General features: G+C 34.5%; 1 protein-coding gene across 1 annotated transcript; it reads right to left on the reverse strand.

The window, feature by feature from the left end:
* Positions 1 to 20,302: 20,302 nt before the first annotated feature.
* LOC149544867 (serine carboxypeptidase-like 46) lies at positions 20,303 to 212,694 on the reverse strand. The gene is made up of 10 exons (XM_089796016.1): positions 212,517 to 212,694; positions 211,617 to 211,718; positions 211,429 to 211,524; positions 22,376 to 22,468; positions 22,147 to 22,232; positions 21,693 to 21,977; positions 21,426 to 21,583; positions 20,765 to 20,857; positions 20,556 to 20,673; positions 20,303 to 20,473 (listed from the first exon to the last, which is right to left on the reverse strand). The coding sequence occupies exons 3-10, from the start codon at positions 211,514 to 211,516 to the stop codon at positions 20,303 to 20,305; spliced, it is 1,092 nt and encodes a 363-aa protein (XP_089652142.1). The 5' UTR covers positions 211,517 to 211,524; positions 211,617 to 211,718; positions 212,517 to 212,694.
* Positions 212,695 to 288,358: the final 75,664 nt, after the last annotated feature.

The following is a 288,358-nucleotide window of genomic DNA, read 5'->3' on the forward strand; positions in this document are numbered from 1 at the left end:
CTAAGCTAAGATGAATAAAAAACACTTTCAAGTAATGAATATGGAAGAAACCATGCTTGAGAGCATTCAAGGATATGGAAGTGAATGCAAATAATAAAACTAACAATGAAAATCTAGAATGAGAATGCAAAATCCAAGACTAAAATGAAAACAACTACCAAATGTTAGCTCTAAGCATAAAATCTCTAAAAAGTTCTAGAACTAAACTAACATGATAACAATGCAATGGAGGAGATGAAAAATGCTTGAGACAAGGGCTCCCTTTATAGGCTTGAGGGAGACCTTGAGGAAGTGACATCTATGTTGCATCCACATAGGTACCACAAGGGAGACACATGGGCTAAAGGACAACCCATGCAAAAGTCAAACAGAGCCTTTATGATATGAGCAACTCAAGAGTCCTTTTGGAGAGGGGCTTTGAGTTGCTCACACGTGTGAGCAACCACTTAGGGGATAAAAGGTGTTTTAAGAGGGTATTTAGGATAAATAAAGTGAGTTTAACAAGTGGGTAGACATAGAAGGATGAGAGTGATGGGTGGTAGTCTACGTTTTAGGTGGGATTAGGATTAAATCAAATATGATTTAATTTAATCACATGATTAGAGAATTTAATAAAGTGAAAGGATTTAAATAAATTGAAATATATTTAAAAGAGGATTTATGGAGCACTTTTTATTAAATAAATTTAATACATTAGAGGGATGCATTTAAATTAATTTTAAATACCTTAGGAAAGTGAACCTATTTAATTAAATAAGTAGAAGAATATGATCAATATAATTAATTAATGAATAATCAATTATAGTGTCAAGGGAGATATTAAAATTAATTAATATAGTGTTTGAGATGATTTTAAGCATCTACATATACATACATACGTACATACATGCATGCATACATATATACATACATAGATACATATATATATGTGTGTGTGTGTGTGTGTATGTATATATAATCATTAGTGTCCATAAAATAATAATAATGAGTGTCCATATACAAAATCATCATGTACTACATCATTCATAATCATACATCAAAAATAAAAAATCAGTACATCTACATATGAATATAGGACAATCCTTGTATCAGAATTGCCAACTTTGGAGTCAACTACCTAGCTATGAGGGCCCTACCCCTCTTGTGGCACCTCCTCACAGAGGCTGAGACTATCTCATTGACTGTTTTGATCTCTACCAATCCTTTTAATCCAAGAGCTAGATGCCTCTATAGAATTTGGACATCATGACTTTGTAGGTATGACCTCTTAATACACAGCTCTATAGGAGCCTACCTTGCGAAGGGTCCATGTCTTGTAATGTCATTGAATTAGGGCCTCCTGCATAATCATAGCTAGGCCTTTGTCCCATGTACCCTGCTGATCCTGGTACTCATCTGCTCAGTGCTAAAAGATCTCTCTCTCTCTCTCTCTCTCTCTCTCTCTCTCTCTCTCTCTCTTCTTGGAGGGCCCCTACCTCCTCTCTTATGGTGGCTATCTTAATGAGCTCCTTTACATCTACATGAAACTCCATCTCTGTAAACTCTCCTATGTCCACCTAGGCCTATAGTGCCCCTAATTCCTCCCGAGCACTATCTACTCTCACCCTCTTTATGTGGATCTTTGCTTGAAGTTGAGCTATCTCTGCTTATACTTGGTCCAACTCTATCTATACATTGGCAATCCAAACCTCCTCTACTACCACCTATCCCTGTAGCCTACCCATCCTAGCCTGTAGACTATCTCACTCTACTTTGACAATGTCATAATCCCTCTATGGGATAGGAGAAGGCGACTTGACCCCTATCCTTCCTGTGGCCCCTATGACTCCTATTCCTATGGTTGCAACCCCTACAATTGTGGCCCCACCTATACTCCCATAGCTTGTGCTAGTTCTATTGGTGCCAAAAATTATCCTTTGGTGAACTCATTCTCCACCCTGACTAAACCCTCCAACCCTTGCTCTTGATCCCCCATCTCCTCTTCTATCCCCTCCTCCATCTTTGTCTCCCCCACCTCATGGCTGCTCTATTGGTGGTGGAGGCCTTAGTATGGTCAATCTGATCAAACAGTGCACCACCCACCATTGTGTGTATGCCAGTGTCATCTTAGCATCATCCTAGTTGTGACCATGGATCCAAGAAATCCCTTGCATCCCCCTATAGGATCTCTATGCTAGTTAGATAGTGATCCCCCATCCCCATAGATGACCAACTTATTTTCACACCATTGGATAGGTAAAATTATTCGACACAATGTCTTGCACCTGCCCAAACTATCATCGTACCCTAGAGAGCATATATCACATGAACACATGCATAGTTTGACTAATAAATAAGAAGTTAGACTGTAACCACTATAGATACAAATGATCTTCCAAGTCATCTTACCCACCTATAGGAAGTGTGACTCCCCATCGCTCACAACCCTCATCGATCATCTAGTCAAACATGATGATCTCATTGAGGCATTTCTTATAGAAACTAACCGACTCTATAGAAATAAACTGAATTAGGGTTGTATATTGACATACATAAGGATCCCTAGGCTATTGTTTCTTACATTGTATAATTGGCCATGTCACACGGATGTGCTCCCATGACCATACTCACAGTAGAGTCAATTTGGGTCCCATGGTCCTCTATTTGTGGTAGTCACACATGTGTAGATCATAATAAAAGTGTGCCAAGATTGTGTGACCCTAGAAGAATACTACATCATCATCCTACAATAGGACACTCAGTACCCATACCTATCCAATAAGAAATCCATGCCTAGTATGGTTTGGTACCATCCTCCATATAAGGATCACTAGGAATAATGGAAATTGTGGGAGGCCCTGCTCTATCATCTCTCCAAAAGAGAGTGAGGTCCACTAAATTGGCAACTGTTGTCATCTGAAGCACTCTTGCTAAAAAAGGATCTCTAGTCTCTACAAAGTATTTTAGGTTGGCCCCCAAGATAGGAACCTGTAGTATCCTCCATACATCTAGAAAAGTAATTGTCACCTCCTTGATCGGTGGATGGAAGCTTGAGGTCAACTTATGCCACATCTCTATTAGGATAAACATCCATGTCACATGCACCTATAGATTGGGCCACTCATGGACATGCTCCAACTCACAGAGTCATATGTGTCCCCTCTCTTCCTTAGTCAAAATATCCCTCAATGTCAAAGTAGAAGGATAGTGCCCCTGTTGAACACCACTATTGATATTTGCGGCATAGACATGTAGTAGTCAGTATCTTTACTCCTAGTTTTCACCTTTCTAGTTTTGGGAATTAGCCACCCTTATTCCGTATGACTATGCAATCTTACCTCAAAAATCCCAATTATCTTGATGTGCACCTCTCCTTGATGGGTCCACATTACTGGAGATGCAGATCCACACTGATGGTGATATGTAGAGACAAAAAACCTTAGAGATTCCAATCAATGGAGATGCTAATCTGGCCATCTCTAAGATCTGTGTAGACATTAGCCATATGCATAGATGCCAATCCCCCATTCTTTGGTAGAGACAAAAATAGGTTGACTATCATCTTTGCTTCCCATTTTCCTAACCTTGTCATCTTTACAGATGATAGTCTAAGGATTTTCATATTCATGAAGTGTGATGAGGCATATTGTTATTTGTGAAAATGAAATTATGGAGAAAGATACCATCTCTGACTCAACCAATGCCCTAATCTATAGTCAAACTAAAAATTTGATAGGTTGAAACAATAGACTTACTGGTGGTCCCATCTCTGTTGATCTTTGGTCCTCCCGAACGTGCTCTCCCAATTTCAATTTCTTAATAGGGTCCATGAATAGCTTTGACTCTTTGCTCTCTAGTTGTACAAATGAATCATCTAGGATCCCTTTAAGGCCTTGTATAGGCCCCTTGGGGCCCTTTTTCATCCTGGCCTCTATTTTTCATCCCAGTCCCCATTTTTTGCCTTGCTCAATCCTATTTATCCCATAATTCATGCAAAATCATCTTTTTAGCCTTTTTATCCTTTTTCTTTTTCCATACCATTTCCAAGAAAATTGGCCAAAAATTTCTTGTTTGTCCTATTTTCTTGAGGGAGCACCCTCCTCCCTTTTCGACACTACAACACAACTCCTAAGACTCCTCTCCTCTCTTGGGAAAACTATATTTTCTTTTCTTTGATACAATATCATCCTGACATTACATTAAAGAAGGACAAAATATAGATGCTTACAATCATCCCAAACACTATATTAATTCATTGACTATAATTTATTATTAATTAATTAATTATATTTTTCATGTTCTTCTACTTATTTAATTAAATAGGTTCACTTCCCTAAAGTATTTAAATTTCATTTAAATACACCCCTCTAATGCATTGAATTTATTTAATGCAAAGTGCTCTGCAAATTCTCCTTTTAAGTAAATTTAATTTATTTAAATCCCTCCACTTTATTAAATTCTCTAATCCTATGATTAAATTAAATATTATTTGATTTAATCCTAATCCTACCTAAAACCTAGCATATCACCCATCACTCTCATCCTCCTAAGCCTACCCACTAGCTTAATCCACTTCATTAACCTTAAGATCTTTCCTAAACACATTTAACCACCTAAGTGGTTGCTCACATATGTGTGAGAAATTCAAAGCCCAAGGAGCCTCCTTTCATTAACTTCTCCAAAAGACACTCTTACACATTTTTCCCCCACTCCTTTCCCCAAGTTTGCTCACACATGTGTGAGCACACCTTGAACCACTTAAAGCCTTCAAGGCTTATTTTGACTTTTGCATGGCTTGCCTCTTAGCCCACATGTCTCCCTCATGGCACCTACGTAGATACCAAATAGATGCTACCTCCTCAAGGTCTCCCTCAAGGCTATAAATAGAGCCCTTATGTCAAGCATTATTCATATTCTCATATGTATTATTATCATGCTAGTATTATTATAGAGATTTTAGAGTTTTTAACACTAACCCTTTGGTAGTTCTTGCATTTCTTTTGAATTTACATGGTAGATTTTTATTGTTAGTTTATTTACATGCATCCATCTCACTTCCTTTGAATGTTCATGAGTGGCTTCTTCCATAGTCTCCTCTTGAAGAATTTTCCACTCATTTAGTTTAGCTTCATTCCTCGCTTAAATTATCTTGGGATTTAATAGTTGTGTTTTAGGAGAGAACATCCACATCCCTCAATCTTGAGCATGCCAAAAAGGTCTCTTTTAGTGACCTTGTTGAGTTTCTCTGAGGTTGTGTATGACTTTTTTTGTTTTGGTTGCATTTGTGTAGTGCACTTAGCTTACACTTTTCTTGCTAGATAATGACTAAGTATTTTGTCACTACCTTTTCAAAATCAAATAGAGACTAACAATTATCTTTACATATGCATTGTCCATAAAATGTATTATACCCTCTCCAATTCTTACTAGATGTAGCCATCAAACTTTACCATGTAGGGAAGTTCTCTTTGTTTAACCTTGGAACCTCCTTTTTGTACATCTTGACCTTTAGCTTCAAGTACCTTCAAAATTTTCTCTACAAGCACCAATGTTCTAATAACAATTGTTAGAATGTTTAGAATAAATTGGGGTGGGGGAGGAATGAATCAATTATCTAAGGTCTAGATGTACCATTTGAACAAACAAACACTTAAATTACTTCAAATCTTAACATCCATTAGCTTGGCTTCTATAGTAAACTTTCAGTAACATAAACTAGCAATCCATTGTTCTAGATATAATAGACTTGCATAATGTAAACATTAATAATATATCATCACAAATAACATCCACACAAGTTTGACACTAGGATTCAATGTGGAAACCCAATTTGGAAAAAACCACCAGCAACATGTCATCAATCTTTTCACTCTTCTAAAGTGAGATCTATTAGGAGTCAACTTTATTAAAGGTTACAAAACACATTGTGAAATGTGACCTTGTTAAAGGATTTAATCACCATGTTAGGAATGGCCTTGTTAGAAGACTTTATAAAATTTCATTAGAATGCAACCTTGATTAAAGGATTTACATATGACTATTAGGTCAACCTTGATTAAAGGATTTCAATACTAATACAATGGTTAGAAAGTAATAGTAGGTTTTGATCTAGAAAATACAACTCACTCTACAAATATAGATCTCACTTTGGCTCAAAAATTGATCAATTGACTATTCCTCATTGTCATCTTAGTCTTTGATTCACTTGGAAACTTTTTAAGCAATCACTCTTCACTTATTCTCAACTCTTCTCAGCCTTCTGCTTAAGTTTTCCAATCAATAAAATAAAAAAACTCTAACCTTATTAGGTTATCCCTTGTACCTCTTTAAATAGGTAGTTATGATATTTTTCTTATTAAACACAACTGTAGATCTTAGGTTAAGGTAAAAATTCATTGAATCCTTCCAACATTTCATCTCTTCTTTTCTCTTCTAGAAACTTCTCCAAAATCCTTGTATCCTTGCATAGAAATGTGTAAACATAGTTTCCCCTTATTTAAATGTTCTAGTTCATCCATCCTTATCTTCAACATGTTTTACATATTCCAAGAAATCAACCCTGTTAGCTGGAAATCATGATTTTCTCATAAGCTATCAAAATGTTGTCCCTCGGTCAACACTGTGCTTTGACACTAGGTCATCACTTAGTTACTCGGTCACTAATAACTTTCTATTTGGAACATATACTAGCACTTGGTCAATACTAAATCTTGGTCAATATTGATTCTCGATCAATGCTACTTCTACTTAGCACATACCATGGCTCGGTTGACACTAGCATCACTCAACACAAACTTCAAGTTCCTTAATCTTCTTCTCTATTGCTCTGTCAAGCCTATGCATTTGGTCAATATTTGATCACTTCTTTAAGGCTTGAGTACAACTATCTTCTTCACTTGTAACTTAATTTAAACAATTAGTTTATCTTGTCAGAGTCTAACTAATCAAGTGTCCATTTTAGTTTCTTCTCATAACTCAACCTTTCCTCTAGGTGCTTTTGTTATGGCCAACTTCTCAAATCCTCTTTATCAATCATCTAGATATGACACTCAAATCAGATAGAAAAGTATCTCACCAATAAGGTTTGACATAAATTACAACATAATAATTGTTCAAATTGTAGTCTCCTACACCCTTGTTGTGTGAGGGGAACACTACATCCTTGATAGGCCAATTAGGGGTGGAATGTGCCCTTGATATGACCCTATTTTGACCATTTTTCTTTGGGTCCTATGTTTTGAATAACTAGGTACAAACTCCTATGATAATTGGCCTGTGGGAGTTAGTTAATTTTGATCTCTATATAAACCCTTCCACTTGATCCATCTTTTATATCTCATGTCAAGCATTCAAGCACTTGCATCCAAGATCTCAAGCATTCAAGTCATTCAATAAATCTCTCTATTGAGGATCAAGGATTCATAATTTCAAGAGATTCAAAGAGTTTATGTTGGTAATATGGCTAAGTAGGAGAAGTTAGAGTTGTCATTTATGGAAACATATATCTCAGGCTAAGAAGGCACTTTGTACAGGAAAATATTTTACAGTTAGACAAAGAAAATTGTGAAAGTATCAGACAATTTCACTGGCAACAGAGGAATAGTTCTAGTGTATATAGATAACATAATGATAATTGGAACTTATGTGGTTTAGGAAAGATAGAACAAAGTGTCATGATGATGTGTGCAAGTGCGCAAGTATGTATAGATTGTACAGAGGGAGTTATGCATTAAACACTAGTAAAGGAAGTAAATAGAGAAAAATGGAGCACATCAGTAAATTGGTAATTAAGGGTTAAGGGATTATTTTGGCTATGAAATAATTACTTAACTAATTAGGGATGACATCTTGGATGTTAACCCTAAGAAGGTAAGAGTTATTTCTATATTATGCCAAGCATTTGAATGCTTGAAGGCCAACAAGGTGCCAAGTTTTGAAAAAAGGAAAGGTATAAATAAAAGATCAAGATATGTGAAGTACTATGGATGTGTGACATATGATATGAAAATTATTATGTGAACTATATGATGCAAAATATGATGTATGATCAACAAAAAATAGTAAGAGGTTTTTTGTATCTATCTCTTTTTGTATAAAGGAACTATATTGTATAATTGTATGTTTGAGTAGTGGGATCATCTTGCATACATTCTCTAATTGTATATACCAACTCCTAATAGGGTTAAGGCTTTTAATAGGGCCTAGCCCTCTAACAAGGACCAAGATACTATATGTGCTTCATAGACTCCTAATGGGGTCAACATCCATAACATGATACTTTTGTTTAGTGGATCATTTTGTGGGTACCATCCCCACTAGAGGTTTCCCTTGGCTAGGGTTTTTGTAGTTAACAAAATATGGTGTTATGAGTTCTCTTTGTGTATGGTTATTATTATTGTTCAACATTTTTAGTTTACTTTCATATGCATGCTATAAAGTAATTAACAATATTTAGTTGTGGGCACAAGTTTATAGAATACTGATTCACACCCCCCCTAGTATTACCCATTTCTAATAGTTTATGCAATTTTTACCATTCCAACATTCAATATCTCCCTTCATAAATTGAAGATCATTTGTTACATCTTCTACATCCATTCTCTCAAGATCTACATTCATCTACATACATTCCTATGGTGGATTTCAAGCACATTCAATCACAAAGATTTTGATGTCACTTTGATTTACTTACTAGGATTTTTTAGTTGAGTCAAAGCTATTACATCCACATACTTGATTACATTCTAAATTCAAGAGCATATTCATAGATTTATATAGATTTTATGTTAGATCTATCACTACTACTTGCTACCATTCTATTTCAATTCAAGGTCAATTCCTAAACTTGGGTTTGACTAAACCAACTCCCCTCCCCCCTTCTCAAAACAACAAAAAAATAAGTCCCTATGTTTTACAGGTTTTAGTTCTTGGATAGACAAACATGTTGCAGATTTGGATATCCTTTTTGACTTTCTTCAAAACTACAAAATCAGAATCATCATCACTCATAGTCACTTATAGTCAATCAGGGTTGCACTAGTTTTCCCTTGATGCACTAGTTTGCCCCTGAAAGATTGCCAAACCAATTCTAGGTTTTTAATTCAAATAAAGGGAATCAATCCTTCTAGAGGTCATTCTAAAACTTGTTTTCAAGTTTGTATCTCATCAATAATTTTATCTTCCTCTCTTTCATTTCTATATAGTCTCTCATTTTTTCATATATTTATATCTTAGAGATATATTGCATATCTTCTTGCTTAAACCCTCTGAAGGTAGAGGTGAGGGGGAAATAAATATGAGTTCTTCATTATTTTGTCCATTAGGTTTGCATTGATATTTCCTCTTGTATCAATCTAATCTAATCCAAGGAGTGTATCTTGGTCTTCCCCCTTTTATATGTTTTGGGGTTCACCAAAATGTTTAGGGGTAAAATGGGATCAATCACCCCAACACATTTAGAAGGGGGAAGATTGAGATCCACTCTTTTGATTAGATTTGATTGATACAAGAGGAAATATCAATGAAAACCTAATGGATAATAGAATGAATAACATGGATTGATTTCCCTATCACCTCCACCTTAAGAGGGTTTACACAAGAAGATATGCAATTTATAGAGTTGAGATATAAATATATGACAAAATGATGGAGTATATAGAAATGAAAGAGAGGAAGATGAAATACCTTGTGAGATACAAACTTGAAAAAAAGTTGTTGAATGACCTCTATAAGGGCTAATTCTCATTACCTTGAGTGAAAGTTGTGCTATGGGAAAAACCCAGAAATGGTTTGGTGATCTATCAGGGGCAAATTGGTGCATATGGGTGTGGTGCGACCCTAATTGAATTTGAACAATGTTGATTTCAATTTTGTAGTTCTGAAGAAAGCCAAAAAGATTATCCAAATATGTAACCTACTCATCTATCATAGACTTGAAACTTGGAAATGAAAGAGACTTTTTTGTTTATTCTTGGGGGTGGGGTTTGCCTCAGTCAAACCCAAGTTTAGGATTTAACTTTGAATTGAAATAATTGAAATGGAATGCAAGAAAGTAGTAGTGATAGATCTAAAATAAAATAAATGTAAATATATGAACATGCTCTTGATTTTGGAATGTAACCAAGTGATGGGGACATAACCAAAGAACAGAATGGACACAACAGAAAAGGGGAAATTGAATTAACTGAAAAATAAGCTAGCACATTCAGAACAGAGAAAATAAAATTCAAAACATGCCCTATGGGCTTACAATAGCATAAATCTAGAGATAATTTCTCCTTCAGTACCTCCTCTCAAACTCCACTCTGAACTGCCTTTTACAATGCCAGAAATCTCCTTAAATAGACCCCAAAGGGTTAAGGACTAGGAATACATTTTAGAAAGTGCTAGTAGGCATCCACCAACCAAATAGAAGGCTCCAAAAGCTACATTAGAAGTCGATGCAAATCTAGAAGAATCCAGAAACGGTAACCGAACTTTTGGGAGGCATAACTTTTGAACCGTAGCTCTAATTGACGAACCGTTTACATTTTTGGAAAGCTCTCAAAGTGCTCTATAGCCCTATGGACCAGCTTCACTCGTCCCCCATTTTTTGACCCTATTTGAGGTCATTTAATGCCCCTAAACTGACTTTGAAGCATTCTTAGGAGGTCTCCAAAACTCAAAAAATTGTAATAACTTTCAAACCGTGGGGCCTTTTGACCTCATTCTTTTTCTGGAATGCTCTAAATTACAATTACATTCATCTGGCCAATTTACACCTTCTAGTTTACCAAAATGATGGTCCAATTACATACTCCTATTTTTTCAAGATTTATACGTATCCCAAGGTGTTCAAATACCCTATCCTAGAACACTGATAGTGGAATTGTGAGAGTTGGAACCTTTATTTGACCCAAATGGGTATCCAGAAATGAAAACATATGAAACAAAAACTAAGTCTAAGTACATTTTTTTGAGTGACACAGGATTGCCCTTATACCTTTCGATGCTCCTGCATCAGACACCTAGGGCAGATTAAAAAGTGACCTTGTCACTTTATGAATGGTAGAGGAAATCCCAAATGGGAAACCTCAGCTGCTGAAATCCAAGTTGAGTCCTCTATCAGTCATCCTTTCCACTTGACTAAATACTCTTCATACTGCCTATTTCTGGTACTCCTACCCACACGATGATCTAGAATGTCTTCTATCTCCTCCTTTTTAGAAGCAGAAATCGAACATGGCTCTAACACTAGCTCCTCATCTGCACCATCGTCATGATACTCTGTTAAGTCTACAATGTTGAAAATGGGAGAAATGTGAATACCATCTGGTAGCTCCACCTCATAGGCATTTCCTGAGTCACGTTTCTTCAAAATTTTGTAGGGGTCAAATTTCTTCATTTTCAGCTTGTTGTAAGTACCAGCAAGAAATCTTTCTTTTCGTAAGTGTACCATGACTAGATCCCCTACTTGGAATTCCATATGTCTTCTCCTTTGATCAACCTTAGCTTTATACTCTTGATTCATCTTGGTAATGTGTGTTTGAACCTCCTCATGTAGACTCTTGATATGTTCAGCAAATTCTTTAGCTTCAACACTTGTCCTCTCCCGTTGTTCTATCTTCCTCAACTCTGGTGGAGTCCTTGGGCTACTTCCATATACAATTTGGAATGGTGATTTTCTAGTACTCATATTTACAGAGTTATTATAAGCAAACTCTGCCTATGGTAGAATCAAATCCTATCCCTTGGGCTTATTCCAAACTAAACATCTCAGCAAATTGCCCAGACTTCTGTTTACCACTTCTGTTTGGCCGTCAGTCTGCAGGTGATGTGTGGAACTGAATTCCAAGTCTGTTTTCAATTTCTTCCACAATGTCCTCTAGAAATACCCCACAAATTTAGTATCTCTATTAGAAACTATACTCCTTGGGAGACCATGTAGTCTCACCACCTCTCTGAAAAACAAGTCTACAATTTGGACAACATCATGAGTTTTGTGGCATGGAATGAAATGTGCCATTTTGGAGAACCTATCAACCACCACAAATACTGAGTCATTACCCCTTTGTGTCCTTGGCAATCCAAGAACAAAATCCATACTTATGTCCTCCCATGGCTTTGATGGAATAGGCAATGGCTGATATAGTCCAGTATTGTGGCTAAATCCCTTGGCAACTTTACAAACCTGGCAACTCTGTACAGACTTCTTCACATCCTATGAAATATGAGGCCAAAAATAATGTTCTCTAAGAATGGAAATGGTCTCATCTCAACCAAAGTGGCCTGCCGTCCCTCCACTGTGTTTCTCCATAATCAAATTTTCCCTCATGGAACTCTTTGGAATGCATAATTGACTGCCCTTGAATAACATACCATCCTGAATCAGATAGTCTAACCACTTAGTTCTATCTATAGCAACAGGCTCTTTACAAGCTTTCCATGCTTCAGCAAAATTAGGATCTTCAGGATACAGATTCTTGAGTTCATCAAACCCAACTACTTCAACCTACATTACTGTAAGAAATAACTGTCTCCTACTTAGTGCATTTGCAACTCTGTTATATTTTTCACTTCTATGCTTCAACACAAATGTATAGCTCTGCAAGAACTCTACCCACTTCATATGCCTTTGATTCAATTTACCTTGGCTATTTAGGTATTGTAATGCCTAATGATTAGTATACAAAAAAAATTCCTTTGGCAATATAATGCCTCCATTTCTTTAAGGCCTGAACTATTGCATAGAACTCTTGATCATAAACATAATACTTCTTCTTTGCATCATTCAATTTTTCACTAAAATATGCAATAGGCTTACCTTCTTGGCTTAATACTACCCCAATAGCACTGCCACTAGCATCAAAATCCACCTAGAACACTTTTCTAAAATTTGGAAGAGCCAACATAGGCTGTTCTGTCACTTTCTTCTTCAGCAATTCAAAACTTCTTGTAGCTGCTGCAGTCCATTTGAACTCTTTTCTATCCCCTCTTATTGTATCAGTTAGGGGTGCACATATGCCACAAAAATTCTTAATAAACTTCCTGTAAAAACTAACCAGACCATGAAATGATCTTACCTCAATAGAAAACCTTAGAGTAGGCCATTCCAAGATGGCTTTTACCTTCTCTGGATCTATTTTGAGACCTTCAGGTGATATAACAAACCCCAAATAGACTAACTCCCTTTTTGCAAAGATACACTTCTTTAGATTAATTAACAGTTTCTCTTCCTTAGCCTTTCAAGGACACTACGAATATGCAATAAATGTTCTTCCAAAGTCTTGCTGAAAATTAAAATATCATCCAAATAAACAATAACAAATTTTCCCAAGAACTTCTTAAGTACCTCATTCATGAGCTGCATGAAGGTGCTTGGGGCGTTCGTCAATCCAAAGGGCATGACTAACCACTCATAAAGACCCTCCTTGGTCTTGAAGGCTATTTTCCACTCATCTCCTTCTTGTATCCATATCTAATGATAGCCACTCTTGAGATCTATCTTTGTGAAGTACTGAGCTCCACTGAAGTAGTCCATAAGATCATCCATCCTTGGCAAAGGAAACTGGTACTTGATAGTTATCCTATTTATAGCTCGAGAGTCTGTACACATCCTCCAATCTCCATCCTTCTTTGGTGTGAGTACTGCAGGTACTGCACATGGACTTAGGCTCTCCCAAATCAAGCCCTTCATCAATAGCTCCTGAACCTATCTATTTAGCTCCTCTATTTTAGTAGGAGTCATCTTGTAAGCAGCCTTGTTAGGAAAACTAGCTCCTGGAATCAGATCTATCTGATGACTGATTTGCCTTACTAGTGGCAATCCTTCTGGAGCATTATTAGAGATAATATCTCCAAACTCACCTAGTAAATCTAAAACTTCAAGTGGTATTTCACTACTACCTTCTTTATCTTTCCTAGGAATCAAAGCATAGCACATACGCTGATGTTTCATGCCATCTAAAAACTTTCTTCCATCAACAAGAAAAATCCTAGCACTACTACATACCTTTTCACCTTCCCTTTTCATGGGCTTTAGTTTGTGGCGAACTCCATCCTTTATTAGAGAGTATGTGTTTGCATGACCATCATGTACTGCATGCCTATCAAACTACCACGGTCTAGCCAACAATAGATGGCAAACATGCATTGAAATAATATCACAGAGAACTTCATCATGGTAATCCCCAATTTTGAATTTCACTAAACATTGTTCACTTACTAGGACTTTATGATCATCTTTCACCCAAGAAATTCGATAGGGCTGGGGATGTCTCTCCCTCTTGAGCTTCATCTTAGAGACCATCTCCTTTGACACCAAGTTATCTGTGCTACCACCATCAATGATCACATCACAATATCTATCCTCACACTTGCATCTGGAACGAAAAAAACTCCTCCTTTGTCCTGGTTCTATCTCACCACTTAGTAGGACCCTTTCATTTACCAAGGTCTCTCCTCTTTTTGCATCTTCTGAATGTGATGATTGTGCATCCTCATCCACATGAGCAACCCTAGCTTGACCCTCAGCCCTCCTATCTGTCCTTCCTTGTCGTTGAGGGCATTCAAAGGCACGATGACCTTCTTCATTGCAATGGAAATAGGTACCACAAAAGCCTCCTCTTTCTTTTCCACATCCTCTACCTCTTCCTCTTTGATTTTCAAAGTTTTGATCATGGGAGTGGTTGAAACCCTCATTCCTCTGGTTCCTGCTAGTACCCACATCTTCATTTTTCTTTTGGGTTTCATTGCGGCCTCCAGATGACCTACCGCTTCCCCTTCCTCCTTGACTGTGCCCTCTTTGTCTTCCTTCAAACCTTTTATTCAGTGTCTCTTCAACTTGTAGGGCAAACTAGTATGCCTCTTCAATGCTATTCATTCTTACCAGACTTAATTCCTCCTGGATGCTAGGTCGTAACCCACTGATATAACGAGCAACCTTCTCCTTATTTGCTTTTGCATGCCCTGCTCTAATCAAGAGTCGATAAAAATCCTCTATATATTCTTGGACTAATCTTCCTTCTTACTTTAACCCATGCATCTTCTTAAACAAATAAAGCTCGTAGTCTATAGGAATGAACTGCTTCTTCAATTTGTCCACCATGCGATCCCACCTTGTGATCTTCTCCTTTCCTCTTCTGTTTCTTTCCAATTGAACCTCTTGCCACCAAATTTTGGCATGGCCTTTCAGTTTGGCCTTTGTAAACTTAACCCTATCTGGGTCCCTGATATCCTCATACTCAAAGTATTCTTCCAGTTCATTGATCCAATCGATCAACTCATCTGGTTTTAGATTTCCTGAAAATACACCCACTTCAATTGTAGGTCTTTTTCCAAACTTAGTAATGCCCCTAAAAAGCCTTTTGTCTACATGATTCAGAACTTCCCCATGAAATTCCCCTTCTGGTCCAATTTCATCTTCTTTGTTGTCATCCTCACTTTCATCACCTGCAGCCACAGTTGTTCCTCTACGGAGCTCCTCTTGCAATGCTTGTACCTACCTTTGGAGGGCTCTAACCTCCTCAAGATTAATAGCTCTCGTCCTTTTGACACACTCTCTTCATGGAGGCATCTTCTAACTCAAACCCACAACCACAATGTCCTGGTGCAAACTGCCTCATAATTGGCGCTTTGTCTACACACTCAGGAAAACCAGCTCTGATACCACTTGATGGGGACACAACCCAAGAACAGAATGAAAACAACAGAAAAAGGGAAATTGTATTAACTAGAAAATAAGCTAGTACATTTAGAATAGAGAAATAAACTTCAAAACATGCCCTATGGGCTTACAATAGCATAAATCTGGAAATAATTTCTCCTTCAGTACCTCCTCTCAAACTCCACTCTGAACTACCTTTTACAATGCTAGAAATCTCCTTAAATAGACCCTGGAGGGTTAAGGACTAGGAATACATTCTAGAAAGTGCTACTAGGAATCCACTGACCAAATAGAAGGCTCCATAAGCTGCGTTAGAAGTCGACGCAAATCTAGAAGAATCCAGAAACGGTAACCGAACTTTTGGGAGGCATAACTTTTGAACCATAGCTCCGATTGACCAACCGTTTACATTTTTAGAAAGCTCTTGAAGTGCTCTATAGCCCTATGGACTAGCTTTGATCATCCCCCATTTTTTGGCCCTTTTCAAGGTCATTTAATTCCCCTAACCTAACTTTGAAGCATTCTTAGGAGGTCTCCAAAACTCAAAAAATTGCAATAACTTTCAAACCGTGGGGCCTTTTGACCTCATTCTTTTTCTGGAATGCTCTAAATTACAATTACATTCATCTGGCCAATTTACACCTTCTAGTTTACCAAAATGATGGTCCAATTACATACTCCTATTTTTTTGAGATTTATACGTATCCCAAGGTGTTCAAATACCCTATCCTAGAACGCTGATAGTGGAACTGTGAGAGTTGGAACCTTTATTTGACCCAAATGGGTATCCATAAATGAAAACATATGAAACATAAACTAAGTCTAAGTACATTTTTTTGGGTGACACAGGATTGCCCTTATACCTCTAGATGCTCCTGCATTACCAATTATGTAGAATAGCTTTGACTTAGGTTCAAAACCCTAGAAAGGAAATCAAATTTACATCAAAATATTCATGATTGGATGTTCTTGAAATCCACCATAGGAATGTATGTAGATGAATGTATATCTTGAGAGGATGGATGTAGAAAATGAAATAAATGATCTTAAACATATGAAGGGAGATCTTGAAAGTTGGAATGGTAAATCTTGTATAAAATTCTTCAGTAGTTTGAATGCATGAATCCTCAATCTTTAATGAAGAGATTGATTAAATGCCTTGAATGCTTGAAGAATGCTTGAATTATTGAGAGTTTGGATGTGATTTCTTGAATGCTTGAGGTTGAGATATGAAAAATGGAGCAGCTGGAAGGGTTTATATATAGATTAGAATTGACTAACTCCCATAGGAGTTTGTACCTAATTATCTAAAATATAAGACCCAACAAAAAATGACCAAAATAGGGGAACAATGCACTCATAATTGGCCTATCAGGGTTTTAGGGTTCCCTTGACACATTAGGGTGCATTGCACCCCTAGTTTCTTGGTGCACAAATTCTGGGGACAACTTGGGGACCTCAAAACAAGTTTTAGAATCCAATAATGATGCTTATACTTTGAGGAAACCTTATTTTAGTGCTAGGAGTATAGATCTTACCTTGAGCTTATCACCAGGAAAATAGGATCCTTAAAGAGGATCTATTAGGTTTTACCCCAATTCTACCTTAGGGAAAGGATGAAAAAGGGAAGAAGAGATGAAAGAGAGACATCCATTGATGAACTCACATTTAATAGGTGCTAAAATTTTCATTAAATTGGAGTGCTTCCAATTTAAGATGGTACACTAACCTATTAAAAAATCATCAAAACTATAAAAAAGAGGTAAATCACCTTGGTTTTCCTAAAACTAATCTCCCAAGAACACCTGCATGCATAACCCTGTCACATGGATGAAGCAAAGAACAGAGGCAAGGAAAAATCATGGAGGCCAAAAAGCCAGATCCATCTTATGGACATGCAAAGAGCAATATCTCATATAATCCAATAAGTGAATATAAAATACAAAGAGGTGAATCCTTATAAAGGAATCACGAAACCCGAAAAGGGAAACTAAAGCCTAAGAAAGCTAGGGTTACACAATATAATTAATAAAATATTAATTATATGCACCTACAAGATAGCTTAAGAAAACTAGAGTAATAGGCAACTTAATTAATTAAATCAAAGTGATTTAATTAATAAGTTAGAACAAATAATTACTCTAACACCCCCCCTTAAGCGAAGCTTGGGAGGAAGCTAACCTAGCACAACTATGAAAGAGAATTGGGTCCTGGTAACAAGGCCAGATCAGGTATCCAATCACAACAAAATCTCTATAAAGAGGAGAAATAGAGAAAACCACATGGGAAAAACCCTACTCCAAAAAGAGATAGAAAAGAATGTTCTAGAAGAAGGAACAAAGAGATCAGAAGAGAATCATTGAAGCATGAAGAACTGCAAAACTCTGTCAAAATGCTGATCTGTAGAACCTCCATGGAAATAGAAGGCACGAACCATCAACCAAAGGAACCTCCATGGAAATAGAAGGCACGAACCATCAACCAAAGAAGCATAGAACAACAATATAACCTCCCCTTAAGGCAGGTGAGGTGACAGGCAGCTGAAAAGATGGGCCAAAAATCTCCTACAACACAGGAGCCAAACACATTGAGAGTGAGGTACAAACACAAATAAAGGCACGTGTCATCGACACTACATGAGGAATTAGAGAAAGAGGGCCTATAAGCGGCAAACAACTATCCCCCCCATGGCACTTTATATAATAGTGCGAGTACAACGAATCACAATGATGAAAAGGATCCTAAAACGCAAGAGTGGCACTTTATCTCAGTGCGTTGCATAAAAATGCTTACAATGAATATCAAAAATGATCAAAAAAGACATAAGGCTGAAACAACAGAAGGTAGAGCCCAAAACGAAGCAACTGAAGCAACAAAATCGATCCCCGGACCTGAAACAAACAGGATATCCACCAGAATGCTAAAATGTAAAAGACTAAATAGGATGTGCCTGGAACAAAATCTGGAACAACAACCAGCATCACTAGAAAGAGCACAAAAAGATCTTTCCAGCGATATAAAGAAGTCCAAAATCGGAGATCGAAAGCTCAAGATACGCCTCCCAGAGTGCAAAATAGAACATCTGACTTTGACTGCCAAAATAGGCAACCAAACTATATCAGAAGTCCAAATAACTAGCACCATCATGACAGGCTCGGAAAGAGCTTTTCGACGATATAAGATTCATCAAAAAATGCCTCCGTATGACAAAGATATGGCCAAAAAACCACAAACAACTTTTAAAACAAAACAAATTATAGAAATGATGATTTGAAAGCCGTCAAATTTCAGCCCAAAGATGGATGACGTCAGCACCTGCGGCTGTCAGACCTGCTTCAGTACCTTGCTGATGTCACTTCTCTGTCATACTTTGCTGATGCAGCGTCCTTTTTTGGAAGATTTTGAAAATGTTTTTTTAAACAAAAAACAAAAAACTTTGAAGAATTTTTGCAAAAAAAGCAAACGCTTTTTTTAATAAAAACTCATGAGCCTTTTTTTAATAAAGCCTTTTGATTTTATGATTTTTTTTTTTAATAAAAAAATAAATTTGTTCTTCGAAAAGCGTGCCCAAATCTGGTAACAAATTTTTGCATCAAATTTCAACTGTGTCCAAATTGGACAAATTTTATATGGAAACAGGGGTTTTTGGGTGCTACGAATCCAACGGTGAGGTCCATTTGGGCTCAAAATGCACCGAAAAAATGACCCCTCCAAATCCAATACAAAATAACTCTAAAAATTGAAACCCTCTGAAAAATGCAACTTCTGAAATGCTTCAACAAACCACGAACAACGAGCAGCAAGCTTGCTCTGATACCATGTTAGAATTAGGTGAAAAACTAATCTCCCAAGAACACTTGCATGCATAAACCTGTCACATGGATGAAACAAAGAACAGAGGCAAGGAAAAATCATGGAGGCCAAAAAGCCAGATCCATCTTATGGACATGCAAAGAGCAATATCTCATATAATCCAATAAGTGAATATAAAATACAAAGAGGTGAATCCTTATAAAGGAATCACGAAACCCGAAAAGGGAAACTAAAGCCTAAGAAAGCTAGGGTTGCACAATATAATTAATAAAATATTAATTATATGCACCTACAAGATAGCTTAAGAAAACTAGAGTAATAGGCAACTTAATTAATTAAATCAAAGTGATTTAATTAATAAGTTAGAACAAATAATTACTCTAACACTTCCAATTTAAGATGGTACACTAACCTATTAAAAAATCATCAAAACTATAAAAAAGAGGTAAATCACCTTCGTTTTCCTATGAAAATTTGATATGAGACACAACCACTTCTCAATTTTTTCCAAATGCCTAATGTAGGAGCATCTAGGGTGTAAGAGAAATATTGCATCAATAAAAAATATTAAATAACTAAATAAGAAAACAATAAAAAACAAAGAGATAGAAAAGAAAAATCCTAAAGCAATGGTGTATTAAAAAATATAGGGAATTATGGAAAAGTAAGGAATCCCCAAAGAATAAGTAATCCTAAAAGATTGCTTGTATGAAAAACTTTATAAATCATCATTTAAAGACACTTATTTGATATTGAATGCTGGTCCAATATATAGCTACATTTGATGAGAACATTAATTTTATGAGAGGAACATAACTAAAATTATCCTGATTTATGAGTGCTTATTTCCTTGTTATAAAGAAACAATCAAAGAGTAGGCAAAGGTAATCCTCTAATAAAATATTTAAACAAAGTTATTGCTTCAGATGGAGAAGTATATGGTACTTCATGTGCTCCACCCCTAATTGACGCAAATGTTAGAGTAGTTTGATTCTTTCCATCCACCACACACCCATAAGATTGAGTCCATCCTGCTACCTAATAAATAACACATATATTATCAACACATATTTATTGATATAGAAGTATATCTTTAGTTAAAATAAATCTTAGATCTTACCTGTTGATTATCATACCAAGTACCATATGTATTGATTGTGAATAGTCTTAGTTGTTTGGCTATAATATTAGTAATTGTTCTTGTTGCAGTAAATGGAACAACTGAATCCTGCTCTCCACTGTAGATTTCATTTGATGTTACATAAAACTAGTGAGTGAGAATATCAACACTAAGAAATCTATATTAATTAAGTTGAAAAAATACATTACCTAAAAAGCATAATTGGTAGACCATAACTTAGAAGCTTAGTTAGAAGGTCTATGATATTGATTCCCCTATTCCTTTCATCGTAGTTCAAAGGCCTGTAATACATGTTGAATTATGAACCTCTTCTTTAGTATATGCTAGTATGATGATAATAACACCACTAAAGACTACACATAAAACATATACATTTTCACAAGTGCTTCCACTATACTATAATTGACATCCTTGTATTTTTATTGTTTTTATTATTTTGTACTACTATTTAGTGGATTAGACTAAGATAAAATTTGTATACATAATTTGTACTTACATGATACTTTTGATAATATTTCTTTTTGATATTTAATTCATATTATAAATACTATTATACTATCTTTTAAATTCAATTAACTAAATGTGACTTCTTATAAATAAACAAAAATCACATAAAAATATCCAAATTAGGATATTGTAAGGCAAACTCTTCTAGTTCAAACTTGTAGTTTTTCATGGAAAAAATATCATTATTCGATAAAAAAAGTTACCAACTTGTATACAATATTGTAGTGATTTATTTAGAATATTAATATCTACTTGGGTTATACATGGTCATTAGTATGTTAATATTCTAGAATTAAACAAAATATAACCCTTAAATTGAAAATATAAGGATTATAATCATACCCATCACAAAAGGTCCACGAGTAAGTATCATTACTTCTACTTGCATGAATTTCCTTCTGCACCTCATTTGTGTTAAGGTATGTAAATATGTCATTGTCAGCACAAAGGTTTATTTCATTTTCAACTTCTAAATTCTTCTCAAAAAACTTTGTTCGAATCTGTCAAACAAAAAATATTGATTAGTGTATGATTTAACCTACACCACATCAATACAAAAAATATTGAATACAATTGACACAGTCATTTTGAAAGGTTTAATAAACTTACTCCTCCTTGAAGCTTGGACAATTGTGAGGAAAATCCAATCTCATTTGAACAAAGACCCAGGGTAACATCATAATAATCAATATTTCCAATTTCTTCATACACTTTTTTAAACACTTCATTACAGGCTTTAGATGTATTTTGATCAACAAATGTCTCTATCCATTTTTTAGAATTGTTGCAGATAGTTTGAGTCAATTGATATGTTTCATCTAAAATCAACCCATGCGACCATTGAAATTCTCCATTATTTATACTAATATCAATGTCAACATAGGGATTTCCCATCTGCAACCATTTGAGATTTTAAAACATTGTGTCATGAACATTATAAGTGGCAACATCATATTTGAGAAAGTATAATTTGATATTTTATGAAAATAAATTATCTAAAATTTTGAAATTACTAAAGTACATACAAATAATATATTTCAAGTAAAATAAACTCTTAACATACAATAATTCCCTTTAGGTTGATAGGATTTATGCTTGTCTTTTTGTTGTAATCTACAACAAGGGCTGCCAATTGTGGTATATAATGCCCTGTAATATGAATTTAATTATGAGAAAAATATTATATCTAAAATTATACTTAAATGATATCAGTATTTAAAAAACTAGAGATTGATCAATTGAACTAGTACTTCAAAAAAATTAAACCAAAGAATGCTTGAAAATATGTATACCTCCATAACTCTCTCCTGTTATGTAGAAGTTTACATCTCTAAATTCTGAGAATTTCTTAAACCAATTCAAAAGGAATGCCAAGTTATCTTGAGCTGTAATACACAATTTTTATTATTAGTTTTTCACTTTCTAACAAAGACCCTACATATATCAATGATAGGGTGTATAGATAGAGAAGAGTGATAAAACAAATGAAAATAATTTTTTTTCCTTAATATTAAAATTACTTACTTTTCTATAATCATACAAAGATAGAATTAGTTTATTGAATAATGAAAATAAAAATATATTATAACTTTATTAATCAAAATGGAACTAAAACAAGTACCATTAATTTAGTATATGATGAGAATGTCAAAAAATATAAGCAACATGAAGAAACTATTTTTTTTGCTTCCCTTGGTTTTGGAAAATATCATCTAGGTCCAATCCTCTATAAGGAATCTAAAAAGCTCCTAGGAGGCATTGTTCTTTATGATCTTAGTGTCTATTATTTCTTCCTACAAATGACAAAGTGTCATGGTTGAGGAATGCATCATCTTCACAATAAAAGGGCAAGTGTCATGAAGTTCTCATCTAAGTTTTCCATATCCTCTTTTATTTTATGGATTTCCACCCAATCAGAAACATTGTTTAAAAAATGTTCAATGCTCCCCTTAGGATTCGTGATAAGGGCTTAACTACCTCATTTTCACTACAAGTTGAGTGGTTTTATCAAACACTAATAGATTGGTCTTTTTGTGCAATGACAACCCCACTCTAACAAGTAGTATCAGAGCTTGGTCATAGGTTTGAATCCTTAGACCCTCGATTAATGAAAAGGGGGAGATTGTTGGAAAAATGTTTAGTGCTCCTCTAAGGCTTCATGACAAGGGTTTAATTTCCTCCTATGTATTATAAGTTGAGTGGTTGTATTAGACAGTAACAAGTTGATCTTTTGGTGCAACAACCCCACTTAAAAAAATACACGATCTTTAACCTCCTTTTAATGCAATCTTGTCATCAATCATAAGTTTTTTACCATTGTCAAGCGAGGTATGAGTAGGGGAAGTAGCCATTGTTAGAAATAGATGATACTCTGATACTCGGGGTGGGGGGTGGGGGGTGGGGGGTGAATTAGTATTCTAGAAACTTTTCCCCACAATTGGATATTATTAGTTACTTTGCAACATGAATAGGAAAGTAAACCTACTAAACAATAAATATAACGATACACAAAGAGAGCTCATATCACCATTATTTGTTAACTAGGAAAAATTGGACCAAGGGAAGAACCTGGTGGGGATGATGCCCACAGAATGATCCACTAAACAAAAGAATCCTATTAGGGATATGTAGATGCTTAAAATCGTCCCAAACTCTATAATAATTCATTTAATATTTTCTTTGACATTATAATTAATTAATTATATTTTTCATATTCTTCTACTTATTTAATTAAATTTATTTAATTAAATAGGTTAATTTCCCTAATGTATTTAAATTTAATTTGAATACATACCCTCTAATGTATTAAACTTATTTAATACATAGTGCTCCATAAACCCCCTTTTAAATAAATTCTAATTTATTTAATTCCCTTCACTTTATTAAATTATTTAATCCTATGATTAAGTTAAATTTTATTTAATTTAATCCTAATACCATCCGAAAACCTAGTTTACACCCATCACTCTCATCCTTCTAAGCCTATCCATTAATTAATCCCACTTAATTAATCCTAAAAACTTTTTAGCTCTTAAGTGTTTGCTCACACATGTGTGAGAAGCTCATGATCCAATAAAGCTTCCATTGAATTATTTTATTCACACCTCTTACACATCTCACACATTTGTCCTTTCCTTTCTCCAAGGTTTTTCACACATGTGTGAGCAAACCTTGAGCCATCACTTTCATCCAAAAGGCTTATGTTGACATTTGAATGGCTTGTCCCTTTAGTCCATGTGTCTGCCTTGTGGCACCTATGAGGATGCCACCTCCCCAAGGCCTCTCTCAAACTTATAAATAGAGCCCTTTTCTCAAGCAATTTCCATCTCCCTCATTTGCATTTTTATCATGCTAGTTTAGAGTTAGAGCTTTCTTAGAAATTTACATATTGCTACTAACCCTTTGGTTGTTGTTTACTTCTTGCATTATTTTTCTTATTCATGATAGTATTGCACTCTTAGATTTTTTTTCTACATCCACTTCCATTATCCATTGAGTACTTTCAAGAATGGTTGCTTCCATAGCCATCTCTTGAAGCATTCTTCATCATTTAGATTAGTTGCATGATTCATTATTGCATCTTTCATATCATTGGGATTCATAGTTGTGTTTGGAAGAGCATATTTAAATCCCTCACACTTAAACACCCTAACAAGGCCTCTTATGGGCACCCTTGTTGAGCTGCTTTGAGGTTGTGTGGGGACTCTTTATTATCGGTTGCATTAGTATTAAAACACAATATTAGTTAATAGTTTTCTTGGTTTCAATATGGTTTTATGCACATGCTACTAATGTTTTATTGTTTATGCATGCTCCCGATAGGTTTGATTTTCACACATATAGGATATTGACCCTATTAGGAGTCTATCAAATATATATAGTGTCTTGAATCCTTGTTTGAGGACTAGCCCTATTAAAACCCTCAAACCTATTAGGAGTTGCTTCAACCCTATTAGGAGTTTGTAGTACAATTACAATGTATGCAAGAAGAGCCCACCTCCCTAACATGCAATATGAAAATAAGTTTCTTCACAATCATACAATATTGTCTCATTGCCACAATTTGCAGTTGTTCTAATCATAAATCATATTTTGCATTACACAAGACTCACATATCACATATAATTCCTTTTCAATAGTTCACATCACATGTTCAATTCCATTTAGCTATGCAAAATATGATCTTTACTTATACCTCACAAATTATCAAAAATCTAATTAGTCAACCTTGAAGCTTTCACACATTTGGATAATTACATAATAAAATTGTGGTGAACATCTAGGATATTGGCCCATCATGGTTAAGTAATTATTTTGTTGCCAAAATAATTCCTTAAGTTGTACAATTCATTTAATTGTCATGCTCTATTATGCTTTATTAATTACTTGTGTTGGTAATTCTTCTATAACTAACATCATACTATCTGTACAGGTCTGCACACTAACATATGTCATCATGACATAGTAAACTATCAATCTTAAATTATGAATGAGATAAATCAAACTCTTTCATTCATACATACCAAATCTATCTCTCTACTACTACAACCTATTCAATACTTAGACAATTTTCTATCTCAAATTTCACAATGAAGTACCAAAATGTATATGTTTCCATAAATGTAAACACTAACACATCTACCTAGCTATATTTCCAAATGTTGTTTAGTGTGGAGCCTGATCAGTCCCCAAGTGGGAGATTGTTAGATTATGGTGACTGATCAGGAAAGTACTGTACATACTTCATAAATAGTTATAACCCTAAAGCGGTTTAATACTTGTATAAAAAGGGCTTAGGGTTGGGTATTTTTATATATGTGGTGATATGAAATTGGTTCTTGCGGCAGTATTGAGCTGTAAGGGATTATGGATTGTAATCAGGTTGTAATCACTGGATTGTAATAAGATCGGACTTGCTGTTTGGTGGATGTAGCCCAGGGATTGGGTGAACCACGTTAAATCTTGGTGCTTTGTGTTCATTTCTGTGTGTTCTATTATTTTTTGTTATTAGTTATATTTGCATGTAGTTTTTTATTTCTGTCCGTGGTTTATCCTAACAAGTGGTATCAGAGCCTAGTTGTTTTTCAGTTATCCTCTGTAGGAAAGTCTCACGGTTAAGTGGGAGCAATGGAAGATGAGGGTAAGCTGAGGGTTGATAGGTTTAATGGGCAGAACTTCCAATTATGGAAGATGCAAATGGAAGACTATTTATATCAGAAGGATTTATGGAAGCCGTTGGAAGGAAAAGCCAAGAATCAGGGAACTATGTCAGAGGCTGAATGGGATCTTTTGGACAGAAAGGCACTCGAAAGCATTCGGTTATGCTTGGCACCATCGGTGGCATTTAATATAACAAAAGCAAAGATGACAGAATATTTGATGAAAACCCTAGCGAAACTATATGAAAAGCCCTCCGCTTCAAATAAGGTATTTCTCATGAAGCATTTATTTAATATGAAAATGGCAGAAGGTGGATTTGTTGCAGATCATTTAAATGAGTTTAATACTATTACTAGTCAATTATCTTTTGTGGGTATCAATTTTGATGAAGAAATTAGGGCTCTCTTGATTTTGTGTTCTTTGCCTGAAAGCTGGAATGGCTTGATAATGGCGGTGAGTAATTCTATTCCTGGATCAAGTACCCTAAAATATGATGATGTGATCGGTGTTATTTTAAGTGAGGAAACTCATAGAAAATCCTCAGGTGGATCTACATCTGGAAGTGCTTTAAATGCACAAAGCAGGGGCAGAACGACTGAAAGAGGAAGTAACTCTAGAAATCATGGGAAATCAAGAGGAAAGTCAAAGGGGAGGAGGTCTCAATCGAGAGGACCAAATGATTGCTGGTACTGTGGGAAACTAGGGCACAAAAAGAAAGATTGCTGGACTCAAAAGAAAAATGAAGGAGATAAATCAGATGGAGACAAAGAGGCAAATGTGGTAAGTAACAAATCCAAAGAGGATGCTTTGCTTCTGTCTTTAGAGAGTGTTGATGATTCATGGGTTTTAGATTCTGGTGCTTCTTTTCATGCTACACCTCATAGAGGTTATTTCATTGATTATGTCCAAGGGGATTTTGGGCTTGTTTATGTGGGGGATAATGAACCCTGTCAGATTGTTGGAAAGGGAAAAATTAAGATTAAGTTGCAGAATGGGAATCATTGGCTACTACATGAGGTAAGACATGTTCCAAAGTTGAGTAGGAATTTAATTTCAGCAGGGCAACTCGGTGATGAGGGTTGTGTAGTTACTTTTAATGATAAAAATTGGAAGGTTTCAAAAGGTTCCCTTGTAGTAGCAAAAGGTGTGAAAGTAGGCACCTTATATCTTTGTACAGGTCATATTGTTCCTTCTACTTTGATTGTTTCAGAGAAAAATGAATATTTAGGAACAATTACTGCAGTTGAGCAGGGAGAACAAATAGCTGCTGTAGATTCTAATACAGCGCTGTGGCACAATAGACTTGGGCACATGAGTGAGAAAGGTATGAAAGTACTTCATTCAAAGAAAGTTTTACCAGGTCTAAAATGTGTGAATATGGATTTCTGTGAAAGTTGTGTGTATGGAAAACAAAAGAGAGTGAGTTTTGTAAAGACAGGGAAGGAAAACAAAAAGGAGAAATTAGAGCTTGTGCATACAGATGTATGGGGACCGGCTCAGGTATCTTCCCTTGGTGGCTCTCATTATTATGTTACATTTATTGATGATGCAACTAGAAAAGTATGGGTTTATTTCCTTAGACATAAATCTGATGTATTTCAAACTTTTAAGAAATGGAAATGCTTGGTTGAAAATGAGACTGGTAAGAAATTAAAATGTCTCAGATCTGATAATGGTGGTGAGTATTGCAGTCATGAATTTGAAGATTATTGCTCCACTAATGGTATTCGTAGACAAAAAATTGTTCCAAGGACTCCACAGGAAAATGGAGTGGCTGAACGCATGAACAAGACTATAATGGAGTGCGCAAGGAGCATGAGGTTGCATGCTGGGTTGCCCTTACACATGTGGGCGGAGGTTGTCAATACTATAGTATATTTGATTAATAGAGGTCCCTCTACTCCTTTGGGCTGTGGTATTCCAGAGGAAGCATGGACTGGTAAGAAGGTGAGTTATTCTTTTCTCAAGACCTTCGGTTGTGAAGCTTTTGCTCATATAGACTCTGAAAATAGAACCAAGCTAGAAGCTAAATCAAAGAAATGTGTCTTTGTTGGATATGGCATTAATGAATTTGGTTATAGGCTTTGGGATTTTGAAAATCTTAAAATTATTAGAAGCCGAGATGTCATATTCAATGAGAAAGTGTTGTACAAAGATCTGTTGTAGCAACATGAGAAGAAAGAAGATGATTATGTAGTGCTGGATGATACTCCAAAAGTTGATGTTCCAGCCATTCCTCATGATGTGCAATAACTACAACAACAAATACCACACACATCAGTGAATGTTAGATGGTCAACAAGGCCAATTAGACCTCCACAAAGGTTTTCTCCCTCTTTGTATTCTATTTTACTTACTGCTGCTGGTGAACCTGAAAGTTATGATGAAGCTGTGCAGGTGGATACTAAGATTCAGTGGGAGTCTGCAATGAAAGATGAAATGGACTCTTTGCTGAAAAATAAGACATGGGATTTGTGCAAGTTGCCTGCAGGTAAAAAGGCTTTACAGAATAAATGGGTTTATAGGTTGAAAGAAGAGGAAGGAGGTAAGAAAAGATTTAAGGCCAGGTTAGTTGTAAAAGGATTTGCACAGAAAAAGGGAATTGATTTTGATGAGATATTTTTTCCTGTTGTTAAAATGACTTCTATTCGTACTATTTTAAGTCTTGTGGCTACTGAAGATTTGCATTTAGAGCAGATGGATGTTAAAACAGCCTTTCTTCATGGTGATTTGGATGAAGAAATATATATGGCTCAGCCACAGGGTTTTGAGGTCAAAGGTAAGGAGAACTTAGTGTGCAAATTGAAGAAAAGTTTATATGGCCTGAAGCAAGCACCTCAGCAATGGTATCTGAAATTTGACAGTTTTATGCATGAGCATGGATATAACAAGTGTCATTCAGATTACTGTGTTTATTTTAAGAGGGTGGATGATGATAGCTACATTATTTTAAGTCTATATGTTGATGATATGCTTATAGCTGGGTCTAACATGCATCATATTAAGGGGCTAAAATGCCAGTTAGCACATGCATTTGCTATGAAGGATTTGGGGGCAGCAAAACAAATCCTTGGTATGAAGATTTGCAGAGATAGGAAGAACATAACATTGACACTATCTCAAGCTGATTATGTTGAGAAGGTGTTGCAACATTTCTCTATGGAGAATGCTAAAGCTGTCAGCACACCTTTACCTGGTCATTTGAAATTGACTAAGGAGATGTGTCCCAAGACACAGGAAGAGGAGGATAAGATGTCCAAGGTACCCTATGCTTCAGCTGTAGGAAGTTTGATGTATGCTATGGTATGCACTAGGCCAGATATTGCACATGCAGTGGGAGTTGTTAGCAGGTATATGAGTCATCCAGGATTTGAGCATTGGAATGCTGTCAAGTGGATTCTCAGATATTTGAGAGGAACATCCAATAAGTGTTTACACTTTGGGGGCTCTACTACTGATTTACAGGGCTATGTTGACTCAGATTTGGCTGGGGATATTGATACCAGGCGGAGTACTATAGGTTATGTCTTTACTGTTGGTGGGGCAGCCGTGAGCTGGGTTTCTAGGTTACAGAAGATTAATGCTCTCTCCACTACAGAGGCAGAGTATGTTGCTGCTACAGAGGAAGCCAAGGAGATGATATGGCTTCAGTTCTTCTTGGAAGAATTGGGACATCCTCAGAAAGATAATTATTTGTTCACAGATAGTCAGAGTGCCATTCATCTTGCTAAGAATTCAGCTTTGCATTCTAAGACCAAACACATACAGTTGCGGTACCATTTCATTCGGTCAGTTTTCGAGGATGGACAGTTAAATCTGGAGAAGATACATACCAATGACAATCCAGTAGATATGTTGACAAAGGTTGTAACAAGGGAGAAGCTAAACTCCTCTTCAGCTTCGGTTGGTCTTTTAGACTGAACATGAATAAAAGAACAGTAGAGTCCAGGATGGTTTGATCTAGTGGGAGCCCCATGTGGTAGTTGTATTGCTACAGGATCAGTCTCCAAGTGGGAGATTGTTGTTTAGTGTGGAGCCTAATCAGTCCCCAAGTGGGAGATTGTTAGATTGTGGTGACTGATCAGGAAAGTACTGTACATACTTCATAGTGGTGATACGAAATTGGTTCTTGCGGCAGTATTGAGCTGTAAGGGATTACGGATTGTAATCAGGTTGTAATCACTGGATTGTAATAAGATCGGACTTGCTGTTTGGTGGACGTAGCCCAGGGATTGGGTGAACCACGTTAAATCTTGGTGCTTTGTGTTCATTTTTGTGTGTTCTATTATTTTCTGTTATTGGTTATATTTGCATGTAGTTTTTTTATTTCTGTCCGTGGTTTATCCTAACACCAACAATCTCCCCCTTTTGCATTGATGGAAATATTTGGGAAAATTGGTTAAGTCCCAAAATAATGTCACACAAAACAACAATAAATACAAAAGTAATTACTCAAAATTACCTTCAAAAATTGAAAATATTATTCATGTCTTGATGGATCAATACATTCCTTATCACTCCTTTACAATGATTTACTATATACATAGCTAAGCTCCCCCTTACATTTATATGAATCTTCTATACAATTTTCTTTTAAATTCTTCTTCCCCTTTGACATAAATGACAAAGGTGTCTAAAATAATATATACAAGAAAAAATTGTGTTACTTTTCTTTGATCAACTTGAAATTATTGATATACAGTTTGCAAAACCAAGTTTTAGATTTTCAAGATCCTTCTTCTAGTTCTCTTTAAGCATATTAGATATATTGATAAGTGCACAAAGTGCATAAGATGCAACTTCTACTCTTCTTAAGTCAATATAGGAAAATTTTTCATAAGATTCCTTTTCTATAAGACACTCCTCCAATTGCCTTTGCAAAATAATAAATTTAGGAGAAAATAATTTTCTAAGGATAGAGAATCTCTTTATTACCTTCTCCTTTTCATAGTTGACCCCATCAAACTACGGACTATCCTTTCTAAACTGACTTGCCATTGATCTCCCAAAGGTGTTAAGCTTTTCCTTTAATGACTTGATACTCTGATACTAATTTTTAGCATGAATGATAATGGTTTACCTTTGGAGGAGTATCCTAAGAATTGGAGATCATGTGGTAGTATTGATATGTTGCATTCATGACCGTGTCTATCATTGATGTCAACATAGACGTAATTCTATGAAGATTGGAAGAGTAGCAGATAAAGATCATAATTGTATGGACAAAGTGTTTACTATTAGGTGATGCATGGTTAAGGATGAGTTCCTCATTGTGTCTTGATGATAAGGTTTAGTGTTGAGTCAAAGACATGCAGAAGTTGTAAGTGATTTATCGAGAGCAGTGCAGAAACAAAGTATCTAAGAAGTAGTTTCTAATGATTGCATTATATCTTCTGGTAGAGATATAATCTAGAGATGCCCAACTAGTAAATGATATAAGATAGTTGTATGGTGATTTTAGTAAGTTCACAAGATCAAAAGTCACACATGTGAAGATATGTTTAGATTGTGAGCCGACAGTGCTATTGTAATTAAAAATTAATTAATTATCTTATTATAATTAATTGGGAAAGCCTCAAGGTTGACTCAAGGAATTATTTTGAAGATATGGTATAAAGAAAATATGTTTTTGTTGTTTGTAGTAAGTTTGAAAGATATGGAGTATGCGCAGTGATCAAGGAGGTGTGAATAAGAGCAGAGTATTTGGTAAATATGAGTAAGCAATCCAAGGGATGTAAAGTTCATGATTTGGTATCAAGAACAAAAGGAGAAGAAGTCTAGTTGATAGGATAAAGAGAGAGGATGGAGTAGTATGGTATAATAGTATTATTCTTCAAGGAATAATACAAAGATCATTTGGACAGTGGGTCCATCTACCTTCTACAACTCCTAATAGGGTTGACACAACTCTTAACAAGGTTGCAATCTCCTAATAGGAAATTAAAGTCTCCTAATAGGGATTGATATGTACTTAATGTTTTGATTTACTCCTAATAGGGTCCATCCTCTAACAAGGAATATTTATATTAGTATATCATCTTGTCGGTACCATCCCCATTGGGTTTTTTCCTCTAATCAAGGGTTTCCCTAGTTAACATATCTAGCATCATTGTGCATGAGTATCTTGTTGTGGTTTCCAATTATATTGCTCATATGGTTAAGATTTAATAAGGTTGATAATTGTGATAATAGTTGGATAATTGATTCAACCCCCCTCTCTCAGTTATATTGGTGGACTATATATTCTAACAGTTGGTATCAGAGCCTTAGGTCCTTGAAGAAAAAGCTTAGCAAATTTGGGAGATCAATGGAGAGTCTTTTCAAAAAGAATAGTCCAAAATTTGATGGGGTCAACTATGACAGTTGGAAGGATAAGATGAAGACTCATCTATTGTGTATGGGTCCACGATATTGGCTTTTGACAAAAGGTAGCAAAAGAATTGTGGAAGAAGAAAATCTTGAACAATGCAATGAAGTAGAGAGAGATCTATTCATGTGTAACATGAGAGACAAAGAAGCCTTACTATCAGCTCTTTTTAAGAATGAATATAGTCAAGTAAAGTCTCTATTAACATTTTATGAGATTTGGAAAGATTTAGAATCTACTTTTTAAGGTAATAAGCATACAAAAAGAATAAAATTGCATAGTTTAATATATTTATTTCAAGATACTAAAATGATGGAAGATGAATATGTAAGAAGCTATGTGGGTAGGATATCTAAGATTTCTATAGGAATAAAATCATATGGTGGAACCAAGGAAGAAGATGAGGTTGTGCAGAAGATCTTGAAAACTTTGACACCACCATTCAAGCAAGTACCACAGATGGTAGAACTTCTAATATCCTATACTAAGAAATTCATGAGGGAAAATTTGCTTGGAATATTGGAATCAAAAAAATAAATTATGATAAAATTTGGAGGATTGACAAGAGTGGTGATAGCTTTTAGTGCTTTAAATGTTCAACCAAGTTTATCTAGATGTGCAAGTATTCAAGGAGATTTCACTAGTAGCAATAGAACCGGATCTGATGAGGAGAGAAAGATTAAAGAAGGAGTTGCCTTTATTTTAAGAAGATAACTAAATGGTAATAATATTTTCAAATGTTGGACTTGTAATGAATTTGGTCATTATACATCTAAATGTCCTAAAAGAGAGAAAAAGCATAAGGAAAAGTTAAAGCCTGGAAGACCTAGAAATTGCTTATATGCTAATGAAGACAAGGAATCCGAGGAAAGAGTTTAGAGTGAAAGTGATGATGAGATAGGATTTTTAGCCATAAAGGAAGATGATCTTGATATAGAAATTAGAGAAGATAAGGCTCTAGTTTCCCAAGTTGAAAAGAAATCTGATTGGATAATAGACAGTGGATGTTCGCATCATATAACTAGTGATATGAATAAGTTTGTTAAATTTAGGAATCATGATGTAGGTATTGCTAGAGTTGGTAATAATGTAGCCTATCATGTAATAGGGATAGCATCTATTACTCTTGATGGAAAGACTAGCACTAATGATATTTGTTGAAGTATAGCATCAGTCGAAGTGATAAACTCATTACATTGAGTATTTGTATTCATGATTTTATGAACATTGTATTATGTCTCATATTATTGATAAATAAATAAATAAATAAATAAATAAATGTATATATATATATATATATATATATATATATATGTATGTATATATGTCTATTTATTTATAAATGACTTTACTTAACTAATCGGGCTCTTATAATCAGAAGAGACTATTATGTTATGAAATCCTTGAATGTAATTGTTTTACCACTACATGATTGTCAATTGAGAAGAAAACTAATTGTATTTTCTTATACACTGATGATGATCAAGTAGGGACATGACCCTACATGGCCTTTGGCCAAGTAGAGTCATGTCTCTACAGGACATGACTTTGTTGTAGCTTCTGTCGGATTGATTTTATCATGAGATACCTCGTTGATGGTAAATTATATTTAAGATAAATATCTTATATATATAATTTATATTATGCATTATATATTATTATATGATAATATAATAATATAATAATATATAACATATAAGGTTAATATATTAATATTATATATATTCTTAAAGGTGAGTTATACATATAGTTATTTATTAACTAAATGATGATTAACTATAGGGACATGTCTCTTAAAGAGACATGTCTCCTCCTCTCATATTTATATGAGATCCAAATCTGCATTTGAAAATCATCAATTAGCATGACCATGATTCTACATTTTTAGAAATGATCTTAGTTACTTTAACATGGTATTAGAGCCATGATGTAAATGTTGAGATGTTTGGATTCAAGCATTTGTGAAAATTTGACATCTTTTCTGCAAAACTTTAGCACACTGAGATCTCTAAAAATATTGGATTGAAAAGTGCAATGGAGTAAAGAAATGAGATGCATAGTTATTGGTGTAAGATAAATCATCATTTTTTTTTTGAATTTTATGTAAATGTCTTCCATCAATAAAGGTGTTGAGAGAAATTAATCTACTGATCAGTAGTATAGAGAAAGTAAGAAGTTGGAATTAATATGTATAGCTCATATATATATGAATTTTAAATAAAGTGCATGTGGCCATCAAAACCGTGTACAAATGATAATAAAACATCAAACATTAGTGTAGTACAATATAACTGGGAGCAAGTAGATGGAAGAACAAAACAAAAAGAAAAACTTTGTAACATGTTTAATGCCAGAGTCTTGGAAAGAGAGCAAATAAATTAGTAGAAGAGCATCACAGAATGACTTTGCTAATAGTGATGAACTATTACTGTCCAACATGGAAATAAACATATGTACTATCTTCTACTCTAACTATAGGCCAATACAAAGGTAATGCATTGAAAGGGCAGTAGATTGGATGAAGTACATTTCCATATAACTGACGGTTGAGAAGATTAAGTTGCAAAACTGAGGGACATACTCACTCCCTTCCTTATCCTATAAGGGTGAACGCCATGATACTAATGAAAACCTGTTATATACATCATAGGTTTATATCATATAGAAAATTTTCATTAAGGTATGTGCAAGGGATGATGTGGAAAAATAGAAAAGGGAAAATTAGTGTATGGAATGGAAATAACATTTATAGGGAATACAAAACAAAACTAGGATTAAAACATCGATCAAATTGATTAGTGAAAAGGTGAAAAAACCAATGAACATACATTCAATGTAAATAGTTTCCAAAAGAAGGATTAACATAGCAATCGAGACACTTAAAAGGTAGATGGCATATTGGGCCCTACTGAGAAAAAGAAAAAAGAAAAAAAGAAGGAATATACATGCTTCATTATTATGAGGAATGTAATATAGTTAAATACAAAAGGCAATAAATGTTTATGGTTATATATGTTTTTTAAGGGAATCAAAATTCACGTGGAACAAGAACAGCGAGGTGTGATAATCAATTCACATTGGTGCATCATACCAAATCCAATACAAATGTACGATTGTCAACAAATGGTCCATGATAGGTCAAACAATGTACTCCACATACATATCGACACAAAAGGAATAATATTATTGATGAATGGTTATCACTGCTTATGGTAGAGACAATTTGTATTACCATTGAATCATATGTGGTCTTTTTTAAGGGTATAGATCAAAACATATATTAATAATAAATGACTCCTTTAGAGTCTAACAACTACTTTAGAAGGCAAGATCATAATAAATAGAAATGGAAAATCAGTGATAGAAGACTTTAAATAAATTAAGGAATATGATATATTATATATATATGTATATATATACATATATATGTATGTATATATATACATACATATATATGTATATATATGTATATATATACATACATATATATGTATATATATGTATATATATACATACATATATATGTATATATATACATACATATATATGTATATATATGTATATATATACATACATATATATGTATATATATGTATATATATACATACATATATATATGTATATGTATACATATACATATATATATGTATATGTATGCATATACATACATACATATGTATGGATATACATACATATGTATATATATACATACATACATATGTATATATATACATACATACATATGTATATATATACATACATACATATGTATATATATACATACATACATATGTATATATATATATATACAAGTCAATTCTGAATGAATAATAATAGAATCACTTCACAAATTATTAATGAAGAAGCTAGTTCTTGGTGATAACAATTTTGATGCAACTATCAAATTAGAAGAAATGACCTTGCATTGAAGGTTATAACCAGTGCATATCACTTTTTGATTAATTGGCAATAATACTCATTTGAATAGAAAATATGTCTAGTACAACCCCTTGTATTGTGACGATTTGTACAAATCAAACAAAGTGTGGAGTTCATGGAAGTCAGCGAGCCTACTAGATTAGACTAGAGCACTATAAGAGCCATGAGCCATGTATATGATAGGCTATAGAACATTTGGAAAGATATACTAAAATATTACGAAGAGGGGTTATCATCTGATTAAAGGACAATTTTTTTTTATACACGATAAAGGTGGGTTTAAGTGAGAAAATGAAAGGGCCATGCCAGACATGATAGAGAAGACCATACATGACCGAAATATAATTCTTATATATATTGAAGTAGATATAAAAATATTGCTATTTATAAAAGTGTATGAGTACCATGTGTCAAAAGTTTGCTGATTAAGAAGTGTGAGATATTAGTCACACTCAAACTTATCTGCTAGAAACCCAAATGTAACTACAAAAAGAAAAGAGTGTTCTCTTCTAGAGTACCTATAGTGAAGGAATGAATTCACATAGATGGTTCCCTATTCTAAAAAATAAGCTTGCAATTTGTTTAGTGTTTCATCTCCTCAAGCAGTCAGCTATTGAAGAAATAATTTATTGTAGGAAAAAAAATTGTGATAAAAACTTATTCTTATGAATATGCAATAATTAGTGTTCATATTCTACTTTTGTAGACACTCCAAATAGATTAAAATTCATGCAAATATACATTGGGATCATAGACAAATTACATGCTCACTCTTAAAACAAATTGGAAGAAATTGGAATGAGTGGAAATTCTACATTGTGGGGGGAATAATAATAATCAATGTTCCATTCCCACTTGAACCATCTTTAAAGGGAACATATTAGAGAAGGGACACCATCAGAGTTCCAAATTACAGAGGAGATGTTTCATTCTACAATGTTTATGGACCCTCATGTGCACATAAGTATTCCTATCTTTTACATTTATCTACACATTGTTGTCTCTTTCTTATTTGTAATTATATACATATAGGTATAAGAGTTATTTACCTTGACCTTTTTCTTTATGTCTAAGGATGTTCTTGTAGGAAAAGAACGTTGGTACTTTACACATGTTATCAAATATTTTGTAGGCTTAATCTTATGACAATAGCTTCAAAAAAGCTGTAATCTAAAATCCATTAGTCATCTAATGATTAGGCTCAACAAAGTGAGACTCTTGAAGCAAAAATATTTCATGATTGAAATTATGAGATCCTTTTACATTAAGAGGGAGTATGGCAATTATTTTAAGACAACATAGGAGATTAGAAGATTGATACTTAGAGGGAGTCAATAAATACATGTGGGTGACTGCATGATGTTGATGGGCCTACTCCTATGTATATCATGAGAAAGTGATTACTTATCACTAGAAAATTAGAAAATTGATATAAGATTCAGAGTGAGTTCAACAAGAATTCTTTTCTGAGGAAGTGATGGGGACACGACCCAAGAACAGAATGGAACCAACAGAAAGGGAAATTATATTGACTAAGAAAATAAGCTAGTACAAATAGTACAGAGAAAATAAACTTTAGAACATGCCCTAAGGGCTTACAATAGCATAAATCTGGAGAATATTTCTCCTTTTAGCACCTCCTCTCAAACTCCACTCCGAACTGCCTTTTGCAATGCCAAAAATCTCCTTAAATAGACCCCGGAGGGTTAAGGACTAGGAGTACATTCTAGAAAGTGCTAGTAGGCATCCACTGATGAAATAGAAGGTTCTAGAAGCTGCGTTAGAAGTCGGTGCAAATCTAGAAGAATCCAGAAACGGTAACCGAATTTTTGGGAGGCATAACTTTTGAACCGTAGCTCCGATTGATGAACTGTTTATATTTTTGGAAAGCTCTCGAAGTGCTCTATAGCCCTATGGACCAGCTTCGCTCGTCCCCCATTTTTGACCCTTTTCGAGGTCATTTAATGCCCCAAACTTGACTTTGAAGCATTCTTAGGAGGTCTCCAAAACTCGAAAAACTACAATAACTTTCAAACCGTGGGGCCTATTGACCTGATTCTTTTTCTGGAATGCTCTAAATCATGATTACATTCATCTGGCCAATTCACACCTTCTAGTTTACCGAAATGATGGCCCAAATACATGCTCCTATTTTTTTGAGATTTTTAAACACACTGATAGTTGAACTATGAGAGTTGGAACCTTTATTTGAGCCAAATGGGTATCCAAAAATGTAAAGAAATGAAACAAAAACTAAGTCTAAGTACATTTTTTTGGGTGACACAGGATTGCCCTTATACCTCTGGAGGCTCCTGCATCAGGAAGTAACTAGAGGACTTGACTTCTTAGGATCAATATTTAGAGGGAGAAATTTTGAGATGCTATCCTTTGTAGATGATATCTTCTCTATGAGGAGAAATTTTAAGAGAAATTCTTTGTAATGTATTTTTCTCTATGAGAGAGAATTAAGGTGAAAGCCTTTGCACCACCCTCTGACCTGGTTCATGGTGGTTACTATTTCACATATGATATGTAATGAAAGGTGATGATCTTTCATTGACATATATAAATAGAAGGTAACCATTATAAGATGATGATCTTATAAATATAGACTTGTTATCATGGTTCTTTGGGTAATGAAGAGACAAAAAGTAATCTTTGTAAGGTGACGATCTTGCAAATAATTGGCCTATTATTATGATAGTTTTTTTCTAGATATATTGAAAGTCATTTATAATAAAAGTATTATGATTACTCTAAATATTGTTTCAAAAAATTAGATATCATAATATATGTTATGATAGTGTTCATAACATTGTGATTGCAGTTATTTGACAAGTCACTATTTCAGAATGTTAAAGTTAGATAATATGTTGTGTATAGATATCCTTGATACTAATATCTCATAAAATGTGTTTGTCACTTCTCCCTTGCTAAGAGGGAGTTTTGAAGTATAGCATCAATTGAAGTGATATACTTATTATATTGAGTATTTATATTCATGATTTATATGAACATTGTTTTATGTCTCATATATATATATATGACTTTACTTAACTAATCAGGCTCTTATAATTAGAAGAGACTATTATGTTATGAAGTTCTTGAATGCAATTATTTTACCACCACATGATTGTTGATTGAGAAGAAAACTAATTGTATTTGCTTATACATAGACGATGATCAAGTAGGGACATGACCCTACATGGCCTTTGGCCAAGTAGAGTCATGTCTCCATAGGACATGACTTTGTTGTAGGTTCTGTCAGATTGATTTTATCTTGATGATAAATTATCTTTAAGATAAATATCTTATATATATAATATATATTATATATGTAATATAATATATATTATATATGTAATATAATATATATTATGTATTATATATCTTAGATATTTAATAAATATTATTTATGTAATATAATATATAATATGCATTATATATATTATATAATAATATATTACACATATGGTTAATATATTAATATTATATATATGCTTAAAGGTGAGTTATACATATAATTATTTATTAACTAAATCATGATTAACTATAGGGACATTTCTCTTAAAGAGACATGTCTCCTCCTCTCATATTTATATTAGATCCAAATATGCATTTGAAAATCATCAATCACAATGGCCATGATTCTACATTTGTAGAAATGATCTTAGTTACTTTAACAATATTTACTTTGGTGATGGTTTAAATCATAATTTTTTGAGTGTTGGACAATTAGTGGATAAAGATCATCAATTACAATTCACTAAGAAGACCTACATTATTAAAGATAAAGATGACAAGTTGATTGGAATAGGTACAAGATCTAGAGGTAATGTATTTTAGTTGAATCCCACTATGTTAACATGTTTCATTGCTAAAGTGGATAAAAATTGGTTATGGCATAGAATGTTTTGTCATATTAACTTTGGTAACATTGTGAAGGTTAGTAGTGTAAACACCTAAATTTGATTACACTGCTTTGGTAATCTAATTTAGCCATCTCTAAAGGCATCATTAATTAAATTCTTATTTAATTAATCCTTTGCCATCCCTAGTTGATTAATTTAATTAATCATCTATAGTTCTAATTGATAAATCAAATAATCTATTATTTATCAATTAAATCCTTTTCTCCTATCTAATTCCAAAAATCCCCATTTATTAAATAAATCTATTTGATAAATGAAATCCTCAAATTCAAAAACCCCTAACCTATCTCTAATCCTCCATTTAGCCTAATCCACCCCATCCACCCATACTAACCAAGCTTAGCCACTAACTCACCCACCCTCATTAATGCTATCCACTTGCACATCTCTAACATCCCTAATCTAATCCTAAACCCAAGCCTAATCCACCCCCTAATGTTGTCACATTCCTTAAACAAGTTTAAGACTTTCCTAATCCAAACCAAAGTCTCCCCTCAAAAAACCCAACCACTAAGTCATGAGTGCTCTTACAAAACATAAAAGACTCTTACAAGCCCACTCATGACTCTTACACCCATCTTCCACACTCTTCCCTCTTCCACACTCATTCCTCTTACATCCCTCTTACATACTCAACCCCACTCATCATGCCTTTAACCAACTCTTTACCCTACCCTCTCACACTCATCCTCCTTGTGACAAGTGTCACCTTCCCATTGGTGCTAAACAAGCACAATCCATGTTCTCTCCTTTGAGTGCATCCTAGCCCTCCTTAAGCCTTCATCCATCCTTGCATCTAAGCCCTCCATCCCTCTACCCCTTAGCCTATAAATTGAATCCCATCCCAAGCCATTTCATCAACAATCTTTGAGCTAAAGTTACCATGCCCTTTTGAGAGCCAAAAGCCATACCCATACCCTTATAATGCCAAATTGAGAGCTCACAAAGCTACCAACTTGCCATTACCCATCTCCATTGAAGCAGCTTTTGAGCATCTTGAGCATACATCCACAGCAAAAGGACACATCTACAGAATCAAGAAAGCATGGAGTGTTTTCTCTTGTGAGGTTTGCACTTCTTGTTTGCTTTCTTTGTCTAAGCATATATGTGAATTTAGTTTTTTTGGTTTGTGAATGTTTACTTTATTTTTTAATGTTCTTTGCACACTAAAATTCTTGTTCTACATTTTGGCACACCCGGTGGGACCCCACTATGGGTCATTTAATCATCTATTTTCATCTATATGTCATTTTTTTTTAACCATCTAATGTTTGTTGTTGTTTGAGTGTGTTGTGAGGGTGTTTTGCTTATTTTTGCAGGTTAAAGAACGCACTTAGGAAGAAGAAATACCATCTAAAAAAAAATTTTCTTTTTTCAACTTTTTTGGCGCAGTTTTGGCGTCTGTAACCTGTTCTGTCTGCAAAAATCTGCGTTTGCGCAAATCGACGTCTGCGAAAATCCACGTCTGTGCAAATCGACGTCTCCGCCACCGCCAATCCAAATCATCGTCTGCAAAAATCCGCATCTGCGCAAATTGGCGTCTCTGCTTGTCACCTGTTTTCTTTATCGCAAAATCTGTTCTATCATCTTCGAATACTAGTGTATCTTTAGTTCTGCACTTTGTAGCTTAAAAAAAAAAAAAAAAAAAAAGAGTATAAATCAAAATTTGACTTTTAGTGGTTCCGTAGGATTTAGACCATTTTAAGCATTTTTACGCGTAGAAAAAACAGCAAAAAAAGTAAATTTTTTTTTTCCCCATAGTTAAGCTCTCGTTTTTGAAGATTTTGGCTAACTAACTAAATTGCTTTTTTTTTTTTTTGTCTCATTGTAGGTTGGAGCACATATGGAACCACTAACCATGTTTCTTGTAGGTTTTCATGTTGCTAAAAAATGAACTTGAATGCTTAACCATTTGTCTTTGAATGCATGTTGCTAAAAAATAAACTTGAATGGTTAAACACATTTTCCATTGAATGAATGTTGCTCAAAACACACTCTTGAATGCCATGGATTAAAGTCAACTTTCCTTGGAATGCATGCTTAAAACAAAAAATCCAATCTTGAATGCCAAGGATCAATTAACCATTGCAATATCAAACACTTCATTTGGAGCTTCTAAAATTGAACAAAATAAATCTCTTTTCCACATGCAATCTAGGTAAAGTTTGATTTTTGGACATTTAAGAAACTTTGTTAAGTTAAAATACAAATTTACAAAAATAAATTTGAGAAGTTCCTTGGACTCACCTCTTTTCTAATCACCCATCAAATATTAACCATTTGTTGCAATCTCAGCACCATTTATGGGGATGGGTCTACTTGAAAAAGGTGTTAAATGTTCCACAATCTAACTCACTCACTTGGTCTTTGAACGTTTGCTTTAACTTTATCAAAATTCTTAAATGGCCAAAACTCTAGATTAAATCGATCACACTTCAAGTTTGGGCACTAAAATTGAACAACAACTGACGTGGAGAGCCTCCGGGCACGCGCTTGAAATCGAATCTCACACACTTTTATTTTGGGCTTAAAACAAACTCACACTCAATCTTGAATGCCTTAAAGAAAATTAATCAATACTTGACGTGGAGGGCCTCCGGGCGTGCGAGTTTGCTTTTGTTGACCCTAACTCTTCTTATTGTTTGCATTCTTTGATCGATTTACTTTTGTTGGCGCTTCAAGTTGGAATTGAACATTGTCTCTTAAACATGAGTGCTTGCAAAGTCTAGATTAGCACACATAAGAGTCAGTTGGTAAAAGAACAAGCGTGTTTTTTAGCCCAAGGTCATCTAATTCTTCTCTCCCCTTGTCATCTTTCAAGGCCATCTTGGGTGCATAAGATTAGGATCCAAAACCTTGTTTCTTTTTAGGAGGCCTACTTTGGGATTTCATCACCCCTTGGACGACCTCAACTCTAGCGTTCTGGTGGAGTATAAGAATCGGGAGGTGACTCGAAAGACACCTCTCTTGGGATCAAGATTTTTTCATTTGGGCTAAGCCTTAAGGAACTTTATACCCTTGAGAAGTGAAAGAGGAGAAGTGGGTTACCGCTCCTCTCGGCTGTGTGACATCCTTTTGGTCTCATCTACGGATTTGGGCCTCACGTACCTTGCGTATATCGAGGACTCCCTAGCTAAACCAACTGTCAGCCTTGCAAAAAACCATCTAGGATGTTAATGTGTTTGGAGTGACTGATCGAAACATTTGTAGAACATACACACTCCTCGGTGCAAGTATCACATTCTGAGAACCACAAAATTCTATCTGGAAGTTCCTATCTATTGCTTGTTTTTATTTATTGAATGAATGTTTTCCAAACTTGGTCAATCCTAGCTTAGGGCACACTTAGCGTAGTCACTGCCTATTTTGGAAGTTGAACAAGTTGAAGCAAAACAACTGAGATTTTTCCCAAAGCCAAGCAAATTCAGGAATTTATGTCGGAACAACCCAAACCCAAACAAAAGTTTCACAAGGTCAAACTCAAGCCATCTCTAGCATACCAAGAACTTTCAGCCAAGAGAAAAGAAATAACACCAAGCCCACGAATTGCCAAACTCCACAAAGTAGAGGACAAAGCTACCGACGAAGCACTTCAAGAGGCCTGGTTAGAGCACACCATCAAATATAGCCAACATCCAAGAGTTAATCCTGCTTATGCCTTACCAACTAGGCATGATTTCTATGATTAGACACCCTTGTTTCTCCACATCTTCTTGGATAAGCTTCACTTTAGAGTCATCTTTGTAGAAAAGCCAGCCATCTTAGGTTATCCCCTTAAGCATTATTAGCTCATCCATCTCATTTAGAATCATACCATCTAGCCAGTAATCGAAAATCTGCACATCTAAGCTTTCAAAATTGTTGTCACCTTGCTAAAAGTTTGCCATTCTTAAAATCTTCCAAATCCACCAATCTCACCAAGGTTATCCCTTTGACAGAGCTTTGTCTAGGGTAATCTAGCTTTGTCACTTGTTATCCCTCATCACCTTGAGCTAAAGGTTGGGATCCACAAGTGGTCAATCTCGTGTTCTTCCTAAAGGATCATCAGTCTATCCTTAAGTTGACACAATCACCACCAAGATTGCACATAGGAAAGCAGACCTTTTGTGCTTTGACAACATATCTTTGAAGTTAGAATCCCCAACCCAATCCTCCTTAGGTTTTGTCATATAGCTTTGCCTCAACCTAGGAAATCATTTGCATAAAAAAGCCTTCCCCCTTTTGCATCCATCAACATTATTGCATCTCATCCCTAGGAGCATTTTTCATGCCACCCGTCACTCACTTAGCCAAAAAGAAAGAAACAATGGAGCCCTATCATTTGGATCGAATAGCCTCACCCCCCTTGAGCACTCAGCCATCCTTTAGCCCAGAGAAAGCTATGCCATCACCTACTGACATTGAGGCTTTCATGAACCAACCAGGAAATGCAGTATTGGTAAACGCCATTATAGACAAAAACAAAGAGACAATCATGGCTAATTTTTGAAGGGACAATGTAGGAACCTTTGACTTTGGAAGACCCCCTCCATTATCAGATCCATCTCACCCATTGTTTGGGCAGCTGCCACCACCCATAGGCTCTTATGATCCAAATTATCCTCAATATATTCCAAAAGAAGAGCCTCCAGCCAATCCATATGACCCAACAGACCCAAACATACCATCATCCACCCAAGTTGAAATCTCCATGCCACAAGCCAACCTAGCCACCACCACTCCATCCTTGGTTCATACCTCTCCACTCCAAACCCCCTTTACTCAAAACACCTCACCGTTCACCCCCTTCACTATTGCTGCTGCTCCCACACCTAGCCTTCCAAATCCACCCATCTCCCAAATTAGTGCTAGCATCTTTGGCCAACCTCAGCAATATACAACAGGGATGCCACCCATGGGGCCAAGTAATCAACCTTTCATCACCCCCAGCTTGTTCACCACAGCCCAAAGTACAATCCCATCATTTCCATTAAGTCTTGGGAGCTCAATACCACCAACCACAAATCCAAAAGCTACTACCTTCACTCCACAAAGCTATCAAAACCCACAAGCTACTGCCAATCTTCTACCAAGCTCCCAAGTGACCCCAGCTCCCACCACCACTCTACCAAGCTTCCAAATCCAGCCACAAAGCTATCAAACCCCATCAGTTCCATTCCCAAGCTTTCAATTCCCACCACCTCCACCACCAACTAATCTATTACCTCCAATTACCAACTACTTTTCAATGCCACTTCTAGGAGGTAATCCACCACCCCAGCCAACCACCAATTATTTGCAGATACCATCCCAAATGGGGGCACAACCCACATATATTGATCAAACCCCACAAGCCCCCCAATCCTTTCCTCAAGCCTCACAACCATCTTGTACCTTACCTCCACAAAGCAATCCATTTATCCCACAGCCAGCTTATGTTCCTCAATCCCAACCTCAAATCCCATATCAACAACAAGCGTTGTAGCACATGCAGGAATATGCACCACCTCCCCCTCAACAACCTGTCATCCACCATGCCGCTGCCCAAACAATGTACAATCCCTATTAGCAAATCCCTCATAACCATCCATATTCAATGGCCCCATCCAGCACATACCTACCTCAAGGCACTCCTACATTGGGGGCACCCCAGCCATCACCTATCAATTCAGAATGGGAGCAAATGAAGACAGCTCTGAAAGCCATCCAAGAAGGGAATGATCCAAAGACATTCAAGTTTGAGAATGTGTGTCCTTACCCATTTGACAGAGCCATTACCACGACACCATTTCCCAAACACTTTGAGGTACCTAAATTTGACAAATTCAGAGGAAAAGGAGACCCTGTCACACATATCAAATAATTTTACCTGCACTGCCAGGACGTGGCATACAATGATGTCTTCCTCTTGCGCCTTTTTCCCAAAAGCTTGGCTGGACTAGCTCTTGAATGGTTTTATAGAATCCCCTATGGCACAATTAAAAACTTTGCTAAATTATCTGAGGCATTTGTAGCCCAATATGCCCATCTTGTTGAAACAGAGCTATCAATAGTTGATCTTGTCCACACCAAGCAAAAAGGTGGAGAAAGCCTTGCTGAATACTTGCAAAGATGGCAAACTCTTACCACCCGCATATCCTGCACCTTGCCAGAACACCATGTGGTGAAAATGTTTATTGATAATGCACATCCCAGCTTGGCTCACCACATGACCATGAACTGTTTGCAGACCTATAAGGATATCAAAGAGAAAGGAATGATCCTTGAGCAAGGACTCATCAAAGATGGTGTGGTAAAAATTTACAAAGAGGCCAACCAAAATCAATCACATTCCAATGACAAGTCTAGGTATTGGAACAAAAACAAGCATGTTGCAACAGATGGGGTTACTGACACCAGACATGTGAATATTGTTGGTCCTTCTCAAAACTAGTCTAACCCACCATATCAAACAAACAACCAACAAGCTATCAATTACCAACAATGAAATAACTAAAGCTATCAAAACCACAATACAAGACCCAACTTTCAAGGGTCTAACAATCAAGCTAATGCCATCAATGTAGCTGCAGGGAAAAAGCTCAGATTCCAACCTACACCTAGAAACTATACACCCCTTGGTGAGGCATTGGATGTTATTTTTGAGAAATTGGCTAAGGAAAACCTCATCAAATTTCCTCCTACCCAGCAAATTGATCCAAGCCAATCCAAAGCTGCATGGTACAAGGACAATGAGTATTGCAAGTTCCATAGGGTAAACGGTCACACCACCCTCAGATGCATGAAACTGAAAGACTATGTGCAGGACCTCATTGATCGAAAGAAAATCACTATTGGTGCCCAAACCTCTCCCAATGCAGGCTTACAGATTTATCAAAATTCTTTTCCTCCACACAACAACCAAAATCCTGGAAAAGCACCTATCCAAAACAACACCAACAACCGCCAGCCAAACCAACAGCATGGGAAGAACAATGACCACACTTCATCCTATATAGACTATGGTAGCCTTATAGGTTGTATATCTGAGAAAGAGCCTTTTGTCAATGTTATCAATATCCAAGGACTAGACAATGAGTGTGCGGTCACCACTCGAAGAGCGCGATTTAACATCGCAGGCCCACCAGTTTCATCAGCACCATCAGCTCCATCAAAAAGCCGGTACAATATCTTGGAACACCTTGGGAACATGCCAGCCCAAATATCCATTTTAGACCTTCTCCGCACTAGTCCTGTGTACAAAGACATCCTTGACAGTGCTCTCATAGAATCCCGTGTCCCTTCTGATATCAATGCTACTGATTTTTGTAATCTTGTTGGACACCTTTCATCCTCATGTGCCCTATCTTTTAAACCCACCGACATACTCGCAGTTGAGCCAGATCACACCCTTTTGCTTCGCATAGCCATCATGGTATCCAATTTTGCCATAAAAATAGTAATGATAGATAATGGATCAGCCTTGAACATTTGCACCCTAAAATTCATAAAACAAGCTGGGTATACTGAGGCAGATATGATCAGTGAGGTTATCACCATCAAAGCTTATGACAACTTGGAAAGGACCACAGAAGGGACTATTTTGCTACCAATCAAGGTTGGGCCAGTCATTCAAGAGACAGTTTTCCATGTTGTTGATCTAAACCTACCATTTAACATCCTCCTCGGTCACCCATGGATTCATGCTATGAAGGCCGTTCCATCCACCTACCATCAGTGCATCAAATTTTTGCATCAGGGCACTAAGGTAACCATCCATGCCGATCCAGAACCCTTTGCTTACTGCAATGTAGTTGAAGCTTCATATACAAACCATTGCCCTAGAATAGACATTGGCACAGCCATCGCCAGCTCATCCCACACTTGTAATGATGCAGAAACCATCCTTGCCTCCACCCTATCTACTGTAAAGATCAACAACAAAGGTTGTGGAGAATATAGTCTATCAGATGCATTTGCTGTCAAAGCAATCCCACTTGATCCACATACCCATGGACGACCAACATATCACAAAGCTAAGGAGATTCCACCTCCTCGATACAAACAGTTTGGCCCAACCACCTTTGTGTCCTCAAAAACCCCTCTTCACGAGGAGCTCACTCCAGATATCTACAATTGGTTACATAAGGATGCACCTCCAAGAAATCATGTACACCTTGATCACTTCAGCCATAAGTATCCCCAACAACATAAGCTCATCACTAAAAAATGGAACTATCAAGGAGCTAGACTAGGACCAGAAGAAAGGGGCATGCAATGTCCCATCGAAGCACATAATTGGGAAATGAATTCAGGTCTTGGCTTTGGCATACCCAAAACTGCGGGCACCAACGAGAACGATCATGCTTTTTCGAACATCCACTGCAACCTTGTCAAAATCGAAGACATTCCTGAGGAAGTTGAAAAGAGAGCCTACGACGATATCCCAGACCAAATCTTCCTAGGAGACTCTGTTCTCCGAGAACTATCCATCCATCTCATTGACCTACCACTTGCTCATCCACAACTCATAGATTGGGACCAACCAAGTGTCATACATATTGATGAGTTCACATAAGAGGAAGCGCTTCTAAGATTCATGGGAGTCAAAACTCCTAATAAGAAGACAAAGCCAGATTTTGCCTACATCTACAAGCTAGATCCCAAGGGGTATTTTGGAGAAAATCCCCAACCTAGTTTCGATACACCCAAAACTGGAACTAAGGTAAATCTGGGACTAGCTAAGGCAGCGAAGAGAACCCCTCAGCAAGAAAATCTAGAGCCACAAGCAGAACATGAGGATTTAGTATTGCCTCCTCAAGATAATCGACCAGAGGTGTCTTCTATTCTAATAGAGGATACTAGAGAAGTCAACATTGGTTCTTCAGAGATCCCTAGAATTGTTCACATTGCTGCATCCCTATCACAAGACCAAGCTGACCTCCTCTTTGAGGTTTTATGAGAGAACATTGGCCGATTTGCATGGTCATATCAGGACATGCCAAGACTTGATCCAAAGCTTGTAGTTCATCATCTTGCAGTTGATCCAAAGATCAAGCCCGTAAGACAAAAGCTTAGAAAAATGCACCCCAAGGTGGCCTTACTAGTCAAAGCTGAACTAGAAAGAATGTTAGCTGCTAAGGTTATCCGAACTATCGACTACTCAGAATGGATCTCCAACATGGTCCCTATCACTAAGCCTTCCGGTGACATCAGAATCTGCACTGATTTTAGAGATCTTAACAAAGCTTGTCCAAAGGATGATTTCCCCTTGCCCAACATAGATATGATTGTAGATCTTACAGCTGGACATGAAATTCTATCCCTTATGGATGGATTTTCTGGGTATAATTAGATCAAGATTGCAGAAGATGACCAACATAAGATAGCATTCACTACCCCTTGGGGAACCTTTTGCTACACCATGATGCCTTTTGGCCTAAAGAATGCTGGGGCTACCTATCAAAGAGCTATGACAGCCATTTTCCATGATCTTATCCATAGCATTTTGGAGGATTATGTGGACGATATCCTAGTCAAATCTCACACCTTCATGGATCATCTTGCTGACCTGGAGAAAGTCTTTGATAGGTTGGCCCAATATCATCTCATGCTAAATCCTAAGAAGTGTGTCTTTGGGGTCACATCTGGCAAGCTTCTAGGCTTCATAGTTTCTAAACAAGGTATAGAGATCGACCCCAAAAAGGTCAAGGCTATCTTAAACATGCCTCCTCCCCAGACACTGTGACAACTTCGCTCTCTTCAGGGAAAACTTCAATCTGTCTGGTGCTTCATCTCCCAACTTGCAGATAAGTGTACACCGTTTTCACAATTGCTAAAGAAGAATGAGAACTTCAAGTGGGATCTTTTATGTCAGCGCAGCTTCGATCAGCTCAAGCAGTATCTCACCAATCCCCCTATCTTGGTTCCACTAGTTCCTGGTCATCCCTTGATCTTGTTAATATCAACAACACCTACTGCTCTAGGGGCACTTCTAGCACAACATGATGATTATAGCAGAGAGAGAGCCATCTACTATATCAGTAGAACCCTAGTTGGTTATGAACTCAATTACACTCCTATGGAAAAAGCTTGTTTGATAGTTGTTTTCTCAACTCAAAAGCTTCGCCACTACATGCTAAGTCATACCATCCAACTAGTCTCCAAGATTGACCCTCTCAAGTATATGCTCTCTAGAACAACACTTACAGGCCGTTTGGCCAAATGGGTTATGCTACTAAGTGAGTTTGACATCCAGTATGTGGACAGAAAGGCAATCAAAGGGCAAGCTATAGCAGATCACCTAGCTGATGCACCTCTAGTAGATGCATATCCTTTGCTCACAGAATTTCCAGATGAGCATATCTGCCTAATTGAAGAACAACCCCCATGGAAGCTTTATTTTGATGGCTCATACACCTCTCATGGATCAGGGGCAGGAATATTATTAGTTACACCTCAAGGAGATTACATTCCAAAAGCCTTCAAGCTACAATTCCCTAGCACCAACAATATAGCAGAATATGAAGCTCTTGTAGCAGGATTAAAGATAGCTGCAGAATGGAATATCATTGAGTTACAAGTCTTTGGTGATTCCCAACTCATCATCAAACAAGTCTTAAATGAATATCAAACCAAAGATGAAAAGCTATTACCCTACAAAGAGCTAATTGATCAGATGACCCAACATTTTACAAAGCTTCAGTTTACACAAGTGCCACGAATGCCAAATAAAGCAGTAGACGCCATGGCCACTATCGGCTCACTCTTGGAAATTCCCCAAGACACTACGCAGTATGAATTTTTAGTTGAGCAACTCCTCACACCTGCTTATGCGAATGAGGATTCAAACCGTGTTTGTATCTTGGTTGGTCCCCAATCCCCTTGGTACCATGAAATTCAGGCTTACCTTAACGATGGTATCATATCCCCTCACCTCACATGCACCCAATGCCAGAACCTTATTCAAAAATCATCTCGCTATGTTATCATAGCCAATACCCTATATCGTCGAGGTTATCACAATACTCTCTCTTGATGTTTAGATGAAAATGAGGCCACGATGGCATTAAAAGAAGTACATTCTGAACTTTGCGGTGCCCACAGGAGTGGTATTGTCCTAGCACGACAAATCCTTAGAGTAGGCTACTATTGGCCTACCATTGAAGAAGACTTTTGTGACTTTGTCAGAAAGTGTCTCCCATGTCAGCAGCATGCAAATCTTGTGCACGCTCCAGCATAGGATCTACAACCTATTGCACCACCTCGGCCTTTTTTCTTGTTGGGGCCCTGATCTAGTTGGAACTATCACACCTCTCTCATCTGATGGACATAAATGGATAATAACAACTATAGACTATTTCACTAAGTAGGTGGAAGCAGTCCCCCTAGTCTCAGCTACAGGAGTTCAAGTCTCCAAGTTCATCTTGTACCACATTGTTTGCCGCTTCGGCATCCCATCCACCATCTTCACTGACCACGGAGGTAACTTTGAAAATCTCAACATGGAAGAATTATGCACTTCCCTCCGCATCCATCACTGCTTTTCTAGCTCATATTTCCCACAAGGTAACGGCTAGGCAGAGGCAACTAATAAAACCCTCCTCAAAATTCTAAAGAAAGTTGTCAATGATTCCGGCCATGATTGGAACCTTCAAATAAATCTAGCTCTATGGGCCTATCAAACTTCCTTCCATACATCCACAGGCACAACTCCATACTCCCTAGTCTATGGTGCCGAAGCGGTATTACCTATAGAAGTTGAACTTCCCTCACTATGCATATCTTTGCGAGGGCAAATGTCAGATGAAGAATACAGAGTAGCTCGACTCACCCAGCTAGATCTCTTAGACAAGAAGAGACAACAAGCCTATGACCATCTCATAGTCTATCAAACTCATCTCAAAAGGAATTTCAACAAGAAGGTGCTCCCACGACACTTTCAGCCAGGTGACATGGTCCTCAAAGAAAATATGAAAGTCCAAGCAGATCGAGAAAAGAAAGGCAAGTTTGAACCTACATGGCTTGGTCCCTATGTGGTTACTGCCTCCTTTGGCTCCGAAGCCTATCAATTATCTACACCAGAAGGAGAACTCTTGAATGATCCCACTAACATCATTCATCTCAAGAAGTTCTATGCTTGAAGATCCTTGGTATACCCAGCTTTTGAAAAATACAAAAAAAAAAATAGTAAAGAGAAATAAGCGTCCAATGGTGAAAACTTGGCAATTCAAGCACCTTGGATAGGTACCTTGGTGAAAACTTGGTAATTCAGGCACCTTGTGTGCTAAAGACTAATCCATTATCTATCACTATCCTATCCCTCATCCATCCACCCACCATCCCATAAAACACCTGCTTGTTCCCTTGGTGTTCCAATCAAATATCTAAAATCTGATGGAGCTTGTCAATACCTCCTATACAGCTTGTAAATCTTGTACCAAAGCTTGTATTATACCTTGTAAATCTTGTACCATACCTTGTATATATTCGAATCTTATCCAAAGCTTGTACCATATTCTAGCTTGTAAATAATCTTGTATCCTAGCCTATATCCTATCACATGCACACACAGAATCCCATTTTCCTTAAGCTTTTCACAAACCGTCTACCTATCCACCTATCAACTATTATAGACATCCCATCCTTCACAAACATTTCCATCTCACAAAAAACCAAAACATGGAAAAACTTGTACATTTGTAACATATCTTGGTCTGTCAGTTTGTACATCCTCTTTAGCTTAGTATCATTGTATCTATCTGGCTTTCGTGTTAGTTCATCCTTGGTCAACATCTTGCACACATCGCACACTTTGGTTAGATATTCCAATGCATCCTTTAGCTATATCTCCTATCACCAAAGTGTTATCCTTCTTAGTTTAGCTTGCCAGATGCATCACTCATCCAGATCCATCAGCTTAGGTGCTCTCTGATAGATCCTTGTAGGATATAGCTTTCCTCATGTCTGATCTTGGTCCGTTAGTACCTCATCCTACCCATCTCGTTGGAAAATAGTTCTCTTTTGGATTTTCGCTTTCTTTTGATTTGGGATCTTCCCTTTTGGGTCTTGAAATATCTTTTCCAAGCAATCTCCTTGTTCCCTCCTCAAGGTTGCCATGATCTTCCATATCATGGTATGCTGCGAATGGGGCAATTAGAGCGTAAGGTCTTGATCAGGTCTTTTGCTTGTTTTCTTTTTCTTCTTGTGGGTTACCTAGTGTCGTTTCCATGCTACTTCCTCTGGGATTCATGTGTGATACCGGGGGAAATCCTTGTGTGTTTGTTTTGAGTCAGTTTGTCAGTCCTCTGGATGGTTGGTAAAAAGGCCTTGATGTTCTTGGTAACCCTGGCAATTAACCAACAGTCCTATAGCAAATCTAGTGCTCAACTACATGGTGGTATTTCTCTTTGAAGTATCCCCCCACTCAAAAAGCTTCAATGGATTCCCTTCATCTCCATTATCCCCCATCCATATCCTACATCTATCGCTCCTACCCCAGATTATGTATCAGTATCTCTTTGAATCACTCCTCACGCTTAGCTTTAGGGATCCACAATCCTAGTCTTAGGGATCCACCAATCAAATCAATCCACCAAGCCTCATCTTTCGAGATCCACAATTGTAGTCCTAGGGATCTCCGAAACCCATCTTCTGCCAGTTTGACTCTTTGAAATCCTGTTGCATCAGCTTTATCATTCTATCATCCATCTCCCTACCATGGATTCCTTTTATAGTGCTCCGCTCCTCCATCTCCCCCCCCCAATCCTGGAAAGTCTTAAGCTTGCTTTACTATTGTGCCTCTGATTTCCATTTATCATTCTCCCGTAGTGAGAGTTTGAGAAAATTCAGCCCCTTCTCTTCGCCAACCTGTGTCTTAGCTTTTCTCAATTTCTTGTACTTTTCAAGAAGTCGTCGAGCCTCATTTCTCTCCTCGGTGCCTTCTTGAGGGGGCATCATCTAAGTCTAGTCTCTCCTCTTCTTATCTGAAACTGAGGCAACCTTGTTGCTAAAACATCTTCCTCATGTCATCTTCATTCAAACTTCTTTGAAATAGTGTTGTTTCAACACTATGTCAAAGAGTGGCAAAATGTAAACACCTAAATTTGATTACACTGCTTTGGTAATCTAATTTAGCCATCTCTAAAGGCATCATTAATTAAATTCTTATTTAATTAATCCTTTGCCATCCCTAGTTGATTAATTTAATTAATCATCTATAGTCCTAATTGATAAATCAAATAATCTATTATTTATCAATTAAATCCTTTTCTCCTATCTAATTCCAAAAATCCCCATTTATTAAATAAATCTATTTGATAAATGAAATCCTCAAATTCAAAAACCCCTAACCTATCTCTAATCCTCCATTTAGCCTAATCCACCCCATCCACCCATACTAACCAAGCTTAGCCACTAACTCACCCACCCTCATTAATGCCATCCACTTGCACATCTCTAACATCCCTAATCTAATCCTAAACCCAAGCCTAATCCACCCCCTAATGTTGTCACATTCCTTAAACAAGTTTAAGACTTTCCTAATCCAAACCAAAGTCTCCCCTCAAAAAACCCAACCACTAAGTCATGAATGCTCTTACAAAACATAAAAGACTCTTACAAGCCCACTCATGACTCTTACACCCATCTTCCACACTCTTCCCTCTTCCACACTCATTCCTCTTACATCCCTCTTACATACTCAACCCCACTCATCATGCCTTTAACCAAACCTTTACCCTACCCTCTCACACTCATCCTCCTTGTGACAAGTGTCACCTTCCCATTGGTGCTAAACAAGCACAATTCATGTGCTCTCCTTTGAGTGCATCCTAGCCCTCCTTAAGCCTTCATCCATCCTTGCATCTAAGCCCTCCATCCCTCTACCCCTTAGCCTATAAATTGAATCCCATCCCAAGCCATTTCATCAACAATCTTTGAGCTAAAGTTACCATGCCCTTTTGAGAGCCAAAAGCCATACCCATACCCTTATAATGCCAAATTGAGAGCTCACAAAGCTACCAATTTGCCATTACCCATCTCCATTGAAGCAACTTTTGAGCATCTTGAGCATACATCCAAAGCAAAAGGACACATCTACAGAATCAAGAAAGCATGGAGTGTTTTCTCTTGTGAGGTTTGCACTTCTTGTTTGCTTTCTTTGTCTAAGCATATATGTGAATTTAGTTTTTTTGGTTTGTGAATGTTTACTTTATTTGTTAATGTTCTTTGCACACTAAAATTCTTGTTCTACAAGTAGCACCTTTGCAATTAGAGATCTACCTACAATAACTAAGCCTACTAATGTTGTTTGCAAAGAATGTATCATGGCTAAGCAGAAGAAGGTATCTGATGCAGGAGCATCCTGAGGTATAAGGGCAATCCTGTGTCACCCAAAAAAAAAAAAAACTTAGACTTAGTTTCTGTTTCATATGTTTTCATTTTTGGATACCCATTTGGGTCAAATAAAGGTTCCAACTCTCAAAATTCCACTATCAGTGTTCGTGTAAATCTCAAAAAAATAAGAGTATGTAATTGAGCCATCATTTTGGTGAACTAGAAGGTGTGCATTGGCCAGATGAATGTAACTGTGATTTAGAGCATTCCAGAAAAAGAATCAGGTCAAAAGGCCCCATGGTTTGAAAGTTATTGCAATTTTTTGAGTTTTGGAGACCTCCTAAGAATGATTTAAAGTAAGGTTAGGGGCATTAAATGACCTTGAAAAGGGATGAAAAATGGGAGATGAGAAAAGCTGGTCCATAGGTCTATAGAGCACTTCGAGAGCTTTCTGAAAATGTAAACGATTCGTCAATCGGAGCCACGGTTCAAAATTTATGCCTCTCGAAAGTTTAGTTACCATTTCTGGATTCTTCTAGATTTGTGCCGACTTCTAACATAGCTTCTGGAGCCTTCTATTTGGTCAGTGGATGCCTACTAGCACTTTCTAGAATATATTCCTAGTCCTTAACCCTCTGGGGTCTATTTAAGGAGATTCTTAGCATTGTAAAAAGTAGTTTGGAGTGGAGTTTGAGAGGAGGTACTAAAAGGATAAATTATCTCCACATTTAGGCTATTGTAAGCCCTTAGGGCATGTTTTGAAGTTTATTTTCTCTATACCGAATGTACTAGCTTATTTTTTAGTTAATACGATTTCCCTTTTTCTGCTGTGTCCATTCTATTCTTGGATTGTGTCCCCATCAAGTGGTATTAGAGCTGATTTTCCTAAGTGTGTAGACAGAGCATCGCCTGTGAGGCAGTTTGCACCAAGACTGTGTGGTTGTGGGTTCAAGTTAGAAGATGCCTCCATGAAGAGAGCATGGCGGAACGGCCAAAGCTATTAATCCTGAGGAGTTTAGAGCCCTCCAAAGGTAGGTATAGGCATTGCAAGAGGAGCTCCATAGAGGAGCAAATGTTGCCGCAGGTGACAACAGTGAGGATGATAATGAAGAAGAAGAAATGGGACCAGAAGGGGAATTTGATGGGGAAGTTCTGAATCATGCAGAGGAAAGGCTTTTTAGGGCCATTACTAAGTTTGGGAAAAGACCTACAATTGAAGTGCGTGTATTTTTAGGAAATCTTAAATCAGACGAGTTGATCGATTGGATCAATGAACTAGAAGAATACTTTGAGTATGAGGATATTAGGGACCCAGATAGGGTTAAGTTTGCAAAGGCCAAACTGAAAGGCCATGCCAAAATCTAGTGGCAAGATGTTCAATTGGAAAGAAATAGAAGAGGAAAGGAGAAGATCACAAGATGGGATCGCATGGTGGACAAATTGAAGAAGCAGTTCATTCCTGTGGTCTATGAGCTTGATTTGTTTAAGAAGATGCATGGGTTAAAGCAAGCAGGAAGATTAGTCCAAGAATATACAGAGGAATTTTACCAACTCTTGATTAGAGCGGGGCATGCAGAAGCAAATAAGGAGAAGGTTTCTCGTTATATCAGTGGGTTGCGACCTAGCATCCAAGAGGAATTAAGTCTAGTAAGAATGACCAGCATTGAAAAGGCATACCAATTTACCCTACGAGTTGAAGAGAAGCTGAATAAAAGGTTTGAAGGAAGACAAAGAGGGTGCGGTCAAGGAGGAAGGGGAAGTGGTAGATCATCTAGAGGCCGCAATGAAACCCAAAAGAAAAATGAAGATGTGGGTACTAGCAGGAACTAGAGGAATGAGGGTTTCAACCGCTCCCATGATCAAGACTTTGGAAATCAGAGAGAAAGAGGTAGAGGACGTGGACAAGGAAGAGGAGCCTTCTGTGATACCTATTTCCATTGTAATGAAGAAGGTCATCGTGCCTTTGAATGCCCTCAACGACAAGGAACGACAGATAGGAGAGCTGAGGGCCAAGCTAGGGTTGCTCATGTGGATGAGGATGCACAATCATCACATTCAGAGGATGCAGAAAGAGGAGAGACTTTGGTAAATGAAAGAGTCCTACTAAGTGGTGAGATTGAACCAGGACAATAGAGGAGTTTTTTCCGTACTAGATGCAAGTCTGAGGATAAATGTTGTGACATGATCATTGATGGTGGTAGCACTGATAACTTGGTATCAGAAGAGATGGTCTCTAAGCTGAAGCTCAAGAGGGAGAAACATTCCCAGCCCTATCGGATTGCTTGGGTAAAAGATGATCATAAGATCTTGGTAAGTGAACAATGTTTAGTGAAATTCAAAATTGGGAGTTACCATGATGAAGTTCTCTGTGATGTTATTCCGATAGATGTTTGCCATCTATTGTTGGGTAGACCATGGCAGTTTGATAGACATGCAGTACATGATGGACATGCAAACACATACTCTCTGACAAAGGATGGAGTTCGCCACAAATTGAAGCCCATGAAAAAGGAAGGTGAAAAGGTATGTAGCAGTGCTAGGATTTGTCTTGTTGATGGAAGGATGTTTTTAGATGGCATGAAACATCAACATATGTGCTATGCTTTAATTCCTAGGAAAGATAAAGAAGGTAGTAGTGAAATATCACTTGAAGTTTCAGATTTACTAGGGGAATTTGGAGATGTTATCTCTGGTAATGTTCCAGATGGATTGCCACCAGTAAGGCAAATCATTCATCAGATAGATCTGATTCTAGGAGCTAGTTTTCCTAACAAGGCTGCTCACAGGATGACTCCTACTAAAACATAATAGCTAAATAGACAAGTTCAGGAGCTATTGAGGAAGGACTTGATTCGAGAGAGCTCGAGTCCATGTGTAGTACCTGTAGTACTCACACCAAATAAGGATGGAGAGTGGAGGATGTGTACAGATTCTCAAGCTATAAATAGGATAACCATCAAGTACCAGTTTCCTTTGCCAAGGATGGATGATCTTATGGATTGCTTGAGTGGAGTTCAGTACTTCACAAAGATAGATCTCAAGAGTGGCTATCATTAGATACGGATTCGAGAAGGAGATGAGTGGAAAATAGCCTTCAAGACCAAGGAGGGTCTTTATGAGTGGTTAGTCATACCCTTTGGATTGACGAATGCCCCAAGCACCTTCATGCAGCTCATGAATGAGGTACTTAAGAAGTTCTTGGGAAAATTTGTTATTGTCTATTTGGATGATATTTTAATTTTCAGCAAGACTTTGGAAGAAAATTTACTACATATTTTTAGTTTCCTTGAAAGGCTAAGGGAAGAGAACCTATTAATTAATCTGAAGAAGTGTATCTTTGCAAAAAGGGAGTTAGTCTATTTGGGGTTTGTTATATCACCCGAAGGTCTCAAAATGGATCCAAAGAAGGTAAAAGCCATCTTGGAATGGCCTACTCCAAGGTCTGCTACTAAGGTAAGGTCATTTCATGGTCTGGTTAGTTTTTACAAGAAGTTTATTAAGAATTTCAGTGGCATATGTGCACCCCTAACTGATACAATAAGAGGGGATAGAAAAGAGTTCAAATGGATTGTAGCAGCTACGAGAAGTTTTGAATTGTTGAAGAAGAAGGTAACAGAATAGCTTGTGTTGGCACTTCTAAATTTTAGAAAGGTTTTTCAGGTGGATTGTGATGCCAGTGGTAGCACTATTGGGGCTGTATTAAGCCAAGAAGGTAAGCCTATTGCATATTTTAGTGAAAAATTGAATGATGCAAAGAAGAAGTATTCTGTTTATGATCAAGAGTTCTATGCAATAGTTCAGGCCTTAAAGAAATGGAGGCATTATTTATTGCCAAAGGAATTTGTTTTTTATACTGATCATCAGGCATTATAGTACCTAAATAGCCAAGGTAAATTGAATCAGAGGCATATGAAGTGGGTAGAGTTCTTGCAGAGTTATACATTTCTGTTGAAGCATAGAAGTGGAAAATCTAACAGGGTTGTAGATGCACTAAGTAGGAGACAGTTGTTGCTTGCAGTAATGCAGGTTGAAGTAGTTGGGTTTGATGAACTCAAGAATTTGTACCCCGAGGATCCTGATTTTGCTGAAGCATGGAAAGCTTGTAAAGAACTTGTTGCTGTAGATAGAACCAAGTGGTTAGACTATTTGATTCAAGATGGCATGTTGTTCAAGGGTAGTCAATTGTGCATTTCAAGGAGTTCCATGAGGGAAAATTTGATTAAGGAGAAACACAGTGGAGGGATGGTAGGACATTTTGGTCAAGATAAGACCATTGCTATTCTTAGAGAACATTATTTTTGGCCTCAAATTTCACAGGATGTGAAGAAGTTTGTACAAAGTTTCCAAGTTTGTCAAGTTTCCAAGGGGTTTAGTCACAATACTGGCCTATATCAGCCATTGCCTATTCCATCAAGGCCATGGGAGGACATAAGTATGGATTTTGTTCTTGGATTGCCAAGGACACAAAGGGGTAATGAATCAATATTCATGGTGGTTGATAGGTTCTCCAAAATGGCACATTTCATTCCATGCCACAAAAATCATGATGCTGTCCATATTGCAGACTTGTTTTTCAAAGAGGTGGTAAGACTACATGGTCTTCCAAGGAGTATAGTTTCTGACAGAGATACTAAATTTGTGGGGTATTTCTGGAGGACATTGTGGAAAAAGTTGAGAACAGACTTGAAATTCAGTTCCACGCATCACCCACAAACTGACGGCCAAACAGAAGTGGTAAATAGAAGTCTGGGCAATTTGTTGAGATGTTTAGTTGGGGATAAGCCCAAGGGATGGGATTTGATTCTACCACAAGCAGAGTTTGCTTATAATAACTCTATAAATAGGAGTACTAGAAAATCACCATTCCAAATTGTATATGGGAATAGCCCAAGGACTACACTAGAATTGAGGAAGATAGAGCAAGGGGAGAGGACAAGTGCTGAAGCGGAAGAATTTGCTGAACATATCAAACATCTACATGAGGAGGTTTAGGCACACATTGCCAAGATGAATCAAGAGTATAAAGCTAGGGCTAATCAAAGGAGAAGACATAAGGAATTCCAAGTAGGGGATCTAGTCATGGTGCACTTACGAAAATAAATATTTCCAGCCGGTACTTACAACAAGCTAAAAATGAAAAAATTTGGCCCCTGCAAAATTTTGAAGAAATATGACTCAAGAAATGCATATGAAGTGGAGCTGCCAGATGGTATTCACATTTCTCCCATTTTCAACATTGCAAATTTAATAGAGTATCATGATGATGGTGCAGATGAGGAGTTGGTGTTAGAGCCATGTCCAATTCCTGCTTCTAAGAAGGAGGAGATAGAAGACATTCTAGATCATCATGTGGGAAGGAGTACCAGAAATAGGTAGTATGAAGAGTATTTGGTTAAATGGAAAGGATGACCGATCAAGGACTCAACTTGGATTTCAGCAGCTGAGGTTTCCCATTTGGGGTTTCCTCTACCATTCATAAAGTGATAGGGTCACTTTTCAATCTACCCCGGGTGTCTAATGCAGGAGCATCCAAAGGTATAAGGGCAATCCTGTGTCACCAAAAAAAAAAAAATACTTAGTTTCTATTTCTTGTGCTTTCATTTTTGGATACCCATTTGGGTCAAATAAAGGTTCCAACTCTCACAGTTCCACTATCAGTGTTCATGGAAATCCTGAAAAAATAGAAGTATGTAATTAAGCCATCATTTTGGTGAACTAGAAGGTGTGAATTGGCTAGATGAATGTAATTGTGATTTAGAGCATTCTAGAAAAAGAATCAGGTCAAAAGGCCCCACGGTTTGAAAGTTATTGCAGTTTTTCGAGCTTTGGAGACCTCTTAAGAATGCTTCAAAGTTAGGTTAGGGGCATTAAATGACCTCAAAAAGGGCTGAAAAATGGGTGATGAGAAAATATGGTGCATAGGGCTATAGAGCGCTTCGAAAGCTTTTCGAAAATGTAAATGGTTTGTTAATCAGAGCCACGGTTGAAAAGTTATGGCTCCTGGAAGTTCGGTTACCATTTCTGGATTCTTCTAGATTTGCACCAACTTCTAACGCAGCTTTTGGAGCCTTCTATTTGGTTAGTGGATGCCTACTAGAACTTTCTAGAATGTATTCCTAGTCCTTAACCCTCCAGGGTCTATTTAAGGAGATTCCTGGCATTGTAAAAAGTAGTTCGGAGTGGAGTTTGAGAGGAGGTACTGAAAGGAAAAATTATCTCCACATTTAGGCTATTGTAAGCCCTTAGGGCATGTTTTGAAGTTTATTTTCTCTATAGTGAATGTACTAGCTTATTTTTCAGTTAATACGATTTCCCTTTTTCTGTTGTGTCCATTTGATTCTTGGGTTGTGTCCCCATTAGTATCTTTTCCCAGTAAAAAAATCATTGCTATAGAGAAGCTAGAGATTGCTCAAATAGACCTAAGTGGCCCTACCAAGACAAGAGCATTATATAGAGAAAGGTATTTTATGATTTTTGTTGAGGATTTCATGAGAATGATGTGAGTAGCATTTCTTAAAGAGAAATTTGAAGCATTTGAGAAGTTTAATATATTTAAGAATAGAGTTGAGAATGAATCTAGTGTTAAGTTAAAATGTCTCAGATCAGATAGAGGATGAGACTTCACCTCTAAAGAGTTTAACATGTTTTGTGAAGAGAATGGAATTAAGAGACAATTATCTTCACCTAATACTCCTGAGAAAAATAGAATAAAAGAATGAGAAATTGGTTAGTATGAGAGGAAACAAGAGCAATGATGTTTGAAAGTGGTGTATCCAAGACATTTAGGAGAGAAGTAGTCAATACAACATTGTACACCATGACCAAAGTACTAATTAGAAAATGTATAAACAAGACACCTTATGAATTATGGTTTGGTCATTCACCTTTAGTAAAGTATTTTATATTCTTTGGAAGAAAATGATACATTCAAAAAGATGATGATGTTGGTAAGTTTGATCCAAGAAGTGATGGAGGTATGTTTCTTGATTATTCATTGAAAAGTAAAGCTTACAGATGTTTTAATCATAGAAATAAGAAAATACTTGAATGTACAAATATAAAAGTTGATGAAAATTTTGGAATTAAGGAAAAGATGATGGATTACAATTTTGATGATGAAGAACAAATTGTTAGAGAAAATGTTGAAGTTTTATTTGAGACTAATAATGATTTGCAAAATGATGTTCAAACTGTTGAGCAAAGAGGAGAAAAAAGATCTGAACCAAGAGAAGAGATAAGAGTTGAGTTAGTAACTCCTACCTTTAACATGAATTTGACAAAGAATCACCCACTAGTAATTGGAAGCAAAGATAGAGGAGTGATGACAAGAAATAGAGTTAATAAGGAATTATGTTTGATTTCTCAAGTTGAACCTAAGAGCACACATAACACATATAAAGATGATCATTGGATTCGAGAAATGAGGGATGAATTAGATCAAATTGTGAAGAATAACACATTGGAATTATCTCCTAGATCTAAGGACAAGAATGTCATTGGATCTAAATGGGTATTCAAAAAGAAGATGAATGAGGAAGGAAAAGTTGAGAGAAATAGAGCTAGACTTGTGTGCAAAGGATATTCACATAAAAAAGGAATAGACTATGCGGAGACATATGCCCCAATAGATAGAATGGAAGCAGTAAGAATATTCTTAGCTTATGCAAAAAATATGAAATTCAAAGTGTATCAAATGGATATCAAATCAGCCTTCCTAAATGGAGAACTTGAAGAAGAGGTATACATTGAGTAGCCTAAAGGTTTTCCTTAGAAAGAAGAAAAATATATGATATGCAAATTGAAGAAAGCTCTGTATAGTCTAAATCAATAACTTAAAACTTGGTATTCAAGGTTGAAAAAGTATTTGGCAAAGCTTTGATTTTCTAAAGGTACAGTAGATAGTAACTATAGACACCCAAAACTTGGCCAAGACTTGAATTACACAATTTTAATCAATCAACACAAATTAAGGAGGAAATTAGAGGAAAACAAAAAACTTTCAAATTAAGGATTACATTAGGTCATTAATCAATTAAATCATCTATCAATTAACAAGACCTAAATTAACTTCAAAAGGGGAGAAAAACAATTCAAAATCATAAAATAAAATTCAAAAAGGAGAAGGAAAGAGGAAAACTTTTGAAAATAAATGAAACTTTTATTAAATCAATAAATCCATTTATCCTCACAAAATGAAAATCCTCTTTTTATATTATAAAGAATTAAGAAAAATCCACATTTAGCCTCAAATCAAGACTTTTGGGGCTCCTCCTCTTGTCTCTTATGAGATATTTTACTTGAAAAGAAAAATCCACATTTAGCCTCAAATCAAGACTTTTGGGCTCCTCCTCTTGTCTCTTATGAGACATTTTAGTTGAAAAGAAATGCACATTTAGCCTCAAATCAAGACTTTTGGGCTCCTCTCTTATCTCTTATGAGACATTTTAGTTGAAAATAAAAATTCACATTTAGTCTCAAATCAAGACTTTTGGGCTCCTCCTCTTGTCTCTTATGAGACAATTTAGGTGAAATAAAACCCACATTTTCTTCAAATCAAGACTTCTGGGCTCCTCCTCTTGTCTCTTATGAGACATTTTCAATTTCACTTCTATCCACCAGTTAAAGGTAAAACTCAAATTCTTACCCCAACCCTTCTAAAATCCTATAAATAGAAGGAGAATTCCACAACAAAGGGACCCAAGTTTTAGGCATCTGCATTATAGGCATATTCAGAGTTGTCATATTCAGAGTTGTCATATTAAGCATATTAGCATTGTTATTCTAGTAGGTTTATGTCATTTTGATAGCATTTTAGCTTAGTTTTCATGTCATTTAGCATCATCTTAACACATTTTTAGCTCAATGCATGTCCATTCTGATAGTATTCTAAAAGTTGTTATTCACATGTAATCTACATTTTCATCTTAGATCTTGCACACATACTAATAGATCTACATTTTAAGCATAGTTCTCATTCTAGAACTATCACTGAGATGTTGATCTAAGAGCATTCTTAGTAGTTGTAGTTAGAGAAACATGGGACGTTCATAGAGTTTACATTCTAACAATGATTTCTTGGGTTTAGTCTAGTTTGTTGTCATTTTATCTACATTCTGCATTAAGGTTTCATGAATACATGAATATTCCATGTAAAAAATGGCACCCGCTTGTGGGGCTTCATATTAAAGCCTCTCTATTCTTCAAGTTTTCTTACTAATATGTTATTTTTCGTTTAGATCCATTATTATTTTTCTTTTAGATCTCCTTTTTCTCTGGTTTTGGTGCAGATCTAATCTTTTGCAAGTTTTATAGCATGTGAGAAGCTTCATAATGAGATTAGAAAAATTTCAAAGATGTTTCCAAGCTCACAAAGATTGGATCTACCACTCCCTTGATGCAACAGTGCTTTTACACACCATTTTAATGCTTCCACCTAGTCTTTTAGTGCATTTGAAGCATTCTACTATGCATTTAATCATTCTTATAGCACATTTGATCATTCTTATAGTGCATTTTCTCATTGTTATAGTGCATTTGCTCATTGTTATAGTACATTTGCTCATTTTTTATACTCATTTGAAGATTCTTATAGTGCATATACCACTTTTTGTGATGTATATGCTATTTTCTATCATGGATCTCATCCGAGCTATTAACCTTCACATCTAATGCCCAGATCTAATTTTTGATTGTTTACAGACCTCATCTAAAATGACAAGAGCTCTTAGATTGCTATGAATGCATGATAGGAATGAAGACCCTCAAAATGCACCTAGCCTTACTAGCTTCAAAATAGGTAAGTAGATCGAAACCCTTGTGAATTAGATTGCTACATTTTATTTTAAGTCCATAATCTATTCTAGGTAGTACATGTGACCTCATTGATTTACTTAGAAGTAGGCCTATGCTCTCAACTCACAAGAGTTGATCAGAATGCCAAACCTTCTGTGAGGGTTAGTAACAATCAAACAGGGAAAGAACAAACACATAGTCTAACTAGGAGCCCCTTTGTCTACTATAGTTAAGGGCTTAGAATTGAACAAAACTTGTTTGTTGTGTTTGGGAGGTTATAATAGTAGGGATATTCTCTTACTCTCAAAGAGTGATTGAATTCCTTGACCTATTTATGATTTCTATTTTTTTGCTTTCTACTAGGTAGGATTACTCAACCATAGAAAGGCTACCTATCGAGTTGCCTTAATAGGGTTGGTGAGAGGGAACGCCTCCCAATCTTCCATTCCCAATTGAATGCAAGACACTTGTGTTTAAAACATATCCTTCCTCTAGTAGTCCCATAAGGGATTGTGCCATACCTCTTTAGCATTGGTGGGAAGGTCTTTGTTTTAGGAGAGGTAAATTTAAATATTGATGGTTAAAAACTAAAACCCACTAGTCATCAGCTCTAGACAACCTTGTTAGGAAGCCCTTTTCTTCCATTTTATAGGTACGTGTGGTTTTAAAATATTATTGTGGCCTCTACTATTATGATTGGATGTGTTTTAAAAATTTAATAAAAAACTCTAGTTCGAATCATAGTCCTTCCAAAAGATGTGGCTATAAATTGATAACAAGAAACCAAGTTCAAAACTAGATCATTAGTGAAAGACTCTGAAACAACACATCTACCACTCCAAACAATGCATCTAGATAATCCTGTCACACTTTTGAAGTCTATCATAATGCATCTAAATCCTTAAATAGCACATTTTCCCTACAAAACAATGCATATGATAGATAAACTAGCACATTTGAATATTTAAATAGCAATTATGATAAGTGAAATAATACATATAATCAATGAAATAGTATGTTTAATCAATCTTGTGACACATCTAAGAAAGAATCTAAAATAGAGGCTATTTGCGTACTTGACATTTGCAAATAAATGATAGATTTGGATACCCTTTTTCCCTTTGATATTCTCTAGACTGAGAGATCCTAAAATTGACCAAAACCATTTTTGAAACAAGAAATTCTACAAATGTTATTATTAATCCAATAGTCTTCATTGCTTTGCTTCTCATATCAAGTCAGAAATGTCCAGAGAAACACATACATTCCCTACCTGAATTCATAAGAGTGAACTTATCCTATCAATATTTCCAAACAACTTGTCAAACCTAGCTTGTTACTACTAACAAATTATGGTCAACAAAAATCCTCATATTGCAAAAATGCATAAGAGTTAGAGGAATCCTATTCACTTCTCATGCCACTATGCAAAACTAGTGTAATTGAAAAGCTAAAATGATCACCTATATGAGTGAGTGCTAGAATAGCCAATAGAACCATCAAATGCACAAAACCTCTAGATCTCATTAAAACTATTACCACAATAGATTGTTCACCAAACATAGTTACTCACGAGTCATTCCTGTTTAACCAAAGTTTAGAACCCTTTGCCAAAATCCCATTAAATTGAAGACTAAAATTGAATAGAGCATTAAAACTAAAATTGAAGAATTTCAGCAAAATCCCAAACTTGTCGATATCATGGACAAGATACTTGAGAAATACAAAGAATGCTACATACTAGCATTAGCACAACAAGGTGCAAAATTGCCGTTTGAGTTTGATGTTACCAATCTGAAATGAGATGAAGAAGAGTCACCCTTAGATATTGTCACACAAAAATTACAAGACTTATAATTGGAAATGGAAAGGATGAAGCAAGGGAAAATACAACCCACAGAGTTTAGCCTCAAAAAGGTGTGTCCTCTACCATTTGATAAAAGCATTACCTTCACGCCTTTCCCTCAAAATGTGCAAATACCAAAATATGATAAATATTTTGGTATGTTGGATCCACAAGATCACCTTAGACAATTCTATGCACTAAGTATGGAGTTTTTCCATGATGCAACTTACCTAATGTGTCTGTTTCCTAGGAGCCTCAGGGGGCAAGCTATGGGGTGGTTCTCCAAGCTACCTTCCAACATTAAAACCTTTGACCAATTGGCTTTGATTTATATCACCCAATATTCCTGTAACATCGAAAGGGAAGTTACAATGATCAATTTTTGTAACACAAAACAACTTCTTGGCAAATCATTCAAGGTCTTCCTACAATCGTGGAGACACACACTTGCCAAGTATCATAGAGACATACCAGACAAAAGAGAAGAAAAACATCTTCATCAATAGTCTCTCAAAACTCATGAATTACTGGCTGTAACTCCAAGGGCCTAAAGATGTTAAGAGAACCTTAGAAAATGTCACTAAGGTAGAAGAAACTTTGATAAACAATGACATTATTAAATTATCTAAAGATGGTAGGGGTTTCTCCAACAATTCCACACAAAATCACAATTCCTTTGATCAGTCCATTGAATTTTTTTTTTTGTGGTGGAGAAACAATAATAAAAACACCACCAATGATGGGGTGGATATAGCCAACCATGTCAAACCTCAAACCCAACCTCCTCTAAATCAATCGCATCCCATTGTCAACAACAAAAATCTAAACACACCTTGATAAGATAATGCACATCCATTTTACTGATGCAACATGAAAACTCCCTCTATGTCTAATCAATAAGTTGCTTATAATCAAGCTCCTCCCCCACAAAGATATTACTCTTTCAATATACCCAAAGAGTATACACCTATTAGGGTGTCTTATGAGAGTGCTTTACAAACCCTCTTGGCTGATGAACTCATTGTGTTACCCGAGGCTAAACCCTATGAACCCCAAGTCAAACCAAAGTGGTGGAATGACAAACACATTTGTGCCTATCACCAAAATAGGGGGCACTTAACAAACAATTATTTTTCCCTTAAGGGGGCCAAACAAAAATTAATAAATGGTAGAACTATCAAAGTAAATAACCTTAGAAAAAATGAAGACCACACGACCTTCAAGAACCCTTTCATGAGTCATGAAAAGGGTGAATCCTCTAGAGCTAATCAGAAGGCTCCTCCTCATGATAAGGTTAGTTATGCACATCAATACGATAACACTATCAACATGATCTCTAGATCTGATGACACCATAAGTGATATTGTAATTAAGGATAAAAATAAGAAACAATCATCAAATGCTGTTACCTGAGGTCAGGCCTCTAAAGTCATTTTACTAGGACCTATGGAAAATTCTGATCATGCAACTACAAGTTCCTCCTTGCCTAAATACAACTTGGTCAACTAGTTACTTAAGAATCCTACTCATATCTCTATTTTTGAGTTGTTGCAAATCTCACCAAAGCATAAAGAAATCCTCACCAAAGCCTTAGTGCTAGATGACCTAGATGTGAGTAGGTTTCAAAATATGGTTAGAAATCTTGTGGCTTCTCATTGCATCTTTTTTTCAGCACAAGATGACATGTCTATCATATAGCCACAAAATTCCCCTTTGCATATTGAAGTCTTTATCCATAGAAATAGAGTTAAGAGAGCATTGGTTGATGGTGGTGTAGGTCTCAACAGTTGTACACTAAATTTAGTGAAAGCTCTAGGATATACAGAAGATGTTGTTGATCCAAGGAAGAAAATTAATATCAAAGCTTATGATGATGAGGAGAGATCCTCCAAAGGCATGGTTATTCTACCAATTAGGGTTAGACCAGTTGAGAAAGAAATCATTTCTCAAGTCTTAGACTTGCAATTAACTTATAACATCCTATTAGGAAGACCGTGGATTCATGACATGAAAGCTATTCCCTCCGCTTACCATCAATGTCTTAAATTTCCATACATGGGTCAAGAGGTGACCATATTGGGGGACCAAAACTTTGTACAATATTGTAATCCCCTTATTCCTCATAATAGAGAAGACACTAGTGCCTTGACTGATGACATCAACTGATCCACATCGACAAACACTTCATGTTCTACCACCTGAAATAATGACCACTCATCTACATCAACTAAGGGTAAAGATAAAGTTCGTTGTTCAAGTTCTTCACCTCCTTCACCATCATCATCAAAGGACCCTAAATAGACACATTATGAAGAAATGGATAGGTTGATGAAGGAGTTTGATAAGAAGTGTAAATTGCAATGTAGAGGGGCAGGTAAGTACTCAGTCTCCTTATTTGATCCCCCACTCTCTCTAAGATCTCATGGCATACCATCATTCACCACTAGACCATATCATGAACATTTTGTTAAGGAAAGTGGAGTACCCCCAAGCATAGTAGAAGAAATTAGTAAACAAAATATTAACATCTCCCCCCATCTACATAGAAAAGGTTTTGATCTAATGAAAAAGATGGGATATATGGGAGATGGTCCCTTAGGGAAAGGGAAAGGCATTTTTGAACCTCTTGTAGCATAATTCCAGTCCAAAAAATCCAAAATAGGGGTAGGGTATAGCAAAAAAGACAAGACACAAAGAGCCCTTGAGTCTCTTCCCAAGCATAGTGATTCTACCTCTTCTACTTTGGCATGGATACCAAAAGAAAGAGGTGGTAATAGCAAGAAAGCAACTAATATAATAAATGTAAATCCATCTCTCCCCGATTCACACCACACAAGAGAACTGTTCATGGAAACCTCTAATAAAAAAGTTGATGATGACTCTACTAAGTGGGAGTTTGAATTATTATCTAAAGATTCCATCCATGACAAAGAATGTGATGTTGTTTACATTCCTGTATCTAATGATTTCACTGTACAAGGACCAACCTCTCATCTAGATCTTACTTCACCAAGAGTAAGAATGCAACAAAAAAATTAGGGGCTAATATAGAATAAACATGTCACACTAAATCATATGAGGATGATGAACATAATGAATAATTCTAGTTTCAAACTCTACTTCTTGACTTCTTTCCAATAGAAGTCAAAGACGACTACTATGAGCCACTTGCCAGCTCTACTTTTCTTGACACTTTAGAGGAAGCACATGTCATAGACCTAACTAATAAAATATATGAGCCATCTAATGAGATCATATCTTTGAACCCCATGAAACCCTTTCCATATTATGAATCACTCTTCGTAGTCCATCCTAAACTTATTAGTTGGGATACAACTAAGCCTCACCATATCCCCCATTTTGACACTAACCACAATGTCTTCATCTACCTTAACATGGTTGAACCATCTTGTCCATGAAGAACCAAAGAAATGCACACATCTAGGTCTAATATCAATCATATCAGTCATACTAGTATAGGTCAAGTAGTTCATAGCCTTGAGGATCACTACCAGGTTGTAGCCAATCTTGAGAAAAAATGGAAATAAATAGAAGTGACACATCCAATGGTGAAAACCCAATTCGGGCACCCATAGATGAGATGATTGATACCTTACTTGTGCACTCTAAGGATAGATCATCCATTTTAATTGAACCAACTAAAAAGAGTCAACATTGGTGTAGAAAAGGAACCAAGGATCATCTATTTGGCATGGTCTTTAAACATAGAGGAAAGAACCACATTCATTCACTTCTATGTAGAGAGGAAAATAAACTTTGCATGGTATTACATAGACATGCTAGGATTAGATCCAACTTTAATCCTCCATCACCTCAAAATTTCTCCAGAGGTCAAGCTCGTCAAACAAAAACTCAGGAAGATGCATCCCCATGTAGCTCTACTAGTCAGAGTGGAATTAGAGAAATTTGTCAACACCATCTTTGTCCAACCCCTAGTGTATGTGTCATGGATATCAAACATTGTGCCTATGTGAAAGAAGGATGGCTGCATATGCATCTACATTTATTTTTAGGATATAAACAAAGCATGTCCTATAGATGATTTCCCCCTTCCCAACATTGACACCATTGTAGATTTGATAGCGGGCCATTCCATGTTTTCACATATGGAAGGATTATCAGGGTATAATAAAATTAGGTTAGATCTAGAGGACCAAGAGAAAATGGCCTTTACTTGTGCATGGGGCACATTTTTTTGGAATGTGATGCCCTTTGGGCTGAAGAATGTAGGGGCCACCTATCAATAGGCCATGACTACTATCTTTCATGACATGATGCACATCTTTATGGAAGACTATGTAGATGATATCCTTTCCAAATCCCATAATCGAGAAGAACATCTTTCCATCTTGGACAAGATATTTACCCACTTAGAAGCATTCAAAGTTTGGTTAAATCCAAAGAAATGCACTTTTGGCATCAAATCTAGCAAGCTTCTAGGATACATTGTCTTAACCAAAGGGATAGAAGTTGATCCTGAAAAGGTACAGGCCACAGTTACCATGTAACCACAAGAGAACTTGAGTTAGCTACATTCTCTCCAAGGAAGGCTTTAAAGTCTATCATTTCATTTCCCAGTTAGCAGAGAAGTGTGTTCCTTTCACCTACTTATTACACAAAGACAATTTTCATGTGGGATGATTAGTGTCAGAAAGCTTTTGATTTACTCAAAATCTACTTGATGAATCTACCAGTGTTGGTGCCTCCAATGTCACACAAACCATTACTATTGCATATTTCCCTAACTAACAAATCAATTGGAGCCTTCTTAGCACAAGAAAATGACCAAGGAAAAGAAATGGCCATCTATTAAATCAGTCATACCTTGGTCAACTATAAGTTAAATTACTCCTTATTAAAAAGGCATGTTTGGCCGTAGTTTTTTCTTCCAAAAGCTATGCCATTATCTTTTTAAACATAAGGTTAAGCTCATTTCCAAGATTTATCCCCTCAAATATCTTCTCAGCAAAAGAACATTAACAAGTAGATTGGCCAAGTGGGTGATGATCCTAAGTGAATTTGATATTGAGTATGTTGATAGGAAAGCAATAAAAGGATAGGCCATTTCTGACCAATTGGCAGATGCATCTATAGAGAGCTCAAATCCTATCTTACCTGATTTTCCAGATATGCACATTCTTCAAATGGAGCCAGTAACTTAGAAATTCTATTTTGACAGTTCTTACACACACCATGGTTCAGGTGCTAGTATTTTGTTCATCATGCCACTAGGTGTTACTATTCCCAAATCCTACAAACTACTTTTCACCTATACCAACAACATGGTAGAATATGAAGCCTTGGTCTTAGGCCTCAAGCTAGCTTTAGAATGGAAAATAATAGTGCTAGAAGTTTATGGAGATTACCAGTTGATTTTCAATCAAGTCACCAACACATATCAGACCAAGGATGAAAATTTATTGCCTTACAAACATATGGTTGACACACTTAAGGCATGTTTCATTCATATTACTTTTGGAAAAATTCATAGAGACAAGAATAGAGCAGTAGATGCCATGGCCACCTTGGCCTCCTTGCTTTAGTTACCAGAGTATCACGAGCAGTATGAGTTCTTAGTAGAAGAGGTGGTTCAACCCATGTTTACTCAACTTGATTCCCTCATCATTTTTCATTTAGATGCTCCTAATTCCCTCTGGTATAACCTCATCATCACTTCCCTCTATGATAACACCATCCCCTCTGACCTTTCATGCAACCAAAAATGTAATTTCATTCAATAGACCTTGCACTATGCTTTGGTGGCTAATACACTATATAGGAAGGGTCTTAATGGTCCTTTGTTTAGATGTCTTGAGAAGGATGAGTCAAGAGTTTCTCTACAAGAAGTCCATGTAGGAATTTGTGGGTCACACTCTAGTGGTTTTACATTAGCATATAAAATTCTCAAGATGGTTTATTTTTGGCCAACCATGGAAAAGAATTCTATCGACTATGTTAAGACTTGCAAAAAATGTCAAATCCATGGTAACCTTGTTCATGTGTCAGCCCAAAAACTCAACCCTTTGGCCACACCATGGCCTTTTTACCAGTGGGGTTTTGCTCTAATTGGAGCCATCCACTCACCTTCCTTTGGTGGACACAAATGGATTATTACTACCACAAAATACTTCATCAAATAGGTTGAAGCAAAACCACTTGCTGACTCTATAGGAAAACAAATCTCTTCCTTCATCCTAAACCATATCATCTGTCAGTTTGGAATACCTCATTCCATTCTCATTGACAATGCCTTGTACTTTAAGAATCAAATAATTGACAAATTATGTGAGAAATTTCACATTATACACCACTCCTCCTCAATTTATTACCCCCAAGGAAATGGCTAACCAGAGGCCACTAACAAGACCATTATCAAAATTCTCAAGAGAATTGTCAATGATATTGGCATTTACAATTGAATCCTACCCTTTGGGCCTATAGGACAAGTGTTAGGGCACCTATAGATGCAACACCCTTCTCTTTGGTTTACGATTGTGAAGCCATTCTTCCCTTAGAGGTTGATATTCCATCCTTAAGAGTTACTCTTCGAGACATCCTATTAGATGAAGTCTATAGAGTGGCCCATCTAGAGTAGCGAGAGTTATTAGAAGAACATTAACATACAACACATGAACACCTCAAAGTGTATCAGAATAGATTATCAAGACATTATAAAAAAAAGGTCAAACCCCATGTCTTTTAGGTTGGTGACCTAGTGCTCTGAGAAAACCCTAAAAACCAAGCTACTAGGGAAAAGAAAGGCAAATGGGAGGCCAATTGGATTGGTTCTTACATTAGCATAGAGTCTTTTGGGATTGGTACTTACAGACTTGTAGATTGTGATGGTGCTGATCTAGCAAAACCCATCAACAACATCCATCTCAAAAGGTTCTATGTCTAAGACTTTGGGGAAAAAATTGAAAATCACCAGAAAATACCCAAAAGATTTTTTTTTTTGGTACAAAAGAAGTGAGAAATGCCACCTTTGGTTTGAAAAGGAGCGAGAGATAGCACCTTTAGACTTCCCTATACAACACAAGTCCTTCAATGCTGAAAAACAATCAAGACAATACCCAATCAACTGTGTCTGTGATAAATTTTGCTTGTTTAAGGCTTATCTAGCACAATCAAGTTAATTTCACACACACCTAATTTAGAAACACTTGTGGGTTATAGTTCAATGGTCCCTTAGCATCTAGCACAACTCATAGCAGCAAAGATAGTTAGTATAACAACACCAAAGGGAAGCACATAGATTAGGAGAAACATGGAGTCAGATTATGTATTAAGATACCATAGACATGAATTATAAGATAACCAGTACACCTCTCAGCTATCCACCTTGGCCAATAATTCCCAATATCCATTTTAGGTTTTTATCTGATCCTTTTTCCATTCTAAAGATTTTTTTTGCTTTCATCGTCTCCAATATAGCTCCCTAAGCATACTCTTAGGCCTCTTAGCTCACTTTGGTCTCCTTGACTCTTTGGGTGCCTCCACCTGATCCTGGCTATCTCCACAGTCCAACAAATCTCACTCACATCCTCGCTTCACCCCCACCAGTCTAAAAATTGTCAAAAATTATCAAATAAATCCAACAATTGTCAAAAATCATCAAAAAAATTCAAAAATTGTCAAATATTATCATAAATTATTAAAAACATAAAAAACTATAAAAAATTATCAAAAAAATTCATAAAATTATCAAAAAAATTAAAAATTGTCAGAAATTATAAAGAATTTAAAAATTGTCAAAAATAATCAAAAAATTCAAAAATTTTCAAAAATTATCAAAAAATTCAAAATTGTAAAAAATTATAAAAAAAAATTCAAAAATTGTCAAAAATTATCAAAAAATCCAAAAAATTGTTATAAAAAAAATCCAAAAATTGTAAAAAATTATAAAAAAAATTCAAAAATTGTCAAAAATTATCAAAAACATTCAAAAATTGTCAAAATTATCAAAAAAATTCAAAAATTGTCAAAAATTATCAAAAACATTAAAAAATTGTCAAAAATTATCAAAACAAATTCAAAAATTGTCAAAAATGATGAAAAACATTCAAAAGTTGTTAAAAATTGCCACAAACATTCAAAAATTGCTAAAAATAGCTGACAAATCCAAAAAATTAACAACACCCCAAAATTTTAGTCAGACATGGCTCATTTCAACTCAAATAAACTATTCAACTATACATAACTTATTGATGTATTTTTCAAACCAATGATCCATTGATTTCATATGTCGAATTGGTGTTTGTCTATAATTGCTACTCCTTTGAGATAGGTATGCGTACCTCGACTGGTTTTATATGAAATCAGTGGTAAGGCCCACTATATTGAAAAATATTTAAATATTTTATGGCATATTTCATGGCTCCATTGCCTTGGGCAAAACCCAAAAAAACAAAAAAGTGCCTCAATGATTGTAAGGCCCACACTCATACCCTATTATAAATCTTAAGGAATGAATGTGATTAGGAGTTAATTAGGTCATGATTGACATTTTCAATACTAATAATGATTTAAGAGATCCTATTAGAGACTGATGCAGATTTTGGTTATTATAAGTTTAATACCTGTTCAATAGCATTAGGTTGAATAGATAAGATCACACGAAGACGAGACTCAATATGTTCTAGCTTAGAACTTGGTCAAGGGATTCAAGGTATGATCTACATGACAATTAGGAAATATGAAGTAACATATACTCCTGTGAGAAATAACAATGATTGTATATTATAATGACAAAAAAACATAAATGGTTGCATTCGTAGATTGGTTTTAAATCATGATGACATATTTATAAAAACATTTCAATGGCTTGAGGAATTAACCCTAGAACACACACACACACCCCTCATAATGTAATAAAGGGGTATTGCTAGGAATGTAGTTATGTTTAACTTGATTGAAAGGATACTAGTTACATGTTCACATATTAGTGATTTCCACTTAAGACATATAGTAGGATCCATTTAATTGCTTAAATGATTTAATAGATATGACTTCAGTGATTCATGGTTATGATAGACAAGTATTGTGATAGTGTTTAGAACGGTAATTTTGTTATGATAAGAAAGATAAAAGTTGATACACATATTTTGATATTAGAATTTTTTGAATATTTTATGGAAATAATTAGATGAAAGTTAATTGAATATTTTAATGCAAATTAAGTGATATTGGATTATTCTGCACTTATTTGCATGTATTTCTATATTATTTCATTGGGCTACTGACATTAAGTTAAGTGTGTAAGAAAGTTGAACCATGAAATTATTTGGGGAAACAAGATTCAAACCTATGTGAACATGGTAAAACCAAGGTGAATCTTTGGAAGATTCAAAACCTCGTTGTATTGTGTTTATTTTGTAATGTGTTTGTGCATGGGTGTAAAAAATTCAAATATCATGATTAATTAGAGACATGTCATTGTGATGTGTAAAGTATTTTAATGTGTGTGTTATTTGATATTTGTGTTGTCTATGCGTAAATGACATGTCATATAGGGTTTTGGGCATGAAGTCACTTAACCTAAACTTAATCCAATTATGAAATTAAGTCAACCCACCTTGGAGTGTTAGGAGGATTCATCATCTTGTTGGAATTTGACTACAAAATTGGTACAAACTTTAGAGAGCCTAAAAGTAATTCCCAAGCATTATTTTTGTGAAAATAAGTCACCCACATCGTAATAGTATAGGTTGGGGGTCTCAATATAACAATAAGCTGGTCTAGGGGACTTAGGAGACCCTCTAAACTAGTCATTTTCAAGCCAATTCGAAAATCAATGTGTCACATGACTTCTTTCCTCATCCCTCCACTTGGTTAAGTTCCTATGGGTAGAAAGGTACAAGGGTGTAAGAGGGGTAGGTGGGGATGGAATGGGAGGTCTTTTTAGGGATCTTGTGCCAAACTTAGTGGTTGTTCACCCACTCTCTAATTGTAGAGACACCTAGGGTTTGGAGGAAGAATCTTGGAAGCCAAGAAAGGAAATCTCTTCATCACCATTTCATAACCATTAGCTTGGAAGGAGGTTAGTTCCTCATGCCATGTTTTCTCTCATCTCATGAAGGTTGAAGGATGGAAATTGTAAGAGTGTTCTTGTAGGATTTATGTGTTGCATATGGTGTATGTTGTAAATGTTAGTGTATGTGAGTGTGCTTGTTGAATCAATTTTCCTTTGGTTTTGTTCTTGAATTGTTGTGGTGGATTGAATGTTGTATTGTGTGTGAAAGCTTTACTCACCCTTGGGAGGGAAGAGAAGCCTTGGGGTGAAGGGGTTAGTTGGGCTCAACATTGAAGTTGAGAAATCCTCCTCTTGGAGAAGGGATAGTTTTCATGGAGTATGGGCTCCATTGAAGCCATATGTCTTTCTATTATTCTATGGGAGGTATAAGTGAGGATATGTGGAGAGGAGAAAGTGTTGATAGCCTTGTTGTGGCATGTTTCTTGGAAGTCTTATTGGAATATTTCAATTGCAAGATTTTTTGTTTCAAAAGGATATGGCATTCTCCTCCTTGGAGAGCCCACCTTCACCCAATGTTTATGGTTCCATTTGTGAATCATTGTGCAAGCCTTGGTTGGGGTTGTAAATGAGTGGTGAAAATATTGTATTCATGTTGGTTCTTGTTTGTAGTGCTTGATTGAATGTATCCCGTTTGAGCCTTGTTTCCCCTTGCTCAGTGGGTGGCCTCCTTAAGGCCTAGGTTGGGAGGTGAGCCTCCATGGTTCATTATTTTATTTGAAATTGCAGATTATTTGATGCTCTTGGATACTTGGAAGTCATGAAGATTTCATTGCATAAGGGATAAAATACTATTGCAAATGAGTTGACGATGGAGATAAAAACTTTATTTTCTATGTGTTTCTATTTGTGTAGTGTAATAGTATTCTGTTGTTCTTATTTAGCTGACAATAGAGGGATTGTGAAAAATTTGTGTGTTGTATAAGGTCTATCCATTTGTGTAATTTTGTTATTGTGATTCACCACCTTTCTGTGTATCTTGGAAGTTATTGTAAGAAGTATGTGATGATGATGAAGGATATGATGTTTTATTTTAAAGTTCTTGATCTCCTCCATATTTATGTAGGTTGCCAAAGGATTTAATATCATGAAGAACTATAATGGTAGAAATATTATCCTCATTGTACTTTATTATCATTTTAGTTCTATTGTATAAATATTTGTGTAAGCATATTCAGATTGAATCCTTCTCAAGAGATTGCATTATTAGTTCTTGAGTAAATGGTTCCAAGCTTCATGAGTTGCAGATAAGAATAATTAGATATTATTATTCATAATCTTGTCATGAAATGTATATATATTTTCATTGAGTTTGATGTGTAAATGTTAAATGAAATCATCAATCTAGACTATAAATAACATTATGAGTAACTCCTAATTTATTCATCACAATTACATAATAGGAATACCTTGGACTATAGAAATATAACAACAAATAGATGACATAGAATATATAAGATTTAAGATATAAACTTGCTGTAGGTGCACATTTTATTCACTGGGAATTGTATGGAGAAAGTGGAAATAATACCCAACCAATATAGACCAATACAATAATCAAGGAATATGCCAAGGTATCTTCTAAATGAAAAAGAAATAATAGAATATCTAGGTAACAAGGATGAAATAGCATAATAAAATATTCCAAGAAAATCACCTTAAGTACAAATCACTATCATTTAAATTAGGTAGTCATAAAAGACTATGAAGGAAATCCCAAAGTAAGGGTTGACTAGGTTGTTGAGAGAGACATAAAACAATAAAATAATAAACAAGAAAAATAAAATAATAAACAAATTAAGAAGCTTGCTGACCTATAAAGAAAAGGCGACCATTACTAGTTCAAAATGCAAGAAATTTGCATGGGGAAGAGGGAGGGAAGGGGTCCCACCTTCCCATATTTCCCCTCCCATGCCTTTTCAAGTTCATGAGTGCTTTTAGCACTGCCCAAAGATGACATAAGTCAGGTTTACTTTGCCTCCATTTTCTTTAAAAAGATGCCCACCTTAGGAAAGGCCTTGGTTGACTGAAATAAGAGGGGGCCTTATATCTTAAGGGGGGGCATGTATATAAGGGTAAGAAAGGTGTTTTAAAAAAAAGGTCATGCCAAGGCTATTAGCACTTGGTAAGGGGATTTTAAATAAAGGTCAAGACATGTATTTTAATGTATGCTAAGGGGTAGGGGCTAAGGGAGTTAAGTATAGGTTAGTAGATATTAGTTAGTTGGATGTTAGCAATGTAGATGTTAATAGGTTGTTAAAAGGTAAGTTAGTTGTTAAAGATAGTTTAGTATAGGATAGAATGTTAATAAGATATTAAGTATGGGATGTTTAAAATAAGAGACATGAGAATTATCACACTATGGAATTGAGATTGGAATTTATTTATTGGTATGTTATATTGGTTCGTGAGATGATTAGTAGTAGCTTAGGATTAAGATTTGGAATTAAGGGAGATTGGTTGATATAAATTGGAATGTAATTAAGAATAGGAGATGAGATTAGGAAACAATGGTTAGAAATTAGAAGTAATATTAAGTTAGATAATGTAGTTGATTTGAATGTATTAGGAATTGGGATAGCAAGAGAACTGCTAACTATACTTGAGTTAGAATTGGGTATTTACAAATTGGGTTCATATAATTAGATGTTTAGTAGTTACCTTAGGAATAATATAGGGATAATAGAAATTAGGGTGGATTGAAAAAGAGTGGAAATTGACTAGATACGATTGCTAGGTAAATTATCTTATCAAGTTGATATGGGGTAAATTTAGTGGTTGAGAGAATTAAGGTTTCAATAGTCAGGGTGGAGGTTAGTTTAGTTGATTCCATTAGGAATGTTTATAAGTTAATAAGCATCTTAGGCATAATTATTTAGGAGTGGGGCACGGTGTATATAGTCAAAAAAGATAGCTTGTGTAAGTGATAGTAATAATTAGTAAGTGTCTAGTTAGGAGTCAATGAAATTATCAAAAAAAAATATTAGTAGTGAATTGCAAAAAATAAAGTAATTAATGGAGCTAAGTGTACTTTAATAAGTTATCAATTAGTTGTTGATTTGGAGTAAAAGAAGTAAGTTAGGTATAGTAGTTTAAGTAATGAGATATGATGGGGTTCATTGAATGGTCAAAAGGTTGGAATAGTAGGTATTTATAATGATACTTATATATGTAAATTTTGCATTGTAATCAGATTGTACATATATATATATATATTAGAGTAGAGTCCTAGGTATGTTTCTAATAGAGCCTTAAAAGTATGTTTGAACATTATGTGTATACTTGTAATTTGAGTAGGCTAGGTATATCTTCTTCTTAAGTCATTGGGTCTGAGTCATTTACTTTGTTCCACAATTTAGGACTATAATGTATAATTATAATAGAATAAGGATACAAACTTTATCTGATGAACAATGGAGAATAGAGAAAACAATCAACCGTTACCAAGTTATAGATATGGTGAGATTAGTAAGCAGTGACATTATTAACAAATGAATAAACTTATCCTTGTTAGGATAGATTTAGAAAGTACCATACAAAATTTACCTTGCCATCATAGTCATATTTAAGGAAAGCATTCAATTCTCTGGTGATGTATTGGTAAGATCCTTACCACCCTGATTGATATATAGAATAATTGTGGTTCTTAGAAGGCAGTCAATCATGATTGGTGAGTCTTCAAAAAACTTGATACTTGCACACTTAGTCGTAACAGTCACACTTTTAAGATAACCTTAACCTAATGCTAGTATGAACTTCTTAGCTAATAATTATTGTCATTGAAAATCTCTATTGTATATCTTAAATGCTGTAAAAAAATTTGTAGTTGTGTTTATGCCCTATAAGTTTGGGCATGACAATGACATTAAGAAGTAGCGTAGTTATGTCTTGAAACATCTTGCTAGGATTTGGAAAATCTAGCACAATGGGAATAGCGAAAGAGGATCTGGTAGAGCCCCTTGTCTTTCCTCTAGCCAAGAACAACAATTCCCAATGGATTATTAGTCTTATTTATGTTGCAGTGGCCATGGTTGATCTAGACCCCTCCAACAAATATATCAATGCTATTCTAAAAGGCCTAGATATCTATTGGATTCTTTCATCATCCCCTAACAAGGGGCATATAATAAGTAAGAGTAAGTTTGAGATATTGTAGGGGTCTCCTTGCATTTTTAGGCCCGAAATGCCTTTTTCAGGCTCCTGAGACACCTTTTTAGGCCTAAACACCTTTTTCTGGCCCCTCAAGTGTCTTTTTAGGCCCAATACACCTTTTTCAGGTCCCTTAAATACCTTTTTTAGGCCCAAAATGCCTTTTCCAAGCCCCCGAGATGCCTTTTTAGGACTAAACACTTTTTTCAAGCCCCTCAAGTGCCTTTTTAGGCGTAGACATCTTTTTTAGGCTCCTCAAGTGCCTTTTGAGGCCCTAATGCCTTTTTCAGACCCCTCAAGCACATCTTTAGGCACAAAATGCCTTTTTTAGGCCCCTCAAATGCCTTTTAGGACCAAAACACCTTTTTTAGGCCCCTCAAAGCACCTTTTTAGGTCTAGACTCTTTTTTTTAGGCCCCTCAAGAACCTTTTAAGGCCTAGATGCCTTTTTAGGCCCTAACACCTTTTTGAAATCCCTTAAGCACCTTTTTAGGCCCAAAACACCTTTTTCAAGCCAATCAAACACTTTTTAAGGCATAAAATACCTTTTTTAGGCGCCTCAAAGCACCCATTTAGGCCCAAAAACCTTTTTCAAGACCTTATTTTACCTTTTTCAAGGCCCAGGTATCCTTTTTGGGCCCCTAAAATACCTTTTTGGGTCAAAGTGCCTTTTTCAAGGCCTTATTTCTTCTTTCTTGAGGCCCAGGTGTCCTTTTGGGCCCCCAAATGCCTTTTCATAGGCCTTGAGAGTGTTCATCTCAGCACACACCTAGAGAAACATCCCAAAATTGGCCTTGTAGTCCTCTGTAAAGGCTATTAATATACACATAATTATGCCTTACACATCACAGCTCTCAAAATGTTATGCAAATCTTTACTCATCTTTCATTGGAAGTCCACATAGACATTCAACCCCCCACATACAAGTAAAGGTTTGTCTTCCTCTACAGATCATATTGTGTGCACTTTTGTGAAGATTGACACTTTTTTTCTGAAAATTCCAAAGACATTTGAATATTCCTAAAAATTCTAAAAACATTTGAATATTCCTAGAAATTCCAAAAACATCCACAAATTCCTAAAAATGCTAAAAACATCCAAATACATTCCAAAAAAAAAAAAAAAACACAAACAATATTCATCCAACACATTAACTTTACCACCAATTGTCCTTCTTCTTGCCACAAAAAAAAATACAAATTTTATTCTATTACAATACAAAGACAACATTACATTCACATATCCTCTGGCAGATCATTTATTTTGGCCTCCCTAGGGGAGGTGGCAAGATAGGGTGTCCAATCAATGGTATTTCTTTAGACCCAGCTCCTGACAAAGAAGCCCTTGGCATCAATCCTCTACGTATCCACATTGCATCCATGGGAATTGAAAACCTACCACTGTGCAACTGCACATTTAATAATTGTACAAATTCCCTATCCATAAATTGTGTCTCTCACTAGTTCTCATTTGGGAATGCCTAATGATAAAGTCCCATATAATAGGAAGCTTTATAGTGTACCTTCATCATTTGTTACATATCCATGAACACATTCTCCACCAGTTTGTTTATTCCTAGTACGCCAATCACTTTTTGGGCCACATCCCACTCCTACTACATTTGATCAGTTTCCATTCACCAACACTCCACATCCACTTTTGTCTCCCCCAACCACTACTGAAACTATCTCACCTTTGACTCAGTCAATGCTAACAACTCTTGTAGTTTCAATGAAAGAGAGTTTGATTTTGCAATCGCCTCCTTGAATGACTCAGACTGTGATTGCAACAACAACAACTCATTTTAGATGCTTTCCAACCCCATTTGCACCATCTTTAGGGATTCCTACAATCTCCAAGCTCATGATTGCTCTACCTACATCATTTCCTTTTGAATGCAATTGCTCCACATGTAGTTTTGCTTCTAGTGATTGCACATGCACCCACTTTATGTTCACCACTACTTGGAGCTATATTGCTTCTATTTACACTCCATCTTCCAATGCCTTCTCCTTTAATCCCTATAGAAAATCAACTTCCTATTCGGTGTTCTCTGCTCAGACTCTCTCTATAGCCAACATTCTCTGTAATTATTCCACATCACTTGATGGTTGATCTCCACTGCCTGCCTCTAGCCGTGATTCCTCCACATTTAAATCACTCACTTCCCCTTCCATTGATGCTTGTCCTAGAATTCCAAGGCTAATCAACTGACCTACTCCACTCATCCTATCACCCACACTAATATCTCCCACACTCATTAGAGCTTTTTTTACAGACTTTTTAGGAGATTTTATCTCCCTTGCCTCCTCCTTTACTCTGAACATACTCTTTGTCATCTCAAGTGGACTAGTCTCTGCCTGTGTCATCAGCTCATCGTCATCCAATACCACCTACAACACTTGTTTTACTGTAGTCCTTGAAAACATCATTAATGCTAACAAGGATGTTTCTTTTTCCCTAATCCCCACATCTTCAGGTTGTGCCAACCCTCATCTTGCCTAACTTGATTCACCTTGTAGTTCGGGCTGATACACCAGCTCCTCAGAGGTTCACCGAATGCACTTTTCTCTTCACCCTTGCCTAATCCACCTTTCCTAGCTAGCATCACCCTCCTGCTATGATTGATCTGGTGAGCCTGACATGCTTTCACTTACCCACTTCCTAGAACTTCTCAATCACTCTAACTACCATATTTTACTCTTCACCTTGCTTTGTTCCATTCCCATGCTATCCACCTATTTATGGTCATCACTCACCTGGACTTACTCTTCAATGAACTTACCACACGTTCGCTTCTCACCACACTCATACTGGGTACACTTCCACCATTCCTGCACCATAATTACCACCAAAATTTTTTTGTCAACCTTCTTTGCCAACACACACTCTGTGCATTCTACTAACAATTTCCACTAACACATCTCATAATTTTTTGCCCAACCATTACAACCACTTTATCCATAGTTTAAACAAATTTTACACTACTGCACATTCTTGTTGTCACTACTAGTCTACAATTAATAGTTTTTCTATTATTATGCACTTCTAGTATGTCAATGATGTACTTGACTAGAGGTACTAGGATGAAGTCATGATACTTTATTTCCCTTTAATTTTTCATTGTTCAGTTCCTATGATTCTCTAATTTCATGCATTATTGGTATCCACTTGTAAGTGCCTCCTCTCATTTGGAAAGCCATGTGTACCTTGACCAATTTTGTATGATATCTTAGTTGATGACTTTATTAGACATTTTATTGTTTGCAAGCCTATTTTTATTTACTGTGGCTATAACATTTGTTTTTCAATAAATTGTCATACTTTTCATGTACATTATCCATGATTGGTGGTACTTCTCGGTGTGACACAATATTCATATCGCCATAACTGAGCTAGTGGTGATTGTACTTGGTCACTTTTTTTATTAAATGCTCTATGATGATAGTTAACTTGCATCTTTTTACAATAAAAGTGATAGTTAGTTGCATTCATTTAGTTTTTATTTTCATTTTGGGTCTCTTGTGATCACATAGTTGGCACATAAATCAAGATAACACACACACGAATCTCATCAATAGTGCTCAACAACAAGGCTACAAACAATGAGTAAGGTTATTCAACAACATGTCACCACCCAACATCCTATTGCAATGGGTAACACTATAATATTGTGGACTTGATCTCATCACAACACTACCACCTTGCATCACACTTTATTCTCACCTATCATCTATTCCACCTATTGCATTATGTGGCTTTTGAATCTCAAACAATTATGGTCACTAATTTCTCCTATTTTCACCTCATATTACAATGTGTCACTTTTGAATCTCAAATAATTTTGGGTCACTATCCATAACACCATTAATTATATTTCATGCATTCATTATTTCACCCATTCTAACTTGGATCTCAAGTTTCATTTGTAAGTTTCAAGTCTCAAATGTTGACCCCATTCCTTCGCGTCTTTTCATCTCCCACATAATCATTTTCTTCCATATGTTTCTTTCCATCTATCATCTCATTTATCATTTCATTTCCTTACATTTCACCTTTCATTCACTTCATTTATCATTTTATTTTCATTTATCACTATCTGTTCATCTCATCATTTTCATTACCTTTAATTTCACTTCTCACATCGGATATATAAAGTCCATGATATAACAAGTGCACAAGTTTGAACATCAAAAAGCTTGAATATCCCAAATATCAAAAGGATTGAATCATCAACATCCAAAGGTCATCAACATCAACATCAAAAGGTCATCAACATCAACATAATAGGGTCCTCATCTTAAATGAGATACATTATAAGCCAATAAAATGAACACAAAACCTCCACAAATCAACCCTATGTCACACCACTTACATCATCTATCTATGTCTGATCTAAAGGTTCCTGCTCATTGGGGGACTCATCCAATCTCAAAAAATCAAACACCAAACAACGAGTTCAATTTTTATCACAAGTGATCATCATACATCAATCAAATCTCAACATCTAGCTATCTAGCTACTAGTTCTATCTTGAACTTGTTATTTGTCCTACTTTGTATCCTGAGATGGACATGTTTGTTTTCCCCTACTCTACATCCTGAGGGGGGCACTTTTTCTATCTACCCAATATCATCTAATTGATTCTATACATCACATTGTGACTATACATTCCCTATCAACTATTCTCATCAACATTTTCAGAATTAAAATTGGAATATTCTTATTTTGCATATTCATTTTTTTTTTCCAATTTTGTTTTTGAGGGGGCAGCATACCATGGCATAAAAAATTTCAAATATAAATTACATTCTACCTTGGGGCATCAAAATTTTCAAATATCAACCCTAATGAAAATTTTAAACATTGAATTGAACAAAATTGGGGCATCCAAGCAAAACATTGCAATATCAAAACATTGAATCAATAAAATCAATGACACTCAAACATCAAGTTATTGACAATCATACATCATATCAACCTCGAAACATCAAAACATCATCGATCAGACTTTCAATCATCAAAATTTGACCTATAATCAGAGAATCAAGATAGTGTTTGAACTATTATGCTTCACATATTAGCTCAAAGAGGGGCATTTCTAGACACCCAAAAATTGGCAAAGACCTGAATTATGCAATTTTGATCAATCAACGTAAATTAAGGAGGAAATCAGAGGAAAATAACACACTTTCAAATTAAGGATTACATTAGGTCATTAATTGATTAAATCATCTATCAAATTAATAAGACCTAAATCAATTCCAAAAGAGGAGAAAAACAATTCAAAATCGTAAAATGAAATTCAAAAGGGAGAGGAAAAAAGATAAACTTTTGAAAATAAATGGAACTTTTATTAAATCAATAAATTCATTTATCCTCACAAAATGAAAATCATCCTTTTATATTATAAATAATTGAGAAAAATTCACATTTAGCCTAAAACCAAGACTTTTGGGGCTCCTCCTCTTGTCTCTTATGAGATATTTTAGTTGAAAAGAAAAATCAACATTTAGCCTCAAATCAAGACTTTTAGGCTCCTCCTCTTGTCTCTTATGAGACATTTTAGTTTAAAAGAAATGCACATTTAGCGTCAAATTGAGACTTTTGGGCTTCTCCTCTTGTCTCTTATGAGACATTTTCAATTTCACTTCTATCCACCAATTAAAAGTAAAACCCAAATTCTTACCCCAACCCCTTCTAAAATCCTATAAATAGAAGGAGAATTCAAGAGCAAAGGGACCCAAGTTTTAGGCATCTACATTGTAGGCATATTTAAAGTTGTCATATTGAGCATATTAGCATTGTTATTCTAGCAAGTTTATGTCATTTTGATAGCATTTTAGCTTAGTTTTCATGTTATTTAGCATTATCTTAACACATGTTTAGCTCATTGCATGTCCATTTTGATAGTATTCTAAGATTTCTTATTCACATGTAATCTACATTTTCATCTTAGATCTCTCACACACACTAATATATTTGCATTTTAAGCACACTTCTCATTCTAGAACTGTCACTAAGATGTTGGTCTAAGAGCATTTTTAGTGGTCGTAGTTAGAGAAACATGGGACATTTGTAGAGTTTGCATTCTGAATAGGCTCCACAATATCACAACATCAATGTTAATGGGGGAGATAATGCATGAAAAACATCTCCTAATTATGAATGGAGGAGATATGTACATCCTCTAGGTAAATGGGGGAGAGATAGTTGAATAGGGAGATTTAGAAAGATTCATGTAAGAAAGGAGACGTGCAGTATGGACAGTTTTGATGTATGGAGGAGAAGGTGAGAGTTGTTTATTGTGAACAATTGATGCTGATTCTAAAGAAGATGTAGAACAAAGCAGTGTTCTAGAGGATTTTAGATTTGATTGATGAAGAGGATTTGAAAAATATGAGAACAATAGTAGCAGTAATAGAGTACTATTTGGTATTCTTAGAACTTAGATGTTTTTCATCTATGTTACCATCAATGCCAAAGGAAGAGATTGTTAGCATGACTACTGATGGTATTCCTTTGGGGGAGTATCCTAAGCATTGGTGATTATGTGGTAATATTGACATGTTGCATTCATGACTATGTTTGTCATTGGTGTCAAGATAACAATAACTATGTAAAGATTGGCATAGTAGAAAATAGAGATCATAATTGTACAGAAAAAGTATTTACTATCAAGTGATGTGCGGTTAAGGATGTGTTCCTCAATATTTCTCAATGATAAGGGTTAGTGTGAGTAACATGAGTCAAAGACATGCAAAAGTTGTTAGTGATTTTCAAAGAGTAGTGCAGAACTAGGGTATGTAAGAAGCAATTTTAGATGATTGCATTATATCTTTTAGCATAGATATAATCTAGAGATGCATAGTTAGTCACTGATAGAAGATGATTGTATAGTGACGTTAGTAAGTGCACAAGCCCTGAAGTTTCTCATGTGAAGATTTGTTCAAATTATGAGCCAACAATGCTATTGTAATTATGAATTAATTAATTATCTTATTATAATTAATTGGGAAAGCCTCAAGGCTGAGTCAAGGAATTATTCTGAAGATACAATATAAAGGAAAGATGTTTTCCTTGTTTGTAATAAGTGTGAAGCATATGGATTATGTGAAGTGATCAAGGAAGTGCAAATAAGAGAAGAGTATTTAGTAAATGCAAGTAAGCAATCCAAGGGCTTATTGGATACAAAGTTCATGATCTTGTATCAAGATCAGAAGGAGAAAAAGTTTGGTTGATAGGATAGAGAGAGAGAAAGGAGAAGTACAGAACAATTTTATTATTCTCCAAGGAATAATATAAAGATCTTTTGGAGAGTGGGTTCATTGGTCTTGCCCTTGAAGCTATTTGGATAGTGGGTCCATCTACCTTCTACAACTCTTAATAGGTTCCATCCTCTAACAAGGAATATTTATATTAGTACATCATCTTGTGGGTACCTTCCCCACTAGGGTTTTCCCTCTGATCAAGGGTTTCCCTAGTTAGCATATCTAGTGTCATTGTGCATGAGTATCTTGTTATGGTTTTTGATTATACTTCTTAGATGGTTGAGATTTAATAAGGTTGATAATTGTGATAATAATTGGATAATTGATTCACCACACCCCCCCAGTTATATTGGTGGACTATATATTCTAATAGTTTTAGCTTTTCAATAGCCTTCTTCTAATTCTCTTTAAGTATATTAGATATAAAGATAAGTATGCAAAGTGCATAAGATGAAACTTCTACTACACTAAGACAATATAGGAAAATATTTCATAGGATGCCTTTGCTGCAAAATACTCCTCCAATTTCCTTTGCAAAATAATAACTTTAGGAGACAAATATTCTATAAGGATAGAGAATCTCTTTATTAGCTTCTGCTTTTCAAATTTAATGCCTCTAATAGCATTGTGAACTCTCTCCATTTCTTCTTCAATGTCTTCAATACATGCATCAAGTTGCTGTAATCTAATTGTGAGTGTTTGAAGCTCACTCAATCTACCTTTGATAATGACATCAAATTATGATAAGTAATTGTATGACATTACACATTGTGCATACAATTTCTTCCCTTCATTTTAGCTCTTTCTTAGCTCTTTAATAAAAACATTCAAGGTCTTCAAGTCATTTCTTACATTAGTGCATACGGTGTCAAACAATGATGCATCATGCTTAAATCTAAGCTTGTACTGAAGCAATATCAAAAAAAGTGGTGAAATTTGCATCAAATGATCTTATCATTTCTTTTGCCTTCTTCTGAATATATGGTTCTCTAACAGTGGTTTGCACTATCTTCTACATTCTTTCTAGAACTTCTGTTAATGTTCTCTCTAAAGTCTTTAGAGACTTGTTCTTCTCCAATAACTTGCTCAAAGAGGTCATTTGACACTTTTGATCATCATACTCATCTGATACTATAGGAAATATATGACCTACTATTGCTAGGGTAGCTACTGTAATAGATGTAACTATTTGTATTACAATACTTTTCTTTTCTTCTTCTTTCCTTTCTTCCTCCTTCTTTTCTTCTTTCATATTTCTTTCTCCTTCTCTTCTTCTTTCTTTCTTTCTTCCTCGTTTTTATTTTATTCTTTCTTTCTTTCTTTCCTCTTCTTCTCTTTCTTCTTCATCTTTCCTCTTCTCATCTTCGATCCTCTTTATTTATTTTTCTTGTTCTTCTCTTCTCTTTTCTTCTTCTTCAATCTTCCTTTTTTCTTCTTCCTCATTAACCTCTTCATCAGAGCTAGAATAGCTAGTAATATTGCGAACAATGTTGGTCCCATATTATGCAAAAGGATTGTCTTTAACATCTACAGTTATATGAATACTATCCACTTGCATGGATTTAGTACAAATAACTATATGTGGAGGTGAGTTAATTTGCTAAGTTTCCTCAACCTCTTTTTCATCATTAGTATGTATACTAGCCTCAACATACATAGGGCTTGCCCTTTCTGGCTACACACTCTCCTTAGTGGTTTTTGACATAGAATTCATATAGATGACTATGGATTTCTCAATTTCCTTATTTACCTCTTCATAATTACCTCCCATAAGAATAGTTGATCTTCTTTTATTCCTCAACAAAGGACCAATACCTTTCAAAATACCTTCTACATCATTATTAGTGCTAAATTCACATCATTTCTTAATCATATTTGTTCTCAACTTCATATCTTCCTCTACAACTCTTCTTTTTTTGTTCAGTAGCCTATTATACAAGTCTTTAGGTATCTTATTCTGAATGCTATCAAATATTTTATTTCTTAGAATCATATTTCTTACTATAGCATTCTCTAACTTCCTTCTATCCATGTGACTGTATAAACTGTAATATTTATTTAACTGAACAATTTTTTCATTCTCAATAATCTACATATTCAACTTTTCAACCTTAGGTTTCTAGGCTTTCTTACCAGATGGTTTTCTTCCTTTACCAACTACCTATTCAACTTCCTTTTCCTTAGTCTCTTCCTCAAACTCATTAGATTCACTGATCTGCAATTTTTTTCTTCGTTTACCTAGACCATTGGTGGTTTTCTTGGTCCTCTTTCTAGGGGATGGTGTAGATTCTTGCTTTACCTTTACCATTCTTTCATATTCCTTTGTGCAAATGTTGTAACTACCATATCTTCACCAAGTTTCTACTTCTATTGTACAAATTGATCCTTGACTAGTTGTACTTGCACAACTACTACATAGGGTGTAGTAGGTATCTATGTAGTAGATCCTTCTACTATCACTCCTTTTGAAGGTGCTAGAATGGAAATAAGTGTAGCTTTCAACACCTTAGATTTCCCACTAGTCTTCATTTCCAAAGCTATACCTTTAATCTCATTAAATTCTTGTCTTGTCATACTTGATTCCTTGAGAATGGATTCTATCATTTTCTCAACATTCTTCTAGATTTCCTTTCTATGAAGTTCAAAGTGAACTTCCTTCATCCTTTCATCACATGTCCCCCATATGGGACATTTAACATCTCTCTCTGATTGAAGTATGATATTGGCATAACCTTCAATGAGTTCTTTACTCATCTCATAACCCATTAGTTCTATAAATTTCACTCTTGGATCTACTACCTCCATATAGATTGTATCAGTTTCTACCATAAAGTACATTTCATCCTTGTACTTTTCTACCATAGAAGGAGGGATTTTGTATGTTTTCTTCATTTCCAATTGAAAACTCTTCGTCATGATGTTAATGTCCATGTCTTTGATATATTCAAGCCTGGCTATGTAACACTGGGTGACCATCTTCATAGTACATTCATTAATATCCAAAATTTTCATTCCAAGAAATTGCTTGATTGCATGGAAAAAAAAAATGTGTTAATAAAGATTCAAATTTAAAAACTAAATTATTAGATTTCTTCAACTTAGCAATGTTATCCAACAATTGCACTTTGATAACCTCACACATATTTACCTTTTTCTTTTCACAACCATTACACAAGCTACATGTAAAAATCCTATTGGGATAGAATTTACTATAGAACTATAGTTGAACTTGTATCCTATAATATTACTCAATACTCTAATTCTAGTGTCCTCAATTAGGTCAACTCTCAAGTTTCTCCCATCAAAATTTGTCTTCAAATTTGTTTCAATAGTCTTTCTGATGTTCCTATCATTTATTGGGCTACAACCTTCATTACTTAGTCTAGTGACCTTATGAATTAGGTCATTATCCATTACTATAGGTATATCACCTACCCAAAACATTTCTTCACGTAATCTACTCAAGATAATCCTACTCCATTCATGATTATCAAATTTCGTATAAAACATATATTTGATCAGGTTAAGCTCATTCAAGTATGCATACTCAAGTTTAAGCTTTAATTTTTCATTGCACATAAGTTACAAATCCTTGTGAATGTCTTCATCACCAATACTCTCAAATTTTTAGTGAATGTAGCTTCTAAAATCTTCTATGTGAGTACATTAGGTGAGATTTGAGAAAATTCTCCCAAAGGATCATCAATAAGAGAAACAAATGGGTGCTTTTAAAACTTGTACCTTGGTCTGTCACTAACATCACATACTGACTAACTTGCCATAATGCTAACTATTTATACTAAAAATTCCAACTAAAAGCCTTCTAAAATACCTTGATTATCATGTGTTAGGGATTCTATAACTTCACACTTTTAGACATTTTAATTTGCTCTTAATTTGCTATCAATTCTCTCACAAGTGAGTGCACGATCAAATGGTACTAAAAATATTGTTCGCAACCCTTAAATCATTTAAAATTTAACTTCACATTAGATGTGTATCTACATCATCTTCAAAAGCTATCTTTGATTACCAATAATCTTTTTTTCTCCCATGTGACTTACTGCGATCATGAAAACATTTGCGCACTTGACCATAACTTCCTCACTATGTCCTCTAAATTTTGTTGACTGCACAACTTCTGATTTAGTTTCTATCATCATCTCTAATTAACTGACACTTTGACTCTACTGGAAATTCTTAATTCAAATAGGATGAGTCATAAACAATTGTTGACTTCAGTCTTCCATCAGGTGCATCAAAATACTACTCTTCCAAAATTGTGTGAGAACTTTCTAGATTACCAGATTTCATAAATACTTCTTTGAATTCATTAGCATGCTCTTTAATTGCTTGCTTTAGACTATTATTGCTGTCATTATCATTTCTTATGTCATTTCTATTATTGTTCCTTCTATAATTAAGATTCTTTCTGAATTTTCTTCTATCCATTCTGCAAAATCTTGTTGTGTGTCCAAAGTTATTACATAATTGACATATAGGTGCATTTCTTCTCTGATTGATTCCATTTTGACTTTTAGGTGCTCTATAATTCCTTGCAATATGTCAAAGGTTGTTAAATATTTGTAACATATAACTTGTTTCTTTTCACCATTAAATTTCTCTCCATCATTAGATCTTCTTGGTGATCTCCTTATTTCATTACATATAGGGTTAATATTCCCAAACATTCTACTATTTGTGTTATTACTATCAAATTTAGGTTTCTTACATTCTACTGATCTATGTCCATAACCATTACAATTATAGCAATAGAAATTAGTAATAGGTTTGAAGGATTTACCTGTACAATCTCTCTTCATATGACCAACTTCATTGCATATAAAACATCTACCTATAAATTCATATCTAGCTTCCTTAGATACTTCAACTTACTCTATTGTCTTAGGTTCATCATGTTTCTTAGATAGATTAACCTATTCAACTTATTTAGGTACATCAGTAGGTACACTTGATTCAATCCTACTCTGATAAGTTTATTTTGGTTTAGGGGTTTCAATAGGTTGATCTAATGCCTTCCTAACTTCAATTTTCTTGGCTGATTTTTCTCCAATAAGATATCCAAGATCTATCTTATCATAAGACAATCTCTAAAAAAGTAACTGCTCATCAATTTTCTCACTACTAGAATAAAGCATCTCTAATTTTTTCTAGGCTTGAGTTAATTCTCCTTTTACAATGGTATTGTACTTTTCTAATTCTGAATAATCTATTTTCATAGAATCTAGTTCAAATGTTACTTGACTCAAATGGGATCTTAGGTTTATATTTTCAAATTTTAGATCTGGTTCAATTTTGTTATCATATTTCTTAAGTCTCAACCTAATTTTAATAATTTTCAACTCATGTTTCAAGGGCTCATTTTCTTTCTTGAGGGTTCCTACTTCATCATTGTCATTAGTCTTCTCTTTTGATTCTTTCCTAGATTTTAGGTGATCAATCTTATCTTTTAGCTTACCAATGTAATCTTTTGCATCTTCATACCTATCTTTCAAGTTGTCTGTTTCTTTTGTAAGAAGATCAATTTTCTCAAGAGCTATCTTCAATTGTTCCATATCAATAGGGATATTACTCAATATATTAAGCCTCTTCTGAGTAACTATTCTTTGATACCAATTGTTAGAAATTGATAATATTGGTGGGGGGGTGTGAATTAGTATTCTACAAATTTTTTCCCACAACTAGATATTATTAATTACTTTGCAACATTCATAGGAAAGTAAACCAATAGTGCTGAAAAGTAAATATAACCATACACAAAGGAGCTCATAACACCATTATTTGTTAACTAGGGAACCCATGGCCAAGGGAAAACCCTGGTGGGGATGATACCCACATAATGATCCACTAAACAAAAGAATCTTGTTAAGGATATTGACCTTGTTACGAGTCTATCAAATACATATAGTGTCTCAAGTCCTTGTTATAGGACTAGGCCCTATTAAAAGCCTCAACCCTGTTAGGAGTTGCTTCAACCCAATTAGGAGTTGGTAGTACAATTACAATTTATGCAAGAAGGGCCTACTGTCCTAACATGCAATATGAAAATAAGTTTCTTCACAAGAATAGATATATACACAATACTATCTCACTACTGCAATTCACACTTGCTCTGATCATACATAAGATTTTTCATCACACAAGACTCTCATATCATATATGCTTCCTTTTCAATAGTTCATGTCATATGTCCACTTCCATTTAGTTGCACAAGATATGACCTTTACTTATACCTCACAAATTATCAAAATGCTGATGAGTTAGCCTTGAAGCTTCCACACACTTGGCTAATTAAAAAATAAATTTGGGGTTAACATATAGGATGTTGGCCCATCATGGTTAAGTAATTATTTTGTTGCCAAAATAATTTCTTAAGCCATACAATTCATTTTACTGTCATGCTACGTTCTACTCTATTAATTACCTATGCTGGTAATTATTTTGTAACTAACATTGTACTATCTATACAGGTCTACGCACTAACATGCATCGTCATAACACAATAAACTATCGATCCTCAACTGTGCATGAGTTAACTCAAACTCTATCATCCTTACATATCGAATCTATCTTTGTGCTGCTACAAACTATCCAATACTTAGACAATTTTCTATCTCAGATTTCATAATGAAATACCAAAATGTATATGTTACCATAAATGAGAACATTAATACATCTACCTAGCCATATTTCCAATAACCATTATAGGGGACACAATTTGAATTTCGACTTTCAATTTAGTAGTAAGATTCAAGGACTTATTTTTAAAACTTCTAGAGATATATGTGGATTTATTTCTATTTTGGGTGGTCTATTTCCCCAAACCATCATTATCCTATCTCTTACAATGATTAGCACTTTTCTCCTCCATTGACTTCCCTCTTGCAACTTTTTCCTTTGGTATGGAAACTATTCTTGTAGGCTTCTAGGGGGTTTCATGAAATTCAACATCAGATTCAACAAAATGAAATCCATATTTTAATAATTGGTTTCATTTCCCTTGTTTAATTCATTTATTTTTATTTCCTCTTTCAAAATCATAAACTCTAATGTGTTTGATTTGTAGAGATTCATTTCCAATGAAAGTTACAAATAGATTCATATCATCCTTTTGTTCTTGTGAAAGAGATGGAAATTAGTTTCTTGCATGACACTATGATATTCATATGAAGAAGGATTATTGTTTCATGAAGAAAAATTACTAGGAAATACCACCTTACATAGCTAAAAGGTTGTGGGTGTTTGATAAATATAACCAACATAGTTTCCTTCTTATTTTATTTTTTCTTTCTAATTTCATTTCAACCATAGATATAATAATTTGTTTCCTCTTTTGTGAATAAAATAAAATAAAATAATTTTTTTTGTTTCATCTTCATTTTAAATTTTTTTATGCGCTTTACAAACATGATTGAATAATTGATTGTGATAGGTTGTTTTTAAATGTTTAGTCAATTCATCTCATGGTGAATATATAATGAATCAAAATTATTTTTCAATAAATGATGATTATTATTTTGGTTGTTAATAATTAGCATAATATATATTTTATTTAAAATTTCTATTTTTTTCTCCAAAATATCTATTAAATATATATATTATTTAAATTAATCATACTTTTGCATGTAGAATTGACTATAAAATTTTACAAATGTCAAAATTTATTTATATTCTATTATAAAAATTGATGTAGGAGCATCCTAGGTGTAAGGGAAATCTTGCATCAACCAAAAATATTTTCTTTTTGTTTCTTGAATAAGGGTGGTCTCAGTGTAGAGTTGTTGTTTTTGGAGGCTTGCTACTTAGTAAGTCGGTCATATAAGCTCAGAATGTCCTAATTTCAAAGGTGGATGTTCATATTGGATACATTAGCCTGTTAGTTGAGACTCACTATCATATTGTGAGTATTTGTGAAGTTAGTATGGATTTTTGGTGTGCAATTTTGGCACAAAAAATTTAGGATTAGTTTTGAAGGCCTTAGAGGGCTCAGATGGGATTTGAAATAGGATTGACTAGAGCTTGCGTAAGTCTATCTCTCTATATCACATGATAAGGATTTTGAAAAGGAGAAACGGTTTAAAATTTATGGTCTTTCAAAGTTTAGATGACCAAAATTTCAAAAATAAATCTGAAAAGGGTATTGGACCAATTCTATGTTTATTTTTAGGGCTGGTCAGCCTCAAGGGTTAGGGTTTGATGTTTGTCATCTCAAGTGACATAAAGTTTCCTATATAACCAAGGCCCATAAATTGTCTAGGAAAACTCTGGGCAATAGTTCACATCTTTGTGTTACAAATTATTATAAGGAAGGCACCCATGTGGATTTGCATGTTGTATTTCAAAATTCTATAAATTTGAATTTGTTGCGATAATAAGAAGCCCATATTTTGTTCTTGCAAATTGTTGCTATTTCTTTATTTCTGTAATGTGTTTTTGGTATTAAGAGGAAAACCCATTATTAATTGGTATTAGAGAAGGAATTCTTGAGTGTGTAAGGAGATTGCTGAATATGAGGTAGTTACAATAGGACCATGGTTTGGGCATAGTGTGTAGATAGATCACTGATTGTAAGGTAGTTTACACCAGGGTTTCAATGGAAGCATGAAAATATCTCTATGAAGCGAGCATGGAGGAATAGTTGTAGGTGTTACACCTAAGGGTTTTAGTGTTAGCATGAATGCTGATAATACTACATTGGGGGAGTATCCTAAGCATTGGAGAGTATTGACATGTTGCATTCATGAGTGTGTTTGTCATTGATGTCAACATAACAATAAGTTTGTGAAAATTGGTAGACTAGTAGACATAGATCTTAGTTGTATGGACAAGGTTTTGATTGTCTGGTGATGCATGACTAAGGAATTGTTATATGTTGTGTTTTGATGATGAGGTTTAGTGTACATAAAGTAAGTCAATGACGTACAAAGGATATTCTTGATTTACGAAGAACAATATAGAAACAAAGTATTTAAGAAGTTCTTTCTAGTGATTACATTATACCTTCTAACAGAGATATAATCAGGTGATGTATGGTCAATCGGTCACAAAAGATAGTCTATTGGTGATTTCAGTGAGTGTGTAGGTCCTAGTATCACAGGTGTGAAGTTTTGTATGGACTATGAGCTGATAGTGCTATTGTAATTATAAATAAATTAATTATCTTATTATAACTAATTAGGAAAGACTCAAGGCCGACTCAAGAAATTATTTTGAAGATAAGGTATAAAGGAAAGATGTTTTACTTGTTTTTAGAGTGTGCAATTTATATTGATCAAGTATCAAGTGCGAAAAGGAGCATTGCATTTTTTGAATGCATGTAAGTGATCCAAGGGATTATTGGATACAAGAGTTGTGATCTGGTTACAAGATTTGAAGGAGAAGAAGTCCAATTGATAGGATAGAGGAAGAGTAAGGAAATACATTTTATTTCTATTCTTCTACAATGAATAATACATAGATCATTTTGACAGTGGGTTCATTGGTCTTTCCTTGAAGCTATTTAGATAGTGGGTCTATCTGTCTTCTACAACTCCTAACAGGGCTGGAATCTCCTAACATAGATTCAGAGTCTCCTAATAGGAATTGATATGTACTGAATGTATTTATAGACTCCTAATAGGGTCTATCCTCTAACAAGGAAATTTTATAATAGTACATCTTGTGGGTACCATCCCCACTGGGGTTTTCCCTCTGATCAAGGATTTCCCTAGTTAACATATCTAGTGTTATTGTGCATGAGTATCTTGTTATGTTTTTTTGTTTATTTTGATCATATGGTTAAGATTTATTAAGGTTGATAATTGTGATATTAGTTGGATAACTAATTCACCCCCCTCCTAATTAGATTGGTGGACTATATATATAGTAACATTTATATCCCTCTAAAGATAGATGCAAGAATTGGAAGAACAAATATGTAGAGGAATAAATCTTGTCATATGAGATGAAAGTGAGGATGAATAATAATAAAAAGAAAATGTTGAAGAAGAGGCAATTCTAAACCCAAGAGAAGAGAGGATTTTTAGGGCCATCTCCAAGATTGGAAAAAGACCTCATTTGTAGGTTCCCACAATTTTGGGAAATCTTAACATAGAGGAATTGATCAATTGGATCAATAAATTGGAGGAATACTTTGAATATAAAGATATTGAGGATCCTGATAGGGTCATGTTGCGAATGCCAAATTGAAGGATCATGCAAAGATCTAGTGGTAGGAGCTTCAATTGGAGTGAAATTGAAGAGGGAAGGAAAAAATCACAAGATTAGAACACATGATAGCTAAATTAAAGTGAAAATTTATTCCCATAGATCATTATTTTGATCTACTAAAGAAAATACAAGGGTTGAAACAAGTGGTTATATTTGCACAAGAGTATACCAAATATTTCTATCGAGCTATCATTAGAACAAGACATGAAAAAGTTAACAAGGATAAAGTTTCCCATTATCTTAATGGGTTGAGTCCAAGAATTCAATAGGAATTGAGTTTGGTCTAAATGAAAAGTATTGAATAGGCATACCCATTTTCCCTAATAGTTGAGGAAAAGATTAGCAAGAAGTTTGATAATGAGATTAGTGGAAGAGAGTACAATGGAAGATCTAGAAGACGGTCTTATGAAGGCAAAAATGATGATTAGATGAACAAGGATGAGGCTAAAGATACTAGTGAGAATCATATGGGAAAAAATTGTGATCATTTCCATGATCAAAATAATAGAGATCAAAGAGGAGAAAGTAGAGGGAAAGGATCTGGAAGAGGAGGTTTTTGTGGAAACTATTTTCACTTTGGAGAAGAAGGGCATAGGGAATTTAAATGTTCTCAATAATGAGAAAGAATTGATAGAATAATGGAAGGCTAGGTGAAAATAAATCTAAACAAAGTAGGAGCTTGTTTTACACAAGGTGTAAATGTGAAGATAAGTGTTTTGATGTGATCATTGATGGTGGAAGTACTTTCAATCTGGTGTTAGAAAATATGGTCACAAAGTGAAAATTGAAGAGGCAGAAACACCCACAACCATACCATATTTCTTGCATGCAAGATGACCACAAGGTCATGATAAATGAGTAATTCATAGTGAAGTTCAATATTGGAAGCTACTAGAATAAGGTGCTATGTGATATCATACCCATGGACATATGCCATATGTTCCTTAGTAGGTCAAGGAATTTTGATAGGAATGTTTTACATGATGGGTGTACAAATAGCTACACTCTAATAAAGGATGGAGTGAAACATAAGATGAAGTCATTAAAGGATACATATGAAAATATATTTAGTGCTACCAGACTATGTTTTGTTGATAGAAACAAAGTTCCTAGGGGGTATGAGGTGTAAGAATATGTATTTTGCTATAATTCCAAAAGATGGTAAAGAAGTACAAGACGTACCAATTGAAGTTATAGATTTGTTGGAAGAGTTTCTAACTATTGTCTTAGATAATGTCCCTAATGTATTATCACTAGTGTCAAAGATCACTCACAATATGGACTTGATTCTAGGATCCAATTTTCCAAGTAAGGAAGCATACAGAATGACACCAATAGAAAGAGAAGAGTTGTAAACACAATTTAATGAGTTGTTATAGAAGGGGTTGATTCAAGAGAGTTTGAGTCCATGTGTTGCACCAACAGTATTGGAACCAAATAGGAATGTAGGATGGAGGATGTGTATAGATTCTTAAGCTATAAGTAAGATCATAGTTAAGTACAAATTTCTATTTATACATATGGATGCTATTATGATTGTTTGAGTGGAGCTGTGTATTTCAAAAAGAGACATATGAAGAGTGGGTAGCATTAGATTCACACCAGAGAAAGAGATGAGTGGAAGAATGCCTTCAAGAAAAGAGAAGGGTTGTATGAGTCATTACTCATGCCTTTTGGGCTAATCAATGCACCAAGAACTTTCATGCATCTCATAAATGAGGTATTGAAGGAGTTGTGGGGTAATTTTTTCATTGTTTACCTATATGATATTTTGATCTTTAGTAAGAGGTGGGAGGAGAATTTGATGCATATTCTTAAGGCATTTGATAAGTTGAGGGAAGAAAAGTTGTTAATAAATCTAAAGAAGTGTAGGTTTGTGAGAAGGAGTTGGTGTACTTTGGATTTGTAGTTTTAGAAAGAGGTCTTAAATGGACCATGAGAAAGTGAAAGATATACTTGAATGCTTAATCCAATGAGTATGATTGGGGTAAGATATTTTCTTGGACTAGCTAATTTTATAGAAATTTTATAAGAGATTTTAGCAGTATTTGTGGACCCTTAACTAAAATAATGAGAGGGGATAGCAAATTATTTAAGTGGATTGTAGGAGAAGATAAAATTTTTAATCTGTTGAAATGGAAAGTTATAGAACAACCTATTTTACCACTTTTAGATTTTAATAGGGTGTTTCAAGTAGATTGTGATGCTAGTGGTACTGCAATAGGGGTTTTCAGCCAAGAAGGTGTTGGAATATTTAGAATAACTAGGGGGGCTGAGGGTGAATCAGTTATCCAAGGTCCAAATGTACAAATGAAAATTTTTAGTACTTCAACACATACATGTGCATGCATTGATTAGATCATCCATTATCTCAAACTTTTACATATTGCTATCCTAGGTCAAAATAACTTTGCAGTAATGTAAACATGATTTAACAAAAAATTCATTCACACAATTTAATACAAAGATTTAACATGGAAACCCAGTTTGGGAAAAACCACTAGTAACATGCTACCAAGTTTCACTCTTTTGAAGTGAGCCATGTGAGGATCCAACCTTGTTAAACATTACAATATACACTATTACATGTGACCTTGATTAAATGATTTAATCACCCTATTAGAAGTGATCCTTGTTAGAGGACTTTAGAACATTCCATTAGAATGTCACCTAGTTAAAGGATTTACTCATGACTGTTAGGTCAATCGTAACCCAAAGAATTTATCTAAATTGGTATAGTTGTTAGAAAGTAACAACATGGATTGATCTAATAAATAAAACAACTCACTTGTAGATTTCAAATTTCACATATAGTCCTCCATTCTACTTGGCATTCATCTTCTTCTTTGATAGCTTGTTCACCCTTTAAACCTTTACCATCTTAAGCCTTTTTTCTTAGTATGCCAATCATAGATCTATTCCTTCGGCCACCATATGAAGAAACACCTCTAGAATTCCTTGTCTATCTCTAGTTTGCACTCTTGAAAAATTGCTTCTAGCCTGTTATCTCCTTAAAAAAAGAATTTTAATTATTTTCTACTTAATAAAAATCATCCATCTTAGGGTTAGGTTAGATTCATTTAATCTTCCCATCTTTTTGTTTTGTTTCCTTTATAAAATTCTCCTACAATCCTTGTTAAATTTGTCTCAAAATGGTTTATCTTGAATTCTGTGCAACTAGCTCATCATACTTATCTTCAACATGCTCCACACAATTCAATAAATCAACTTTGTAGACTTACATTCATCAAATCTTTGATCAAACTCATTTTACTATCACTCGGAAATTACATGTTACTTGGCAATAATAGTATTTTGATGCTCAACCAACACTAGGTTTCTTGATATGAACTAAGTCTTCACTCGGTTGCTACTACCATCCTTTGATGCTCAACACATACTAAACTTTTCTTGGTCACTACTGATATTCTTCTTTGCTCAGCACACACTAAATTCTTCTTGGCACATACTATATTTTTCTTGGCCTGAACTAGATTTTCTTAGCTTCCACTATTTGCTTCATTAGGCTTGACATAAAAATTTCTTTGCTTAGTCTTCTTTTTGTCTTAGCTTTAATATTCTTCCATTGCAGCCTTAAGTAGATAAATAATACACTATGTCATCAAGGTCTTATTTGGTCTTAGTGCTCCTTTTATACACCATATAAATCAAACTTTCTCTAGGTACTCTTGTTATCCTTTCTTTTGAAATCCTCTTCATCAATCAATCAAATGAAAGCATTCTAACCAAAATAGGCAATTGTCTTAGCAACAAGTAGCATGTTTGACATCAATGGAAAAATAATGATTGTTCCATGATAGTTTTCAACAATCTTTGATGAGACCAAAATTTTCCTTTATTTTTATGATAGTTTTAAGATACTTTGTTGATACTCTATTTTATCTTTGTCAAAACATTTGTGGACCTATGTTTACCGAACCTATGATAAACCTGTGGGTAGAAACTATGCCATCTTTTGCTAATATTATATATAGTGTGTAGTATTTCATATAGTTATCAAAATTTGTGTTCTTATATTTGAATTTAATTTGATAAATGTTTATTTGCAAACATATCTTTGTATTGAAACTAACCTATTAATGAAGACTGAAAGATGATTGGAGGAATTTAAAAGTTAAGTGCCAACAACATTCAAGGAGAAGAGAACGATAAGGAGTAGCCACGACGGAGGAAAGTTGCAATGGTTCTAGAAGACATGACAGCAAGTAAGGAGCAGCCATGAAGACTTATTACCTTCTTTGCATTTATTCTTTGGCAAGTGGATGTTCAAACTTTATTATTCCCACCTTAAGCCATTATTCCTTCTTCCTGCCTTTAGTTGTTATCCTCCTATTTTCTCTCTTGTATATTTAAAGCTAGGTCTTTTACTTTTCTATTATGGAATAAGTGTTGATTTCTTATGTATATAGGAATTGACCCAAGTGTGTTAGTTTTTAGCCAGATTGAAGAAAGAGTTTATGAGAACAGTTCATTAACTTTTACAGTTGTGTTTTTACAATTCTGTGTTATGTGATGAATTTCTAATATCTAATGAAATGGTTTTTGGCTTCTATCTTGTGTTGGTAGTTTAGTGAAGCTGACCAAGGGGGCCCACTTGGAAGGTGGATTAGATTAGCATAGAATAGATTTATTTCCAAGCATTCTTAGTTTTGTAAGTAGAAATTTTAAGTTCCTTCCTATAGCATCGCACTTTGTGAATGTTCTTGTAGCATATGTGAGAACAGTTATAGTGGATGATCTGAGTTGGAATATTTGTTATCTTTTCATTGTATTTTGACCATTCATAGAGTTAAGTGTGTTAGTTTCCAACAACAATAGTGTAAGTTCTTTTCCTTGCATTTTACTTTCTTGCAACATAAGCTTAGTGACTCATTAAGAGACCTAGTGCACATACTATGCTGACTATTTCAAGTATATGTCCATGGGTTGACAAGATTAAATGCACCCCATAGTGGGAAAAATAGTCCTTAGTTTGAATATATTATTCCTAAGCATGGTCTAGAGCATGACTATGAGATACCTATTGTGAGGTAGATCATTTTTGGTGCCATTTCTAGGGATGGTGTCAAGCTAGGAGCATTTTTGAGTCATAGTTCTTAGATAAAGTTTTTTTTAAAATCTCCAGTTTGAAGTTTCTTTCACTAGTATGAAAAGTTTAATTCTATGCATCAAAGAGGAAGATGACAAGATGAATATGGTAGATTTCTTCCACAAGAGTCTATTAATTTGAATGAAGAAATTGAAGAAGAATGAGTTGAGTTACATTTTGAAGATGCAAGCCTTGTTTTTCCCATAGCATCATCATCAAGAGCTGAACCAATAGATATAAGCAATCTTCAACCTTTCACTGAAGTATTGGCCAGTTTTCTTGATAACACTACTCTGAATACACTAGTTGTTAATCATCCAGTACTCAATGCCCCTTTTTAGCAGCAACCTCAATCTTGTACCTCTAGTCATGGCACAACCTACTTTTCCATTTCCTCTTCCAAGTCTTGTAACCAATGCTAATCCTAAGAACATACCTCCCACTAGTCTTCCAAAGTTCTATGGTCTCATAGCTGAAGACCCTGATGCTTTCTTGTTTAAATTTGATATACTTTTTCACAGTTTTGACTACAACAATGATGCCCCTAAGCTTAAATTATTTTCAGCAACATTGAAAGAATCAACTCTACGATGGTTCATGGGCTTAGGAGCCAATGTAGCAGGAAGTTGGGATGAGATACAAGCTCTGTTTCTAGATAAGTATAAAGAATATTGTAAAGCATCTTGTTCAAGAGGAGATGATATATTTAGGACATCATAGAAGGAGGAAGAAACATTGGAAGAATATGTTTCATATTTCTCATATACACTGCAAAAGAACCCTTAGCACACATTGTCTGAAGATTCACAAAAGCTAGTTTTTCTAAGAGGTGTAAATAATTGTCTAGAAGCATTGGACCTAATGGCTAGTGGTGATGTATATCAAGCTTTTTTGGATGACCTTAAGAAGATCTGTTAGAACTATTCAAGGTCAACCATGAAGAAAGGTTGAGGACCTCATTTCATAGTCACTAAAGGAATCAGTCAAGGCATTTCAAAGCTTGAGATATCTAACCTATTGTCAGATTTCAAAGAAGACATCATCAACAATATTGCTACACATCTGGATACAATGACTATAAAGAAGAAGCAAGCTAAAGCTGAGTTACAACTAGCTAAATACTACCCTTATTGCTGGAAGCAGAAGAAGGATTGCCAATGTAAACTGGTCGCAAGCATGGAGAACCAACATCTTCCAATTGAGTACATCATGATAGATGGAGATGATGAGAAAGTATTATTTATTGCTCAATGCTGACCATGGGCCCAACATCAAGGTATGCCTCAGGACCCCTTGAAAAATTCAAATTCATATGGTAATCAATCAAAAAATTGTACTCCCCAAGGTCCTCCACAAAATCTACCCAATTGGAACAATGCTGGGCAAAACAATCCACAACACTCCCAATGGCCTCAAAATTCCTAACCACCTTGGCCTAACCAATAGAGTAACCAATGGCAGAACAAAAAAGAAAAATTAGCAGAACCAATGGCAACCATCCCAAGGGAATTGGCAGTCTACAAACCAATGGAGGGGATCTCAATAATGGCCTAACCAAAATACTGGTGCTCCACAATTGCCACCTTCAGTTCAACAACCTACTCTAATGCCACTGCTTGAAAATCCTAGATCTCAAAAGCAAACACAGTTACCTACACAACCTCAGCCAAACCCAAATAGCTAACAACCATAGTAGCCCATGTATAGTGTTGATGCTCAATAGTATCATGATTACACCCTTAATGTTGCTGATATACATATGAGATCTGGTACAACTTTACCAGTGCCTAAATTACCTCTTATAACTAAAATACTAGACTTTCCTATAGCATTAGAACCCTTAGTTTCTAAAACTATTGACTCAACCAATGGTACTATGTAAACCCTCGCTCAAACAACAGTAGAACCTCCTTTTCTAGAAAAGCTGATACAAAAGAAACCTAGAAAAATAGAGGAACATCCTTTTAATATTGTTGATCAGTTGAAAAACATGCATATCCAAATACCTCTATTTCAAGCCATTAAAGATGTTCTGGTTTATGGAAAAGCTATTAGGGAAGCCTGCTTGAAGAAACTTGGAAGAAAGAAAAAGGACCCCACCATAGTCCATGTTGTGGGACAATTGGCTAACATCATGCTAGGGAAATTGATTTGACCAAAATATTCTAATCCAGGAAGTCCAGTAGTGAATGTCAATATAAATGGTCAATTTATTAAAAATGATTTAATAGATCTTGGAGCTGCTATAAATGTTATGACCAAGGATACTATGAAGAAGTTGAAAATAGAAGGACTAAGGGCTACACCAAAAATTCTACAACTTTCAGATAGTTCTATTGTTACTCCTGATGGGATGATAGAAAACATAGTTGTAACCTTAGATTCTCTAGAATATCCTACAAACTTCATGATTTTATCCCCCAAAGTTAATCTATCTGGCTACCCTATCATCTTAGGTAGACCATGGTTAGCCATAACTGATGCAAATATAAGTTGCAGATTAGGGAATATGACCATATCAAATGGCCAAGCAACAAAAAAATTTGATTCATATCCTCCAGCCCAACCATTACTAGATTTAAGCACATCTATTTAGCTAGATTTAGGGGATGAAGAAGAAGAGTTAAAATCTATAGTACAGCTCATGATGTTGCATAAATAATCTTTTCTAAAATTGCAAGAGGAAGATTTAGTACTTTAGAGTATCCTCACTAACACTTGTGTGGTAGAAAAAGATGTATCTGAAAGTTTTGTGTTGGAATTAATCACATATGAGGAATGTGATAAGAATTGTACCTTGCTCAAAGAATCTAAAATTCTTTATCCACTCTTACCTTGTGAATTAGAATCAAATCCAATCTCTGAAACTGCTATGATAGAGTCAACCACTACTGTTGAACTGACTAAAGGTCATAATCTCCATGTTAATCTTAAATTAATACCCACATAGATGGAACAATTAAAAGAATTGCTTCAAATGCATGAAAAAGCCTTTGCATGGGACTATAGTGATATGAAATGGTTTATTTCTACACTATGCACTCATAGGATATACATCAATGAAGGCTTTCTACCACTCTGTCAACCCCAGAGATGGATAAATCCAAGCCTTAGAGAGATAGTTAAAACTAAATTGCAAAAATTGGTTGATGTTGGTTTTATTTATCCTATATATAATAGTAGATGGGTGTCACCCCTAGTCATATTGCCTAAAATGGGAGGAAAATGGAGAATTTGTGTAGATTTCAGAGAGTTGAACAAAGCTACCAAAAAGGATCACTTTCCTTTACCATTCATAAACCAAGTTCTGGACACATTAACTAGAAAGAAGTATTTCTCTTTTCTAGATGGGTATAGTGGTTATAATAAAATTGGTATTGCTTCTAAAGATCAAGACAAAACCACATTTACATGTCCATGGGGTACTTTTGCATAGTCTATTTTACCATTTGGTCTATGTAATGCTCCTGCAACATTCCAACTATTGAAAATAGAGATGGAGTAACTGAGAGGGGAGGGGTGAATCAGTTTCTACAAAAATAAATCCACAAATCCTTAGATGTCTTAAAATATAGCTGTTGACAATCTCACAAATAAATCTAAAACTTGATAGATGTTCTGATAACTTATTTAGCATTTAAAGTGATAACATGCATGCATAAAGAAATAACATGAACACAAGATACACTAGATTTAACGTGGAAACCCAATTTGGAAAAAACCACCAAGTAACTAGTTACCAATTTTTACTCTTCTGAAGTGAGCCCTATTAAGAGCCAACCCTGTTAAAGGTTAGAAAACACATTGTTAGGTGTGACCCTGTTAGAGGATTTGATCACCTTGTTAGAAATGGCCTTGTCAGAGGTCTTTAAAACAATTCAACTGAATTGTCACCTTGTTAGAAGATTTACAAAATGGCTGTCAAACCAACTCTGTTAAGAGATTTTGAATCACTGTTACAAGGATTAGAAAGCAACAATGAAGTGATCTAAAATATATGCAACTTATCTTTGCTGAATACAGATCTCTATTCTGCTTCACTAGATCCTCACTAATCGAATTCAACTTTCTAGCTTCATACGAATATCTAATCCTTCCTCAACATTCGCTCATATATTTTCTTATTCACACTTTTATGCATCCACACACACTTTTTTTTTTTTTTTTGAATTCACAACTTGATCTTTCATATATACTTTACAGATTGTCAAGTTGGCTCAATTACAAGTTACAACAACTAAAAAACATAAATCAGTCGGCTGCATAAAGCAATTAAACTTAATTCTTTAGAACAATAAAATTCTTCACTGCCCAACCTAGCTCGGTGACCACTGCTCAGAATGGTTTCCCCAGTGTTAACCAAATGGAGCTTGGTAAACATTGCAAACCTTGCAACTTCCTTCTGAGATTGAGTTAACTTGGTAAATACTGACCTTCCTTTGTTTATCGAGTGAGCTCGGTAAAAGCTAACTTTTCTTCGCTTACCGAGTGAGCTCGGTAAAAGCTAACTTTTCTTCGCTTACTGAGTGAGCTTAGTAGAAGCTAACTTTTCTTGGCTTACCGAGTGAGCTCAGTAAAAGATAACTTTGCTTCACTTACCAAGTGAGCTTGGTAAAAGCTAACTTTTCTTCGCTTACCGAGTGAGCTCAGTAAAAGCTAACTTTTCTTTACTTACCGAGTGAGTTCTGTAGATTTTGACTTTTCCCTTTGTTAACCTTGGGAGCTCAGTTAACATTAACTTTCTGCTACAAAATTCTTTGATGCTCGAGTGAGCTCGGTAAGAGCTAACTTTCTATGTAATGTTCAGGAACGCTTGGTAGTCACTATAAATTGCTTTGCTAACCATCTGAGCTCGGTAGACTCTATCTAATGGCTGATATGACATTTGTGTAACATCAAAGATAATACACAATTAACAATTATATCCAACAATCTCCCTCTTTGGCATTGATGGCAACACAACATGTCATAGCAGAAATAAAATTTGAAAACAAGTCTTTCACTTATATGGCAACACAACATGTCAATATAACAATTCTCCCTCTAAGATAGAAAACTCTCCCTCTTACAGTAATCTCCTTCTGTGAAAAAATTGCATAGAAAACTCTTTTGAACAAATTTCAAAGAGATATGATAGTAATAAACTCTCCCTCTTTAACAACACATGCCAAAGACAACTCAAACTCAAATGAATTTCAGTGTACCTTTAGTACTGATTCATATGAAATGTTTCCTGGTTATGCTGCATCAACTGATAGATCTTCAATCTGGTATGAGTTGATGCATCACTAAAACTTTATTTTAGTGAACTTCAGATAGGGAAGTGACCCCTAACTTACCTCTTAGATACAAGAATGCATCCTTAGGTAATGGTTTTGTGAATATGTCAGCAATTTGGTCCTTTGTATGAATATATTCCAATCTAATCTCCTTATCTTGCACCAACTCTCTAACAAAATAATATTTTATTGCAATATGCTTGGTTTTGAAATGCATCACTGGATTCTTAGATATGTTGATTGCACTTGTATTATCACAGAACATAACAACTGGATCTTTGATTTCTATCTTTATGCCTTCCAACAATTGTTTAAACCAAACAATGTTAGAACAGTTTACTACTGCAGCAACATACTCTGCCTCTATTGTTGATTGAGATGTACAATTCTGCTTTTTGCTTGTCCAAGAAACCAACCTTTTTCCAAGAAAGAATGCACCTCCACTTGTAGTTTTTCCGTCATCAAGGTTTCCTGCCTAATCAGCATCAGTAAACACTTTCAAATCCAAATTTTCTCCAAACTTATACCATAACCCATACTCTTCAGTTCCTTTCTGTTGGGTGATGCGATGCACTCCCCTGCCCCATAGGTGGTTAATTATGTGGTGTTCCATGTTCACTAATAGTCATGGCTTTTGGTGCAATGGCAAATGGGCCCAACAAGTGGTATTAGAGTGAGGTTGTCTTTCAGTTATCCTCTGTAGGAAAGTCTCACAGTTGAGTGGGAGTGATGGCAAATGAGGGTAAGCTGAGGGTTGACAGGTTTAATGGGCAAAATTTCCAGTTATGGAAGATGCAAATGGAAGACTATCTATATCAAAAAGATTTATGGAAGCCGTTGGAAGGCAAAGCCAAGAATCAGGGAACTATGTCAGAGGCTAAATGGGATCTTTTGGACAGAAAGGCACTTGAAAGCATTCGGTTATGCTTGGCACCATCAGTGGCATTTAATATTACAAAATCAAAGACGACAGAAGATTTGATGAAAACCCTAGCGACACTGTATGAAAAGCCCTCTGCTTCAAACAAGGTTTTTCTCATGAAGCGTTTATTTAATATGAAAATGGTAGAAGGTGGATCTGTTGTAGATCATTTAAATGAGTTTAATACTATTACTAGTCAGTTATCTTTTGTGGGTATCAATTTTGATGAAGAAATTAGAGCTCTCTTGATTTTGTGTTCTTTGCCTGAAAGCTAGAATGGCTTGGTAATGGCGGTGAGTAATTCTGTTCCTGGATCTAGTACCCTAAAATATGATGATGTGATCAGTGTTATTTTAAGTGAGGAAACTCATAGAAAACCCTCAGGTGGATCTACATCAGAAAGTGCTTTGAATGTACAAAGCAAGGGCAGAACAACTGAGAGAGGAAATAACTTTGGAAATCATAGGAAATCAAGAGGAAAGTCAAAGGGGAGGAGGTCTCAATTGAGAGGACGAAATGATTGCTGGTATTGTGGGAAACTAAGGCACAAAAAGAAAGATTGCTGGAATCGAAAGAAAAATGAAGGAGATAAATTAGATGGAGACAAGGAGGCAAATGTGGTAAGTAACAAATCCGAAGAGGATGCTTTGCTTCTGTCTTTAAAGAGTGTTGATGATTCATGGGTTTTAGATTCTGGTGCTTCATTTCATGCTACACCTCATAGAGGTTATTTCATTGATTATGTCCAAGGGGATTTTGGGCTTGTTTATTTGGGGGATAATGAACCCTGTCAGATTGTTGGAAAGGGAAAAATTAAGATTAAGTTGCAAAATGGGAATCATTGGCTACTACATGAGGTAAGACATGTTCCAAAACTAAGTAGGAATTTAATTTCAGCAGGGCAACTTGGTGATGAGGGTTGTGTAGTTACTTTTAATGATAAAAATTGGAAGGTTTCAAAAGGTTCCCTTGTAGTAGAAAAAGGTGTGAAAGTAGGCACCTTATATCTTTGTACAGGTCATATTCTTCCTTCTACTTTAATTGTTTCAGAGAAAAATGAATGTTTAGGAACAATTGCTGCAGTTCAACAGGGAGAACAAATAGCTGCTATAAATTTTGATATAGCGCTGTGGCACAATAGATTTGGGCACATGAGTGAGAAAGGTATGAAAGTACTTCATTCAAAGAAAGTTTTACCAGGTCTGAAATGTGTGAATATGGATTTTTGTGAAAGTTGTGTGTATGAAAAACAATAGAGAGTGAGTTTTGTAAATACTGGGAAGGAAAACAAAAAGGAGAAATTAGAGCTTGTGCATACAGATGTATGGGGACCAGCTCAGGTATCTTCCCTTGGTGGCTCTCATTATTATGTTACATTTATTGATGATCCAACTAGAAAAGTATGGGTTTATTTTCTTAGAAAAAAATCTAATGTATTTCAAACTTTTAAGAAATGGAAATGCTTGGTTGAAAATGAGACTGGTAAGAAATTAAAATGTCTAAAATCTGATAATGGTGGTGAGTATTGCAGTCATGAATTTGAAGATTATTGCTCCATTAATGGTATTTGTAGATAGAAAACTATGACAAGGACTCCGCAGGAAAATGGAGTGGCTGAACGCATGAACTAGACTATAATGGAGCGTGCAAGGAGCATGAGGTTGCATGCTGGGTTGCCCTTACACATGTGGGCAGAGGCTGTCAATATTGTAGTATATTTGATTAATAGAGGTCCCTCTACTCCTTTGGGCTGTAGTATTCCAGAGGAAGCATGGAATGGTAAGAAGGTGAGTTATTCTTTTCTCAAGACCTTCAGTTGTGAAGCTTTTGCTCATATAGACTTTGAAAATAGAACCAAGCTAGAAGCTAAATCAAAGAAATGTGTCTTTGTTGGATATGACATTAATAAATTTGGTTATAGGCTTTGGGATTTTGAAAATCTTAAAATTGTTAGAAGCTGGGATGTCATATTCAATGAGAAAGTGTTGTACAAAGATCTGTTGCAGCAACATGAGAAGAAAGAAGATGATTATGTAGTGCTAGATGATACTCCAAAAGCTGATGTTTCAACCATTCCTCATGATGTGCAACAACTGCAACAAAAAATACCACACACACCAATGAATGTTGGATGGTTAACAAGGCAAATTAGACCTCCAAAAAGGTTTTCTCTGTCTTTGTATTCTATTTTACTTACTGATGTTGGTGAACCTGAAAGTTATGATGAAGCTATGCAGGTGGATACTAAGATTTAGTGGGAGTCTGCAATGAAAGATGAAATGGACTCTTTGCTGAAAATAAGACATGGGATTTGTGCAAGTTGCCTGCAAGTAAAAAGGCTTTACAGAATAAGTGGGTTTACAGATTGAAAGAAGAGGAAGGAGGTAAGAAAAGATTTAAGGCCAGGTTAGTTATAAAAGGATTTGCACAAAAAAAGAGAATTGATTTTGATGAGATATTTTCTCCTGTTGTTAAAATGACTTCTATTCGTACTGTTTTAAGTCTTGTGGCTACTGAAGATTTGCATTTAGAGAAAATGGATGTTAAAATAGCCTTTCTTCATGGAGATTTGGATGAAGAAATATATATGGCTCAGCCATAGGGTTTTGAGGTCAAAGGTAAGGAGAAATTAGTGTGCAAATTGAAGAAAAGTTTATATGGATTGAAGCAAGCACCTCGGCAACGGTATTTGAAATTTGATAGTTTTATGCATGAGCATGGATATAATAGGTGTCATTTAGATTACTGTGTTTATTTTAAGAGGTTGGATGATGATAGCTACATTATTTTATGTTTATATGTTGATGATATGCTTGTAGTTGGGTCTAACATGGATCATACTAAGGGGCTGAAATGCCAGTTAGCACATGCATTTTCTATGAAGGATTTGGGGGCAGCAAAACAAATCCTTGGTATGAAGATTTGTAGAGATAGGAAGAACAGAACATTGACACTATCTCAAGCTGATTATGTTGAGGTGTTGCAACATTTCTCTATGGAGAATGCTAAAGCTGTTAGCACACCTTTACCCAGTCATTTGAAATTGACTAAGGAAATGTGTCCCAAGACACATGAAGAGGAGGATAAGATGTCCAAGGTACCCTATGCTTTAGATGTAGGAAGCTTGATGTATGCTATGGTATGCACTAGGCCAAATATTGCACATGCAGTGGGAGTCGTTAGCAGGTATATGAGTCATCCAGGATTTGAGCATTGGAATGCTGTCAAGTGGATTCTCAGATATTTGAGAGGAACATCCAATAAGTGTTTACACTTTGGGGGCTCTACTACTGATTTACAGGGCTATGTTGACTTAGATTTGGCTGGGGATATTGATAATAGGCGGAGTACTATAGGTTATGTCTTTACTCTTGGAGGAGAAGCCGTGAGCTAGGTTTCTAGGTTATAGAAGATTAATGCTCTATCCACTACAGAGGCAGAGTATGTTGCTGCTACAGAGGCAGCCAAGGAGATGATATGGATTTAGTTCTTCTTGGAAGAATTGGGACATCCTCAGAAGGATAATTATTTTTTCACAGATAGTCAAAGTGCCATTCATCTTGCTAAGAATTCTGCTCTGCATTCTAAGACCAAACACATATAGTTGTAGTACCATTTCATTTGATTAGTTTTGGAGGATGGACAGTTAGAGCTGGAGAAGAGACATACCAATGACAATCCAGCAGATATGTTGACAAAGGTTGTAACAAGGGAGAAGCTGAACTCCTCTTCAGCTTTGGTTGGTCTTTTAGACTGAACATGAATAAAAGAACAGTAGAGTCTAGGATGGTTTGATCCTGTGGGAACCCCATGTGGTAGTGGTATTGCTACAGGATTAGTCTCCAAGTTGGAGATTGTTGTTTAGTGTGGAGCCTGATCAGTCCCCAAGTGGGAGATTGTTAGATTATGGTGAGAAATTTTTTTTTGGGCTGTGGTTGACATGGTAGCCGACATATTATGGCTGAAATATGGCCGACATGTTATAACCCTAAAGCGGTTTAATACTTGTATAAAAGGGCTTAGGGTTGGGTATTTTTCATTTATGTTGTCATGTAAAATTGGTTCTTGCGGCGATATTGAGCTATAAGGGATAATAGATTGTAATCAAGTTGTAATCATTGGATTGTAATAAGATTAGACTTGCTATTTGGTGGACGTAGCCTAGGGATTGGGTGAACCACGTTAAATCTTGGTACCTTGTGTTCATTTCTGTGTGATCTATTTTTTCTTTTGTTATTGGTTATATTTGCATGTAGTTTTTTATTTCTGTCTGTGGTTTATCCCAACAAGTGGTATCAGAGCTTGGTTTTGGCTTGGTCATGGGTTCAAATCTCCCTGGCACCTTCCTGACCTACGTAAGCACCTAGTATGCATGTCGAGGGGGAGATTGTTGGGTGATACGATGTGCTCCCCTACCCACAGGTGGTTAACTATGTGGTGTTCCATGTTCACTAACAGTCATGGGTTTTGGTGCAACGACAAATGGGCCCAACACTTTCAAATATCTCATTATTCTTTTGATTGCCATCATGTGATTTTCTCTTGATTTTGCTGAAAATCTTGCTACAATACCAACTGCAAGGGCAATATCTAGCCTAGTATGAACTACATACTGCAACTTTCCAATCATAGATCGATACAATGTTTGATCTACTTCTTTTGATTCATCTTCCTTGGTAAGTTTTAATTTGGTACACTTAGGAGTCCCAACTGGTCTACAATCTTCCATTCCAAACTTTTTCAATATCTCTTTGATGTACTTTGATTGAGTGATGTAGATACCACTTTTGTTCTATTGAATCTGAAGACCAACAAAGAATTTGATCTCACCAAACATAGACATTTCAAATTCCTTGTTCATTTGTTCTGAGAATTCTTTGCACAGATCATCACTCTCTATAAAATAGTATCATCTACAAATATTTTTGCCAAGACAATCTTATTATCTGGTCCTTCTTTAATATACAAGCTACTGTTATCATTAGTTCTTTGAAAACCAATATGAATAAGATAGTTATACAATCTTTCATACCATGCTCTAGGGGCTTGTTTCAGACCGTACAATGCCTTGTGTAATTTGCAGACCATGTTCTTCTTTTTTGGGTCAACAAAACCTTCAGGTTGTTCAATGTAAACCTCTTCATCCAATATACCATTGAGGAATGCTGATTTGACATCCATTTGATAAACTTTGAATCCTTTGTGAGCAGCATATGCTAGTAAGGTTTTGACTCCTTCCAATCTTGCAACAAGAGAAAAAGTTTCTCCATAGTCTATTCCTTCTTCTTGAGCATATCCTTTGCATACTAGTCTAGCTTTGTTTCTTGATACCTTACCATCTTCATCCAACTTGTTTTTGAATACCCACTTAGTTCCAATCACATTTTTGTCTTTAGGTCTGGATACAAGAGTCCATGTTTTGTTTTTCTCTATTTGCTCTATTTCTTCATTCATAGCTTCAATCCAACTATCATTTTCCAATGCATCTTTGATGTTTCTAGGTTCAAAAATAGCAAGTAAACAAGTACCTTTCAATTTATTTCTTGTCATGGTTCCTTCAGATTTATCTCCAATGATTTGATCTGCTAAATGATGTCTCTTGACATAATTAGCTAATATAGGTTCCTTGCCTTTTGAATGGATTTCATTATTATCTTCTTGCATTTCAATTTCAGGCTCTATCTATTCTGGCTTGGTAGATATTTGCTTGGTACATACTTGCTCGGTAGACACTGAATTTAATTTTCTGTGGCTCGGTTTGAACTTCCTGTAACTTGGTTGTAGATGACTTGGAAGTAGAAGTTTCTTGATTCTTTGATGTAACTGTTACTGTATCAGGTTCACTAAAGACAAACCTTTTATAATCTTCTGGTTCCCTTTTGCTTTCTTCTTTAGTCCTTTCTACAAACTCATCAATTTTCACATGTGCACTTTCTATGACTTTGTGAGTGGACAAGTTCAAACATCTATATGCCTTACTTTTGCATGAGTATCCAAAGAATATACCTTCATCACCTTTTACATCAAATTTTCCTTTTCTAGATTCTTTCAAAATGTAACATTTACTTTCAAATACTTTAAGGTAACTTACATTAGGTTTATAGCCATACCATAACTCATAGGGGGTTTTGAATGAGTCTTTCTTCAGCTGTACTCGGTTCAAGGTATAGACTGCAGTGCTGATAGCTTCCTTCCAGTATTTGATGGCAATGTTCTTTTCAATCAATAAAGTTCTTGCAGAATCCATGATGGATCTGTTTCTTCTTTTAGCTATTCTATTTTGTTGGGGTGTTCCAGGGGTTGATACCTGTCTTTTGATTCCTCTTTCAATGCAAAAGTTATTGAATTCATGTGAGATGAATTCTCTACCTCTGTCTGATCTCAAGAATTTTAATCTTTTCCCTATTTCCTTTTCTACTCTGGCCAAATACCATTTAAACTTTTCAAATGCTTCTGATTTATTTCTTAGATACATGACTGTCATCATTCTTGAGTAATCATCAACAAAAAGAATGAAGAACTTTTTTCAAGTATAGCTTTCAATTCCAATGGTTCCACATAAATCAGTATGCACAATTTCTAATATATCTTTAAACTGATAGTTTTTACTTTTAAAACTAGTCTTTCCCATCTTTCCAATCTGACAATTTTTGCATAGACCGACCTCAGGTTTCTTTATGTTGGGAATGCCTCTTACTTTCCTGAATTTGCTTAGCTTTACCAGATTATCAAAGTTTACATGACACAACCTTTTATGCCATAACCAACTTTCTTCAACTTGAGAAATGAAACATGAACATTCACTGAGTTCAAGATAGAACAAGTTACCTTTAGTTTGAGTACCTGATCCAATCATCTTTCCTTTCCCATCCAACAGTCTTGCTTTACCATGCATGAATTCTACTTTGATTCCATTATTGAGTAGCTGTGCTACACTTAACAGATTATGCTTTAGTCCTTCTACCCAATAGGCATTATCACATATAAGTTCTTTGGTTAGTGAGATTCTTCCTCTTCCTTTTATACAACAAGGTTCATTGTTACCAAATCTTATACTGCCACCATCATACTCTTCAAAGTATTCAAACTTAGTTTTGTCACCAGTCATGTGATGAGAACAACCACTATCTATGATCCATGTATCATTTTTGCTCATATGAGAAATGAGTGCCATTTCTTCATCATTATCAGATTCATCTTTCATAGCAATATAGACAATCTCATCTTCTTCCTCATCATTAGAATCATTAGAATCTTTAGCCATAAAACATGTTTTCTTACCTTTGTCCTTGAATGGTTTGAAATCTTTCTTGCCATTCCATCTGTGATATTTCTTCTCATCTTTATTCTGCTTGTTTGAACACCTAGCAGCAATATGACCAACTTCTTCACATGAAAAATAGATTAGAGATACTTTACCTTTGTATTTTCCTCTGCCTTTAGAATACTTCCTTGCTAAAAGGGCTTCAATTAGTTCAAGATCACTGTCTGAACTTTGGTCTGATTCATCTTCACTTTTTGACTGAGATTTCTTTTTTCTTTTCTCCTCAAGTGAAATTTTGGCTTCAAATGCTGATTCAATGTTCTTGGAAGCTGGAACATAGTTATCAAAGTTGTCCAATTCAAATGCAGTCAATCTTCCAACTATAGCCTCTAGATTTATCTTATGATTTGCTTCACATCTTCTTTCATGAATTGCAGAAACTCTGATTGCATAAATGGGGAGTAGAGTTCTGAGAACTTTACTTATAACTATCTCTTCACTGATATCTCCTCCAGAAGCTTTGATTGCACTGACACATGCTTTAACTCTTTCAACATATTTTGCAATGTTTTCATCTTCTCTCATCCTCATTTGATCAAATTGTCATCTCAGACTTTCTGCTTTGGCTTTTCTAACATTATCATCTCCTCCATAGATCTCTTTCAGCTTTTCCCACATTTCAAAGGCAGATTTTTAGTCCTTGATATCATCAAATTCTTCATAACTCAGAGCAGATGCTATATCTATCATCATAATGTTGTGAGTCTTCTTTTCCGCAATATCATTGACAGATAGTGTACCAGCTGGTTCTACATATTTTTCATCAAGGTACTTCAGTCCTGTATCACCAATGGATGCTAGGTGAAGTCTCATCAGTCCTTGCCATGCTAAAAAGCTATTTCTATTAAGTCTTGGGATTTTCTTTTTGTAAGACATCTTGATCTTTGTCTTAGATTCTTGAAATCTTATCCTGCAAGCACCAAAAGCTCTGATACCAATTGTTGAAAATAGAGATGGAGTAACTGAGAGGGGAGGGGTGAATCAGTTACTACAAAAATAAATCCACAGATCCTTAGATGTCTTAAAATATAGTTGCTAAAAATCTCATAAATAAATCTGAAACTTGATAGATATTCTGATAACTTATTTAGCATTTAAAGTGATAACATGCATGCATAAAGAAATAACATGAACACAAGATACACCAAATTTAACGTGGAAACCCAATTTTGGAAAAACCACCAATTAACTAGTTAAAAAATTTCACTCTTCTGAAGTGAGCCCTGTTAGGAGCCAACCCTGTTAAAGGTTACAAAACACACTATTAGGTGTGACCCTATTAGAGGATTTGATCACCTTTTTAGAAGTGGCCTTGTCAGATGTCTTTAAAATAATTTAACTGAATTGTCACCTCGTTAGAGGATTTACAAAATGGCTGTCAAACCAACTTTGTTAAGAGATTTTGAATCACTGTTACAATGATTAGAAAGCAACAATGAAGTGATCTGAAATATATGCAACTTATCTTTGCTGAATACAGATCTCTGTTCTGCTTCACTAGATCCTCACTGATTGAATTTAACTTTGCAGCTTCATAGGAATATCTAATCCTTCCTCAACATTCGCTCATATATTTTCTTATTCGTACTTTTATGCATCCACACACACTTTTTTTTTTTTTTTTGAATTCACAACTTGATCTTTCATATATACCTTATAGATTGTCAAGTCAGCTCAATTACAAGTTACAACAACTAAAAAACATAAATCAGTCGGCTGCATAAAGCAATTAAACTTAATTCTTTACAACAATAAAATTCTTCACTGCCCGACCCAGCTCGGTGACCACTGCTCATAATGGTTTCCCTAGTGTTAACCAAATGGAGCTTGGTAAACACTGTAAATCTTGCAACTTCCTTCAGAGATTGAGTTAACTCAGTAAATACTGACCTTCCTTTGTTTACCGAGTGAGCTTGGTAAAAGCTAACTTTTCTTCACTTATTGAGTGAGCTCGATAAAAACTAACTGTTTTTTGCTTACCGAGTGAGCTCGATAAAAGATAACTTTTCTTCGCTTACTGAGTGAGCTCAGTAAAAGCTAACTTTTCTTCACTTATCGAGTGAGTTCGGTAGAAATTAACTTTTCCCTTTGTTAACCTTGGGAGCTCGGTTAACATTAACTTTCTACTAAAAAATTCTTTGATGCCTGAGTGAGCTCGGTAAGAGCTAACTTTCTATGTAATGTTCAAGAACGCTCGGTAGTCACTATAAATTGCTTTGCTAACCATCTGAGCTTGGTAGACTCTGTCTGATGGTTGATATGACATTTGTGTAACATCAAAGACAATACACAATTAACAATTGTATCCAACACCAACGAGCTATTATTAGCATCTTCACTGATATATCACATGATTTTATGAAAATCTACATGGATGACTTCACAACATTTGGAGTCACTTTTGAAGAAGTAATGGTGAATCTTAAAAAGGTTTTGGTCAGATGTCAAGAACATAAATTGGCACTTAATAGTGAAAAGTGTTTCATGCTCATGCAGGAAAGTTTGGTACTTGGTCATTTCATATCCGTTGTAGGAATACAAGTGGATCTAGCTAAGATAGATGTAGTGCCTGCCCCTAGTTCATATTTTATTATCATTGCTAAGCTCTTTTAGAAGCTAGTTTTATGTTGTTGGTTACCATCATTCTTTTGAGATTATCAGATATTGTGCTATGAATTTAGTTTATTATGTGATGAGATCACTTAGACTTTATATTTCATGTATGCATGATGATAATTACATTTCCTTTAGTTATTGATGATGATTAGTTAGATGATTTATTATCATATGTGTTTTCTTATGGATAATTACCCCATACTTGCATGTGTATGGTGTGTGTGTTTGCTTTGCTTGTTTTCTTTTGTATGGTGTGTCTGATGTGGTTAAGGAAGGGAGTCGTAGTCACCTGCTAGTTGGGATCTACCGGATGCACCACTTCCTGCCATTGCCTATTTAGTTTAGTATGTATTGTGCTTGTACATGCATGGATTTTATGTAGGTTGCAAGTATCGGGTATCGACTTCCCTGAATTGCCAGGATGAGCGTACCCTATCACATTATCTCAATGATAAGAGAGGGGAGATAAATTCTCAAGTCCAAATCCCAACCCTTTAAGCCATTTGTTCTAATTGGAAAATTAGGACAAGAATCTGAGTTGAGTACCATTTGAATGCATCGGATGATGTAATTCATGATATAAACCCTTGGTTTGGTTTTGTATGTATTTTGGTTATGATGGGTTTTCATATTTTTACCTTGTGAGTCTTGGATGTATTTTCTATTAATTAAGCCTAATTAAAAAAATTAATTAATGGTTTAATTAAATGAAAAATTAATATGATATTTTAATATTTATTTTATTTAATTAATTGGGAAATTAATTAAATAAAATAATTAAATTTGAAAATAAAAATTTAAAAGTTTAAATTTAGAATGTGACAATATTTATTTTAATAATAATATATTTGGAGCTCATTTTTAAATAAATGACTAAATAATAATATTATTAAAGCTAACAAATATTTTAGCAATTAAGTTTTGGAAAATGAAATTTAAAATTGAAAAATATATTTTAAATTATTAAAAGATTCTAGATCTCATGTGATTAAAATATAAATATATTAAGAATGAAAAGTGGAGATATTAAAGTTAGTGCATGAGATTTAATAAATAAATAAAATTGGAAAGAGTAAAGTAAATATTATATTAATTAATGTGCATTATTTTTAATATTTTCTCACATAGGAGTTGGCAAATTTTCGGGAGTTGTCATGTAGACAACACTGGAGTTTGCACTCTAAGAATGCATAAGTTGTCTACACTTAGAAGTTAGCAATTTATTAGAGCACATGGTGTCTACAACCTTAAGACTTATCTAGAAGGTTGGAGAAGACCCATGCTTGGTTATCATGCTTATCTTCTAGTTGTTTCTGGAGACACTCTAGATGCATCTTAGAGGCCTTTAAATAGAGGCTCTCCTAGTGTGTTTGGACAAGCTGAATGGAAGCTACAAGCTACAAGCTTAAAATGGAAGCTTCAAAGCTTACATGCATTAGAGAAGTTCATATGCTCATATATTTTCTACATGCTTCTATGGTCCTTCTAGCTCTTCTAGTCACTTGGAGGTTTTGGTTGGCTTGGATCTTGGAAGAATTGCGAATGATGGAGAAGGAAGGGATTTTCTATGGACTTCTGAGGCATGACAGATTAGCATCAGTGTCCAGGTGCACTCGTGATATTCACATATTCTCTTTGCACTATTTCTCTTCCTGTCTTCATCATGTTTGTTATTTGTGTCTGAATCTTCTCTATGATTGAATCTACAATCAAATTAGAATCTAGATATTTTATTGGTTGAGAGGAAAACATTAGAAAACCCTAGATCCAATTAGGGAAGAAATTAGATCTAAATGGGTTAGGGTTCGATTTAGAATCAAATTGAAATAGACTTGAAAATGATTTCAGATTGATAGTCATACCTATTAGAACAATTATTGGATAAACTCAGAGAACAAAGATTTAAGGAATTATAAAGCCCTTTCTATTTTATAGATATACTTTTATGTTACAAGTCTGCACACAAGCATGTATATATATATATATACACATATATATATTTAAATGCTGTAAAGTTGATTGATAAACTGTGTATATATATACACATATATACATACATATATATACATATATATATATATATAAATATATAAATATACATACATATATATATATATATATATATATATATAAATATACATACATATATATATATATATATATATATATATATATATATATATACATACATATATATATATATATAAATATACATATATATATATATATGTATATATATACATTTATACATATATGTATATAATCGCATTGGAAGAAATCTATTAATTCGAATCACACATTGATGAACGTTTTATGGGAAAAATGTTATATAAAATAAGAATTAAATAAATTTGGGGGGGGGGGGGGGGGGTGGTGGGGTGGGTTTAACCCCACCCCATCTCCCACTCACCATCCTTCCATGGCGGCGGTTATCGACCCCATGCACGACTGTATCTACTACGATGTGGGGGCGAGTTTAAAATAAACCACGCAATGCCAATTTCACAGACCACACGGCCTTCATTTATTGTAGTTGGTGGCATAATCCTCGTACAATGATTTAAGTCACATGAATGCTTAGGGTACCTTACGGGTACCTGCCACCCTCCACTTGTCTCTAACATCATCTACACCATCTGTAGTGTACCTACACTGACGTAGAGTACCTGCGATGGTAGACCAGCTGCACGGCTTATAAAGCCTGTGCAGTTTCACATCGCTCAAAATAATGATTCAATTGGTAGTATATTTTATTATTGTAAAGTTTTAATATTTTAAAAGTGTTGTTTGTCGGTTTATATATATATATATATATATATATATATATATATATATATATATATATATATATATATATATATATATATATATATATATATATATATATATATATATATATATATGTTATTTTGTATTAATTATTCAGTTTTAATTTATAAATTATTGATGAGTTATTATTAATAATAAGTTAGATTATGATTCAAATTGTTATTAAAATTATTTATTGGGTATTAATATATCCATTAATTGATTTTAGTATTTGATACTTTATAAATGTCCATGTTGATAACTGTTGTATATGAAATGTCAATTTGTCAATTAATAATCATAAAGAAATATTGAATTATTAATATTAAGGGATTAGAAAATGGCTGAATTTTAGTTATTAAATAATTTAGATGGTAATTTTATATTATGAAGATGATTTAAGATAAGTGACTCAAATTTTATTGTTATTGGACAACAGGTCATTCTTACATCTTGACCTTGTTATAACATAACCACGATTTGAATTATTGTTATGATTAATACATTATGTATTATTGATATACCTTAATGGTATTAAGAGTTAGCTAATGAAGCTTATGTAAGGGTTCTCTAGATTGATTATTTATAGTTGTGATGAGTTTGTTATTTATTAATGTTTGTTGGGCCTAGCAAATTATTAATAAATAATAGTATAATGTTCTAAATGAATATTGATAATACAGATTAATTAAGAAAACATTAGTATTCATATAAGAAAGACTATGTGGTCATTATATATTTCCTATAACTTTCTATTAAATAATAACAAGTCGTTATTGAACTATTAATATGAATATTGGGGATTTGATTTATAGTTGACTTTTAACATACAAGTTATAGTTAGTTATTAGTCAACTGATATTAATTTGAACGTTAACTTGAATATGTAATTATTAATTAAATTAATTAGAGTTAATTAGATTTAATTAATAATAAAGTTATGTAATAGAGCTTTAATTGATATGTTGATATGAATTCCTCTAGCAAAGTTGTTAAGTATTTACATCCAAGTTGATAAGTTGTACTCTCATGACTTGAATAATAACCTTAGATGTTTTAATGGTGAGACTTAGTAATAATGAATTGGAAACTATTAGATGTTAATAGGTCATGGATGGTGTACCTACGTTAATTGATTGACTTAATTGATCATTTTTAATAAAGTTTAATCTTCTTATTCGAAGACTAGTAATTGGCTCTCTTATAATTTAGACAAATAATGATCCTTGATTTATGTTAAAAGTTGAAGTAACATTAAAAAGAGTTAATCAATTGAATCATGGATCTTAGTTAAACAAAGAGAACAATTTAATTAAAGGTCAGTGACGATCAATTTAGTGAATATTTATCCTTGAGTTATTCTTAGGAAGTTATTTTGAATAATGGAAGAATAATGCTATCGGGAAACAAATGGGTTGACTTGTAAGTCAAATGATGAAACTTAAGACACTTGAAGCATACTTGTGAAACAAGAAAATGAAACCCCTACACATGAAAATAGAAACTGAAACTCCACACATTATTCAACTATGTAATATAGAAAAACCAAAAAATGTGTTTGCATCGTGTATTCTCTATGCTTCTTGTTTTGGATTTTGGGTTGACTAGTGTTGATCAGTCTTAAGTTGTTACCAGAGGCTCATGGGTTATGAGATGTGATGGTATGTTGGTCTTATTTGGTCTCGATCTTTATAAGCCCAACCATGGTAATGTGATCGTATGCTCTATGAAATGTTTGTTATTGTTCATCAGTCTTCATGTGTGAAGTTGAGATGTAGGTGTATGAGACACTTGAGCTAATCATTTTTGAGTCATCGATCAGTTATCCTTGGATTAATTTCTAGTCACCATGATGGGACTGAAGTGTTGATTTATTTCTTGATGATGTCATGTTGTGACATGTTTGACTCAACCATTTTGGAGTCTTCGATCAATATGATTTTGAGATATATTTTGGTTATTGAGAACCAATGGATACTTATGATTATCAGTGATGCCTTCAGTTGCCAATAGAAAACTGTTGTGGTCATGATTTTCTATGGATGCTTTTTAGATGCTCATGGAGATTTGATGATTCTTATCTTGGAGATTTGATGATTTTTGTTATGGATATTTGATGCTTATATTGTGGATATTTGATGATTCTTTTTATGGATTATCTTTTAGATTTTCTTTACAGTCGCTTGTACAGGACTGTGGTGATTTATGATTCCATGAGCTTAGGGTAGGTTATCTACTTGTAGTGTTAGGAAGTGGCTTGCAATGGGGGCCAGAGCCATAAGTGGCTGTCAGGGTAACTCATTTTAAGTTTGGTTAATAAGTGATAACATTTACACACTAAATGGGGATTAAATGAACCTAAAAAGATAATTGTTGATGTTTTTGCCCATGCCTTGAGTGCTTGTACAGGCTAGGATGGGAGTAGTGAGAATGCATGCTTGCGACCATGCATTCCATAGTATGCCTCGTCAGTATGAGAGGATACTAGTGGCCGCATGAGATCAGTATGGACCCATGGATTTTAGCTAACTGCCAAGGTAACTTGTACGTGATAATTGCGATGACACTTTCTTGCTTGCAGAGTAGGTTTCCTACATGTCATTGTGTGCCTCTGGGAATTAGATGTTAGTTTTGTGTGATGGAAACTTTGAGTTAGGATAGTTTTAGGATTCCTGGACTTAAAGATTTTATGCTGCGTGGATCTGATAGCTTGTTTGGGACTTGAAATTATCTCCTCAACACGGTGGGAGTGGACCACTTAGGTTCCACACAGTCGGGTGGTAGTGTTTTCCACTCTTATCATTTGAGATCTATCAGAGACACCATGGCTGGAGTATTCTTGGTTGGTATTTATCTTCATTATGTTCTTGGATCATTTTAATAGATGCTATACCTTATGATGGATGTATTTATTGGTATGTATCCTCACATTGTTGATTAACATATGTTAGATGATGGTATCCTATGCTTTACTTTGCATGTTAGTAGGATATTTTTAGGAGTGACATTCCTACTATGTTAATACCGATGATCTCTTTGGTGCTTTGGAATGTTATGCATGGAGGGATGGCTAGGATTCATGATGGTCTAATGATGCTATTAATGGTTGGGAAGAATCATGCACTTAGTTATTTATGTTTGTGGTATATGGTTATCTTTTATGATGGATGTTTATATCTTTATGATGATGATGTATCATGTATGATTTATGGTTTCATTATGATATTGCATCATGGATTAATATTGGATGATGATGTACTTTATTTACATGGATGTTTATTCTTTTAAGCCTTTCCATACCTTGTAACATGGATAATGGATGATTGAGGAATTGAAAATATAATTTATGAATGTTGAATGTATCATTGTTATTTCATGTGGATGTAGAGTTAGATGGAATTCATTAATAGTTAATTTAGATGTGATTCAACCTTAAGGGATATTTAAAGAATGTAACCTATTATGTATGTTATGTTATGTTTACTTTCAGTTGGATGTTACTATTGCTTCCGCGAATGTTATGAATGGTTTTACTTTCATGTTTTTAAAAAAAAAAAATAAATTGTTTGGCAAACTTAGTGATATTTTAGTTTAATTCTTTGGATCCCTTGGGGGGGCACTATATTTGGTATCAGAGCCAGGTTTCAACATTCGGAGCTCTAGGTATATTTGAATGCCACTAGTTGTTAACTAGTTGAACAAAAATGAAAACTTTGAACTATCATGTGTATCTTTTTCAAACTGAAAACTTGAAACTTGGTGAACTGAAAACAAAACTTAAAACTGTTACTTGCATATTTTTCATACTTCAACACTTAGCTTTCATAATTGAAAATTCTACTTAAACCTAGATGAAAGCAAAACTGAAAATTCAAAACTCATTCTAGTTGCAAAACATGTACCTTTTATCTATGTTTTAAGGTAGTATGCCTTTGATTATTTTTGTGCACATTAAGTTGCTCTTGTTTAGAATGTATTAGGGGATCTATTTTAGTAGTTGTTAAAGAATGGATGTTGGATCGATATGGTTTTCGGTTTACCATTAAACCAAAATTATATTGCTCTAAGTGTGTTGTAATATCCTCAGTGGAATCATGTTTCCCTACATGGGAAAAGGTTCAATGGGACCCGCATAGTGAGTATCTTAGCTTATCATTCATGTAGGCTTTCAGGAGTAAGCCTAATTCCAGGGGGGATGGATGTAGTGCCTGCCCCTAGTTCATATTTTTTTATCATTGCTGAGCTCTTTTAGAAGCTAGTTTTATGTTGTTGGTTAGCAACATTCTTTTGAGATTATCACATATTGTGCTATGGATTTAGTTTATTATGTGATGACATCACTTAGACTTTATATTTCATGTATGCATGATGATAATTAAATTTCCTTCAGTTATTGATGATGATTAGTTAGATGATTTATTATCATGTGTTTTCTTATGGATACTTACCCCATACTTGAATGTGTATGGTGTGTATGTTTGCTTTGCATGTTTGCTTTTGTATGGTGTGTCTAATGTGGTTAAGGAAGGGAGTCGTAGTCACCTACTAGTCAAGATCTACACGATGCACCACTTCCTACCATTGCCTGTTTAGTTTAGTATGTATTGTGCTTGTACATGCATGGATTTTATGCAGGTTGCAGGTACTAGGTATCGACTTCCCTGAATTGCCAGGATGAGCGTACCCTATCACATTATCTCAATGATAAGAGAGGGGAAATAAATTCTCAAGTCAAAATCCCAACCCTTGAAGCCATTTGTTCTAATTGGAAAATTAGGACAAGAATTTGAGTTGAGTACCATTCGAATGTGTCAGATGACGTAATTCGTGATATAAACCCTTGGTTTGGTTTTGTATGTATTTTGGCTATGATGGGTTTTCATATATTTACCTTGTGAGTCTTTGATGTATTTTCTATTAATTAAGCCTAATTAAAAGATTTAATTAATGGTTTAATTAAATGGAAAATTAATATGATATTTTAATATTTATTTTATTTAATTAATTGGGAAATTAATTAAATAAAATAATAAATTTGAAAATAAAAAGTTAAAAGTTTAAATTTGGAATGTGACAATATTTATTTTAATAATAATATATTTGGAGCTCATTTTTAAATAAATGACTAAATAATAATATTATTAAAGCTAACAAATATTTTAGCAATTAAGTTTTGGAAAATAAAATTTAAAAGTGGAAAATATATTTTAAATTATTAAAAGATTCTAGATCTCATGTGATTAAAATATAAATATATTAAGATTGAAAAGTGGAGATATTAAAGTTAGTGCATGAGATTTAATAAATAAATAAATAAAATTGAAAAGAGTAAAGTAAATATTATATTAATTAATGTGCATTATTTTTAATATTTTCTCACATAGGAGTTGGAAAATTTTTGGGAGTTGTCATGTAGACAACACTGGAGTTTGCACTCTAAGAATGCATAAGTTGTCTACACTTAGAAGTTAGCAATTTATTTGAGCACATGGTGTCTACAACCTTAAGACTTATCTAGAAGGTTGGAGAAGACCCATGCTTGGTTGTCATGCTTATCTTCTAGTTGTTTCTAGAGACACTCTAGATGCATCTTAGAGGCCTTTAAATAGAGGCTCTCCTAGTGTGTTTGGACAAGTTGAATGGAAGCCACAAGCTACAAGCTTAAAATGGAAGCTTCAAAGCTTACATGCATTGGAGAAGTTCATATGCTCATATATTTTCTACATGCTTCTATGGTCCTTCTAGCTCTTCTAGTCACTTGGAGGTTTTGGTTGGCTTGGATCTTGGAGGAATTGCGAATGATGGAGAAGGAAGGGATTTTCTATGAACTTATGAGGCATGGCAGATTAGCATCAGTGTCTAAGTGCACTCGTGATATTCACATATTCTCTTTGCACTATTTCTCTTCCTGTCTTTATCATGTCTATTATTTGTGGCTGAATCTTCTCTATGATTGAATCTACAATTAAATTGAAATCTAGATATTTTATTGGTTGAGAGGAAAACATTAGAAAACCCTAGATCCAATTAGGGAAGAAATTAGATCTAAACGGGTTTGGGTTCAATTTAGAATCAAATTGAAATAGACTTGAAAATGATTTCAAATTGATAGTCATACCTATTAGAAGAATTATTGGATAAACTCAGAGAACAAAGATTTAAGGAATTAGAAAGCCCTTTCTAGTTTATAGATATACTTTTATGTTACAAGTCTGCACAGAAGCATGTATATATATATATATATATATATGTATATGTATATATATATATATATATATATATATATATACATATACATATACATATATATATATATATATATATATATATATATACATATACATATATATATATATATATATATATATATATATACATATACATATATATATATATATATATATATACATATACATATATATATATATATATACATATACATATACATATATATATATATATATATATTTAAATGCTGTAAAGTTGATTGATAAACTACGTATATATATATACACACACACATATATACATATACATATATACATAGATGTATATAACCGCATTGGAAGAAATCTATTAATTCGAATCGTGCATTGATGAACGTTTTATGGTAAAAATGTTATATAAAATAAGAATGAAATAAATTGGGGGGGGGGGGGGGGGAGCGGGTTTAAGCCCACCCCATCTCCCACTCACCATCTTTCCATGGCGTCGATTATCGACCCCACACACGATTGTATCTACTGCGATGTGGGGGCGAGTTTAAAATAAGCCACGCCATGCCAATTTCACAGACCGCGCTGCCTTCATTTATTGTAGTCGATGGCATAATCCTCATACAGTGATTTAAGTCGCATGAATGCTCAGGGTACCTCGCGGGTACATGCCACCCTCCACTTGTCTCTGATATCATCTATACCATCTGCAGTGTACCTACGCTGACGTAGAGTACCTGCTATGGTAGACCAGCTGCACGGCTTATAAAGCCTGCGCAGTTTCACATCGCTCGAAATAATGATTCAATTGGTAGTATATTTTATTATTGTAAAGTTTTAATATTTTAAAACTGTTGTTTGTCGGTTTATATATATATATATATATATATATATATAAAATGATATATGTTATTTTGTATTAATTATTCAGTTTTAATTTATAAATTATTGATGAGTTATTATTAATAATAAGTTAGATTATGATTCAAATTGTTATTAAAATTATTTATTGTGTATTAATATATCCATTAATTGATTTTAGTATTTGATACTTTATAAATGTCCATGTTGATAACTGTTGTATATGAAATGTCGATTTGTCAATTAATAATCAGAAAGAAATATTAAATTATTAATATTAAGGGATTAGAAAATGGTTGACTTTTAATTATTAAATAATTTAGATGGTAATTTTATATTATGAAGATGATTTAAGATAAGTGACTCAAATTTTATTGTTATTGGACAACGGGTCGTTGTTACATCTTGATCTTGTTATAACATAATCACGATTTGAATTATTGTTATGATTAATACATTATGAATTATTGATATGCCTTAATGGTATTAAGAGTTAGCTAATGAAGCTTATGTAAGGGTTCTCTAGATCGATTATTTATAGTTGTGATGAGTTTGTTATTTATTAATGTTTGTTGGGCCTAGCAAATTATTAATAAAAAATAGTATAATGTTCTAAATGAATATTGATAATACGGATTAATTAAGGAAACATTAGTATTCATATAAGAAAGACTATGTGGTCATTATAGATTTCCTATAACTTGCTATTAAATAATAACAAGCTGTTATTAAACTATTAATATGAATATTGGGGATTTGAGTTATAGTTGACTTTTAACTTACAAGTTATAGTTAGTTATTAGTCAACTGATATTAATTGGAATGTTGCCTTGGATATGTAATTATTAATTAAATTAATTAGAGTTAATTAGATTTAATTAATAGTCAAGTTATGTAATAGAGTTTTAATTGATATGCTAATATAGATTCCTCTAGCAAAGTTGTGAAGTACTTACATCAAAGTTGATAAGTCGTACTCTCATGACTTGAATAATAAGCTTAGATGTTTTAATGGTGAGACTTAGCAATATTAAATTAGAAACTATTAGATGTTAATAGGTCATGGATGGTGTACCTATGTTAATTGATTGACTTAATTGATCATTTTTAATAAAGTTTAATCTTCTTATTCGAAGACTAGTAATTGGCTCTCTTATAATTTAGACGAATAATGATCCTTGATTTATGTTAAAAGTTGAAGTAACATTAAAAAAAGTTAATCAAATGAATCATGGATCTTAGTTAAACAAAGAGAAGAATTTAATTAAAGGTCAGTGATGATTAGTTTAGTGAATATTTATCCTTGAGTTATTCTTAGGAAGTTATTTTGAATAATGGAAGAATAATGCTATCGAGAAACAAATGGGTTGAATTTTAGGTCAAATGATGAAACTTAAGACACTTGAAGTATACTTGTAAAATAGGAAACTGAAACCCCTACACTTGAAAATAGAAACTGAAACTCCACACATTATTCAACTATGTAATATAGCAAAACCAAAACATGTGTTTGCATCGTGTATTCTCTATGCTTCTTGTTTTTGGTTTTGGGTTGACTAGTGTTGACCAATCTTAGGTTGTTACTAGAGGCTTGGGGGTTATGAGATGTGATGGTATGTTGGTCTTATTTGGTCTCGATCTTTATAAGCCCAACCATGGTAATGTGATCATATGCTCTATGAAATGTTTGTTATTGTTCATCAGTCTTCATGTGTGAAGCTGAGATGTAGGTGTATGAGACACTTGAGCTAATCATTTTTGAGTCATTGATCAGTTATCCTTGGATTAATTTCTAGTCGCCATGATGGGACTAAATTTTTTATTTATTTCTTGATGATGTCATGTTGTGACATGTTTGACTCAACCATTTTGGAGTCTTCGATCAGTATGATTTTGAGATATATTTTGGTTATTGAGAACTAATGGATACTTATGATTATCAGTGATGCCTTTAGTTTCCAATAGAGAACTGTTGTGGTCATGATTTTCTATGGATGCTTTTCAAATACTCATGGAGATTTGATGATTCTTATCTTGGAGATTTGATGATTTTTATTATTTATATTTGATGCTTATATTGTGGATATTTGATGATTCCTTTTATGGATTATCTTTTGAATTTTCTTTACAGTCGCTTGTACAGGACTATTGTGATTTATGATTCCATGAGCTTAGGGTAGGTTATCTACTTGTAGTGTCGAGAAGTGGCTTGCAATGGGGGCTGGGGCCCTAAGTGGCTGCCAGGGTAACTCATTGTAAGTTTGGTTAATAAGTGATAACATTTACACACTAAATGTGGATTAAATGAACCTAAAAAGATAATTGTTGATGTTTTTGCCCATTCCTTGAGTGCTTGTACAGGCTAGGATTGGAGTAGTGAGAACGCATGGTTGTGACCGTGCATTCTGTAGTATGCCTCATCAGTATGAGAGGATACTAGTGGCTGCATGAGATCAGTATGGATCCGTGGAGTTTAGCTAACTACCAGGGTAACTTATACATGATAATTGCAATGACACTTTCCCGCTTGCAGAGTAGGTTTCCTACATGTCATTGTGTGCCTCTAGGAATTAGATGTTAGTTTTGTGTGATGGAACCTTTGAGTTAGGATACTTTTAGGATTCTTGGACTTAAAGATATTTATGCTGTGTGGATCTGATAGCCTATTTGGGTCTTGAAATTATCTCCTTAGCACAGTGGGAGTGGACCACTTAGGTTTCACGTGGTTGGGTGGTAGTGTTTTCCACTCTTATCATTTGAGATCTATCCAAGACACTGTGGCTAGAGTATTCTTGGGTGGAATTTATCTTCATTATGTTCTTGGATCATTTTGATAGATGCTATACCTTATGATGGATGTATTTATTGGTATGTATCCTGACATTGTTGATTAGCATATGTTAGATGATGGTATCCTATGCTTTACTTTGCATGTTAGTAGGATATTTTTAGGAGTGACATTCCTACTATGTTAATACCGATGATCTCTTTGGTGCTTTGGAATGTTACGCATGAAGGGATGGCTAGGATCCACGATGGTCTAATGATGCTATTAAAAATTGGGAGGAACCGTGCACTTAGTTATTTATGTTTGTGGTATATGGTTATCTTTTATGATGGATGTTTATATCTTTATGATGATGATGTATCATGTATGGTTTATGGTTTCATTATGATATTGCATCATGGATTAATATTGGATGATGATGTACTTTATTTACATGGATGTTTATTCTTTTAAGCCTTTCCATACCTTGTAACATGGATAATGGATGATTGAGGAATTGAAAATATAATTTATGAATGTTGAATGTATCATTGTTATTTCATGTGGATGTAGTGTTAGATGGAATTCATTAATAGTTAATTTAGATGTGATTCAATGTTAAGGGATCTTTAAAGAATGTAACCTACTATGTATGTCATGTTATGCTTACTTTCAGTTGGATGTTACTATTACTTCCGCGAATGTTATGAATGGTTTTACTTTCATGTTTTTAAAAAAAGTAAAAAAAAATTGTTTGGCAAACTTAGTGATATTTTAGATTAATTCTTTGGATCCCTTGGCAGGGCATTACAATAGAGGTAATTCAAACATTGCCCATACCTACAAAGTCAAAAGATGTAAGATCTTTTCTAGGTCATGCTAGATATTATAGACGTTTCATAAAAGATTTTAGAAAAATAGCTAGTCCCTTGTATAAGTTACTCACAAAAGAAACTAAATTTAGTTGGACATCTAAATGTGGTGAAGCCTTCCTGTAGCTTAAGAAACTTCTCACTACAGTCCTAGTTTTACAAGGCCCTGATTGGAATTTATCTTTACACATATATACAAATGCCTTTGATAATGCCATAGATGTAGTCCTAGCACAATAATCCCAAAATCTTGAAAATGCAATCTATTATATCAGTAATGAAAAAGAATTATTTGTAGTAGTTTATGTACTCAATAAATTTTGGCATTACATAACTGAATATTTCATATTTGTTCATATTGGTCATGCAACAATTAAATATCTCATTAACAAACTTGCTATAGCTGGTAGGTTAGCAAGATGGATACTATTGTTGCAAGAATTTGGTATAACTATTGTTGATAAGCTTGGAAAAGCCAATGTTGTAGCTGATTATTTATCGAGAATCCATCATGATGATACTAACAGTACTTTGGTAGATGATGCATTTTCAGATGAGCATTTGTTTCATATTACTGTTCAAATTCCATGGTATGTAGATGTTGCTAACTACATTGTAGCCAATAAAATACCAACCATTTTTCTTACAAAGAAAAGAAGCTACTTGTGGAGAAAAGTTTACATTTTTCTTGGATAGATAATCTCTTGTTTTACACTAGACTTGATCAAGTTACGAGGAGATGTGTGAGAAAAGATGAGACATATGACATTCTACATGCATGTCATAATGAACCATGCAGAAGACACTTTGTAGCAAAAAGAACAACTTTCAAAATCTTGACAACTAGTTATTATTGGCCTACGCTTTACAAGGATGCAGTCAACTATACAAGGAAGTGTAACAAGTGTCAAAAAATAGGCCAGCCAATAAGAATAGATGAAATGCCTCTTAATCCTTAGATGGTAGTAGCACCATTTGAAAAATGGGAAATAGATTTCATTGGTCCAATTGATCCTCCATCTAATGGAAAATCCTATATTCTTGTGTGCATTGATTACCTGACAAAATGGGTTGAAGTTAAGGCTATGAAGCATGCTCATGATGAAAAATTTGCTAAATTTTTGTATGAAGATTTTTTTACTCACTATGGTGTACCCAAAGAGATAGTCACTAATCAAGGTGCATAATTCACCTCTAATATGATCTTAGAGTTAATGAAACAATATAACATCAGGTACCAAAAATCTAGTCCTTATCACCCTCAAGCTAATGGACAAGTAGAGGTCACAAACCATGAGCTGGAGAACATCTTAACAAAAAAAATCCATTTGCATCATAGGGATTGGACCAAAAGATTACAAGAAGCTATTTGGGCTTACCAAACAACCTCGAAGACTACTATAGGATTCACACCATTTGAGCTCTTATATGGTAAGGTAGGAATGCTTCCAATTGAATTTGAACATAAAACTCTAAGGACAACATTAGCATTGGATATTGAACTTCCTATAGCACAAAGAAAATGTTTTCTACATCTTAACTCTTTGGATGAGATGTGCAAAGTTACTTTGGAACATACTGAACTGATACATAAACAAAGGAATCAATGGCATGATTCTTATATTATTAGTACACAATTTCAAGTTGGTGACTAGGCACTACTATATGATTATATATTTAATGATATGCCAGGAAAGTTGTAGACAAGATGGCTGGGACCATATAAAATTAGTCATGTCTTTGATAATGGAGTTGTTCAACTAACTACCATTGATCTAGTACCTTTCAAACAATTAGTTAGTGGTCACAGATTGAAATTATACAAATGGCCCCAAACAAAAGCGGACTTCTTGTAGCAATTTCAGCAGCCAGATTCAAATACAAATCAAGCAACTCTTCCTACAGCCGAAGGTGTCAACCTTCTGACTACCACTCTTCAACATTAGTTTCTTTGTGCATGTTCATAATAAATACTTTATGTTCACATAAAGTTCACTTTTATGTTCACTTTTTCTTTCCATCTCATCTCTTTACCTTTCACCCATCCACCTCATCTCATTTCTTTATCTTCCATCCATCCACTTTCCACATCATCAATTTTTTCTTGTTTTCAATAAACCCCCCGAGATGCTGATGGATGCTACCAATGATGATATCACTTTCACCACCTATTTTTTGGTACATGTGATAATCAGATTGATAGGTATGATAGGTATAACATTTTCAAATTATTATTCACTTATAGTTCATAGATTTGGTTAATTATATTTAATACTACATAATTTATATGATGGTAACATTATGCTATTCCCTTACCTGTACTAGGTCTAACAAGTGTGGACACTTGTCCAAATTTAGCAAGGGGTAGGGAAGGTCACTAATATCCAATGGCATTTCTATTTATCCGTAAAGATTTTTCCAAATCTTTGCATTCCTTTCATTAATGAAAGTTAATTGCCATAAGTACACAAGTGAGGTGTTGTACTCCCTTTTTTTTGAATGATTTTCTGTGTCAAGCTATGATGTGACTTGTGTTTAAATTTTATGTGATTCAAACCCTATTTTTAGATGATTCTCACACATATTCATGATTTACCTTCATTAAAAGCTTTATTATTATGTATAACAATTTGTTATAACATTAATTGCATGTTAAAACAAAGAAGTGTAAGTTGAGTCTATAAAATAATGAAGCAATTTGAAGCTTGAATTCAAAAGGGGGAAAACAGAGTAAACAGAGGAAGTGTTAAGAGAATGGGTGGACAGTTGCAGAGGAGAGAACCAGTGGAACACACTATATTACTCTTAGACATAGAAGCCATAAGAAGGTTTAATACATGCGGATAGCTAGGGTATTTCTTGAGTTTGACCACATTTGATGGGGAGGCAGGCAAAAAATTTACAAAGACATTTGATGAGGGTGAAGCTTTTGTTTGGAGTTTAATAGTGATTGCAATAGAGGAATGCATTGCTGAAGTGCCTGGGTTGCTTACAATTGGAGAACATTAACCCAACACATATGATGCGAGGTTAGTAAGAGCTCAATTTACTAGACTACCTGATCCTCAAATGGACATTATAAAGCAAGGTTACAAGAGAATGTCACTGCCACCACCTTACAATGACTTAGCCATACACATAATCAGGTATTTTACATGTGAAGGTAGATTCTCATACTTGCATGCACATCATTTCAAATTGCTTAGTTGTGTAAGGCATTATCTTGCAGTAAATATTTCAAATTTCTTATATAATATGCTCTATATTAGTGTGGAAGAGACTCAGAATGGAAAAGATAATTTCGTTACTCATCATGCCTTAATCAAGTTATTAATAGAAAGGTCACTTAGGGATGTATCTCCCATAACATGGGATGAATTTGTGCAAGTCAAAACTCTACAACCCCAAGGTGCCCCTAGTGAACAACCTAGTGAGGAAAATGTAGCTCCCACTAGTGAGCCCATTGAACAAAATACCCAAGAGGCTAAAGCCGAAAGATCCAAGAAAATGTGCAAGAAACTATCCTTGTTCAAAAAAATGTGCCTTCACCTATGCAAGAGACCTTGAAACCTACTTCTAGTAGAGTTAAAAGGAAACAAAAGCTGTAGGAAGAAATCTCTATTTAGGAAAAGGAAGAGCCAAACCCTACAATTGTAAGACAAAAGAAAACAAAGAAAATTCTTGCAACAACCACTCGTGTAGCAGAGACACCCAAAGGGAAAATTAAGAAAAAGGATATGATACAGGAAGAAACCCCTGTAAGGAAAAGCCCTAGGATGAGAGGGCAAGTATCTAAAGATTTCACTTTGCCTAAAACATCCACCAAGGAATCCCCTAAGCAAATTGTTTCTGATCACTCTCCTCCCCATCCTAAGATTACAAGAATTCATGAAAATCCTATTGAGGAATGTAGAGATGAAAGAAAATAAAATCTAGATGATACCCCAATAGACCTACTAGGTACTTCCAGCTGTAGGGATGAAATAGTTCTTGAATATGTTGATCCAAACACTACCCTAGTTCCCCATAGATCAACATGCATTATTAGTGTTGTAGAACATTTATGGTAGGAATAGAGAAAGAGGAAAAGAGATCATGAAGAAGACGATGGTTCTATCACACTATAGAAACTCCTTTTTCAGTTGTATGGATAGTATCTATTTGTTGAGGTCTTCTAGAAAGAAGAGAAGAAAAAGATGAATAAGATTATAGTATTTCAAGGTGATGAAATTGTAGATTTAAAGGAACAGTTAGGAAGCCAAAAGCAATGAATGGACCATGCCCTCAAGTTAGCTAACTAGGCCCTTGCTTGTAGACCACCACTAAGAGTTTATCCTCTCTATTTGAAAGAACAATTTCTTTTGTTTCAATTAATGTTAACTCTTAATAATATTAATGCAAAGTTCAAATCAGCACAAGAATTTTATGGACTATATTAGACTTTGCCACCTTAGTAGCAGAATTTACTTTTTGAATTATATGTTCATAATTTTGTTATCCCTTCAGAGACTCAATGTAATCCCTTGCTTTACATAGGGGATATACACTTAAGAGCCCTCATGTCTTGGATGTCCAATGAAGAAAATTATGATAGGTAGCTAAATAATTATAGGGATGAGGAAAGGATAGAACCCTTGCCTTTAAGAGAAGAGAGTAGCAAGCCAGATGAAGTTCTTAGGAATTAGCTCACATTGACTTATGGAAAGAAGAATCTAGAAGTAAGAGACAGGATCTTTGCTACCAAAGCTAAGGTTTATGCTGATTATGAAAATTTTCCCTACTTTGCTTTCTAGAGAGCTATGATTAGTGTTAGGAGTAGATGGGCCCAACTACCTAAATCTCATAAAAAAGTCAGAACCACACAGTCCCATAAACTTGGAGGCAACACTTCACAAGGTTCCAAAATATCTAGGGTTAAGGAAGTAGGCCAAACCACAGTTGTGGTGTCCCCTAACCATGTAGCCTCCAACACTCTTGTGGCCTTTGTATGACATCAATGCTGATAGACTCGACAAGCTTTAGGAAGGTCATAGATGGGAAGTGTGGAAGAGAACAAGAGGATTTTAGTACACTTTCAAGAGCAAAAGAAAAAGGAAGGACAAAGATTGGAGAGTTCAGGTCATTAACCAGGAAGTGCAATGCTTGACGACAAGCATTAGTTTAGTAGGGGGCAAACGATGAGACCAAAATTTGCCTTTATTTTTATGATAGTTTTAAGATAATTTTTTTTATCTTTGTTAAAACATTTGTGGACCTATGTTTACCAAACCTATGATAAACCTATGGGTAGAAACTATGCCATCTTTTGCTAATATTATATATAGGGTGCAGTATTTCATATAGTTATCAAAATGTGTGTTCTTCTATTTGAATTTAATTTGATAAATGTTTATCTGCAAATATGTCTTTGTACTGAAACTAACTTGTTAATGAAGACTAAAAGATGATTGGAGGAATTCAAAAGTTAAGTGCCAACAACATTCAAGGAGAAGAGAATGCTAAGGAGCAGGCACGATAGAGGAAAGTTGCAATAGTTCTAGAAGACACAACAATGAGTAAGGGGGAGCTATGAAGACTTATTACCTTCTCTACATTTATTTTTTGGTGAGCAAATGTTTAGACTTTATTATTCCCACCTTAAGCTTTTATTCCTTCTTCCTACCTTTAATTGTTATCCTCCTATTTTCTCTCTTGCAAATTTAAAGCTAGGTCATTTACCTTTTTGTTACTGAATAAGTGTTGATTTCCTATATATATAGGAATCGACCCAAGTGTGTTAGTTTTTAGCTAGATAGAAGAAAGAGTTGATGAGAATAGACTGTTAAATTTTATAGTTGTGTTTTTATAGTTCTGTGTTATGTAATGAATTTTTGAAATCTAATGAATTAGTTTTTGGCTTCTATCTTGTGTTAGTAGTTTAGTGAAGTTGACCAAGGAGGCCCACTTGGAAGTTGGATTAGATTAGGATAGAATAGATTTATTTCCAAGCATTCTTAGTTTTGTAAGTAGAAATCGTAAGTTCTTTTCTATAGCATCGCACTTTGTGAATGTTCCTACAACATATTTGAGAATAGTTATAGTGGATGATCTGAGTTGGAATATTTGTTATCCTTTCATTTTATTTCAAGAATTTATAAAGTTAAGTGTGTTAGTTTCTTGTAGCAATAGGGTAAGTTCTTTTCCTTGCATTTTACTTTCCTGCAGCATAAGCTTAGTGACTCATTAAGAGACCTAGTGCACATACTGTGCTTACCATTTCAAGTATACAACCTTGGGTTGACAAGATTAAATGCACCTCATAGTGGGAAAAATAGTCCTTAGTTTGAATATATTATTCCTAAGCATGGCCTAGGGCATGACTATGATACACCTATTGTGAGGTGGATCAATCTTCCTCATTTCTATACTTCAACAATCTTCTTATCAATAGAAGGTAGACCTATTGTTTATTTCAATGAGAAGTTGAATGATGCCAAAAGAAAATATTTTGTTTACGATCACGAATTTTATGCTATAGTTCATTCATTGAGGAAGTGGAGATACTATCTTCTTCCTAAGGATTTTGTTTATTATAATGATCATCAAGCTTTACAATATTTGAAAAGTCAAGGAAAATTGAACTAAGGGCATTTGAAATGGGTTGAGTTTTTGCAAAGTTAAACATTTTTTTAAACACAAGAGTGGGAATTCTAATAGAGTTCTATATGCTCTTAGTAGGAGACAATTTTGCCAGCAAAGATACAGATTTAGGTGGATGGGTTCAAAGAACTCAAGAATTTGTCTCTAAAGGATCCTAATTTTGGTGAAGCTTGGAAAGCTTTTATATAACTTGTTACACTTGATAGGATGAAGTGGTTGGATTTCATAATACAAGATGGAATTTATTTCAAAGGATGTCAATTGTACATTCTTAGAATTTCTATGAGAGAGGATCTCATCAAGGAGAAGTATAGTGGAGGATTGCGTGGACATTTTTGTAGAGATAAAAAATTGTTTTGATTGCTAAGAATTATTACTAGCCACAATTACATCAAGATTGTTGGTAGTGGGCCAACATTCCTCATAGGGTTTGCAACATGACTTAATTTCCTCTTGTGGCTCTATAAGACTATTAGTTTTATTGGGCATTGATAGGTGTAAGAATTTTCCTAAGGGCAAAATTTACCCAGGAACTAAGAACTCAAACACAAGCACACAGTAGACCAATGATCAAAATGACAATGTATTCAATATGTCATGACTTATGCAATGTAAAAGTACACTAGGAGTGTGTGTATATAAAGGCTCTTGAGATACATCTAGAATGCCTCATAATTAGCATCATGATAAGTCATACAACCAAGCACATGTCCACTAGATATGGGTTATCCTCCATTCAGCATGAAAGTATGTGCAATGATGTGAGGATAAGCCTACAAGGGTGTGACACACAAAACAGTGTTGTAGACACCATGTACTAAAATGGAGTTGTGTACTCCTATGTTGTCTACATGACAATTCACAAAGTTGTGCAAAATCCTAAGTGTCTCACAAATAAAAATAATAAAATAATGCAAAATAATAAACTAATGCATAAACCTAAGTAAACTTAAGTAAGTGTAATAAGTAAATACTTATTTACACCAACACCCCACCTTAAGTGCAACTTAGGGGAATGCCCTTAAGCTTACGAACTAGGATGAAGATGTAGAATGGATCCCGACTACTAGGACATGTTAGGTACCCATGTACATAATGAAAATGCAATCTCCCATAAAGCAAGGAAAGAGGGAAAACCTCATGGGAAAAACCCTCCCCCAAAAAGAGAGATAAGTAAGGATGCATTGATGGATGGAGTAATCAAGACCCCCCCATTATGACATACATCCAATATATACATAAGAGAATGAAAGAAGGAAGAGAGACATAATAGGCTCCCCCCCAAAAAAGAAGAATGCCAACAAGTGAAAGCTGCTCTGATGAAGAAGCTGGTCCAAGAATGCAGAAAGATGTTCCTCCCCTTAGGAAGAAACAAAGACAAAGGTACACTCCTAAAGATGTATGGTGCTAGCCCTAAAACCTATTCAAGTATCCCTGTACTGATGCTGAAGTTCACCCCTTCCAACTGTGCTGAAAAGAATGAATGCAGATCTGGAAAGGATGTTTGTTGAACTTGTTCCACTGAACAATCTGTCTCCTCAACTAACAAAGAGACCTCCACTAATTGCTGTTCATAAGGATCCATAATCATGCCAACCTATGAAGATTGATCATGTAGAGAATGGACATGAGGGTTAGAGTGAGCGCTCACAACAACTGTAGAAGAATCACCTTCATCAATGAGAAGATGTATGTCCTCAAGTCTATCTCCCAAGTTGACTGAAGCTAGAGCTGGAAGATGAGATGTACCATGTTGTGATGGACCTTTCACTATGGCAATATAAGCATGTGGACTAGATTGATGTGACCTCTCACTACAACTATCGATAGAAACCCACATGTCTAAACCTATTGAAGCACTATCACTGGTGTCACTATCAGTTTTCACTGTGTATGATGTGTGGAGAGAAATAGAGGACAAGCTGGGAGAACTTTCCTCAAAATGAACATCCTTCTCCACAAAATTCTCATGTGTCTCTGGATCCATCAGTTTGTAAGCCCTCACAAATTGACTTCATAGCCAATGAAGGTACAAGGCCTAGGTGCTGGTGCCTTGCAACTCCTAGAAGATAGGTTTGCCTATGCTGGACAATGAAAGACTCTAAGGTGACTCACAACTGGTTTTCTACCGCACCATGCCTCAAAAGGAGTCTTGCCATCTAAGGCTGGATGAGGAGACCTATTAAGTATGTGAGTAGCAATGCTAATGGCTTCAACTTCAAGTGTAGGATCAAGAGACTTGGCCTTAATCATGCAACTTTCCATGGTCTTGAGAGTCCTAATCCTCATTGCTACAACATCTATCTTGTGTAGACTAAATGCTGACAAGTTCTGAAGATCAATCTCCTCAATTCTGCAAAAGTTCTTAAGTCTTTTATCTACATATCGGTTCTCATTGTCCACCCTTAGTACTTTGATGGATTTCCTTGACTTGTGTTCAGCATGAGTCTTGAAATCATGAAGCTTATGAACCAATTCATTCTTATGATGAAGGAAGAAGACCCAAGTGAATCTCAAAAAGTCATCAACAAATGTGAGTATATAGCGGCCTTGGCTGACTGAAGTCACTGTAAAGGGTCCTGCTAATACCATGTGAACTAGTTGAAGAACAAATAGAGCTCAAGAAGACTTCCCTAAATCATACTTCTCTTTGAGATTCATGTCCACTAAAAAAGATGAACATTCTCCCTTAGAAAAGTTGATATTAGGTAGACCCTTGACCATATGTTTTGAACAAAGTTGCTGAAGAGAGCGAAAGTCAAGGTGACCAAACCGCTCATGCCATAAGTTGATATTTGAAGTAGAGTGAGTTAACAAGGCTTGGGAAGGACTCTTAGGCACAAAGTGGGAGAAGGAATAAAGCATCTTGTCATCATTGACTTTCCCCATTACTACCAATGAATCATCTTTGAGACTTTGCAACATTACTAAATCTGGAAGGAACTCAACTTTATGACCATCTCTAAGGAGAGTGATTTGGTAATCTGATAGGAGATTGGAGCTTAGATTTGGAATGTAGAGAACATCTTTGAATTCCCCATTTTCCATTTCCACATGTCCTTTCCCTTCAACTTCCATTTTAGCATCATCTCCAATGAAGATATGTGGCACCTTTGACTACTTCAATGAAGAAAAGTCTTCCTTTGAAGAACCCATATGGTAAGAGGCACCTGAGTCAAGTATCCATTCCAAAGAAGAATTTGTGTTTGCCATAAGTGCTTGACCTTTACCTTTTGAAGAGGTTGGATTTGAATCATTGAAAGTACCTGGCACTTGAATCTTGTTCTTCTTGAGTAGATTTTCTAACTCATCAATTCTTTTTGTCTTGCAATGATGCTCATCATGATTTGGCTTTTTGCAGTATGCACAAAAGAGTTTTTCCTTCTTTTCATTACTTCCCTTCTTGTTTGAAGAAGAACCATCTTGTTAAGAGGAGGATTGTTGTGTCTCAAATTATGTTTTCTGCTTCCACTGCTTCTTGTTGTTGTTGCTTTTTCCCCCTTGACTTGATTTGGGATTATCACTAGCCACCAAGGCTTTGGTCTTTGATGACTTGAGAAGTCAAAAATCCACCAAGTGAGATTGTTCAACAATCAACATGTCTACAAATCCATCAAAGTAAGGCTTCTGGTAAGAAGATCCCATGGTTAACCTATGAGTATTAAAACTAGAAACAAAGTTGGCATACTCAGAAGGTAGCGGCTTCAGGATGTGATGAATGAACCTGTCATCCTTCATGGGATTTCCACAATCTTTAAGAAGTGCCCTATACTCATTGACTTTGATGATGTAATCCTAAATTGTGTCATAATTCTTAGGATCCAAGAGAAGTAGATCATCCTCAATCTGAAATCCCTTTTCTCCATCCACTTTACCATACAACTATTCAAGTTTATCCCAAGCTTCTTTAGAGTTTGAAAAATTTTTAATGTGAAAGAGAAGATCCCCATGTAAACAACTCCTAATTAATCCTAAAGCTTGTTGGTCTTGTTTTTCTTTAGTATTAGTAGGTTTGGTGATTGTACCATCAACATATAGACTATATCCTTTTTCCATTAATCTACTCCATGTAATATCTTTCCATGTAGAATAGTTGTGTAAAGTTAAAGGAGGACATTTAAAACCCATGATGCATAAATGAAAAGAGCACAATAGAGAAACACAAAAAACATAGCACACAGCCCCCCTTTTCACTCAATCAAAAGACCCCCCCAAAAAAGATGCTTTGGAACTTTATAAGTAGTGCATTTACAATGAGCCACTTGTCAAAATAAACAAAGTGGACTTTCTAATTTTTCTTTTACAACTACCTTATGAGGCTTAAATCTATCACTTAAGCACTGTAACTTAGTTTTACAACACTTTTGAAAAATAATCAAAGCTTTACAATGCCAAAGAAGGCCTGATTCTAAAAATGAGAAATTTATCCACACAAACCTAGAATTTTACTTTAGATCTAGAAATTAGACAAAAAAATACACACTTTCAAAAAAAATAAAACATGAAAAAGTGACTAGATGTGCCCGTACGGAGCTTTTGAAGTTGTAAAATGTAGGATTATGCAGGTACAGTCACCAAGAAATGAAATTTATACAAAATATGTGTACCAAAACAAGAAAAAAACACCACCACTAGAAAATTTAGGAAATTCTACCCAATTTCAAAAAAAATTGCACCTAAATAAGAGTTCGGATGTCGGAGATATGGGCTCACAAAGTCAGGCTGCCAAATTGAAAAGCAATTTGAAGAGGGGTCTGAAAGGAAAACTACAAATATAAATTTGATGGTGAAATGGCCATCAATGTAGTTGTAAAATGCCTAAAAATGACAATCAGATAGAAGTCAATTTTAACCTAGTTAAAATGTGATGATGTTAGCAAAAATTTAGGCCCTCGGGTGACGTGGTAGATTGAGTCATTGATCATACTATATGAAATATTCACATGGAATAATCCATATTTCTGACATGGCAAGAAATAGTAGGTTCCATGGGCACTGAGTGTAGCGCACTGAGTTAGCAGTGTTGATGTGTGCATGATGGAGAAGATATGTCTACGTGGTGGGAGTAGGTGTGGCAGATTTTCCTACGTGGTAGTATCTGCAGAGGCTATGTTTCAAATAAGTGGTTGTGGGTGAAACTAATAAAACACTATCGTGTGGATGCCTAAGCATTACAATATGTCTGTGGGTGGGAGAAAGTTTCAGGCGCGAAGATGAATGCAACAACAGATTTGACGGTGAAGATGAAACCCTCGCCAGAGAATAGAATGCGGGCTGAAAAAGTTTGGGTCACGTGTGGAGCTATAAACCTCTTGTCATCGCTGAAATATTCCACAGTGTGACCAAAAATATAGAAGTCAGTGTCGGGGTCTGAAGTAGCAGCGGCCACCAAAATATGTGTCAAAATTTTGACTGCAAGTGAATGCCTGGAAATTGTTCCCACTCCTAGGAAATGGTACAGTGATGCCAGAAACCTTAGACTTTTCTAGCTAATGGGAAAAATGCTATCGAAATAATGACTATGGCTGATGGAATATTTTTCAGATGCCCCAGGGTTTGGGATTAATAATCCCACATTTAGTAGGTGTGCACTTTATGCACTGGATAAAAGGTAAAGCCCACGACACTCTAAACAAAGAGGCTAGTGGATGGAGGAAGTTTGGCTGTGTTGGGCTAGGTTGGTTGTTTGTTTGACCAGAACTTGAATAGTGCCATTGGGTCAAATTATGCAGAATATTTGATGCTGGGTCAAATTATGCAGAATATTCAATGCGATTAAAATATTCTTTGTGACCAATAAAACAAACCTCCACAAATGGCAGATCCGAGGTGTCACTGCCCAAGTTTGCTAAAAGATTTTTCTTTGAATTTTTGCAAATAATGTGATGAGAAAAAAAAATGTAGAGAAATGAAAAAATTGTAGATTTGAAATAAATCAATTGAATCTGCGATAAAAGACCATACCCGAATTGCAAATTGAGGCCTCCGAGTTCTGATTTGCAAAAAAATTTTGCCGCACGATCGACTTTGGGCCAAGATAGCCAAGTTTATAGTCAATTCTCACTGGTTCAATGTTTCAGATGCAATGGCAAGGTCAGATCTGGCTCTAGACACTCCCAATTTCTGCAGTACTCCGAATTTGGGTTGAGGTGATGAAGAAAGCGTGGTCTCGAATGGCTATGTGGTGAGAAAGTCTCCAAGTTTCTCTGATACCATGTAAGAATTTGCCTAAGGGAAAAAATAACCTAGGAACTAAGAACTCGAACACAAGCACACAATAGACCAAAGAGAGAGAGAGAGAGTATGATCAAAATGATGATGTATTCAATATGTCATGATTTATGCAATGTAAAAGTACACTAGGAGTTCCTGTATATAAAGCCCTCTGAGATAAATCTAGAATGCCTCGAAATCAACATCATGATAAGTCATACAACCAAGCACATGTCCACCAAATATGGGTTATCCTCCATTAAGCATGAAAGTATGTGCGATGATGTGAGGATAAGCCTACAAAGGTGTGACATGAAAAACAATGTTGTAGACAGCATGTGCTAAAATAGAGTTGCATACTCCTGTATTTTCTACATGAAAACTCACAAAGATGTGAAAACTCCTAAGTGTCTCACAAATAAAAATAATAAAATAATGTAAAATAATAAATTAATGCATAAACCTAAGTAAGTGTAATAAGTAAACACTTATTTACACCAACAATAGGTCAATCTTTTGGTGCAACATAAACTCTACCCTTTCTAACAATTGGTATCAAAGCTTGGTCATAGGTTCAAATCTTGCAAGCTACCATGAGTGAAACTGGGAGGGGAATTATTGGCAGTGGGCCAGCATCCCTCATAGGGTATACAACATGGCTTAACCACCTCCTATGGTTCTATAAGACTATTGGTTGTATTAGGAATCAATAGGCTAATCTTTTGGTCAAATGAAAACTCTGGAATTTCTAATAAAGATATCAAGAAGTTTGTCCAAATTTGTAGAGTATGTTAGGTGGTAAAAGGAGTGTAGAAAAATACAAGGTTGTATGAACCATTACATATACTAAAGAAGCTATGAGAGGATGTTAGTATGGATTTTGTTCTTAGTTTACCAAGGACTTAGCAAGGGCATGATTTTATATTTGTGATGGTTAATAAATTTTTAAAGATGAAACATTTTGTTCCTTGTAAGAAGATTAGTGATGTTCATGTGGAAGAGTTGTTTTTCAGAGAATTGGTGAGGCTATATGGTCTATGAAAGAGCATAGCTTTAGATCAGGATACCAAATTTGTTGAGTATTTATGGAATACATTATGGAAGAAGTTGAAGACATATTTGAATTTTATTTCATCACATCATCCATAAACTAATGAGAAAAAAATTGTGAACCAAAGTTTAGGAAACTTACTCAGATGGTTGGTTGGAGATAAGCCAAAATGATGGGATCTGATTTTACCATAGGAAGAATTTGCATATAATAATTATGTCAATAGGAGTACTTGTAAATAACCATTCCAAATTGTATAGGGATTAGTCCTAGAAATGTTTCTTAATTGAGATAGTTGGATAAAAGAGAAATACGTAGTGTTGAAGCAAAAGATTTTGCTAAACATTTGAAGAACATCCATGGGGACATGAGGAAGCACATTATAAAGATGAACACATAGCATAAGGCTAAGGCAGATGTGAAAGGATGTATAAGTAATTTTATATTGGAAATGAAGTTATGGTTTGTTTGAGAAAGGATCATTTTCCAATGGGTACATCTAATAAGCTGAAAATAAAGAAGTTTTGACCATGCAAGATAGTGAAAAAATATGATTATGGAAATTCCTATGAAGTAGAGTTTCCTAATGAACTAAATATTTCACCAATATTTAACATTTAAATTTAATAGAGTATCATGAAGGAGGTGAAGTTACAGAAGTGCAGTGGAGTAGTCCAATAGCTACTTCAACTACAGAGGACATCAAGGAGATACTGGACAATCATGTTGGAAGAAGCACAAGGAACAAATTGTATGACGAATATCTAGTCAAGTGGAGAGGGATATTGATAGAAGATTCATCATGGCTAGAAAGGGAGGACATTGACTATCTTGGTTTTCCTCTAAACACTTGACTCATGATGGGGTCACTTCTCAAATTACTCCAGGTGTCTAGTGTAGGAGCATCCTGGGTGTAAGAGAAATCTTGCATGACCCAAAAATATTTCCTTTTTGTTTCTTGAATAAGGGTTGTCTTAGTGTCGAGTTGATGTTTGTGGAGGCTTGCAACTTAGTAAGTCAGTCATATGATTTCACAATGTCCCAATCTAAGAGGTGGGTATTAATCTTGGATATATCAACCTCCCAAATGACGCTCAATGCCACATCATGAGTATTCATGAAGTTATTGCATATTTTTGGTGTGCAATTTTGGTACAAAAACTTCAAGCTCAATTTTTAAGGCATTAGATGCCCTGGATGGGCTCCAAAATGGTGTCAATTGGAGCTTGTACAAGTTAGGCCCTCTTGATCATAAGTCGGGGATTCTAAAAAAGGGTTATAATAGTCGATAGGAGAAAAAACTTGAAAGTTATGGTCTTTTGAAATTGGGTTGATTAAAATTTCTAAAATAAATGTCAAAAGTGTATTGGGATGAATTTATATGTATTTTTAGGGTTGGTCGGCCTCAAGGGTTAGAGTTTGATGTCCATAAACTTCTTGGGTGGCATAAAATTGCCTATATAAGAAGAGCCCATAGATTGTTTAAGACAACTCTAGGTAATAGATTGCATCTATGTGTCACAAATTATTTTAAGGAAGGTTCCCATGTGGGTTTGCATATTGTATTTCAAAATTTTGTAATTCCACATTTGCAACAATAATAAGAAGACTATATTTTGTTCTCGCCAATTGCAATTATTTCTTTGTTTCTACTATGTGTTTATGGTATTAATGGGATCACCCTTCATTAAAAATAAGTTATTTTTATTGTTTATTTGTATGAGTTACGTCTTTTTAAAAATAATTAACCATATTTTCTTCTTGTTCCTTAGGATGATCTTAAATACCAAACTTAGTTCAGTTCACTTATGTCATTAAATATTAAATGTGTATGTTTTAATCTTGCATGATTTTTCTTTCTTGGAATAAAAATACTCATAAATTCTTTATTTTTTTAATTTATTAGGGATAATTTTATCAACTTGAATTTGATAAAAAAAATTATATACCAAACTACATTGTTTGGTGAGTTCTATATATTTTATAGGGGAACTTTTGACATTTATAAATGAGATTTTTTTTTTCATTTAGATAATGTTAGTGAGCATTTTTTCCTTCTTTTTAATCATAATCAATTTACAATACTATCCCAATGTCAATAAAAACCAATACACTAATAGATGAGCTTCTTGATTAGCAATATCTCTACGTTTAAAAGGTGTAACTTCCTTAAAAGAATTTTTAGTTAGCTCTTATTATAAAATAATTCTTCAAAATGATATTTTTAACCTAAAAGTTTAATGATATAACATTCAACTCACAAATATGAAAATAATGTCAAAATTAAATAACCATTCGAATTTCACTACAATAATAAGCCACGTGAAAGATTATCATAATGAGATCATACAATCAACAAATATAAATGACTTCTCTTTACTACTTTGGATAAGAAAATTCCATTCAATAAAATGAGAATCACTTTAAAATATCATATATTCCCATATGAAAACAAGCAAAATGAATTCATAAACCACAAGATTTAATGTTCATATGACTTAGATATAAAACCATAAGATTTCATATATATTGTATTATATAAAGTCTTAAGAAAATCCATAGCAAAACATCAAAAATAAGTCTTCTTGAAAAATAGAGAGACTATCCAATCAAAGTCTTTGAAATAAACCTAAATAGATATACAATGCTAAGATTCAATTTTTAAAACTGATTCACATAGGAGGAGAGGTATAGGCTTGTTCTTGATCCATAGTAATGCCACCACTTGATTCCTTCCATTCCTTGTATTCCACCATGCATCCAATCAAATCCTTCTATTGCATAACTATTATATTCTCAAGGCATAACTTCTATAACTCTTTCACTTCTATGATATACTCCATTTTCCTTTCATGGACCTCAAGATGATCCTTGCATATGATTAACATCAATGATCATCGATCCCAAAAGTCAGTTTTTTAGCCAAGAATTTTATCACGCCATATGCTTTCATTTTACTGATCTATATAATGTAATCATCCCACTTGACCTTTTCTACTTGCCAAGCATTGAGTTCTAATTACAATTCCCTAATCACCTTGTCTACTTGCTTCTTGGTTTTGGTAAAACTTGTGATATAATTAACTCCATTATCCATCACTAAATCAAACCAATCTACATTGAACATTTTGGCTACAACTCTTTCCTTTGTCATTTAATCCAAGAACTTATAGTTGGAAGGGGAGGTAATATCCACTATTGAGGTTGCATCTACTAAGGCCACAACATCTATATTTTGCAAGGCATATATATATATATATATATATATATATATATATATATATATATATATATATATATATATATATTCAACCATTAATCTAATGGATTGATTCATTTATTTCTTATCCTTTCAATCTTTCCATATCCTATTAGCAATCTTCTAGTTATTGGAATTGAAGATCTTCATATCAGCTACCCTTGTTGCCAAGAAAAGATCAGTCCTTTCCACCACATACTCCTAAAGCATGGTGTCATCTCAGCTCTTATCACTAGTCGACTTACAGACATTAGCTACCCAATGTTTGATCTTTTCATAAATTTCAAGAATGACCTTTACTTTTGGATTCTTAGTTTAGGGTGTTTTCCCTAGACATTTTCTAATCATGTACTCCATTGGGATAGTTATGGGTAAAATGTTGTACTTCTTACTAATAGAAATATCAACAAATTTAGGAGTGTTGAGATTACCTTGGGCTTGTAGAGTTAAAAAATTTACAAGGTTACCCATGGCTAGTGCTAGCCTCCATAAAATTATCTCCTTATCCCGTAAGAAACTATTGAATTGTACACAATGGATATTTCTATGAGTTCAACCTCTTCTTTCTCAATTTTAAATTCACCACAATTGACTTTCCCAACTTCCTATTCTATCTGGATGGTTCCTCTATCTTTTTCCTCTGGTTCCTTGAGCATGTGATTCTTCCTAATAATTTAACTTGAACCTTAACTTTCTTTTTGATAGGGAGTTCAAATTCAATCTCATATTTTGGATTACCTCTAGGAGGACATTGGACAATTTCATCAGTATGTTCAAGAGGGGAAGTTGGACCAGAAGCTGTTGAACATACTTGAAGATTTTTCCCTATCCCTCTTTTTCAACTTTTTTCCCCCCTCAACCACTCTTCTATTATGTTCAAAATGCAAAGGGTCCTTATTTTGATATCATCCTCTTCCTTTTTACTCTAGTAAATCTTAGGAATAGAAAGGGCTTCAATTTTCTCTATGAATTTAGGGTCAAGCACTTCTTCAACCTTTTCTTCTTCCACTCTAGATATATCTATATGAAAATGAACATCTAAAATTTGTCTCTAGGTAAACCTTGACCATAACATTTTCCTTACCTCATAATCATCCTTGTAGCAAAACCAATAATCTTCTAATTGAGGTTTATGTGTAAATGTTGAGTCTAGCTCAAATTATGTTTGAGCGAAGCCTTTACTATCAAATTGGGGCCGAGCATGATAAGACTTTAAATTCATATCTTTAATCTTAGACTCTAACCTATATACATCTTGATTATTCTTACATCGGTAATGACCTATTTCAATAGGGAAAATATATCTAGAACCTAGGTTCTAACTTTATAGCTCTTATCTACATCAACTATTTGCCTACATATTTCAATCAATATGCAACTATCCAAGCAATATTTGGGTAGTTTCAATAGCTCACCCTAGAACCCATCAACCCTTAGATATGTGAATTTATGAAACTATATGAAAAATATGTCATAGATTATAACCAATTGAATGGATTCCTTGGATAACCTCTTGCTTTCCTTTCCTTGCAATTCAAAAACTAGTTTTGCCAAAAATGCATCTTGTAGCCTCTTACAATCTTTAGAGTTCCTCTTCTCCTACAAAAGGGGCTAGTAATAATAGATATCCATCTATCCAGTTCAAACATGGTATGGAAAACCTTCCCATTCCCTACAACAAAGCTAATAAATAGAACAAGTAGGAGGACCTATAGAAACTAATGGTTCTAGATGCTTGAGAAATTTCTTCGCAAAGTTTATTTGTAATTATTTATGCCCAGTCAATATATTCACCTTCATATAAAATAATCTAAATGAAGAAGTACATCCAATTTTACCATAAAAATGCATACTATTTTTTTTTGACCCTAAAAGCAATCTTAGTATTGTTTATTAGTGTAGAACACTTAGTCATTTATAAGGCAAATTTGGTTGGCCAACACTGTGACCAAGACATAGTGAAGGCCAAGCTATAAAGAGAAGAAGTGCACAAGTTCAATATGTGCTAAGAAACATATAGTCGTTGGGCATCAAGGGATTGGAAATCTACCTTGAAAAACATTATATAAGTTGAGTTCTAGATAAGTTGAGTATTACAAAGAGAAAATAGTTTGAGCCAAGCATAGTCTATGTTAAGGATCAATAGGAAGAACTTTGCATGATAGAACGTCAGAGGTAATATATGCCGAGTTATAAAGTTTGAGTATATAAGTTTGGAATGTCACAAAATCATATGTAAACCATTTTTTGAGAATGAAACATGTTTCTATCATCAAGGTGAAGATAAAGGAGGTAATTGCACCTATAATTACACATCACTAATCCCTATGCAATATGAGGAACCAATCAAAAAAATGGAAAGCTTAAGAAAAAAAAGATGAAATGAGATAAAGAAGTAAGTATGGAACTATATTTAAAATTGTAAAATTATAAATCATTTGCTAAGAATAAAAACATGAGATTCCAAATTATCATAAGATTAGATGCATAAGGACTGATTTGTAGTATCAACTGAGTGAATGTTTGGGTATTGCGTTGCAAATTTAGTAATGGTCGAGTGTTAGTATTGAAGATTGAAAAGTGTTAAGCATCCAAGTAAATTTTTTAATGAAGACCAAGTCATGTTTTTCGCCAAGTAATATGAAGGATTTTTGAAGTGTTAATGTCACATTTCACAATAGTGGCCGAGACAGCCTATATTGCACCCACTATATGTATGGACCATTAATGAGGCCCTAAAATCACATTTTTGACCTAAGTAGTCAATTTTATCATTCTTTTTTATCACTTTTCATTTGAGTTATCAAGATCATATTGAGCCCAAGTGATTTTTGAACATGGTTAAGAGAATCTAAATGAATTTTAGAGCTTTCCATTAGAAGTGGAAGTGGATTTGTGAGCAACTATGTTGCAACAAAGTGAAGTAAAGTTTTCTTATCAAACCCTAAGTCATGATAATGACATCTAGTTCATTAGTTGTAGAGAAGAAGATGGAATCAAAGGCAACAAAGGTTAGTAATAATGGATTGGTTAGAAATGAAGTATGTAAGCCACCAAACTTCAAGGAATATCCTGAGATTGCGATGAAGGGAGATTCTTCTAGAGCCCTATCCTCAATCTCGTTGAGAGTTATTTTGATCCATGATGTGTGATCATGTTATATGTACAAGAGTAGAGAAGTTGAATATTTTTAATTAAGAAGTGCATATAAGAAACTGTGTGTAAATGGGAAATTGAAGGATGAACATAGGCATATTATCAAGAAAGGGCTTACAAATGCCCTAGACTTCCCTAAAGTTTTTAAGATTGAGTGGGTTAATATTGTACTAATAAAAGTCCATGATATGAAGCTATTGTTGGAAGGAGAACCAATTGAGATCACAAGGCAAATCATTCACTCAGTCACTAGCTATTCTGTTATGGATAAGGTTAAAACCATGTGATGCCAAAGAAAGGAGGCTATTGAGATGAATACATTGGAAAAGTAGAAAAAGCATGTAATATTAATTTCAACCATTAAATATGCATAGGTTAATTTTGTAGTTAGGGTTATTGCACACAAGTTTTATCACTCTAGCCAACTAGACAACATTCCTTGTGTGGTCATGGACTTTACTTGGAAGATTGTGAAGAAAGATGATAGTTATGATCTTTCTGACTTACAATTAAAGTAGTTAGCCAAAAACCTAGGGAGTATTATGAAGGTGAGGAAAAATATTTGTAAATTTGGTTCATTACTTGTTTGTATTTTCTTTTATGTTCAAAATGTTTTCACCACCATTGGAAATATAAAATGGAGTAAGAAGAAACTAGTCACACAAAAAATCAATGAATTTATCAATCATTTGGGTGAAAAATTGAATAAGTTATGGATGAATATTTTGAAGAGTTTAATTAGAAGATGAAGAATAGGTCAAGGATCTTGAAATCCTTAGTAGATAGATACTATGATGACATTTGTTTCTTAGTTGATATAGACAGAACATATGTTCAGGAAGTCATCCCTAGAATTACATGGTTAAGACCATTAGCTTATGAAATTAACATTGATGAGGCTATTGCAGCAAGTAAAAAATTATTGGATGCACCAATTGACAAAGATCCTGATCCATTCAATAGATATGAGATTGCCACGATAAAGATCATAGTGGAGATTAATGTTTTAAGGATTAATAAGAAGAGTAAAGGAATGATAGAAATCTTGGAGAGAACATTTAGAGAAGGAGAACAAAAAGAGAAACCATTACAAATTACTAAGGTAAAAGGTGACGACTTTTCTAGTGATAATGATGAAGGAAATGAAGTAGAAGAGGTGGAAGGAAAAGGAAGAGGAATAGTTCCCATTGAGCCACAAGAAAGTAAAGGTAAGAAGAAGGTTGCAAGCCTATCTCTATGACACAATGAGTGACAAGAAAAAGGACAAGGGCATCTACTATAGTAGTGGTCAAGCCTCATAAAGAAGTCACTAAGGCGATTAAGCCATCTCAAGGAAAGAAATTAACAAAGAGGGAACCCATCACAGAATAGGCCAAGTTGAGAAAACCTACAAACAAGCATAGGAGAAAGGCTATAATCCCAAAATATGACAATGCAAATGATGAATAAAATAATAAGTTAGATGAGACTAGTCAATTTAGAATTTTAGTGCATAAGCCACCCTAGATAATTGATGAATTCTATGAAAATATCAAGGGAAGTGTAGATATGGATGAATTGAAGTTTAATAAGTATAATGAATTGGATACATTAGATAAGGCCAAGGTTGAAGAATTAGCTCTATATACGATGGAAAATTTCAAGTTTACGCCATTGGAGTTAGGTAACCTGATACCTAATGAACTATATGGGAGGATTGATGAAACATGATAGTATACATTGAAGATTGAGAGACAATTTAGAGAAGGCACACTTTCCTAGGTTATTCCTAGGATAAGAAAAAAATTCTAAAGCTATGAGTGAGTACAATAAAAAATTATTCCAAAGAGAAGAGCATATTTTATTTTGAAAATTAAAATAGAAAAAGTAATGGAAGAGGGTAAAATAATATGGAAAAATATATATAGACTAATGATAGGTTATGAAAACAAAGATCAGGATGAGAAAGTTGAGCCTAAAAAGGTAAAGTTTAGATAATAAAGAGGAAATCTATGATGATCCAATAGACACAATCAATTAGGTTCACAAAAGTCAAGGGAAAATTGACATAGAAGTAATTGAAGATGAACTAGAGATTAGCCTAGCAAAGGATATGACAAAACAAGAAAATGTCATGGTTGAACCTCATATAAAGAGTGAAGGTCATGTGCTGAATGAGCTAGAGAAGAAGGAGGAATCTCCAACATCCAAGTCATCTCATGAGATCTTCTTAAATCCTAACCCTATGATAGAAAAAGTCAAAGATTATCCTAAGATTGGTGTACAGGAGAGCACACAATAGGTAGATTCAACAAACATTATTTATACTATTCCAATTGTTTCACTTAGTCCATAAGCTATTCAAGGTGATTTCAATGTTACTAAAATCAAGCAAGAGAGTCTATCAACTAATGAAGGTGAAAACACCCAAATGCAAGAATAGAAGGATGATGCCATAGAGTGCAATATTACAAACAATATAGAACGTCAGAAGAATGATAGAGTAATGATGACATAGAGGATCATTTTTATAATGATGAAACACCAATTACCTTAGGACCTCTAATTGAGGGAGAGAAGGAGGTTAGACAATAGAGTTCAGTTAGAGAACTCAAAATTGATGATGATAAGGAGAAGAAAAATGAGTTTATACAATAGTTAGATATTGGGGAGAATAAGAATGAGGAAATACAAATAGATGAAGAGCCTTAGTAGGCCAAGGAGACGCAAAGGCCAAATTTGGAAGTCCTCACACAAGGACAAAAATAAACAGTTTTGAGTTCCAGCACTCCAAGTTCTAAAGAAAAGAAATTGAAGAGAAATATGAAGTAGTCTCCAGAGGTGATGAAGGGTAAAACAATTACTCTTGATGAAGATATTTTGATCCTAACTAGTACACATCTAAATTATGTGTTGAGAGAATGAAGGCACTTAGTGACTCCCTGGATAGAAAATAAAAGCAAGAGCAGATGAGAAAAGAACATCAACATAGACAAGTATTATATCATATTAAAGATATAATTCTTGACATTGTTGTTGTAGATGACTTAGCTGCCCCCATAATTGAACAAATGATTAAGATTGTGGAGAAACTCACTGATCCTAACATAAAAACATAAGAAAGATTCATGTAGTGGTCAGAAAGAAAGTTTGAGAATAGAGTGTTGGAGAAAGGATCAATTGAGATTGCACACAAATGTTGAACTCTTCACTATTGTTATTGATTTGGAGCAATTAGTGAATAATGCAAACACATTTTTTTTTGAAATATGTAGTGTCTTGGGATTTACAAAAGAAATTGGCAAGAAAATAGATAGGATTGATGTAGATCCACTAAAGAGTGGTAAAGATTTGAACTTGAATCCAACTTCCTGTTCAATATATTTTTCAAAGATACGATTTTTGTAGTGGAAACAATCAAAGTTATTGCATGAGGAGTGCAACATTAAATAAAAGGTCATGTCTATACAAGAATTGTTATTACCTCATTTGGAGGTGATGCAAAGACATTTATAGGTTATGAAGGACTGTATTCAGAGTCAATGATTATCTATAGCTAAGAACATGGTAGATCTAGTAGCCAAATTGCAAATAGAAAGACAAGTTCTTAAGAAACTCAAGAGAAATTGGTACAAAAAAATGGCTACTATATTAAGGTTACATCAACCATTTTTGAATGAATTTGGTATAATCCCCAGTCCATAATTGAATGTCATTACTTGACTTAAGTGACAAAAGAAAGGGGGACATATTTCTATGATCAAGTATGAAGATCTTAGAATGAGGAAATGTAAATGATATGCATATTATGACTAAAAAACAAGGGGAAATGGAGTAATACAGAGACATATGATTCTAAAAATAAAGATTTTGAAAATATTAGTATCAATGTAATACTCGATGACTAAGATTTAGGTATGGAGCACATCCTAGGGGGAGAAACATTTGTTGATCACATGAAAAGATATATTGTCAGTTAGTGTCAAAACACTTAATCATAATGATGAGATAGTTGCAATCGAGTTACTAGTATGTAGTGGCAACTGTGTTGATAGTTCACACCGAGTTGTAGTGTCAGCTGAGTTGACCGTGTCTATTGAGCTCTAAAGTGGACCATGTTAGCAGAGTAGTCTTTTTTAGGATTTAACCATGGACAAAAATAAAAATTACACGCAAATATAAATAATATCAAAAAATAATAGATCATACAAAAAAAACACAAGACACCAAGATTTAACATGGTTCACCCAATCCTTGGGCTACATCCACCAAACAACAAGTCCAATATTATTACAATCTAGTGATTACAACTTGATTACAATCTATAATCCCTTACATCTCAAAACTACCGCAAGAACCAATTTTTGCATCACACCTATTAAAATAATCCCTAACCCTAAGCCCTTTTATATAAGTATTTTTTCTACCTTAGGGTTAAAATTAGTTACAACATGTTGGCCATTAAATGCTGATAAAATTGCCCCAAAAAAATGCCACCCCCAAACCCCTGCTTGGGACCTACCCTTGCCCCGAACTCCACTAAGAAATTATGGAGTATGTATAGTACTTCCCTAATCAATCACCACAATCTGACAATCTCCCACTTGGGGACTGACCAGGTTCCACACTAAACAACAATCTCCCAGTTGGAGATTGATCCTATAACTATGCCACTACTCCATGAGGTTCCCAATGGATCTAACCACCCTAGACTCTGTTGTTCTTTTATTCTTGTTTAGTTTAGAAGACTAACTAAAGATGAAGAGGAGTTCAACTTCTCTCTTGTTAATACCTTTGTAAATATATCTATTGGATTTTCATCTATATGTATCTTGTCCAACTTTAATTGTCCATCATCCAAAACTAACTAAATGAAATGGTACCACAACTGATTGTTTTTTTTCTTGTATGTAGAGCTGAATTCTTCACAAGATGAATGGCACTTTGGCTATCTACAAAAAAATAATTATCCCTCTAAAGGTGTCCTAGTTCTTCCAAGAAGAACTAAAGCCATATCATCTCCTTGGATACCTCTATAGCAACAACATACTTTTCCTCTATAGTGGATAAATCATTAACCTTCTATAACCTAGAAACCTAGCTCATGGCTACCCCACCAACAGTAAAGACATAACATGTAGTACTCCACCTAGTATCAATATCTTCTACCAAATTTGAGTCAAAATAACCTTGTAAATCAATAGTAGAGCCCCCAAAGTGTAAACAATTACTAGATGTTCCTCTCAAATATCTAAGAATCCATTTGACTACATTCAAATGCTCAATTCTAGATGGATCATATACTTGCTAATAACTCCCACTGCATGTGCAATATCTAGTCTTGTACATACCATAACATACATTAAGCTTCCTACAACTAAAGAATAAGGTACCTTGGACATCTTATCCTCCTCTTCTTGTGTCTTGGGACACATCTCCTTAGTCAACTTCAAATGACCAGGTAAAGGTGTGCTGATAGCTTTAGCATTCTCCATAGAGAAATGTTGCTACACCTTCTCAATATAATCAACCTTAGATAGTGTCAATTTCCTATTCTTCCTATCTCTACAAATTTTCATACTAAGGATTTTTTTTTCTATTCCCAAATCCTTTATAGCAAATGCATGTACTAATTGGCATTTTAGCCCCTTAATGTGATCCATGTTAGATCTAGCTACAAGCATATCATAACATATAAACATAAAATTATGTAGTTTTCATCATCCGACCTCTTAAAATAAACACAATAATTTTAATGACACCTATTATATCCATGCTCATGCATAAAACTATCAAATTTTAGATACCATTGTCGAGGTACTTGCTTTAAGCCATATAGACTTTTCTATAATCTGCACACTAAGTTCTCCTTACCTTTGACCTCAAATCCTTATGTTTGTGCCATAAATATCTCTTCATCCAAATAACCATGAAGAAAGGATATTTTAACATCAAGCTACTCCAAATGAAAATCTTTAGTAGTGGCAATACTTAAAATAGTATGGATGGAAGTCATTTTAACAACAACAGAGAATATCTCATCAAAATCAATGCCCTTTTTCTATGCAAATCCTTTTACCACTAACTTGGCTTTAAATATTTTCTTACCTCCATCCTCTTCTTTTGACTTGTAAATGCACTTATTTTGTAAAGCTATTTTACCTTCAAGAAACTTGCATAAATCCCATATCTTATTTTTCAGCAAAGAGTCCATTTTGTCTTTCATTGCAGACTCTCATCGAATCTTAGTATCCACCTGCATAGCTTCATCATAACATTGAAGTTCACCAACATCTATTAATAAAATAGAATATAAAGAGGGAGAAAATCTTTTTGGAGGTCTAATTAGCCTTGTTGACCGTCTAACATTCACTGGTGTGTGTTGTATTTATTTTTGCAGTTGTTGCACATCATGAGGAATGGCTAGAACATCATCTTTTAGAGTATCATCCAACACTACATAATCATCTTCTTTCTTCTCATGTTGTTGCAATAGATTTTTATACAACACTTTCTCATTGAATACGAAATCCTTGCTTCTTACAATTTTATGATTTTCAAAATCCCAAAGCCTATAACCAAATTCATCAATGCCATATCCAAAAAATACACATTTCTTTGACTTAGCTTCTAGCTTAGTTCTATTTTTAGAATCTATATGAACAAATGATTCACAATTAAAAGTTTTGAGAAAAGAATAAATCACCTTCTTACTAGTCCATGCTTCCTCTAGAATACCATAGCCCAAAGGAGTAGAGGAACCTCTATTAATCCAATATATAGTAGTATTGAAAGCCTCCACTAATATGTTTAAGGGAAACCCATCATGCAACCTCATGCTCCTTGCACACTCCATCATAGTCTTGTTCATGTGTTCAACCACTCCATTTTCCTGTGGAGTCCTTGGAATAGTTTTCTATCTATGAATAGCATTAGTGGAACAATAATCTTCAAATTCATGACTAAAATACTCACCACCATTATCAAATTTAGGACATTTTAATTTCTTACAAGTCTCATTTTCAACCAAGCATTTCCATTTCTTAAAAGTTGGAAATACATCAAATTTTTTTCTAAGGAAACAAGCCCATACTTTTCTAGTTGCATCATCAATAAATGTAACATAATACTGAGAGCCACCAAGGGAAGATACCTAAGCTGGTCCCCATACATCTATATGCACAAGCTTTGGTTTCTCCCTTTTATTTTCCTTCCCAAACTTCACAAAACTCACTCTATTTTGTTTTCTATACACACAACTTTCACAGGAAACTATATTAAAACATTTCAAACATGGTAAAAATTTCTTTGAATGAAGTACTTTCATAGCTTTCTCACTCATGTGTCCAACTCTATTGTGCCACAATGCTGTAACAAAATCTACAACAACTATTTGTTCTCCCTGTTCAAATGCAACAACTATTCCTAAAAATTCATTTTTCTTTGAAACAATCAAAGTGGAAGGAACAATATGACTTGTACAAAGATATAAGGTGTCTATTTTCACACCTTTTTCTACTACAAGGGGACCTTTTGAAACTTTCCAATTGTTATCATTAAAAGTAGCTACACAATCCTCATCACTAAGTTGCCCTACTAAAATTAAATTCTTACTCAGCCTTAGAACATGTCTTACCTCATGTACCAACCAATGATTCCCATTTTGGAACTTAATCTTAACTTTTCCCGTTCCAACAATCTGATAGGGTTTATTATCCCCCAAATAAAAAAACCCCAAAATCCCCTTGGACATAATCAATAAAATAACTTCTATGAGGTGTAGCATGAAATGAAGCACCAGAATCTAAAACCTATGAATCATCAACACTTTCTAAAGATAGAAGCAAAGCATCCTCTTTAGATTTGGTACTTACCACATTTGCCTCCTTGTCTCCATCTTGCTTTCCCCTTCATTTTTCTTTCAAGTCCAACAATCTTTCTTTTTATGCCTTGGTTTTCCATTGTGCCAGTAGTCATTTGGTCCTCTTGATTGAGACTCCTTCCCTTTTGACTTTTCTCTTGATTTTTCATGATTTATAGAATTACTTCCTCTCTCAGTCATTGTACCTCAACTTTGTGTGTTCAAACCACTTCCTAATGTAGATCCACCTAAGGATTTCTTACAAGTTTCCTCACTCAAAATAACACTGATCACATCATCATATTTTAGAGTGTTAGATCTAAAAATGGAATTACTCACAACCATTACCAAGCCATTCCAACTTTCAGGCAAAGAACAAAAAATCAAGAGAGCCCTAATTTCTTCATCAAAATTAATACCCACAAAAGATAACCAACTAGTAATAGTATTAAAATCATTTAAATGATATGCAATAGATCTACCTTCTACCATCTTCATATTAAATAAATGCTTCATGAGAAATACCTTATTTGAAGTGGAGGGCTTTTCATACAATTTCTCTAGGGTTTCCATCAAATCTTCTATCATCTTTGCTTTTGTAAAATTAAATGCCACCAATGGTGCTAAGCATAATCTAATGTTTCCAAGTGCCTTTCTGTCTAAAAGATCCCAGTCATCATTTGTCATAGATCCCTGATTCTTGGGTATTTCCTTCCAACAGCTTCTATAAATCCTTCTAATAAAGATAGTCCTCCATGTGTATTTTCCATAACTGAAAGTTCTACCCATTAAACTTTCCAACCCTTAGCTTACCCTTGTCTACTATAGCTCCCACCCAACTGTGAGACTTTCTTGTAGAGGATAACTTAAAAAAAACAACTAGGCTCTGATACCACATGTTAGGGTTTAACCACAGACATAAATAATAATTATATGCAAATATAAATAATATCAAAAAATAATAGATCACATAGAAAATAACACAAGACACAAAGATTTAACATTGCTCACCTAATCCCTAGCCTATGTCCACCAAATGACAAGTATAATATTATTATGATCCAATTATTACAACCTAATTACAATCCATAGTCCCTTATAGCTCAATACTACCATAAGAACCAATTTTTGCATCACACCTATTAAAAAATCCCTAACCCTAAGCCCTTTTATATAGGTATTTTTGCCACTTTAGGGTTAAAATTAGTTACAACATGTCGGCCATAAAATGCTAATAAAATAGCCCCTCACTACAATCTAATAGTCTTGGTCCAAGGTAATAATCAAGGTGGAAGAATAGTGCAAGCTGAGTTAGAGACATCTACTGAGTGATCAGTGTGAACCATGCACCCAATATCTACTGAGTGTTAGAGCTAGCCAAGGAGATATTGGTGACTGAGTGTTTGTAGTATTGCCCAAGTAAGACATTGATCTGAGTTACAACACTGAGCTGACTTGGTGATTATTTTTGGAACTATTCATGTTGTAGTCAACCTATGAAGGAATTTATTTGGATGGATAGAAGTATAACATATTTTTTTTATCCAAAGAAAATATGTGTGTTCATCGTATCATTATTCAAGCATTAGCAAATATGGAAGGATGGATTTTTTAGAAGGCTACAAGCATCACAAGGAAAGGAAGAGACTCATCTATCATAGTCAAGTGATTAGTTTACTTCAAGGCTCTTCATCAATAATCAAAGTTTCATTTCAGAGATCAATCCACTGATTCATCCTAATAGGTGCATTAGTCCCAAATCCTTTAACAGGGTCGACCTAACAGTCCTTTGAAAAAACTCCTAATAGAGTACATAATTGTATTGTGTAAATCCTTTCACAAGGTGGAACTAATAGTCCTTATTGCTCTTAACTAAGTAAGATCATTAGAAGTGATCATTTGTATGCCTTAACAAGCCAACTTTATTACTACAGTAGTGAATCATTGTGGGTGTCATGCCCACCCTAATTTTACCTTCTACTTGGAGGATTTTTGGGTTACAAAATATTGTGTTATGTTGTTTTTGTTTTAATACTTTATGTTTCAAACATGCAAGAAGATTAGACAACTTAACAAAATGGTTTAAGTGGTTCCTAATTCACCCCCCTCTTGTTGTCTAGTGTGGATTCTAATTAGTCCCCAAGTGAGAGATTGTTAGTTTGTGGTGACTGATCAGGGAAGTATTGTACATCATAAATTCTTTGAAATGTTTTTTGGCTATTATTTTCCAATTGGCTATTATTTATTCACCAATTTATAGCCCACATGTTCTAACTAATTTTAACCCTAAAGTGGCAAAAATACTTGCATAAAAGGGCTTAGGGTTAGGGATTTTTCATAAGGTGTGATGCAAAAATTTCTTCGTGGCAATATTGAGTTGTAAGGGATTACGGATTATAATAAGGTTGTAATCACTAGATCACAATAATATTGGACTTTTTGTTTGGTGGACATAGCCTAGGGATTAGGTGAACCACATTAAATCTTAGTGTCTTGTGTTCTCTTCTATGTGTTCTATTATTTTCTGATATTGTTTATGTTTGCATGTAATTGTTATTTCTATCTAAGGTTTAATCCTAACACCTCTTAGTCACCTATCTTGCATTACATTTTCAACATTTGGTATCAAAGAAATGTTCTCTTAATAGCTTGAGAGAAAAGATGAGACACAATGGAGGTTTATAAGTTAGAGAAGACTATTAAGAATGAAAAGTTGGATGTACATGTAGCCATGGAACAAATCAAGAAACTAAAGGAGAAACTCTCTCAAACCCTAAAAAGAAGAAAAAAATTTGCAGAAAAGAGGAATGACAATCTCTACATAGAAGAAAGAATTAAATATATTTGCACAGAGAGAAGTTTAGATGAAGCAGATGTAGCTATAGAAGATCTACTTGGAGGGAACCTTATTCTTCAAGAAGAACTTATAAAATTGAAAAGAGAATGAGAAATTCATTCAATCAGAATATGTGAAGTCATGGAACAAAAGAATCAAGTTGAAAATGACAAAAATATGGCAGAAGAAGATAGAAGATTACTCAACACTAGGTTAGAAGAAAAATAAAAAGAAATCCACTAGCTCTCACTAAATCAACAAACTTGGTATATTAGTTGAATAATTCAAATCAAGATGCCATCCATATGAGGACATAAAATGAAAGACACATGAATGATCTTAGATAAAAAAAAGAAACCAATGAAAGAATGATGAATTCACAAGAAAGCATGGACCAATTAGCTGAGATATCCTAGAAAAGACAAAAAGGTAAAGCAGGATTGGGCTATACTAAACAAGGAGATTCATCACAACAAGGAGCTCAAAAAAATAAAAGACCTACATGTAATCATTATGGAGAAATAGGGCATGCTTCAAAAAAGTGTTGGAGAAATGGAAAGTCAAAGTTTGATGGAAAACGTTACAATTGTAACAAGCATGGGCATAAAGCAAGTGAATGGATAAAGAAGACTAAATTTGAAGGAAAATGTTTCTCATGCAACAAACAGGGTCGTAAATCAATAGAGTGTAGAACAAAGAATTGGAATCCTACTGAACAACTTGCTAAAGCTATTTTTGGTTGGGATGAAAACACTTGGTGCAGATGTTACTTATGTGGAGAACTTGGGCACATTGGACCAAACTACATGAAGACTCACCTTAGAAAAATAGATCCTACCAAAAGATGGTATGTATGAAAATAACTTATTCATATAGAAAAGAATTACATGAATAGAGAAAAATTTGAAGATGAAAAGAAAGCAAAGGATGATACAATCAGAAGTCAAATGAAGCAATAATGGGTAAAGAAGTCTCCAAAGAATTCAAGTGCAATCAATGAGGTCATTAACATCCAAGACAATGTATTGAGTGATTCAATCATCTCTACATAAATATGCAATGATACCATTGGAGCTATGATAAAATTCTTATCCTACATTAGTTCTAGTCATCCAAGCAAGATATTCTAGACTAGCATATCAAATGCACTTGGATAGACCAAGCTGTTAGTTCCAATTGAGTCACTACTTAGAGCTAATTGAGCTATTAGACCCAATCGAGTTACCTCTTAGAACTAACCAAGAATGGGAAGACTTGATTGAGTCACCAACTCAACCAAGCATGGAAAGACTGTACTAACTATGCTTCAAGACCAAGCTAAGTATCTTTTACCTACCTAGGTACAAAGCATTAAAGGGAGCCCTAAATTCAGAAACTTGATAAAAGGTAAAGATTGAAGCTTTTTTTTCACTGTGATTTCAAAATTCTCTTTGAGCTCAACATTTCCTAAGGCCCCTAGAGCAATTTTAGTGCAATCTGTCATAGGTAATTCTTAGGCAAAGTCATCATTGTGAAATTTTTCTTCAACTGAATAGTATGACAACATCTTCTATTCAAAGGTCAAGAAAGGTTCAAAAATATTGGTAAAGAGTTTGGATTACATTCCTCCAAAATTCCAGCTATATCCAATAATTGTAGAAGAAAAGGATCCTCAAGGTGATCACTCTTCCATTCCTCCAAAGGTACTACTCATCCAGAATATCAGATTGTTTTATCATTATTCTATCCAAGAGCCAGGAAATCTCAAGCTAGATCAATCCTATGTAGCTTTATGTGAAAATGATGTATTGAAGTGAGATTAAAAGCACTTGGAGGTCAAGGGGTTGACCCAAATCATCTATATTCCTAGGAACTTTTAAATCAAGTGGATCAAGCTTATACGAAGCCAAGTTCACAATATGTCATTTTGGTTGGAATAGACCTACCATATCACTAAGAAGATAATTTAAAGGATAAAAGAGTATCCTATGATAGAGAAAGAAAAGACTATTAAAAACTTTGGTCAGGAAGAACTGACAAAGTTGACACTCGCTAAATAGAATGACAGAGGCATGAAGATGAATAATATGACCAATGTGGAAATAAAGTTTGGCATCCATGTCATTTCTCATAAAATCTATGGCTCAAGCCATGCCAACAACATGTCATGCAAGCCAATTGACCTGGCATACAAGATTGTAAAGAATAACATATCATTTGACCTTGCCAATCTTCAGTACTCCTAACTAAGCAAGAACATGGAGAGCATTTGTGACTCAAAGAAAAATTCATGTAAGTTTGGTACACTCTTAGTATGTTTGTTCTTTTATGTTCAGAAATTCTTTCCTTCCAAAGGAAATGTTGTTTGGAAGAAAGACACCCCTTTTTTGTACCAAATCAATGAAATCATAAGTGAAATGGGTGAGAATTATGATGAAACCATGGATGCTTACTTTGAAAATTTCAAAGAAAGGATGTAAAGTAGGCTTAGGATCCCTAGGTAGCTTGCGAAAGATTATGAGCAAGATATATGCTTGTTGGTTGACTGTGACAGAGTTCACATTCAGGAAGTCATACCTAGGATAAAATGGGTTAAACCTCTATCATATGAGGTGAATATTGATGAAACAAAGGACATTGATAAGCCTATCATCATTGAGCCAATGAACCCTAAGGCCACTTATTTTGGGACTTATGAAGAAGCCAAGAAAATAATCTTACTTGAGATTTAGATTCCTCAAATTATGAAGAGAGGGAAGAAGAGGGTGGAAACTACTGGAAAGTAACTTTCCACATCAGACACATCTCCCATGATCACAGAAGGCAAGGGTAATGATGTAGAAGAGGAAGATGAAGAGGCAGAGGAAAGTGATGAAGAATAGGAAGAAGGGGAACCTCCCAAGAAGAAATCAAAGACCCCATCCAAGCCACTCAAGAGATCAACAAGATCAATTCCTATAATTACATATACTAAGCCAAGGAAAGCAAGAAAGAGACTAAAGCTTCAGGATGAAGATGAAGATGAAGAAGATGAAGATGAAGACAACACCCCAATTTTATCTTTGAAGAAGGCACCCCTACCTTTGAAAAACATAAGGCAAGGAAGGGGAATGGCCATATTTAAATACTTCAAGTATGACTCTAGAAGAAAAGAGGAGTAGAAATAGATTGAGGAGACATTAGTTGAAAAGATGGACATATGGAAATATGATCCTTCTGAACTAAAAGGTCATGATCCTAAAAATATATTGATAGGTGTTTCATATAATTGGGATAATGTAGCAAAAAGAGAGAAAGACATTGGAGAACAAACCTTAAGAAATCTCATGCCTAATCTCTCAGACAAAGAAATCAAGGAGGAAATGTCTAATCATGAAGATAAACAAAATCCAAGATTTAAAAATTTTCAAATTTTGTCAAATAAAATAGAAGAGCTTATGTAGTCCAAAATAAAGACATGGAAAAACATCTTTAATATCAAGGATGAAGGAGCTATTCCAAAGATTTAGACAATTAAGGATTCTGATGCTGAGAAAATTGCAGTAAAAGTCATGGCATCACTTCCCTCCACTTCACCAAAGGCATTAATTGTTCAACAATCAATTGAGTTGAACCCAGTTCAACCTAGCAGTGAAGTGAATAATTTCACACCTTTACTGAGTTCTATCACAAAGGAAACCAAGCAATAGGTCCCCATTAGCTTCAACCAAGAAAAAGACTTCCCCAGTCTCGACCAAGCATCAGACTCTCTTAGTCTTGACTAAGCAACAACATCCAGAACAACATAAGGACTTAGTTGACAAGGGAAAAGCTATAATTCCTTCTTCAATAGCCAAAAGAAAAGTGAAAAAGAACATAGTTGATGACATTGATCTTGATGAGGAGATTATAATCTTGAATTGGGACCAATTGAACCGCCTCACAATAAGTGTTATATAGTCATGCGCTAGGCCTGGCTTAGCAATAATCTATTCAAGATAAGGACTACTTTTCCCCTACCATGAGGTGCATTTAGATTGTCAACCCAAGGATGTATACTTGAAATGGTCATCACAGTATGTGCACTAGGTACCTTAATGAGTCATTATGCTTGTGCTGCAGGAAAGTAAAAATGCAAAGGAAGGAAACTACACTACTGTTGTGGAAAGGAAAATACTAAATCTATGAATGTTGAAAACATAATGACAAGATAACAAAGATTCCATCTTGACTCATCCACTAGTTTTTTTTCACAGATGTTGCAGGAACGTTCACGAAGTGTGATGCTACAGGAAGGAATTAACTAACTACATCTTACTTAAAATACTGCTAATGCTAGTAAAATAAATCTATTCTATCCTAATCCAATCCACCTCCCAAGTGGGCCCACTTGGTTGGCTTCTCTAATCTACCAACGTAAGATAGAAACTAAAGAGAACTAATTCATTTCATTAATCAGTCATTACATGATTCAGAATTGTAAAACACAACAACAAAAAACTGTGAATCAGTGTTTTTTTCTTACTCGACAAAACTTATCAAAAACCAAAACTAAAAACTTCACACATAGGAGTCGATCCCGACATATATAGGAAATCTAATCTTTATTACATAACAAAAAAGTAACGTCCTAAATTAAGTCCGCAGGAGAGAATATAGGAGAACAACTGAAAGTGAAAAGGAAGGATAACAGAATTGAGGAGGGAGGAATGAAGTCTCAGCATCCGCTTGTTACAACGTAAATGTAGAGAAGACATGGCTCATAAAAGCTCCTCCTTATTCGTTGCCATGTTTCCTGGAGTGGTTATAACTTCCTTTTCATGGTTGTTTCTTCATGCTCGTTTATGTAATCACCTAAAAATGGTCATCTAGACTATTAGCCCCCTTTTCAACATTTTGGCTAAATTAATTTAATCATTTACCTAGACCAAATTGCTAATAATCAATTTATTTGATTATAACCTATAGTTTGACTATGTTATCCTAAGTTCATTATTTGATTAAAAGAACATGTCCCCTTTTAAGTAAATAAAACACCCAATTCTTTTAACCCACTTAAAGTGCACACATAAAGTCCTTTTTCTATTTTACAATTAAAAGAAAAGGCTTGTGAGACTTTTGTCTTATATGAGAAGTCAACTTATATTCTATTGGCTGACTTGTGTGTGTACATGGATCACACCTATTTTTGAATTCCACCATTGATCATCCACCATCTTCATCTTGATCTCTACCATTCGTACGACTTTAAAAGGGAGAGAGCTTTCCCGCTTAAAGGATCCATCCATATTTTGAATATTGTTATGCTGCAAGTTTTCTAACAGGTTTCTTTGGAGCTTTGTTAGTTTAAATAATGGTATTATAACACTCTCATTCACATTCTAGGATAGCTACATTTTTCATTATCATCTTAGCTTAGTTTACATACTTGCATTGCATTCTTGAGGGATTCCTTGAAGATATTTGCACTCTTTCTCTTGTCTCAAAGAACCTCCCGTTGCATGGTTTACTAGCAAGAAGTACATTTCTAAGGCTTGGCTGAGAGCCTTCATGCTTGAATACTAACTTCTTGCACTCCGTGGATAGGGAGCTCTAAGCCGACATCCAAGAATTCCAACTCATGGAATCGTTTGGATAGAATGGTTTAGAGTGTGACACACTTTCGAGTGTACATTTTTGGCACCCACCGTGGGGCATGAATCAAGTTTCTAGCTCCATTTTCTTTCATTTCTTATCTTTGGTTTTTATATAGTAGCATATTGGATCTAATCAAGTGCTTTTGTAGAATTATCACTTTGGTTTTAAGGCCAACCCATAAGTAAATTGGTTTGAAGGCCAAAAATCTAGTTGGTTTAAAGACTTGATCATATTTTTTAAACCACTTGGATTTTGGTTCTGAATTTTTTTTTGCAAGTTGGGTATGTGTTCAAAATATCTTAGTCTGATTTTCAGAGCATTTTGACATGATTTTCAGGAGTTATGAGTTTTTCTTTGTTTTTCATAAAAAGTCATTTTTGATCTCATTACAGTGCATTTTTCAAAAAAACTTACATTTTTAGAAAGATTTCTGAATTCTAAGAGGGGTACTCTGTTTGTGTTTTGTCTTTTGAGATCGTATTAGGGATCAAAAAATCGATTTGATAAATCTGGCCTGTTTTGAAAAAATCAATCTCTAGGGAGCAAATGAAGAATTTTTTTTGAATTTCTTGCATTTTTGGAAAGCTCTTTGATTTTTAGAAGGGGTCTCTTCTTTTCATTTCTATTTTTGAATCTGAAATAATAGCAAAAAAGTGTAATCTTGTTGATTAGATCAAAAGCAAAGAGTAAAAATGAGAGCATTTGTGATTAGTTTGCCCTTTCTTTGCATACACTTGATTGGAAGATAACTTGGATATTTGAGGCAACTAACCACTTTTTATTGCATTATTTTATGTTATTTCACACTTACTTGTGGTGCTAACAAGTTGTGAGTGTAGGTTGCCATCCTTGTGAAAAAAAATTGAAACATTGCATAAAAGGAACGCATGTCAAAGCTTCAAATGCACAAGGGCTACTAATGATTGTTTGCAAGGCTGCCCAATGCATAAAAACCCAAATTTTCTTGTTCTTTACTTTTACATGTGTGGCACATACTAGTTGTTTATTTTTAGGCACATTAAAACTTACAATTGGGATCTTTTGGTGATAGGAGAGTATGCTCTTCACCCTTGTGGTGAATCAAAAATCTTGACTTACCATTTGATTTCAAGAGTAAGAGGCAACTAAATCTTCTTGGCATGTTTTGGAGAAAATAATTGGAATAGGAGAGTATGCTCTTCACCCTTGTGGTGAATCAAAAATCTTGACTTCCAAAAGTTGATCCACTCTTTGTGTAGTTTAGAATCCTTTAGAGGGCCTGCTCTTGGACAATCTGAGAGGAACAACCCAAGTGGGGACAAGCAGATTACCCGGCTCTTCCAACCCACTATAAACTCAAGGCTATCAAGGACACAAAACCTTGGTAGACATAGTGTTCTTCTTTGCTTAGTGTGATCACTTATGGGATTTTGACCATAGGGAGATCACTAGAAAAGAATACTTAAGGTACTCTTGTGATCGCGAGATCGGTTACTCATTGCAAGGTGAGGTGTCCTGTAATTGGGATAAAGAGGAGCACTATGAATGAAAGCCCTATCTAAACACCCTAAGTTAGTAACTACCCTTTTTAGCTGCTCAACTTCTTGGTGCAAGGATTGATCCTAGTGGATTACCCGGATCACCCCAAGATTTACACTCACCATATGTGTTCCCTTGGTTGTGCTTATGGCACTTCCATGACAAAGCCAATATCTCTTGTGGGAAACCACTTGGTGAGAGGCAAAGGAGCATCAAAAGTGGGCCAAGTTGTTGAGTAATGAACCATGACATTTAGGTAGATATTGCTTGATGTGTTCTTGAATGTGCTAGACTTGTGAAAATATTTGGAACATACACATGATGATAATTCTAGGGATTTATTTTAAGACCTCACATATGCTTGTATCATGCAAGGTTTCTTTGTCCCTTGCTTGATTGTTTGAAGAATACTCCATGTGTCACTATCTTGCTTGGAAATAAATTGCTTTTGAACATCAAACTTGCTATGCTATCAATTATTGTCAAACTTTGTCAACCAAGTCAAAACATCAAGTGCACAAATTTTCTTGTGTTGCTTCCTAAGGGGAGTCTCATCATTTGACTTTGATTTTCTATGTCTCTAGTTCTTGAACATGCTTAAATTGACTCTTTGGTCTTAGTGCTCTTGGTCTTTTTGTCTTCATGGTCTATGTTTGCTTGCTAGTTATCCTTTTGCTGAAATGGTTACCTTGATTTCTTGACTACACTCTTGGGTTGGAGAGTTGTTCACTTGTCACCCTACTTGCTCTATCTATTTTGCTATTTGGGCATCTTGCCTAGCCATTGACTTGAGTCATTCATGTCGTAGGTTTCTTGGACATATTGTTTGACAAGTCACTTTAATATCTCTCTGCTATCTTGGCACATGAACACTCTACCTCCTATAGTTTCAACATCAAGTTATCTTCTAGGCTCTTTTATCCTTGGCTTTGCATCTAAAACTATGGGATCTAAACCTTGTGCTACCAAAATTCAACCAAATCTAGATGATCATGATATCCTCCATGTCACTAAAGAGTTTCAAGATCTATATGCACAATACAAAGAACTAGAAGAGACAAATGATCTTTCTTACCTTCATCTCTCTAAGTGCATGATGAAAATGAAGTCTAAACTTGAGAAAAGGTTAGAGGAGAAGATTAAATTGTGACATGAATCTTCCTTAAGGTCTTTACATGCATGTGAGTCACCTTCTTTGAGGTCATCCTCTTCTTCTAGGTCTACATGCTCTACTTCAAGACATGTCTTCATTTTCTAGATCTAAAGACCTCTTTAGAGAACAGGCAAGTGATACCTCCTTTGAGCCTATGCTGAAATTTCATGATAAACCTATCTTTGAACAAAAAAATGATGAAGACATGAATACATTCTATTCACTTGAGAAACAACAAAAGGAATCTAGAAATACTTCACTTTTGCTCCCTTGGAAGATTCTTATGATGACACTTTGCAAAAAATTCTTGGCAATAATATCATCATGTTACCTAAGTCTAGCTCATATGGAAACCCATTCTTGGATATGTATTGCACTTATCATCAACATAATGAGCATAGTACTTCGGATTGCATTGAGCTAAAACATAAAATCCAAGATCTTATTGATAATGGAATTATTGATACCTCTAATGATTCATGTGATGAGGATACTTTTCTTGAGCAAGATCATATTAATGAGCCTATGTCTAGTGATGGTTTCCTTGATACCTCCACTTCTTCCAACACTCATGCATCTCCCAAAACTTCAAAGCTTTCCAACATGCCTCCATCAAATAAAGAACCTAATGCTTTCCACATTGACTACACATATCCTCAAGGGCTACCTCTAAAAGAAACTCAAGCTAACCTTCACTTGGCTGCAAACCTTTTCCATGCTACTAATCCTAAACATCCTCAACCTTCATGCACTACTATGCCTAATCCAAGCACTAATCCATTCATTCTTCATTCTCTCTTGTCCTTAGAAGTGGCTCCATGTCAAGAGGACTCTCAAAAAGAAAAAGCTATAAATGTCAAGAAAGATCAAGATCAAGCACCCTTTCATCTCTTTCAAGATTTTTCCCCTCCATATCCTATATCTTTTCCACCTCCTAAGTATGATGAAGATACCACTTCCATTATCTCCCTTGAGCTTACTAAAAATTATGAGAAAAGTTCTCTTCATATGCTATCCAAAGCTACTTGTCAAGATCAAAGCATCCCCTCATGTTCTACTTCTCCACATCCACTTCAAAATTGTGCTCAAGCTTCAAGTGCTTCTATTAAAATTTTTGTTCCTATGAAAGGTACTCATGAATCTATTGATGGTTTTGATCATGTTGCTCACTCTAAAGATGATATACCTTCCCACTATCCATTTGCATCTTCTAAATCTATCCTTGGTCCTTATCCATCTAAGCTAAAGCATTCAAACCTTCCATCCATATTGGGGCCTTATGTTCCTCCATCTCCTACATTCACTCCTAGCTCATTCCCTAGCTCTCCTATAATACCTAAAGATCAAAAAAGACACTCATCCTTGATGACTTTTCACCCATCTATACATCTAAACCAGTCATATCATCCTTATTCATCCACAAATCCCAAGTCCTTTGGAAGTGAGAATAAACATAAGAATCCATTGAAAAATGAAGATCAATATGTCCCATCTAAGTGACATGTGAATGTTAAGAAGGAGAATGCACAAAAGAGACCGCAAAGGTCTAGTATTAAAAAAGCTAAATCAAAGAAAATATGGGTTCCTAAACCCATTATTGAAGAAATGTGTTTTGAAGTATCGAAAGGAAAATCTAAAGCTATATGGATTCCCAAGTCTCTTTTAGAAGACTTGAATATTGAAAATACTTCAAAGTTGACATTCAAGCTTCCAAAGGCTTCTATTCCATCTGCTTCCAAAAATCTTCCTAAAAATATTCCAAAGCCTTCCACTCCACTTTTTTCCAAATCTTTTCTACCACCTCATACATCTAAATCTCAAGCTATTTCATCCATGATTCCTCCATAGTTCCAATACCCTTCGAGGTGTGTGTCAATGTTGATCTTGTCCAATATTTTAGCTACCCACATGAAATCCTCTAAAGCTTACACCTCCTTTCTATACATGAACTCTTATCCTCCATATATTCTTCCTACTACCATTTCCCTTTCATCACCCTATCAACATCTTTGAGCATACCTTTCTATGGTCTTGGCTTATCATGGCTTATCTTTCCTATAGGAGCACTATCTAAATTCAAAAAGCTTGAGCTCTTTCTAAAAATTCAAAAAAAGAAAAGAAAAGAAAAAAGAAAATAAAAATAAAAATGAAAATGTGCCTTGGTGAAAACTACTTCTTGTGGCACCTTGGTAGCAAAAGTAAAGAGAAATAAATGCGTCCTATGGTGAAAACTACATCTTGTGGTACCTTGGATAACTTGGCAAACAGGCGTCATGTGTAATTCTTCCACCATCCATCTATCCCCTCTTCTCTCTTTGATCTTGACAATGTTGAGCTATCTTTGCATATTGGCTATCTTATCCATGAGAGTTTCTATTGTGCTCTCCCATTCACTCATAACCTCTATCTTGAGCTTTATTCTTATTGCTCTATCCCATTGCTATACTATCTAGTTGACCCCTTGGTCTTGATCACAATAAATAAAAATGGTTCTTAGGTCTCTTGACATGTCTACTCTTTTGGACTACATGCTTCATGCTATCTCACTTGTTGGCTTCACTGCTTATTCTACATGCTATCTTTCTCATTACTTCCATTGCTTATCCAAAAAATGCTTCATATGACCATTTCACCTCTTTCCCTAGCTTGGGTACTCTTGAGGAGTGCATCCTTGAGGATCACTTTCACTTGCTTCATACTCTTTTCTTATCCATCTTTGTCTATCCACCAAATTTATGCTCCATCATGTCCTACACCTTGCTAGACATTGGGGGAAAACGATGTGATCTTTCTTGAGAACTAGTGATTTTTAAATTATTCTAAAAAATCTAAAAAATCATATATGATCCTGAAAAAAATCCTAAAAATCAAAAAATGTCCTGAAAAAATGATCATCTTAGTGAAAACCTAGCAATAGGTGCTTTGATGTATCACCAGAAAAGTTAAAAAAAATACAAAAATACAAAAAAATTGAAAAAAGTCCTAAAAAAATTTGTCAAGTGGTGAAAACCTAGAAATAGACACTACTTAAAACCCTTGCACCTATGTCTATCAGCCTTAATCACTCACTTCACTACACATTTCCTAACTTGAAATTGTTTTTTGTCCTCGTCACGGGGGCATAGCTGCTTAGCCTTTTGAGGTATTCTTGTGCATTAGGGTTTCTTTGACAACTCACAAAATAGTGTTTCTCAACACTTCCCCCACCTTGACATCTAGTGTTTTTCAACACTTTTCAGATAGTTTACCTACGGTCATCGATGTCGCGATATTTCTCACTATCAAAATCAAGTCTTGAAGAAATGGCCAAGTGACTTACACACACACACACTTTAACACTTAAATGACTAAGCTATGCTGATATTTAACTACTTTGTGTGCTGTCTATGATGATTTCTTTGCCATGTGTTCCCTCCCTAATAGTCTTTCAAGGATGTCGTTGACTAGAAGACTGGGGGCATGGGACATACTTTCTTGATTTCTGCTTGTGGGTATACTTTGTTTGTCTATAGTGTTGTAAGCATTTATGCTTGTCCTATCCAACATGTTGACTTACAAATGTATCATCCTTGACTGTTTCGCAAGATTGCACTTGGGGTTTATCCTGGTGCTTATGCCTTGATACATGTGTAATCTTGCTAAATTAAACTTAGGGATTCTAATCATGTAGTTATCTTGACTTACATGTCTCTCATGCTTAGATTGGATTTCCACATACCTATCTGATATCAATCATATTCATATCCTCATAGTTATACTAGTGATGGTTGTATGATCTCATGATGTCCCTAATAAATGCTCAATGATGAAATTAAGTGTCCAAATGTTATGCACTTCTCGCTGGTAAACCACTTTGTATATTAGCTTGCATTTTAGGTTCATTTTCTAGATTAGTCTTGCATTCTTGCATATGGGGAGAGCTCTCTCTTCATCTTTTTTGTGGACATATCAGCTAACTCCTTTCATATATTTCTTTACTTTCTTCTTGTTCATGTCTTTTCACCTTCTTAATCTTTCACTTCATCTCTTTTCTATCTTATCATTACATTATATAAAGTTTTGACCTCTTAAATAATTTCAACATCCTAGATTCATTTTTGGGATTGAAATCCAAATTCGAGTTCATCTTGATGGTCAAAATTGTCTTTCAAAATTATACTTTCTTCTGAGCAGTTAGTTGACCTTTTGAGGACTAATCTTTGAATCATCACTGGGGCATCTTCATTTCTTCATGTCTTCATAATTTCCATACTTCATATATACTTCAATTCACTATTTCATGTCTAAAATCACCTTTCTACTTGTTTTGACCTAATTTTTATTCTATATCCTTCAAGGTCAACTCTAGTCAAACTAGGGCATTTTATCAGTTTTTTTATAGTCATTCTTGGGTTCTAATCATCTATCTATCATCTTGGACATTGCTATATTCTAATTTTCTCATGTCTAGCTAGTTTTTGCATCTCCTTACCTCATTTCAATTTCTATCCCGAGGGGGCATAAATACTCTATCACTTATTGCTACAACTATCTATTTCTTAGGAGCATTTGTTTGATCTTCTCACTTGTTCTCGATCTATCTACTTTGCTAAGTGTTAGCATTCTTCTTGAATTCTTACATCATCTTTTCCTAGTGTTTAGTACTACCTCTACCAGGCTATACATTTAGGACTTGCTATCTTTTTCTACATTTCGTTCTTCAAAATTAGATATCTATATCTATCACCACCTACTTGGCTTTCTATTTTCTTTGACATAATGTGTTCTTAGATTGATCACACAGTAGTCAAAGAGGGGCAAATGTAATCACCTAAAAATGGTCATCTAGACTATTAGCCCCCTTTTCAACATTTTGGCTAAATTAATTTAATCATTTACCTAGACCAAATTGCTAATAATCAATTTATTTGATTGTAACCTATAGTTTGACTATGCTATCCTAAGTTCATTATTTGATTAAAAGAACATGTCCCCTTTTAATTAAATAAAACACCCCATTCTTCTAACCCACTTAAAGTGCACACATAAAGTCCTTTTTCTATTTTACAATTAAAAGAAAAGGCTTGTGAGACTTTTGTCTTATATGATAAGTCAACTTATATTCTATTGGTTGACTTGTGTGTGCACATGGATCACACCTATTTTCGAATTCCACCGTTGATCATCCACCATCTTCATCTTGATCTCTACCGTCTGTACGACTTTAAAAGGGAGAGAGCTTTCCCACTTAAAGGATCCATCCATCTTTTGAATATTGTTATGCTGCAGGTTTTCTAACAGGTTTCTTTGGAGCTTTGTTAGTTTAAATAATGGTATTGTAACACTCTCATTCACATTCTAGCATAGCTGCATTTTGCATTATCATCTTAGCTTAGTTTCCATACTTGCATTGCATTCTTGAGGGATTCCTTGAAGATATTTGCACTCTTGCTCTTGTCTCAAAGAACCTCACGTTGCATGGTTTACTAGCAAGACGTACATTTCTAAGGCTTGGCTGAGAGCCTTCATGCTTGAATACTAACTTCTTGCACTCCATGGATAGGGAGCTCTAAGCTAACATCCAAGCATTCAAACTCATGGAATCATTTGGATAGAATGGCTTAGAGTGTGACACACTTTTGAGTGTATAGTTTCTCCTTGAATGCTTTCAACAACCAACTTCTGGATTCCTCCACTCATCCTTTAATCCTTATCATCAAGTTCGTTATGATATAAAACATATTCACAAATAAACATCCATCAAACTAAATTCAAGCATAAGAACATACATTTGGATATTTATATGAAATACTACATATTAGATATAATTTAGGCAAAAGATGACATAGTTTTTCTACCCCATAAATCATCAAAGGTTTATAAAACATAGGCTTATAAGTGTTAAAACAAGGATAAATAGAGTATCACAAAGTATTATAAACATAACAAAATAAAGGCATTTTTGAGACTCATCATCTGCCCCCTGCTAAACTAATGCTTGTCCTCAAGCATTACACTTCTTTGTCAAAGATCTGAGCTCCCCTACTTTTGTCTTTCCCTTTCTGCTACTCTTGAAGGTGTAATAGAATTCTCTGGTCATTTCCCATACTTCTCGCCTGTGGTCTTCTTGTAACTTGTCAAGTTTGTCATCATTAATATCATATAGGGGCCATAAAAGCATTGGAAGTTGCATGGTCAAAGGACACCATAGCTCTGGCCTTAGTTGTTTTCCTAGTTCTAAATATTTTAAAACTCTATTTAGTGTTGCTTCCAAATTAATAGGATTGTGCGGCTATGATTTCTTGAGAGAATCAGGTAACCATGCCCATCTACTTCTTTCTCTGGCCATAGCTCTCTGGAATGCAAAGTAGGGAAAGTTTTCATATTCGGCATACACTTTGGCTCTAGCAGTAAATACCTTCTTTCTAACTTTTGGATTAATCTTCCCATAGGTTAATGTAAACCAGTCTCGAAGCATTTCTTCTAGTTGTTTACTTTGTGCCCTCAAGGGTAAAGGTTTTGTTTCTCCTCATCTCTGTAGTTAGCCAGTTGTCTGTCATAATTTGCCTCATAAACATCCATGGCATTAAAGCTTTCAAATGCACATCTCCTATATAGAGCAAAGGATTCCACTCAGTTTCTGTAGGAATGACAAAATTATGAATATACAACTCGAATAATAGATTTTGCTTCCATGGTGGTAAGGTTTCATACAGCCCATAAAACTCTTGTGCAGTTTTGAATTTTGCATTTACATTTTTGAGGGTTAACATCAACTAAAGTAAAAGATATTGTTCTTCCAAACAAAAAGCATATACTCGAGGAGGTGGTCTGCAAGCAAGAGCTTGATCGGCTAATTTAAGTGCATGTTCCATGTCCTATTTCTGTCTTTCTAACTATTCTTTCAATTCTTCAATCTCCTCATTTTGTGATGTTATGATCTTGCTCATTCTTTTCTTCTCCTCTTTCCATAGTGCTTCAGCAAATAAATGCTGTCCATATAATTGGAAAAGGAGTTTTTGCAAGGTGATGACACTGTTATCCTCTTCATAATCCTTTTTCTTTTTCTGTTCCCGCCATAGATGTTCCGCCAAACTATTGATCCATGTTGACTTATATGGGACTAGGGCAAGTTTCGAATCATGACATTCAGGAACTACTTCATTTTTATGGCTTGAAACACCTGGTAAATCCATTAAGGTTTCATTAATTTCTTGCTCACTTGCTGTAGGAGGATTACCAAAAGCTTCTGTCATCTCAATGTGAAGGGGAGAATGGTCAGAAATTATCTGCACAGAAGACTCTGGAGCAGATGCTTTAGACAATATAGGATCTTTAAAAATCTGCCCTCTCATTCTAGGGCTTCTCTGCAAAGGAATTTCTTCTTGTACTACTGTCTTTTGCCTACTTTTCTATTTTAGTGTCACTACTGCAGGATTAGTTGCTACAGGAACCGTCTTTGTTTTCTTTTGTTGCTGAATTGCAAGAGTAGGTTTTTGTTGAGCAGCAATTTCTTCTGGTGACTTCTGTTTCCTTTTAGCTTTACTAGTAGTGGTTTTAGGGATGTCTTGTTTAGGTGGAGGCACATTCTCTTGAACGGAAGCAAATTTTGGTTCAATCCCTTGTGTGTTTTCTGTTTTAGCTCCCTCAATATTTTGTTTTGCAGGCTCACTACTGGAAAGTACGTTTTCCTCACCTTGCCATTCACTAGGGTCAACTTGGGGTTGTAAGGTTTTAAATTTCACAAAGTCATCCCATGTCAAAGGGGATACATCCCTAAGAGACTTTTCTATTAACAACTTAATCAAGGCATGGTGAGTGACAAAACTATCTTTTCCTTTTTGAGTCTCTTCCACACTAATATAGAGCATATTATACAAAAAATTTGGAAGATTCATGCCAATATTGTGCCTTATACAACTAAGAAACTTAAAATGGTGTGCATGTAAATGAGAAAATCTGCCTTCACAAGTAAAATACTTGATGACATGCATTGCTAGGTCAAGGTACGGAGGCGGCAAAGACAATCTCTTGCACCCCTGCTTTGTAACATCCAATTGAGGGTCATGTGGGGTAGTGAACTGGGCCCTTGCTGACCTAGCATCATGTGAGCTTGGATAATGCTCTCCAATAGAAGGTAACCCTGTTACTTCTACAATTTGTTCTTCTGTTGCAATTACTGTCAAACCCCACATAGAAGCTTTACCTTCATCAAATGTCCTGGTGAATTCTATAGCTGCTTCTTCATCATATGCTGTTAAATTCAAACAATAACCTAACCACCCGCATGCATTGAATCTTCTTACTACTTTTACGTTAGAGAGAAACAAAATGTGCTCAACCAGCTCTCTTCTCTGTAAACCTCCTCCCATTTCTTGATACTTCTTCTACTACTCTGTTTCTTTCTCCCTTTCTGAATGCAACTTCAAGACTCTGCGCTATTTCTCAGATGCTTCACCACTTCATTAATTGCCATAACCAATTTTTATGTGCCATAATTAGACTTTAGGTAAAAGTAAATCATGAATTTGCATGGAAATCATCCAAAAACATGATTCAAATGCCAAAATTTTAAAAATAGGTCACATCATGGCTTAGCACAAAAAATTTGGCACGAACAAGGAAAAAAAAAACAAAATTCATTCAGAAAGTGGAAGTACAACACTTGACATGGGATACTTATGGCAAAAAGTTCTCATTAATAAGGGGTAATGCCAATGATTTTAGAAAATCATCACAGTTAATCAAGCATTTCATTGGATAGTACAACACTCCCCTACCCCCTATTAATTTTATGACAAGTGTTCTCACTTGTCAGACTAGTATGGGTGAGGGACTGGAATACACCATAATTATAAAGACTATGCAGTATTATATATAATTAACAAAATCTGCAAACTTATAAATAAATAATAGTTTGAAAACATTTATACCTGCTAAGTGGGTTGTCACATGCTCCAAAAAAAAAGGTGGAAGAAATAATGTAAACAACAACATCCATCAGCATGTGCAGATTTTATTGAAAATACAAAAACTTAATTATGTAGAAAATGAGTGGATGGAAGATTAAGAAATGGAGTGGATTGGGTGGATGAAAGATTAAGATATGAATGGAAAGAAATATCATGAAAAGAAAATGGACTTTATGTGAACATAAATTTATTATTATGGACATGCAAATTAGAATTAATGTTGAAGAGGAGCAGGTGGAAGGTTTTCACCTTCTGTTGTAGGAAGAGATACTTGAGTTGTTGTTGGATCCGATTATTCAAACTATTTCATGAATTCGGCTTTTGTTTGAGGCTGTTTGTAAAGCTTAAGTCGATGACCATTGATCAACATTTTGAAACGCACATCATCAATTGTGGTTAGTTGAACTGTTCTATTGTCAAAGACATGGATGATTTGAGATGGTCCTAACCATCATGTCTGCAGCTTCCTTGGCATATCCTTAAAGTGAGAATCATACAATAATGCCCAGTCACCAGCTTTGAACTATTTGTTGAGGATATGAGAATCATGCTAGTGTTTTCTTTATTTTTACACCAGTTCAGTGTGTTCTAAAGCGGTCTTGTGCATTTCATCCAAAGAATTAAGATGCAGGAGCATTCTCTTTGTGCTGCAAGAAGATCAATATCTAAGGTCAAGGCTATTCTTAAAGTCTTGTGTTCAAATTCAATTGGAAGCATTTCCACTTTCCCATACGAAAGCTCAAATGGTGTGAATCCAGTAGTGGTTTTCCAAGTTGTTCTATAAGCCCAAACAGGTTCTTGTAACTTGCTAGTCCAATCCCGATGATGCAAATGGACTATTTTAGTTAGAATATTTTTTAGCTCACGGTTGGTAACTTCTACTTGTCCATTGGCTTGTGGATGATAAGGACTGGATCTATGATGCCTGATATTATACTATTTCATCAATTCTAAAATCAGGTTGGAAGTAAACTGTGTGCCTTGATCAGTAACCAATTCTTTAGGAACTCCATAGCATGTAAAAATATCTTCATACATGAATTCAACAACTTTTTCATCATGGGCATGCTTCATAGCCTTAACCTCAACCCATTTGGTTAGGTAGTCAGTACAAACCAAAATATAAGATTTCCCATTGGATGGAGGATCAATAGGACCGATGAAGTCCATTCCCCATTTGTCAAATGGTGTTCACCACTTGAGGATTCAAAGGCATTTCATCTATTTTGGTTGGGCGACCCATTCTTTGGCATTGGTCACACTTCCTTCTATAATTGATTACATCTTTATGAAGGGTAGGCCAATAGTAACCAATGGCTAATATTTTGAAAGCTGTTCTTTTGGTTGCAAAATGTTCTTCATAGGGCTCATTATGACATGCATGCAAAATGTCATGTCTCATCTTCTCTTACACATCTATGCATAACTTGATTAGGTACAATATAGAATAGAAAATTGTCTATCCATGAGAAACAGAAGCTTTTCTGTATGAGCAACTTTCTCTCCTTATAAGAAAAATGCACTGGTATCTTATTTGCTGCAATGTAGTTAGCAATATTGGCATACCATGGAACTTTAACAGCAATATGAAATAATTGTTCATTTGGAAATGCATCGTCTACCAGATCAGTATCAATATCATGATGATTGATTCTTGACAAATAATCAGCTACGACATTTATTTTTCTAGGCTTATCCACTATGGTTATGTCAAATTCTTGTAGCAATAGTAACCATCTTGATAACCTACCAGTTATAGCAGGTTTGTTCATGAGATATTTGATTACTGCATGATCAGTATGAACATAGATAGGATAACCTATGATATGATGCTGAAATTTATTTAGATCATAGACTACTGCTAACAATTCTTTTTTAGTCACTATGTAATTCAATTCTAGGCCATGAAGACTCTTACTGATATAATAAATTGCATTTTCAAGATTTGAGTGTTTCTATGCTAAAACTGCACCTATGGCATAATCAAAAGCATTTGTATATATGTAAAAAGGTAGGTTCCAATCAAGACCTTGTAAAATTGGGGCTGTGGTCAAAAGTTGCTTAAGCTATAGGGAAGCTTTATCACACTCAGGCATCCAATTGAATTCAGCTTCTTTGGTGAGCAATTTGTACAAGGGACTGGCTATTTTACTGAAGTCTTTTATAAAAAGCCTGTAATATCCAGCATGTCCAAGAAAAGATCTGATATCTTTTAATTTAGTGGGTATGGGTAATGTTTCAATTACCTCTATTTTTGCTGGGTCTACTTGTATACCTGCAGTAGATATAAAATGATCGAGTACCACACCCTCTTGCATGAGCATGAAACACTTTTCACTATTTAGTGCCAAATTATGTTCTTGACATCTTACCAAAACTTTTTCAAGATTTAACATTGCTTCTTCAAAAGTAACTCCAAATGTTGTAAAGTCATCCATATAGATTTTCATACAATCATGTGATATGTCAGCAAAAACACTAATTACAGCCCGTTGAAACGTTGTAGGAGCGTTACAAAGATCAAATGGTAAAACAGAGTATGCAAAAGTACCCCATGGACAAGTAAATGTAGTTTTGTCTTGGTCTTCAGGAGCAATACTAATTTGATTATAACCACTGTATCCATCTAAAAAGGAGAAGTACTTCTTTCCAGCTAGTGTATCCAAAACTTGATCTATGAAGAGTAAAGGAAAATGATCCTTTTTAGTAGCCTTATTCAACTCCCTATAATCTACACAAATTCTCCATTTTCCTCCTTTCTTAGGTACTATATCCAGTGGTGATACCCATTTACTATTAGATATAGGATAGATAAAGCTAGCATCAAGCAGTTTCTGAAATTCTATTTTGACTATTTCTCTGAGGCTTGGATTTATCCTCCGCTGAGGTTGATGAAGTGGTAGACAACCTTCATTAATGTATATCCTATGGGTACAAAGTGTAGGGCTTAATCCTTTCATATCACCATAATCCCAAGAAAAAGTCTTCTCATGCTTCTGAAGAAATTATTTTAATTGTTCCATCTGTACAGATGTCAATTTGGGGTTAATATGCAGTTTATGGCCTTTACTCAGTTCAACAGGAATAGTGGATTCTACCATAGCAACTTTAGAGATTGGGCTTCCTTCTAATTCATAGGGAAGTAGTGAACAAATATTTTTAGGTTCCTTAAGTAAAGTACAACTTGTATCACACTCCTCATATGTAATCAATTCTAATATAGAGCTTTCAGACACATCTTTTCCTACCACACAAGTGTTGGTAAGGATGCTCTAGATTACTAAATCTTCTTCTTGCAATTTTAGAAAAGATTTCCTATGTAACATCATAAGTTGTACTATGGAATTTATCTCTTCTTCTTCATCTCCTAAATTTGGCCAAAAAGATGTACTCAAATCTGGTAATGGTTGTGCAAGAGGATATAGATCAAATTGCTTGGTTGCTTGGCCATTTGATATGGTCATATTCCCTGATCTGCAATTTATTTTTGCATCAGCTGTGGCCAACCATGGTCTACCTAGAATGACAGGATAGCTAGATAGGTTTACTTTAGGGGACAAAATCATGAAGTCCACAAGATATTCTAGGGAATCTAAGGTCACAACAATATTTTTTATCATTCCATCAGGAATGATAGTGAAACTATCTGCAAGCTGCAGAATAGTTGGTGTGGGCCTTAATCCTTCTATTTGTAACTTCTTCATGGTTTCTTTGGTCATCACGTTTATAGAAGCTCCCAAATCTACTAAGGCATTTTTAAAAAATTGACCATTTATGCTGACACTTACTACTGGACTCCCTGGGTTAGAATATTTTGGTGAAATCACTCTTCCTAACATAATATTAGCTAAGTGTCCAACAACATGAATTGTGGTAGGATCCTTCTTCTTCCTTCCAGGTTTCTTTAGAAAAGCTTTCCTTATAGCTTTTCCATAAGTAGGAATGTCATTAATATCTTGAAACAAAGGTATTTGAACATGCATATTCTTCAACTGATTAACAATGTCAAAGGGTTGTTCCTTGCTTTGTTCAGGTTTCTTTTGTATTAGTTGGTCTGGAAAAGGAGGCTCTACTGCTAGTTGAACTAGTATTGGTATGGTAACATTAGTTGGGTCAACAGGTTCATCAACCAAAGGTTCTGATGCTACAGGAGATTTTGATACTTTAGTTATAAGAGGTGGCTTTGGTGCTAGTAAGGTCGTTCCAGATCTCAAATGTATATCTATGACATCTAGGGCATAAGTGGGGTACTGCTAGGTATCAGCACTATACATGGGCTGCTTTGGTTGGCTATTTGGATTTGGTTGAGGCTGTGCAGGTAGCTGTGTTTTCTTTTGAGGTCCACTATTTGAAGGTGGTGGCATTAAAGCAGGTAATTGTAGAGCTGGAGGGGGTAATTGTGGAGCACCAGTATTTTGATTAGGCCATTTTTGAGATCCCTTCCATTGGTTCTGCTGATTCTGGGGCCATTGGTTATTCTCTTGGTTAGGCCAAGGTTGTTGGAAATTTTGAAACCATTGAGACTGTTGTGGGTTATTTTGCCCAGCATTATTCCAATTGGGTTGGTTTTGTGGAGGACCTTGGGTATTGTGGTTTTTCCATTGATTACCATATAAATTTGAATTTTGCAAAGGGTCTTGAGGCATACCTTGACATTGAGCCCATGGTCGGCATTGAGCAACAAAGAATACTTGCTCATCATCCCCATCTATCTTGACATATTCAATTGGAAGATGCTGGTTCTCCATGCTTGCAACTAATTTACAGTGGCAACCCTTCTTTTCCTTTCGTCAATGAGGACAATACTCAACTAGTTGTAACTCAGCCTCTACTTGCTTCTTCTTTGTAGTCATTGTATCCAACTATGTAGTGACATCATTAATGATGTCATGTTTGAAATTTGATAACAAATTGGATATTTCAAGTTTTGAAATGCCTTGACTAATTCCTTTTGTAACCGTAGAACGGGGTCCTCGACCTTTCTTCATGGTTTACCTTGAGTAGTTCTAACATATCTTTTTGAGGTCATCCCATTGAGCTTGATATACATATCCACTAGCCATCAGGTCCAATGCTTCCAAATAGTCTTCATTCACTCTTAGAAAGACTAGTTTTTGGGAATCTTCAGACAATGTATGCTGAGGTTTCTTTTGTAGTGTATATAAAAATCGAAAAACATAGTCTTCTAATGTCTCTTCCTCCTTCTATGATATCTTAAAGATATTATCTCCTCTTATGCTAGATACTTTCCAATATTCTTTATATTTTTCCAAAAACAAGGCTTGCATTTCATCCCAATTTGTAGCTGCATTGGCTCCTAAGCACATGAACCATCGTAAAGCTGATTCTTTCAATGTGGCTAGAAATAATTTAAGCTTATGTGCATTAGTGTTGTAGTCAAAACTATGACAAAGGATGTCAAACTGAAACAAGAAGGTATCAGGGTCTTCAATTGCAAGGCCATAGAACTTTGGAAGAGTAGTGGGAGGTATATTCTTGAGATTGGCATTAGTTATGAGACTTGGAAGTGGAAATGGAAAAGTGGGTTGTGCCATGAGTGATGGGACTGGATTATGAGGTTGCTGCTGAAAAGGAATGTTAGGCACTAGATGATTAGCAACTGGTGGATTCAAGGTAGTGTTATCAAGAAGGCTGGTCAATATTTCAGTGAAAGGTTGGAGACCAGATATATCTAGGGATTTAGCTCTTGATGATGATACTGTGGGAAAAACAGGACTTGCATCTTCAAAGGACAATTGAACTTCTTCATTCAAATTAATAGATCTTTGTGGAAGAAATCTGCCATATTCATCTTGTCGTCTTCCTCTTCGATGCATGCAACTAAAATTTTCACACTGGTAAAAAGAACTTAATCTAAAAACTATGACTCAAAAATGCTCCTAGCTTGACACCATCCTCGGCAACGGTGCCAAGAATGAACCACCTCATAATAAGTGTTCTATAGTCATGTGCTAGGCCTGGCTTAGGAATAATCTATTCAAGCTAAGGACTACTTTTTCTCTACCATGAGGTTCATTTAGATTGTCAACCCAAGGACGTATACTTGAAATGGCCGGCACAGTATGTGCAATAGGTACCTTAATGAGTCATTATGCTTGTGCTGTAGGAAAGTAAAAATGCAAAGGAAGGAAACTAGACTACTATTGTGGAAAGGAAAATACTGAATCTATGAATGTTGAAAACACAATGAAAAGATAATAGAGATTCCATCTTGACTCATCCACTAGTTTGTTCTCACAGATGCTGCAGGAACGTTCATGAAGTGTGATCCTACAGGAAGGAATTAACTAACTACGTCTTACTTAAAATAATGCTAATGCTAATAAAATAAATCTATTCTATCCTAATCTAATCCACCTCCAAAGTGGGCCCCCTTGATTGGCTTCTCTAATCTACCAACACAGGATAGAAACTAAAGAGAACTAATTCATTTCATTAATCAGTCATTACATGATTCAGAATTGTAAAACACTACTACAACAAACTGTGAATCCGTGTTTTTTTCTTACTTGACAAAAATTATCAAAAACCAAAACTAAAAACTTCACACATAGGAGTTGATCCCAACATATATAGGGAATCTACTCTTTATTACATAACAGAAAAGTAACGTCCTAAATTAAGTCCGCAGGAGAGAATATAGGAGAACAACTGAAAGCAGAAAGGAAGGATAACGGAATTGAGGAGGGAGCAATGAGTCTCAACATCCACTTGTTACAACATAAATGCAGAGAAGGCATGGCTCATAAAAGTTCCTCCTTATTCGCTGCCATGTTTCCTGGAGTGGTTATAACTTCCTTTTCATGGTTGTTCCTTGATGCTCATTTCTCCTTGAATGCTGTCGGAAACCAACTTCTGGATTCCTCCACTCATCCTTTAATCCTTATCATCAGGTTAGTTATGATATAAGACATATTCGCAAATAAATATTCATCAAACTAAATTCAAGCATAAGAACACACATTTTGTTATTTATATGAAATACTGCATATTAGATATAATTTAGGCAAAAGATAACATAGTTTTTCTACCCCATAAATCATCAAAGGTTTATCAAACATAGGCTTATAAGTGTTAAAACAAGGATAAACGGAGTATCACAAAGTATCATAAACATAACAAAATAAAGGTATTTTTTAGACTCATCACCAATCAAATCTAGTAGCTAAGGAGATTGATATCCTAGGAGAGCTATGGAAGAAAAGGGAAAATCAAAGAATGCTAAGATTTAAGAGAGATAGGAGCCAAGTCTTGGAAGACATCAAAGAAACAATTATAGATGCTCTATAGAAGTAAATGAAAAGGTACCCTTCAGTGATCAATTAATTATTATTGTGCACAAGTTCAATGAGGATACTAATGGGAAAGACAAACTTCTCATGAAAACTAAGAGAACGTTTGAGAATAAAGTGCTAGAAAATATAGCACAAAAGATAGAAATTGATTAATTAGAACTATCTACTTTGATATCTTTGTTAGAAACTGTTGTAAATAATGTTGTGTCTTTATTTGTAAAGTTGAGTGGTCCCACCAACTTTACCAAGGAAATAAAAGAAAAAGTGGCCAAAATTGACATGGGCTTGAAGGATAGTGCAAATCAATTGGTACTTCATCCAAGCTCCTGTTCCAATCATTTTGCCAAATCTAAAATTTTGACAAATCTTTAGGAAAAATTGCTAAGGGAAGAGGCTAGAATAAGGGAAAAATTGGTTGATATTCAAGGTAGGTTACTTCCTCACATGGACATTAAGCAGAAAAGGATGGATCATGCAAGGACATTAGTCAAGGACACAAATCTGTCAATTGTAGATCATATGTATGAGTTATCAACAGAGATTCAGATTGATCTACATATTTTGACAATACTATAAGATAATTGGGATAAGACCTTGTCCATAATTTTGAAGGTACACCATGATTTTGTTTTTCATTTTGGCTTAAACTTGTAAATATTTTGACATTTGTAACAAAAACAAGGGGGAGAGAAAGTGTACAAAGGGGGAAAGTATATAGAGGAAGCATATGTACATATACATGTAAAAGGAAATATGTATAGTAGAAAATATATGTAAAAAGAAGATAATAAAGAAAAAAAAACAAAAAATAAAGTTTTCAATTTTGACCAAGTTGCAAAATCTTTAGTGAAGACCGAGCTACCAGATTAGGCATATTCCAAGGAGGAGTTTGATTGAAGAATTTTTTTAGATCTTGTGTATGATAAGTGTTTTTGTCACTAATGCCAAAGGGGGAGATTGTTGATCACATGACAAGATATATTTTCAGTTAGTGTCAAAACACTTAGTCATAACGATAATATAGTTACAAATGAGTTACTAGTATGTAGTGGCAACCATGTTGAAAGTTCATGCCAGGTTGTAGTGTCATCCAAGTTGACTGTGTCTACCAAGCTCCAATGTGAATTAAGTTAGCATAGCACTTTTGTTCCAAGGTAATAATCAAGATGGCAGAACAATGCAAGCCAAGTCAAAAGCATCTACTAAGTGATCAGTGTCAACTGTGCATCCAGTATTTACCGAGTGCCACAGCTAGCAAAGGAGACAATTCTGATCAAGTGTTTCTAGTATCACCCAAGTAAGGTATTGACTCGAGTTAGAAAACTAAGATGACTTGGTGATTATTTTTGGAACTATTTATGTTGTAGCCAACCTATGAAGGAATTTATTTGAATGGATAGAAGTATAAGGTATTTTGTTTATCCAAAGAAAATATGTATGTTTATTGTATCATCATTCAAGCATTAGCAAACATGGAAGGATGGATTTTTTAGAAGGCTACAAACATCACAAGGAAATGAAGAGATTCATCTATCATAGTTAGGTGATTAGTTTACTTCAAGGATCTTCATCAACAATAAAAGTTACTTTTTAGAGATCAATCCATTGATTCATCCTAAAAGGTGCATCAGTCCCAAATCCTTTAGCAAGGTGGACCTAATAGTCCTTTGTAGAAACTCCTAATAGAGTACATACATAATTATATTGTATAAATTCTTTCACAAGGTGGACCTAATAGTCCTTGTTGCTCTTTTGAGTAAGATCATCAGAAGTGATCATTTGTAAGATTTAACATGCCAAGTTTATTACTACAGTAGTGAAACATTGTGGATGTCATGCCCACCCCTATTTTACCTTCTACTTGGAGGGTTTCTAGGTTACCAAATAGTGTGTTATGTTATTGTTATTTTAATACTTTATGTTTCATACATGCAAGTAGATTTGAAAACTTAAAAAAGTGGTTTAAGTGATTTAAGTTTAAGTGGTTTCTGATTCACCCCTCCTCTCAAACACCTAGCTTGCATTACATTTCCAACACAAGTTTGAAGATTTTTCTATGTCAAATTTTGATCATGATAAGTGTTTTTTCTACTAATGATAAAGGGGGAGATTGTTGACCCTAAAGGTGATCTTACTATTGTCTATTTGTGTAATATAATAGTCATTTGTAAGGCATAGTTGGTTGGTCAACACTATGACTGAGCCACAATGAAGGCCAAGATATAAAGAGAAGAAGTGTAAACGTTCAATATATGCCAAATGATGTATAGTTGCCAAGAATTCTAGGATTATCGAGCTATCCAAAAGGAAAAACATCATTTAAGATGAGACCTATATAAGACAAGTATTTTAGAGAGACAAATATTTTAAGTCAAGCATAGTTTATGTTGAGGATCAATAGGAAGAACCTTGCATGATTGAGCATTAGAGGTAATATGTGCTGAGTTATACAATTTGAGTATATGAGTTTGGAATGACACAAAATCATATGTAAACCATTGTTTTGAGCATGAAACATGTTTCTACGATCAAGGTGAAGAAAAAGGAGGCAATTATGCTTGTAATTATGCATTATTAATCCTTATGCAGTATGAAGAGCCAATCAAAAAATTGAAAATCTTAAGTGGCAAAAAGGATGAATGAGAATCATTGATTCTGATCTAGAAGTTTCCTAAGATGGCTATTTAAGAAAATTTTATAGGTTGAATATGTTGTTGTGAGTTAGAGGTATTCATGTATGCAAAGCTAAAGGAGAATTAGTGAGTTGTAAAGGCAACCAAGTAGTGTAGTGAGGATTTATTACAATTTAGTCATAATGAGGTGATAAAATATTGGATAGAGAGGAATTGTTATCAGAAAAGCAGTGCAAACCCAAGGATCAATATACTATTACATTATAATAAGTGTATCAAGTGAATCTCCTAATAGAGTGGTCCTCATATAAGTGTTGTAAATCTCCTAATAGAGTGCTCACTTAATTGTGAAGTTCAAATGATTTTGTAAAGGTAGACTTAATAGTCTTATATGTTTTTATCAAAGAAGGGCCCTTAAAGGGTAGATCATCAAAAGTAATCAAGTTATAGCCCTACTATGTACTTTGTTACTCCTATAGTTTTATTTTAAACTTGGAGGGTTTCTGCATTACCAAATCTTGTGTCAAAAGTTGATGTACTTGTTTATGTGTTATGTTCATGCTAGCAGATGTTAGATCTGATATTACATGTTATTACATGATGTTTTTGATAAGACAAATAGGTTTTAAGGGATCCTGAAACCCATAAGTTTTACAAAAACAAAGCTGATAATAGGCCAAAGAGGCCCAGCCAAAACAAAGGTCCAATAGCTGAAAATAAGCCCAGAGGACCAGCCTAAAACAAAGGCTCACAGAAAGGCCAGAACACAAAAAAACTAGATCAAACTACAGAAAGCCTGTCGAAAAGCCAAAAGCTAGGAAGACAAAAAGACAAAAGACAAGAAAACTAGTCTTTAGTTATCTTCTCCATTTCCTGCATAGTTTGAGCTACCTCAACTATCTTTTGCTGCTCCTTAGCCATTTGATCCTGGACCATCTCCATGCCCTAATCCATACTGGTGAGAGTGTTGTTTGTGGCCTTGTCATCATCCAACCTGGCCTTTTCCTTGTTTTGTCCTCCCTCCTCCACCAGCAAGCCCCTATCCTTAAGTTTTCTAGCAAGGGATTGGATGTTGTCATTAATCAAACTCAGGAGAGAAATCATCTAACTTTCCAGGTTGTGGTTGTAGTTTTGAAGATTTCTTAATCTCCTTTCATTTAAGATTTCTCTGTTATCCTAGTCCTCTTGGTTGTCATTACCTATCTTATTCTTTATGCTTTCCATCTAGGATACCCTTTCTCTAACTTCCTCCAGCTCATGGAAGAGCCATTTGATTGATCTAAAGTTGTCTATCATACTACTGCAGGCATTATTTAGAAAGTTCATTCTAGTCTCCCTTGCATTGTCTGAGATGGCTAGGATAGCTGGGTCTATGAGCTCATTGAGCCTAGGCTGCTCCAGGTTGTCCACCAGGATCTGAGGGTTCATAGGTTCCCTAAAAATCCCCATAGTAGTAGTCCTCACATTGAATTTTTTCCAGGCCTTTATCCTATTTCTGACCTGCACTTCCCCCTCATTCTCACCAGTGATGACATTCACTTTTTCCTCTGAAGGAGGCTGAGATTGGATATGGGAGAGGGGAAGAGGAATAGCATCCGCCCTCTAATTTCTAGTCTCCTCAACTCTCACAACCTCCCTCTTCCATTTTTTCCTAGGTTTCTCCTCTTCCAAATCCTCCTCTAACACTTTGTCAGAATCTTTCATACCCATTTCCTCCTCCTCCTCATCATGACCCTCTTTTCCTTGAGCTTGGCCATGATCCCTAGGGATTTTCCTATTGGGAATTGTAGCAGTTGACAGTTTCCTGGATTGACCTTTTTTCTTCTTTCCTGAGGAAACATTCTCCTCCTCTGAGCTAATGCTCTCAATGTCATCAGATTTAGAGGAAAAGATGGAGCTGCCTTCTTCAACATCCTCAACTTGAGGAGGGTTCTTGCATATAGACTGAGCTTTGAAATGCTCATGGATGAGGAGCAATAAGCCCTCATGCAAAGCAGGGTTAGCAGTGGCTTTCTTCTTGAGACTAGAAATTTCCTTGTTCATAGAAGTGAGAAGGTAAAAGGGAATGAAAATTCTTTTCTTATGGAAAAAATGATTTAAAATCACAAAATGGTGAGTTCTGACTTGATCAAACCTTGGGTCTAGGGTAACATAATCAATGAGTGCATATAAAACATACCTCCAGAACTTATTTATAGTCTCTGTCACATAGAAGGACTCTTTCTTTTCTAGCTTGTTCATCTCTGCAACATTTTTTATGAACTCCTTGACTGCATTGGACGAGAGTTTCTTGTCCCTGTAGAATTTGAAACCCTCCATAGGGATACCAGTGACCTCTGCAACCACCTCCTCTGTAATTTTGAAAGAAACCCTACTCACCTTGACCTTGCCATTGTTCCACGAGTTCACCATGCTGTTGGTGACCTCAAGGTCAAAACCATGGAGTTTCTTGAATTTTCAAACTTTTCCCATATTCTTCTACTTCTCCACTTCACCCGCCGGCTCCTTTCTGCACCTTTCTCCAGTCATGGCGTCCATTTTTTTTTTCAACAATTCTCATGAGCCCCAATCTCTACAATTTTTTTCCAGTCAAGATTTTGGCTCTATTTTTATTGTTGGGTTCGTGATCATTCATCTCTCTAATGCAATAGTGGGTAAAAATAATGACGATCTTCCAAACATGTCGAAAAGACAGAGAAAATCCCTTGAGATTACGAAAACCAAGAAGCATATTATTACTCGTACCAACCTCCATTCTTTCTTTATTAAACATGATTACAGTTAGATTGACCCATACTTTCATAAATTTTCTCCAGCTCGATTAGTGACTTAGCTTCCATCAAAATATATTTTTCGGAGTGCCAGATCATCTCTTTGTCTGCTCCCACCCCTTTGTTAGAAAACCAGTCAACAATTGGGTTTTCCTCTCTAAACGCATGAGTAACATGGACCTTCTCAAATTTTGTGAGGGCAGCACGTGTCTCATCAATTATATTGGCAATTGACTACGAGGGAGGGGAGATACCATTAATATTGTTAATTATGTTTTTGGAGTCCCCTTCAAGCCAAAGTTTGGAAACTCCAGCTTCAAAAACCAGCTTTACCACACTACACGCGGCTCTGGCTTCAGCCAGATGGTTGGTCTGGGTTCCAAGAAAGAGAGCAAAAGCTGCAATCCCCTCCCCAAAACTATTTCTAATAATTCCACTACTTCCAAAGGGGCTAGGGTTTCCCTTAGAAGCACCATCGAAGTTGGCTTTTGACCATCCTTCCGGGGGTAGAATCCATTTGGCATCCTGTCTTTTGGGATCCCTGTCTTTTTCTTTAACTGTCTTCCTGTCCCCTATATCAACTTCCCCCTCCTTCATCACTTGAAGGTTTCCTTTTATGTTTTTCAAAATCTTCCTTCCCAGAATTGTTGCCGGCTCCTCTCTATCCTTGAAATTTTTTTTGTTCCTTTCCTTCCAGATACTCTAGCAAAAGTGAGGCAAAAATCAGGCATAGTTATCCTGCTGGCTAGCAATTTTACAGAGGCTTTTCCAATGACTAAAAAAGTCGATAAGGTTATCTGGCCAGCACTAGAGAATCTCCATATCCTGATTAGGAGAATTCCACACCTCCCTAGCAAAGTCACATTGAATGAAGATATGATTTCCCAACTCAGACTAATTTTTCTAGAGTGAGCATCTACTAGGCATAACAGGGCCTCTCTTCTTGAGGTTATCTTGCGTTAAGATTTTGTTCTAAAGGGCCAGCCAATGAAATATGTTGATCCTAGGAGTGAGGCCCATGAGCTAGGCATCTGCCCAAGGGGGTTTATCCTTTAAACCCCAAAGAGAGTTGTAGCTAGAAGCAACAGAATAACTTCCATTTGGATTATCCCTCCATACCAGCTCATCCTTATTATTACTACGGATGAAAGCATTAAGCATAGTCATTATTGGTTTCAAGTCCTCAGAAATGAGGGAAAGGTCTCTCCATTCTTGACCAATGCAATAATTGCTTACTTTAGACCCATATAACTCTGTGCAATCTTGCACCCATCTCTCAAAAACTGGGTTGCTAGAAAGTGGGCCTTGACATAACCACCTGTCAGACCAAAACTGAATATCCTCCCCATTGCAAAGTTTCCTAGAGACCCTTGCCTTTTTCCTTCAGGATACCATTCCAAATTGTCGACCCTTTAGGGATGTCCTCATTGAATAAAGTAAAATGAAGAGAGGGTCTTCTGAGGTATTTATTTTCCAGAATGTCTCTCCATTCACCAGTGTTATTGAAGATACGCCAGATTTGTTTCGCAAGAAGCGCCTTATTGAGATGGGTAAGATTTCTGATGCCCAAACCTTCATACCTATTGGAGAGGCAGACCTTCTCCCAAGCAACAAGAGGGTACCTTTTCTTTCCTTCAAGTCTAGTCCATAGAAAGTCTCTTTGGATTTTCTCCATTTTCTCTACAAATTTCACAAGAATTCCAAAAAGGCTCAGAGCATAAATGGGAAGGTTCTAAAGAGTGGATTTGACCAGTAGACATTTCCTAGCCTAGTTGAGAGAGGCACCCTCCATCCAACCATCTTCTTCTTGAATCTGTCCAGAATACCATTCCAGAAAGAGTCAGGGGGAGAAGAGCCCAAGGGGATACCTAGATAGGATGAAGGGAGAGAGCCCACCCCAAAACCAAAGATTCTAGCAATTTTCCTTTGTCTTACTTTTGGGGTGTTAATAAAGAAGGTCAAGATTTTGTTCTAGTTAATCAGCTGACCAGTCCCTCTAGAGTAAGTATCAAGAACCTCTATCAATGTCTTAGCTTCTTTCACAAAAGCTTCCCCCCCATTATATGTCATCCACAAATTGTGGGTGAGTGAAGGGGTCATTTCTCAAAGAAGGCTTAATCCTAATAAGACTTCCATCAGACTTTTTATGTTCAATAAGCCTCCCAATGCAATCAACTAAAATAATGAAGAGGATAGGTGATAGGGGGTCTCCCTGCCTGAGACCTCTAGAAGGTTTAAAGAATTCAGAGGGGGCTCCATTAATCAAAACAACAAGAGAGGAGGTAGAAACCAATTGAGAAATGAGTTTACACACTTTATTGTCAAAACCAAAGGCCTAAAGGACCTTTCCAAGAAAGGACCAGTCCACCTGATCATAGGCTTTTGAAAGATCTAGTTTGAGAAACATAGCTTCCCGCTTGGAAGCTTCTAAAGAATGAATAACCTCATGAACCATCAGCACCAAGTCCAAATTTTTCTCCCAGGAACAAAGCCCGATTGTTGCTGCAAAATGATCAGATGCAGGATTTTAAGTATTCTAGAAGTGAGAACTTTAGAGATGATCTTGTAGAAAGAGTTGCTCAAACTGATGGGCCTGAACTGGTCTAAAGAGTCAACCCCTGGGGATTTAGGGATGAGAACCAAGAAGGTTGAATTAATCTCCTTAAGAATACATCTAGCTCCAAAGAACTCCTAAACTACCTTAACCACATCCCTCATGACCACTGACTAGTACATTTGGAAGAAAAAGGTGGGAAACCCATCCGGACTAGGTGATTTGTCACCAGGTAGGGAGAAAAGGGCCTCTCTAACTTCCAAAGCATTAGGAATAGCATAGAGAAGTTTGTTATGGTGGGATTGAATAATTTGAGGAATACAAGAGATGATATCCTCTTGATCCACCTTGGAAAGTAGGGGGTCCATAGAGAGAAGAGAAGAGAAAAAGGATATCGCTTCAACTGAGATAACTGGATCTTTAGACAACAACACTTGCCCCTTCCTAATTCTAGAGATCCTGTTGTTAGCCCTATGTTTTAGGGTGGAGAGATGAAAGAACTTCGTGTTTCAGTCTCCATCCTTAAGCCAAGAGATTCAAGATTTTTGCCTCTAGAACTTTTCCTCCCTATTGATGATGTTATAAAGATCAGATAGGATTAGTACCTCAGCCTCCCTATTACTCTCATTATATCCTTCCTTCTGTATACAATCTTGGATGACAGTTAGATTGTCTGACAACTCCTCCTTGTCATGGAAAATATGGCCAAAATTAGACTTGTTCCAATTTTTTACCATCCTCTTCACATTTCTGAGCTTTCTGGTAACTCTGAACATGGTTGAGCCATCAACACCAATCCCCCACCATCTTTTGACATTATCCAATAGGTTGGGGTGAGTGGTCCATATTTTCTTGAACCTAAAAGGGCAATTTCTCCTGGGCTCAAGAGGGGAAACCAAAAGAGAAATGGGAGAGTGGTCAGAACCAACTCTAGGAAGTAGAGATAATCTATAGCTAAAAGAGTGTAACCAATCCGGGGAGATTAAAGCTCTGTCTAATCTAACCTGAATGCAATCCCGACCCACTCTCTTATTAGACCAGGTAAAGGTACCCCTCGAGAGCTCCAAATCCATTAGGGCCAGGTCATTGATGAAATTGAAAAGATCCTGCTTGCTTTCCCAATCTGGGGGCAATCCTCCCATCTTCTCCTTGTCCTCCAGCGAAGAGTTGAAGTCTCCCAAGATAATGCCTTTTTTAATGTTACTGGCTTGCACCAACTTTCCAACTTTGACCCAGTAATTTTTTCTATCTCTCTTATTGTTGGGAGCATAAATGTTCACTAAGAACCAGCATTCATTAGTTTGCAAATGTTGTACACTACAAAAAATGATGTTATCCTCATCATACCCGAGCACAATATTGAAATGTCTATTATTGAATAATAGCAGTAGGCCTCCAGATGCTCCTTCTGAGTTTGAGGCAATTCCATTCATGTTGCTATTGAATCTAATTTTTTCCAGATTTTCTTTCTTCATTTTCATTTCCTGAATGAGAAATATATCGGGTCTATGATCCCTTGTCATATTCCTTACAACTTCTTGCTTGTGGATTCCATTGAGTCCATGAATATTCCATGAGAGGGTCTTCATGCTTTAATTGATGAGTAGGCTTCCTGGATGGTGCGCTGTATTCCATCCATGATGTTTCTTCTTGCTTCCTCCTTCCTAATTTCATTCTTATTTTTCCTTCCCACCGAGTTGGTTTTATGACCAAGATCTGCCTTGGCCTTGCTTCTTGTTGAAGCAGGAGAGGTAGGAGAGGGGTCCCGGCTATTCTTCTTCTTTCTTCTTTTGACTTCTGTCCAGGGTGGCTCTTCTTCTTCTTTACATAAATCAAACAAAGCATCTAGCCTGGCCAGTTGTTCTGATGTTGAAGTAGACAGCCATTCTAAGATTCTATTCACTATTACAGGGGGTTCCCTACTAACCGAGTTTGTGGAGTTTTGAGACAATGGTTCCCCTTCCTTTTGTTCCTCCATAGAGTCTGAGACAGAGGAAAGGTTCAGATCAACCTCCTCAGAACTCTCAGGGATTTGAGATTCCAAAATACTTGGCTCTTCAAGATTATCCTTCAATACCTTCATTTGGGAAGGGTAGGAATTGTCCTCAGTTGTCTCATTCCCTTCTCCTTCCAGTGCTTCCACTACAACCTGGAGGTCCCGGGGTTCAGCTTGGAGGCCAGGAACAAAATCATTAGCTTTTTCTTCAACCTCTCCATTTTTCTTGACTTGAGTTTCTTTCTTCTTCCAAGTCTTTTTGGGAACATGAGCAACTTTCTTCCCACCATGAGGGCGGGCCTTTCCCCTCATTCCCTTTCCTTTGAAAAGAGGGCAGAATCTAGCCTTTTGGTCTGCCTTCTTACAATGGAAGCACGCAAAAGGCACACTTTCATAGTCAATCTTTTGGATTCTGCTTCCCAATCGAGATTGAAATTCAATAACTTGAGGCATATCCTATCCTTCGGTCACTCCTACACATATCCTTGCATAGGTAAGTCTCTTCTTTGCTACCATAACAGGATCTATGGAAAGAAGCTCTCCAAAAGACCTGGCAATGCCATCAAAGAAATCCTCATGCTAGTATTCCATGGGCAATTTTGGGAGTCTAATCCATACTGGAGCCTAGGATAGGAAATCATTATTCAAGTCTAGATTGGAAGACCATTTCTGCAAGATTAAAGTAGATCTCCCCAGAGACCAGTTCCCTGCGCACAGGATTCTGGAAAAGTCTTCCAAGCAAGAAAACTCAAAAGTCATGAAACCTTTTGCCATTGCTGTCACCTCTACATGCCCCTTTAAAACCCATTTGTTTCTGGTCAAAATCCTCACAACATTAATGTTGGGCCTTGGCCCTACAAATTTTCCCAACAAGGTATTCGCCATACTGAGGATATTGTGGTCTATAATTTCTCGAGGAACTTCCAGAGCAAAGATACCCTTCTCCTTGTCTGATTTATCAATCACTTTCAAGAATGTTGACTTACCTAATGGTTTGACTCCAAAAAGGTTCGACCAGCGTCCCCAGGCCCTAGGTGGCCCACCACCCGAGTGAAGGGGAGGAATCTTCTCACCTGGGTGAGGCAGCAACTCTCGTGGGTCCCCATCCTTTGAGGCATCCACATCATTCACCTTCGATTCCTGCCATGCACTTGCAGATTGCTCCCGAATGCCCATGTTCTCCCAATTCTTGCCTTGCTACTGATTCAAAATCCCATTCTCGCCTTGCTGCTAAAATAAAATCCAATTCTTGCTTGCTCCGCATGCTCCAGTCATTCTTCCCCAATGCAGATGCATGTGTTATTGTGTAAGAATAAGTTATATGTTGTTACATGATGTTGCATGATTAAGGTTAATGAAGTATATGGTGAATTATGTTAAGTATGGATTATGTTTGAATTGGTAATTTTTTTGATATCCTGATTCACCCTTGCTCTCAGCATCTCTCTTTCACTTTAGATTTCTAAGAGTTACTTTTCACCCTATTTAGTAGAATAATGATATCTTTTATCTCTGAGATCATGTCTTCTCTGGTTAGGAGACATGGTAAGAAGAAACCTTTCTTTTAAGGCTTTAAAATCCAATTGTTTGCAATTGTGCTATTGAAGTCTTGGGTGTTAGTAGTGAATTAGAAATAGGATATGTTTATGGTTCATTATAGAGTCTCACCTTGGAATACTCAGTAGGAAAGGAATCACTTAGCTAAGTTCACATCAAGGGGTTCGTGCACCTTCAGGATCAATTATAAACTTCCTCAAATTGTTAACCAACTAACTTTACTTCATATCAATTCATAAAAAAATAGAGTAGTGGAAAAATCAAAGTAAACATATATGATTTCTACAAATATATAGTAACATGGTTTTGTTTGAAAATGTGCAGATATGCAGTAGGAACTAATTCAACTTCCTGTAGCAATATTGACTTTCCTGCACATATTTAACTTAAACCAACTAGATTCTTCCTTATAGAAATTTAAATACATGGACAACATAAACCATCTTTGAATGTGAAGTGGGAACATGAACCATAGAGAGTATAACAAAAAATAGAGATTGAAATAACATAGAACTCTAAAGTTTATTGAAGATAAAAAAAACTACAACTATCACCATGACTGTCGACAGCCAGAGGGTGGGATGAATTTCACATTTTTGCTCTTCCCTCTATTCTATATTTTTTTTTGAACTACTCATGCCATTTTATGATTGTATCTTGGAAAGTTATAATGACTCTTGGGGTTCCCTTTCAGTTACAAAATATTTTCCATTACATTTGGCACATCCATCATGTAGATTTGTCTCTTAAATAAACATTATATAAAATTCTGCATTTTAATAATATTGTAGGTTGTTTTCCTATCACCACCATACTTTCTATTGCTAACATGCTTCTATACCATACAACCAAATTTGAAAAGTTTTCATGTCCCATGGAAATGTGCTTGACTAAAACTTGCAAAAAAACATGAAACTTTGTCTCTTTTTCTTCACTTTCTTTGTTGTCTCTACTAAACCATTTCTAGTTCAAACTAAGATTCTTATCATTAAAATTTGTAATGGTTGCCTACAAAAGTCCACTTCTCCAATGCTACATCTCTCACATACAAACAACTGCAATGACTCACCTAGGAGTTTCTTCCATGCCTCTCTCCCAAAGACTTTTGGCAAAGAAATTGGACCTCCTTCTAAGGCCCTCATGGTAGGCCTCCATGTCCACCTCTTGTAGCAAGTGAAAAAAACATCTGCAACCAATAAAAGCTCCACTACCAAAACATCAAATCAGAAAACTCTTCTACTTCCCAAATCTTTTACTCATTGCGTGGTAATTGTGTCTTCACACATATCCCCTCAACTAAAGAAAATTGACCATACTTTAATCATGACAAAACAAATTGTCCAACTTGATGCTACTAATTTTAGAATTGGGAATTTATTTCTTGAAAACTCTTTAAAAAATTTGTCAACACAAGTTGATGTTATTCTTTTTGATAGACTATCATTCGGTCACTTATAACTTTTGGACCTGACAATATTTCAAAGATCACTCCAATGAAGTTTTGTGTAATTTTATTTCCTCCAACATATTCAAATTCCACCAAGATCCAACAATTGGTTGGAAAGATATGACCCGCACAACATGACTTCATCACAAAGAAACTAATCTTGTTAACACCAACAAAAACTTTCCAACTTGGCACTCACAAAACCATAGCTTAGACTAAAAATTATTTGCATGGATTGAATTTTCCATAGAATGAATGGTTTTCTAGCTGAGCTTAACAAAATATCACTCTAAATTCCAAATGAAATTTAAACCAAGACAATGCCCAAATGAGGGAACTTTCAATACTTTACACATAAATCAGAGAAAGTGGCTCAAATTTAGACCCAAAAATTGATGTAAAGGGATCAACACTAGAACTCTCCTTAAGGAATTAAACACTCAAGGGACTCAACTATGGATCTATTCTACATCTTAATATAATTCATAATGAGCTCTTTAACTAAATCTACAAACTCCAATTACTTTACTATCAAAATGTAGATAGAAAGAGGCAACTCTATATTGTTCCTGTGGCTAAAGTCTTCCAAGGCTTTTCATATAAACATTTTAATTTCTAATCTCTTCAAATAAGCCTTATATCTTATTTCCATGTCTCCCTAAATGAAATCCAAAAAATATTTAAAAGTATAGAAAATCTGCTCATAGTAGAAAAAAATTAGATTTCTCCCCTTCAAATATCCAATTCCAAAAAAACTTCAAAATAGATAAGGGGTTGTTTGTTTGTTGGAATAGGAATAGGAAATGTATTCTCTATTTGGTACCCCAAATCGGAAGAGGGAATAGGCAAACATATTCCAATTTTGCCCCTAAATTGAGCATATGTCCATTCCAAAAAATAGTTGTTATTGGAATGGGCCATTCCTATTCCCAAACTAATTTAAAATAAAATAAAATTTGGTTAATTTTTTTTAATTTTTTAATTTTTTAAATTTTTTCTTAAATTAAAAAAAATAAAAATTTCTTTGATTTTTTTTTTATTGTATCTATTTTTAAAAATACAAAACTTCACCTTATATCTATTCCATTTTTGTACAACCAAACAAGGGAGTAATATATTCCCAATCAAATACTAGGTTAACCAAACAAGAATGGGATTGCTCTTTTCCATTTCCATTCTAATTTTCTATTTCTATGCCGACAATTAAACGGGCCCTAAATGTATTGTAAATTCTAAAATCCACATTAATGTGAATATTGGAATAAAGAAATGATTCCATTAAGAAGATTAAAGTCTTTTAAAATTTTTGCATAAATTGATCGACTAATTATATTTATATAATAATAATAATAATAATAACAATAACAAAGAGCACCCTAAATATCTAATTTCAAATGGGTTTCCTTTTAGCCCCAACTCTATTTCTTGCTGCATGTAATGGAAATATATTTTCCAACTATAAACTTATTTACATTGATACTTGATTCATCCTCTTTTAAATCACATTAATGTTTGGACCATATGATCGTTGATATGTAGAACCAATAACTGATTCATGTTCTGAAATGAGAATTAATTTTTCCTTTAATATCAATTCATAGAATAGATCAAACTATCCTATCAAAATTAAATCAATAGTTTGAGATTGATTTGCTGCAAAACTATTATAAATATGAGATAGCCGACACCAATGATATTGAATTCTATACGGAAGAAAGACTGAAATGCATTTTGAAATTGACTAAGGATGGAAAACAACAAAAGACTTTAAAATCTATTATAGATGAAAAAAAAAATAGAAACTATCACCATGACTATTGATAGCCAGAGGGTGGGATAGATTTTTTACATTTTTTCTCTTCCCTCTATACTATCTTTTTTGTTTGAACTACTCATACCCTTTTATGATTGTATCTTGGGAAGTTATAATGACTCTTGGGATTCCCTTTTAGTTACAAAAGATTTTCCATTACATTTGGCACATCCATTGTGTAGATTTCTCTCTTAAATAAATATTATATAAAATTTTGCATTTTAATAAAATTGTAGGTTGTCTTCTTGTCACCACCATACTTTTTGTCTCTGATGTGCTCCTTCACCACACTTTTCATATACTTCTTTTGGTGGGATTCTTAGGGCACCCATGATAGTAACACAATTCACATAGACCAAAATTTCCCCATTTTTGGCTCTAATGCATCCTTTAGTGGCATCATATTTATCTTTACACACAAGGACAAGCACCATAGACAATGCAACTTCAACAAAACCACCATCTTGTATTAAACCACTCTTAATCACCCTATCTTCCATTGACCTAGGTTGAACATTTTCAAATCTTGTTAAATAAGGTATTGTGAAAAATAATGTTAATAGAGATGTTTAACTTGTAAGAATTTGGTATAACTATGATACCATGAAGAATTTTCCTTAGGGCAAAATGAAGCCAAGATCAAGAAGCACAATACTAGCACAATATTGACCAAATAATGTATGATCAAAATAAAAATATGAGAATGAATATCTGATTATCTTTGGATATTAGACCATTCAATAATAGATAAATTGATGTATTGATTGATGTACAAGTATACTAGAAGTGCATGTATATAAAGGCCATGATAAAGTGGATTATCCTCCATTAAGCATAGGAGTTAGTGTGATGATGAGCGGATAAGCCTACATAGGTGTGTCATGTAAAATTATGTTATAGACACCATGGGATTAATTAGAGTGCGAATAACTGTGTTGTCTACATGACAACTCAGTTAATTATGCAAACTCTAGTGTTGTAGACACCATGTGCTAAATTAGAGTTGCTAACTCTTGTGTTGTCAACATGACAACTTATATGAGTACACATATTCCTAGGTGTCTAACCTAATAAATAATAAAATAATGCATTAAACCTACATAAACTTAAGTAAATTGTAAATAATAATTATTTACACTAACACCCCCCCCCCCCCCTTAAGTGCAACTTAGGGGAATGCACTTAAGCCCACAAAAGCTATGATGAAATGCATAACGAGTCCTAGCTACTAGGTCATGTTAGGTACCCAAGTACAAATGTGAGGCTATACATAAAATGCAATGCAATGAATGAAATCTCTCAAAAAATAGAGAAAGAAGAAAAATCTCATGGGAAAAACCCTCCCCCAAAAAGAGAGATAAATACAATAAAGAAAGATGCATGTATGGATGGAGTAATCAAGACTCCCCCCCCCTCCATTATGATACACATCATGTATATACAATAGATAATCCTTCCATGAAATCCCCCCCTTAGTGAAGGATCTCATAATGATGAGTGCTTGAAGAAAAAAGAAAATCCAATTCTTACAAACAACATTTCTCCCTGTAGGAAGAAGATACACCAAGTATAGGTGCAAATATGCTTTCCACTATGGATAGGAAGATGGAAGAGAGATCCAAATGTAGTATGGTGTGGATTCTACCTTTGAAGTCTACTCATATGTCGATAGGTCCTTGATGAATGTAGATGCCACAAACCAATTTGGTGGATGCCCAAAAGAAGGTGGCAAACAAGGTAACGTGTCAATGTATGAAGTTGAGTCAAACTCAAAAGATGATGAAGCATCCTGATAGAAAGATATGGTAAGAGGAGCAATTTCACCTCCCCTCAATGATGTATGCACACCCATGATAGAAGCTCCTTGATGATTGAAGAAGTTGCACCATGAAAGCTGAATGATGTTCCTCCTTTAGGGAAGAAATCGTGCCATAGGTGTAGTAGAGAATTCTCCCTAATTAGTAGGAAGAATCCTTAGAAGATATGATGTTTGAGGAAACTAGACTACAATCTCCAAAGATAGATATGTCTCTTCTGAAGTGAAAGAGTCCTTCTCCATCTACTGTAAAGAAATGTCCATAATCATGTAAGTCTCAAAAGAAAGCACAAGTGGTTGAGGGTTAGAGTGTTCCCTCGTAACAAGTGAAGAAGAAGTCTCCTCAACAAAGAGAAGATTGATGTCATCAATGATGTCTCCCATATCTTCAGTGTAAGACTCCAAAAATAGCCTTGTAATGTTTGGAAGGAAGTCATCCCATGAAGTTGAAGTAGGAAGACATGGTAATTCCCGCTGTACTGAGTTAGGAGCATCTGTGGCTGGAACTGGATCAATAGAAGCAACAAGAGCATCAGGAGGTGGATCTCATCTAGAGGTGAAGGTATCACAACTAGAGTGACTGGAGGTAGAATGCCATCTAGAAATGGAGGAACTATTGGATCTCCATATGCTTTCCAAAGTCACATCCAAATGTCATAAGGTTCAATTGCCTTTCCAATGAAAGTTAAACCATTAGCATTGAGACTAAAAAAATGATATCTAAAATTATTTTAACATGTGTTAGATCATCAGAGGGTAGTTCTTTGGACATAAATAGGGAAATAATTCCTTATGCTCTCTTCTTAGATGATCAATTATCAAAGCACTCCATTTTTTGATAGTTCTTTTTTATTAACCTCGGTCTAACACCAAACTAACATGTGAAACAAAACTCCATGAGATCAATAAATGTATGTACCCCCCAAAATGCAAAAATAATTAGTCAACCCCTCTAATGTATGATTTTGGCTCTTTATACTTAGTGCAATTACAATAGGCCACTTTGTCAAAATGGACTTAGTGGACTTCTATTTTTTTGTTTACAACCTCCTCTTATAGTTTAAATTTGGAACTTTACAATGTAGCTAAAAAATACAACAATTTTGAAGAAATACAACGAAAAAAAGGACCTATTTATAAAAATGGTATTTTTGTCCACACAAGCCTATACTTTGATTACAGATATGCAAAGTAGACAAAAAAAATTCACATTAAAAAAAACTAGAACTTGATTTGGAGTCTAGATGGGCATGTACGGAGCATTGGAAGTTGCAAAATGTAGGATTAGATAGGTATAGTCTCCAAAAACTAAAATTTCTAACAAATCCATGCACCAAAACTAGAAAATAATAGCACCACTAAAATTTTTAGAAAATATTAGCCAAAATTAAAAAAAATTGCACCTAATTTGGAGTCCAGATGATTAAGATATGGCCTCCCAAAGTCAGACAGTCAAATCAAAATTGAATCTAGAGAGGGGTTTGATTAGAAAATTGTGAGGTTAAATTTGACGTCCAAATTACCTTCATAGTAATGCAATCTAGTCTGCTTGTGAAAATCAAATGATTGTCAAGTTTAATGCCATGAAATGCTTATGTTAGCAAAAAAGGCCCACCCTACTGATGTGGTAGTGAAGTCACTGCTGACGTAAGCTATACGGACGAGTGACTATGCATAACATGTGGTAGATGTACAAAATGAGCTGATGTGGAAAGGTGATGTGTCATGTTAATTGTACTAATGAAATCACTGCAGCTGAGGTGGCTCCATGTGGTGGACAAGTTGGTGTGTTTAGTTGGTTGGGTGTAGGTACACATGGTGTGGTGTAGAGAATGCCATGTGAAGGCTGAAGCAGCTAGAGTTTTGAACAACCAAAAATTTGAGTTAGTGCCAATGAGAGGACACCTCACTAGAAAAGGAAGTGTGCTAGCAAGTGCGGTGGGAAGGATAATCCCACATGCACCTTGCTTAGGCAGTGTAGGGTGTTTAAAAGAAAAATGTCGTAGGAGGTAAAGCGGCTTAAGAGCCGCCCACTAGATTTATAAGTTGTATGCCACTCACCAGAATATGCAAGAATATCATTGGTTTCTAGTATAGCAAAGGCTGCTAAATTAAAATGGAATATTTTGCGTAGGGTTTGGGATTTGACCACCTGGTTTCTGCAAAAAAAATTTCTCTGCAGGCCTGATAGGCCAATTTTTTTTTCCAAAAATATAATCTGAAAAATACAATAATCGTAGAGAAAATAAAATAGACAGATTTGAAACAATCATATCATAGATCTAATAGATCATATCAAATTCTACAAATTGGGCCTTCGGGTGCCAGTTTGCAAAATTTTTTTTCCTCACTTTTGACTATAGCCCAACATAGGCAAATTTATAGTCAAAATTCATCGAATTGACACTCTGGATGCAATGGTGAGGCCTACTTTAGCTCTAGATGCTCCTAATAGTTGCAGATACTCTGAATCTAAATCGATGGTCCTTTGAGAGGTGAAGCAAGAATGGTCCCCAATGGCTATGAAATGATGCTCCTATGGCTCTGATACCATGTAAGAATTTGGTATATCTATGATACCATGAAAAAATTTTCTTAGGGAAAAATGAAGCCAAGATCAAGAAGCACAAGAGTAGCACAATATGGACCAAATAATGTATGATGAGAATAACAATATGAGAATGAATATCTCATTATCTTTGGATATCAGAGCATTCGATAATAGATAAATTGATGTATTGATTGATGTACAAGTACACTAGAAGTGCATGTATTTAAAGGCCATGATAAGCTTCACAACTAAGTACATGTCCACCAAGAGTGGATTATCCTCCATTAAGCATAGAAGTTAGTGTGATGATGAGAGGATAAGCCTACATAGGTGTGTCATGTAAAATTATGTTATAGACACCATGCACTTAATTAGAGTGTGAATAACTGTGTTGTCTATATGACAACTTAGTTAATTATGTAAACTCTAGTGTTGTAGACACCATGTGCTAAATTAGAGTTGCTAACTCTTGTGTTGTCAACATGACAACTCATATGAGTATGTATACTCCTAGGTGTCTAACCTAATAAATAATAAAATAATGCATTAAACCTAAGTAAACTTAAGTAAAGTGTAAATAATAATTATTTACACTAACATAACTACATATCTAATTAAGTATGTTATTCTAAATTGTATGATACAACATACAATTATTTTTCTTTTGATTGTGCCACTCAAGACTATCTTCTTTAACCTTTTTCAACTTAAGTTCACATACACACATGCATACATACATCCACATATATGCATTTTTTTTTTAAAATAAAAAAATGAATATGTGTGCACCATTTCTTTTAGCCATTTAAAAAATGAAAATGTCTAATACATCCTTTCTCTTCCATTTGATGTCTTTGGTCTACCCTTCATAAGAAAGATAAAATACCCTATATCTTACTCCTTTCTAAATATGATGAAACAACTGATATAATACATAATTTTTTTTATGCTTCTTATATTTCACATAATATTCTCTAATGATAGTGTAGCTATACTTTAGTCCTATGTACTTTTATTGCACTTACAATTTTTTGACTGATATTTCTATCTTTTTTTTTTAATGACTAGCAATTGGATTTATATAAGAATGAGTGTTATAAGGAATCTTACTCTTAGTTATTGTTCTTATATTTTGTGTGAAATTAGATATATAATTAAAAAATTATGTGCATAACTAGTATTCTTTCTTTATATATTTTTTTGATTTTTGCTACAATATTTTAATTTCAATTTTTTGTATTTCTTTAATATTTAAAAGTACAAAAACTTCAAACCAATTTTTATATAAATTATATTACATAATATTTAAAAAATTTATCAAATCACCTCCTCTTAAACTGCCCTTTTGCCCAAGATTGTTGGCATTTTGTTCTTAATAAGCTTAATTTCCATATGCCATCACCTAACTTCTCATGGGATTTATTCTAGGCATGGCCAATCTTATATTCTAAATCAATGTTTTCAAATCTTTGGAAGTGCATCCCTGCATATGTAGAATGGGCAACTTGGTGGGAAAGAAATAAGAGAATTTTTAGACAGACATTACCTCCAATCCCTCAATTTCTAAATGGACTAGAGAGATCAATTGTTGTGCTTGTTAATGCTCCAGTAAGTACATATAAGGGTAAACATGTTTTTTCTCCTTGGGATGACTATGGTATTCATCATTGGAAGGGTTTACTTTTTCCATATCTTCCTGCTCCATTGTGTCCATCCAAGATTCCTCTTATCCAAGCATAAACCAAGTGGATTGATTGAGGCCTTGGCCTTTCCTTTTGGTTTGGAACTTGCAAAATCACTATCTATATCTATGTTACATGTTGAAGGGGATTTAACCATTATTATTAGTGCATATATTAAACATCATGTATATAATTGATCCATGCAATATATATTACATCAAGTATGGTCTCTTCTTGATTCAATCTTAGAATGTTACATCGTGCACACTTATAAAGAAGACAATCTTTTAGCTGATTGTCTAGCTAATTTGGGTACCGCTGGGGTTTATATTAATTATTTATTTCCCCCACTTAAGCTCCTTGATTTTCCCAACTTAGTTAATATTATGAAACAATAATATATTTAGAATAATTTGTTGAACCTTTCTCATATATTATTTGATAGTAAAGCATGGGTTCTCTGCAATCTCACGTGTTTTTACTTTTATGGATCTCACTAGTTCTTTTGAGATATTGTATGCAGTTTAGGGTCTTGGATTGCACTTGCATCAGATGACTTTCTAATATCATGGTCTCAAATGGAGTTTTAAATGAAGATCAATCATTTAAACTTTTATTTGTCTCAAACACCGAACAATGAATTGTATTCATATGAGTTTTGGGCTCTTTGTAATCACAATATTCTTGACTTGGGAATCACAAGGACAATATTCATTAGTGTTGATAGATACTCTCCCCTGATGCAATCTTTCTTCTTTTGCATCCTCCTTTTTGTATCAGACAATGACTGAAGTTTTTCTTTTAAGATTCTTTTATCTGAGAGCTATTTTTGAACCAGTTATTATTAATATAAATATAATGTTTCGCCAAAAAAAATTATTTAAAAAAGTCAAAAATTTTAATTTTTAAATTAAAACAAATTTTTTAGTTCATCACTTCTAATGCTACCTTGAATTGATCAACAATTGGTTTTATAAAATGGTCTCAGAATCTTTTTGATAAAAGTTTGTTCACCTTACTTTTAAATCAAGATCCACTAAATTTTGGCCATTAATTTATTTTTTTTGTATCTAAGTATACCAGTAAGAGTGTTCATAGAAATTTGATTACAATTTTTTTTGAGATTCATTCTCCAACATCGTAGAAAAGTATACAAACACTAACATGAATTTAAAGAGGTGGAAGATGTATTACCAGTCAAAGTGTCATTAAACAAATGATAATCTGAAGTTGTATTTGAATAATAAAATCCCACTCCAATTGGGCTCTCTACATAGAGCATGTTTGTCTCTTCCATCAACAACTTTGACGCATAAACAAGGAGCACATAATTTGACTGATAGAAAGATAAAGAGGGATTATGCATACACAAGTGTCTCTACCTGTATTCCAAGAAAACTTGTTTTCTTCCAAAACTTTTCCATTCAATTTGAAAGGGCCATTCTCCTCAAATGCCCCATATCCAAGTGATGAGCATCCAGGTCCTACAATGATTGATCAAAATGGGTATATTATATTAGAATAAAAATTAAGTGTTGTGTTCTTTATGTCAAATAAATCTTCAACTATTTTTTATTAATGCTAATGGGGACATATCAAGATTTAACTGTGCTGTTTTGAAGATAAATTTATTAATCTATATTTCATTGAAAGGCTTTAAACATCATACTAAAGCTTAATTCTGATACTAAAAATGTTAAATAGTCAAAGTTGATTTATTTTTCCAAACTTAAATTTTCTATTGGTGTGTTGTTTAAGATTGAATATATTTCAGAAGTATTGTTCACAAGAATCCATCTCTCATTAGAATGAATGAAATACTTAGTACTTATTGCAGCTAAATGATTTTTATTAATTCATAAAGAAATACATTATTCAGAAAAATAAAGTAAAATGACAATAGAATTACTTCTCAAGAATCAAATAAACAGATCCACATAATAAAAAAAACAAACAAAAGCTACCCAAGCTACTGGAACATTAGCTACAGATAAAAAAGGTGGATCTCTATCAATTTCATATTGAGTATGCATATAATAGCTTCTAAAATAAAGAAAACTTGTAATAAATTATGAAAGAAAAGTGCAATATGACCTCTTTTTTTTTTTTTTCTTCATTGTATCTATATTCAAAAAGAGAGTCAATCCAACACCAAATGGGCAAGCATGATATTTCATGATTACAGTGCAAAAATAAAAAAAGTTATACTATAGAAAAGGCAGTAAATCGAAAGGAATCATGATAACAAATTTATCAAATTAACAAGCAAAGTGAATTTTTACCTCCATTGAGCCATAAGGCCAGAGGCCTAGATGTAGCATTGGTTTGGGCCTCTACAAAGTAATAATACAATGCTCTACCATGTTCTTCATCAATTGTAATGTACCCACCATACTACTTGAAAGGAACTTTCTCTTTTTGGCCTAGCAACTTCTCTATAAGATTAGATTCAGGGGCAGCAATAGCATTACGAAGCATAAACACTGTAAATGCAATACCCAATTCTACTAACTTAATGAAACCCATGATTGCACAGAATGAAAGCTATGATTTTGTTATGGTGGCACTGCATTTTATGGACACCAAAAGAGAGCAATTATTATTAAAGTGCCAATGAGTCACTCATAGCAGAACACAAGAATCATAAAATAAAGTATTAATTTCCTAAAACAATATTTGATTGTAGAATATGAACCATAATTCAAGATAGTCAATGAATTTCAATAATGAATGTGATCATGTTTAAAGTGCCAATGAGTCATTCATCGCAGAACACAAGCATATTAGAATAAAGTATTCATTTTCTAAAACAATATTTGATGGTAGAATTCGAACCATAATTCAGGACTATTTATGAATTTTGGACTAACTAAAAGAGGGGTAAATTTTTTATTAAATATCAAAGAGAGCTGAACAACACAAGAAACAAAGAGAACTACAAAGAGGACTATTTATGAATTTTAATAATGAATCTTTGTCATGTTCAATCGTAGAACTGGTCAAAATTCATTTTTTTAATCATAATTTAATGTATGATTTATGGATTTCTCAAATAAAGAAATCTATGAAGAGATGTTCTCAACATACATGAAATATGGCAGGGATGGCCATTAATCATTATAGGAAACGATGACAATAAAAGACAAACAATAATTGAAAGAAAGAGAGAGGATAAAAGATAACACACTGCCGCTCAACTTTGTTTGCTTCCCTGTCTGCACATGACTAAAGAAAAAATCGGTCTATAACACTGAAGTATTCATTAAAAACATTAAACTTTAAATTGGATCAGGATTCCACATAAGGATGAGTTATTTTATTAGAAAAAGATTCTGTATGATGGTGAAATTTGTGATCTCCATATCAATTCTCATTAAGTTAGATGTTATTTTGATAGAATGAAGTACTAGAAAAGTTTGAATATTTGTCTCTTTCTACACTCAATTATTAGAGTGGATTATAGGAAATTTAATAGTTTTAGGTTCAAGATCTGTTATACCTACCCCCACATGAGATTGAGGGTAGTCTTGACTGTTGATAACATTAGCTCTAAAATACTTTGACTCTTCTTTGCCACGATCTTATATAGTATGATTTGCATAATAAAGTAGATATGAATTAAATCAATCTCTATAGCTAGCCATATTATTGATGTATGAATTCACTCTAAATTCTTTGGCCTTAAACTCATGATAGTTATGGATAGAGCTATCCTCCATTCTTGGTCTTTCTTTCTGATTTTAGAGAAAATTAGAAAAATAAAATAGAATTTCTAAGCATTGATAGAACTATGATAATTACCAATTGATGAATTTATTATTATTAGAAGAAATGACAGTTCTTAGTGTCTATATGTATAAGGCTTAATGCATCGATGATTGTCTAATCCCATCCCTTTCGATAAATTAGAGTGCTTGCTATAAAATTTAAACTCCCCCATTAGCTAGTCAAATTAGCTCTATCTAAGTGGGGCAAGTAACAACCATATATTGTGGTTTCCTTGTCAACATAAAGAGTAACTATGGTAGGAGTTCAAGATAGAGTGCACTTATGGATAAAAGTTGAGACAAATATTTTCTCGCAATATCACGATGGTGCTAACTATACCTCTAAGTGACAATGAAAATATAGAGAAAATAATACTGAGCAACTTTGAGTAAAAAATTAAGCAACATGGAAAATGTGTAGAAGTAAAATTTGTAGTAATTGAATTCTCTCTCTCTTACACACGCACGTGCACACAGATAGATATGGTGAAGTTTTTAATTTTTAATGATGTACTACTGCAATTTAAAAATAAGTTATCTATCATTCAAATTGTTAGTGTAAGATTTTGTTTTCCTTATGTTGGTGGGGAATACACATTTTCCCACAAATATTATTAAGCTTTCTTAGGTTATATTAGAATGGTTAGGAGATGACACATGGCATAATCCTACAATTACGAGTGTTATTTAGACCCACCTTTGGGCAGTTGAATGCATTATCCTCTTTTGGACTTTTTCAGGTAAGCTTATTCTTATTTTGGGTTATTAGGAGTTATTATTCCTCTTGGAATTATATGCCTTCTTTTTCTATATAAGAAGCCCTCACCTCTCTATATGCTAAGGTAATTTAGCTCATTTATTCACGAATGCTAGTTTATTGCTAGGAAAGTGTTGAGTTTTGTTCATCTCTTGCCTTAGCCTTGTTTTCCTTTAGCCATTTTGATCTTGGGTGGTTTCATAGCTAATCTAACATGGTATCAGAGCTAGTTGTGATAAGCATTCCTATTAAGATATTGGTTTTTTTTGTTCTTGAAAGAAAGTATGATCTTCTCTCACATTCAATGATGAGATTGAAGATTAAAAAAACTTGATAGGTATCTTACTATTTGTAGGGGTTCTTATCTCTTTCCTTTCAATGAAAACATATTGGAGGACTTCTGTAGAAAATTAAACCTCACCATTGAGTTTAAAGTAGCCAAAAAAGTCATAATCACCCTTTGTTTCTTATGGAATCCAAGATCACAAGAGTAAGAAATAATGGGAATACACAAATACACTTAGAACAAACCACATATTATGAAATAATATCAATGAATGATCATCAATTTAGCCTACTAAGAGAAACTCCATTATATAATTATAAAAGTGTGACCAATATCATCAAGCTTATAAACAAACTGCAGCTCCAAGATTCATTCTCTACAAGAAATCTTAGAATGCGACCATCTTATTCCTAATGGATATCTATCACTTTTTTCACAAGACTAGTGCTACAACCTTGCACTTTCAGGCTCTACATTTCCTTGTAGTACCAACTAGCCTCCCTGTACTACTAAAACTAAAACCCCTACCCTACTTATATACAAGATCGCCAATGATAATTTGGCTTATCTAATCAACAATCTCCAATATAAAGGAAACTTATTATAAACATATAGTTCAAGAACCAAATCATAAGAATAACCCCCATATGAATACATGATGTAGGAATATCCTAGGTGTAAGGGCAATCTTGCATCACCAAAAAATATTGTCCAATTTGTCAATAAGGGTTATCTTAGTGTAGAGTTGTTATTTATGGAAACTTACTATTTTTGGTAAGATGGATATTAGAGCTCAAAATGTTCTAATTTCCTCTTTAGAGGTTCACTTTTGATATATCAACATGCTAGTAAATTTTCATTGTAAGATTAGGTTTGATTTTGAAGATATAATTTTTTTCTCAATATTGATAGTATAGTACATTTTTTTTGAACTTATTATTGAAGGATTTAGATGCTACAAAAGGGGTCTAACCTTGGATAATAGGAACTTGTACAAAATATGTGTTATAGGTCGTGTCATGTCATTTCTAAAATAGGGTAATAATAATCAATCAGGTCAACTGGTGATGAGTTATGGTCTCCAAAAGTTGCACTAACTAAAATAGAAAAAATGAAAATCTTTCAAAGTTTTATTTGAGTTCCAAAATATTTTTTGGGAATATTATAATGTAATAAAATGTGACTAATAATATCTTAGGTATAATCGACCTCAATGTTTAGGGTTGAAATTTTTAGAACCTGCTTGGGTAGTTAAAAATTTCTTATATAATGAAGTCATGTAGGGTTATCCAAGATAGTTCTAGGGATGTATATGGTAGCCTTGGCTTTAAGAATATTGTAAGGAAAATGACCACTGGGCCTTGCATGTCATATTTTAGAATATTTTAATTCCATTTCATTTGAGATATAGAAAGCAAGTTTCCCATTCTTGCAATTTGTTGTTATCTCTCTATTTTGTTGTATGTGTATGTCTTGATAAGGTGAGTATCCTTCACCAATACTTCATGCCTTTCAAAGATACAAGAGGTTCAATGAAATGTGTTATAACATATAACACTACTGAAAGGTGAATTTTTTGAGTTATCAATCTCCATTGCAAGCCAAATCTCACCAACCTAGCTGTTAGAACATGAAAACTAGAATAAGACCAAACCAATTTTAGGATAACTTTGTTTGGAAACACCAGATCATGATATAAGCCTAGAAATAGGAACTCCATGATTCTTGGATAATACTATTAGAATTGCATAAGGAAATGAGTGATTTCAATTAGTAGAGAGCTAAAATGGTAGGAAATTGTTCTTATGAACAATGAAATAGATAGATAGATAGATAGATAGATAGAAAATATTTTTCAGTGGTGTAAGATTTCCAATGACCCAAGGATGCTCCTACATTAGACAAACTAGGTGAATAGAAGATCATCCATAAAATGAATTTATGAAAATATGACAAGTTTCAAAATATAGATGCCATGAAAATTTGTAAGAATTTATCTTAGGAAAAATTCGCCCAAGATCAAAGAACTCAAACACAAGTACAACAGTAGAGCAGAAAGAGTATGATCAAAATGATGGTATATTCATTAAATATTTCCTTGATAGTACACTTGGGGTGCCCATATATAAAGGCCTCTGGAAAGCTTCTAGAATGCATAGAAGTCAGCAACATGATAAGTCATACAACTAGGCACATGTCCACTAGATATGGGTTATCCTCCATTAAGCACGAGAGTAATTTTGATGATGAGAGGATAAGCCTACAATGGTTTAGCATGCAAAATTATGTTGTAGAAAACATGTGCTGAAATAGGAGTGCGAATAATCTTATTATCTACATGACAACTTAGTGAATGATGCAAACTCCAGTGTTGTCAACATGATAACTGATGAGAGTACGCAAACTCCTAACTGTCTCACCTAAATAAATAATAAAATAATGCAATTTAATAAAATAATGCATTAACCTAAACAAACTTAAGTAAAGTATAAATAGTAAATACTTATTTACACCAGCCCACCCTTAAGTGTAACTTAGGGGAATGCACTTAAGCTTACGAAAGCTAGTATTAAATGCATGCCGGGTCCTGGCTATTAGGCCATGTTCGGTACCCATGTACATAATGAAATGAAATCTCTCATAAAGTGGAGAAAGAGGAAAAACCCCATGGGAAAAACCCTTCCCCAAAAAGAGAGATGAAAAAACTACATGCAAGAATGGATGGAGTAATAGAGACCCCCCATTACGACATACATCAAGTATATACAATAGAGAAATGTGAGAAGAATAGTATCCCAAAAGAGGAAAAGGTCCCCCCCACAAGAGAGAAGAAGAAGAGAGACAAGGTAGTCTCCCCCCCAAATGAATAGTGTCAATCAATGATAGTTACTCTAATGTAGAAGTTGATCCAAGACTACAGAATAGTGTTCCTCCCCTTTGGAAGAGACAATGCCATAGGTACAAGTGAGATGCTTCTGTTGTGTGTGGAAAGAATCTTGATGATCACTGATGCCTCTAAAACCTACTCAACTATCCTTGTGAAGGATGAATGTAGAATCTATCCCAAAGAACATACTATCTCCTCAACTAATAAAGAGATCTCCTGCAATTGTTGTACATAAGTATCCACAACAACATCAACCTGTGCAGGTCGATTATGTAGAGAATGGACATGATGGTTAGAGTGAGCCCTTACAACAATTGAAGAAGGATCTTCTCCATCAAAGAGAAGATGTACATCATCAATAATGTCCCCCAAATCCGCTATGTGTGACTCCACAAATAAACCTAAAATATCTGCTATGTAGTCATCATCTGTTGCTTAGCTAGAAGATTAGGTGTACCTTGATGTGCTAGACCTATCACTGTGGTGATATATACATGTGGACTATACTGATGTCGTGACCTCTCATTGCAACTATCGATAGAACCCCATGTGTCTAAATCTATTGAAGCACTATCACTGGTGTCACTATTAGTTTCCACAATGTATGATGTGTGGAGAGGATTAGAGGATAACATGGGTGAACTTTCCTCAAAATGTACATCCTTCTCCACAAAGATGTCATGTGTCTCAGGATCCATAAGTCTGTATGCCTTCACACTGTCTTTATATCTAATGAAAGTACAAGGCCTAGGTGGTGGTGCCTCACATCCTTTGAAAGATATGTTTTCCCATCAAAGACTTTGAAGTGTGTCACAATTGGTTTTTTGCAACACCATACCTCAAAAGGTGTCTTTCTATCTAAGGTAGAATGAGGAGACCCATTAAGTACGTAATTGGCACTATTGATTGCTTCGAATTTAGGTGATGGATCTAGAGTCTTGGCTTGTATCATGCAACTTGCCATAGATTTAAGAGTTCTAATCCTCAATGCTACAACATATTTCTTGTGTGGACTGAATGCTGGTGGATTTTGAAGATCAATTCCCTCAAGTTTGCAAAAGTCATTAAGTCTCTTGTTCACATATCTACTCTCATTGTCCATTCGAAGAACTTTGATGGCTTTCCTTGATTTCTATTCAACATGAGTCTTGAAGGCTAGAAACTTGTCCAACACTTCATTCTTATGATGAAGAAAGTAGACCCAAGTATACCTTGAAAATTCATCAATGAAAGTAAGTATGTAGTAACCCTAGCTGACTAATGTCACTGCAAAAGGACCTACTAAAACCATGTGAACTAACTGAAGAAAATTTGGTGCTCTTGAAGACTTTCCTTTATGTAACTTATCCTCTAGATGTATATCCATTGTACCTGTTGAACATTCACTATGGGAAAAGTTAATTGAAGGTAGACCTTTGACCATTTTGTTTGAGAAAAGTTGCTAAAGATAGCAGAATGCAAGATGACCAAATCGCTCATGCCATAATTCGATTGAGTCAACAAGGCTTGTGAAGGAGATTTGGGCACAAAGTGGGAGAAAGAATACAACCTTTTGTCATGATTAACTTTCCCCACTGCAACCATTGAATCATCTTTTAGACTACATACCTTTACTGAGTCAGGAAGAAACTCAACTTTATGACCATCTCCAAGGTAAGTGATTTGGTAAATTGAGAGGAAATTAGAACTTAGGTTTGGAACATAGAGAAAATCTTTGAACTCTCCATTTTCCATCTCCTTGTTTCCTTTTCCTTCAACTTCCACTTTTGTATCATCTCCCACAAAGATGTGTAGTACCTTAGATTTCTTCAATGAAGAAAAATCTTCTTTTGAAGAACCCATATGATATGAGGCACCTGAGTCAAGAATCCATTCTATTGAAGAATTTGTGTTTGCCATGAGTGCTTGCCCTTTCCAGTTTGAATTTGAAGAAGATCCTTTCTCCTTATAAGCATTAGGCAGTGGAACATTATGTTTCTTCATGATTTTAGTCAACTCATCAATCTTTTTATGATAACACTCATGTTCTTCATGATCCAATTTCTTGCAATAAGCACACTTTTTCTTGTCCTTATTATTGTCCCCCTTCTTGTTTGAATTTGAGGAAGACTTGCCTTGTTGATTTGATTGTGGTGTTGTCTTTTCTACATCCTCTAATTTATTGCTCTTCCATTTTTTATTCTTGCCCTTTCCTTTATTTGAAGATAAACCAGCTAAATTTTGAGAACACTCATTATTGGCCACCAATGCCTTGAACTTTGGCTAATTGAGAATCCCCATTAATTTCAACTTCTTTTCTTCTCTATCCAACATATCAGCATAATCATCAAAAGAGACTTTCTGATAGGCGTCCTAATGTAGTCTATGATGTGTTATAAGTAGAAAAAAATGTGGAGTACTCAGATGACACCTTGTTATGAATGAGATAGATCAATCTATTATCTTTAATAGGACTCCCATAATCATTAAGCTTTGTCCTTAGTTCATTCACCTTAATGATGAAATCCTGTATAGAATCAAATGACTTAGGATCTAAGGAGACAAACTCATCTTCAATTTTGAAAACATCCTCTTTAGACACTTTATCATATAGATTTTTGAGGGTATCCCAAGCTTCCTTGGATGTATTAGACTTCTAAATCTAATATATGATCTTGTCTTCAACCCCCCAAAAAATATCACCTAGGGCTTTCCTATCCATTGCTTGCCATTCAGTGATTTCACTGGCAGATACTTGATCACCTATTAGTTTAGGAAGGGTACCATCTACATATTGAGAAACTCCTTTATGCATTAAATGACACCACATTTTAATGGACCATGTAGCATAGTTATGTGGAGTTAATTTTGGAAATTAAAAATTTCTCATGATGTAGAAAATGAAAGAAAATTGTAGAAAAAAAGAAACACAACACTAAGAACACCCCCCCTTTCCACTAAATCAAGAAACTCCCCAAAAAAATATGCTTTGGGCACTTTATATGTAGTGCATTTACAATGGATACTTGCCAATTTTGGCCTTAGTGGACTTTTGATTTTTCCTTTTACAACCTCCTTATGGAGTTCAAAACTGGAACATTATAATGTATCTCAGATATACAACAATTTTGAAGATATATCGAAGTATTACAATGTAGAAAATGACCTAATTATGAGAGTGGCACTTTTTTCCACACAACCCTATAATCTAATTATAGATTTCCAAAGTAGACAAAAAATAATGCACTTTCAAAAAAAATGGAACCTATTTTCATGTCCAGATGAGCTTGTACAAAGCATTTGAAGTTGCAAAATGCAAGATTGGATAGGTACAGTCACCAAAACATGCAACTTTTGACAAATCCATGCACCAAAACAAGAAAAAAGCTACACCACTAAAAGTTTAGGAAATTCTACCCAATTTCAAAAGAAATCACACCTGATTTGGAGTCTGAATGACTGAGATATGGCCTCCCAAAGTTGGATTGCAAAATTAAAAAAAATCTAGAGAGGGGTTGTGTCAACAAAAGATGAGGTTAAATTTGATGTTCATACGACCGTCATAGTAGTTCAAATTTGCCCTGGGATGATGGTCAGACGATCGTCAAAATTAGGGTCATACAATTCTAGATGTCAACCTTGTGCTAATGTTAGCATGATGTCATGATGACATCACCTTATACGAACGATGTTGACTATGTAGAGTATGGATGCCATGTGTTTGGATGACAGGGCATACGGATGTTGATAGGGTTGATGACATGTTCGACAACTAGCGTACTATGTAGGGAGCTAATGTGCTTGATTACATGGTAGGTTTTACTGTCTGGGCTAATTAAATGGCACCATGTGGCATAGGGAGGACCATTAGAGGCTAGAGCAATAGTAGCTAGTTTAAATTTTCAGTGCCAATGAACTATTCACTACTACCAGTGCTTTTGGTTGCTGCTAGGACTGTTAAATTGCCATAGATAACTTTGTGGTCATAGGAGTTCTTTATAAAATCCCACATTCATGGGATTTATGCTTTGCATATTGTTTAAAATATATAGCACAAGGCATGTAAATAACAGATCCATGTGGGCTTGGAATGGGATCTACCTATGTGCTGGGTGGTGCCTTTACTAGAAATTATGAATTAGTTGCCAGATTTAACTACTGACACTCAGTGGAATATGCAGCTCCACAATAATGAACTTGTCGCTGAATTAAATATTCCTTGAAATAACATAATATTCCTCCCAAATTGTAGGGCTAGGGTGTCATTGCCCAATTTTGCAAAAAAAAATTCTCTGCTAGGCCAATTGGGCAAAAAAAATTCAAAAAAGTTGAGAATTATTAGATCTAAAAAAATAATTAAATAGATTTGAAAATGACCATACCCAATTCACAAATCAGTGCCTTCGGGTTTCAATTTGCAATTTTTTTGCCTCAAGATCAACTTTAGCCCAGCATAGGTGAATGTATACTCGATCTTCACCGAATCGACATTTTAGATGCAATGGTGAGGTCTGATTTGGCTCTAGATGCTCTGAATTTTTATAGATTCTTCAGATTTAGGTTGAGGTGCTGAAGCATGAATGGTCTCGAATATCTATGTGTAGAGAATTTGCTCAAGCTCTGATACCATCTAAGAATTTGTCTTAGGAAAAATTCACCCAAGATCAAGGAACTCAAACACAAGCACAATAGTAGATCATAAAGAGTATGATCAGAATGACAATATATTCATTCAATATTGCCTTGAGAGTACACTAGGAGTGCCTGTATATAAAGGCCTCTAGGAAGCTTTTAAAATGCATAGAAGTCAGCAAGATGATAAGTCATGCAACTAGGCACATGTCCACTAGATATGTGTTATCCTCCATTAAGCATGAGAGTAAGTGCAATGATGAGAGGATAAGCCTACAATGGTGTAGCACACAAAATTATGTTGTAGACAACATGTGCTAAAATGAGAGTGTGAATAACTATGTTGTCTACATGAAAGCTTAGTGAATGATGCAAACTCCAGTGTTGTAGACACCATGTGTTGAATTAGAGTTGCTTACTCAAGTGTTGTCAACATGACAATTGATGAGAGTACACAAACTCCTAAGTGTGTCACCTAAATAAATATTAAAATAACTCATTAACCTAAGTAAACTTAAGTAAAATGTAAATATTAAATACTTATTTACACCAACAAAATTATTCATCGACTAGTCTTCCTCATCCAAATAATCAATATTATTTCAATTCTACACAGAATTATTCTTGCAAGAGCTCATTAATTCTCCACAAGAATAGCCTCATCTATATGGTATCCCACTATTTTCTTGTTACAACCATCCCTACTATGATAAGTCTTATCGATCCATTAACCTCCTCAATTAGGTATCCCACCATTTTTGGTGCTACAACCATCCCTAGTTTGATTAATCTTACCAATCCATTTGTCTTTCCCTATTTCATCACTTGAATTATCAACCAATTCTAGCTTCATCTTCTGATGTTTAGCTCATAAATTATGAAACATCTCCAACTTTAATAAATTGATAGGATTTTACTAGTTATTTAATAACAATTTTCATTTGGTACTATTTTGTAACATCACCACCAGTTCTTAGTTCAACAAGTTCAAGACTTCTGACCAATTCCTTCAATAACTATTCAATCTTAGCCTACCATCTTAAAATGGAAAGAATTTCATTTGAGACATTTTATCACTCCATATTGTGGTTTTGATGTAGGAGCATCATGGGGTAGTAGAAAAATTTATAGGTGGGAGTGAATTTTGACCTTAGAGTTGGTGGAGTTGGTTGAAAAAAGGTGATATTTGATCACTATTGGGGTAGTTCTAGGTTCTAGTTTTTTCTGAGGGGCTTGGTGATTCAAGGAAGTTGGAAATGCCTATGGTACTTGATGATTATTTTCTTTGGAACTCATGATCAGTGATCTTTGTATAGTTTAGTGGATGTTCAACTTGTTTGACAATGTTCTTAGTGAATGTTTGAGTGGCTTGATGGTAATTGGAGACACTTGGTTATTTTTTTTGTTTCTTGGTGTAGTACAATCTTATTGTAAATGGGTGGCCAAACTATCAATTTAATGTCTGTGATGGTGACATGGACTGATTGTGGGATGTGTGAGGACCTATTTGGGGTCTTGATTCTTTATCCTATGTGCATTTAATGATTTTTATAAGCCAAAAAAAGGAATATTAATTTTATTTAGGTTCTAGATGATTCTATTTGTAATAGACTGACTTGTGGTTGTGCAAGTATAAAGGGAGGCTTTGGGTAGTGTGGTAGGCATGCATTAAGAAGTAGAGATTTAGTTAATAATCTAGAGTTGCAAATTTGTGAGTAAGACTAGTAGCTAGGTGTGGTCTTAGGAAACAACAAGGTTTCTTGGTGGCTGGCGAGAACAAGTTTAGATCTTTCTTGGTATTCTACTAGATTTTTTTGGTTCTACAAATCTAGGTTAGCTAGGGTTTTCTTGGATCTTATAAGGTCTTGTAGAGCTATTATTGTAGTTTCTTTATATGTAGTCATAACTAAGAAGACCTTATAGCTTGACATATTGCATGTAATTATTTTTTTATACATAAAGAGTTGTGTTTTCTATCATATCTTATTTATTGTGTTATGTTTCTATTATGTGGTTATTTTTTGGGGGCTTGGCCACCTCCTTTGGGGGTTCACTTAGCATTGTATTACATTAGGTGCTGTTAGAGTGAAGGTTGATCTAGTGAGTTTTTTATAGAGGGTTTTTGAAGATATTGGAAGATGCCTTTGAGAAGATTAGATTGTAGAGTGATTGCAAATCTCTATGATGCGATGGAGATTAAACTTTCTGATAAGGTTAGATTAGATTTCTAATCTAGGATGGAGTTAATGAAGAATGACATGGTTTTTGAGATCATTAGATCTATAGCTTGTGTACCAAGGAATATGGGTATTGAAGATGGTAATGAGGAAGATCTTCTAAAGACTTTGATGGATCTAGTGGTGAAGTTAGGACCAATGGGATGGAGAGATCTATAGAAGAAGAAAATGGCTCGTTAGATATATTTGAAGCTTTTTTTGAAGATGAAGCATAAGATGGATGTTTCTAATTTCTAAGGTACTTTGAATCCTAAAGAATAGATTGGTTGGATTGGTGAGTTGGGAGACTACTTTGAGTTAGTGGATATTGGAGATCCACTTAGAGTCAGGCTAGCAAAGACTAAGTTGATGATCCGATGGATATTTTCAATGAAAATTGGAGTGTCTTATTTCTCTCCAAAATTTGCACCATCAAAAAGATCTCCATGTCTTGATTCCAATGCAACTTGAACAGACAAAAATGGAGTTCGGATGGATAAGTTACGCTCAGTCAAACTTTTGGTCAATAGGCAAACTAGAGGGCTAGATAAGGGGCAAAATTAGACCATCTCAAAAGTGTCAACAATGGGTTTTAAAATGAATATCTCATCACAAGTTTTCCAATGACGTTCATTTCATCAAAAATGGACTTCATATGTGAAAGTTATGCTTGTTTGAAGATGGAGGCAAAAATTTTAAAATGGTGACATCATCATGATGTCATCATTTGACATGTGGCATTTACACAAGCAGATTGAAGACTTGGATTGGCGAGGGTCGAATCCCCAACCACCCTTTTGCCAAAATAAGGCATGGCCGTTGAGTCACATGGAGTGTTTATGATGTAGTTGTCAAATATTCTATTTAAACTATGAATGCCGCCAGAGCCATTTGAAAAGATGCATAGGTGGGAGTTGAACCCTAGACCTAGCTGCCCCTAAAATAGGTACGTGCCAATACACCACTGACGTGGCTTGTTAAATGCATGGTAGATGTGTTATTTAACCTGTATCAAACAACGGAGCCCCCTTAAAATAGATTTATTTGTTATTTTTAACAACATTAACCCCTAAAATTATATAAATGCCAAAATGTAAAAATGGCAAAGAGGGTTATTCGAAGGGGATGTTTTGTTTTATACCCTTAATTGGTTTTGAGCCAATTTAAGCAAATTATTTTGTATTAAAAGGGGGGTAGGATGTCATTTGGGGGAAACTAAGGGAGACTTGAGAGAAATAGCTCTTGGTGAAGTTTTTTAAAAAGGAATAGGGAGATTTTTCTAGGAGATTTTTTGGAGCCATTTTCGTACTTCAAAGTATTGTTATGCTATCGAAGTGCTAGAAGAAATGGTCTTCTTTGGTGCATATTTGTAATTGATTTTTGGAGATTAATCGGATTGGTCGTACTCTATTGGAGTCGACCTGGAGACGTAGTCACATTTGTGGCGAACTCTAAAATCAAACTTTGTTTGCACTTTCTATCTTCTTCTCTCTCTCAATTCTATTTATTTCACCTCAAGCTTTTGAGTTTGTGATGCTTAATTTCATTTAAGTTAAATGTATTAAGACTTTCGCTAATTTGAATTTATTTAAGCATTCGATACTGCAATTAGTCTAGATCTATCCATCAAATCAGTTGAAAGGACATGTTGCTTTATGGTGGAAATAATTATAGTGAGATAGAGAAGAGGAAGGTGAATTGAAGATCACTAGGTGGGGATTGATGATGAAAAGATTAGAAACCAATATTGAGGATGAGATTGGTATGCTAAAGATTGATTTGGTTGGAAATTCTTATCAATATGCTCTCAAGGTAGAAGAAAAGTGAAAGAGAAGACATCAAGGTAATTATGGTGGGAAGGAGAAGCAAGATCACTCGGTGAAGGATAATTTTTTTTATTGAAGATGAACCAAAACCTATTGAATAGAGAAGAACAGGTAGAGGTATGTTTAAAGGTACTTACCTCAAATGTGGTGAACAAGGAAATAGATCTTTTGAACATCCCAATGATGATAAAAAGGTCAATTATAGAAAAGTTGATGTGGTAAATGAAAGTGAGGACTTAGCAAATGACCCTAAGGTGGAAGATAACTTGCTAGTTTGGTGAGTATTAGTGGTAAGAAGATATTGGAACCTTGTCAGATATGGAATTTGTTAAGGACTCAATGTAACTCTAGGGGTAATTGTTGGAATGTAACTATGGATAGTGGCAGTACTAACAACCTTATTGCTAAGGAGATGGTTTAGAAACTTGGTTCAAGGAAAAAGATGCATCTGTGTCCTTATAGGATCAATTTATTATAAGATGAACATGCTTTGGAAGTGAGGGAGTAGTGTCTTATTAATTTTAAAATTGGGCACTATAAGGGTCACGTATTGTGTGATACTGTGGCCATGCATAGCTATTAAATAATACTTGGTAGACCTTGGAAGTATGATTTCAAGGAAATGCATCATTGTGTCAAGAATGTGTTTACTATTGAAAAGGGTTGATGCAAGTTTTTACTGATTTGTTTGTAGAATGAAGAACCTAGTAAGAGGAACCTAAGTGTTGATAGGAAAGTTGAGTTGAAGGAGTCTTAAGGGGTTAAAAATTGTTATAAATGCTTTAGAATAACTGAGAGTAGGGGAGTGAATAAGTTATTCCAGGTCTAAATGTCCTATTCAAACTTTTCATTAAGTATAGTGAGCCCATTCAACCATTCATTCATCCAAGCTTTAACTTTTCTAATTAGCAAGTTATTGTAAATCAAAATGCAAGCATAACACTCAAGAAATCAACCCATAACACAACGATTTACGTGGAAACCCAGTTTGGGAAGAACCACCAATAACATGCTACTCAATTCTCACTCTTTTGAAGTGACGTCCTGTTAAAGGATTACAACACACTATTAAATGTGACCTTGTTAGAGGATTTAATGACCCTATTAGAAATGGGCCTGGTTAGAGGACTTTAAAACATTCACTTCGAATGCCACCCTATTAAAGGATTTGCAAATGGGTATTAAATCAACCTAAGTCCATAGGATTTTCATAACTAATAAGATTGCTAGAGAGTATTAGAAAATCTTGACTTGACTACAACATACAACTTAACTTGTAGATCTCAAATCACTTATCAGCTCATACCATTGCCTAGCCTTCAATCTATGCAACTCTCAATAGCTTGCCCTCCTTTCAAGCCCAATCTCCTTGAGTCTCCATGCTCAATGTACCAGTGCAATCATCTCTTCATGACCACTCATAGAAGTAGAGCCTCTATGCTCTTCCTTCTCCTATATGTCTTCTCCTTAACACCCTTCTAAGCACTTCGCAATTTGGCACTTCAACAGTAATAGCATTAGTAGCATTTTCTTCTTGGTCTATGGCTATTTAAATGGATGTCTTGGAGTTCCTTTTCTCGCTTGATTCTTCCATTCTTTAATTTCAATTTTTATGGATTAGGTAGGATTCATTGCATCTAGCCCATATTTTATTTCCTCTAGAAACTTCTTGAATAATCCTCTTGAATTCACCTAAAAATGGTTTACATAGAATTTTGTACCACTAGCTCCTCATCCTTATCTTCCAACTCATTCACAAAAATCAAGGTAACCACTTTTTCGGCTCATATTTGGTGAATCTTTGTCATTTAAAATAATGCAACAGCTCAACACTATTGAAATATTGATGCTTGGCACATACTATGTTACTCGGTATCAACTGTGTTTTTCCTGATGCTCAGTACCAACTAAGATTTTCTAATGCTCAACACCTGGAGATCACTCGACACATGCTAGAATTTCTATTACTCGGCTCCAACTGAGAGTTTTCTTAGCTTCAACTAACTTGCTCAGCACCCACTAATGATCTTAGTTTAAGCTTTGTAACCAACCTTGTTACAAGTTCTTCCTCTAATGTTTCTAAGTGTGACCAACCTCTGTATCCTTGAATATGTTATTAGTACATCATTTAACCATTGTCTTAAATGATCCTTGTACTTCATTACATCATCATAACTCAACCTTTCCCTTAGGTGCTCTTGTTACATCTTGTTGATCAAATCCTCTTCATCAATCAACTAAGTGATAGTACTTGGATCTCATAAGCAAATGTCATTTCTAAAAATAGTAGGTTTGACATCAATGACAAAACAATGATTGAAAATAATAATCTTCTTTCTTTGCAACAATCTCCCTCTTTGATCTTCATAAATGAGCTTTTCAATCAAATTTCCAATAATCTCCCTATTTGGCATTGATGGAAAACCAAACTAATCAACCATCAAACTAAACTATTTAACCACAAGTTAATTAGGTTAGAATAGTAAGTTAAATGCCAAAAAGTAATTGTAACTTCACATCCCCCTTTACTATTCTAATTTCTTCATTTCTGCTTCTCTTTATTAGTTGTTGTATCCTTGTTCTTTATCTTTCTTCCTCTGTATTGTTCATCTTCTCCCATTTTGATCAACTTTTGATTATTTCTATCAACTTCTCCCTCTATCTTCTTTTCATAAGTATCTCACTCATACTTCTGATTACTAGATCATTAGCATGTGATCAGTTTCTCACAACTTCTCTCATTGATTAGTTTCTCACAACTTCTCCCTCTTTGACAACAATGCCAAAGACATATTAGTCTTCTTAGTATGCAAGTGTAACTTTTGCAAGTTCATTCAATTTCTCCATCTTTCACCTTTCTTGTGACTGATTTGGGACTTTAGCACATCTACTACTTTAGGAATGAATCCTAAAGTAAACATCTTCTACATCAATGTGTTACTTAGTGATACTTAATTGCAATATTTTTGGTTATAGCATGCATTACAAGATTCTTTAATATGTGATAGTACTTGTATTATCACAATAGAGTATCATAGACTCAGTTACCTCTTCCTTCATACCTTGCAACAAATGTTTCATCCATACAATATTGGTGTAATTTATAGTAGCTGCAACATATTTAGCTTTAGTAGTGGATTGTGATTTACAACTTTGCTTTTTGTTGGTCCACGTAATCAACCTCATTCCCAAGAAAAGTGCTCCTCCACTGGTGCTTTTTCTATCATCAATGTTACCTCCATAGTCTGCATCAATGTAGGCTTTCAGTTCAAATTTTTCACTTCTCTTGTAGTACAAACCAAAGTCATCAATTCCTTTTAGGTATCTCAGTATTCTCTTTATTTCCATTAAGTTATTTTGTCTTGGATTTGTAGAAAATCTTGCCACTATTCCAACAGCTAATGCAATGTCTAGCCTACTATGTACAAACATATTGTAGTTTTCCAATCATTGATCTATACAATGTCTGATTCACTTTAGTAAACTCATCATTCTTGGATAGCTTATGTCTTGTTGCCATTGGTGTGCTAGCTGGTTTTGACTCTTCAAATCCAAATGTTTTAAGTATCTCCTTGATTTATTTGGATTGGGTCACAAATATGCCATATTTTAATTGATGTACTTGTAGTCCAACAAAGAATTTTATTTCTCCAAATATTGACATCTCAAATTCATATTTCATTTGATCAACAAAATCTTTACAAAGAACATCTTTTCCTTCAAATATTATATCATCAACAAAGAATTTTGATATCAAAATGTCTTTACCTTTTTCTAATTTAATGTACAAGTTGTTATTGTCATTTTTTCTTTCAAATCCTATTTTCACAATATATTTGTGCAATCTCTAATACCATGCTCTAGGTGCTTGCTTCAATCCATAAAGTGCTTTGTGCAGTTTATAGACCATGTCCTTGTTCTTGTCATCTATAAATCCCTCTGGTTGTTCTATGTAGACTTTCTCTTCCAGTATACCATTCAAAAAAATAGACTTCACATCCATTTGGTACACTTTGAAACCTTTGTATGCAACATATGCAAGTAATTTTCTTACTCCTTCCATTCTTGCAAAAGGGGCAAATGTCTCCCCATAATCTAGTCCTTCTTCTTGTGCATAACCTTTGCAAAATAGTTAGGCTTTATTTCTTGTTATCTCACCATTCTCATCAAGTTTCTTTCTATACACCCATTTGGTACCAATCACATTCTTATCAACTAGTCTAGGAACTAGGGTCCATGTTTTATTCTTCTCAATATGATCTATCTCCTCTTCCATGGATTTATACCAGTCATCATCTTGTAGTGAATCTTTCACTATTTTAGGTTCAACCTTGCTCAGTAGACATGATTCATTCCTAAGTCTATTTCTTATCATTGGTCTAGCATCCTTGTTACCAATGATTTGTTTTGCAGGGTGATGTCTTCTCACATACTTGGCTAACCTTGGTTCTATCCTTCTTTCCATATTTGATCCTTCAGCTTTAGAGTCATTTTATTTTTCTTCATCTAGGACTTCATCACTCCTCTCATGTATACTATTTTCAGAATCAGAATGTGCATTTTCTACATTCTGTAGCTCAGCTTCTAAATGCAGTTCGGCATTCACTGGCTGAGACTTGGTAAATACAAAAGTTTGTTGCTGATTCCCAACTTGATTTGTAGCATTGTCTTCAAAATTCATTCCTTCATAAAAGTATACAAAGTATTTATAATCTTCTAATTGCTTGGACTCATCAACTTGAACTTCTACATGCTCATCAAAATTTACATTTGCACTCTCCACAATCTTGTTAGTGCTAGTATTCAAACACTTATATGCTTTGCTTCTAGTGGAGTATCCAAAGAATATGCTTTCATCACTTTTTGAATCAAACTTTCCATTTCTAGTATCTTTATGAATATAGCATTTACAACCAAATATTTTGAAATATTTAACATTAGGTGAGTGACCATACCATAATTCAAAAGGTGTTGCATTTGTACCTTTCTTGACTTGAACTCTATTTAGTGTGTAGACTATAATACTTATAGCTTCTCTCCAGTATTTTAGTGCAACATTTTTCTCCATCATCAAGCTTCTAGCACAATCAATCACTAACCTATTCCTCTTTTCAGCAATACCATTCTATGGTGGAGTTCTTAGTGCTGATGTTTTCCTTTTGATGCCTTTGTCATTGCAAAATATCTCAAACTCTTTTGATGTGAACTACCCTCCTCTGTCTGACCTTAAACTTTTTAGGTTCTTTCCTATTTCCTTCTCAACTCTAGCCAAATACTACTTAAACATTTGGAATGCATCAGATTTTTTCTTTAAAAACATAGCAGTTATCATTCTAGAATAATCCTCTACAAATAGCATTATGTATCTGTCTCCTATGTAGTTTTGCACTTCTATTGGGCCACATAAGTCTATATGGACTAACTCTAGTACTTCTTTGGAAGTGTATGTTTTTCTTTTGAAACTAGACTTAGTCATCTTCCCTAGTTGACATTGTTTGCAGATTGTGTTTTCAGGTTTCTTTAGTTTTGGCAACCCTCTAACCTTCTTCTTCTTGCTAACGTTGATTAGATTATCAAATTTAACATGACACAATCTTTTATGCCACAACCACACATCATCAAGTCTAACAACAACACAACCACACATCATCAAGTCTAACAACTATACATGTTTCATCTTCCATATCTAGGTAAAATAGATTACTCCTAGTTTGTTCACCTTTTCCTATCAAATTTCCATCAATGTCATAGATCTTAGCAGTTTTGTTTCCAAATTCAACTTTGCAACCTACATTGCCTAACTATGATACACTCAACAAGTTGTAGTTCAATCCTTCAACATAGTATGCATTATCATATGAAATTTTCTTTATGAGTTTAATAGAGCCTTTTCCTTTGATTTGACATGGAACATCATTACCAAATCTAGCACTATTTCCATCATATTGGATAAAGGTAATGAACTTACTTGTATCTCTTTTCATGTGATGTGAGCATCCACTATCTATGATCCACTTGTCATTATTATTCACATAGGTAACCAATGTTGTTGCTTCATCTTCATCTTTATCTGATTCATCCTTCATGGCCACATAGGCTACTTGATGCAGGAACATCCAGAGGTATAAGGACAATCTTGTGTCACCCAAAAAAAATGTACTTAGACTTAGTTTCTATTTCATGTCTTTACATTTTTGGATACCCATTTGGCCCAAATAAAGGTTCCAACTCTCATAGTTCAACTATCAGCGCATTTGAAAATCTTGAAAAAATAGGAGCATGTATTTGGGCCATCATTTCGGTAAACTAGAAGGTGTGAATTGGCCAGATGAATGTAATTATGATTTAGAGCATTCCAAAAAAAGAATCAGGTCAATAGGCCCCACGGTTTGAAAGTTATTGCAATTTTTTGGGTTTTTGAGACCTCCTAAGAATGCTTCAAAGTCAGGTTTTGGGCATTAAATGACCTCAAAAAGGGTCAAAAAATGGGGGACAAGCAATGCTTGTCCATAGGGCTATAGAGCGCTTCAAGAGCTTTTCGAAAATGTAAACGGTTTGTCAATCAGAGCTACGGTTCAAAAGTTATGCCTCCCAGAAGTTCAATTACTGTTTCTGGATTCTTCTAGATTTGCACTGACTTCTAACGCAGCTTCCGAAACCTTCTATTTTGTCGGTGGATGCCTACTAGCACTTTCTAGAATGAACTCCTAGTCCTTAAATCTCCAAGGTCTATTTAAGAAGATTTCTGGCATTGTAAAAGGCAGTTCGGAGTGGAGTTTGAGAGGAGGTGCTAAAAGGAGAAATATTCTCTAGATTTATGCTATTGTAAGCCCTTAGGGCATGTTCTGAAGTTTATTTTCTCTATACTATTTGTACTAGCTTATTTTCTCAGTTAATATAATTTCCCTTTTCTGTTGTGTCCATTCTGTTCTTGGGTTGTGTCCCCATCACTACTTGATCATCATTCTCATTAGAATCTTCTTCAACAATGTAGCATTTCTTGTCTTTTTCCTTGTAGTCTTTTCTATCATCTTCCCTCTTTTTCCTATACTTGTTTCCTTCTTTATAGTTTTTCTTTTGTGTACATCTTGCAGCAATATGACCTACTTCATTGCAATGTAAACATATGATAGGGAGCTTACCTTTGAAATTACCTTTGCCTCTATGGAATCTCCTAGCTAGTAGTGCTTCTAACTGTTCCACATCTTCCTCATCTCCACTGCTATCATTGGATGCATGTTTTCCCTTTCTTCTCTTCTTTTTTGATGTCTCTTCCTTAGTGTATTTTATTGTCATCTTGGCCTTGAAGGTGGATTCAAGGTTCTCAGGTCTGTAGTTATTAAAATTGGACAATTCAAATGTAGTAAGTCTTCTCACTATTCCTTCAAAGGTTAGTGTGTTCCCTTGCACACATCTTAGCTCTTGGATGGCTGAAACTCTAATAGCATAGATAGGGAGAAGAGTTCTTAGGTATTTGTTGATGATAGTTTCTTCTTCTAGTTGACCACCTAGACTTCTTATTGCACTTACCATTTCTTACATTCTTGCAGCATATTGAGCAACATTTTCACCTTCCTCCATTTTCATGTCATAAAACTTTCCTCTTAGGCTTTCTCTCTATGCTCTTTGGACATTCTGATCTCATCCATCAATATCTGATAAGGTTTTCCACATCTTGAATGTAGTGTCACAATATTTGATGTCATCATATTCTGCATAAGTACATGTAGAGGCAATATCCAACATTGCTTAATTGTGCTCCTTCTTTTTATTCAAATCATCTGCAGTAAGAGGTCCTACTAGATTTACATGTTTTGTTCCAATTAAGGTTTGTGTATACTCACCTATTGATCCAAGGTGCAATTTCATCAGACTTTTCCATGCAAAAAAGTTGTTTTTGTTAAGCTTGGGAACTTCTCTTTTGGACATCTTGATCTTCCTACTTCTAGTACCTTGAAACTAAACCAGTAGATGGCTCTGATACCAATTGTTATAAATGCTTTAGAATAAATGAGAGGGGGAGGGTGAATTAGTTATTTAAGTTTCAAATGTCCTATTCAAACTTTTCACTAAGTATAGTGAGCCCATTGAACCATTCATTCATCCAAGCTTTAACTTTTCTAATCAACAAGTTACTATAAATCAACATGCAAGCATAACACTCAATAAATCAACACATAACATAGTGATTTATGTGGAAATCCAACTTGGGAAGAACCACCAGTAACATGCTACTCAATTCTCACTCTTCTGAAGTGATGCCCTATGAAAGGCCTGCCCTGTTAAAGGCTTACAACACACTATTAAATGTGACCTTGTTAGAGGATTTAACTACCCTGTTAGAAGTGGGCCTGGTTAGAGGACTTTAGAACATTCACTTGGAATGCAACCCTATTAAAGGATTTACAAATGGTTATTAAACCAACCTAAGTCCATAGGATTTTCATATCTAATAAAAATGGTACAGAGTATTAGAAAATCTTGACTTGACTATAACATACAACTTAACTTGTAGATCCCTGATCACTTCTTAGCTCATACCATTACCTAGCCTTCAATCTCTACAACTCTTCACAACTTGCCCTCCTTTCAAACTCAGTCTCCTTGAGTTTTCGTGCTAAATGTACCAGTGCAATCATCCCTTCATGACCACTCGTAGAAGTAGAGCCTCTGTGCTCTTCCTTCTCCTAGATGTCTTCTCCTTGACACCCTTCTAGGCACTTCGCAATTTGGCATTTCAACAGTAATAGCATCATCAACATTTTCTTCTTGGTCTATGGCTCTTTAAATGGAAGTCTTGGAGTTCCTTTTCCCACTTGATTCTTCCATTCTTTAATTTCAATTCATATGGATTAGGTAGGATTCATTACATCTAACCCATATTTTGTTTCCTCTAGAAACTTCTTGAATAATCCTCTTGAATTTTCTTTAAAATGGTTTACATAGAATTTTGTGCCACTAGCTCATCATCCTTATCTTTCAACTTGTTCAAAAAATTCAAGGTAACCACTTTGTTAGCTTAGATTTGGTGAATCTTCATCATTTTAAATAATGCAGTAGCTTGACACTATTGAAATACTGGTGCTCAACACATACTGTGTTACTCAGCATCAACTATATTTTTCTTGATGCTCAACACCTAAAGATCACTTGGCACACACTAGAATTTTTGTTACTTAGCCCCAACTAAGAGTTTTCTTAGCTTCAACTAACTTTCTCAGCACCAACTAATGATCTTAGTTTAGGCTTTGTAGTCAACCTTGTTACAACTTCTTCCTCTAATGTTTCTAAGTGTGACCAACCTTTGTATCCTTGAATATGTTATCAATACATCATTTAACCATTGTCTTAACTGATCCTTGTACTTCATTACAACATCATAACTCAACCTTTCCTTTAGGTGCTTTTGTTACATCTTGTTGATCAAATCCTCTTCATCAATCAACTAAGTGATAGTACTTGGATCTTATAAGCAAATGTCATTCTTACAAATAGTAGGTTTGACATCAATGACAAAACAATGATTGAAAACAATAATCTTATTTCTTTGCAACAATCTCCCTCTTTGATCTTCATAAATGAGCTTTTCAATCAAATTTCCAACAATGTGGAAAATAGACTTGTGGTACACCAAGGAAAGATGTGAAACATAGTAAATAGTTGTCTGTTGTAGGAAAGGATTTGTAGAAGTGGATCAAAGGATAAATTTTACAATTGCATGACTTGGAAGACATGTATGTGAAGAACTAACTTGGGGTTTATGTCTTGAATCCCAAAATATATTCTTCAAGTTATAAATAACATCCTTTTGCACCTAAGGTGTCTAATCTATGAGCATCCTAGGGTAGTTTCCAATCCTATACATGTGGGTGTGGATTTTGAGCTGAGGTTTTGTGGACTCAATTGAAAGGAGTTGATGCTTAGTCTTTACCAAGGTAGCTATGGGTTGTAGGTTTTTGTGAGGAGCTTGGTGACTAGGGGAACTTGGTAATGCTTATTGTTCTTGGTGATGCCTGCCTTTGGAACTCACACTAGATGATCTTTATACAACTTGGTGGAAGTTCATCTAAATCAGCACTATTCTCAATGAATGTTTGAGTGACTCAATAATTTTTGGAGATGTCAGTTGTTGTTGTTGCTTCTCAATGGAGTGCATTCTTATTGAATCTAGTTGGTTGACCTATGCATTTAATGTGTTTGATCATGATATGGATTGATCATGGGATGTGTGAGGGTATATTTTTGTGGAATTCTCTTAGAATAACTAAGAAGGGGGGTGAATCAGTCATTCAAGGTCCATATGTTCAAATAAAACCTTTCACAATTTAATGAACCCATAAATCATTCTTAACTATGCATGTATTCATTGTGTGTTACCTAAAACTGATATATTACTATTAAATCAACATGTAGACATGTAAAACATAAAACATAGCATATCCATCAACATACTTGACACAATGATTTAACATGGAAACCCAATTTAGAAAAAACTACCAATAACATGCTACTCCTTTTTCACTCTTCTAAAGTGATGCCCATTAAAGGCGAACCCTATTAAAGGTTACAACACACACTATTAAATGTGACCTAGTTAAGGGATTTCAATCACCCTATTAAAAGTGAGCCTTGTTAGAGGACTTTAGGCCATTCACTTGGAATGCCACCCTATTAAAAGATTTTCCAGTGACTATTAAGTCAACCTTACTCCAAAGGATTTACCCTATGCTGATATAATTGTTAGAAAGTAACAATAGAGCTTTCATTTGATATAACTTACAACCATACTTACAAATTACAGATCACTATTCAATCCTTAATTCTTCTTGGCTTCCAATCTTTGTAGCTCTAACAACTTGTTCACCCTTCAAGCATTCATCCACTTTAGGCCTTCTTGCTCAGTTCACCATTGCAAACTTCTTACTTGGATCATTTGATGAAGTAAACCCCCTTCCTTCTCCTTGTCAGATTTTTGCATCAAAACTCTCTAACTTCTTTGCTTCATGACCTGACATCTACATATAGGAAATTAGAACTATTTTCCTACTCATTATTCATTACCAAAATGAGGGTTTTCTATGGATTAAGTAGGATACAATATATCTACCCCATATCTTGTCTTTTCTAGAAACTTCTCCTAGAATTCATTTGAATTCACCTCCAAAATGGTTTACATAAGATTCTATGCCACTAGCTCATCAATCTTATCTTCCTCCTAATTCAAAAGTTCCAAGAAAACAAACTTGTTGGCTTTTATTTGGAAAATCTTCAATTATTTTCATAATGCAGTAGCTCAACATTATCAATTTGTTGATGCTCAACACATACTGTGTTACTCAACATGTATTGTAAAATCACTTGGCATCTACTAGATTTTATTGTGCTCAACATCAATTGAAAATTACTCAGCATCAACTAACTTGCTCGACACCTACTAATTTTCTCGGCATCCACTATAATTTTCTTTCACTCAGCTCCAACTAACTTTTTTCTTGACTTGCACTAACTTTTCTTGGCACCTACTATCAACTTGGTCAAGCTTGGAAAATGAACTTTGTTTTACCTTATTCTTCTAAACTTTCAAGGTGTAGTGAATCATTTTGTAACCTCAAGTAGATTATCAATACATTATGTTATCACTTTCTTAACTAATTCTTGCACTACCATACATAATCATAACTCAACCTTTCCTCTAGGTACTTTTGTTACATCTAGTTGATCAAATCCCCCTCATCAATCAACTACGTGATAGTGCTTGAAACATATAAGCAATTGTCTTAGCAACATGTAGCAGGTTTGACATTAGTGACAAAACAATGATTGAAACACACAATCTTCTTTAATAGTCTTTCCACTCAAATGATGTTTTCAATCATATATCAAAAATCTCCCTCTTTGGAATTGATGGCAAACCAAACTGATCAACTAGTCAAACAAATGATGAACATCTTGTTCCATCAAACTAACTAGGTTAAAATAGTAAGGCGATACAAAAAAGAAAGCTTGTGATTTGAACTTTCTCCCTCTATCAGTAGCTCCTTTTTATTTGGTCCTCTTTTTGTTTTGATTCTTCCTCTAATTGATTTCTTCTTTCTCCCTCTGTCTTTCTTACCAAACCACTTAGTAATGTACTTTCTCCCTTGATCAGTTTACTAATTATCTCTTGATCATTTTAATGTACTTTCTCCCTATTTGACAACAATGCCAAAGATGTATACTCAACACTTGGCATCTTTGTTCTATGCTAACATAGGATTTTGTAGGCTCTTCAATTTTCTCTCTCTGTTACCTTGCTTGTGATTGATTTTCAATTTCACTTCGATGATTACTTTTAGGTAATCCCTAAAGTAAGATCCTTTGCATCAATTTGTATGAAATGAACGTCAGCTTGTTTAATGCAGGGTACTCCCTCAATCTTTTACATAGCCTTTGATAGGGGTATCGCCCCTATTTTACCTCTTAGATACTCATAAGAATCCTTAGGTAATTCTTTGGCGAAGATATCAACAATTTTTCCTTTTGTGTTGAAGTATTCCATCTTCACCTCTTTGTCTTGAACCAATTCCCTTACATAATGATACTTTCTTGCAATGTGCTTTGTCTTTGTATGCATTATAGGATTGTCACCGGTTCAGTGATCTCTTCCTTCATTCCCTTAGGTAGCTATTTGATCCATACAATGTTCATGCAATTGATAGCAACATCAACATACTCTGCTTCAGTAGTAGATTGGGAAGTACAACTTTGCTTCTTGCTAATCCATGTAACAAGTCTTCTACCTAAGAAGAATGCTCCTCCACTAGTGCTCTTTCTATCTTCAATATTTCTAGCCCAATTAGCATCAGTGTAGGCTTTCAGCTCAAAGTTTTCATTCTTTTTATAGTATAAGCCATACCCTTATGTTCCTTTCAATTATCTCATTATTCTTTTCATAGCCATCAAGTGATTCTCTCTAAGGTTAGTAGAGAATCTTTCAACTATCCCCATACCTAATGCAATATCAAGTTTTTTGTGTAATACATATTGCAATTTGCTAATCATGGATTTGTATAATGTTTGATTGACCTCAGTTGAATCATCATTCTTTGATAGCTTAAGTGTTGTCACCATAGGTGTACTTAATTGGTTTTGAATCCTCTAGTCCAAATGTCTTCAATATCTCTTTGACATATTTTGACTAAGTGATATATACACCATATTTCATCTAATAAACTTGTAATCCCACAAAGAATTTGATCTCACCACACATTGACATTTTAAACTCTTGCTTCATCTGATTTGCAAAATCTTTACACAAAGTAGCTTGTCCTCCAAATATGATGTCATCCACAAATATTTCAAATAATAGTATACCTTTTTCTTTATTTTTCTTCATGTACAAATTGTTGTTATCATTTTTCCTTTCAAATCCAATCTTAACACTTGATAAATATGAAGTCTCTCAAACCATGCTCTTGGTTCTTGTTTCAATCCATATAGGGCTTTGTGCAGTATACATACAATGTTCTTATTATTTTTGTCAACAAAACCTTTTGACTATTCTGTGTAGACTTCTTCTTCTAATATGCCATTCATAAATGTAGACTTAATATCCATTTGATAAACTTTGAAACCTTTGTATGTAGCATAAGCAAGTAGAATTCTCACTCCTTCCATTCTTGTAATAGGGGCAAATGTTTCACCATAGTCAATTTCTTCTTCTTGTGCATACCCTTTGCAAACTAGTCTTGCTTTGTTTCTTGTCACTTTTCCATTCTCATCTAACTTGTTTCTGAATACCCATTTTGTGCCAATCACATTCTTGTCTTCTAGTCTAGGAACTAGACTCCAAGTCTTGTTCTTTTCTATTTGCTAAATTTCTTCTTCCATAGCTTTGTATCAGTCATCATCTTCCAATGCATCTCTCACTATCTTAGGTTTCTTCATTCTTAACAAACATGATTCACCTCTAAACCTATTTCTTTTCATTGGCCTTGCATCTTTGTCTCCAATAATTTGATCTATAGGATGGTGTCTTTTGACATATTTGGATAGTCTAGGCTCAATTCTTGTGGCTACATTTTGTCTCTCAACTTCAATATCATTGTGTGCATCTTTTTTAGGTATTTTAGGATCCCTTTTATGTGTGCTAATCTCAGAGTCAGATTGTGCATTTTCCTCATTTTGCAACTCAGCATCTGAATGCAACTCCAGATTCATAGGACGTGACTCAACAGTTGTTGAGACTTGCTATTGGCTTGCTACATGATTTGTAGCATCTTCTTTAGCATACATTCCTTCATATACTATACAAATGATGTGTATGTTTCTAGTTCTTTTGTAGATTCAACCTCATGTGCTTCTATAAACTCGTCAAAATTCACATTTTCACTTTCCATAATTTTGTTAGTGTTAGTAATTAAACACTTATAAGCTTTAATTCTTGTGGAGTAACCAAGGAATATACCTTCTTTTCTCTTTGCATCAAACTTTCCACTCCTAACATCTTTATGAATATAATATTTTCTTCCAAATACGTTAAAGTATTTCACATTAGGTGGATGATCATACCATAGTTCAAAAGGTGTTGAGTGAGTACCTTTCTTAACTTGCATACAGTTCAAGGTGTATACATCAGTGCTTACAGTTTCTCTCTAGTATTTTAGAGCAACATTTTTCTCCATCATCAGTGTTCTGGCACAGTCCATTATTGACCTATTTCTTCTTTTAGTAATTCTATTTTGTGGAGGGGTCCTAGGTGCAGATGTTTGTCTCTTGATTTCTCTATCATTATAGAACATCTCAAACTCATGTGAAGTGAATTCACCTCCTCTATTTAATCTCAAGCATTTTAGACTCTTACCTATTTCTTTTTCCACTCTTGCCAAGTACCATTTAAACATTTGAAAAGCATTTGATTTCTATTTTAGAAACATGATTGTCATCATTCTAGAGTAATCATCAACAAGCATCACTATATACTTATCTCCTTTGTAGCTTTGCACTTCAATGGTTCCACACAAGTCAATATGAACAATTTCAAGTATTTCCTTATATGTATAAGCTTTAATTTTAAAGCTTGATTTTGTCATCTTTCCTAGCTAACATTGTTTGCACATTATATTTTCTAGTTTCTTCAACTTAGGAAAACCTCTAACTCTTTTCATGTTGCTAATACTAATCAGATTATCAAAGTTAACATGACATAATCTCTTGTTCCAAAGCCATAAATCATCATGTTTTGCAATAAGAAAAGTAGCATCTTCTACATCCAAATAGAACAAATTACTTCTATTTTGGTCACCTTTTTCAATCAAGTTTCCATTTGTATCATATATCTTGGCTGATTTATTTTGAAACTCAACTTTGCACCCCAATTATCCAATTGTGACACACTTAACAAGTTATAATTCAATCCTTCAACATAATAAGCATTGTCACATGAAATATTAACTATGAGTTTGATAGACCCTTTTCCTTTAATCGAACATGGTGCATCATTACCAAATCTTACACTATTTCCATCATAATAGGTTAAGGAAATGAACTTACTTTTGTCTCCATTCATGTGATGTGAGCATCCACTATCAATGATCCATTTTTCATTCTTGTTCACACAAGTCATAAGTGCAGTTGCCTTATCCTCATTTGATTCATCCTTGATTGCAACATAGACCACTTCATCATCATTTTCATCATAGTCTTGTTCATCAGAAATGTAGCATGACTTCTTGTCTTTTTCTTTGTAATATCTTCTATCATCTTCTCTTCTATTTTTGTGCTTGTTCCCTTCTCTAAAGTTCTTCTTTGTACATCTTGCTACAAAATGACCAACTTCATTGCAATTAAAACAAATGATAGGCATCTCAACTTTGAATTTACCTTTTCCTTTGTGAAATCTTCTTGCTAGAAATGCTTCAAATTTTTCAATGTCCTCCTCATCTGTGTTACTATCACTAGATGCATACTTTACCTTTCTTTTCTTCTTCTTTTGATTTAAAAGCTTATTCAATACTCTTTGGTCTGTAGTTGTCAAAATTTGATAGCTCAAAATCAATGAGTCTTCGTACCAGACCTTCAAGGGTTAGATCATTTCTTGGCATACATTTTAACACTTGAATTCTAGATACTCTAATAGCTACATAGGAAACAATGTTCTCAAGACTTTACTTAGCACAATATCATCATCTATTTTACCAGAACAATCTTTTATTGCACTAACAATTTCTTTTATTCTAGAAACATATTGAGCAATATTTTTGCCTTCTTCCATTCTCATGTAATTAAACTTACCTTTGAGGCTATTTGACTTGGTTCTTTGAATATTTTTCTCTCCTCCATAGATGGTGTCTAGGGCATTCCACATCTGCTCTGCACTTTTAAGGTTTTCAATATCATCAAACTCGGCATAGCTTAGGGTAGATGCAATCTCCAACATCACCTGATTACGTTCTTTCTTTTTCTTCAAATCTTTAGTAGTTAGGGCTCCTACTGGATCAACATGTTCTACTAGAATGCAAGATTGAGCATAATCTCCAAATCCTCCAAGGTGTAGCTTCATCAAACTTTTCCATGCAAAAAAGTTATCTCTATTGAGCTTAGGTATCTCTCTTTTTGACATCTTGATCTTTGTGCTTGTAGTACCTTAAAGCTAATCCTCTTAAGCATATGGCTCTGACACCAATTGTTGGAATTCTTTTAGAATAATTGAGAGTAGGGGGTGAATCAGTTATTCAAGGTCTAGATGGACAAATAAAACTTTTCACAATTCAATGAACCCATAAAACATTCTTAACTATGCATGTATTCATTGTTTGTTACCTAAAATTGATATGTTACTGTTAAATCAACATGTAGACATGTAAAATATAAAACACAACACATCCATCAACACACTTGACACAATGATTTAACATGGAAACCCAATTTGAGAAAAACCACTAGTAACATGCTACTCCTTTTTCACTCTTCTAAAGTGATGCCCTATTAAAGGCTAACTCTACTAAAGGTTACAACACACACTATTAAATGTGACCTGGTTAAGAGATTTCAATCACCCTATTAAAAGTGAACCTTGTTAGAGGACTTTAGACCATTCACTTGGATTGCCACCCTGTTAAAGGATTTTCCAATGACTATTAAGTCAACCTTACTCCAAATGATTTACCGTATGTTGATACAATTGTTAGAAAGTAACAATAAAGCTTTGATCTAATACAACTTACAACATTACTTGTGGATTACATATCACTATTTGGTCCACAATTCTGCTTGGCTTCCAATCTTTGTAGCTCTGATAGCTTGTTCACCCTTCAAGCATTCATCTACTTTAAACCTTCTTTCTTAGTTCACCATTGCAAACTTCTTGCTTGGGTCACTTGATGAAGAAAACCCCCTTCCTTCTCCTTGTTAGATTTTCACATAAAAACTCTCTAACTTCTTTGCTTCATGACTTGACATCCCTACATATAGGAAATTAGAACTCTTTTCTCACTCATTATCCATCAATAAAACTAGAGTTTTTGATGGATTAGGTAGGATACTATGTATCTACCCCATATCTTGTCTTTTCTAGAAACTTCTCCTAGAATCTATTTGAATTTGCCTCCAAAATGGTTTACATAAGATTCTGTGCCACTAGCTCATCAATCTTATCTTCCTCCTAATTCAAAAGTTCTAAGAAAACAAACATATTGACTTTTATTTGGCAAATCCTTGATCTTTTTCATAATGCAGTAGCTCGACATTATCAATTTACTTATGCTCAATACATACTATGTTACTCGGCATCTATTGTAAAATCACTTAGCATCAAATGGATTTTACTGGTTCTTGACATCAACTAAAAATTACTCAGCATCAACTAACTTGCTCAGTTGTTGGAATATTCAAATAGGAATAATGCTTCTGAGAGGGGGGGTGAATCAGAAGTATTGTACTTTGATCTTTAAAAATATTTAACTGAAAATAGATTGCATGCATATAAACATATCAAACATCCATGGAAAAACAAACATGTACCACCACATAACACTTAAGATTTTGGTAACCCAAAAACCCTCCACAAATAAGAAGGTAAAATTGGGGTGGGGATGATACCCACAAAATTACTGCAGCAATAATGTTTGACCACTTCTGATGATCTACCATGTTAAAGGCTTTACACTGTACCAATAGTGACCTAGTTAAAGAATTTACTAACACTTTACATGAAGTGTTGCCCTGTTAAAAGATTTAATCACCTATTTAAAGGATCTACAAAATAGTTGTTAAGCTAACCTATCATCATAGGGTTTCCTTTTTAATACAATTGCTAGAGAGTATTACATATAATAAACCCAATAACTTACAATCCTTCAATTGCTGAATATAGGTACTTGATCTGCTTTCTCTAATCTTGATCCTCTGAGATATGACACTCTTCACTCTGAAATAGTTTCCCTTACACACCCTCGTCCATTCACATATACAACTAGATTTAGTCTTCCTTATAAAGACATTCGAAGACTTAGGGTTAGATGTGGATCTACGATCCATATTGAATCTCTGTTTCCCACTCATTCCTTGCACTTTTATTATTGGTTGCATGCCTTCTCCATTTTTCTTATTGGCTGCATGTAGATTGCATAGGAAATACAAAAGATTTGATCTTATCATTTTAATCCTTCGAGATTCATCATATGTCAGCCATGAAAATGGTTTGCATCTGAATTAGTGAAGTTACAAACTCATATGTGTATTCTATGTTACTTGGCACTTACTAATTCCAGATGCTTGACACTTATAACAAATTGGCTTACTCGACTCTTGTTGTATTTTTGTATTGCTCAACATTGTCTGTGACTCAGCACTCAAATATCACTCGGTACTTGTATAATGCTCAGCACCTAAAGTCATTCAACACTTGATTCTTACTTGGTACCTAATCTTCACTCAGCACCTGAAGGCTGCTCGACACTTGAAGATCACTCAACACCTGTTGAATTTCCTAACTCGGCTCATGTTGTGGCTCAACATACATAGTGTGCTCAGCTCCAATGTAGAAAATGGTTAAATGTGTTGGCACTCAAATATCAAAACTATTTTGAGACTAACAATCTCCCTCTTTGACATGAGTGACAAAAACACTTAACTGAACTTATGAGTACATTCACTAATCTACTCGGTATACATACAGAGGTTTTAAAACCTTGATCAAAATTTTTTAACTTACAATATAAACCTCAAAATTATTGTAACTCCCCCTGAGTTGATTTTGCCATTATTTGCACTATCTTGGTAACCAAAATTTTATGTTGTATATCATGCTCCCCTTTTATCTTGTCTCCCCCTATTAACTTGTCTCTTTGTCTCCCTCATTCATGCTATATATCATGCTCCCCTTTTATCTTGTCTCCCCCTTTTTGACACTTATGTCAAAGGGTTTTAAGGGTTAAGACCATATTTTGCCAAAAATGTGTTGTTTACCTCCATAATCATCCTGAGAGTTGCATCCCAATTATGCAAATAAATTTTCAATGACATGTGTTGGATGGCAGTCTCTGTAGCAAGGTGAATAAGTCCATTTGAAGTAGAAAGATTAGGATCTTTCTTGAGAACAATTTCTGCATAGACTTGTTCTTTATGGAGTACTTCCAAATGTGGGGTAATGGAGGATTGGAGCTATAAAAAATTTTCCTTGATGGTGGCCTCTTCTATTGTTAATATAGCTATTTCTTTCTGAGTGTGAAGCATTTGAGAAAAATGCTTCTCACTTTGAGTTAGATCTTTTGGTAGCTGCATGCTTGAAATATTCAAATTTCTCTTCAGGCTCATTATCTTTTGGCTTGTCTCATGTGTGAAGTATGAAAAGTCACACAATTTTTTGTACAATGAGAATATATTCTCAAGTACCTTTTTCACTTTGTCAAGCATTTTTGCCAATTCAACCTGTGAAAGTGCAATTTCACTAGATATTTTCTCATTTACTTTCCCTTGAAATTTCCTTTCAGACCATTCCATAAGTTTTGCATTTGTTTCTTGGTCTTCATTTGTCACCTGGTCAACAATATTTGATAATTTCTCCATGATATGCTTTGACTCATTTGGTGACTGCAAACTGAAGACATCCATAAAGATGTCTTTAATCTTATGCAGTGTTTGCTTTTGTTTATACTCCTTCCTGAGTATCTCTTGCCTCTTTCTTCTATTCAATGCTTCCTGTACCTCATTGATTTGATTAATGCTTATTTTTTTTGAGTCATAACTTGGTATGATTATCTCCTCATCTAATTCAGGGTCTCCATAGTGAAGTACCCTTGCAAATTTTGTGGAACTTGATCCTGGTGTTGATATTTGCAATGGCTATTGTGAAGGAGTTCTCGAGGTAGGAAAATTTATCAATGTTTGTATTACCTCCTCCTCTTTAGGGGTTTCCTCTATTTTTTCATCCTTCTATCTACTACCTTGATCAATTATAGTAATTTTAGGAAGTGCACCTTGTGTTTGTGCTATAGGATTAGATGTAATAGTTTGTCTTGTTTGTTTTGTTTCTTTTTCTCCTACTGTACTCAACTTCTGTACTGTGGTGTCAACTGTGCCTAATGAAACAACTGTTGGCATTTGAAGTTGACCATTAGTAGCTGTAGAGATGATCAAAGGTGGTTCTTGTGGATTCACCTTATCTCTAACTATTTTTCCTACTAATTTTTGTAATTCATCCACACTGACCAATACTGGATCTGTACATAATTTTGCTTGTTGTGTGGATTGGTCAAGGATTCTTTTGAGATCCTCTACAGTTAAAGGATTGATGTTCTGAGAAAAAGTGTTAGGAACATCCTGTATAGTTATAGTTTTTTCAGGTGTGATGGGTACATGAGGAGGGCTAGAAGGTGGCAATTGTGTATCTTGCACACTCTGGTCTTGTTGCTGCTCTTGCTTAGCTATTTCCATTTCATCTTGCTTTTGTGTCTCCTTCTCCTCTATTTCTTTCTCCTCTCCATCTTTCTTTTCTTCTCCCTTCTTCTCTTCTTCTTCTTTCTCTACTTCTGTCTTCTCTTCTCTCCTTTTTCTTCTCTCTTCAAGAAAATCTTCAATCTTTTTGTACAAATTCTTCCATGGTTTTGTTGTTCTTTGTACAATTTCTTCCATTTTGTTTTGAAGAATGAAGAATGCCCTGTACTTAGGTGTAAACCTAGTATTATGCCTTTTGACTACTTTCTCTATTTTCTCCTTAGTCAAATCAGGCAGTATGCTTGCTAGGGTTGATTCTCTCATCTCCTTCTCCATTTTCAAATAAAAATGCCATCTGTCTTCTATAATTTTAGACAGTTCATTTGGAAATTGTCCATCTAGTTCAAGAGGAGTATACTTGAACTGTGCCATCATTCCATAAACTGATTCTTCTATTCTATTTTGTTCATCTTTAGTGAACTTATTGAAATCAACTTTATTCATGTTTCTTAAGTGTCCATTTCCAATCTTTTTGCATAATGTATCAACTGAAAAATGGCTTACCTTTTAAGATTGATCTTCTTCATCAGTATCAGGTTGAGCCACATATTTTCTTGTTTTCCTTGGCTCTTCCTATGTATTCTTGATTGTTTTCTTCTTTGTAGCTTCCTCTTTAACTTTTTGTGTAGAGGCCCTTGTTGCAGCTCTGGTTGTTGGCATTTGGTGTGTTGGCATGGCAGTTTTCTTTGGTGTGGGCTGGGTTGGAGGCTATATTGTTGCCTTTCTCTTCTTTGGCTCAGCTTGGGTTGATGCTTCATCGACTTCTTCTTCCTTGGCACCTTCCTCCTTGTCTTCACCTAGGCCTTGAGTTAATTCCATTGAGCCTTGCTCTAGTTCATCCTCATCATCATCATTGTCATCATCATCATCATCTTCAGCTTCAGCCTCAATTCCTTCACCAAATTTCTTCTTAATTTTCTTCATCAATTTATCTTTCTTCTTCAATGTGGATGTAGTCTTTAACTTCATATTTTTCTTTGACCTTACCACATCATAAGTGCCAAAGTGAGGGGCACTCTTATCTGTCTCTTTTGCCAATAATGCAATTATTGCTGCAGATGCTTCATCTATGTTGATCTCATAACCAAATGGACTTAGCCATCTCACCCTTGGAATTACTACTCAGATATAGGTGAAGTCAATATCAACTAAGAAGCATATATCATTAGTATGTTTTTCCACTAAGGAAACTAGTATTCTTACCCTTTGCTTCATGGATTTCTTGAAATTGTCAAAATAACTTGTCATCAGGGTATCAAAATTGTCTCCCATTTGTTTTATATATTCATTAATTTGGGATATGATAGTTCTATCATTTCTCCATGTAACTTTTTCAAAAGAAGGAAATTCATTTTGAACATAAAAGGATACACAAACTAGAATTGCTCCAAATTTGCATTGAGCACCCTTTTTCCTTCTTATGGCAGCTAGGTTTTCATTAACATATTGTAATTGTAGTTCTGCAAGATCATAAGTATGATCCTTTTCACCAATTTGTAACCTACATCTACTATAATACATGGCACACTATTGAGTCTACTGGATTAATAGAATTTGTGGGAAATAATTCTAACAACAAACTCAACTAGAGGATCCTGAATGATGTGAATTGTCATTCCTCTTTTCTTCCACTGAGCACCTGTGTTCTTTTCAATAATCTCCTTGGATTCACTTCTCAAGGTCTTGGGCTGATCTAGGGTAGGATATCTAGTTACCCTATGAATGATTCTTTTTGTAATCTTGACAGGGACATCTTCTAACCACAAAATACCATCATGAATTCTGCTCAACACAAGTCTAATCCATTCTGTCTTAAATACAATGGGAAAAATCAAAAATCATGTTAAACCCTTCCTTTCAGCTATTTTGTATTTATCTCTCAAGACTCCATCGACACATAGCTTCGCAAAGGCTTCTCTTATTTCCATATCACCTATGGCACCTATCTTACAATTGTAGCATCTTCTTACATCCTGAACCATAACAACGTTTGGGGCTATGTGGGAAAGAGCTTTGGCTAGGTCGTTCTTGTATGCAACTTTAGGAATGGGACAAAAATTAGGTTTCCTAACCTCATTAGATACTAGTTGAACTTCAAACGATTCTTTGTCTTGGGTTTTCTTTGAACTCGAAGCCATTTATGCAAACTAGGGTTTCCTTTACACAGAAATATGAAACTGCGTAGCTCAGCACAAATGAAAATACCTCAAGATCGATGAAAATGTGTTGTAAGAGGTTGTAAACTGCTTAGAATACTAGATTCTTTGCTATGAAGTTTCTCTGCTCTCTTTATCTTCTTTGCTTCTTGATCGCGATGAGGAAAAATGATTGAAATCATGATAATATACCCTATTTCCATCACATTAAATGCTCAACTAAAAACTCAGCCTCTAAAGGCTTTTAACATTACTTGGCTTGCACTACATTTGCACTGTACTTGACTTCCATAGGAGTTACTCAACTCGGCATCAGCTATCAACTCGGTCGCTATTAGGAACTCGACATCCACTAAAATTTTGCTCGACATCTAAAGATAGCTCGACATCATCATTTATTATTTTTTTCTTGGCATCTTGTCTCATGCTTGTTTCTTCTTTTCAGTACTTCTTTGTCTTGGGACTAATGTATGATATAACTTTGCATATTAGTCCCATACACCTTTCTTAAGCTTAATTTGATGAAGTGTGATCAGTTGACCCACTGGGTGAAGTGATCCCTCCACTTGATGTGCCACACTCATATTTCTTCTTCCAAGTCTTATTCATTTGTCTTCTTATTTTCTCGACATCAATCTTTTCTTTTTCTTTGTTGGATTTAGTTTTTGGTGCTTTGGACCTTGTAGGACAGTTTCTGTTGATATGACCAGTTTTCAAGCAGCTAAAACAAGTGATTTGACTTAGTCACCTGCTATAATTCCCTCTAAAATGTATTCTTATATAGTTTTTAGGGATATGTCCATATTCCTGGCAATAATGATAGCTATACCTGGTGTTATAGTCCTAATGGTAGTGACTTTAATTCCCTTTTATTTTTTTTGGTTGATTTGATGTCCACATAGGCTTTGATATACATTCAAATGCTCTATGTTCGTACTTCTTACAATTATGACAATGTCCATCAAATATTTTTGTCCTTGTAACTTTGGATCTACAATCTTGTATCATATGTCCTTGCATGTTGCACTTGTGATAGTAACTCTTGCTTTTGGGTGTGTTTTGCTGATTGATTCTTCTACTCTTACAAATATTAGCAGTATGCCCCTTTTTATTATAGTAATGAAAAGTGGGTTTAGAATCCTTACCTTTATCACCTTTTTGCTCAACATTCTTTGATGATTCCCCTTCTTTAGTGCTATTGTATCCAAGTCTTGATGTATCATGGGCAGATCTTGGAATTTCATCAATTGTTCAAAGTACTTGATGGCTTCACTTGACTTGTTGAGATACTTTGCTACCTCTTTTTCTCTTTTTAATTCATTTTGTATTTGTTCATTCTGCATCTTCAAAGTAGAGATATCAATATCTTTCATATTGAGTTCATAATGAAGGTTCATCATTTGGGCAAGTGTATACATCTGCATGTTTGAGATCCTTGTTGATTCAGTACATTTTTCTTCAAGTCTGTTTGCAAGATTTCTTTTGTCATCTTCCATCATGAATCTATCCTCAAATGCTCTTTTCTTTTGTTTAGTGATTTCACATAACATTATGGCCTATGATTCATGTTCCATCTTGAGAGATCTTATCTCTTCTGCTTGAACTTTGTTTTTCGCCATCAGTTCTACTATTGTTGCATCAAACTCTTTAGTGTCTCCATTGACAAAAATTTTTGTGGTATCTATCTCCTTGTAGTTTATATCATCTTCAGCTATGGATATATCCTTCCTTCTTATCAAGGATTTTCTTAGTTCCTCCCTGGCTTCCTCTACTCTGTATAGAGCCAGTTGCACATCATTCACTTGATTTTCAATAATCTTCCCAAGTTTGAAGACTTCCATATTTAGACCTTTTTCTCCAAGCTGTTAGACTTCTCCTTGTGAGAACCTTGATGTTCTGATACCAATTGTTGGAATATTCAAATAGGAATAATGCTTTTGAGAGGGTGGGTGAATCAAAAGTATTGTACTTTGATCTTTAAAACTTTTTAACTGAAAATAGATTGCATGCATATAAACATATCAAACATCCATGGAAAAATAAACATGTACACTACATAACACTTAAGATTTTTCTAACCCAGAAACCCTCCAGGAATAAGAAGGTAAAACTGGGGTGGGGATGATACCCATAAAATTACTGCAGCAATAATGTTTGACCACTTTTGATGATCTGCCCTGTTAAAGGCTTTACACTGTACCAATAGTGACCTGGTTAAAAGATTTACAAAAACTTTACATGAAGTGTTACCTTGTTAAAGGATTAATCACCTATTTAAAGGATCTACAAAATAGTTGTTAAGCTAACCTATCACCATAGGGTTTCCTTTCTAATACAATTGCTAGAGAGTATTAGGTATAATAAACCTGATAGCTTACAATCCTTTGATTTCTGAATATAGGTACTTGGTCTACTTTCTCTGATCTTGATCCGCTAAGATCTGATACTCTTCACTCTGAAATAGTTTCCCTTGCACACCCTCTTCCATTCACATATATAATGACATTTAGTCTTCCTTATAAAGACATTCAAAGACTTAGGGTTAGATGTGGATCTACGATCCATATTGAATCTCTATTTCCTGCTCATTCCTTGCACTTTTATTATTGGTTGCATGCCTTCTCCATTTTTCTTATTGGCTGCATGTAGATTGCATAGGAAATACAAAACATTTGATCTTATTATGTTAATTTTCAATATTCGTCATATGTCAGCCATGAAAATAGTTTGCATATGAATTAGTAAAGTTAAAAGCTCATATGTGTATTCTATGTTACTCGGCACTTACTGATTCCAGATGCTCAACACTTATAACAAATTGGCTTACTCAGCTCTTGTTGTATTTCTATATTGCTCGGCATCGTCTATGAGTCAACACTCAAATATCACTTGGTACTTGTATAATGCTTGGTACCTAAAATCATTCAACACTTGATTCTTACCTGATCTTCACTCGGCACCTGAAGGCTACTCAGCACCTGAAGATCACTCAGCACCTATTGGATTTCTTGACTCGGATCATGTTGTGGCTCAGCATATGTAGTGTGCTTGGCTCCAATGTAGAAAATGGTTAAGTGTGTTGGCACTCAAATGTCAAAACCATTTTGAGACTAACAACCTTCTAACTTGCTCAACATCCACTAGAATTTTCTTTCACTTGGCTCCAACTAACTTTTTTCTCAGTATCTACTATCAACTTGGTCAAGCTTGGAAAATGAACTTTATTTAACCTTATTCTTTTGAACTTTCTAGGTGTACCCAATCATTTTGTAACCTCAAGTAGATTATTAATACATTATGTTATTACTATCTTAACTGGTTCTTGCACTACAATACATAATCATAACTCAACCTTTCATCTAGGTACTTTTGTTACATCTAATTGATCAAATCCTCCTCATCAATCAACTAAGTGATAGTACTTGAAACATATAAGCAATTGTCTTACCAACATGTAGCAGGTTTGACATCAGTGACAAAACAATGATTGAAACACACAATTTTCTTCAATAGTCTTTCCACTCAAATGATCTTTTCAATCATATATCAACATTTTGGGTCCTTTTTCTTTATCCTATGTCCATTTAATGATTTTTTTAAGTTGACTAAGATATATTATGTTTATTTGGGTTCTATATGATTCTATTTATAATAGGTTGACTTGTGGTTGTTCAAGTATAAAGGGAGGATTTGGGTATTGTTGTATGCATTCATTAAGAATTAGAGACTCACTTAAAATTTTGGATTTGTGAATAGGGCTAGTAGTCGGGTGTGGGCTTAGAAAAAAAGAAGGTTTCTTGGTGGCTTGTGAGCACAAGTTCAGTTTTTTCTTGGTATTTTACCAGATTGTTGTAGTGTTACAAATCTAGACTAGCTAGGGTTTATTTGGATCTTGCAAATTCTTGTAGAACTGTTACTATAATTTTTTTATATTGGTAATAACTTGGAAGGCCTTATAGCCCAACACATTGCATGCAATTAGTTGTTTATGAATAAAGAGTTGGGTTTCTATTAGATATTTTTTCTTGTGTTGTGTTTCTATTATTTGGTTGTTTGTTGGGGATTGGTTATCTCATTTGGGAGTTCACTTAGCCTTACACTATATTAGGTTTGGTACATTAGGACCTCCTTTTGTATTTATTTACTTAAACTAGGGTCCTTTATTCTTCCAACCTTGCTAAAAACTCTATGTTAATACCAATCTCTATCCCTTGGTTCTCAAGTATTCCCCAAATCACATAAGTCATTCTTTAGATGTATTTTTGACCAATTTCCTCATATATATATATATATATATATATATATATATATATATATATATATATATATATATATATATATATATATATATATATATATATATATATATATATATATATATATATATATATATATATATATATATATATATATCACCATTTCTTCTTTAGCATGTAATATTTCTTTGATCTAGAGCCCATTTATTGGCCCTTTCATGTCTAGGTTAGTAATGAGGTTGTCCCCTACCTAGGTTATTTTCCAAAAAAAATTACGAGCTTGATGTCAAATATTTAATTTTTTCCCACTTTGGTGAGTTGACCCTTCTATTGGAATACTTTAGAATAATTGGCGGGGGGGTGGTGTGGAGGGGTGAGGTGGGGGTTGAATCAGTTATCCAAGGTCTAGATGTATAAATAAAAACTTTCACAGCATAGTGAACCCATAAAACATTTATACCCATGCATGCATCCAAAAGATTATGCAATTACTTAAAACTTGTAGGTTACTGTCAAATCAACTTGGAAAAATGTAAATATGAAACATAACAAATTCATCAACATGCTTGACACAGTGATTTACATGAAAACCCAATTTGACAAAAACCACCAGTAACATGCTACTCTTTTTCACTCTTCTGAAGTGATTCCCTATGAAAGGCCAACCCTATTAAAGGTTACAATACACACTATTAAATGTGAGCCTATTAAAGGATTTCAATCACCCTATAAGGAGTGAGCCTTGTTAGAGGACTTTAGACCATTCACTTGGAATGTCACCTGGTTATAGGATTTACAAATGACTGTTAGGTCAACCTTAATCCAAAGGATTTACCCTAGACTAATACAATTGTTAGAGAGTAATAGTAAGGCTTGATCTAATAACAACTTACAACTTCATTTGCAAATTATAGATCATTTTTTAGTCCTCCATTCTACTTGGCCTTCATACATTGCAGCTCTGATAGCTTTTTCACCCTTCAAACATTCATATCCTTAAACCTTCTTGCTTAACATGCCATTACAGACTCTTCTCTTTGGTCACTTGATGAAGCAAAACTCTTGACTCCTTGTCTTCCTTAGGTCCTCGCATATGACAACCTTGTTTCATAACCAACCATTCCCATAAATGGGAAATTAAGATCTTCTATTGCTCATTCTCCATCATCCAATTTAGGATTTGGATGGATTAGGTAGGATACAATGAATCTATCCCACATTCCATATCTCTTTTAGAAACTTTTCCTTTAATCCTTTTTGAATTTTTCTAAAAATAGTTTACCTTAAATTTTGTGCCTCCAACTCATCAATCTTATCTTCCACTAGGTTCACATAATCTAAGAAAAAAATATGTTAGCTCAGATCCATTGAATTCATGATCTTTTAAATAATTCAATAGCTCGACATTATCTAGTTTTTGATGCTCGACACATATTGTGTTACTCGACATCATCTATAAAATCACTTAGCACAAACTAAAGTTTATTGGTGCTCGACATTAACTAAACTTTACTCTACTTCCACTGTTCTACTTGGTATACACTAGAATGAAATTTTACTCTCCTTGTTTCATAACCAACCATTACCATAAATAGGAAATTAAGATTTTCTACTGCTCATTCTCCATCATCCAATTTAGGGTTTGGATGGATTAGGTAGGATACAATGAATATATCCCACATTCCATATCTCTTCTAGAAACTTTTCCTTAAATCCTCTTTGAATTTTCCTAAAAATAGTTTACCTTAAATTTCGTACCTCCAGCTCATCAATCTTATCTTCCACTAGGTTCACATAATCTAAGAAAACAAATATGTCAGCTTAGATCCATTGAATTCATGATCTTTTAAATAATTCAATAGCTCGACATTATCTAATTTTTGATGCTTGATACATATTGTGTTACTCGACATCATCTATAAAATCACTCATCATGAACTAAAGTTTATTGGTGCTTGACATTAACTAAACTTTACTCTACTTCCACTGTTCTACTCAGTATACACTAGAATTAACTTTTACTCAGTGACAACTAATTTTATGCTTGGCTTGCACTGACTTTGCTTAGCACCTACTATCCACTTGGTCAATCTTGGCAGATAAACTTTGTATAACTTGTTCTTATAAACTTTTTTAGTGTAACCAAACTTTATAACCTTAAGTAGAGTATCATAACATCTTGTTATCACTATCTTAATTGATTTCTGTACTACTTTACATAATCATAACTCAACCTTTCCCCTAGGTGGTATTATTACATCTTTTGATCAAATCCTCTTCATCGATCAAATGAGTGATGGTACTTAAATCTTATAAGCTGTTGTCTTACCAATAAATAATAGGTTTGATATCAATGAAAAAATAATGATTGAAGCATATTAGTCATACTTGTATGTTCTCAACAATCTCCCTCTTTGATTGGCTTCTTCAATCTATTCAACAATCTCCTTCTTTGGCATTAATGGCAAACCAAACTGATCAACCAAATGGAAAACATCTTGTTCAATCAAACTAACTAGGTTAAAATAGTAAGACCAATAAAATACCAAAAAATAAAATAATTTGTTATATTGAAATCTCTCCCTCTATTAGCAACTACCATCTTTTGAATAGGTTACAAAACTCTTTCTTATAACTCCCTTTGAGTTTCTTCTTGTATCTCCCTCTTACTAGGTAGATGTTAGGATTTCTCCCTCTTTGTTCTCCTAATCAACAACTATCTTCTATAGTAACTCTCTATTTCTCCTTTTGATCAGTTAATCTCTCAACAATTATAATGGCTTGATTAGTAATTATCTCTCTCCTTGACAACAATGCCAAAATCTTGTCATCTTAACATGTAGATCTAAGGTTTTTCAATTTCTTTAGTTTTCTCCCTCTGTCACCTTGCTTGTGACTGATTTGAAGTTTCATCACTTTGATTACTTTAGGTAGCTCCTAAAGTAAGATCCTCTACATCAATTCGTAGCATATGAACATCAGCTTGTTTGATGCAGGAAATTCTCTTGTTACTTAGATAGCCTTTGATAGGGATATCACCCCTAGCTTACCTCTTAGATATTTATGAGCATTCTTAGATAATTCTTTTGTGAGGATATTAGTAATTTTCTCTTTTGTCTTGACATATTCCATCTTTACCTCTTTATCTTGAACTAATCCTCTCAATTAATGATACTTTATTGCAATGTGTACATCACTAGATTCTTTGATATATTGACAACACTTGTATTATCATAATAAAGTATTATTGGTCCTGTGATTTCTTCCTTCATTCCTTTGAGTAGCTATTTGATCCATAAAATGTTTGTACAATTTATAGTAGCAACAACTTATTTAGCTTCAGTAGTAGACTATGAAGTGCAATTTTGTTTCTTACTAGTCCATGTAAGGGTGGAAGCACAAACCTATGTCACCTTTGCTGTATCTACAGGGGTTCTAGCTGGAATGGTTTCAACTGGAATGTTTTTAGCCATACAGGCATGGCGCTTCCCAACATCGACGTGGCAGCAAGGTTTTCAACTGAAAACCTTTTGGCCGGAAGGGTTTCAGCTATAACTCGAATGGTTTTATAAATAACCAAAAATTTCTCTCAGTGGTCATTTTCACTATTGATTTCACTATAGTGGTTACCAAGCAGTCAAAGTGTTTCAATTGTAATAGGTACGTGAATTTTTTATTTTTTATTTCTTTATTTTTTTAATATTTTTTAGTTATTACATGATAATATCAATTAAATGAATTATTTTTAAGTGTTTTATTAATTAAATTAATTATATTTTAAATTTTTTTTTAGTAGTTGATAATTAAACATTAGTTACATTTTACAAAATATTAACATAGTAAACATTAATGTTCAACAAACTTATTAGTTACATTTTAGCAAGCATTAACATAGTAAACATTAATGTTTAACAAACCTATTAGTTACATTTTAGAAAATATTAACATAGTAAACATTAATGTTCAACAAACCTATTAGTTACATTAAATAGAAAACATCAACATAGTACAGATTAACAAGAAACCTATTCATTACATTTTACAAAACATTAACATAGTAAACCTATATGTCCTAAATAACATTACATTTTACAAACCTATTAGTTACATTTTAGAAAACATTAACATAGTAAACCTAGATGTACTAAATAACATACATGCATATTTTTCATTCACATACATGAGCTAGATGTGCATATTTGAGCTAGATGTTCACATACATGAGCTAGATGTGCTAAATAACATGTGCATATTTTTAGTTATAGTCAACTTTGTACATATTTATATACATACATGTTTTAAATTAAATTTTACTTTCAGTTTTATATGTACTTATGTATGTATATCTTAACTCTGCATTTATAGATATCTAGATCTTTGCATATATCACTATGGCATCTGGTACTAGTGGAGCACCTACATCCTCAGGGGAAACTAGTGTTCATGGAGGTGCTGAGTCGAGCACAACGCGTAGACCAACATCATCTACTGAGGAGAGAAATCACTTATTTACAGATAATATTGCTAGATTATCTTGTGCTCTCGAGTATCTTGATTCTACATTGTTAGCTTCTACAACTGTCCCTAATAGGGAGAAGGTTGTTTCTATTAGAGATGAGTTGTGCCAGATGATCAAGATGATCTTTGGGTATAACCCATTTGATGATATTAGTATTGAGACATTTTACTCTTCCCTTTCTCATAGTGTCACTGGCACTATGAAGTATTCATAGATTGATGGTCAAGTCTCCACCGCTATGGTGAAGACCATGTTTCCCTTTTATACATATAGGGCTAGGGTTAGAGGTTATTTAGTGATGAAGTATATACGTCAACTTGTCACTCCATTTATATATCCTTGGTGGTTAGTGGTGCATCACAGGTGGCCACAGAAGGATGATTTTCCCCTTTATTTTTGTAAACAATTATTTGTACAATTTCATTTACATTAGGATGTCAACTATACAGATTTTTTAGGTCATGTTGGATAGGGCCAAGGCTGATTGTCAGAGAGATTTAGACCTGTGAACACCCTTGCACCCATTAATAAATGGGAAATGGTGGGTCCAAACTTTTTGGTCATGTCAAGAGGTCCATAGATGACTACTATGGGTTTGAGTGTTCCTAATGATATAGTTAGGACTTGGATATATTCTAGCATTGCCACAATTGTCACATAGTTATAGGAGATATCTTCAGATAGATGTGGTAGATACCTGTTATGATCTCATGCTCTCATTTTGATAGGTGCATCCTATAGCATAGGAGCTGATGATCTATATGAGATGGAAAATATACCATTGCCACTAAAGGTTTTGACCGTATCAGATATGGATGCATTGCACTGTATGACATCTTATTTAGTATCTGATCTTCTTGGAGCATATCAAGCATTGTCGACAGTCATGGGGATTCCTCTTCATGGCATTAGTGGACACATCAGCCATATTTTTTCATGCACAACATGACCACAACCATCATAGAGACATGAGGATATCCCTGCACATTCTACAACACTTTCTCCTAGAAAGGGTCATACAACTCCTATCCCCATAGCACCTATCCCCACACCTACTTGGGATCCTGTAGCACCTGCTCCTAATCCTACTCATGCTCCTACTCCTGCTCTTGCACAACTTGGCCTTAGAGCACCTACATTCCATGATTCAAAGATCACACTATCACTACATGACTCAGATATCAGCTAGATTGGCAAAGCATTACATGATGCTACGATAAATATTGTAACTTTATATATGTTTATATTTATTTGTTACTATAATTTACACATGTACATATTCTTGAGTGATTCAATTTAACATGTGTACATGTACATGTGTGTTCTATAGGGTCTTAGTGATATTTTGTTGCATTTTGGAGATCTTTAGACCTCGACAGATCCTCCACAACATAAGTCATAGGTATGTTATGTATTTTTTATTATATATATGATGGATATATATATTGTACACATGTGATATTTAATACATGCACATATACACATGAATATGTATAATTTTATAATTTTACAAATTTCTTTCATTTGACACAAGGCACAGATCTAGATCGCAGAGCCTATTGGGGTCAAGGATAAGGAGGGGGATGTGATTGATGTTAGTTTACACATGTGTCTATTTCATTGATGTTGCCAAGATATTTTATATATAGGTACATGTAATTTCAAATACTTTTATATCCAAAGATGTATGTTATCTCAAATACATGTGTTATTTTATAGATACTTTTATATGGATATATGTATGTTATTTTAGATACATGTCTTATTTCAAATACTTCTATATGGATGTACATGTTATTTCAGATACATTTTATGCATGTGGTATTTTAGAGATATTTGATGTCATATTTTGGAGACATTTTATATGGTATTTTGGATACATTTTACATGGGTAAATGTATACATTATTTCATAGATGTGTTATTTTACATAGATGTACATATTATGTTCACGTTGCATGTATGTATGTTTTCAATATTTAATCAATAAATTTAATACATATTTAAGAACATAACTTGAGTACTAGAACTTAATGTCTTATGTACAAACATGTTAAATTGATCTTTTAATGTTTTAATGTTTTATGTTTATGTATGTGTTATTCATGTTTATGTATATGTTATTCATCTTAATACCTTATTCATGTTTTCAATATTTAATCAATAAATTTAATACATATTTAAAAACAGAACTTGAGTACTACTAGAACTTAAATTCAATATATATTTCAATAAATTTAATACATATATTCAATAAATTTAATACATAAATTCAATATATTCATGTATATTTTATTTCATAGATGTATGTAACTTTGTTCATGTGTTAAATTTAGACATGTGTGTTTTCAATATTTATGTAAATATGTATATGTTATTGTTTTTAATGCCTTAATCTAAGCATAATTAACTATATTTAATGACATGTCTTAAGGGCAACATATACATGTACATGTAACATATAACAAGTATAACATAGAATATAACATATACATGTAAGAACATATAAACAATATAAGGAGTATAACATAGAATATAACATAAATACATAACAACATTAACAATCATATGTAAGAAAGCATAAGAAATGTATATAAATACATACAAATACTATAGGGGTTGTCTTAAGGAGAGGTCCTAAAAGGTAGCACTAAGGGGATGTCCTAATAAGTGGTCTTAAGGGGAGGTCCTAACAGGTTGTCTTAAGGGGAGGTCCTAAGAGGTTGTCTTAAATGAGATATCCATGTCTAATTTAAATAAAAATAAAAACACATGTCTAATTTCGCATATCCAAGATAAATGATCCAATGTATACAAATTTATAAAACAAATATCTTGTTAATGTTAAATGTGAAAGTATAAGAGCTATATAGACATAGCTAAATTAAAGCTCCACAATAAGTACATAGGTAAACTAGAGCTCCACAAAAAATGTATTGTTAGGATCCTCTCTAGTTTTTATTATCTCTAGAAGTTTTTCATGTTCTTCAATAGACAGTTTCCACTTTTGATTTCCATGATTTCCTCTTCTTTGTATTCCTTCAAACTATAACTTGGTTGCTATAACATGGTCACTGTAATGTAAAACCTTTCCTCTAGGCTTGTATTCTATAAACTCAATACCACTATCAACTACCCTTGTTTGTTGATAATATGTTCCTTCAATAACAACTGATCCAATTGGATATGATTTTTGATCAACATCTATAGTTCCTTCTAGCAACTTGTGTTTTTCTTTTGTGCATCTTAAAAGATAATAGTCCACATTTTTTGCATTATCTAGTAAGGCTTCAATTGCAAAAATATCTCCTGCATGCATATAAAAATATAGATAAATATAAATTAATTTTAAAATGAATATACATGTATATTAATTTATATATATGTATATATGCACACAAACTTTCCATAACTAAATCAAAAATGCACTCATAATTAGCTGAATATATAGGATCATGAATGCCAATGTCAATGTTAGCATCTTCAAAAGGAGGCTTTCTAACTATCTCCTTCAAATCCTAATGTGAAACATATCCATTCACAATATTTTCACATGCACTCAATGGATTGTCCTTATTATGCAGTCATCACAAAAACATGTTTTCCCTCTTACTTTAATTATTGGAGGTTTATGGTTTCCTATAGTCATCACTTGATGCAAACTTCTAATAAAAGGGATCATTTGACAATTGTAAAGATTAGATTGATCTATATCTATTACAAATACATTAAAAATAATTGCATATTTCAAAATATTTATATTTAAAATAAAACTGAACAATTTAAAAAATACATTAAAAATAAATATAACTTAGTTCACCTTTCACTTCCCAAAAGTAACGCTTATTGTATTCAATATCTCAAGTAGCAAAATGAACTTTTCCTATTCAACAATTTTATTTGCACTCTCTATCCTATTCCTTGTATGTACATACAATATGCATATATATAATTTAAAAGTATATATGCTACTAGTATTAAACATGCACATTAAATGCACATATTTACCTGCAAGTTTATGTTGTCAAAGCACATGCTTTATACATGCTCTTGCTCCATCATGCTCCCCTTTTCCATGTCCACTTTCAAAGAAACTCCATAAAAACCTAACATTGGTTCTAACATGTTGCATTGCTAACCAATTAAATACTTTTGCAAATTTGAATTGTCCTATGAACATGAAACATGATAACTATCTACAATAATCTGTGTACATGTATCAAATAAAAATATGCATGTACAAATAGATGTAAGCTAAAATAAAGTTAAATAAATGTGTAAGTTCGTGTATACTAACCTGCACATCCATCAGACCAAATCCAGTGGTCTGAAACATTTATTCCATGATTTCTAAGATCTTCAAAAAATATTGCAAAACAACGAGCCACATAATTTCTATCATGAACTCTATCATCACTAATATAGAAATGAACCTTTTTGTTGATGATGTATTCATTTTGATGCAACCTTTCTATCTGATACACCTCAAATTGTGCATGTTTATAGGTCACTTGCAAAAATATTGCAACTTGTTCAGAATGATAATATTGCCCTTGAAGCTTTGTTTGAGGTGCAAATGTATAATTCTCAAAAAAATCTACAACAGAAAGTATACAACCAGGTGGAAAATAGTTTTTGGAATCACGAAACTATTTAGCTTGCCATCATGCACCATGACAATGTTGGATATGTGGAAATATTAATGGATGAAACTTGGTCATAAACTTATCATAACATAATTCACTCTCCTTCAATACAATTTTTTTGGATTCATCTCCTATCTTATTTTGGTATGTCTCATATTCATATCTCATCCATGAAATTGGTGTGGATTCATTAATATTCTCAATTTTCATTTTAGAAAATTTGCATAAATCTCCACAATTTTTACACTGATTTTTGATGCATTACACTTTGAACTCATCTAAATCTTCTAATTTATCACATAATATGAACTTCACAAATTATGTTGTACTATTAGGGATGACCAAATTAGGATCAAGTACTGCCATAAATTTTTTATATGATTGCAAGTGTAGACCAAATTCAACATGATTTCGAAAAAAACAAGTTTCACACATCTTGTTTATGCGTACAAAGGAAGGATGTAAACACTTAAACATTCTCTAACATATTTTGACATTTGAGAATTCTTTCTTGAATGTTTTAAATAATTCACTTTGAGTTATATCTATGCAATATTTTGGATGTTTAATGTTGGCCCCTATCTCTTGATCTTTAATTTGTATAGTATCATTCCTGTTGGAAGAAACACGAGAATGTGTGGTCCAAAATTCAATAACTTGTCTTTTCACATCTTCAAAAATTTTGTCTTTTCAAGGAACTCTACAAATATTTACCCAGTTATTCTCAATGTTATCATCTAGCATATTTCTCCTCTTGATGTATCTTTGATCAATTCTTTTAGATATATGTAGTAAATCAAAAATTGCAAGTATCTATTTTGTATGTGTCAATTTTCTACTAGATATAGTAGTCATCAATGCTCTACGTGCATTACTCAAATCACTTCCTCGAGTTGTGTTGTCAATTTTGTTATAAGCATTTTGCAAGTTTTCAACTATTATTTTATTAATATTATGCACATGATTTTTCTTGTTATCAACACCCAACAACTCTAAAATAGGTCTCATATCTTTTCTCCTAAATAACTTGACAAATAATTGTGCCTATCCAAATATACTTTTATCTTTGAAATATTCATCCCACATGTTCTGATAATGCTTTCTAATAGTGTTATCATTTATCATATATTTAGATAGAATTTGGTTTAAAAGTAGTTCCTCATCCAAATCCATCAAATTTGTTATGCCTTCTAATTTGTTTCTATCAATAGAACTATTAATTTCTTCATCTTCATTACTTTCACTCTCTTCATGAATCTCATCTTGTTCAGGAATTTCAGTAGGTTGGTTTTGGTTACGTTTAGTATGACCTTTCATTTTGTTATATCTTTTCCTATCATATTTCCTTGATCTTTTCCTTTTACTACCCATTGAATACTTTTATCTATAGAAAAAAAAAGATTTTGAACACTAAATTCCAGCTAATAATTCAATTTAGAATACATAAAAATGAAAATAAGTAGACAGGAAAAAACACCATAAAAATATTCGATCCTTTGTGAATTTGAGGATTTCTATGAAATAATTGCTGAAAATGGCTTCAAAAATCGTTGTCTTCCTAAAATTCTCTTCTACTTTTCATTGTTTTCTCTATTTATTAAAATAAAGAAAACACAAATCTTATCTGTTACATGAAACAACTTGGAAACTAACTTATTTTATACATGAAACCACCAAACTAACCACTTGTGATTTGTTGGGCTGACAGGGATTTTGGCTAAAAGTGATTTGGTCGGAACAGTTTCAACCGAAATCATTTCTGCTAGAACTACCTATGTGGCATCCTAGGTGGCAGCCACACAAGCAAAAATAAGAACTTTTGCAAACTTCTCACTTTGAAGGCGAGTTTGACCTACTAAATTGAAGTTTTTTAAAACTAAAAATATACTTTTGTAGGTCTCGGAGTAAAGATTATGATCATATAATTTTATTATTATTTTGATTATAGATAATATGTTATAATTTGAAAATATTACAAGTAGGTATTTTAAGATTTAGGAAGATGTCTATTCAAAAATAAGAAAAGAATAGTAAATCATGTTCAAAAATTATTATTTTTTAATGCTGCACTAGAGGAGAGAGTCTTCTTCAAGAATATGTAATTTGTTTTAAAAAATATGTAGATTTGGTAGAAAAAAGTTTGATGGGAGAAAAAAACTATCAATTTTTGATAACTTTGACTTTGACTAGTTATATCTTGAAAAATATTAGCCAAATTTCAATTTTTCTTTCTTTGTGCACTAGGTATACATGTCAAATCTACTATATTTGAAAATCATACCAAAATATGAATATTTGCATATATTTGTTTGATGGGGAAAAAACTCCATATTTTCAGCATTTAAAAAAAATAAAAAAATAGACTTTAAAAATTAGAAAATAAATAAAATTTTCACTCAATTAAAAAAGAAGAAGAGAATTATAGGCATAAACTTCATCTAATTTTACACATTTCATTAGTTTACATCATCTTCAAATTCTAAGCACAAATGCCCCTTTTATGTCGTTAAAGTTGAAGATTTTAAATTTTGATATCACTTTTCCTTTATAAAAGGTGACACAGGTTTGTACTTTTACCCATAACCAACCTCTTGCCTAAGAAAAATGTTCCTCCACTAGTGCTCTTTCTATTATCAATATTTCCATCCAAATCAACATCAATATAGGCTCTTAATTCAAATTTCTCATTCTTCTTATACTATAGACCAAACTCTTTTGTTCCTTTCAGATATCTCATTATTCTCTTTACAACCATCAAGTGATTCTCTCTAGGATTAGTAGAGAACCTTGAAACTATCCCTCCAGATAATGCAATATCAGGTCTGCTATGTACTACATATTGCAATTTTCCATTCATAGACCTGTAATGTTTGATTCACCTCAGCTGAATCATCATTATTTGACAATTTGTGTCCTGTCACCATAGGTGTACTTATTGGTTTGGAATCCTCCAATCCAAAAAAATTCAATATTTCCTTGACATAATTTGACTGAGTGATGCATATACCATATTTCATTTGATATAATTGTATACCCACAAAAAAATTGATCTCTTCAAACATAGACATTTCAAATTCTTGCTTCATCTGATTTGAAAAATCCTTACATAAAGCATCTTGACCTTCAGATATAATATCATCAACAAAAATTTTAGATAAAAAAATACCTTTTCCTTTCTTTGTCTTCACATACAAACTATTGTTATCATCAATCCTTTCAAATCCAATCTTCACAAGATAATTATGAAGTCTCTCATATCACGCTCTTGGTGCTTGTTTCAAACCATATAGAGCTAAAGTGTGTAGTCTACATACCATGTTTTTATTTTTAACATCAACAAAACCTTTTGGCTATTCTATGTAAACTTCTTCCTCTAATATGCCATTTAGAAATGTAGATTTAACATCCATTTGATAAACTTTGAAACTTTTATATGCAAAGTATGCAAGTAGAGTTCATGCTCCTTCCAACCTAGCAACAAGAGCAAATGTCTCTCCATAGTCAATTCCTTCCTATTGTACATATCCCTAGTAAACTAATCTTGTTTTATTTCTTGTGCTTCACCATTTTCATCTAGCTTGTTTTTGAATACCCACTTAGTGCCAATCAATATTTTTGTGTTTTGGTCTAGAAACTATAGTCCATATTTTATTTTTCTCAATTTGTTCAATCTCTTCATCCATGGCTTTACTCTAGTCTACATCTTCTAATGCATCTTTTATTGATTTGGGTTCCTTCATGCTCAGAAAACATGTATCATTTCTCAATCTATTTCTTGTCATTGGTCTAACATCTTTATCTTCAATTATTTGTGTAGCAGGATGATGTCTCTTCACATATTTGGACAATCTTGGTTTAGCTCTAGTTTCTTCATTTTGTCTCTTAGCTTGAGAGTCATTGTGTAAATCTCTTTTCAGGTAATTCAACATCCCTATCATGTATACTAATCTCAAAATAAAAAATGTGCCTCAAAATCAAAAATGTGCATCAACTTCATTCTATAACTTGGCATTTGAATGTAGCTTGGTTCCTGAATTCAACTCAACATTTATGGGATGTGACTTGGTAGCCACTAAAACTTGCTATTGGTTTGTAGCTTGATTTGTAACATCTTTTTTAGTAGGCATACCTTTATAAAAGTACACAAATGATTTGTATTTTTCTAATTGCTTTATAGTGTCAACCTCATGTACTTCTGTATATTCATTAGTGTTCACATTTGCACTTTCCAAAACTTTGTTAGTGTTAGTATTTAAACACTTATAAGCTTTGCTTCTTGTGGAATATCTTAGGAATATACCTTCATCACTTTTTGCATCAAGTTTACCATTCTTGAAGTCTTTAAGAATGTAACCTTTACTTCTAAATACCTTAAAATATTTCACATTGGGTGAGTATCCATACCATAGTTCAAAAGGTGTTGAATGAGTACCTTTCTTGACTTGTACATGGTTCAAGGTATAGACAGTTGTACTTACAGCTTTTGTCTAGTATTTCAAAGAAACATTCTTCTCCATCATGAGAGTTCTATCATAGTCCATTATAGATCTATTCCTTCTTTCAACTATTCCATTTTGTGGAGGGGTTCTAGGTGTAGATGTTTGTCTTTTGATTCCTTTGTCATTAAAAAATATCTCAAATTCATTTGATGTGAATTCTCCTCCTCTGTCAAATCTCAAACACTTCAAAGTTTTACCTATTTCCTTCTCAACTCTTGCTAAGTACCACTTAAACATTTGAAAAGCATCAAATTTATATTTCAGAAACATAACTGTCATCATTCTAGAATAATCATCAATAAGCAACATAATGTACTTATCTCCTTTGTAGCTTTGCACATCAATTGGACCACACAAGTCAGTATGAACAATCTCTAGTATTTCTTTAGAGGTATAAGCATTACTTTTAAAACTTGACTTTGTCATTTTGCCTAACTGACATTGTTTGCATATTATATTATCAAGCTTCTTCAACTTAAGCAAACCTCTAACTTTTCTCATGTTACTAATACTGACCAAGGTATCAAAATTGACATGACATAACCTTTTGTGCCATAGCGACACATCATCAAATTTTAAAACAAGACAAGTAGCATCCTCTATGTCAAGATAGAATAGATTATGCCTAGTTTGATCACCCTTTCCAATCAATTTGCCATTAGTATCATATATCTTAGCAATCTTGTTTTCAAACTCAACCTTACATCCTGAATTATTTAGTTGTGACACATTCAAAAGATTATAGTTAAGTCCTTCAACATAGTAAGCATTGCCACCTAAAATCATATCTGTGAGTTTGATAGAACCTTTTTCCTTTTATCAAAAATGGTGCATCATTACCAAATCTTATACTATTTGCATCATAAAAATTCAAGGTAACGAACTTACTTTTTTCTCTAGTCATATGATGTGAACACCCACTGTCAATGATCCATCTATCATTCTTGTTCACACAAGTTGCGAGTGTAGTTGCCTTATCTTCATTAGATTCATCCTTCATTGCAACATACACCACTTCATCATCATGTTCATCAAACTCATTCTTTGTTTCCTCTTTAGCAATGTAGCATGACTTTTTGCCTGTGTCTTTGTAGTCCTTGCCATCTTCATCTCTCCTACTTTTGTATTTTTCACCACTTCTACAATTTTTCTTTAGACATCTAGTAGCAATATGACCAACCTCATTGAAATTGAACAAATGATAGGTAGTTTACCTTTGAACTTACCTTTACCTTCGTGGAATCTTCTTGCTAGTATTTCTTCAAGCTGTTCTACATCCTCCTCATCTATATCACTATCACTAGACACATACTTCTTCTTTTTCTTCCTTTTTCTTATCTTCAGGTTCTTTTAATTATACCTTAGCTTTGAAAGTAGATTCAATAATTTTAGCTTTGTATTATCAAAGTTAGATAGCTCAAAAGCAGTGTGTTTACCTACCAGACCTTCAAGTGATAGATCATTCCTTGGTATACATCTTAGTTCTTGAATTGCAGAAACTCTAATAGCATATATAGGTAGTAGTGTTCTTAAAACTTTACTTAGCACAATGTCATCATCTAATTTACTAGTAGCTCCTCTTATTGCATTAACAACCTCTTTTATCCTTGCAACATATTGAGCAATATTTTTACCTTCTTCCATTCTCATATCATCAAACTTACCTCTGAGACTTTCAGCTTTGGCTCTTAGAACATTTGCATCTCCTCCATAGATAGTGGTTAGGGCATCCCACATTTTCTTTGCACTATCAAGACATTTGATGAAATAGAAATTGTGAGGAGAGAGAAATTAATGAGAGAGAAGTGAGAGGAGAGAGAAAGTCAAGAGAGATAAAGTAAGGAAAGATAAGTGAGAGGAGAGAGAAAGTAAGAAGAAGGAGAGAGTGTGAGGAGAGAGAAAATGTGATGAGAGTGAAGTGAGGAGAGAGAAAGTAAAGAGAGAGAAAGTAAGGAGAGAGAAGTGAGAGGAGAAAGAAAGTGAGAAGAGGGAGAGAGTGTGTGAGGAGAGAGAGTATGTGAGAAGAGAAAGTGAGAAGAGAGAAGTGAGAGGAGAGAGAAAGTGATGAGAGGGAAAGTACGAAGAGGGAGAGAGTGTAAGGAGAGAGAATGTTCAGAGATAGGAAGTGATGAGAGAGAAAGTAAGGAGAGAGAAGTGATAAAAGAGAAAGTGACAAGAGATAGAAAGTCTTAGGAGAGAAAGAGTGAGAAGAGAGAATGTTTGAGGAGAGAGAAAGCGAAGAGAGAGAAAATGATAAGAGAGAGTTTTTCTAGATATCGAAGGTAATTTTTTATTAATTTTTATTCATCTCTAAGTTTTAAATCCTTTTTTGTTTTCTACATCTAATCCTATTGTTGGTTTTCTACATCGTAGTTCATATTATTAGTTTTCTATATCGAATCCTATTTTTGGTTTTCTACACATGGAAAATCCTATTTTTGGTTTTCTACATCTAGAATCATATTTTTTGTTTTCTAAATCTAATCATATTTTTTTGTTTTTTTTGTTTATCTACCTAGCATTTTAAATAAACTAAACATATACCATTTCTTTTATTTACTACAATTTTAACAATAATTTCTAACACTAAAACTAAAATACAACATATAGATATAAAATTAATTAATGTATACTAAAAATAACAAAATACCCATAAAAATCTAAATAAATTCATAAAACTAACTAATTTTTTTTTAAAAACTACTAATAATTCATCAAAATAACTAAACAATCATTAAAAATAACTAAATATTCATTAAAATTACAAAGATGAACATACCTGGTACATTGAATACTCGAAGGAGGTTGATTATGGAAATTCTGAATGATGGTCTAATTACAAACGTCATAAACTTCACTTCAACCATTGGTCCAAAATAGTTGCTATGAAAATGACAATCAAAAGTGGTAAATCAGCTTAAAAATCACTGTGGTTAGGGTTTTCTTAGGCTTCAAATGAAGCCTTTAGGGCTTTACTTGAAGTTGTGGGCTATCATTGAAGCCCTCTCCACATGGCTTCGATCAAATCCATGTGGTGGCTTCGATGAAAGCTAATGCTTTGCTTGAAGTGCCCCAAAAAAGTTTCTCCCACTTTTCATCTAATCCGTTCGTGATAAAAAGTGGGAATGAGTTGCGTGGGATGGCCCACATATTCTTTGTCTATTATAGTGCTTACACAGTATAGTTGTATGCTTAAGTGATGCATGATCCAATTGTACATTAACTTTTAGGTCTTCAGACAAAGGGAAAATTTTCATGTCCAGTTTGTGGTCCAAAGATGAAATCTTGTCATTCAAGAAGTTTATGAAAGTAGGTGTTTGATGAGTTTAGATACTTTCTACACAATAATCATAAGTGTCAAATTACAGAAAAATATCTTTTTAATGGGAAGGAAGAGACAACATCAAGGCCATGAAGAATTCCACCTCATCTATGGAAGTTGGAATATGATTGACTAAATCACTAAGGTAATGTCTAGTTTGTGGTTTGAAGTTTACAATTTATATTTAGTAATGATGTAATTGATGCTCTTGAAGGTTATTAAGTAATCAATGACCAACTTCCTAGAGGAATGAAAAGTTATCCTACAAAATTTAGTTAGTTATCACACTACAAGGATCTCTCAATCATGATTTTCTTGATGCTATGCATATTGGAAAGAATATAATAGAGACACTATGGAAAATATTGGATGGAAGGTGTGATAGAGAAAAAATTGCCAAAATTTATACTGTCATTCATGAATCCAATAATGCATTAAAATATTTCTTTGAATCAAATAGAAATTGAGACTGCATAAATACGAGTGCCCTTCCTTGGTTATTAATGGAGCAACAAAGTGATGCATTAAAATAAGTCATAAAAAAATAAAAATTTCCCATAGGATTTGCTACAAATATAAGCACTCTTGTATCAAATAAAGGTGATTTTGGGCTAGGGTTGAAAATGCATGATTGGCATACCTTCATCAAGGTAAGTCATGTTCTCTGTTTAAAATATATTTTAAAGATTGAATGTACTACCTATTTCATTATTTAATAATATATTGAAATGATCATTCTTTAATGATTGTAGTATGTCCTACCTCTATCCCTTGCACACTAGTTTGACAATAGTATTAAACAAGTTATATATGATCCTGGAAAATACATGAGGGTAGAAGTGTTTTTTCTTAGGTTTTTTGCACATATATTGTATTTATGACTTTCTTTAATTTTTATGTAATCTATTATATAATTTTATCTGAAATCTTGTTTATATGTTCTTGCACATTGAATCTCTTTTAGGTGGTTATCATCTAAAGAAATTGATTAAAAAATATATAAAATATTGGAAGAGAATAATTCGATAGCTTATGTGTGAAATGAAAAATAGTCTATCTTCAACCTTTTTCAATGCTCAAGAACACTACCTCATATATCAAGTTGAGGAGATTGAATTGTGTGGACCTATAAAAACTAGGTCAATGTGGATGGTTGAGAGGCACTTGAAATTTATGAAGGGCTCAGTTCAACAAAGAGAATGTCCTGAGGGTTATATGGTAGAGGGATATTGTTAGAAATAGATAATACTAAAGGGGGGGGTGCGGGGGGTGAATCAGTATTTTCAATCTTTCTACCCACAACTGGATATTATTAATTACTTTAATACATACATAAGGAAGTAAACCAATAATGTTGAATAGTGTAAACAACCATACATAAAGAAAGCTCATAACACCATATTTTGTTAACTAGGGAAACCCTGGCCAAGGGAAAACCCCAATGGGGATGAAACCCACAAGATGATTCACTATATATAAGAGTCTGGTTAAGAATATTGACCCTGTTAGGAGTCTATGAAGAATGTATAGTGTCTTGAGTCCTTGTTAGGAGTTGTTTCAACCCTGTTAGGAGTTGGTAGTTCATATACAAATGTGTGCAAGAAGAACCCGCTGCCCTAACATGTAATTATACGATAATTTCTTCAAGAGAATAGATATACATACAATATTGGATCACTTGTTTACTTCACAATTCTTCTAATTGTCAATTCTTCATACAAGGAGTGATTGTGCATATATCAATTTGCATCATATCTCACATTATCATGTTACATAACATTACTTTACATCACATAGCATACTAACTTTGCATTTGAAGTTCTTTACTTATATCAATCATATTAATAAATTATTCCTTAGATGGCTCACATATCATCCTTAGAGTTGCTTCATCAATATTTAGTAATCAAAACAATTGTGTGAGTCATACAACCCAATTTGCTGACATGCTCTTTTTTGCACTGTAAAGTAACTGCATAGGTATTTCCTTCATAACTTGAACTTGGTTGATCGTACGGACATGCACACTAGTATGCATCATCATAGTAACGTCATGCATCTATGGTTAACTATGCAAGAGAATATTCCAAGGGAATATTTTGCTATTAATAAATCTCATCATGCTACTATAATAGTGTCCAATACTTAGACAATTTTCCTTCACAAATAATCACAATTAAACTATAAACATATGTTGCCATAAATGATAACTACATATCTCACCTAGTTTGATTGATTGGTCATATTGCCAACAATCTCCCCCTTTTGGCATTAATGGCAACATTTTGGAAAAATTGGTTAAGTCCCAAAAATGCTATCATACCAATCAAAGTAAATAACCATACATAACACAATAAAAATATTATATTCATGTTTTGAAAAAAAGATTACATCCCTTATAACTCTGATTACAAAGCTTTCTTAGGAAAAGCTTACTACTATATGTCAAAGTAAAACTATATAACGTACAATTATAATTTTCGTTATTTCTGCCCCTTTGATAGCAATGACAAAGTCATCAACAAAAAGAAAATCCTGTCAAAAACTGAAAGTTGCATCAAAATCTGGAAAAACAATCACTAAAGTTAGTCTTCAACTGCACAAGATGTTTCTTCCAACTTTCTTTTAGTGCATCTGACACACTTATTTGTGCACATAAAGCATATGTGGCTAACTCTATTGCATTCATGTCTATAGCTACAAACTTGTCATATGAGGTCTTAGTTGGCAAGCATTTCTCCAATTGATTTTGTAACAATGTAATCTATAGGGATAAATGGTCTCTCAAAAGATTAAATCTTTTTAGAGCTTTCTCCCTTTCTACTTGTATATCCCAGATGCTATCATGAAGTACTTGCATTGTATGCTCAAATGTTTCTAATTTTTTATTTTATTTTAGAAAGTTATTAGTGAGCATCTAAAGCTTAGTTATCTTCTCTTTGATTTTTTCATCAAAATTATGAAGGTGAAGGTATGCCAAGTTGCACTTAGCATATATATGTTTCCCTTCTTCCATACTCTGCCTCAATACCTTAATGCATAGATTTAATGTTTCTATATCATTTCTTATATTTGTACACATAGTATTAAGAAGTTTACCATCATGCCCAGTCTGTGCTTGAATTGTAGCAACATTGGTAAGCACTGTAAACTCGTTATCAAAGATTTTGCAAACAATGTTTGCTCTCTGTTGAATGTCTACAAATGTATTAGTAGAGCTTACTATCTTCTCCAATCTATCCAAAACTAAAGTTAAAGTCTTCTCAATTGACTTAATTTATTTCTTCTTTTCAAGGAATTTACTTAAAGAAGATATAATATTTTGTGCTTCATCTTCATCATCTAATTGTACTACTGAGGTGACCATTGCCACTTGTGTAGGTGGTGTAGAGGGTTTCATTGTAGTTGTTGCTAAGGGAACACTTGTAGTAGTTGCTTTAGTCATTGTTTCAAATTTCTTTTCAAAAATTACATCTTTCTTTTGCTCCTACTCTTCTTCTTCATTAGAAGAGCTACTATAGTCAACAATATTACCAACAAGGATAGAGCCAAAATATTTGAATGGATCTTCAATTCTATCCATTCTTGCATTGGTGTTATCTACTTGCATAGATTCATTGTCAATGGTAATGTGTGGTGAATCACTTGGAATTAAAGTTTCAAATTGTTGCTCACAACTATGAGGTAGACTGATTGTTGCCATAGTAGGGCTTGTCTTCTCTGACTGTGCACTCTCCTTAGCCTCCTCCACATTCACTCCTTCATAATTTCCTCCCATAAGAAGAATAGACCTCTTCTTATTTCTCAATAATGGTGTTATTCCTTTCAGAATTTCCTTTATCTCTTCCTCATTATTTACTATACATAGATTTTTCACCATATTCATCCTTATTTTTTATCCTCCTCAAATTACTCTACTTTTTCTATTTCTTACTCTATTGTACAAATCTTTAGGTATTTGACCGTTTATGCTATCAAACCTTTTATCTTTTAGAATCATATTTCTAACTACAACATTTTCTAGTTGTCTCCTATCCATATTATTATACAAATCATAATACTTATTTAATTGCACATAGTTGTTGTCATTAATAATTTGCATATTAAGAGTTTCTACCTTTGGCTTCCATGCTTTTCTTCTTGCTAAAGTATTTGCTTCTTGATCTGCTGGCTCTACTAGTCTATCACCAATTTCTTCTTCAAATTCTGAGGAACTGATTTGCAAGGTTCTTTTCCTCTTACTTGGTCCAATTTTTGTTTGCTTGACTCTCTTCTCAAGAAGGGGTTTAGTTTTCTCAAACCTTGTGGACTTTCTTGGTGCTCATGCTTCCTCTATTTTCTTTGGTTTCCTCAAGGGTTGCTACTGCATAATTGTTGCATATGACATTGTAGGTGCTTGCACACTTTTCTGTGCAACTATGACCACTTCAGTAGGTCTAGTTATTGCAATAGGTGTAGGGATCAATAGTTTAGTTTGACCACTAGCCTTCACTTCCAAGGCTATCCCTTTTACCTCTTCAAATTCCTTTCTAGACATCCCTAAATCTTTTAAGATAGAATCAATCACTTTGTCTACTTTCTTCTTGATATCCTTGTCCATTAGATTTGTTTTGACTTCTTTCATCTTTTTGGCATATGTACCCCATCTAGGGCTTCTAGAATCAACTTTAGAGTGTAGAATTATCTATGCATAGCCTTCAATTAATTCAACATTCATTTCATAACCCATAGGTTCAATGAACTTCACTTGAGGAACTATTGCCCCACGCATGTGAAGTTTGTTTCTACCATGAAACATAGTTCATCCTTGTATTTTTCATCAGTGCAGGAGGTATCCTATACCTTTGCTTCATTTCAACTTGGAATGATTTCATCATTCTATCAATATCATTATCTCTGACTATTTTTTATTTAGATTTGTAAGAATGAGTGATAATTTTCATTGCACACTCACTTCCATCCCAATTTGAAATACCAAAAAACTTCTTTACTGTGTAGAAGAATATATGAGTCAATAGGGATTTAAACCTAAAGACTGCACTCCTAGACTTCTTGATTTTTGATATGTTATCCAACAACTGAGTTCAGATAATATCACATAGATTAACCTTTTCACCCTTTACTACCATCACATAAGCTACATGAAGAAATTTGGCAGGGACTCAATCTATCCTAGATCCACGGTTGAACTTATATCCCAAAATTTTACTGATAAGTCTCACTCCATCATCTTGAATGATGTTGATCTTCATGTTTATACCATCAAAACTTGTGTTGTGATTTGTTTCAACTAATCTATGTACATTCTTTATGTTTACAAGATCACATCCTTCATTTCTCAAACCTATGACCTTGTGAATTAGGTCATTATCGATGCATATAATTGAATCTCCCAACTATAGAAGGTCATCATGAATCTTCTTAGAATGATTATTGTCCATTCATGGTTATCAAAGTCTATATATAACATATGCTTAACTAGGTTAAGTTGTTCTAGGTATGCATATTCTAGTTTCAATGACAAATCATTGTTGCACATTCTCTCCAATTCCTTATGAATCTCAGTATCTTCTAAGCTTTCTATTTTACAGTGAATGTAACTTCTAATGTCTTCAACATGAAGAACATTTTTTGGTACTTACAAAAATGTTCCAATAGTGTTATCAAGGAAACAAATAGGTGTTTCTTGAAGTTATATCTAGGTCTATCAATAATATTAAACACTGCTTGTGTTTCCATTACCAAAAATATGCTCAACGAATTCAAAAAATACCTCAATTTCATGTTTTAGGGTATTCAATGATCACACATATCTACAAACTTCTTCAAGACTTCAAATCTCTCTTCAATCTTGCACTTAAGATTTCACACAAGCAAATGATGTTCATAAATCAATTTGTGTCCTTTAAGTCTTTTGCAATCTATACTCTACATTAGATATATATCTACCACCAGTTTAAAATATTTTCTCTATATAACAGAGAGGTTATTTTTCTTACAAACCTTATACTAGTCATATTAAGCAATGCACAGTTCATTGTAGGCTCCTCTCAATGTCTAGTATATACTATTAACTATGCAACTTGCGGTATTTTTTACTGAGAATTCTTAATGTAGGTAAGATGGGTCATAGACAATAAGTGACTTTACTATCTTATTAGGTACATTAGGATGTGTTTCTTCCTAAACTATATGAGAACTTCCAGTTTCTTTTGCCTTTACAAATTTTTCCTTAATTCTTCTATTAGCTCCTTCATTTCTTTCTTCAGACTATCATCATTTCTTCTATTTCTCCTTCTGTAGTTTTGATTCCTATTAAGGTTTCTTCTATCCATTCTGCAAAACTTTTCTGTGTGTCCAAAGTTATTACATAATTGACATACAGGTACATTCCTTCTTTGTTCATTATTCTAGTTGTCAGGTTCTCTGTAATTCCTTGTGATGTGTCTAAGATTGTTGCATTTGTAACAAACAATTTGTCTTCTTTCTCCACTTTCATTGTTGTGAGATCTTCTTCTATTGCTTGCATGGTTAGTGTTCCTAAACATTCTAGTATTTGCATTATTATTATCAAATTTAGCTTTCTTACAATCTACTGCATGATGTCCATATCCATGACAATTATGATAATAAAAATTTGAAATAGGTTTAAAAGACTTACCTTTACAGTTGTCTCCAACATGTTCAAGTTCATTACACCTGGCATGAGATTCCTTTCTTCTATTATCCTCATCTTGATCAGATTCTTTAGATTTCTCAGAGTGAGTAACATTCTCCTTCTCTTTAGATTTATAATCTATTTTTCTTATGTTTCTAGATTCTTTTTTACTCTAGGAGTATCAGGTTCTTTTCTCTCAATAGATTTCTTGGTAGATTATCCAAGGAAGAATCCAAGTTCAATCTTGTCATAACTAGGTCTATGTACAAATATTTGTCCTTCAATCTTTTCACTTCTGCTATATAATTTCTTAAGTTGTTGTTTGGTTTGCACCAATTCACCTGTCACAAAAGTGTTGTATTTCTCTAATTTTGCATGCTCCAACTTCATAAATTCTAATTTAGATGTTACTTTGCTTAACTATGATCTTAGATTTTCATTTTCAGCTTTTATTTCAGAGTCATTCTTTCCTCCATTGAGTTCAACTATTTTTAAGTCATCTTTTAAGATCTCATTTTCTTCCTTTAGATCTTCAATATCATCATCACTGGTTTTCTCACTAGGTCCTTTTTGCTCTAGGTAATCTATCTTGTCCTTTAGTTCAAAAATGTAAGCTTTTGCATCTTTATATCTATCTTTGAGGCCATCCCTTTTATCAGTAAGGAGATCAATTTGTTCAAGATATTCTTCAAGATTCTTCTTCAACTATTCTATATCTATAGGGATCTTATTCAAGCTATTAAACCTCTTCTGAATAACTAAGCTCTGATACCAATTGTTAGAAATAGATAATACTAAGAGGGGGGATGAATCGGTATTTTCAATCTTTCTACCCACAACTAGATATTATTAATTACTTTAATACATGCATAAATAAGTAAACCAATAATTTTGAATAGTATAAAAAACTATACATTAAGAGAGCTCATAACACCATATTTTGTTAACTAGGGAAACCTTCGCCAAGGGAAAATCTCAGTGTGGATGAAACCCACAAGATGATTCACTATATATAAGAATCTAGTTAAGGATATTGATCTTGTTAGGAGTCTATAAAGAATGTATAGTGTCTCGAGTTCTTGTTAGGAGACTAGGCCTTGTTAGAAGCCTCAACCCTATTAGAAGTTGGTGGATCATATACAAATGTGTACAACAAGAGCCCACTGCCCTAACATGCAACTATACAATAAGTTCTTCAAGAGAATAGATATACATATAATACTAGATCACTTGTTGTACTTTGCAATTCTTCTGGTTGTTAGTTCTTTATACAAGGAGTGACTACACATATATCAATTCACATCATATCTCGCATTATCATGTCACATAACATTACTTCACATCACATATCATAGAATCACATAGCATACGAACTTTGCATTTGAAGTTCTTTACTTATATCAATCATATTAATAAATTCTTCTATAGTTGGCTCACATATCATCCTTAGATTCAGCCCATCAAGATTTAGTAATCAAAATAATTTTATAAGTCGTACAACTCAATTTGTACACTTGCTCTATTCTGCACTATGAAGTAACTGCATAGGTATTTCCTTCATAACTTGAAATTGGTTGCTCGTATAGATATGCACATTGGTATGCATCACTAGAGTAATGTCATGCATCTATGGTTAACTACACAAGAGAATATTCCAAGGGAATATTTTGCTATCAATAAATCTCATCATGCTATTGTAACATTGTCCAATACTTAGAAAATTTTCCTTCACAAATAATCACAATTAAACTGTAAAAAATATGTTTCCATAAATGGCAATCACATATCTTACCTAATTTGACTAACTGCTCATATTGCCAAGAGATATATGGTATACTAGACCATAGTGTACATAATTGAATATCTTCCAAAGTTTGTAGCAAATACCCATGTATATCACATTTGAGATCCAAAAATCTGTTAACAAATTCAAAGGGGACTACTTGATAGGGAAAGGTAGATTGAGGAGAGTGGGAGGTAGTTATAAGTTATTTTTTGTAGTTAATTAATTCTTATCTGTAATCACCTAAAAATGGTCATCTAGACTATTAGCCCCCTTTTCAACATTTTGGCTAAATTAATTTAATCATTTACCTAGACCAAATTGCTAATAATCATTTTTTTTTTATTATAACCTATAGTTTGACTATGCTATCCTAAGTTCATTATTTGATTAAAAGAACATGTCCCCTTGTAATTAAATAAAAGACCCCATTCTTCTAACCCACTTAAAGTGCACACATAAAGTCCTTTTTCTATTCTACAATTAAAAGAAAAGGCTTTGTGACTTTTGTCTTATATGACAAGTCAACTTATATTCTATTGGTTGACTTGTGTGTGCACATGGATCACTCCTCTTTTCAAATTCCACCGTTGATCATCCACTATCTTCATCTTGATCTCCACTATCCATACATCTTTAAAAGGGAGAGAGCTTTCTCCCTCAAATGGACATTCATTTGAATATTGTTATGATGCAGGTTTTCTAACAGGTTTCTTTGGAGCTTTGTGGAGAACTTCTATTTCTTGTCTACATTCTCTCATACCATAGCATTTTAGCTTAGATTCATGTTGCATGTTAGTTTAGTTTCCATTTTGCAATAATCTATCTCACATAGCTTAATATTTTGATCCTAACACTCTCACCCATGCTTAGGATAGCTGAATTTTGCATTATCATCTTAGCTTAGTTTCCATACTTGCTTTGCATTCTTGAGGAACTCCTTAAGACATTTGCATTCTTGCATCTTGTCTTTGGAACCTCCCATTGCATGGTTTACTAGCAAGAAGAGTATTCCTAAGGCTCAGCTGAGAGCCCTTGAACTTAAAATACACTCTCTTGCACTCTGTGGATAGGGAGCTCTAAGCTGGCATCCAAGCATTCCAACTCATGGAATCATTTGGATAGAAGGGTTTAGAGTGGGACACTTTCGAGTGTACATTTTTGGCACCCACCGTGGGGCTTGAATCAATTTTTTAGCTCCATTTTCTTTCATTTCTTATCTCTAGTTTTTTACATCAGCATATTGGATTTAATCAAGTGATTTTGTAGAATTATCACTTTGGTTTTAAGGCCAACCCATAAGTAGATTGGTTTGAAGGCCAAAAATCTAGTTGGCTTAAAGATTTGATCATATCTTTTAAACCACTTGGAGTTTGGTTCTAAATTTATTTTTTAGGTTTAGTATGTGTCCAACATGTTTCAAACCGCTTTTTAGAGCATTTTGATGTGATTTGCATGAGTTATGATTTTTTCTATATTTTTCATAAAAAGTCATTTTTGATCGCAAATTAGTACATTTTTCAGAAAAACTTACATTTTCAGAAAGGTTTTTGAATTTTAAGAGAGGTACTTTCTTTGTGTTTTTACTTTTGAGGTTGTATTAGGGATCAAAAACTTGATTTGATAAATCTAGCTTGTTTTGACAAAATGGGTCTCTAGGGCACAAATGAAGAGATTTTTTTGAATTTCTTGCATTTTTGGAAAGCTCTCAGATTTTTAGTAGGGTTCTCTTCTTTTAATTTCTATTTTTGGATCTGAAATCATAGCAAAAAAGTCCAATCTTATTGACTAGGTCAAAATCAAAGAGTAAAAATGAGAGCATTTGTGATTAACTTGCACTTTCTTTGCATGCACTTGGTTGAAAGATAAATTGGCTTTTTGAGGCAACTAACCACTTTTTATTGCAGATTTTTATGTTATTTCACACTAAATTTTGGTGCTAACAAGTTGTGATTTCAGGTTTCCATCCTTGTGAAAAAATTGAAACATTGCATAAAAAGAACGCATGTCAAAGCTTCAAATGCGCAAGGGCTACTAACATTGTTTGCAGGGCTGCCCAAAGTATAAAAACCCAAACTTTCTTTCTTTTTTGTTTTCATTTGCAGCTTGACTAATTGTTCATTTTTCATAGGCACATAAAACTTGTGATTGGAGTCTTTTGGTAATAGGAGAGTATGCTCTTCACCCTTGTGGTGAATCAGAAATCTTGACTTGCCATTTGGTTTCAAAAGCAACGGGTAACTGAATCTTCCTGGTGTGTTTGGGAGAAAACAATTAGAATAGGAGAGTATGCTCTTCACCCTTGTGGTGAATCAGAAATCTTGACTTTCGAAAGTTGATCCACTCTTTGTGTAGTTAAAATCCTTTAGAGGGCCTGCTCTTAGACAACTTGAGAGGAACGACCCAAGTGGGTACAAGAAGATTACATGGCTCTTCCAACCCACTATAAACTCAAGGCTATCAAGGACACAAAAATTTGGTAGATGTAGTGTTTTTCTTCACCTAGTGTGATCGCTTATGGGATTTTAACCATAGGGAGATCACTAGGCAAGAATGCTTAAGGTACTCTTGTGGTCGCGAGACCGGTTACTCATCGCAAGGTGAGGTGTCCTGTATCAGGAGAAAGAGGAGCACTATGAACGAAAGCCCTATCTAAACAACCTAAGTTAGTAACTACCTTTTTTAGCCGCTCAACTTCTTGGTGTAAGGATCAATCCTAGTGGACTACCCGGATCACCCCAAGATTTACACTCACCATATGTGTTCCCTTAGTTGTGCTTATGGCACTTCTATGACAAAGCCAATATCTCTTGTGGGCAACCACTTGGTGTGAGGCAAAGGAGCATCAAGCGTGGGCCAAGTTGTTGAGTAATGAACCATGTCTTTTAGGTAGATAATGCTTGATGTGTTCTCAAATGTGGTATACCTGTGAAAATCTTTTGAATATACACATGACGATAATTCTAGGGATTTCTTTTGAGACCTCATAAATGCTTGTATCATGCAAGGTTGCTTTGTCCCTCGCTTGATTGTTTGAAGAATACTCCATGTGTCACTATCTTGCTTGGAAAGAAATTGCTTTTGAACATCAAATTTTCTATGCTATCAATTATTGTCAAACTTTTTCAACCAAGTCAAAATGTCAAGTGCAAACATTTTCTTGTGTTACTTACTAAGGGTGGTTTCATCATTTGGCTATGATTTGTTATGTCTCTAGTGCTTAAACATGCTTGAAGTGGCTCTTTGGTCTTAGTGCTCTTGGTCTTTTTGTCTTCATGGTCTATGCATGCTTGCTAGTTATCCTTTTGCTAAAATGGTTACCTTGATTTCTTGACAACACTCTTGGGTTGGAAAAGTTGTTCACTTGTCACCCCGCTTGCTCTATCTATTTGGCTATTTGGGCATCTTTCCTTGCTATTGACTTGAGTCATTCATGTCGTAAGTTTCTTGGACATATTTTTTGACAAGTCACTTTAATCTCTCTCTACTATCTTGGCAAGTGAACACTCTACCTATCTAGTTTGGACATCAAGTTATCTTATGTCACCTTATTAGCTTCCTCTAGTCTCCTTCATGCTTGATTATCTATCTACCACTATGGAATTCAAAGCTTGTACTACCAAACCTCAACCAAATCTAGATGATCATGATATCCTCCATGTCACTAAAGAGTTTCAAGATCTATATGCACAATACAAAGAACTAGAAGAGACAAATGATCTTTCTTACCTTCATCTCTCTAAGTGCATGACAAAAATGAAGTCTAAACTTGAGAAAAGGTTAGAGAAGAAGATTGCATCATTACATGAATCTTCCTTAAGGTCTTTACATGCATGTGAATCACCTTCTTTGAGGTCATCCTCTTCTTCTAGGTCTACATTCTCTACTTCAAGACATCAAATGTCTTCATCTTCTAGATCTAAAGACCTCTTTAGAGAAAAAGCAAGTGATACCTCCTTTGAGCCTAGGCTAAAATTTCATGATGGACCTATCTTTGACCAAGCTAATGATGAAGACATGGATGCATACCATTCACTTGAGAAACAAAAAAAGGACTCTAGACATACTTCTAATAGAACTTTAGCTCCCTTAGAAAATTCTTATGATGACACTTTGCAAAAACTTATTAGCACCAAGATCATCATGTTACCTAAGTCTAGCTCATATGGAAACCCATTCTTGGATATCTATTATGCTTATCATCAACATAATGAGCATAGTACTTCGGATTGCATTGAGCTAAAACATAAAATCCAAGATCTTATTGATAATGGAATTATTGATACCTCTAGCGACTCATGTGCTAAGGATACTTCTCTTGAGCAAGATTACATTGATGAACCTATGTCTAGTAGTGGCTCCATTACATCTTCCACTTCTTCCAACACTCATGCATCTCCCAACACTTCAAATCTTTCCAACATTCCTCTATCAAAAAAGGAACCTAATGCTTTCCACATTGACTATGTGTATCCTCAAGGGCTACCTCCAAAAGAAACTCAAGCTAACCTTCACTTGGTTGCAAATCTTTTCCATGCTACTAATCCTAAACATCCTCAACCTTCATGCACTACTATGCCTAATCCAAGCACTACTCCATTCACTCTTCATTCTCCCTTGTCCTTAGAAGTGGCTCCATGTCAAGAGGACTCTCAAAAATAAAAAAGCTATAAATGTCAAGAAAGATCAAGATCAAGCACCCTTTCATCTCTTTCAAGATTTTTCCCCTCCATATCCTATATCTTGTCCACCTCCTAAGTATGATGAAGATACCACTTCCATTATCTCCCTTGAGCTTACTGAAAATTATGAGAAAAGTTCTCTTCATATTCTATCCAAAGCTACTTGTCAAGATCAAAGCATCCCCTCATGTTCTACTTCTCCACATCCACTTCAAAATTGTGCTCAAGCTTCAAGTGCATCTATTAAAAATGTTGTTCCTATCAAAGGTACTCATGAGTCTATCGATGGCTTTGACCATGTTGCTCACTCCAAAGATGTTGATAGCCCTTCCCACTATACCTTTGCATCTTCTAAATCTATCCTTGGTCCTTATCCATCTAAGCTAAAGCATTCAAACCTTCCATCCATTTTGGGGCCTTATGTTCCTCCATCTCCTACATTCACTCCTAGCTCATTCCCTAGCTCTCCTATAATACCTAAAGATCAACAAAGACACTCATCCTTGATGAATTTTCACCCATCTATACATCTAAACTAGTCATATCAGCCTTATTCATCCACAAATCCCAAGTCCTTTGGAAGTGAGAATAAAATAAGAATCCATGGAAAAAGAAAGATCACTATGTCCCATCTAATCGACATGTGAATGCTAAGAAGGAGAATGTGCAAAAGAAATTGCAAAGGTCCACTATTAAAAAAGCTAAATCAAAGAAAATGTGGGTTCCTAAACCCATTATTGAAGAAATGTGTTTTGAAGTATCCAAAGGAAAATCTAAAGCTATATGGATTCCCAAGTCTCTTTTAAAAGGCTTGAATATTGAAAATACTTAAAATTTGAGATTCAAACTTCCAAAGGCTTCCATTCCATCTTCTTCTAAATATATTTCTATTCCAAATCTCTTTTACCACCTCATAGATTTAAACCTCAAGCTACTTCATCCATGATTCCTCCATCATACCAATACCCTTCAAGGTGTGTGTCAACGTTGATCTTGTCCAATATTTCAACTACCCTCATGAAATCCTCTAAAGCTTACACTTACTTTCTATACATGAACTATTATCCTTCGTATACTCTTCCTACTACCATTTCTCTTTCATCACCCTATCAACATCTTTGAGCATACCTTTCTATGGTCTTGGCTTATCATGACTTATCTTTTCTATAAGAGCACTATCTACATTCAAATAGCTTGAGCTCTTTCTAAAAATTCAAAAATACAAAAAAAATTGAAAAAAGTCCTGAAAAAATATGTCAAGTAGTGAAAACCTAGAAACAGGCACTACTTGAAACCCTCGCACCTATGTCTATCAATCTCAATCATCCACTTCGCTACACATTTCCTGGCTTGGAATTGTTTCTTGTCCTTGTCTCGGGGGCATAGCTACTTAACATATTGAGTTATTCTTATGCATTAGGGTTTCTTTGACAACTTACAAAATAGTGTTTCTCAACACTTCCCCCACCTTGACATCAAGTGTTTTTCAACACTTTTCAAATAGTTTACCTACAGTCTCCGATGTCACAATATTTCTCACTATCAGAATCAAGTCTTGAAGAAATGGCCAAGTGACTTACACACACACGCTTTAACACTTAAATGACTGAGCTATGCTAATCTTTATCTACTTTGTGTGATGTCTATGATGATTTCTTTACTATATGTTCGATCCCTAATAGTCTTTCAAGGATGTCATTGACTAGAAGACTGGGGGCATGGGGTATGTTTTCTTGATTTTTGCTTGTGGGTATACTTTGTTTGTCTATAGTGTTGTAAGCATTTATGCTTGACCTATTCAACATTTTGACTTACAAATGTATCATCCTTGATTGTTTCGCAAGACTACACTTAAGGTTTATCCTGGCGCTTATGCCTTGATACAGGTGTAATCTTGCTAAATTAAACTTAGGAAATCTAATCGTGTAGTTATCTTGACTTACATGTCTCTGATGCTTAGATTGGATTTCCAGATACCTATCTGATATCGATCATATTCATATCCTCATAGTTATACTAGTGATGGTTGTATGATCTCATGATGTCTCTAATAAATGCTCAATGATGAAATTAAGAGTCTAAATGTTATGTGCTTCTTACTGGTAAACCACTTTGCATATTAGCTTGCATTTTAGGTTCATTTTCTAGCTTAGTATTGCATTCTTGCATATGGGGAGAGCTCTCTCTTCATCTTTTCACAGACATATCGGCTAACTCCTTTCATATATTTCTTTACTTTCTTCTTGTTCATGTCTTTTCACCTTCTTAATATTTCGCTTCATCTATTTTCTATCTTATCATCACATTATATAAAATTTTGACCTCTTAAATAATTTCGACATCTTGGATTCATTTTTAGGATCGAAATCCAAATTTGAGTTCATCTTGATGGTCAAAATTGTCTTTTAAAATTCTACTTTCTTCTGAGCAGTTAGCTGACCTTTTGAGGTCTAATCTATGAATCATCACTGGGGCATCCTCATTTCTTCATGTCTTCATCATTTCCATACTTCATATCTACTTCAATTCACTACTTCATGTCTAAAATCACCTTTCTACTCATTTTGACCTAATTTTTATGCTATATCCTTGAAGGTCAACACTAGTCAAACTGGGGCATTTTATCAATTTCTTATAGTCATTCTTGGATTCTAATCATCTATCTATCATCTTGGACATTGCTATATTCTAATTTTCTCATGTCTAGCCAATTTTTGCATCCCCTTACCTCATTTTGATTTCGATCCCGAGGGGGCAGAAATACTCTATTGCTGATTGCTACAACTATCAATTTCTTAGGAGCATTTGTTTGATCTTCTCACTTGTTCTTGATCTATCTACTTTGCTAGGTGTTAGAATTCTTCTTGAATTCTGACATCATCTTTTCCTAGTGTTCAGTACTACCACTATCAGGTTGTACATTTAGGACTTGTTATCTTTTTCTACATTTCGTTCTTCAAAATTAGATATCTATATCTATCACTGCCTACTTGGCTTTCTATTTTCTTTGAAATAATGTGTTCCCAGATCGATCACGCATTAGTCAAAGAGGGGCAGATGTAATCACCTAAAAATGGTCATCTAGACTATTAGCCCCCTTTTCAACATTTTGGCTAAATTAATTTAATCATTTACCTAGACCAAATTTCTAATAATCAATTTATTTGATTATAACCTATAGTTTTTGTTAGTTTAGTTTTTTATTTTTCCTATTTTGCTAGGTTTTTCCTACACTTTTTAATAATCTCGCTTAGGTTAATAAAGCATGTCTTATTAGGTGAATGGTTGTGAGGTGTCACCTTCCTACATGTGAGCATCCATTAGCTATCTTGGGAAGATACTTTTCTATCTTTAGTCCGATAGATGGTTGCTCCTCATTGGTTGGTGTTGACACCTCCTCCCTCTTCCTAGCCTATATAAGCATGCTACCTGGCTTGTATTTGCATCTCTTGTTTTAACATCCTCTTAATGCTATTTTGCTTCTAGCATTTGCATTACTCTCTTGGAGACTAACTTTATGATGCTATTTTGATTTTGTATCATTTGCATTCATAGTTTAGATATTTACTCTTTGCACTAGTTTTCTGGGTTATTAATCTTTTCAGATTCTAACATGGTATCAGAGCTTTTCTATGTGCAAGAGTAGATTTTAGTTTCCTTATTTGAGAGATTCGGGGGGGGGCGCAAATAAACTTTATTGTAGTTTTTTGAAAAACAAAGTATGCTCTTCTCTTGCATCTTTGGATGATCCTGAGAATCAGAAAAGTTTTGACAAAAAACAATTTTTTCTCTAGGGTTTCAATCTCAAATTTGACAACCAACTTACATATTTGGAGTTTTCAATCAGTTTTGCAGGTTCCAGCATGCCATTGATGGACTTAAGAAGCTGATCCAGCATTTTCATGTCATATTTTGGTTGTTGGGGTCGTTTTCTGATTTTTGGAGCTATTTTTTTTTGTTAAAGGTGTCTGATTTACACTACAGTAACATCTTCTGTTCATCAGCAAGAAAAACGCTTTTTGGGTTTTGTTTGCAGCCCCGAAAAACCATCTGGGTATCTTTTAGATTTTGTATGCAAGCTATATATTTTTCAAAATCGAGCATGCAAAGCTACAGCCATACCCCTCTCCGTTGGCAGCCGCAGATTTGAATGCAATTTTCAAATGTCTCGTTCTTGCTAATACGGACTCCAATTTTGATGATTCTTATTATGAACTTGGCTATTTTTTTGTGCTCTATCCACTAGTGGAGTTAGTTTTTTATTTTCATGCATGAATTCTT

This window comes from Cupressus sempervirens, chromosome 8 (genome assembly GCF_028749045.1).
Source record: "Cupressus sempervirens isolate cs-2001-9-10 chromosome 8, ASM2874904v1, whole genome shotgun sequence".
Lineage (NCBI taxonomy): Eukaryota > Viridiplantae > Streptophyta > Pinopsida > Cupressales > Cupressaceae > Cupressus > Cupressus sempervirens.

What these genes read in the sequence shown, in the direction of transcription:
- LOC149544867 (XM_089796016.1), bottom strand. Translation starts at nt 211,516, where the DNA reads ATGCTCTATGTAGAGAGCCCAATTGGAGTGGGATTTTATTATTCAAAT. An exon ending in TCAACCTAAAGGGAATTATT is followed by an intron (nt 21,978 to 22,146) that starts GTATGTTAAGAG and finishes AAATGGTTGCAG; the next exon opens with ATGGGAAATCCCTATGTTGA. An exon ending in TCGTGGACCTTTTGTGATGG is followed by an intron (nt 20,858 to 21,425) that starts GTATGATTATAA and finishes CATGTATTACAG; the next exon opens with GCCTTTGAACTACGATGAAA.